We start from the raw sequence: 288358 nt of genomic DNA on the forward strand, positions 1-288358 counted from the left end.
GCAGTGCCAGCTCAGTGAGTTACAGCTGCAAGCCCTGAGCGGGCCATTTGTGTCTAACACTGTTTTGGGGGGTTTAATCTTGTCATCTGCATCTACCTAAGGCCTGGAAAATTCCTCTTTTCACCAGATGCATGTTTTGTCCAGCTGTCCAGTCTCCCATCACTGGATTTTGGAACCGTTTTCCTTACGGACTGTTATTGTTTGAAAAATTTTGCAGTATATTTGAGTATCACTGTTTTAGTATGTTTTCACACTTTGTTCGATTGATTGGTCTGAACCAATTGCTGAGCCCGTCTTGTAAGTTAAGTCATTTTTTTTAAGTAATCTGGTGCACTTTGCAAAAAAGTCTTTGCATTGACTTCTACCTGGACTTGAAAGTGGACTCAAACCTCTTTTTAGTTGTGATGGTGTCTGTCCACATTACATTCACACTAGTGATTTTGAATGATAAAAGTAGTAGTAATAATAATACCACAAAAAGGTTCATAGTAGTACCTTAAGGTACGTATTTGTACACTAAGGTACTAATATGCAGCTTTTGGGAGTAAAAAGGTACAAAGATGTCCTTTAAAGGATACTGCCCCAGTGACAAGCTGTTGTACCCATAAAGGTACAATTTTGACACTCTTTTTCTGTGCAAGTGTATTATTTTGCTTTTACAGTAGTAAAATGTAAATATTTTTGTCTTAATTTCTTGCCTTGCGAGCATTAAACTCAAACTGCAGTTTTCCGCCAAAATAAAAGCTTATGTAAAAACAGGTTTACAAACGTTACAAAACTAGTGAAATGCTGTAATCATCTGGCCACAAAAGTGTTGAAAATTTAACTCTGAAACATGCTATTCAACGGTCTATGGACTCATTTAGTTAAATCGCTTTTGCAATTTGGTAAGGGCACTAAGCCATATTGTGATTTTGATTTATACTTCGACTGACAGATATGCAAAACACAGCGTTGGAGATATTGTTTATTATGTGTATAACTATTTTCAGTTCATTATGAAACTGGCAAAATAGATTAGACTGCGAATAAAATGAAATGGTGCGTTTTTTAATTTCTTTACAGTTCTAGCCTATGTTTTATGTAACCTTTATTATATTTTGCTTTTAGCCAATTTTATTTGCACACATTATGCACATTATTGTTATTGCTCATAATAGTGGATGGGGATTTGGACCGTTAATTGTGACGGTTTTTGAAAATCTAATCCTAAATAACATGTTTTACAGCCTTTGTGCTACAAATATGAGCGGTACCTAAATCGCCATATCTTGAAGTGTGCTATTGCTTTTCTAATAAACTAAACTTAAAGGAACTGTATGTAAGAAATGTATTTCAATTAATCATAAAATCGCCCTGATATGTCACTAGACATTAAGAAATCATGTTAATTTCAAATATTTATATCACTGACAACAGTTGTCCGGTCAGGATATTGTCATTTTAAAAGTGAAGTTGCAGCCCTCAACTGATGTTGATGTTGACATGTTGTGTTTTGGCTGAAGCGCCACCCTCCACCTATCTACTAATCACGAAGTCTACTAATCACGAAGTCAGTAGTGTTTCGGCATCCGGGTTGCCAGCTCTGCTCTAGTTACCACAGCTGCAGCTACAAACTTTTTGGATAAAAAATAACTTTACGAAACCTAAAAGACCTCGTTATGAATCAGAAAAACGTTGTGACAATGAAAAAACAAATACTGCTGTGTAGGACTCGTCACTTGCCATTGGAAGCTCCTTGTAGCAGCCTACTTTCCTGCTGGATCCTGCAGCCTATCTGGCAACCTCGAGTCAGGGGGAGGGGGAGAGGGGATACACCGCTCTACAGTCATTTGAAAGTGATTGCAGTACCAGTTTTGGCCACAATCTTGCATACATTTCCTTTAAAATTGTCTCTTGGCAGATGTCGAAATGGGGAGAAAAAACACTTCAATTTGAGCCAAATTTGGGCATCAGAAAAGCATAGGAACAGACTAAAAACCTCCTACAGCTTGACTACCGCATAGCAACACCCTGGCAACCATTCTAGCATGACGGTGCCATGTTTTGCACATGAATCTGAGCATCACCACTTTCATTTCCTCCAACTCTATTCTGTTGCATTGTTTCTCCATTACTTCATGGCAACCCTGCCTCAACACTCTGGGCTGGTTTACTCCCGGTATGTGCCGGTGTGTGATTGAGAAGCCCTTGGCACTGTTTATTTCCAGAGATTTGTGCCTGGGTGTGTATGAGGGGAAACTTGCTTTCTGCCAATCTTGTCAGCTTGTGTTAAGAAATGGCAACTGATCAATTGATCTACTTGGTTTCATTTAGGTTGACTTGTTTGTTTTATGGTAGAACTGCTGGTCAGTTAACAATGGTTAAACCTAATTGCTAACCGATGACAGGTGACATCTTTATATTCCATAATAGGGAAGAATCAAAGGGATGGGGTTAATGGACAAAAACATTGAAGAAAAAAAAAAAAAAAAGACTGGTGCTTGCACAATTATGTTAGCATATTCAGAGTATTTTTAGCATGTTGCTGTGATTTGGTGGTTGCACTAAATTAGAAAAGTGCTTTGTGTGATTCACATTGACTATTTAAGACCTATGAACATTCACTGAAATGAATAGTCACTTACTGTGAGTGTAATAGTCACACAATGTGAGTGATTTTACAAAACGAGTGATGGAGAGAAAGTAGAGTAGAAAGCAACACAGTGTGAAAGCATTTCCCAAACAATAGACATACGAATGCAAATACTTGTAAACTTTTCCATGAAGTTTGTTTGAATGCCTGGATGCCATTGCTGCCATCCAGAAGAAGTTTAGACTACAAGAAACTCTTTGTTTGGATCAAGGGAAAATGGGCACTTTCCTTCTCACAACTTATCCAAATAAACAAATCCATCTTTTGACTCAGAGAAACGTCGTGAGCAAAGAGTTACTCAGAAAAGCCATAACAATGCTTAAGAAAAGATTATAGGAGGTTGGCATTGTTTCCTCCTTCATAAGACCGATATTTAACTTGTATATGTCTTCCCCTAGTGGTCGGATTCTTAAAATACACCTCTCTGCCTCTCCTCCTGCCTATTTTTTTCCCCCCTCCTCTTTGTCAAACCAAGGGATGGTGGCAGTTGCAGCGGTGGTTTTTGCATAGACCCCCAGAGCTTTTGCATAACACCGGCGCAGCCCCCCAAGGATTTCCTAATGATTTTTTTACTCTGTGTCACTTTCATTAAAAATAAAAGGTCATTAAAAAAACATATATAAAAACATATACACAAAAACCTATGTGTATAGACAATGGTCTTGATGGGGGGGGGGGGGGGGGGGGGTTACATGCTCATGTACTGCTCACATTAGCGAATAGCGATCCTCATCAAGAGCGATCATAATGGAGCTCTTTTAAGTATGAAGCAAAAGACTGCAGACTTCGTAGACATATCAATAGCTAGGTTTCCATCCACTTATTTTTATGCGCATGTTGGGATATCGCATCAAAAAATGCTGAATGGAAACGCCAAGATGCGCATAAATTCTAAAAATGCGCATAAACTTACAATTATTTTGGATATATATCAGGTACAATACATGGCAAATTTTCTCAAGGAAAATCAATCTCTGAACTAATGCTGTTGTAGCCTACTATAATATTGAAGCTGAAAATGAACTGATTTGTATACAAACACTTAAATTACACTCAATGATGCTTTTTTATAATAATAAAGTTATAATATTAACTTTACAATTACATACATACATTTTTGTAGTTTTGTTGTTAGTTTTTGGAGTTTATGGACACTGGATATGTTTTTTCTGAGGTAAATGTGACATTGCATGACATTGTTTACAAACTGTTTTACTGATGTCTTTCCGTGGTTGAAACACTGATTGAGCAATTCCATGTGACATGATACTGATTTCGGTAAGTTGTACTCTGTCTTTTAACACTTTCAGATGCTCTTTCATGTTTATTTGCGCTGTAACCGGTATTAAAGCAGAGGAGAAGATCAGTTCATGTGAGCCCCATGCTGCCGCTTCTCTTGAGCTGAGCTGAACCAGAGCGATCTCACACCACAGAGCATTTCGTTGAAATGCGAATTTCGTTATCAAATGGACGTAATTTGAAATCTGAGACTTTCATATCAATAGTAACAAAGCACAATGATTATTGTGATTTATTGGATGTGAGGTGCGCTACAATGTTTCTTTCATTCATCAACTGAAAACAGGATGACTAATCGATTCTTGGGATTTAAGAATCGATATTGTTTCGTAAAAATGAGAATCGATTAAAATCGAGAAATCAATATATATATATTTTTTTTTACCCAGCCGTAATAAAGACATCATAAAATTAATGGTGAACCACTGGAGTCACATGGCAATTTTAACAAAGCGACAAGAATACTTCTTGTGCGCAAAAAAAAACTAACATAATGACCCTATATTCAACAATTTCTTCTAGGCTTTGTCAGACTCTTACGCTGATGACGCAGCGCTTCCTAATTCTATGGCAGAACGACTCGTGCGCATGCATCATGGTGCTCACGTGAACAGCGTCAGCCAATGGTATTTACTATTACACTGCGTCAACAGCGTAAGAGTCAACATTCTCGGTCTTGAAAGTGCTAATGAAATAGCTGTCTATGGAGGGGTCAGAGAGCTCTCGGATTTCATCAAAAATATCTTAATTTGTGTTCCAAAGTTTGGAACAACATGAGGGTGAGTGATTTAAAGGGTTAGTTCACCCAAAAATGAAATTCTGTCATTAAATGCAGGATATTGAAGTTATTGATGCACTTAAAATAAATCTGATCTGTTAAGCACCCCCAAGAAAAAAAATCCTGGAGCCGCCGCTGGATAGTGGGGACAGATGTGTAAGTAGGTTTACCCCCAAAAGCTGCCTCCCAATTAATTTATCGACAATCTTTTGAATAAAACTATAAAAGAATCTAAAGTATCAAACCTATATAGAAATAATTTTCCGCCAATAAGTCTTTGGACCAGGGTTGTGCATTAGTATATTGTATTTCCTCCTGTATTTGTTCAGTTTTATTTGAAATGTAACTTCCACACTTCTCTCTATTCTTACTTGCTAAATGCTTTTAAAGAATTTTTGAATTCAAACTTGTTGAGTTTGCTTTAGTGTTTGCCGCCAAAGCTTTCCAACAGTGAAACTGACCATCACAGCAGCTGATAATTGCTTCAAGTGGGCGGAAATGCTCTTGGCTGCACTTTTGTGAAACTTGATGGATGGAGCCAAAAAGCCCCAGGTGGAAGTTGTCATTTTGGAACTGGCCTGGGAACAGACTCCTCTATTTAGTACAGCTGGTGTCAAAAGAGCTGCCCAGGACAACATCCATCAGCATTAGTGCCAAACATCTGTTAGCATGCCTTCTCCATCACTCTCATCTCTTTCCCAACAGTTCCAGTAGATATGCTCGGCCATCAGGAACTCACAGGATCGGCACGAAAGACTCTCCGCACAGCTGCACCTCATGGAAATGTAGTGTGAATGTGAAATCGATTGCACTCAGTCTCTGTGGCCAAGAATCTTGCTAAGATCACAGTCAAAGATAATCTGGACACTAAGACCAGCTGAGATGTTGACAGATCTGCATACTTTCAGCTTTAGTCAGAATTAGGAATCAGTTTTTCATCTTGTTTTGTTCTTATGTGTGAGGAAAGCCATGAGAGGTTGGAAGCGTGTCTCGTGGTCTAAGGGGATGTTTACACGACACCATTTTCGACTAAAAACTGAAAACTTTTGTAGCGTTTTGCCGTTCATTTACACGTCAACAGTGTTTTAGGGGCCTGAAAACGCATTCTTTTGAAAATGATACCGTTATCGTCTCTGTGTAAACTACAAAAACATTAATTTGTGGAAACGGTGACTTCATGCGCATGCATGTTCAATCTATAGGTGTAGTGTTTCTTCACAATATCACCAACAACTGCCCTGACATGAATAATACAGCGTTTTTAAACGTTTTCGCGGATCGGTGTGAACGGGAATCACTTTGACAATGTTGTCATCTGTATGTGAAAAAACGCAACGGAAAAGCTATTCCGTTTTTAGTACATCGTTGTTGTGTAAACAACCCTAAGTCAGGGGTGCAAGACTCAGTTCCTGGAGGGCCAGATTCTGCATTCACGCCATGTCGTAATTACCTCAAATAATGCTTTGTATGCTTTAGAACCACTCTTGTGGTACTTTGATGTCATGCACCGATCGGTCTGCACAGATCTGCTTCAAGTTGAACACACCTTAAAGCTGCAGTGGTCTGGTGGCACAGCGGTCACACAGTACAAGTCGTCAATGTCTCAATATGCCACTGACATCTTGTGCTGATTCGGGATCCGAATCTGCAGTAGTGAGCGTGAAGTGGACTTATCAAGCTTATCATGATTATCAAGCCCCGCCCACACTCCCGCAGAATCGTTTGTACAGTTTACTGGAGAATAACTTTAATTTCTACATTGTCATAACTGTTTATTTCACACTGACATAACGAGTTGAAGCTCCAATCTCCTCCTGAAAATCCCCAAAAAGTATCTTGGTGCCTCCGTGTAGAGCCTTGCATTTCTACCCGAGCCCGACAGGCCCCGACTTTTTTACGCCCTAGGGCTTCGCGCCAATTTTCACGTCATACCTCAAACGCGGCTGGGCTTCGGGCCTTTTTTTAGTCTTCTCCTTCATTTTATATATTAGATATTAATTACTGGTGGAAACAACATGAGACCATGATACCGCGACTGTCAAGACTGGCTCGAACAGTGTTTAGACTGTGTGGGCAGTGTAGGCTACGGCGCTATGCAGCACGCATCGCCGCAAATGAGTAAAGCAAGCTTGCGCGCAAACTGCCGCAAGTGAAACTGAAAATAGGCTAAGTCTTAGATGCTCAAAAACACAATCATCCTCATTAAAACTAATGCGACTAAATGCTCTTTCCAATGCTTAGGTCGCTCGTTCTCATATCGCGGTCTTTGTGTTGAAATGAGCTGATGAATCAAATGCAGCTCATATCTGTTGCTTTCGTTGATGTGAACTCTGTTAAATGTGCATATAGCGCGGTAATTGAAGATCGGATTTATATTTATTTTGCGGAGAGGTGTAAGGTAAGACAAACAGTATGTTTTTTTTGTTTGTTTGTTTGTTTTTTTTAGATTGTGTAGCCTGTTTTGTTTGCGAGCAGCATCAGTCTGCCTCAGCTTGTCAAAAATGCCTTTTTTACTGTGGTGGTGACTAGTAGGCTAAACGTTTAAACTAACATTGTGATGTTTTAAGTGTTTTATATCTGTAGATTGTATTATAAGCAAGACAAGTCAAGTGTTGATTTGAAAGGCTTAATTGATCAAACATGTGGTTAAGCCACTGTGCTGGCCACTTGGTCGTCACTTTAAAAAACAAAAACTTTAATTTAACAAACAAAAAAATGCTTCAAACTTTTTTCTAAATTAACTTAATAAAGAAACTAAACGAAATATAACTACTTTGACATTAAAAACAAAACCGAACAATTTTAATGGCTGCAACAATGTGTAATACACATACATTAGAGATACATTTTTATTTATTTATTAAAAAACACGGGCTCCAGTCGGACCGGGCCGAGAATTTTGATAAGCTCTCGGACACGGGCCTCAGCGTCTCCGGCCAGGGCCGGGCTAGGGCCTAGATTTGAGGCCTGTGCAGGGCTCAACCTCAGTGATTACTTTGCTCAGTGAAGCTGTCAATCATAATGTCACACCCCTGTTTTTATAGAATCAAATAACTAAAACCAAAATAACGAACACTTGAACTTACATCAGCTTGATTTTAAATACTACCTAAAATGATACCTAAAAAAACCTGTATTTGTACGTTTAATTTGATAGTTTAGTTTCTCACGTCCCATTACATTACAGGAGAGGGCGGGGTTTATGCCCTATACTGGGTCCAGTCTCCTCAGGGCGATCAATGTTTTGGCTTCGCTTTTCAGGACTTGTGTGGCACACTTGGTCGTAGCTCATTGTTTACGCATTGTAGTTACAAATTCTACAAGCACGTGAAGGCTTTTTACAGTTCAGATTCGTTATGGTGATTGACATGGCTTGAATGCACCTACAGTTCTGCAGGGTTTAACTTCAACCCTAATTAAAATATCCAGTTAATCAAGTCCTTCAGGCTTATTTGAAAACTGTATGTTGAAGCAGGGTTGGAACTAAACTCTGCGGGGCTGTGGCCCTCCAGGAACTGAGTTTTGTACCCCTTGTGTAGGTATCGGTTTCTCCCACCTGCTCTGTTTTGTTATCTTCCACCTGTTTGTGTTCGCTCTCCATATTTATCATTCTTTTAAAAGTTCTCCAGAGTTTATCAAATCATGTTCCATAAGGAATCTCTGAGGAAGTCTCTCTCAGATCTGAATACATTTCTGTCCTTTTTTTGTCCTTTTTGTATTTTTTTTCTTATCCGCTAATGCAGCATTTTTCTTTTTTTTTTCTGAACTTTCTAGAAAAATTAAAACATTCTTCATTTTCACATTGTGGGATCCACTTATTTTCCAATCTGGAGCACTTTTTTGTTCTGGAATAGGGATCTCATCATCTTGATCATGTGGATTTTGGTATAGTGTGATTCATGGTGTGGAATTTCTGTATTGTTTGTGAGCGTAAGATGAAGGTCATTTCATAACTCAACCTTCCTTTGAAACCACAGACTTCTCTCTGGTGACGTATGCCAGACTTCTCCAATCATTTTGTCAGTTTAATCCCGTCCCTTTTTTTATACAGTCACTGCAAGGTCACATTCAGATCTGCTTCCATCTCAGATGTACCTTTATAATATGTAAGAAAATATGTCACTACTTTGGTTTCATCATGATTTGGAAGTACATTTCTGATGTTCAAACTGTGTGATACATTTTTTTAATAATGGAATATAAATCTGGATTGATTTGCTGGCCACTTGAAGGAAGAGCAGTATTTCACATTCATGTGTATTTTATTTTTATTTTTATTGTTTTTTAATCATTTTGAAAACTGCTTTCTGATAGTGGTTACATTGCACTTAATTATCTTGGTAATGTCTGGACCTTATCAGTATTTATATATTTAAAAAAAACAAGGGTGGCAATATTTCTGGCCTTTGGACTGAGCTTACACGCATACACAAGGTTGCTCAACCTTAGACATCTCTAAGCAACTGCAGGCGCCTCAGCATGGGGTATGAGACAGTGGGAAGATCCTGGGATTTTTTTGACATCTGCTGAGCATACACACACAATCGTAGGTATGTACAGCTAACACTGCAATGTGCGTTATTCTGACATGTCCTATGCTCTGTGTATTCTGTAGGAGATCTCCTCCATGGATTTCCGCAGTAACTCCGTGTCAAGTCGGACTCCAACTCCCCCTGGACGATACTCCCCACTCAGCCCCATTGAACGAGAGCCTTCCGTTTCCCCTCGACGCAGGTACATACGCTTCTCCTCTCAGGTCACTCAGAAGAACATTTTTAATCTAACTTGATACATTTATAATAAAATGTATCAAGTTTTATATCAGAACAGATTTATTTTGGCTCCTTCTGTCAGACAGCTAAAGGACACTACATGGCTGATGTCCCAAAAATGTCCTTTCCTTTCCTACTGTGTCTTTCTTTATAGAAAAAGATTATATAATTTCTACCCCTAATTGCCCCCCCCCATCTTTCTCCCTCTTCTACATACCAATAACCACACCCCCTTTTTGATCAACCTATAAGACTGTTGAAAACTAGTAACTACACCCCTTTTCTGCTGTAAACCAATACGAGGCAGCCCAAAGTCACACCTTTCATACAAAAAACTATCAACTTTCTTAGCTCTCGTTGAGACTCGACAGAGAGGTGTGTGTGTGTTTGCTGGAGTTTTAGATGTGTGTGCAGTTGTCACCATAGGCTCTGTTGTTGTTCCAACAAGAGTTGAACTAGTTGGATAGGAATTTGTCTGTGTTTGCTGTTGAGGTAAGTCTAAACTTTAGACATCATCTTCGAACTTACATGGCAAATGACAGGCTAGTCTGCAGAGGAAGATGAAATATCGTAACGTGAGACTAGAACTCTGCTCTGTTCTCTGCACTGTAATGTAATGATGCTGTGTCGACTGTTTTCACTTTTAAATCTGAAGCCTGTTTAGCAAGATTGTAATCATAACTCAGCTGTGGGGGGTTGCAAATCGATGGAATGTTCTTTCTAGGCATGTTTCACTACTTCTCATTGTAACGTCAATAAATGGCGCCGTTTAAATATTCAGAACAAGAAACGTGCATCCCCACTGCAGGACTCATTTATGTCAGGGGATTGTGCAGCCAACAGGAGGGGGACAACCGGTTCCTTTGACCCACCATGATCCCCTATGCTATAACCCACTCTTTGGTCCCAGTTGAGGTGGCGCACCCGTAAAGATCTTGTCCCGTGCCCCGTGAATTTAGGAGTCGACCCTGTGGGGAACTGAGAGGTGCTGGAGAGTTCTGAGAGGAAACTCAAGCTCACTGTCTGGTTTCAATTTGAAGCATGTCTCATTGAACAGCCTGCATGCAGATAGTGAACATGTCATTTATTTGGAGATTTATAGCATCTTCAAATGCTTGTTCCCCCAGTAACGACTATTCCAAATGCTTCTTTCTTTTCATTTTCGGTCATATCTTGGACATGCTACAGAAATGCAATTTTTGTCAAGTACCGAATGGTAGCGCACATTCCAACACGCAGATGTCAGTCATGAGATGCTTGCTGTCATGCAGGTTTCTTGTGACAACCACACCCAGAAACTCAATAAAATCCTCACGACAGATACTTTTAATCTCATTTGACTCTGATTGTGTAGTTTTCCAGCTCTGTTTGATGTTACAATAATAAGCAATCACTTTTTCTCAGGTCAAGAGTCCTGGTGGATTGTTTTGGCTATTGGTTAATCATTTTTCACCCCATGTCATGGCCTTTGTACAAAACAGAAATCCTGATAACATTTGTTTTTACAGCAAACACACTAGCAAACTATCACAAGGCCACTGTGGTAAGAGAGTCTGTTACCGGTTTGTTTGTCTCTCACTCTGCAGCCCAGTCTTTATTCAATACATAATTCAGTGCAACCAAATGCACCCCATTTCTGTCATGCGTCCACTGATATGCATTAACAGTCTTCCCTTGGTTTATTAAAAGTTGCAAGAGCAGGTTTTGAATGTGGGACCACTCGTATAAACTTTTGAACAGTATGTACAGTATGTGTGTAAAGTGTTAATTATTCTCATACGTGTATATTTTTTCCTCTAGGCTGTATAGTTTGCCTGTATGGCAGTGGTCCCATATGTGTCAAGCATTTATAGGATGCCCATGTGTGTGAGAAAGCTCTGCGTTTATGACTGTGCATAAAAATGCAACCATAAACCTCCCGCTGGACAGCTACTGTAACTGCACTCTAATCAGCCCATTAAACCTGCCATTAGAAAACATACACAATTTCTCAAAACCCCAGTCATATTGTACCCCAATCTTTTTACTCCCCATACAAGTACAGTCTGCTAATTGTTGCATTCAGAGAGAGTAGTGTCGAGCACAGGAGCGAGGGAAGAACAATGGAGAGAGAAAAACTGAAAACTGACAACTTTTTATGCGTTTTGGCCATTCATTTACACAACAACAGTCTTTTGGGGGCCTGAAAGCGCAAGCTTTTGCAAACTGGTTTTAAAAACTATTCCTTAACCATCTCCATGCATGTAAACAACAAAAAAATAAATTTGTGAAAACTGTGACGTCATGCACATGCGTATTACATGTTCACGTTCTTGACAGTGACATCGTCATTTACTGGCCTGGTATGCATATTACAGCCGTTTTAGTCATTTTTGTAGATTTGTGTGAACAGGGATCATTTTGACAACGTTGTCGTCTGTTTTCAGTACATCGCTGTCGTGTAAACAAACCCTTGGTCTACATCTAATTTATATCTGATTTTCCATAATGTTAAAATTACCTAATACACAGTGGATTTTTTTATATGAAGTCTGTCATAAAGTTTATTGATGTTGTAGTTTCTTGTCAGGAGTAAAGACTATGTTACAGTATGCTCAAAATAGCAGAACAGACATACAAATATCCATAGACTCAGAATGGCTTATGAAGTTGCCATGACAGCATAAGGCTATTCAAACGTCTTGCTTTTGCCTCTAAGGCATCTGTAATGATATCTCTACTGTTGTAGTACAAAACCAGGACTGATCCCTCCATAATTATTCCATAATATTAAATGTTACACTAGCGTGGGTATATTTTCTACATTATCCAGAGATAGAGATGGAAGAAATTTACTGAGGCCCTTCATTCTTTCTACAGATACTACACATCACTGTTGGATTGTGTCTTGCTCCATGAGTGTTGTGTTTTTAGGGTGGTGTCAAGTTTAACTTGTAGATGAATGAACTCTCTTTGTGTCTTTCAGCTCAGACTTTGCCATGCAGAGGTTTGACAGAGACTCAGAGGTGTACAAGATGATTCAGGAGAACAAAGAATCGCGTGCGGCTCCTCGCCAATCCAACACCTTCAAGATGCTTCAGGAGGTGCTGGAGGCTGACGAGAAAGGTGAGACACGCACTCTTTGTCTAAAAAGTGCTTTGGGAAATGAATGTCATTCTTTGAGCATTTAAATCTGCAAGTCTAGCTCACATTTTTCACAATTGCTAATTTAAAATATTGAATATTATCAGAAATTGATACAATAATAATATACCAACTTAGGTGTTGATTATAAAAAAAACGAATGAACTAGAAAAATATAAGAGTGTGATGCTTGATTTTGATTGTCCGAAGACACCATGGTGTTAAAGTTTTAAAGGACACTAAGCATAAATTGAAAACTGCTACAAGTGAAGGTGACCTATGGAAAAAGTCAGTCAGAGTGAGGGTAAAAGGAAAATGATGTTCTTCCAGGCGCTGAATGTTTTATCTTTTGTATTCACAGATGCCACCGTACTTTATCCAAGCAAGTTGTCGCCAAGCCCTGCCAAAACCACGTCCTCTGTTGCTGGAGGGCCGAAATACCACACCTGTGAAAAATGTGGCACCAATATTGTGTAAGAGAAAACACACAAACGCCTGAATCCCTCCGTTTCTGTGCACACTCCACTATATCTCCTCTGCACAGGCATGCTTAGATTGCATAAGAGGTTAATGAGCCGGTAACTTGATGAAAGTCTTATGTTTAGCCTTTAGGGTAGAATCATTCTCATCATCTTTTCAGTTGATGATTGAGTATGACTGAGACTGTGGTTATTCATTCGTATATTAGCATGTGAGAATTACCAACATCTTCTTGAAGTGAGACGAAACACTTGACCTAGACAGCATTTTAAGGCACCTTAGGTGCCTCCCCAACAAGAATATTGTTCCAAAAGGTACAGACTTTTGACAACAATCTAATTTTCTTCAGTGCTGTTTAAAAAAAAAGCTGTATTTTTTTGTTATTTAAAGGGCGCATTAGTAATATGTGCCTATAAGTGGGTGTACAGCGCACGTACACTCTTCTTATTACACACACAGGGACATGCAGCAGCACACAAACATTTTTAAATATATATAAAAAAAAAGAACTCTTCACTGGAGAAGCGTTCAGTCTTTCCGCTAGCAAATTCCGCCATGTAAATATAAAATCCACCATAGTGCAAGCGAAACGGTCTTTTAAAGGGAATGGGAGATGAGACCTTTTTGGACTGTTTTTTTTCTGTTGTTAAACTAACAAAAGTGGATTTGGACACGCCCTAAGTGCCCCTGCACTTCAGACCATGCGCTCAGATCACTCAAATAGGGCCCTAAATCTGTCAAATCTGACTGCTCAAAATCTGCAGACTGGCTCTGATTTTAGGCGACTAGCATCGAAAAAATCTAGGCAAAAGTCGTGTAGTGTATTCCAGCCTTACTTAGTATTTAGCAAAGAGCTCACTAAGTAATAGAACAGACCTACAATTGTGTTCAGTGACTTTAAAAGTTATATTTCTCCTTCCCCCCCTTTTCAGCACTCAGGCTGTGAGGATCACAGACGATTGCTTCCGTCATCCAGAGTGCTACACCTGTACAGAATGTGGGCTCAACCTAAAGATGCGCGGTCACTTTTGGGTGGAGGACAAAATGTTCTGTGAGAAACACGCCAAGGAAAGATACCTGGCTCCCGGCGGTAGCCCTCGCTCTGTTGTGTCCCCACACCACTGAGACGCCCAATCAGCCGCCCTCCTGACACCGCCTCCAAATCCTCTAGTTGGCTAGGAGCATAGGGAGGAGATGATGTCATTGTTACGTTGTCCAATGGGAGCCAAATGGAGTGTTTGGCATAATGTCACTTGAAGCTTTGGGACCTGACACAGTTGAGTCCTCTCCTCCAGTTATTGTAACACCCCACAACTAGAGACTATTGGATTTGGAAGGGGGCATCTGCATTAAAGCGTGTGCTATTTCTATAACAATCAGCATATTACAGTTGAATTTCTACATTGCCTGCCACTTCCACATGTTGTATTATGCTTTGAAAACGGCTTGTGTTTCAATAGACATTTAACTTGGGTTTATCTTAAATAGTTTGTATTTTTGGCTGCAATTTGTAGAGCTTTTCCATATACCGCGACTCAAATGGTTAGAAACAAGTGAGCATCAGCAGCGTTAATGCACACAGGACTGGTTTCCTTAGTGTGTTTGTGTGTGTGAATATTTGCAAACGGTTAGATTTATTCCAGTTTGAAGGGTTTGATGATTACTTGGAAGTGATTCTTAGTTTGATGTAAATTTCTCCCTTCATAAAAAGAAACCACCATCCACAAAAAATCCTCCATCCACACGCATTCAGAACGCTGCATAATCTATTTGCCATTCGCTTTTGTATTAAATAAGGGAAATCTAAGAAATGATGATATTTGTGTGTAAATATGTTTATTTTTCACTTTAAACTGTATGTGGTCTAAGCGGAGGGTTTTGCATGCACTTGTTTGTTCAGGGTTGCATGTTTCATTTTGACTGTATTGTGTATTTTTGGGTGAGAGGTTTGATCCTGCTCAGATACACAGCTGTGTCTTTTGAATGCAGGAGAGAAGAGTATCAGAGTGAAAACTTGAAGCCAAGGTTTAGAGAAACATTTGTGGATCAAATACATCATGAATCATGAATCCTCACATTGTGTTATTGTAGGGTTCCCCCTCTTTACCTTTTCCGTTTCAAATAAAAACTTTGAAAATCAGCGGATGAATTGTTTTGTCTATTTTGCTGTATTAGGGTATTTTGGTTAGAATTCCATATTATTTTGCCCATTTTGTCCGATTCTTACTTGAAGATTCTTATAGTTAAATTGCTAAAATAATGTTTTGAACAAGTTAATACTTGTTCAAAACAATCACTTTTATCAAAGTTTGTACTATTTTCTGTTTATTTTCATAAATAAAATTCATTTTTATTCAATAAATAAACTGTCAATAAAATGTTAATATTAAAACCTATTTTAAAGTTACAGAAATAATTATTTTAAAAAGAAGATTCTGAAAGCATTGCATCAGATCCCATAATAATTTAATATAGATTTACAGTAATAACGATACATTTTTTTATTTTTTGATATGATTATCTCTAAGGTGGACACCCAATTTGATATATTTACCATCTGAATCTATATGTCAGCAAATAAAAAAAGTCAGCCAGCTCTTTATCATGTTTATTATTGTGCCTTTTACCCCAACAGCAAGGGGCACTACTTACCCCAAATACCATACTTTAACATATTATTCCGTTATTGAAAAACTGTTGCTTTAATTACTTTGAACAAAAATCATTAAGAACTTTGTCTCAAAATACAGACATTCATTTTACAGATTCTCATTTGCTACATGTATCTGCATTTTGGAAAACATTAAACCGATCAAATTAGCACAGAATCGCTGCTGGATCGGCCAAATTTCCACGTGCATCTTGCAAAGCAGATGTTGTGGAAAGTGCTGTGGCAAGTTTTTGTGCCATCTAGAGGAAAATAAAACCAAAGGTGCATTTTACCCCAGTGCTCCTTTTGCCCCGTTGTATTCTACACTCATATGATAAGAAAATTCTAGTCATGGTCAGATTCTTTGTTCACTTCAGAATCTCGCCGGAAGTAGTAGGTCATCGGGGTACTTTTCGCCTACTGTTTTTCGAATACTATGAATTTGGAGAGGGAACTTGCATTTTTATTCAGCCCGTCTGCTGCTTATGCAGATGATTAAGGTGAAAACCAGATCGAATTTACATGCAGCAAACACGCAGTATTCACTGGTAGATGGAAAAGCTAATATGCATTCTAAAAATCTAAACAATTTGGATATTAAGGTAGGCTATCTAGAATTAACGTATTTTGAAGTGCCCACGATAACAATGCCATGCTCAACACTGATACCGTGGTACATCGTCTTCAAAGTGCTCGTGAATGCCGAACTAAAACAATAAGACATGATGCAGCAACCATTTTAACAATCTTTTTTTAAATGTAACACTCTTATCTTGTTCACTTTTTCTCCTATTTTCCTCTTCTCTGATTGACAGATTGATAGTCGCCTAACTCAAACATTAACTGACTGACACAAGCATAAACTTTATCAAACTTATTAGCCTACCACGCATTACTGTCTTAACGCCTTGCCCCATGCAACCGCTTATATCGCTTATTAGGTAGGGTCGGAACTGTCTCCAATCTACAGTAGATCATTTCTAATCCATTTATGTTGTAACATCTGCTCTAACATCGGCCATTTAGCTGGATCCTGGGTTAGGCACTGGCTAATCGGATCATTGCATTCTGTGCAAATTTAATTTAAGGAGCGAGCTGGTTAGTCATGACCATGTGACTTGGCATCTAAGAAAAGAGGTGAAGTTTAAAGGTGAAGTATTTTGTTTCTGCGATACTAGTGGCACCTAGCAGATTTACAAAAAGAAACAATCAAGCTCAATTAAGAGAATGCATTTTAACACTTACTTTACCTTTCACTGCTTCTGTACAGAGCCTTTGCTTTGTGTGCGTTTATCAAAGTTATCAATATTATTCACTCACATTTGGATATGTTGGATTTCTGAAATGTAACTTTATCTTGTGTGATTTCCGTTCTACTGTGAAAAGGAGGACATGCCTTCACCATCTCATACATCAATACTCCTAGAGCCCAGACATTGGCTGGGATGGCGTGGAATCTAGGTTCTGTGAAGACTTCAGGTGGGCAGTACACCTTTAACCCTGTAAGCAAGACGTTTGCACATTTAAAACATCAAATAATCAGTAAGTCCCAATATTCAGGTTTCCACACTCCCAAAATGCACTGCTCATCAATAATTTGCTCTCATATCCATCACTACTAAGTAGCTGACCACAGCCAAAGTCTATCAGCTTGGGCTCTAATGTGTTTTTCTTCAACAGGAAGTTGTGTGCATGAACGTCATTTTGAAAAATGCCATGCTCGATGCAGAGTTGTACTGCCACCACAGCCTGTCGAATGATGACCTGTGCTTGTTTCATCCAGTTTAGAGTTACGAATGATGAAGTCCAGCAAGCTCTCACAAGGTTAAGGATACTCAATGATGATAGTGAATTTTCAAGTGTGTTCAAACCACTCGTATAGCTGTATGACGTAGGGGTTTATGTTCTCTTGCCTCATCATTAGCAGCAGCGCCACTTCTGTAACGAGAGGTTCGGGATGCCCAGGCTAGAGAAAAGTGGCAGACAGAAGGTTAGCTGGGTAAAAAAAGAGGAAATCATCATATTTAAATGAACTTCTCTTTTTTGATCTTTTGTAGATACGTTTAACAGAGCCTTTTCAGCTTTTGGTGCTTCTAGGCTCATTTGTCTATTAGATTTACAGCTAATGCTTCCTACAGGTGTATTAACTAACTACAGCATTAAATACACATTCAGTTTCTGACCAACTTACAATATCAAGGTAAAGATAGTTGCTAATCTTGTGCATCCGTTTGATGGCAACCTGCAAAAAAAAAAAACCCTTTCAGCAGCCGCGGCTCGTCTGTATGGGCAGGTGGGGCAGAGCTCCACCAAAATATTCATCCAAACATAGACCTCTATATACACTGAATTATTAATAAATTGTAAATATGTTCAGAATTCTGCAACAAATATTTTTCAGATTTTCTAGACACTTTAAGTTGTGAAGTGTGCAGTATATTAAAATGAAGCACATGGATTCGACAGGTATGTATTATGATGCTAGGTGGGGCAGCCAATCTCTGCCCCCTCCCTAGCTTTACAGCGTCCCACAAATTTCCAATGTTAATCAAGTGACAACCTCCCCCAGTTTCTCTTGAAGCCTATATGGAAGTGCCTTAAACTACAACTCATCGACTGGCTGCTAGGGACAGGGTCCAAAAGGGAGCAGAATCTCATTGAGCTCCATGTTAAAATGCCCAACTTTACAGCAGGAAAAAACATGTACAAATGCCTGGTACAAATTGTGGTTTTGGTCTATATGGCTAACTGTGAGGGGGTGACAACAATACTATTTGTTAGTACACTACTGTGGCAACAGCAGAGGAGAGGATGTGTCATAGCCTTCCACACATTCTCGAAGAAAGAACGAATTCCCTTCCTCTTCCTACATTCTCTAGGTGTTTCTGAAATGATGAAAAATAATTGAAAAGACAACTATTAGAAACATCTCTGACCTCAAATAATTTAGCAAACATTATGGGAATCTTACTTTTGAATTTTCTGAAACATAAAACTGTTAGACGAACGTCCAACTAAAATATTTTGGGTAAAAAAAATCTGAAAGAAAATGTCTTACAGACATGCCTGAGGCAGTCTTACACACAAAATAACAATCTCTATCAGTACACTTTACACCGCCCAGCCTTATTTCAATCTAACCTGTTGAGCTCTTGTTCACAGGAGAAGCCTCCATGGCAATTGATGTCTCTGTTGGCTCATCAGGATCTTGACCTGGCAGCGGAGGACACATCATCTCTTGGAGGCTTTTGGACCTGGACAAACTCCATTTGCCACAACTGTCCTGTTCATTTCGGCTATCTGATCTATCACCACTCCACCTCCACTGAGCTGGTGACTGTGACAGAACTTCCCCCTCTGGGTGGACAGAGTTCTCTCTGGACTCTGGATGGGAGAAGAGGTCTTCTCTGGTCCTCTTTGCTTTTGAATCTCCATTTGAGATCTCATTCATTCCTTGTTTATACTGCTAAATATAACGTAATTATATCATATATTGTCTAATATTGCTTACCACCATTAATCTGACATCGCTAGCTTTGAATCTAAATCACTATCAGAACGCTTTAGCATTTCGCTAGCCTGTTAGCCTGCCATCCGTGCATCCGGGTCTCCTGTTTTTCTCTCTCGTGCCTTTTACGCGTCCATCAAACAACTGGTGAGTTGGATTAGTCAACAAACACAGTAAGCCATGTCATCTTCCCCTGTTGTTGCTACTTGCACGGCCTGTCACATGCTCAGTATAGCATTCTCTGCCAGGGAGATAGTCAGGCTGAAGGAGAAGATTTCAGAATTAGAGACACACGCATCCAAACTTTAATTGAGGATAGTGAGAATGTAGGAGCTTTAGATAATACTTTAGATGCGACTAGCTTCCAATGTAACTCTGTACATTGTTTGGTTCCAGCAGCAGAGCTCAAGCAGCCAGGCAACTGGGTGACGGTGAGATGGCATAGTTGTGGATCAAAACACTGCTTCTCCGTTCTGATTAGAACATCAAACAGGTTCTCCCCACTCAGTGACCCACTGAGAATCCTGTTGAAAATGCCCTAGTTATTGGTGATTCTATTACACGGAATGTGAAAATAGAGACACCAGCCACCATAGTCAAGTGTTCACCGGAGTGATGAGATACTTAGCAGACTATCATCACTCACTGGCTGGTTGTCTAAGTGGTGTCCACAGAATAACATAGGGTTCATAGACAATTGGAAAAGCTTTTGGGGCAGACCTGACCTGTTAAAAAGAGATGGTATTCATCCCTCCTGGGATGGTGCCGCTCTTCTCTCTAATATGGCACATAGTCTAAGAGCTGAACCTTGACTAACTGGGGCCCAGGTCAGGAAGCAGACGGACTGGCTTAACCGACCGCCTGCTAGCTGTGTCACGTCACAGAAGTCCGATAAATCCCAACACATAGAGACTGTTTCACCTAGATATTATCGCATAGAGTGTCTGTTCCCCGAATTAGTAAATACAAAAAACTCTCAAACCCAAGGGTAAAAATTGTATTGATGTTCAACAAATAAAAAACAGATATAATACAGATGAACATAAAGCTTGAGTTGCTGAATATTCGATCCCTTCCCTCAAAAGTGCTTATTGTTAAACATTGTTACATTACTTTAAATTAGATTATTCCCCCAATAATATTGTTATAAACGTCTGAAAGAAAAAGGGGAAGGCGTTGCTGTAATTTATAGTAATATCTTCAGTATTACTCAGAAGTCTAGATTCAAATATAATTCTTTTGAAGTTTTGGTGCTTTACATAACATAATGTAGTGTTAATGATGAATCCCATTTGACATTTGGGCTGGCTACTGAATACAGGCCACCAGGGCACCATACTGACTTTATCAAAGAATTTTCAGATTTTCTATCAGAGTTAGTAATGGCTGCAGATAAAGCCTTAATTGTTGATGATTTTAATATCCATGTAGATAATGAAAAAGACGCATTGGTATTGGCTTTAAGAGACATTCTAAACTCTATTGGAGTTAGGAAACACGTGTCAGGACCCACTCATTGTCGTAATCATACTTTAGACTTAATATTGTCACATGGAATAAATGTTGATGCCGTTGAAATTCTACAGCAGAGCGATGACATCTCAGATCATTATCTAGTATCGTGTAAACTTAATTTAACCAAGGCTTCAAATCCGTCCTCCCCTCATTACAAATATGGTAGGACTATCACCACTACCACTAAAGATTGCTTTGTAAATAATCTTCCTCATCAGTTCCATCTCCTCAGCATCCCAGATAGCCTTGAGGAACTCGATGTTGCAACAGAAACAATTGGCTCTCTCTTTTCCAGCACTTTAGATACAGTTGCTCCTCTGCGCTTAAAAAAGATTAAAGAAAATAGTACAACGAGCACACTCAGGCCCTTAAAACAGCAGCCAGAAAAGGGTTTTTCGCATTTCGTGGAAAGGGAACATGATTGCATGCAGAAGGGCTGTTAAAAACTTCTAGATCTGCTTATTTCTCAACTCTCTTAGAAGAAAACAAACACAACCCTCTGTATTTATTTGATACAGTGGCTAAATTAACAAGAAATAAAGCTTCAACTTCTGACGTTTGCAAAAAGCACAGTAGTAATGACTTTATGAACTTCATGTGCAAGATTGATAATATTAGGGAGAAGATTATAACTATGCAACTATCTACTACAGTATTGCATGTATTGTAGTGTCACTGAGAAAAAAATCCATTAATTCGCTGCTAAAGGAGAGGAAGAATTGGCTAAACTCGTTAAATCATCTAAATCAACAATATGTATGCTCAACCCTATACCGTTTCAGTAGCTAAGCTACTGAAAGAGATGTTTCCAGAGGTCATAGATCCTCTTCTTAATTTCGTTAATTCATCCTTGTCATTAGGATATGGACCAAAAACTTTTAAGCTGGCTATTATTAACCCTCTTATTAAAAACGATCCTACAGAATTAGTCAATTACAGGCCAATCTCAAATCTACCCTTTCTGTCAAAAATACTATAAAAAAGCAGTATCCTTTTTTTTTTTTTAAAGAAATTATATCTGTGAGGAGTTCCAGTCAGGATTTAGACTATATCATGGTACTGAGACTGCTCTCATTAGAGTTACAAATTATTTGCTCTTATCATCCGATCGTGGTTGTATCTCGCTATTAGTGTTATTAGTGTATCGACCACAACATTCTTTTGAATAGACTCTCAAATTATGTTGGCATTAGTGGAATTGCATTGGCATGGTTTAAATCATACTTATCTGACCGCTATCAGTTTGTAGCAGTAAATTAAGAGATGTCATATCGATCACAAGTTCAGTATGGAGTACCGCAAGGCTCAGTGCTAGGACCGTTGCTTTTCACCCTGTATATGCTACCCTTTGGGAGATATCATTAGGATGCCGTTAGTTTTCGTTATGCTGACGACTCTCAGCTCTATATTTCTTCACGCCCTGACGAAACTTACCAATTCACAAGATTAACGGAAAGCAAAGCTGATATAAAAAATTGGATTACTATAATTTCCTACAACTTAATTCTGAAAAAATTTTAAAAAAAATTATTATTGGACATAAAACCTCTGCACGTAGCAACCTAGAGTAATGTCTAACACTTAATGGCTGCTCTCTCAAGTCCTCGTCGTCAGTTAGGAACCTGGGTGTGCTCTTTGATACCAATCTTTCAATTGAAAGCCATGTTTGTAGCATCTGTAAAACTGCGTTCTTCCATCTTAAAAATATATCTGAATTATGGCACATGCTTTCAATACAAAATACTGAACAGTTAGTTCACGCATTCATGACCTCAAGGCATATTATTGTAATGCTCTACTGGGTGGTTGCCCTGCTCGCTTAATAAATAAACTGCAGCTGGTCCAAAATGCAGAAGCTGGAGTTCTTACTAGAACCAGGAGGTATGACCATATTAGCCCGGTTCTGTCAACACTGCGCTGGCTCCCTATTAAACTTTTATATACATTTTAAAATCTTGCTTATTACTTACAAAGCACTAAATGGCTTAGCTCCCCAGTACTTGAGCGAGCTCTTAACGCATTATACTCCATCACGTCTATTGCAGTCTCAAAATTCTGGCCAGTTGATAATACCTAGAATATCAAAATCAACTGCTGGCGGTCGATCCTTTTCCTATTTAGCACCTAAACTTTGGAACAGTCTTCCTAGTATTGTTCGGGAAGCAGACACACTGTGTCAGTTTAAATCTAGACTAAAAACACATTTCTTTATTACGGCATACAAGAACATTATAAATTTCTATTATTTAAATCAGCTAAATGATTGTTAGGCTGCATTAACTAGGTCAGCCGGAACCAGGAACACTTCCCATAACACCTGATGTACTCATTACATCATAAAAAGAATGGCATCTAAGCTAATGTTAGTCTCTGTTTATCCTAAGGTTTACTGTAGTCTGCCAGAACCAGATCAGATGGTGGACCTGCGCCTAGACATGATCACAACGCAGCCCTGAAGTGTCGGCAGAGACCATGTCTACTAGACTCTCCCCTGTGAAGGCCTTCGTCCCTTCCCCTCTGTACAGATAAAAACACATATGCACACATACATATTCAAATGCGCTTGCTATAGGCTAAACATGTAATGCTTGCATACATGCCGTCGCCGATTTCGCAGATTCGCCTTTTTTGTGGTTTGCGCATGCTTGGTGGTGGTATAGTTTCAAAACTATTTCAAAACCTATTTCATGGTTTGCGCTCTCCGGCCACTAGATGCTGTTCCCGTGCTGATGGGCATCCGGAACACATTGGGGGTTTTTGTTTTAGCTGAGGATGGTGTTGTTTAAGTGGTGCCAAATTAAATAACTAATCAGTTTTTACAACAGAAATTAATCAATCAAAAACATACTTTAGCTTTTTTTTTCTAAAGCAAAATGTATTTCCTATTATCACTGTAAATCTGCTTTGAAGCAATCTGTGTTGTAGAAAGGCTAACTATATAGACTCTGGATGGGAGACGAGGTCCTCTCGGGACTCTGGACGGAAGACAGAGTCCTATCTGGACTCTGGACGGGAGACACGGTCCTCTCTCGATTCTGGATGGGAGACTAGGTCCTTTACATTTACAAGGTGGCAATGGGGGCCTTTTACCCCACTTTGGGGCTTTCATTATTGATACGAATACTTTAGCTAAAGTAATAAGCACAAGTTTTTTTTTCTCTTTATTTTAATAAATAAAGGAAATATATTTTTGTTTAATATTAAAATAAATATTTTAACTTCAGAATCTGAAAGTTTGGAAGGAGATCCCATAAAAAAAAATTATGATATTTTGTGCCATCTAGTAGTTTAGAGGGGAATAAAATTGTCTTATTATACAGCGGCGCACCTCTGGCCCCGTTGTACCCCTTTTATAATTAACCTATATTGAGAAGCGATCAAAATCGAATCAGAAGCTTATGAATCAAATCCTGAAACAATTTAAGATAAACATTTATCTCACAATTCTGCCTTCTCAGAATTTATTCTCTTTATAACTCACAATTGCAAGTTTATATCGCAAAGGGAAAAATCTGAATTGTGAGATAAAAAGTTGCAATTACTTTTTTTTTTACTCTATGGCGGAAACAAGCTTCCATATTTTAGATATTCATCAGAAAAAAACTGTTGAAAAATATTATATAATTTAGAAAAGACAGGGCACATACATTTGTGTAAGTTCAAAAGGGGGTAGGATCACAAATATTTCTTTTTTTTTAGCAGCAACCTAACAGCAACTAAAGCCATCTCACACAAAGGCATTGTGAAGAAAATGATTTTTGTTTTTTGTTAATTTTCTGTTTGACCACTAGGGGACAGCAGTGATGTTTTCTTTTCATCACAGTGGTTGGCTGGTTCCCTGTCAATCAGTACCAGCTATCTCCAAACAATGAACTAAGTCATTAGGCGCTCATTATCAAAGAAATCTAAATCGGTCCTGTGATGACAGGTTTATTAATTTAAAGTGTTGATGCCAGTTTAGTCTGTTATTCTGACACTGGTAAAGAAATGTGTGTGCAGTGCAAGTCAAACATCTATTGAGGGCAATGTCTCTTAACCCAGCCTTATGAATCATTTGAGTTACAGTAATGGGGATTTTCAGTTCATTTAAGACTTACTCTCTCATAAAACTACCCAGTGAAAATAATCTGAGTGCCGGAGCAATTTACATTGTTTGTCGGAGATGAATGACCTGCCTGCGCTGTTTGATATTTTTGGGCATCGGTTTCTCCCAGCAATCAGTTAAGGTCATGGGTTGTTATCTCTGGTGTTTTGTTCACGTGTGTGAGGTCATGCTTGTTTCCAGACATCGCTGTAATCAATCTTTCCCCGAAAACCCATTAAACAGAATCAGCGGTTAACACTAAAGACAGGAACTGTGCCCTGGTGAACAGGGAAATGGGAGCAATCAGACATTTGTTAGACTGATTTCCTAATGGGACACGCTGACGGAATGGCTGATGTACATTCAAGTGGTCCGCACTTAACTCCTGCTCTCTAACCTCATTGTCGAGGCCCAACTTTTTATGGGGTGTGTCAAATATTGGCTCACTTGCACATATTTGGTCTTCACACTGGCTTTGTAGAAATATTTCCTTTATCCGAACACAGTCATTTATAATTCAAGTTTAGATTGAAATCATTCTATTATCTATAGGTGTTTCTGCGACTTTTTTAACTTATGACCAAGGGGTTTGTTTTTATTAAAACGAAAAGATTTTAGCCTTTTTTTATATACATTTCACAAAAAGGTTCTTGCATCCATCCATCCCTTAGAGCAGGGGTGGGGAACGTTGATCCTGGAGGGCCACTCTCTTGCAGAGTTTAGCTCCAACCCTGAAAAAAACACTCACACTGTAAAAATATTTAAGGTTGTACAACAACAAAAATCTTAGTACCAATTTCCCCTAGCTTTTTTTTGTTGACTCAACTTTTGTAAATAACAGTTATACGAACTGAAAATAAGTTATTTGTTTTCTGGAGATATGCAACTATTCTGTAACATATCTTTTGTAGTTGAGCCAATTCAAGAAATGTTTTCCATTGGAAACATAAGTTCTTAAGAATTAACAGGTTTAGATGTTGATTTGTTTTAATTGAAAATCATTTGGTTATCACCATTTTGGTGATGAGTGTTTCCTTTGGTTGGGCAAGTTTTCAGCCTCATAAACTCTAATAAATTAATCAATCTTGTTTCTGACCAATATTTTACAATATTTCATATTTTACTAGCAAAACTTTGTTGTAGCAGATCAGAAATTCTGAATTTAAAATACATTTAAATCAAGAATCAGCATATGGATCTCAACAATGGAGACATGCTTCATGCCGCAATACATGCTGGGAGCCAACAAAGTATTAAAATGATGGCTCCCAGCATGCATTGTGGCATGAAACATGTCACCATTGTTAAGATTCATATGCTGATTCTTGATGTCTGTGTGTGTGTGTGTCTAAAAAAGTTCCCGCAATGTATTTAAAAATCAAAATTCGGAATGACTGATCTGCTGCATAAAACTTTTGTTGGTAAATATAATATATTATTCACAAATAATCACTTTCGATCAAGAATAAAGTAGTAAACTACTCCACTTTATAATGCTGTTATTTGGATCACCTGATAATTGGTTACGGCTCTCTTTGCAACAAATTAAGTGTTTTGTTAAACACTGTGTTTTATGTGAGTTTGTGGTTTTTGTAACAGAGTCAAACTGCCCAACTAAAGGAAACACTCATCACCAAAATGGTGATCAAACATTTTCAATAAATTTTTTTACATCTGAACCTGTTAATTCTTAATAAGAACTTCTGTTTCCAATAGACACAAATTGTTGAATTGGCTCAAAAACAAAAGATTGTTGCAGAATAGTTGCATCTCTCCAGAAAACAAATAATGTCAAGTTGAGTCAACTAAAAAAATATTTTGTGTCACAGACAGCTTATTTTCAGTTCGTATAACTGGTATTTACAAAAGTTGAGTCAACAAGAAAAAGCTAGAGGAAATAAGTACTAAGATTTTTTTTTGCTGTACGAGATTTTTACCCTGTGGATTTTTGCTGAACCAGCAAAACAAAATCAGTCTTTTCAACTTTTTTCAATTAGTGTTTTTTACAGTGTGAATTTTTGCTGAACCAACACAACAAAAGCAGTCATTTCAACTTTTTTCAAGTTGTGTTTTGTACAGTGCACCTGCCTGTAAATTTTGTAAACCTTGATTAGCTTCAGGTGTGTTTGATTAGGGTTGGAGCTAAATTCTGCAAGAGAGTGGCCCTCCAGGATCAACGTTCCCTACTTTTCAAATCCATCATAACAATATGAAATAATACATGTTTATAAATTGTAATAATAGTAATCTTAAGTAAACATGAACCATTCCAGTATGTATTATTATGTGAAAATGATTTATACCAAAAAGTAATGACTGTTTCTTAATTATGACATGATTTCCACCACACTGAACAAATTTGCGACTAAAAACGTAAAAAATTGCTTTGCACGATTGATTGAATAATCTTGGTAAAAATCACTTGAACAGAACAGAGCATTTTTGTGTCATCTTCAACTAAGCTACAATTTTCTCAAATTAATCTGTTAAAAAAAAAATATATATATATTTTAGGATACATACAATTATGTATTTGTCGCTGCCAGACAAAGAAGTATGTTATTTTATTAAATCATGTTTGAAATGTAATTTCCACCACAGGATGCTGTTAAACACAATACATCATATTTGGTGGAAATAATAGAAGAACAAAAAAAATATTTTCCTGTGTTGGATCTATATACACCATTGAATATTAATAGTGCCTGTAGTTGAAGAAAAGTGATAAGAGATGCTCGCCCCTGACACAGGTATACAAGATTGTCAGACACAGGCAGACACCACAAGGTGGCACTATACATAAACAATGGCCTGCTGAAAACTTTCATATCTGAGTCACTTGACTTCAGATCAAGTAGATATCCTTTTATCATAGGCCAACACTGCTTTGAAATGAACTCACAAAGTGTTCTTTATATATTTTTTGGCTGCCTTTATGTTTTTGTGCCTTTCATACATTTGGTTGTGTTTTTCAACTAGTATTAAATCTCCCTGTGGATTGGAGGCAGATAGTGACCTCATCAGAGCGATAGAGCAACGGGAAATAACATCACTCACCAGGGGTCATTACCTTCATCCATGGGAGGAACTGTCCAATATACATAGTGTTTAAAAGTAAAGTCAGTAGTATTGCAGTAGCTGTCTTTGATCTGAAAGCTTTGAAAACCAAAAACACTGAACATGTATATATATATATATATATATATATATATATATATATATATATATATATATATATATATATATATATATATATATATATATATATATATATATATATATATATATATATATATATATATATATATATATATATATATATATATATATATTATATATATGTAATGTATTCAGACTATTTTTGATTACTTTTAGATTACTTTTGACCTAACTCATTGTGGGGTTCCTAGTTGATGAAAAACTAATAATGAATTAAATCATAAAAATGAATAGGAAAATTTAGGAAAGGAAAAGAGTATAGAAGAATCAATAAATTATGAATAATTTACCACCATTGTGTGAATAATATGTAATCCATAAAAAGTCACTGTAATGTGATTATGAGCATTTTTAAAACATAATATAATATAATATTAAAGAATTACAAGTACTGAATATATTATTGGAATCTGATTAGGTAATCCCTATTACCTCATATATATCCCCACACTGTAAAAAATTATAGGATCAATAAGTTATGACAACATATGTTTAACATATTATGACAACATAATATTAATTTAACTCAAAATCAAAATAAGTTAAGCAATTTCAACTTTTTTATTTAAGTTATACAAGATTCAACTCAAAATTGTAAGTCAGTTGAATGTAAATTGTAATATAGAGAGTTGAAATGAATTTGTACACTGTAAAAAAATATTGTTGGTTTAACTTAAAAAAAATATGTAACCTGGGGCCTGTACCATGAGGGTAGTTTAACAAACTCAGGGTTACAGGATTAGTTTCGAGTTGACAAAACCAAACCAATCTATTCAGGCTTTGTTGGTCCCATGATGCTGATCATCAGCTTTCTCTGTCAACTCAGGCTTTGATCCTGAGTTTAGGAGTTTGGCTGTGACATCAGTAGTCAACAGCCAATCACATGCTGTGGATCAGTGATACTGAGATTTACTTCTCACGAGAGAAGCAGTGAGATTGATTTCTCTCTTCTGCAGAATATTACATGATTGAAAAATATTAAGAATTTAAATAAATTTACACAGGAAGAAGAAAAGAGCTGTCTATGAAAGAGGACAACTTTAAGAAAAATCTTAATACGTCAATGCAAGTAAAAGTTATGAAGTTGTTTAGTTGATATATAGAGAGAATTGAACATTTAAGCTCACGTGTAGTAATATTTATAGCTTTATTTATTGATTTTAAAGCTTATTTGTATGACCTTTTAAATAGGCTATTTATATTCATTTTAACTAAGTGCCTATTAATGATTGTTTAGCTAAAATGATATATGTGTAATCGATTAAGGGTATTATAATTACATAAATGATATCTATACCATTCAAAATTATTATTATTATAAATAAGCATTGTTAAAAGCCAGACGCTTTATTCTTTAAAAAAACATTTGCAATGCAGTGACCTTTAATTTGGAGTAGAAAAAGTGGGAGTGACTTTATTGCATCAGAGCTGTGTCGATTTGCTCAGTATAGCTGATTGGTCTAATTTCAGTTTGAGATCTCTTATCCAGAACATAAACTTCCCTGAGCAGGTTAGCCTTGGAGCGTAAGTTACTATGGAGATAAATACTGCAAAAAGCCAAACCACTTTAATGGTATCTAAAACCCAGGATTGTCACAAACTGCTTAAACATATCTGACTAGCCAGCTAAACCGGCTTCATGGTATAGGCCCCTGGTTGCCTTAAAATGTTTAGTTCATTTCAATTAAAAATTTGAGTTAAAACAATGAAAGAAATTAGTTTAATAAATAGAAACTCAAAATATTATTGTATCTGAACCACATAAATAAATAAAAAATGTTGTGATAAATCATGAAAATAGCACAATTTGGCATGTTTCACTGCATAATTACAAATAAAATACACAATTACGCAATATACTTACACAATATTTTAATAATATTTGAATAAAGGGTGATGTCGATTCTCAGATGTTCATTGTATTAACTCAAATTTTTTATTTCAATTAACTCAAAATGTTAAGGCAACCAGCTTAGTTACTTTTTAAATATTTTTTTTTTACAGTGCAGCGCTATGTATATATAACAAACGTTTTCCATTATTCTATTAATATAGAACATATTAACAAGCGCAACTGTTTTCATTGTTGCTAATAATAAGAAATGTTACTTATGCACCAAATCATATTAGACTGATTTCAAGTGTGACTTCATTGTCTTTTGGGGACTGCAAATAAATCCTGCATAAAAATGATATAGTGTCTGTCTCTTTCTAAAGCCTAATAACTATCTGTATCATTTCCTCCTCGTATTTGTCCATTGTATGACTTTCACTCTCGCTGCAGACTGAGGCCCACTTCTCCATTTATATTCCCTCTTCTTTATTCCACCTGGAATGGACTCCAGATGTTGTTGAGGGAGAGGGAGATACTGCTTGCTCGGCGATATGAGCTAGAAAAGAAAAGCAATGGGGGAATAGGAGGGAGTAAGCGAAAGTGAGCATGAGAATGTTGGAAGGACATAAAAGTTTGTCTGGATGCCATTAAGTACAATTTGATGTAATGTGCAGTTTGGGACGTGACATTTTAAATGGAAACTGCGTACCAGATGAGGAGGACTCGGGGGTCTTGAAGGTGGGGAGAGAACGTGTTCGAAAAGTTATTTAAAGTGCAGGATAAACAGACCTCGGTTGGAGGTGCCGTGGTGCACGTTTGCACGTTTCCGGAAGCAATCGGAATCGTCTTTCCCGCAGGCCCTCATTCCGCAGTGCGGTATCGGGTACAGGAATAACAAGCGCGGGTTTGCACGGTTTTAGCAAGAGCACAGTGTCCCTTTGTGCGAGTGGGCAGCACACACACGTCTGAACCTGTGGCACCGAGACACGAACGTCAACCTCAATTGAAAACCTCTATCAGTTTTCTCCACAGTATTTTCAAAACGTGGCCTCTGTCTGTTTTTGAAGCCCAAGCTACGGTTTCCTATTTCCCCGCTGCTTGTATATCAAAAGGGGTCGGTTTTAAAATTAAAAGTTGCCGTTTTAAAATAAAAAAACTGTGGATTTCAGCTCAGCTGGAAACAAAAGTTGACTTACAGTAGAGTATCAAAGACCTGAGGAAATTAAGTCTCGTGTGTTGGGAATTTTACAGCATGGCTCATAAACATCTCAGCGGTCCATATCTGGTTCCCCTTTCCTCTTTTCCCTAGTTACAACAGCCCTTTTTGAAACATCTGAAAATTTATGCTGATGGGAGCATTTTTCCCTCCATAGCAAATGCCCGATAAGAGGATTTTAGTAGCAGCAGAACAGACACACACTGTTTTTATAATGATGACAAACAGAAATTGGAAGAACTTTATACCCTTCAAAATAATCCTTCTGATTCTGTCTCTGTGGTTTTCTTTGGTTCGTCTGAAGGTTAACCTCAACCAGCCTGTGTATACTGCATGACACATGGCGATCATCCACACATTTTGTCTAAGTGGTATCCGAGCGTTGAAATATAATTGCCTGGCGCTCACTTTTTTGGCTCGGTTTTGGAGTCCACAGTTTGTTAAACAACACTTCATTGGAGCGGTTTAAAGCTATTTTTATCAATTCATAGTCCAGCATTAGTGTAAACAGTATTTAGTCAGTAAGGGAGATTTTAGTTCTTGAACTTTGACAACAATGAATCCAAAAGGGCAACATTAGTTTGTGCATGTGTGTGGTTCATTGTTATTACATGTTTACAATACTGTAATAACACAGTAATAGGTTACGTGTAATGTTCTGCTATAGTGTGGTTTTCATTTCCTCAGCTGTGCATTTATGAAGTGTTGACACAGCTGTAAGGATAAGTCAAATACTGGTTTCATTGTAGAAATGCTTATGTGTACATTGTGAAACCATCCTCAACTGCTTACTTAAATCAACAAGTTCTGTTGTATGTGTTCTGTCAGAACCATGAGAAACAAACTAAGAGGCAACTGTATATCTATCATTCTTGATGATCTGTTTCCTGGATGTATTAAATTTCTCCTCTTTGGTTCTCAGACCCCATGTGCTCTGTACACATCGCAGCCAAAGCTTCATTCGGGCTCCTATGGTCCAGTCGCACGCAAAGATCCAAGGAGGCACCAACAGCCGCAAGGACTGACCAACTGGGTCATAGTGCCTGATATGTACTGTAGTCAGCATTAATTACAAGTCAGAGGCCAAGCCCAAACATACATCTATTAGTAATGTTAAGAAAGCTAGAGAGACAGAAGGAAATGGTTTTTGTGGTAGAAGAATACTAAATGCTGCCGTTCCCGAGGGTTTCTATTATTTATTCCTCATATATTGGTCATATAATTAAAACCTTTTCAAATATTTTTTCGTTTTATATGTTCACAACCGTGGCTGTTTTCATCTGTCAATAACACTATTGCGAGATTGGCATTAAAAGTAGACACAAATGCACATTTAAAACTGAATGACCTCTTTCACGATAACTCAGGCCTTGTCCACACTAATACGTTTTCGTTTGAAAATGCATCTTTTTCCTCTACATTTTGGCCTTCCATCCACATCGTCCTGCGAAAACGGAGCTTTTTGAAAACGCTTTCCCAAGTGGATACATTTGAAAACCGTGTTTCGCATTGTAGTGTGGACTGTGTAAACTGAGGTATCTGAAAACGATGATACGTTTATTCACGTGACACATGTTGAACCGATAGATATGCACGTTTATACTGCTATTATGTGCTATCCACTTTCACACTGTTGCTAAAGGTGTCACTTTGTACACTTCATATCACAGTCCTGCAAAGATGACAGACAATTTCACCCTTTGCCTGGAGTTTGATTGACAGGCGATCTGACCAATCATAATGCTGAATCCGCCATTTTGTCTGACAAGTCGAGTCAGCTTTATTTATATAGCGCTTTTTTACAATGCAGATTGTTTCAAAGCAGCTTCACAGTGTTAAACAGGAAAATAATGCAACAGAATTTGATTCGGCAGTACAGCTGCTCTCGACAAAACAGTGATTTCATCAGCTCGTTTCAATTATCATATAGTGACAATGAGGGCAGATCAGTAATTTAGTTGAAAATGTAGTTGGATATTTTAGTTGAAAACTCCATAAGGTAGCATAATGGAGAAAAATAAACCTTGGGAGAAACCAGGCTCAGTCGGGGTGCCAGTTCTCCTCTGGCCAATGAACAAACAGTGTATGATTATTATTCTGGCAACTTTACAGGTCAGAGGTCATATTAGATAGAAATATTCGAAAGATCTGCGTCATCACGCAGGAGACCGGTTTATTGAGGATGACGTGTCATCATTAGGCAATTTCAGGGGGAGTCTAATGACAAAGCAATCAGGAGAGTTCGTAGATTAATGTTGTTGGACTTGAACTTGAAAATTATTCGTATTCGCTCAGTTGAAACAACATTCCTTCTAATGTTCATTCATGTTTATTTGGTGCTATAAATGAACTAGAGATGATCGGTTCACAAGCCGCTTGATCTGAGGCACCACAAGCGATCTTTCGCCACACAATGAAGTCACAAAACGGTATTTATTGTTTAAATAAATACTTGAAAGCTGAGACTGTTTATATTAAAAGTAACTTGCTCTGTCCTTTCTGTCGGTTCATTTCAGTGTCCTCTTTGCTCCACGATGCATTTTCCACAGTTGAGAACATGATGCTTGGCGTGAGAGCTCCATGGCTTGTTGGACGTAGCAACAGTAACTAAGGGGGGTGGAAGGGTCTATTGTGAAGGGTCCCACGGCAAAACATGAGAGCAGTTGCGTTTTAGACCAAATATAGTAGAATGGTTATTGAGTGCGACCTGGGTGCATCAGTGAATGGTGAGACATTTTGCTAAATAAAATGCTGCCAGAAGAATAGCATGAGAACTTTATGATGTCTGTTCTGTCTGTATCATCCTAGTGAGCTTTTATGAGGTTTTACGCATGTGCAGAAAGGTGAATTAAGCATTTTCCGATGTTTCAGTGTGGATGAGAAACTTTTGGAAAACGCTAGTATAGACAGAGAGAGCTTTGAAACGAAAACACAGTTTTCAAATATTTGGATTAATGTAGACCTAGCATATATAAGAAAAGATTGGATCCACTTTATATTAGGTGGCCTTAACTACTATGTACTAACATTTCAATTAATAATTTGATACAATGCACTTTTTGTGTACATTCACATTTTTACATTGTACTTACATTTAAAAAAATACCTGCATGTAATTACATCTGTTATTAATTTCTGTAGTTACATGTATAATTACACAGTTGACACTTCCCTTACACCTAACCCTACCCTTAAACTTACCCATACCACCACACCTGTCCCTAACTTTACCCGTATCCCACCTCAGTATCAGCATATGTGTTTTGCATATTACATATTTTTTTGATGTAAGTGCATAGTAGTTAAGGCCACCTAATATAAATTGGGACCGTACATTTTATTACCATAATAATGAATTAGAGTAGCACAATCTGGCTAGGCTACTGTAATAACTAGATTGATATGGGCGACATTAAATTAGCCGCGCTAGGACCGCGCGGCCCAAGGAGAGGAATGTGCGCGCTGAGGCTGGAGCTGAATGTGAGTGTGACAGGATGGCAGAGGAAAAGCGCCAGAGTCCTGGAATTAGGATCTGCACCGTTATTCAAAGTCAGATTGCGACTTACACCACACGGACCCCGGAGCGCACCGGAACCGCAGTCCGTCATGCCTGCTGATACGCGCTCGGAACTTTATGACAAATCAAATTGCATTTTTTCTGTGAAATACTCCGGGGAAAACTATGGACAACAGCTGCTTTGAGGACTCGTAATTGCGCTGCGCTCAAAAGCACAAGAGTAACAACTTCACTTTCCTTCAGAAAGGCGACATAGTGACATTTCTGCGCGCCGCTCGTTTGCGCTTGTCACATTCGTAAAGTGCTACAAAATTCTTCAGTTTCATTTATGGCATGGAGGAAAGAAAGTGCATGATAGAATTATGACATGATGGATATAATTTATTGCATCAGTGACAGGAGTGTCATTTTTTAAAAGAAGTGAGCGTTGCAGTCTACCGTGGCGATCTATCCATTTATACTTGGAAAGGAGTAACTTGTCTTTATTACTGTCTGTCTAAGTTATCACTTAGAAAAGATTGTGCCCTGATGTCATGGGCTGACCTGGGACCGCACAGTTGATAGTGTGGGGGACAATGTCGGGACCCTGCGTCCGCATCTCGTTTTGGGTTCGTGTGTTTCTATTGCTGTTGCTTCACAGAGCCTCTGCGGGCTGTCCGGAGCTCCTCTCCAGCGGCTGCAGCTGCGCGGAGGACCGCGGTAAAGCTCACCCAGCGCCCGGAGCGCGGAGGAAAGTGAGCTGCGGTGGGAAGGAGCTGACTGAAACGCCCGAAGTCAGTCTGCTCCCCAACAGGACCGTCTCTTTGTGAGTATTTTGTTAATTTTCACTCTTTAGCAACACTTTATCAATGTTATAGTCTACATATTTCATGAAAACACAATGTATTGCATTGAGTACATTAACAAAGTGTACTCAAAATCAGCTTCTCAATATAATTATATATTAAGCTCGTGGCTTGTGCTGTAAATTATACCTGAGTTTGTAGGAGGATGTGGGATTGTTTGAGAATACCATTAAGCTTAACCGAAATTCTCTGAAGCACAAGTTTCAAACAAACATTTGAAGATGCAGAACTTTAGCAAATGAGACTGCATGAATGTTTGATGGCACAGTAATGTTGTCTTGAAGATACAGAAACAGGTATCATTGAACATGGCTTTGGTTAGACAATGTATGTCATAAAATCAGTAATTGTGACAGCAACAGTGGTCAGGAAGATGTAAACTGGAATTTCATGAGTGCTGAAGACAAAGGTTGGATACTTTTTGGTGACTACTGTACAAGATCTTAATAGACAGCAGCTTTGAGCAGCTGTCAAAATGTAACTATAGGGAGTCCAGGGGAAAATGTATCAATTTTTACATTTTTCTCCACAACTCACTTATTTTTACAAATATATGGTATAAGGAAAATTTACAGTAATATTAATAGATGTACAATGAGATAGTACAATCAGATTTTATTCTGGCATTTAGGTTATGGTATTCATTCATTGGAGAAATGTGTAGCCCTTGTTAAAATAAATATAATAACTGTATCTCAAATAAGAGCACATCTCAAAATAATACAATAACTGGTATAATGCTTTGATTATTATAAATGTCAATAATAATAGTTGTTTGAAGAGCAATTGATTATTTGATGAAATCATTGTGCATATTTTAAAGGTTTAATGGCACATTTTTCAATTCATTCATACCGCATGTATTTCATAACTAGTTTTTTAAACAGTTGTCCAACCTCACAGCCGTAATGAATTATTATATTGTAAATACTGTACCAAGTACAGAGATTCTGTCATATGCGGTGCTACAATATTTGACCAACATTCAAGAGAGATTTTAGTTTAATTCAAAGGCTTTAAAACTTCAGACATAAGGAAAATATTGGACATTTAATTTGTCAAAATATTTATTTTTGGCTTGAGTGTTTTACAAAGTGAAACAATCAAACTCTACTGAGTGTGACACTACCAGCTCATTGCTTCACAACATATTTGCATTTTAAATGAGAGATGAGAATTATGAGCAGAGAGAAGCATTGAACTCAAAACAGCTGATGTCAGAGCCCTGTCATTTTACACATGCCTTCCATCTGAAAGTAAAGGAAATGTGCTTCATGTATGCATCCCTCCCCTCCCCAAAGACCTGTCCTCTGTCCCAACACACACAGGCCCTTTTCAGCTGACTTAGCCATGCTAAAGGAGAATAAAAAGACCAACCACACCCCCCACCCCGCCCCACCCATATCTGTGCACTTTAATGGCTTTCCGTCTCCTTCCTTTCTGTAATATCCCAGTCTGTTCGTAATGGACCATATTCATGTTGTCTTTGCAGGAAGGAAGTTAAACCCACTCCAAAGTGTGGCTGTAGCTAGTTATGACCTATTGTGATATTACCTGTTAGTCTGGATGGCTATTCTAGGTACTTTAGAGTAGATCTGTGGGTGTTTGGGCGCCTGTATGAAATACTTGTCGGACAAAGTATGCACTTAATCCCAGTGTGAGACAAGGGAGATCATTTTAAAGCTATGTGTATTTGTTTTGGTGAGGAGAGTGCTATTTTTCGTCTGTTTCTTGACATGGACACCCGTGCAGCTGTCCAACGTCTTTGGGAGTATCCGCCCTTAAAATTGGTGCGGAAAAGCAGGAATTAAACACTGGCCGTTTCAGAACTCTGCCTTCCCATGTTGCCCCTCTGCTCCCCTTCCCAGCAGGAGCAGAATTCGCCTGCACATGGCTGTCGTAAAAACATAAACATTAAAAGCACTCGAAACGCTGCGAACAAGCCCAGGAGAGGAGTATGCAGCCAGAGGATTGGTCCCCTCGGAGGAGGAGGCCCAGGGTAGCAGGACTCCATTTAAAGAGGCTAGTGGTTCTGCTTAATAACTGCTCACATCTGCTCAACACATTGCCTCTGCGAAACTGGAGGAAATGGACTGAGAAAAAAAAGAGATATAGGAAGGGGGCAAAAGTAGGCTGGGTGGCAGACGACGGAGGCGGTTGGAGACAAGCTCTCGTGAGCCTTTGCACCTCTTAACATCGTTTATTTGTTTTCCGAACATATGGAAAGCGCACCGTGTGGCACTTTTATGAGGCTTTGTGTGTTAGAAGTAAAGTATTCATAGTCTCCTGCCCCCTGAAGGGAAAATGAGCAACGGTTAATGAAAATGCTGCACTCAGCATTAGTTTAGTTGGGTGTTTTTCAAGGTAGTTGATCCAACTGTTTCTCAAGGTTGTCTTTTGTCTTTTTAGATGCAGAATGTTTGAAATTGTGTCGATACTGTTGTTGTCGCAGACATGCGATTGATGCAGTCTGAGATACATCGTCTCTTTCAGCTGCTCTCTAATTCACCAGTAGAAAATGTGTAATGTCTGTATAAAAATTATATTTCTCGTAGAGGTGAATGATACCAAAACCCCAGTGGCCATCTTGGCTCACACCTGCTTGAATTGGACCAAAATCTTCAAAACTGCTTGTTAACATTTGCCAATCACCAAATTTTTTTTGATTGGCTCCTTTATTTGAAAGGTGGGTGGGACATCTATTCAGTGTGCTTTTTTATGTCCTTCTCTCGCTAACTTCCCTTCAGTGTATTGACTCGATTGTACCTCATTGTTTATACAGTAGTGGCAGGAGTTCTACCACTGGTAGAACCCAAGCAATGGGTTAAATTGCAATGTCCTAAGCCATTAATCTATATAGCTGATTTATTATTATTTTTCCCTTTGTTGAATTAGTTTGATGCACCAAATTCCTATAGGTATGCTTGGAATTTTGGAGAAAATATGAAAAATTACACAAACAAGTAAAATATCCCCCAACACTGCACATTTGGGATCTCTTAAAGAGATCGTTCACCCAAAAATTAAAATTCTGTTATTAATTGCTCACTCTCATGTCGTTCCAAACCTGTAAAATGTTCATTCATCTTCTGAACACAAATGAAGATCTTTTTGATGGAATCTGAGAGCTTACTGTCCCTCCGTTGACACCTACGCAAATACCGTAAAACTAATCCATATGAATTGAGTCCAAATTTTCTGAAGAGACACAATCACTTTATATGATGAAAATATTTAAATTATGCTTTTATTTACATTCAATGCTTGAGAACAAACCTAATTGGTTCAGGGGTGCTGCGTAACACGAGAATGAACCTCATTGGTTCTCACACGTCAAGTGAACATGCTTGAGCTTCCATTTACCATAAGGGATCTGTGAGTTGATAAATGTTTATGTTTGAATAAAAGCCTAAATTCAATCTGTTCATCATATAAAGTGATCAAGTCTCTTCATAAAATTTGGACTAAACCGCTCAATTCATTTGGATTAGTTTTACGATCTCTTTATTAACTTTTTGAAGCATCAAAGTTGTATTTGTGTACCTGTCAACAGAGAGTACAGAGAGCTCTCAGATTTCATCAAAAATATCTTCATTTGTGTTCCAAAGATGAACGAAAGTCTTATGGGTTTGGAGCAACATGAAGGTGAGTAATTAAGGACGGAATTTTCATTTTTGGGTGAACTATCCCAAGGCACCCACACACTACAGGATAATCTGGCCGATTTTGGGGCCTTCCAACAATCCTTGGTAAAGTCCCGATTATTTTCATGGTGCTACAGATTATCTTATCAGATTGTCCTGTGGTGTGAGGTGTGTTAAGAGTGATTAAATCTGCTTAGAAGAATGTCGGGGCTAGCCTGACAAGCCAGACCCACATCAAGATGTTGGGTCAGGGCTCAATCTGAGGGGTGGGGTAAACGGTTGTCTTTCAAATTCCCTCTGCACGCAATAGGATAGCGCTACAACCAACCAGAGCAACGAAGAAGGTGAAGCGGTGCTAGGTGATAGATTAAACTTTTGCTGTATCTGGTCAGCAAACCTTTTTAAGAATGACTTCAGTGCCGTCTTTGTACTTTTCTCAAAGAAAAGCTTAACTCCAAGTCTTCCAGAGTCGCGGCCAAAGCCGATGCGAAAGACCGCTGTTCGCCAGCATCTTTGTTTTCAAGTAGCACGTGGAACCGCCACAACTCTGCCATCATTATGTTAAGCCCGCCCACCGACTCTATCCACGATGTGATTGGCCTGACTAGAGTTTGGTTTTTCGAGCTCGCAAGCCAACAGAGAGTTACTAGACGCCCTGGCTGCAAATTATATTTGCTGCCGCTAGGGTGCGTCTAGATTTCTAGGCTATGTCGGGGCCGCAACGATCTCAAATTGTAAATATCCAACATGTTGAATATTTACGATCAAAAATCCTGTTGTGTGGGGAGAACCCAGAGGACAAAGTTGCACGCACTCTGTAGATTGTCACGTGGAACGAAACAAAACCAAATCAGAAAGCGAGATGACGGATGAATAATTTTTCTTTTATTTCCGTGATGTTTGTGTAAAAAGCAGTCCAAACTCTATTATCGCCATTTCTTCTCCCGCTGTCCACCCTGTTTGTCTACTCTAAAGTCATGTTTGAGAGATTTTGCCAGTATTGCTGTGTTCACAGTTGAGAATCTGGTTGTTTGTGAATGGAATCTGTTAGTGTGTGGTGTGCTGTCTTAGGGGAACAAAATAGGAACAAAACTGAATTTTGAAAATCTGATAAGATTTAAAATAGGCTATGTTCAAGGCAAATCAGATTTTTTCTCAAATCAGATCTTTTCAGGCAGACTGTCCGCACTATTAATTGCAAATGATCAAATAAGATTTGCGTGTCCAGACATAACCATCTATCTGCAGTGGTTACTTTGTTAATGTAGGCGAAAATGGATACTTCAGGCATTCAAAGATACAAAGTCACCAGTTTTGGTGTTATTGTTGTGTCCTGCGTTAGTGACGCAAAAGACAGTTAAGAAATTTGATTTGACCAGCCAGAGCGTCCAGACGAATCTGATTGGAATTGCATTTAAAACCCCCTCATGTGTGGTTTGAAAAAAATCCAATTTCATGTCCAGACAAAGATCCATCTAGATAAAATTTGGATGCAAAAAATCAGATTTTTGCTGTCAGTCTGAACATGGCCTCAGTCTGGGCCAGCCTTTATCTGACACACCCATTTCAGGTCTTGGAAACCATTAGATAGGTTTCCATCCACCTATTTTATGCACATTTTGGGATATTACATAAACTATGCTGAATGGAAACACCAAGATGCACATATTCTAAAAAATGTGCATTAAAAAAACGTTTGCGCTCAGTCAATACATTTTTATCCGATAAAAAACATGCACATAAACTACGATGAGAACCCATTTACCAACTAAATTCCTTGATGTGCATCAAAAAGACCAACCAATGGACTGATCTTGTTGCACAGCATCAAGTCATTCTGAAAAATCTGTCATCAAAATGGTTCGATGTAATTGCCTACCAAAACCAGAACACCAGGCACCCTTGAAAGCAATACAACATGACCGTGCTTATTGCATTTCGCCTGTGTGCTATGAGGAGTAATATTTTTATTTGAAAATTATTATATACAGTGGCTTCTCCGATTGCATCAATTTCCATTTTTCTTAGTGATATTTAATCGCCAGTCAGTGACGATTTTGTTTTCTTCGACTCAGTGGGTGAAAACGGTTCTTTATTCGCAAACGTTTTATGCAATATTCCAATTTTGTGCATAAGTTTTATTTGCAACAATTAATGCCTTTTGAATTAAATATGTTACAATAGATTGTGTAATTAAACATTTCTTGGGTTGTTCTTCAGTAATTTTTCTGCTTTAAAATGCCACATGCATTGCATACTAGCTTAGTCTGTAACCTACACAAGTCCCTTAATCTTGTAATCACATCAGTCCTTTCACTGTTTCATCAGGCATTACAAACGCCACCTCCTTTAGTCCAAAACTTTTTCAAATAAAGCTTTCAAAAGGGGTTTTGATGCCATATAAAAGAACAGTTTCAGTGAACAATTCTTAAAAGAAAAATTTTCTGAAGAACCTTTTTCCACTATAAAGTACCTTTTGTGCAGTGGAAAATTTCCATGGATGTTAAAGGTTTTTCAGGAAACCAACAATGCGAAAGAACCTTTATATTTAAGAGTGAACAGGCTTGATCGCGTGGACCGAATTGTTCATGACAGTGCCAAATTAATCATTACGATTTATCTCATTAATTTTCCTATGAGTAGTCATTATCTTCCCACTTTTACAGTCTCTGTCGGTGTGTCAGGCAGAGAAGGGGAATTATGGGTAGTGCGGTACATTTTTGGGGGATTTTAGAAGTCTCGCAGGAGAATATTCACTGATATCTGAGCACCGTATGTAACAGTTCACATGCATTTCAGTGTTGCAATCGTCTTAGCTCTAACCGTAAATAAGCGATCGTGTGAGTTGTATCTGACCAACTTTAAACAGACAGGCCTCAAGAGGTCAGAATGTGATTTCTGGGGTCAGTCATTTTGGTAAAGGTTATCTGTTGGACCAGCTGCTGGCCTGCAACACAACATCTGGCATTCCTCAGCTGATTAGGTTAGATAAGCAGATGGCATCCCTTAATCTGATTGGTGGAGAGGGAAAATGTGGGGGAGTGACCTCAGTAATTACCCAAAATCGTATTCTCTTTCCTTATTGTTCATCCGTAGACCATAACCTGAATTAATTAGTGAATAGTGGCAGTAGAGAAGTCCAAATCATGTTTTTTTCCCCAATATATTCTTTTTTCTTTGTTTCTGCTCAACTTCTGATGTTACTTTTGGCGCAATTTTATTGTTTTTTGCCTAATATGGCTGCCCATATTGGATAGAGCATAGCAAATGTTGTCGATTAGGGGTTGCGAGCAGTATCGAGACTGGATTTAAACTTGCGCCGCCCACCCAAGCCCCACATCTCAATGCGTCGGAGCACGTGGAGCCATGGCTCAGGCTGCTTCTTCTGTTTCCTTACTCCCCACAATTCGCCTTTGCCCCTCTTTCAAATATATTCAAATCTGTAAATCACCCAAAGCACTCTGTTTGGAGCAGGAGAGATGCGGTTTGTTCAGCGAGAGCCTTTCATTGGCTGCTGCTTGTTGTTTGTCAAGCAGCTCGGCAGAGGATTTGTGGCTACACCTCCATATTAGAGTTTAACTGCTTTGACCTCTGTGGGTAACTGATCGCTTTTTGTGCGTGCGGGTGTGCGTGCGCGTGTGCGTGCTGTTTGATGCTGTTCCACACGTCAGCCTTCTCCAGGTTTCCATTACATCCCAAATTACTCATAAATCCTCTCCGCATTAGAATATACCGTTGGCATATACAAGTCATTTGGTGCTACTTTGTGGTATAAAGCCCAATATATTTACCATAAACGGCCATTTTTCCACTTTCTCCCCCTCTCCGCGCAAACGCGCCCTCTCTTTCCTCTTGCTCCACCCCTCTATCATGAGTTCATCCATACACAGTGAGTCTGAACCTAAATATTTAGCTGTCCTGGTAGGAAACTGCCATGCCTAAACTCTTTCCAGATGTGGGGGAGAGCAGTGCGCTGTTTAGAGCTAATTATGTGCGGCTGCACAGTGACTGAGTTGATAGAGGGGGAGGGAGACCAAGAGAGAGAAAGAAGGGAGAGAGAGGAGGTAAAGAAGTGGAAAGTGTGAAATAGAGGTAGAGATCAAGGAAAGGACAGAAGATGAGAGAAGGAGATGATGTGGAGGGGGTGAAGGAGAGTCATTTTAGTTGAATGTTTGTTTATCTGTTGAGTGAAAATGAGATGGGAAAGAGTGAGAGAGTGTAATGAGAGTCGAGTCTGGGTTTTGCTTCATGAGAGTGTTTATGAGTGTATGTATATACAGTGTGTATATATATATATATATATATATATATATATATATATATATATATATATATATATATATATATATATACATATATATATATGTGTATGTGTATGTGTGTGTGTGTGTGTGTGTGTGTGTGTGAGCGTGTTCTTAACATAACGTCCTCAGACATTATGACCACAGGTTCCCTTTGTAAAGGGTTTATAAAGGTGTTTGTTAATGACTAATAACTCATTTACAAATGCATTGTAAATCGTTGATAAGCAGTTATAAATGCTGAATAAAAAGAGTTACTTTAACGCAATGCCTGCCAAATAGTGAGCCATTTTTAACTTGCATGTTATAAATGCTTAATGAATCTATTTATTTACACTTATTTAACTCAATACCAGATTCCTGATTTATTTTATGATGCAGCAAAAATAGACTATCATTGTGAGGCTGAAGGGTGCTGTATTTGTGGTTTTCTCATTAATATCTCATGACTGCCGCTTTTCTTAAAATATTCCTTACCAGAGGTTACTGTCTTACCCATGATATTCCACAAAAAGCTCATGATGCCTATCCACAGCAGTGTATACAAACTGATTTCTTATTTATCAAGATGAAATGATCAAACTTTATTATGGAAAAAAAAAACACAAGAGCACAACGATAACTTGATGAGATATGAATAATTAATATTTTAATTCCAATATTAGTTCATTGTGAACCTTAATGTAGGGTGGACACTTGCGAACCATTTATTAATGAGTTACAAATATGTATAACCTGTGAAAGTGAACCTTAATGTAAAGTGGAAACCTGTGAACCTGTTCACTTCAGGAATCAGGAATCTGGTATTGAGTTAAATAAGTGTGAATAGATACATTTATTAAGTATTTATAACATGTGAGTTAAAAATGGCTCACTATTTGGCATGCAGTTATAACTGGTTATCAAAAAATATAATTTTCCAAGCTTGGCACACCCTTTCCAACATATGAAAGGATTTCAGAGTGGTCTATTAAGTCCTCATCTATAATGTCACATCACGTTATAGATCAGGTGATTTTTCAGTACATTGCTGAAAAAGTAATACATGCATGGAAATACAGATGGTGACATCGCAGCCATTCAGTATAGAATTTGAATTGGACCAGAATTACTTGTGGGTGCTAAAATATGGAGAGACATGCTCCAAACAGACATGATTGTTGATGAAGTGCACACCAGTGAAATAGTCAGTGCTTAGTCTTGAATTAATGACATATAGTGTCATGTAAATGCGTTAAAATGACTTCAATTGATCAAATTAAAAACTACAGCCTTATAAAACCACAATAGACTTTGCTATTGCTAATCGTAGTAGGGTAGGGCATCCACAGAAAATCCACTAGAGCACATTTAATTGGAGTACATGCCCCTGTGAGCAAGAGGAGTCATGGATATTTTTGGACTGTAAATTTTAAATGTTTATCTACTTAAAGATACAAGATGTAAGATTTTTGTATTAAAGGATTAGTTCACTTTAAAGTGAAAATTACTCCATGATTTACTCACCCTCAAGCCATCCTAGGTGTATACGACTTTCTTCTTTCTGATGAACACAATCTGAGTTATATTACGATTCCCGTACAGTTATATACATTTATGATTGATGGATGCACTTTTTTGAGCTTTAAACTCCTGAGCCCCGTTCACTGACATTATAAATCTTGGAAACATCAGGATATTTATTAGTATAACTCTGATTGTAGAAAGAAGAAAGTCATATACACCTAGGATGTCTTGAGGGTGAGTAAACCATAGGGTCATTTTCATTTTAAAATGAATTAATCCTTTAAAATATCCAAAAACCACTAGCACATTTTATTGACTTGTGTACTTACATTATCCCAAATGTTTCCAACAATGTTTAAATCCAGATAAATTTGCAATTAGTGGAACGTCCCTCCTCATTGTGACCTGTCAATGGCGTCATATCTACTTTTCCCCTTAATTTCGGTTTTACTTCCTTAGAAACCATGCAAACACCAAAGACGCTTTGCACTTTAATATATTATGCATTTTATTAGACGGGTGAGTAACTGTTTGGATACATTCATCGACAGAAAACGAATTATGTAGCTCTACACGTTTAGTCTTATTGTTTGAATCTCTTGTTTTCTGGATTTACTGCGAGTAACATGTCTGTACCATGCCTCAGAGACAATTCTATTTTGACAAGTGGCTAACATTGCATAATCAGAAAGAGCTTTATCTGTAACAGTAATACTGCATTTTCTCCACCTTACAATATATATTTTTATTATTTGCACGCCATTTAGCCACTCAAGTCATCCAGCTTTTAGTATTATATTCTAATATTGATCTAGCTTACTGTAGTGTGTTATAGTTGTCTTATACCAGCCACTGAGCGAACGCACCGAGTAAGGTTATAACAACTTTCAGCACACTCAAACATATTTTAATATGATTGTTTTGATCAAGTAAGACAGCTCTGCGTTACCCCACAATTTTAATGAATCAAATAAAGTGACCTGTATTCAGCAATTGTGGCTACTTCATTAGAATGAAATAATTCGAATTTATGTGATCAAACGCAACTGATACCAAGTTCAGGGAAAAAGGAGGCGGGAACCAGCAAACGTTGAATGTAACTTTAACCGTAAAATAAACAAACAACAAAGCGAAAGTAGCGACTGCGGCATATACGCATAATAAAACAGCAACATAAAATGTCTCATGATGACCTGGTCCTCTCTCGTCCTTCACTTGCGTCATTCCCTTATATCTTTCTGGAGGTCTTCCATGGGACTCCAGACAGGTGCAACGCACAGGTGTCTCTCATTAGCAATCGCTCCACTGGCCTCATTCCGCTCCTACAGCTCTCGGCCCCGCCCTGCTTCATATCATAGTAACGTTAAAGGTGAACTATGTAAGATTTTTGCAGTAAAATATCCAAAAACCACTAGGCCAGTGTTATATATTTTGTTCAGTTGAGTACTTAGAATATCCTAAATGTTTCCAACTATTTGTAAATCGTGAGAATTTGCTATTTTAACCAAGGAACCGGGACTTGTGAGCTATGCGTTTGAGGAAGTCACCTGTCGATTGCGTCATATCTGCGTTACCCTCGGTTTCCGGTTTTATTTAGCAGAAACGCTGTACTCTCACTGCAGTGTGAACAAGTGTCATAGCAGCCGCCGAGCGAACGTCATAACTTCCTTTTCAACTCATTCAGATGTATCTAATATGATAAACAGAGTTGCGTTACCTCATACTCATGACTGGAAAAGAGGAAGTGGCGCCGGCGACCGTTTCATAATAAAAGTCCCGCCGGCGACTATGCCATAATAACAGTCCCGCTCTTCAATCGCTCCTGCGGCCTTGCTCAGCTCCACAACACTCGGTCCTGCTCTGCTTCAGACTACAGTAATGTTAATAATCGCATCCATGAACATGATTTCTGCCCGAGTCCTATCCGGACTCTTTTCCACCGGCTGTGAGGTGAAGACCACATGTCCCAAGATTATCAACGTCATCAAACTACGGCTTTTTTTTGAACAGGCGATCTCTAGTGGATGGAAAAGTTACATAGTGTAGCTTTAATAAAACTTTAATAAATTAGCTCACCCATGAACATGATTTCTGAGTTCCGTTGGATCGCTTTCAATCGGCTGTGGAGGTGAAGACAACAACTCAGATGATTCCGCACTCATTCATGGTGTCATCAAGCTATGCCTTTACTATTGTTTTAAATAAGCGACTGTAATGGATGTAGGTCTGTAAAAGCTGTGTTCTCTAGTGCTCTAGCGCCTGCCTCCCATGCCGGAGACCCCGGTTCGAATCCTGCTCGGAATTGTTTGAGTAGGACTGGTTACATTTGGTGCCGTGACCCATATGGGAGTGAGGTTTAGGGGGGTGAGTGTAACAGATGTAGGCCAGTAAGAGCTGTGCATGTAAACCTCACTCTCCTGACCTCAAGACTGATGCTAGCGGCAGTGGTCTTTAGTGTCCTTGTTAGCGAATGCCGGGTAGAGTAGGTCGGGTTACACGATCTCTAGCAGCAAAATTGACATACTGTGCCTAAGGATCCTTTTGTCTTTTTCTAGTAGTACACTAGCATATAGAAGACCTTAATGCCAATGCTTTTGATTGCTTTTAAAATGTTCAGTCTTTATAAAAAAATAATGTAATAAATGTTTATTCCACAGACCAGTGTTGGTTCAACGATAAAGGACATCTTTTTTCAGTAACAATGGGCGTAAGTTTTATTGACACAGTGGTATTTTGCTGGCGGTTCGGTCTGCTCATTTCTTTAAATTTAGCTGACGCTAATCTCCCTCACACGGCCAAAGAGCACACACTGTGTTGATCTCCATCTTTAACCGTAAAACTGTGATAATGTTTTGACAGTTACGCACCATATAGAGATTTCTTGAATCAGTGTTGATCCACTGACTCAACAGTCGTAAAATCAATGTTTGTTCAACGTTGTATCAGCATTATCTTGCTCCAGATTTGAGCACTAGCATACTTGCGTGTTTTCAATGGCTGTAAGAATGTGGGTGTGAGCTGAACTGGCTGTTGTATATGCGTGTGTGAGTGTTTATAAAGCTGTTTTGAGATACCAGCGATTCCAACTTCATTGGTGACCTTGATCCGAAGCCCCCCTCAGACAGCTGCAGCGAGTTTGTGTGCATCTGTCCGTCTGTGTCCGACTATGCCTATTTTTCCAGAACTGACATGATGAACTTTGGAAAACTGGAACTTTATTGTGTTGGGCAATCATAACTCAGCATCTGTATAGATATATGTGCGCGGTTCTCCTTGAGGTCAGAGTGTGACGAGAGGGGAGTGTGTTTTGAGAAACCTTCCTGACAGACATCCGGGGAATTGTGTGGAGGGGCGTCCTCTGAACGCCGGCATTCCAGGAGGGTTTATTTTTGTGGGAAAAGGCGACAAGAGTAGAGGAGGGGAAGGGAGGGGAAAACTGCACGTGTTTCTGAGAAGGGGCGGTGATCCGCAATAAATCAAAAAAGCAAACAAAGACTGAGACACTGGATACCGTGAGCCTAACCCATCACACCTGCCCCTGCCACACACGCTTTGACCTCTGACCTCCATCCCGAACGTCTATGTGACAGTCAGTGCTCTTTCTGTGGAAAAACTTTCTCTGTGGAATCATTAAGCAGTTATGTGTGCTGTGTTTATTTGTGTGACCGCTTCGGATGGGAATTTGCGGACGAAAAAATCCCCCAGCAGTGTCTTGTTCGGCTGAGAAGGGGAGAGAGAGAGATGCTCCTCCTGGCGCACAGCGGGAATCTCTGTTTGGATAGTTTTTCCTTTCACTCTACTTGTCTTAACTGACTCCAAGAATTGTTGAAGGAACTCTCTTTCTGTATCTCCCTCTTCCTCCTTCCCTGTCCACAGACTCTCATTCTGATCTCATGTCTTTCTTTAGTCCTCTGAGTACAGTATATCTCAGTCTTCAGCTGTCCCCCTCTCCTTCACCATAGGTGGCTTGTATCTCACAGATGTGTCTTATTGTCCTGGTCATCTCAGTGACTCTAATCTTTTGAGTCCATTCATCAATTTATCAATTTTACTGGTAGTCCACTGTATGAAGAATTATTTGGGTATAATATGTCACAGTTTACTTTTTTTCTATCCTCACTTACATAAAATGAACTATAGTGTCCTGCACCCACTATAGTAAAAAAGCATATCTGGTGTCTGAATAATTTGTGGTTTGACTCTATATATATACACACACATACAGTGATGGCCAAAATTATTAGAACACCTGACAGATCTGAAAATATTGACCTTTTTTGCCTCCACAAGCCAAAAATGTTTTTTTTTTTTTCATAATTCTACATTTCATGAAACATGCAGATGGTTGCTCTGGCCATTAAATGTCGAATAACAGTCTTACTGTTTTTATCCACCTTTAACTTTAATATTTGGGATGTCCACCTTTTGCAGCACATCTCTCTGGCATAGTGTCGATATGTTTCCTCTGAGAACTTCAACACTAATGTCATCCCATGCCTTCTGCAACTGAAGTCAAAGGCTTTCCTTTGAATGTACAATAGACTGTCCAGTTTATTTTCCAACTCGTCCCAAATGTGCTCGATGGGGTTGAGGTCCGGACTTTGAGGGGGCCAGTCCATCATTTTCAATGTTCCAACAGTTTCCTTCTGTCGCAGGTAGTTCCGACAATAGTTAGAAGAATGTTTCTGGTCATTGTCCTCTTGGAAAATAAATTCAAGTGTTCTAATCATTTTGGCCACCACTGTATACTTTACTTATATATATTTACTATTTACTACATGGCTCTGTGGAATACTTGATTCTGATTGGTCAATCGCAACATCTATCGCTTTGTTATCCCCCGTAACAACCGATAAACACTGTTTCATCCGGATAACTGTCACTGAAGTCGGCGAGTTACGCTTGGTGAACAGTTTTTCCTCATGTAAGTTTTGCATTTGGTGAGCTAATAAAATATTAAACTTACTGTAATGGATAAGATAACAAACATGTTTGAGCTTAAAACAGTTTCATCTCAAATCAATATCTCTTACCCCCAATATCTCTTATCTCTTACCATGAAATAAGTGGTATGACTGTACCATATCTCTTAAATGTCCATCTAGTTTGAATTTGCTGTTTGCTAGCAAATGCTCTCTCCATGGGAGCTTTGCATTTAAAGAGCTAATAAAATATTTAGATTAAGATCAATATTGCATGTCTAATTATTTATTTATGTGGCAAGTAATAAGCGGGATAATGTATTTCCGAATGTACTGACCAGCATTTATGGAAAACTAAAATATGCTTTAATGTCATTTCTATTGAAACTTGCATGGCATATATTTAAAAGTGCTATTTTATGCTATCCTAATTCTGTATCATTTTCTCATATTATACATTGCACATTTTTCAATGATTCTCAAACTTTCTAAATCCCTCCTATCCACAAGCTTGCTCTGCTCTGATTGGTCAGATGGCCCAATCTGTTGTGATTTACTCACCCGAAAAAAAATAATAGGGGCACTTTAAGTAGATTTGGGCAACACTTTAGAATACCGTTCCAAATCCTTACAAAAACCTCAAAAGCTTACAATGACTTCAAGCATTACTAGGGAGTTATCATGCTTTTCACTTTAAAATGCTGATCCAAGTAATTAGTAGGTATTTCTGAAGGATTTGGTAATACTTGAGTCATTACTAGTGGGTTACCATTACCTTAACACTAGAATGAATTATTCATTATGCATTTCTAGCATAAATTATGAACCTGTATAGTAGTTCTTAATAGTCCTCTCTACCCATTCAACTGAGCGCTGTTACTTACTAATTCATTAGTAAGAGTTTAATAATTTGTTCCTGTGTAGTTATTCATGACAGCACAGTATTCTAAAGTGTTACCTAGATTTGTAATTACAGATTTGTTATGAAGTTGCAGTTTAGTACATTTAAAATATGTTAATAATTCAAATGTAATACTGAATAACGCACTGCAGTTAATCTTATAAGTACTTAAATGTGCTTTAAAGTTGGTCAACATATCAAAATAAGTGTACTTTACATCATGACCAAAGATTATTAAAACATAATAACTTAAAATTGTATTATTTTAATTGGTCGTGATTACAAAATGCACTTTATAAAAGTATTAAGAAACATAATATAAATGCACTCTCTTTAAGTACAATTAAGTTTCTGTTTATTTAATTAATATTATATTATAAAAGTTGGCATGAAACGGAAGTTGTGATGGTCTTTTCTTCCCTATTGTGATGTGTATCGGAGTAAAAAAGATTATCGAACATGAAAAAATGTAGGGTGGGACTAGGGTGACCACCTGTCCCGCTTTGCTTTGTACCGCACAGCATTTTCACCCCTTGTCCCGCATATTGAGAAAATGTCCCACATTTTCATCAGTCTGTTGGTTTTTAATGATCATATTAAGAAAACATGCATGCTTTCTTTTGCCTTTTTAAGAAGGCATTTTATTTATTATTTTTGCGGCATCGTTTTTCACCTATACTTAACAGTGCTTCGTCAGAAGTAACATCCCGCCTTACACAAATACAACAGCCGTTTTTTAAATCCTATCCAATGATATTCTTTTTTTTTTTTTTCCTAAATGACCGATCGTTTTGCTAGATAAGACCCTATTCCTCATCTGGGATCACGCAGAGCCTCTGAAGCCCATCGAAGCGCTTTGAAACTGCATTGATTTGGACCTTCAGCATTTTGGTTGCAATTGAAAAGCTTTATATGATGAAAAATTTGGGAATGTTTTCTTCAAAAAAACTTAATTTCTTTTTGACTGAAGAAGGAAAGACACATACATCTTGGATGGTTGAGTAAATTATCAGGAAATTTTCAATTTGGGGTGAACTAATCCTTTAAATGACATGCAAAATAAAGATTATACAACAGTTTAAGGTTATGTTTGGTAGTTGGTAACATTTGTTCGACACAAACTTAGTAATCGTTCCACATTTGGTTTGTTTGATGGTGGTCACCCTAGGTGAGACTTGATTGTATCGTTGTTTGCTACTGCTCATGATCTCATGTGAGTGACAGGTTGCTGAATTTAAAAAAATTATGTGCACAGATAAATCATATAATAAATACTGCAATATTCCATTTTCAGTCAATTTTGATTGAATGGGGACTTAAATCCTTTGTACTCGTTGTTATTAAAGGAATATTCTGGATTATTAACACAATGTCCTATCTAGGCAATCCATTTGTCTGTGCACGCTGAATGTGAAAGTACTGTGTGATGTCACAATTAGGAGATATTTAATTTTTGATGAACAGCTTAACTTTGGACTAATGAGACTTTGGGCCCTATTCTAACGATCTGAAACGCAAGTGTCAAAGCGCGAAGCGCAAGTAACTTTGTGGGCGGGTCTCGGCGCTGTTGCTATTTTCCCGGCGGGATAAATGGCTCTTGCGCCCGGCGCAAATCTAAAATGGGTTGGTCTGAAGTAGCTTCATTATTCATAGGTGTGGTTTGGGCGTAACGTGAATAAACCAATCAGAGCGTCATCCAACATTCCCTTTAAAAGCAGGTGCGCAAGTTCCATTATGGATTGCTATTATTATGGCGTATTTACCAGGCGCGCGCCAGGAGCGGTTCACAGCCGAGGAGACTGATGTTCTTGTAAGAGCAGTGAAAGACAGAGAAGTGAAGTTGTAATGTTGTACATTATGGTAAAAGTGATTTCACAGTCTTTTTTTTTCAGTCTTTCAGTTTTTTCAGTTTTTCAGTCGATTTTTTTTCCTGGTTCTTGACGGACAAACCAATTTGTCAGATGTCCTTATATACATATATGTCTTGCCACTATATCGGGCAAACAGGTCTTATCCTTAATTATTACAATTAGCCTGAATCATTTGTAAGCTAGATTTATGCCTATTTTTTCACATCTTCGTGGCACACCACAATGATTTCCGTCATCTCGTGTTAATATTTTTTTAGTGTAACAATTTATGATTTGCAAAAATAACTGTTGCATCTGTGTAGATTACATGAGCAAAGTGTATGCGCGTTGTGCACGCTATACATTATGGTCAAGCATGCGCCCTTAAAATAGCATAATGAACAACGCGGAACGCGCCACTGACTTTAGACTAGGTTTTTTCTGGTCAGTGGCGCAATTGTTTAATGGAACAGCAAAATAGCACCAGGTATTGTTTGCGCCGGAACACGCCTCCTTTTTTGAGTTTTTAAGTTCATTCACTAGTTTAGCGACGTGCTTCTGTGGAGGGAAAAGCGCGCTTTGCGCGGGTGCAAAATAGGAATGACACATGCGTCGGTGTACAAAGTCAATTGCGCTGGGTGCAAGATAGGGCCCTTAATTGTGATCGAGGCAGAAACAGAAAACAAGTGTCATCAAAATGTCTTGACGCTCTTTTGGCTGTCGGTAGGTGCCGTTGCTAAAGTTTATGTTGTATTTAACCTAAAATATTTCTTCAGTACACACTTTTTTTCTCTTACATTGCTTGTTCGCTCTAAATAAACAAAACAAAACAAAACAAAACAAAAAACAACGCACAACAGAGCAACAATTGTTTGTTGTCCTCCACTTGACCAGTGGCCTGTACATAATCACAAGCAAAAGTCCAGGTCCTCCATGTTTACAATGAGCTCGTCCAGCATCCAAACCAACCTCGTCTTGTTATCTGGGTCAAACCATGAACACACACTAACACACAAACTCCACACAGACCAGTTCCCAAGAGAACAGCGCTTTTTCGTCTGCAGTGTGACTGTGATGGTGGCCTTGCATGGTTAACATTGTTTAGAAATGATTGTGCATTCCAAGGACAGCAATTAACGTTCACTATACTACTGCAGTAGTATTTCAGAAAGTGTGTTGTTCAGCAGATCCATGCACGTTGCTCTGTTTACAAAAGCACGCTGTCTTTTTATGGTTACTTGTTGTGATATTTTCTATTCTGCTGTGGCTTGTATAGACTGTATTTATGCACATATGTATTTTTTGTTATAGTGAGTGTGTCTGTGTGTACGAGAAGGGCGTTCATGGCCACAGTTCCCAAAAATAGTGCATCATCTTCTTCTCCATAATTAGAGAGCGTTTATAAAACCCAGATTTTAATTTTAGGCTATGGAAAAGCCCAACATATGCACACAAACAGACACACACATACATGCACCCACTTGCGCTCTCTCTCTCTCTCTCTCTCTCTCTCTCTCTCTCTCTCTCTCTCTCTAACACACACACACACACACACACACACACACACACACACACACACACACACACACACACACACACACACACACACACACACACACACACACACACACACACACACACACACACACACACACACACACACACACACACACGTGTCCCAAACACAGTCTGTAATTTTGAAGTAAGCTGCAGCTTGTGGACTGCTGGGTTTTCTGGCCTTCAAGGTCACTTTTTATCACACACTCACTCACACACACAAACAGATATTTAATGTCTTAGTTCTGTCTGCGATTCCCAGCAGCATTGAAAGTAAAGATAGTTCTCTTTGTTTTACAGTATGCTTATTATTCATTTAACAATATATTTTATGGATATTCCTTTAAAAATGGTTTATTATGCTAAATACAGTAAAATTGAGGCTATTTTGACATTTTTGTCTGTGGGGAACCACGAAAAAAACACATATATACAGTTATGATCAAAAGTTTACACACACCTTGCAGAATCTGCAAAATGTTAATTATTTTATATTAACAAAATAAGAGGGATTATACAAAATGCATGTTATTAAATGACCCCATTCAAAAGTTTATGAACCCTTGATTCTTTTTGACACTCAAAAATGAAAATTAGCCCATGATTTACTCACCCTCAAGTCATCCTAGGTATATATGACATTCTTCTTTCAGACGAATACAGAGTTAAATGAAAAAATGTCATTGCTCTTTCAAGCTTTCTAAAGGCAGTGAATGGCTATTTCTGTTTTGAAGTCCATAAAAGTGCATGTATCCATCTTAAAAATTCTCCACGCAGCTCCCGGGGGTTAATAAAGGCCTTCTGAAGCAAAGAGATGCGTTTGTGTAAGAACAATATCCATATTTTAAACTTTACAAACTGTAAACTCTAACTTCCACTAACTGTCGTATGCACTGGCGTTCCAGCCTATGACATAGGACACTCCTGTGAGAATATGCTAGCTCTCTTTTTTTTCTATCCTCTGCGCTTCCACGTTCGTCACCGGAAGTTACGCTACGCTTGCGTCCTACGTCATACGCTGGGACGCCAATCTCTTGTGAACACGCGTACGTCTAAGAACAGACTCTATGCTTTTAAACAAACAAACAAAAAAGTTTCATTTTTATCAACACGTGGGTAAACATTTTTGAAAATTCCGTTTTTGTCAAAGACAAAATTCAGAAGGATGATCAAAACATATTTGGAGTAGATTGGGTCCATCAACACCCCTAATGCTTGCACAGACCTAGGGTCAACATTTCATTCAGTTACATTAGGATTTATATGATTTATGTGCTGTTTATTGTTGATGATCGCATTATTTCACATATGCAAATTATATGAGATCGCTTGTTTCTGCATCTTCTTTCCATGTGTTTTGATCAGGAGATTCAGTACTTATTCAGAAGATGTGTCATAGCAGCCCCCTACCTTATAACAGTGAAAACACGGAAAGCCAGAAAATTACATCAATGGCGGGGAAAGAGTTGAATGTTTATATAAAAACGAATTAGTAGAAACATAATTAAGTCATTAAAAATGTATTATAATAACGTTAGTTATGTAAGCAGCCAACAAATCAGTTAATTTTAACCTTTAATATTACAGTAATATACAGTACTAACTGGGGTTCCCTGTATAGTTTACAGCATTAGTTGAGAGATATTTTTTCCTTTGGGAAATTTGCCATGTTTTGTACCTGATTGCATTGCAACAGGTCCCTGGTTCGAGTTCCAGCTGAGCCAGGAAGCCTTTCTGTGTGGATTTAGCTTGTTGTTATCCCTATGTCTTTGTGGGTGCTCCTCCTCAATCCCTAAAACATGCAGTACATGTAGTGAACTGGAGATGCTAAATTGTCTGTGTGAATGCATGTGTGTGAGTCCCAAGCCATGTAATGGGGAGGGTTAGGAAAAGACCTTGTGAAAAACCATCGTCAAATTCATGGACAGTGTCTTGCATATGGCAAGAGACGGCCCATAGAATCACCAATCGTCAGATACGACTGAAATGGTTAATGAATGTACCTGATAAGCCCCAATTAATTTATACCGAATCTAATCGCAAGCTTGTGAATAGAAATCGAACCGAATCATGAAATGTGTCAATAGCCACCCATCCCTAATGCATGTACAATAAATATATAACCACATAACTTGTAACAAAGCACAAATCGCTTTCACACTACAGAATACAAATGTACATGATTAATTGGTATTTAGAGTTAATTTCTACTGTTGTAAAGTTGTGGGACACTCTCCATCACTGCAAATAAGAATGACCCAACCAATATATCCGTCCCTCCAATCTGAGGGAAAGCTTTTATATTTAAGATATTTTTATTTATTTATATTCTACAGCATCTGATGTGATGTCTGCATAGAGATCAGGACAGTAACATGCTTTCTGTGTCCATATCTGAGAAGAACTTCTAATCGTCTTATGATTCTGGATAACTCAATCAGCAAACAGTTGCTGTACAATTACATGCATCCACTTAACTGCTGACAGACTTCGAGATGGATGGGGTGGACTTGGCAAAATCTGTGTCTTTCTCTCTCTTTGTCTATTTCTCTCTCTCTTCCTGCAGGCAGGCGGCACAAAGACATGCATTCACATCTCAAGATGCATTTAAGCACTAAGTGCTCATTGTGCTCAAGGCTTTCGGACAAACCGTGTGTGTGTGTGTGTGTGTGTGTGACAGGGTTATTATCATACTAAAACTAAGATGAAAACCTTTTTATTTGTGTGTAATTACTGAGTTCAGCAATTTGTGTGGATGATACTCATAGCGAGAATACATTTGTAAAAGATTTGTAATCCTTACTCACCTCGCTCACTCTAAAACACAGATTTTATTGTCGAAGTTGCAGATTCTGATATAATGTTCATATAGTACATTTTTCTGCTTAACAACCTTCCTGAACCTTCTTGGTTAGACCTGCGAATTATCAAGTAGCTGATGAGATTATAAGTGGTTTCAATTGTCTCTATTGAAGCCTGAAGCTTAAAAAAACACACAAAAACAACTAATTTTAAATATTTATAACTCTGACAATGTTATGTTGATTCCTCAGTCGATTGTAATGATGTTTTCTCCCACTTTGATCTTGGTGGTTTGTTGTGAATTGCTGACACAAATTTAGATGATTACCATGATACATATGTAATTAATGTATGTGTATAGTTTCTTAATATTACATTTAAATTACAATGGTAATAGCTCATAATGAATGTCAACAACAAACATCACAGGGTCAGCTTTACTGCGTTAACTGTACTAAAAGTACAACTGAAACTAAACTGCAATTAAAAGTACACTAAAATGGTATTAAAATACTGTAAAAAAGCTACAGTAAAAATTGGTTAACTCAATTGGTCAATTTTTACCTCACGATATACAGTATAAAACTGTAAATGGTTTAACAGCACATCTGTTTCTTATTGTTGTTGTCAGTAATGTACAATATTAGTGTTTTGTGCTACATTTTATGTTATTTAATTAATGTTTATTGCATTGTTTTAGTGCCATGTGTGCTATTGTGGTTGTTGTCAGTACATTTTAAGGTAAAAATGCAGATTTTGGTAGTTAAAGTAGTTATATACACTATAGCCTTTACATGGACATTAACTTTAATGACACCCCATTCTTAATCTGTAGGGTTTTTAAATGGAGTTAGCCCACCCTTTGCAGCTATAACAGCTTCAACTCTTCTGGGAAAGCTTTCCACAAGGTGTAGGAGTGTGTTTATGGGAATTTTTTTGCATTCTTTTAGAAGCACATTTGTGAGGTCAGGCACTGATGTTAGACGAGAAGGCCTGGCTCACAGTCTCCACTCTATTTCATCCCAAAGGTGTTCTATCGGGTTGAGGTCAGGAGAGGTAGACCAATCAAGTTCCTCAACACCAAACTCGCTCATCCATGTCTTTATGGACCTTGCTTTGTGCACTGGTGCACAGTCATGTTGGAACAGGAAGGGGCCATCTCCAAACTGTTCCATCAAAATTGGCAGCATGAAATTTTCCAAAATGTCTTGGTATGCCGAAGCATTAAGAGTTTCTTTCACTGGAACTAAGGGGCGAAAACCAACCCCTGAAAAACAACCCCACACCATAAACCCCCCTTCCATCAAACTTTACACTTGCACAATGCAGTCAGGCAAGTACCGTTCTCCTGGCAACCGTCAAACCCAGACTCGTCCGTCGGATTGCCAGACAGAGAAGCGTGATTGGTCACTCCAGAGAACACATCTCTACTGCTCTAGAGTCCAGTGGCGGCGTGCTTTACATCACTGCATCTAACACTTTGCATTACACTTGATGATGTAAGGCTTGGATGCAGCTGCTCAGCCATGAATAACCCATTCCATGAAGCTCTCTACTCACTGTTCTTGAACTAATCTGAAGGCCACATGAAGTTTGGAGGTCTGTGGCTATTGACTCTGTGCAGAAATTTGGTGATTTCTGCGCGCTGTGCACCTCTGCACGCGCTGACCCCCTTCTGTGATTTTACATGGCCTACCACTTCGTGGCTGAGTTGCTGTTGTTCCCAATTGCTTCCACTTTGTTATAATACCACTAACAGTTGACTGTAGAATATTTAGTGAGTGAGGAAATGTCACAAATTGACTTATTGCACAGGTGGCAATCTATCACGGTACCATGCTTGAATTGGGAAAACTGGAAACATTGTCACAGTATTTTTTATGGCAAATTTCTGGCAACCACAGCTGCCTTTTTTATTTTACTGTAAATTTAACAGGATATTTTTTTTGGACAGTGAGGGATTTACATTGAAACCATTTTGACTCAGAAACTCCTAGTAAATTTCACAAATAATTATGAAGAAATGATAAGTAACACTGAATTAAATATGACATTAAAACCTAAAAAAACTGAAAATGTAGCATATTTTCTTGTTAAACACTCCAATAATCTTTGTTTCATTTACAACTTACAATTGTCTATACAGTAACTTTGGTGTGTGAGTATAAAAGTGCAGCTTTGTTGTGTATCAGAGATATGCTTTTATTGGATGTTGTTGGATACTTTATTTCCCAATGCCATTATTATCATAAATTGTACACTGACTTGAGCAGTTACACACTTTTTTTACTTACACATAGACATACATTTGACCTTGCTTGTTAAGGACAGATACAGAGCTCTCAGACACGCATCGCTACTTTTCTTGAGTGGCTTCTTGCTGCAAAGTGCTTCTTCAGACAGCCACCCTCCAGCAGCACTCAAGCACCCAACACGGGTGAGGGGATCCTGGCTGGACGCTGGAGCGAGATGGGGGTAGGCTGGAGCTTCGGAGGCAGTGAACTGTCAGGCAGCAGTACTTGAAGAACTCTAGACAGAATAGTTGCCCTTTTACAAAGAGCAGAGCGGCCCAGCTTCTGTTCACACACACACAGAGACTCATGCTGACATACACACTGGACTTCAGAATCAAGCAAGAACGAGGCGAGTAAAAGACATGTGCGTGAATAAGCAGACACAAACACACTGAAAACACATTCATCTAAACAAATTTATACACACAAAAAGGCATGTATGCCGACACACTGACAAAAGCGAACACACACACACATGCACGCACACACTCCCTCTCTTGGCTGCTCCTGCTGTTAAGGCTGTGTAATTGGGCTCTTAGGCTTCATTAGTGGCAAAGCTGAAGGGACCTCTCTCTCTCTCTCTCATATATGGATTTTTCCTGTCCTGGCTGGTATCCCTGCCTTCTCTTTTCTTAATTCATGTTTTAGGAAGCTGTCTGAATTATCCAACAAAACATATGAATAATTTTGATTCAGAGTATTTTGTATTACTCTTTTATACCTTAGGATACTTAATGAAGTTATCGATTATGTTTTATTTCAGTATCCACACTCGTGAATTACTTTAATGTGAAGTGTGTCATTTTTGCTCCACTAGTGTGACTAAGTGGATTTTCTAAAATATTTGGTAACACTTTGGGGTATAGGGTCCAATACTCACTATTAACTAGTTGCATATTACTAGGATATTGGCTCTTTATAAGTACTTATAAAGCACATATTAATGCCTTAATTTGCATGACCATATTCTACATACCCGAACAACTACCTTAAAGGATTAGTTCACCCAAAAATGAAAATTAGCCCATGATTTACTCACCCTCAAGTCATCCAAGGTGTATATGACATTCTTCTTTCAGACGAATAAAATAGTTTACATCAAAAAAGTCCTGGCTCTTCCAAACTTTGTAAAGGCAGTGAATTGTTGTCTTGTTTTTGAAATCCATAAAAGTGCATCTATCCATCGTATAACTGCTCCACACGGCTCCGGGGCGTTAATAAAGGCCTTCTGAAGCGAAGCGATGCATTTGTGTAAGAAAAATCCATATTTAAAACTTTATTAAGTAAAATATCTAGCTTCCACCAGATCGTCTGCCATATTCAACTTACGGACAACTCTCGCAGTTCAAAATGCTTACGCTACGTCTGACAACATTGCAAACAGTTACGCTTTTTTCAAATCTGACGGAAGCTATATATTTTACTTTATAAAGTTTTAAATATGGATATTTTTCCTACACAAACGCATCGCTTCACTTCAGAAGGCCTTTATTAACCCCCTAAAGTGTTACCAAATATTTTTCTAGCAGTATTTATCAACTGTGGAAGCTTGTTTCCGCCACAGAATAAAAAAGGTAATTGCAACTTTTTATCTCACAATTACATTTTTTTTTCCAGAATTGCATGATATAAAGTTGCAATCGTGAGTTTAAATCTCACAATTCAGAATTTTTTTCTCACAATTGCAACTTTATAACACGCAATTGCTAGATATAAATTCAGAATTGTGAGATATAAACTCTGAGAAGCAATTCTGAGAAAAAGTCAGTCTTTTTTACCCTCAGAATTGGACTTTATAACTCACAATTCTGACTTTATAACTCGCAATTGCAAGTTTGTATCTCACAATTCTGTGAAAATAAGTCAGAATTGTGAGTTATAAAGTCGAATTGCATGATATAAAGAATTGCGAGATGTAAACTCACAACTATGAGATAAAAAGTCAATTATCTTTTAAAATGTTTTATTCTGTGGCGGAAACAGGCTTCCATAGTGAGTAGATCATTCTTTTGAGTTTGGGTATTTTCAGAAAATCGGTTAAACCAGGTTTACAAATACGGTCTGAATGATTTGTTCACGAATCTATCATTGTTATTATTGTTAACTAAACCTATAACCTTTTTGTTAATTTAAAAAAAGTCAAAATAAATAAAATTATAAATATTAGATGAAAATTTTAAATAAGAAATTACAAATGTTGCCTTGGGAATTAACTGAAATCAGTTTAGTTTAAATAATTTTACTATTAAAAATAAATACAAACAGCACATAGCTAATTACTAAAATTAAAATAAAAGCTGAAAATATTAAAATAATAATTATATTATAAATATAAATAAAATTCTATAATGTATAAGTGACATGAATTGAGCATTTCTTGAGTCAACAACTCACTGAGTCATCAAACAGAGAACAGTCTCTTTCAGGCATGCTTTGTTTGTAATAAACTTGGTTAACAACTTCCAAGAACCATCACTATTAGATATATTAGATTCATCATGAACTTAAAACCAGTTCAATGAATGGATCGATTGTTTTGTCTTGTTTTGTCTGACAAATTCTTGCTGGTTTTAAAGGGGCCGCATTCTTATATGTTTTGTAACCTTTTGTAACAAAGTCTGTCATGATATATCACTGTTTTCCATTCTTTCACTGCCTTTTAGAATTAAATAGCCTGTTCTTTGTACTGTATACCTTTTCCTCATGAGGAGGCTGCAAAGATTATAAAAATAGTTCTGACGCTAAAAGGGGATATGATGAGCCACATTTGAAGTCATTATAAAAGAGCCTATATACACAAACCTGTGACAACACATCAGAATAGTTTACTGTGGTTATTAACAGTAAATATAGCTATTTATTGATCATTGGTCTGATTTGCTGTTAATGCTGTTTATGACCACAGTTACACTCTTTTGACACTCCTATCGATTAAATAATTAATGACATACAAAGATTCTGATGCTTTTAATAGTTCTGAGTTCTAACAGTAACATTTAGCTGTTGATGACAAGGTTCATATATGATGTCCACAATCCCTGACAGTTTCTAAATAAGCCGGTTGTGATCTAAGAGCATTACAGCAGGAGGACGTGGGGGAGACAGAAGGTCCTTTGAGGTTAAGGGTATTTCAACATGCCACATTTGCTAGACAGAGTACTTTCTTTTTCTGATAACCTCCACTTCAGTGTGAGTCCTGTGATAGGACACACACACACACACACACACACACACACACACACACACACACACACACACACACACACACACACACACACACACACACACACACACACACACACACACACACACACACACACACACACACACACACACACACACACACACACACACACACACACACACACACACACACACACACACACACACACACACACACACACACACACACACACACACACATTGTGTTGTGCAGAGACTAGTGGCTCCACTTGAGCTTAGAAACCCACAGTCAGACAACAGAGACACGGGTTCCCTATCATCCCCCTCAACTCTCTCTATATGCATTCATCATGCACCTTTTCATCGCTCCTCAACTCCTCATCCCTCCTCTTCCATTCCTTCTGATATGGCATAATGTCTTACAGTGTTCGAACTATACCGTGGCCTTTGGGGGAGTTTTTTTTTAGGTGGTTGGGGTTTCGTGCCATTGCTCGTGCCTCAAAAGAGGACTTACAAAGATACACAACAGCTACAAGTGTATGCACTACTTGCTTTATGCAAGCACTATATAGGATAAATCACAATACAGGATTATTAGCCTGATGTTGTCATACTCAATTCTAGTCAGAACTCAACTGCACTGACAGTGTTGCCAAGTCCGCGGTTTTTCCATGTCCGCGGGTTGAAGCGTCCACGATTATGTGATATTTAGACCCAGGAACCCAGAAAAACCCCCCACATATTTTACCCCCCAAACGCCTTTTTTCTGAGAACCCCCCCGGAAAGCTATGGGGCTTGTTTTGGGCTAGTTTTGAGTAGCAAATGGGTGTGTTTTGTTGTGAAAACTTGGCAACCCTGTGCACGCGCGCTGGAAGAAGTAAGTGTAAACGATGTTTGCCAGTGTTGTAAAAAATAATTTAAGGATACACAGAATACTTACTTACCAACACGATCATCATTTCTGAGAGAAATAGTAAAGGTGAATGCATATACGAACAAGTTCTCCGTTTAGGACTAGAACAAATTCAACCCAAGCACTCTTTGGTGACGTGGATGCTTACGTTACTGTTTATCATCTGTCCATCATCGTCTAAAGCCCGCCCTGACAATTTGATTGGTCCGAACAACTTCTGTTCGGGCATAGTTGCTCCCCAACGGATCGAGTCCAGACCGAACTGCCGACGACAAATGTTGTGGGCGGAGCTAAGTTCGGCTGGCATCCAGGCTACAGGATTATACTTTATCGACACAAATTGATAGTTCAAACAGCCACCCACAAATATAGTCTATAAACAAAGCATCCGGCTTGAGTTCACATGAACAACAGTTAAAGTTACTCGTCGGGCTACAGAAGAATACCCTAATTCCTCCGTTCAAAGGTCTGGTATTTTGAAATGCGACTTAAGTCTGAACAGTCATATCCGAATTCATGCAACTTTTACGTCATTCCAGAATGACATTCGTCACAATTCTGTGCTGACGGGAGTCTCTCCAAAGATTTTACATGCTGGTTAGTTCTTTGGTCACTCAGTGAATGTGGAAGACAGATGGGAAGGTAGTCAGTAGAGGGACAGTGAGGTGAAAGTATTCAAGTATAAAGGGGACACAGCTCTATACAAAGAAAACTTTAGGGGTCGTATCGTAAATATATAAAAAAAAAGCTCTCTTTTTCTTATCCTCATCTGCGTTCTCCTTATTGCCTACACACAAATTCGCTGGCTTCCACTACACATCATCTTATAAATGAAAATTAAATTGTTTACTTGTTCTTTTGCGCACACGTTCACATTAATCACACTAAACAGGTAATGTGAACAGTCGAACAAAAACCATTAAGGCCTTAAACGTATAGCCTTTAAGACCATCTCCTATCTACATTTAAATATTATATTTCAAGTCAGCAATAAAATCTGACATAAATGGTCCCATAAATGTTGTTTCTTATGCTTAAATAGCATTAAAAAGCTTATCATGTTGGTAAAGCCATTGTGCATGTGCAGTCAGTGTGAATAGTCTGACTGTTTCTAGCTGTAGTGATGCGATGACTTTACCAATTGGTGATTGGCTGTTTTATTTATGATTGAGTGCGGGACTTATTCTGCCCTATTGCATGTTGCACTTTCTCCCATTCATAGTAATGTGAGTGAACCCTCTTGGTATATACTATCTTTGGTTACACACTTCACCTTTAAGTACATAGTTAGCACAATCATTTATGTATTAGTGATTTATGCTGAAATACAGTATGTAAATGTCTTTTCACAAGTATGGACCAAAAGTAACACTTGGTAACACTTTATTTTACAGTGCTTGTTACAAATGTTACATAGTTACTATAGTAATAACTATAAATGATGCATAACTATATGCAACTAACAATAAACCAAACTTAATCCAAACCCTAGCCCTATAGTAAGTACTTGATGTTAATTAATATTATACTCAGTACTTAAATGTATAATTACACTGTAACAAGGACAACTCAAAATAAAGTGTAACCAAAAAATCCAACATTTGTGTCAAATTAAACATGGCGTCTCCTCTAAGGTCAATAGGCAGCAGTTAGAAATGTGCTGTAGGCGTCTTGGGCAAAGTGGAGGTCTTTAATGGGAGCTTGTTGGCTAAACTCTGCGCAGTATTATGAAATTTAAATCCCACTGTGTGACTCCCATCCAGTCTGCGGTTCTTCTGTTTGGCTCCAGAAGGAGAGAAAATGAAGTCATATTATGAGATGGTCTCTGAATGACGCTGAAGTACCGTCAGACAACTCCTGTACTGAGAATCACAAAGACCTCAGTTGAATGCACGCGTAAACTAATAAAGGCATGACGAATGTTGGGTTTGCTGCTAATGTCCTTAATGGTTGTATGTTGGGAAAAAATCTTGATGAATTATGTTGTATCTTTTCATAAGGACGAAAGAGAGAAGATTCTGGGTCCCTTGTAAAAAATAAAAGGTGCTGAAATGTTTTTAATGTGCCATTGTAGTGTATTTCAAATATTTAAAAGTATATATTTTTCTTTTTATAAAACTATACTTTCAGATAATATAATATTAGGCCACTCAAGTGTACTTGTTTCTGAATACACTTAAGTGCACTTTGTAATAATGTCAAAAATAAAAAGGTGTTTATCATCACACATTTTCTTTATTTCTTGTTTTTAAAGTTTTTTACAAATTATGTTTTAATAATCTTTTGTCGTGCATTAAAGAAATACACATTTTGATGTTTTATCTAACATACTAATGCACGTGAAATGATTATAATTTGAACTGTAATGTGTTATTTAAAATACATTTAAAGTTAATATATTTTAAAAGTACTAAATGACAAATTCATCATAACAAATGTGTAATTACAAATATATATATAAGAATAATGAAATGGCATTAAAGTATACCTAGTTTATACTTAATTTATAAACTATAAACTAGTTTACCATAAATGCTTGCCAGTACATTCAGCAGTACACTTTAACCATATTTTAAAGACAATAGAAATAATTATGAAATTACATATAAAGATGTAATTAAGTCACACCTTGAGTCAACATATAAAGATTACACTTAAATCCAACTTACATGGGTCAAAAAATCACTCAGAATTTCAACTAATTGCATTTAATATTAATTATTACATTAACATTACAATTGCAAAAAACATGCAATGAAGTGTCCGAAACATGACAGCACTTAAAGGCACAATATGTAAGATTTTTGGATTAAAATATTTCTTATATAATTTGTTGACTTGTGTGCTTACATTATCTCAAATGTTTCCTAAAATGTTTAAATCTAGAGAAATAAGCAATTTTAACCAGGACACGGACTGCGTCCATGCGTCACCTATCAATAACATCATACCCACGTTACCCTCGATTTTTTATTTTGTAGAAACCATGGAAACACCAAGATGCTTTAATATATAGTTTTCTTGATTTAGTGCATGTTTCACCATGCCTAATATTGATCTAGCTTACTGCAGTGTGCAACAAGTGTCTCATAGTAGCCGCAGAGCGAACGCACAGAGTAGCATTATAACATAATTTTCAACACACTCAAATGTATCTAATATGATAAAACTGCGCTGCGTTACCCCACATATGCATGACCAGGAGAAGCAGAAGCGGTCGTCTGTGGCATAATAAAAGCTCCGCAAAATCAAGCTACACCTTTGTTTTGAATTAGAGACCTCTAGCGGCGAAACATTACATATTGTGGCTTAAAGTATATTCTTTTTAAAACAAATTATTTCCGTAATAATACTCTTTTTAAAAGTATGTTAAAGTGTACTTCTTTTTCTCAAGAGGTTATATTGCGGCAATTGACCTGTGTGTTTCTCTTTTAGGACGAAATTGAGTTATAGGACGTCTGATATTTTTCAGGATGTCCTAGAATAAGTTGTTCTAAAGTTTCAAGGTCTCCTAAGCACAAGTGGCAGAACTTTAGGCCATTTAGCTATCCGAGGGACAAACAGACATGGACTGTTGTTTCGTCTCAGAGGCCTTGCGGTTTGAGGAGACAAATTGAGCCAAACCACTCCAGCAAGTGGCAAAGAACGCGGAGGAACTAAGAACCGCTGGTGTCACAGAGGAAACACTCGCCCTTGCCAGAGTCCAACACATTGTGCTGCCACACCTCAGCAGGACGGTGTAATCTTGAGTTATTGATATATTTCAGCCGTTTTGGGATACGATGTATTTGAGCATGTCTTTCAAATCCCATGGTTTTGACATGGCTCACATGGCCTCTACTAATGTATGAAGGGACGCATGAAGACGCTTTTGTCCCTGATGTAATTACTATAATAATTAAAGCACTGTGAATGGTATCAGAGCTCAGATGACTGATGGTGTATGTCTTATATGTCACTGCTGATTTAGTTTTTAAGCTTGACGATTCAATTTAGAAGCTTTAGACTTTAGGTCTGGTTTATGTAGCTTAGCTGTTTTACTGAGGTCTGCTGTTCGAAGGACAGAGCCGCTACTGGTAAGGACCAATTAATGTTTGTCTGTTTTTTGTCACATTTCTTTCCCCCTGTTCACTTACTTTAATGATTCCTTTCTTTGTTTATGCTTTCATTTATACGTTTATTTTTATTTTCAAAAGGAACAACATAGTCAACTTACTCTTTTTACTGGCTCCTACTTAACACATTGCTCTTCAATCACAACAATTTTTGATGCAGTTCTACACAAAAATTATAATTCTGTCATAATTTACTCACCTTCATGTTGAACTAAACCTGGATGGCTTTTTTTTCTTTCTTCCAATGACCACACAATTGTTTGTTATTTGGTTATTTTCCCATAAGGGAGTGAGATCTGTGGCCACCGAGATCCAATAAAAATAATACAAATATTTAAAAACATTTTTGGATGTGTGTGTGTGGAGGAAATGGTACAGTCATCCAAAAGTTATATGAAAACTGAAAAATCGCACAAAACAATTGGACATTTATGCTGCTTTGTGTCCTCAGATTCAGAAATTATTTATTTGTATTTTAAAAATCTTGATGCCAATAATGGAATCAATTGAATCACTTGTTACTGGTGACATTCAAATACTTAAATTAGACATTAAACATATCAATTATTTTTGTAAAATGTTAAAGGAAAGAAAGAACGTGCACTAGGTAACAATAACAAAAGAATAAAATGAGGATAATATGAAATAGGTGTACTGTATATAAGTACTATTCTTGCTGTTTTACATGGTCACAACATTGAAGTGGGAAAAAATCTGAGCATTGTAATTACGTTATTTCAACATGACATGAATGCAGCATTAAACTAAATCATATGTCCATTTTTATTTCAAGTAGCAAGACAAATGTCCCACCTTCATTTCTCTCTTTGTATTGCTCGCTTAATATATAATTCTCATCCTCTAACTGGATTCCTGTTCCATTTCCCTCTTTTCCTTGCTTTTATCTTATTCTTGTCATATCATTCTTATCTCTTCCTCTCATTCTGTTGTCCACCTGCTCTTGCTCTCTGCCCTGTCCATCACGCAGCAGAGCAGGAAGCGCTCTGGGGTTGACCTCTGACCTCAGTCAGCCAAGCTCTGTATAAACAGCTCATTTTCTCCACTTCCTGTTTAGCTGAACGGGAGCACCGCCTGTTTTAGTTTGTTTACAGAGCGGACCTCTTCAAGTTCTTGTGTGCGTGTGTGTACGCAGCATGTTTTTCGGTGTGTGTATTTTCGTATGTGGGTGTCAGTGTGTGCTGATCCCTGCTTGCTGTTCTATTGAGAACAATGCGGTTTGTTTCCTTATATTAGATTTCCGCCTCAAAGTAAAAAAAAACATTTCCACATTTCTAATTATTTCTCACAATTACAGCTTTTTTCCCTCATGACATTATATCTCTCAATTGCAACATTATTGCTTACAATATGTATGAAATATGTAGTAATTGCATTTTGTCTTTGCACAGTATAGTGAATTTATACATTACTCACCTGGCAGATGTTTTTTTTTCTAAAATGGCTTATTTGCATTCAAGGTAGGCTTACACTTTTTTCTATGTTCATGCATTCATTCCCTGCTTTATCGTGACTTTATATCTTACAATTGTGACATTATAACTCACAGTATGACTTCATATTTTTATAATTACAAATGTATAGCTCAAAATTGCGGATTTATAACTCACAATATCGCCAAATTTCCACGGCAAAGGTGGCACAGAAGCATTTCTGAAGTGGCATTTAAGTGTCTTAGACTGTTTAATGCTGCTTAGAGGGCTGAAACAACTAATCGATAAAATCGATTATTGTCAATAATAAAATAATTAGTCGCGATTAGTCGCGTCTACACACTGTGCCCGGGAAACCACCAACCAGTCACGTCGCTTATAACGAATAACCCATTTCTAAGGATAAAACGCATATGGAAAATAGTGGAGGACAGAGAGTGAGCTGCTGGGGGAAAGGTACATGATTCACGGTGTCCGAAACATGAGAATGCTTTATATTTATAAGCTTTTCAAACAAAAGCATAAGCGTTTACCTCATCTTGCCCTCTCGTGGTTTGACAGATGCGTGTGGTGTTTAATGCATCTCGTGTTTTCCTCAATGCATAACTTACATTTTAAGGGTATATCCTTATCTGTAAATGTTAGAAAGTCCTGCGAGTATTTCCATTTAACATATTCTGACAATAAGCGTCTTGTTACTTACGTACTGTACTTCAGTGAATGAGCGTCGGTGGGTGATGTTGCCCTTCAAAACAGACGGAGCGCAGTAGAACAAAAATTCTGACTAAAATACACATTTTGTTAAATTTTGCTGTAGGTTTAAAAATATACATTTAACACAAGTTATTATATTTATGAGAGCAGTAACAGTAAAGGCACAGTTGGTATATTGCGTTTTGTCTTTGCACAGTATAGTGAATTTAATTTCTATTAATAACATCATACCCACGTTACCCTTGATTTTTTATTTTGTAGAAACCATGGAAACACCAAGACGCTTTAATATATAGTTTTCTTGATTTAGTGCATGTTTCACCATGCCTAATATTGATCTAGCTTAGGCTACTGCAGTGTGCAACAAGTGTCTCATAGTAGCCGCAGAGCGAACGCACAGAGTAGCATTATAACATAACTTTCAACACACTCAAATGTATCTAATATGATAAAACTGCGCTGCGTTACCCCACATATGCATGACCAGGAGAAGCAGAAGCGGTCGTCTGTGGCATAATAAAAGCTCCGCAAAATCAAGCTACACCTTTGTTTTGAATAAGAGACCTCTAGCGGCGAAACATTACATATTGTGGCTTAAAGTATATTCTTTTTAAAACAAATTATTTCTGTAATAATACTCTTTTTAAAAGTATGTTAAAGTGTACTTCTTTTTCTCAAGAGGTTATATTGTGGCAATTGACCTGTGTGTGTTTCTCTTTTAGGACAAAATTGAGTTATAGGACGTCTGATATTTTTCAGGATGTCCTAGAATAAGTTGTTCTAAAGTTTCAAGGTCTCCTAAGCACGAGTGGCAGAACTTTAGGCCATTTAGCTATCCGAGGGACAAACTGACATGTTTGTTTCGGACTGTTGACTGTGGGTATATCCTTATCTGTAAATGTTAGAAAGTCCTGCGAGTATTTCCATTTAACATATTCTGACAATAAGCGTCTTGTTACTTGTTACTTACTTGTAACGTCACGTACTGTACTTCAGTGAATGAGCGTCGGTGGGTGATGTTGCCCTTCAAAACAGACGTAGCGCAGTAGAACAAAAATTCTGACTAAAGTACACATTTTGTAAAATTTTGCTGTAGGTTTAAAAATATACATTTAACAGAAGTTATTATATTTATGAGAGCAGTAACAGTAAAGGCACAGTTGGTATATTGCGTTTTGTCTTTGCACAGTATAGTGAATTTATACATTACTCACCTGGCAGATGTTTTTTTTTCTAAAATGGCTTATTTGCATTCAAGGTAGGCTTATACTTTTTTCTATGTTCATGCATTCATTCCCTGCTTTATCGTGACTTTATATCTTACAATTGTGACATTATAACTCACAGTATGACTTCATATTTTACTGTTTTTTACTTCATTTACCTTTACTGTTACTGCTCTCATAAATATCCATTAATATAATATAATTACTATGCTCAGACAAGTGAATGTTGTGATCTTCATACCTTGTAGAAATTAACATTTTGTGCTTTTGTTGTTGTTTATTACCATTTTTTATTTAGTCGTTTTAATTTCTTCTTTAAAACAGTAAGCAATCAGTTGTTTTTAAGATTTAGAATGTAATATTTCAATCCTCTTTTTGCTTGTACAGCATAGCCTATCCTACATAGATACATTCACTATATTTGTTTGCATATGCTTAATATTACACATTGTTTGGAGGACAGCATTGGGCAGGATGTGGAATAAAATAGTTTAAAATAATGGATTAAAATGAATTTTTTTTTTTTTAAATGTATTATCATCGATTTTTCATTCGATTAATCAATCAATCGAAAAACAATCGACATATTAACTACCAAAATAATTGTTTGTTTCAGCCCTATATGCTTTGATTCTACAGTAGGGCCTGAGGTAGGTCAGAGCAGGCATAATTAAGTCTGGCTTTTATGCGGCATTGCATCTTTACACTGAATTTGAGCAGTCACAGAGCAGCCTTAACTAAAGATGCCTTATGACTTCCTATTTTACTATTGCGAATTTATAGCTCAAGGTTGTGACTATGTTGTGTTGGATTTTCTCTTTAGCGTAACGGTTGAGAGGTCCATCTATCACTGTTTTCCATGTTCGTGGAGTTAGTTTCTGGAGTAAATATATAGGGTATAATCTGTGTGTGTAGACAGCTTCTTTTTTTTTTTTTAAATGGTGGGTACTTGTGTTTTGCATGCGTTCAGCAAATTAACGTACACTTGCGTCACTGGTAGTTCCTGTTGTGCTGGGTTAGACCCTACTTTGAAGTAGGAGGCAAATTAGTTCCCCGAAAAGTAGTTCCTAGAACTAAAATCGTTCCTAGTTCCTGCGGTTCCAATAGTTCTTGGAACTATGGTAAGGTTCCTCCGGTGCGAAAGCCCCTAATGTGTTTCACAATTAGGACTTTATATCGCACTATATTTTGCATTTTGACTTTTTTTTTGTAATCTTGTTTTAAACTTTACCTCACTATTACATTTGTATTACTTTGAGACAGAAACAGCTTCTATAAATTCCAGATTTTGGAACATGGCTTCATATGATGAAAGTTTTGTATGACTACATGTAGAAAGTAGTCATGTACTGTACTGTATGTATCGTATAATGATACTCCAACATATACAGACACACTCACGCAAGCCACTTATAGCAACCCAAGACCTTACGTGACACATAACCTCCACACGCTCACTTTCTAAACGGTTTCTGACTGAAGAAATACTCATTACTATCTATAGCTCTATAGTCTCTGGGTCCAATTAACCGTTTGTGTTTTTGCCAGTGATATCTCTCAGTCTCTCTGTATTAAATTATGCAGTAGATCTGTCTGGTTTTCAGCTTTTATCTTGTGTCTGGCTTGAGTTAGCTGACGGTTCGTGTGCCCGACCAGAGCATCAGGCGGGGTAGATCAGGGTCAAAGAGCTATTTGAAGATCTGTTGGGCTGGCCTTGTCCCAGTACTAAGTGTCCTGATCCTCCCTACATCCTGCAACAGTAGGATGACTGCAGTCGGTTAGCGGTTTGGAGTAGTCACCCTTAGTAATGACCTGACAAAGGCAAGATGTCATTTTCATTCATTTTGAGCCAAAACACAGAGACTCACTTTTAGGGCACTTGTGTTGGTTCTGAAATGTCCTCTTTAATTTTCTTTAATTAGATGGCAGGATGTAGTTTAGCTGTGTGTTTGTCCACACATGTGCGCCTATGCGGGAAGTCATTAGCGTGGTTGCTAGCGTTAGCATGAGTCTTATAAAAAACAGCTGTCAAAATCTGTTGATAGGTTTTGGATAATAGCGCAATGCTACGTAGTAAATAGTGCTTTTTGTGAACAAAGCACAATCTGGACTGCTCTACAAAAGGGACAAATGTAATAACTACTCCAACACTGAGAGAAATGGCAAGTATTTTGATTGAATTGAGATCAGTTTTATCTGGGCATAGTTGAGACAAATTGTATGTCACAGAAGTGCTGATTTTACACTTAAAGGATTAGTTAACTTTAAAATAAAAATGTAATGCCTCTCGCAGTTACATCCGACGCCAGTTAAGCTTTTATCATAAGTTAAATACAGAAGGCAGTCTGGCGGATGCTACATATTTTACTTATAAAGTTTTAAGTATGGATATTTTTCTTACAAAGACCCACACCTGGCAGATGCTTTTATCTTAACTGACTTATTTGTATTCAAGGTATACATATTTACATATTCCCTTACAATCAAACCCATGACTAGCGACTGATGTTTTAGCGTACCTGTTAGCGTGCCCGCCTCCCATTCCAGAAAAGCCAATCCCGCTCGGAGCGGTGCAAATAGAACCGGAGGGGTTACATTGGTGCTGTGACCCGGATGGGAGTGAGGTTTAGAGGGGTGAGTGTAACGGAGGACAGCTAGTAAGGGCTGTGCAAGTAAACCTCACTTTCCTGCCCTCAAGAGGCGCACTAGCGACTGATGCTAGATTATGCAGTCTTTAGCGTCTTTCTTAGAGTGCCCGCCTCCTATGCCGGAAACATCAGTTCGAATCCCGCTCGGAGCAAATAGAAACTGAGGGGTTACACTAATGCCATTCTATACTAGATTTTACATAAAAGGTGTGTTTGCACAAAATAAGTGGCTGCCTCAAATGCTGTTTTAACTAAATCTGCTCATTAACGTTTGTGACAAGGCAGGAAATAAGATGAACCAGCTGCTGGTTTGCAAATGGAAGCAGACACACACTCACATACTGCAAACACATTCTTAAGTCCTGATTGGTAACACACTTCCTGACGATAAGAGAATATAGAGCCAATTACGCTCTATTAGGCTGTGACACATTGAGGACAGACGGAAGAGGAACATGAGTCACAAATGCACACTTTAGAAAGTTTCAGTAATGATATGCAGTTATACAATGGATAATTACAACTTTAAAATCTGATTGGATAAAGCCAGGTGTACACTATGCACGTTTAAAAGTCCTTTTGTTGCATTTCAGATTATATGATATGACCCCATGACATCTTGGGTAAAAGTAGACTGTACAACATGAACTCTCTTTTAGACTGTTAGATAGGCCCTGCATCTGTTATGGTCATGATGTTGAAAGTGAGTGTGATTCATATCACAAAGGGAATAATATTTAATTATCTTTAATTATCATATAGACAGATATACAAGTGTGTATGTTGCAACCCAGGCTCATTGGAAAAAGGTGCATGTGGCGACATTTCTGCAAAATGATATTACATTGCTTCTTGCTAATTTCCGCACTTTATAACCTTTCACAAAGGCGATTTGTATACATTCACAAAATATAATGTGCAGTACTTACATGTTCTGAATATGAAGTTGGACAAAAAGTTGATGTTGTTGCTGTAGTAAGCATAAGCTGGCAAGGCTCTGCCCACTTCTGAAAAGGGGGCAGGGAGCAGCAGTTCATTTGCATTTAAAGAGACATACACAAAAATAGCGTGTTTTTTGCTCACACTCAAATAGGGACTTTTAAAACATCCTACAATAAATAATTTGTGGGGTATTTTGAGCTGATACTTCACAGACACCCTCTGGGGACACCCGAGACTTATATTACATCTTGTAAAAAAAAAAACCTTTAAAGAAATGCAAATCACGGCAGGTATCCAATGGTCCATAAATATAAGGAAATGACAGATAGTAAGGATTTACTATTTGAGTATAACAATTTTTTAAAATTATTATTAAATTTATTTTCTGAACATGTGACCAACACTTTCTTGAGGTGACAACAAAGGAATTAGTTCAAAAATTATTCTGGTTGTAATTCTTTCCATTTTTCTTTCCTCAGAATAGCAGTCCTGAAGTATGGGTCACTGTAACGTTGTTTTTATTATTATTAATTATTATAAACTATTACTGATTACATTACACTTTCAAAGTGAAATGTCCAATAAGTGACACTAAAAGCGTGTTCAGTTTTGTCGAGTAGTTTGTATCTCGCAACTCTGACTTTAGCTCGCAATTGCATGTGTTGGTATGTTGTCTATTTTAAAATGGCTTAGAACAAGTTGCTGTATTATTTTGCAACAATAAACAGTATGAACTAATGAACTATGGGCTAATGAACACTGCAAGGACAACAAAATGGACAGGTAAGTTGATCTACATTGATGTAACATGAAATAAAAATGATTCACACCATCTATTTTTGTTATAGATCTTATTGTGAACAAGTCATCCGTTCATATGTTTTCAAGATATTTTGACCTTGTAATGTTTAATCAAAAATTCATAACTGGACCTTCCTCACTTTTCCTCCTGCTGATCTGTCAAGTCAGCGCAACTTTAATGCGCATTCCTTGTCCATCAGTCTATGCTGCTCCAAAGAAAATAAATGTTAGTCTTCACAATCTTTGATCAAAACATAAAAGCCTGCTTTCCTGTGAAATTATTTTCCTTTTCCGCTGACGTCTCTTTGTCCTTTTTTTTCACATGGGCTCGAAAAGAAATTATGGCCCATGTTATTAGGCCTTAGTTCAATTAGGACATTTAAGTAGCTTTGATAAACATGCCTTAGAAAAAATAACTGGTGTGTATCTTGAAACAAAACAGTAGCACTGACATATTTTAAGACATATCAGTGCAAGTTGCTTTCAGTTAAAACAGCTCAAACATGCATTTTAGTCTGGGACTAGGCTTAAGCTTTGTCTGTGAAACCGGGGGTATATTTATTATTTATATTGCTGTTTGTTGAATCCCAGTTTTGTCTTCTTTGACTTTTGGACCCAACTTGATGTCTAAATTTTAACCTAAAATCTTTGATGTTGAAAAAGTGAATTTGCATGTTATTTGTCAACTGAACATTTATTGAACATGTTTTTATCATGTTGCAGTGGCTGCTATTTTATAAAAACTTGATGTAATGCCTAAAAAGTGGGAACCCTAAACCCCTAAACTGTGGGAAAATGACTGTAATATATGGCCTGTTTGATGTATTGCTTCCGTATATGATTTAAGGACAGACAGAAATAGATCTGACATATACCACAACGGGGGGATCAGTTTACTTGCATTTGTGTGTTTTTGTTTGTTCATATCAGCCACAAACCTAATCTAAACCTGTTTTACTCTTGAGCGTTACCCATACCAGCATCCAAACGTCTCTCTCTCCTCCTCTTCTCTTTCCTCTCTTCCTTCTGATAAGACTCTCTCTGGTCTCAGGCCCATTAGCCAATGGCGAAAGGGATAATTGTCATGGAAAAGAGCCGGGCATGCGTTTGATGTGGACCTCGACTTCCTTTTGATGTAAAAATGTATCCACTGTGATTATCAAGATTATGGCTTCCTCCCCCTCCTCTTCCTCATTCCCTCGCCCTTTCCATCCCTCCATTAAGCTGTGAAGATTAATTGGAAACAGCCTGGTCTGATGGCTGAAGTTGATGCCGTTGTCTTCATTGCTGTTGGGTCGCATAACTTGTGTTTGGGCAGCATATTAATTATTATAATATTAGGGTTTTTTTCAACTATGGGCACATTTTTCTCTGTGCACCTGTGACATAAACTCTCTTAACTCATTCGCCGCCATTGACGTAAATTTCTATAATTTATGAGCCAGCCATTGACAAAAATTTCCTCTGTTTCCTCTGTTACTTGGTAGGGGGCGCTATGACACATTTTCTTTTTGACTAGCTTTTTGACTAAACTGGCGGGGAAAGAGTTAAAACAATGTGACTAGATACAGTTCTCTACCATTTAAAGGTTTGGGGTCCTTATGATTTTTTGTTAAACAACACTTTTATTTAGCAAGGACGGATTGATTAAAAGTGACAGTAAAGACATTTATAATGTTACAAAATATATTTATTTCAAATAAATGCTGTTCTTTTGAACTTTCTATTTATTCAATTGGTTATGATTGGGAAAATGTATGTATCTACACAACTACTGTAGTCTGGGTTGTATTTTCTTTTTCCTTGTTCATGGTTTTCGAGGATGAGGGGATTAGCAATGATTCGATCCATCGACCTCGCTTGCAAAACATGCAAAAGTATCAACAAATGTAATAACAATTAATTAAGAGCATTTACAGCTGAGAATAACGGCAAAGACCACAATTCCAAGTACGCAGACAATATTATGGAAGTTTTTTTCCGCCACAGAATAAAACATTTTAAAATATAATTTTAGATAAGAATTTAAAAATTCTCAGAATTGCGAGATATAAAGTCAGAATTGCGTGATATAAAGTCAGAATTGCGTGATATAAAGTCAGAATTGTAAGATATAAAGTCAGAATTGCGAGTTATAAGGTCAGAATTGCGAGTTATAAAGTCAGAATTGCGTGATATAAAGTCAGAATTGCGTGATATAAAGTCAGAATTGCGTGATATAAAAACAGAATTGCGAGATATAAAGTCAGAATTGTGTTCGCAATTCTGACTTTATAACTCACAATTGCCACTTTATATCACGCAATTCTGAAAAAAGTCGCAATTACCTTCTTTTTTTTTTACAAGTAAAAAACATAAACGTAATTCTACACCCAACATTAATACTAATTCAAATATTAGGTATCAACAAATTATAAATAGATCTACATTACAAAAATATATGCCATAACATCTAAGCATTAAAACATGGGTCATGGGGTCATGATCTGGATTTTTTTTGTAATTTTATAATGTTCTCTGTGGTCCACTAATATTATCAAGATTTTTACATCCTAATTTAGAAGTAATAGGTCATTTTCTATCCTGTTTTTAACTCTCTCTTTCAAACACTTAGCTTTGATAGACGTGACACATTCAAGACTTGGAAGTAAACACTCACTGCTATGACTGGGTAACAGTTTCGCGTATTAAAATCATTTTCAACATCCCCGCCATTACACGTGTAGAATTTTGAAAACTTCCGAAGTTGAAAAAAATCTTGTTACATAGTTGAACATCACAAAACATTGATGCGTATTACATGTGCTTTATTAGTCTTGGTTGTGGCAAACAAACTTAGAGTTACCACAGTTATAATTGACAAAGGATGACTTTGTTCATGTAAATGGAATTTGACCCCTTCCCCAGCTTCACCTGTATAGATCTGCTATGGTAAATTTCATACAGTATATGCTATTTGTGCAGCAGCAGTAGGTCTTACATGCTCACAGCTGCGTGTCTGTGTATGTATTGGCAGTAGCAAGTCTCTTTACTTCTACAATCTTTCTTTGGTGTATATACCAGAATCTAAAGCTGCAGTCATGGGCTTTGAAGGCAGCAAATTAAGAATATGTGTGAGAGTTGGCGAGTGTATTTATCTGAGGTGCCTAGCCATATAAGCACGTTTGTGTCAGGGTGTTTACTGTTATATGCGTGTTTGTGTTGGACATGCGCTTGTGTGTTTTGGTTCAGCGTGCGTGTTGGCAAGTGTGTGTATGACATTGTGTGAGTGAGGCCTGTTTTCATTGGATGCATGGATGGATTTTATTTTACATCTCTGTCTGTGAATGTGTGATTAGTGACTGTCATCACAATGACTCATTTCATCTCTGCTTTTGCATTTCTTCACAGAAATCTGAGCAACAATCGTATCCGTGTCCTGAAAAATGGCTCCTTCACTGGCTTGTACTCCCTCGAGAAGCTGTAAGTAAATCTCTTTCTCGCCATCATCTTCATCACTCCATCGTCTTTCATGTGTGCTGTCTAGGGATGGGCATTTTGAGTCATTTTAGAGTACTAAAACATTCAAATGAGTAACCAATTACTCAACAAATAATATGTAACATCACCAATAACATTCAAAATAAGGTAACAACATAGAAAAACACATAGAAGTTTGGATTTGGTCATTTTTTTATTTTATTATTAAATATTTTTTTTAAATGCAGTGGAATGCAAAAACATACATTCTGTGTGAACAGAATTCCAGAAGCAGAAGTGCCTGGGTTTGTTTCCTCTTTGCTTAAAGGGATAGTTCACCCAAAAATGAAAATTACCCCATGATTCACTCACCCTCAAGCCATCCTAGGTGTGTATGACATTTTTCTTTCAGACGAATACAATCGGAGTCATATTAAAAAAATGTCCTGGCTCTTCCAAGCATTATAATGGCAGTGAATGGCAGCCCAAAATTTGAAGCACAAAAAACTGCATCCATCCACTATAAAAGTAATCCACACGGCTCCGGGGGGTTAATAAAGGTCTTTTGAAACGAATCGATGGGTTTTTGTAAGAAAAATATCCATATACAAAAATATTAGTTTTAAAGTAAAATATCTAGCTTCCGGCTGACTGCCTTCCGTATTCCTTATTCGGAAAAAGCGACGCGACGATGACGTTGGACGTAGCATAAAAGTTTGAACTGCGAGAGGCGTTACACTTTCTGCAGAAGTTGAATACAGAACGTGGTCAGCCGGAAGCTAGATATTTTACTTTATAAAGTTTGAAATATGGATATTTTTCTTACACAAACCCATCGATTCGCTTCAGAAGGCCTTTATTAACCCCCCGGAGCCATATGGATTTCTTTTTTAATGCATGGATGCACTTTTTTGGGCTTCACATTTTGGGGATATAAAGGGATTGTTCACCCAGAAATGAAAATGTTGTCATTACTTACCCTCAAGTTGTTCCAAACCTGTATTAGTTTCGCTATTCTGTTGAACACAAAAGAAGATATTTTAAAGAATGTTGGTAACCAGACAGTTGATGGCACCCCAAAAAATACTACGGAAGTCAATGGCTACCGTCAACTGTCTGGTTACCAACATTCTTTCATGTTCAACATAAGAAAGAAACTCATACAGGTTTGGAACAACATGAAGGTAAGTACAAGATGACAACATTTTCATTTTTGGGTGAACATTCCCTCATACATATAAAGAACAAGAACATTTTTACTTTGATTTGAACCAGAATGTTCCTTTAATTTTCGTACTGAATATTGAAGTTAACGCTGCCAGAGAGCTGTTTGCTGCTATCGGTGAGTGTGATGCTACAGTAGGGAGGATGAGCCGGTATGTGTGATTATCACAGAAGTCTAGAGGAAAGAGTCTCATTACACCTCCATATATCACTCTGTGAAAAACTGCTCAGTCTGGAGAGATAATAGAGGAGGAGGAGAGGAGGCTGCCAGGGATTGAAGGAGGAAGAAATATGTTCTGTTGCTGACTGACCTGCAGTATTGGTGTATGATACTGACAGCTAGGCTATATTATTTTCTAATAAAGTGTTTTTTAGCCCTTAATGGGCCGCTTCACACAGAATGCGTTTTTACTGTTTAAAACATGAGGTCTGTGGAATGATAAAAAATCTCAAGGGCTAGAGACCCCGTTTTCAGAATGCCGTGTCAAGCGCGAGACTCTGCAAAAGACGTGAGTTGTGAGTGCAACAATATCCGTGTAGCGCATGTTGACATTGAAAAACAAATGAAACGGCACAGTGGAATGAAAAAATGCATGTGTAGCCTGCCTATATAAAAATGGTCACAAGGCTAAATGGCTAAAAAACATAATACTGTATTATTATTTTTAGTAGACTAAAACATGTTTTATAATTCTAAATGTTGTGTTTTTTATTATAAGAGTGTGTGTGTATGAGGTCATTAGTGTGTGCACGTGCGTGTGCTCGTGTTCATTTGTGCACGTGTGCAGTGATTAGCCATGTGTGTGTAAGACAGGGCTGCTCTCTGTATGTAGGTGTTTTGTTTGGGGTAAAAGGATCTGATTTGCTTGTTTTTGCAAGTGCAGACAAGACCCCCGGGGAGCTGTGGGGGGGCAAAGGTCAGAGAAACTGGAGCCGTGCCCGCAAACAGGCACTCGTACCTGGGATTGTAGTTAAACTGGGTTAGGATGGGGGTAGGGGTGTTTTAACTACAGATGTTAACCCTCTATAACACATCATTTCCTTTCACTTTATAGGAAATCTTCAACGAAACCAATTGTATTTTGCTTTTTTTGAGCCACATTTTTCACAATTTTCTCCCACTGTCTTTCCTTGTTTCCCCTGCTGATGTGCTTTATATAATTCAGTTTAATTATAGTTCTAATACATCAGGATTTTTGCTGCATCATTGGTTAGTCATTTGATGTTGATTTTTGACTATACAATATTTTTGTCTGTTATGATAGTCACTGTGCGATTTTGACTCCTAAATTCTTGTCATGTCGTGGACATGAAACATGTTAAACTACATGTTGCTTCCTGACCAATCATCGTTTGGTGTCTTTAACGACATGATGTCATCGAGAAGGCGGAACTAGCGACTGACTTCCGGAAACAAGGGCGTATACAAACATTGTCTACTAAGGCGGCTTGTTTTGTACTGGCTTGTCGTCAGAAAACCCCCAAAAATAAAGAATTCCAATTAGTAGCACCAATACCATTGTCTCAATGCCATGTTTGAAAGCTGTGTATGGAAGAGCTTCTGCTTCTATTGGTCAACGTCACAGACGTGACAGAGCCCGTAGCGGAGGACTAGTCTTTCTGTCAGAACTTTGTGAAGTGCCCAGACATGGCATCGATTCCATCCACTATACGAGATAAAACTGTTGATTCTTCCGTCCCGATGCCCGTTGTCTTTTATGAATAACCGGGACATCCTAATTCAGAGTTCACACGATTTTCACTCGCAGACAGGTTTTGTGAAATCACAGACAAATGACGAAATCATAGTCAAATCGGTGCTTGTGCTCGTGAGTGACAATCACACAGTGTGAATGATCAAAGACGCAGTCTGAGAGAATCGCAGATGAATCGCAGACGGCCGTGAGATATTTGGCATGCTAAATATCTGGACCTGTCAATGATTCAAAATCCTGCCGTGTGAAATGTGTTCTGACAGAAAATTACATCGGCGATGACCTACAGCCAATAAGAGAGCAAGATACAGGGCAGTGGGAAGTTTGGGGAGGATTTATAGACAACAATATCTGTATTTTAATAGATGTATTTAGTCAGTAAGCCCCTCCCCTCGAACGTAGATGAGCCAATGGCAGTTGAGTATCAGTTGCACGGGGACCGGAACTCGGACATCTTTAGGTTTCCGCGCCATAGAGAAACATTGGAAAATCCAAAGCTCTCATCGGTTTGATGGTGTTTATGCTACAAAAATGGTAAAACGATGTGCCTGGGGCACTGTAACACTGATTCCAGGTATCCTGAGAGGATTTTCTGGGTGTCATACTCTCATTAAGTTACGATTAAAGTTAGTGAGAAATCACTAACTGTTCTCACGTCATGTAACGTTAACAGTGTAGGTCAAAAACTACATTTCAGTGCCTCTCCATATTAAACTGGTGAAATGTAAATTAATTTAATCTTACCCTGTGGTACATGAACAGTGTTGATTCTGGATGTTGCCATCTGCGTTCGTGACGAACATAACATGAGGCTTCTCCCGTTTGCATTGTGATCTGTAAACCCTTGCTTCCAAATTAATCTCCCACCATATTTATTTTAAAATCTTTTATATATTATCCCTCCATGGCATATTTAAGTCCCACCTGAATGCTCCTCGACGAGAGGTGGTCCTTCTGTGTCACCGACTTGATTGTGATTTATCTTCTAATTTGTTTTTGTTTACATTTTTTAAATTTCTGTGAGTTTAGATATATTATCTATATTGTCTTACTAAGGAGGGACTCCTATTTTGACTCCTATTATAGTCTACCGAGCAATACGGGTTGTGAAAGGGAGAGATCGCACTCGCAGTTCATCAGAGTTGTTTTCATATACAAAGTTTACAGTTTATTAGCAGCCCCGAAAAGGCATAAGTAACTGTACATATTTGTTTACTGTTAGTTGTATGAGAGTTTTTGTATCATTTGCTTTGTATGCTAATGACAATTCAACTGAGAAAGAGTTTGTTAATGAGACGTTAATGCGCACTTCTTATGCTTTGTTTGTTCAGCTCTTAAGGTGATCTTTTTTAGAGTGAAAAAGGACGTAATAAACTTCATAAACCATCAGTTAAGTTTGGCCATCAATCTGAGGGGGTCCGATTCTGTGTCCAAATACAACGTGGGATAAGGCTTTCACACTGACAGCTGTCATTGTAAGATAATAAGCAACTCTGTTTGTTTGTCTGAGTTAGCAATAGTAACTAAGGGGTGCGGAGCTTACCGATAGGTCAATTATATTAAACAGAAACAAAGCACAAACATTTTCTTGACCAGTCGCTACAGCAGCACATTTCAAAATGATTTATTTACCTCTAACTCTCTTTGCAGAACACACAATTCTTGCTCCTCGCGTCTCCCCATTTCCTTCTCCATAATCTTTTTTTTTTCATTTTCTCCTTTTTGCTGCAAATCAGCGCACAGACGCAAGCTTCTTGCGGGCTATCGTTTTAATAACAATTCCATTCTTACGCGAGAACTCTGGTCTCAAGCAATCTTGCGTTATTTCCCTATCACTTCTCGCATGCTTTTGGTTGTGAAAAGAACAGTGCTCCAACGACTTTGAAAATCGTGCAGTTTGAACTCGGCATAAGTCGAACGGACATAAGTCAAACGGCATAAGTCAAACGGACTATGCCAAAATTGGGCTGATATTGTGTAGTCCAAACCGGGCATAACAGTTTTTTTTTTGAGGATTACGATTAGGAAAATCAATAACCATATAGCATTTCTGTACCATGACAGTAATGCAATTTCCTAATTTGCAATTTTTACATGTAACATATGTTACAAGGACACTGTAAAATAAAGTGTTACCCAAACTAGCATACTCTAGAGAGTTAAAAGTGAGCAAGGAACTGGCATACACATACCATGTACTTATAATATTTGTACCCGCAAAACTGGAAACACATTCCTTATGCAGTTGGTCTGTAATAAAAACGACACAAAAATGGTATGGCATGGTACGTTAAGAAAACCATGTAGCCTTATAGCTCTTTGGGGCTCCTTTTTAGGAAGCCCAATATATCCTTGGCTACTACAATTCTAATGCTGCATTCCATTCAAAGTCTGATGTGGGATATATTTCCCTAGTAAGTATCACCGTCTTCCCTTTGTGAAGACATTCCCTTGCCAGACATTCTTAGGATGTTGTATAAAGAAACAAATTGCAATGCGAGCATTTGCTTTGCAGGTGCTTGATCGTCAACAAAGATCCCCTAGCAACCAAATTGCAGAGTATAAATGATGGTATGCAGTACTCGCATTTGTTTTGCAGATGTATGATTATGGACAGAATAGTTTGTTTACTGGGTTTTACACACCTGTCTCATCAAACGGGTATTATCATCATGTAGGCTAACGCAAGAGCTTTGACTGGTCTATACGTCATCCTATGTTTGTGTGACATTATACATCCACATTTCTGAACGAGAAAACTGAACTGGTTTCAAATATGATTTAAATTTTCCAGGTAGGAGATTCTGAATTTTAGAGCTAATTGGAACATTAGCCTGGATGCCAGCCGAACTTAGCCCCGCCCACAAAATTTGAGGTCGGCAAGTTCGGTCTGGACTTGATCCATTGTGGAGCAACTATGCTCGAACCAGAGCTGTTCGGATCAATCAAATTGTCAGGGCAGGCTTTATACGATGATGGACAGATGATCAACAGTAACGTAATCATGCACGTCACCAAAGAGAGCTTGGGTTGAATTTGTTCTAATCCTAAATGGAGAACTTGTTCGTATATGCATTCACCTTTACTATTTCTCATGCAAATGATCATGTTGGTAAGTACTCCGTGTATCCTTAAATTATTTTTTACAACACCGGCTAAGATCGTTTACACTCAATGGAGCAGTATCAGACTCATATTCTGATGGAATCTGAGTATGACGACGTCAGGCTAAACCAACAGCAATAGATAAATAAAGTAAATATATCATGTCATACAATCCCTTGTGAAAAACAAGGGTGTTTAATATAATTTAATAGTGTTCTTAAAATCTTAAAAGTATATTTTTAAGAATGTGCTGATAATATCAATGAAATAAAAGACCACTTAAGTATACTTAAAGAGAGTACAGTTTCATGACTGTTTCTTAACTCCTTTAAGTACACTTTCTAAAAATGTCAAATTAAAACTTTTACTTTAAAGTACATTATTTTACAAAGAAGTACGCTTATTTTGATGTGTTGACTAACTAATACTGTTCATACACGTGTAAAATGCTCAATTGCAAAAGTGTGTTATTCAATATTACATGTAATATATTTTAAATGTACTAAATTATATCTTTATCATTAAATATTGTGTAATTACAAATACATGACAAGTTTCAAAATAAATTTTATTAAAATATATTTTAGTTTACTATACATGCTTATCAGTACATTCGACAGTTTAACCATATTTGAAAGACAATATACGTAATTTTGAAAATACATTTAAAGATGTACTTAAATGTGCAGTGTGTAATATTTATGAGGATCTATTGACAGACATGCAATATAATATACATAACTATGTTTTCAGAGGTGTATAAAGGCATAAAGGCAAAGACATAATGAACCCTTATGTTTTCAGTACCTTAGAGTGAGCCATTTCTATCTACATACACCGTGGGTCACATCACCATTTTTGCATGGTTTCTACAGTAGCCCTAAACGGACAAACTGCTATAGAGCGCTAGCCACTCTGCTGTCTTAGACGACAACATCTTTGTCCTGTGTCGGCCACCGTAGCTTCTCTATGTGCTTCGAAAGGGAGGGGTGGGCGGTGGGCGGTTGCAATTCTCAACCTCATCATTAGATGTCACTGAAATTTACACAGTGCACCTTTAAGTTGTACTTCCGTGGGTCAAAAAAGCACTCTAAAAATTAGCCGATTGCATTTAATATAAATGTAATCAAATTATTTTTGTATTTAATTGCAATTAACTGGCAATTAAGTGACTAAAAAACATATATTGAGTCCTGCACATATATTTTCCTAATAGTAAACTATTTTTGTAATAATTTTTTTAAAAACGAGGCTAAAGTGTACTTTCACAAATTAAAGTTTAAAACACTGATAAATCAGTTTAGTTTTTTCATGAAAACATGATTACAGTTGGTTGTATACTTTGTAACTTTTTCCAGCCTGCCCTCGGCCTCAACCCTTTTGTGCAGTGAGTACTCATCCCATTGTTACACAGTTTATTCTTGTTTTAATACAACGGCTTGGTGTGTGTGTGTGTGCGCGCACATATCTCTGTTCATTGTTTCCAGCTTGTATGAGTGTAGCGTAACATGCTGCCGGGAGCTGCTCTTATCTGTGGAGCAGTCATCCTAGGACAGGATGATCTTACTGCTCTCTCTACTACCCCAAAACTGCTGCCTACATCATATTCATGTTTAGGAGTATTATTATATTAATATCAATAACAGATCTGACTACTGACACATTCACAGGTATTTTCCGCTTTTTCCTTGCTTTCTCAATTCAAAGGGTGTGTTTATCAGCAAAGCTGTATTTCACTGAAGTGATGTCAAAGCATTCTTTATCATGACACATATGTTATCAATATGACACGGAAAAACTGCAGCACTTTGTCTTTTTGTCTGGCTGTGTTTTCCTCATCCCATGTGTTGTGTGCTGTGCATCCTATTATGGAAGTTTCTCTAAAACTCTTCTGGCATCGCTTCAAGGCTCTCAATATTCTCTAAACAGCCATCTCTACCTCTCTGTCTTTTTCTTTCTCTCTGTATATTCTCTGTCTCTCTCTGTCTCTCTCTGTCTCTCTCTGTCTCTCTCTCTCTCTCTCTCTCTCTCTCTCTCTCTCTCTCTCTCTCTCTCTCTCTCTCTCTCTCTCTCTCTCTCTCTCTCTCTCTCTCTCTCTCTCTCTCTCTCTCTCTCTCTCTCCTCTGGAGCTTTTAAAGTCCCGAATCAGCTGTTTTAATAACTTGCATATAGGGGGGTAAAACAACATGCAATCTGCAAGCAATCACATAATTACCGCATAGCACAAGCTCATTGGCTTCTGCTGATCCTGCAGCCAATGAGATTGCTTGCTCAATATTTAAATAGTCTGGTTCAGTGTTCACTGTGAGCTAGTCCTGCAGCACGCAATCAGAGTTCCTCTAAAACCCTCCACCTCCCCCCGCTCCACCTGTTTAAATCTGCTACAGGATTTATGTATGTATATTAATGCCGCAGCAACATATCTTATATGCTCAGAGAAGTGTGTCTGTGTATCTATTAGCAGTAGCAAGTCATACTTGCAGTAGCAGATCTAGCAGATAAGATATATGAAATTTCTAATTATCAGAAGGATTTCCACTCAATTATGTACATTATATTTTTTTTACCCAATTGGATTTTGAAGGCAACTTCCAATTTTCCAAATAATGAAAGTGTTTATATCTTTAATAATTAAGTTGCACATTTGTTGTTAGTAAAATATGTGCAACGCAAACATTAATACAATTTTCTATAGAGTGAAACTGCATAGTTCTAACTACTTAAGTTTATTTTACTTTTGTTACCGTTCAAAAGTTTGTGGTTCCATAAGATTCATGAAATGTCTCTTATGCTTACCAAGGCTGCGTTTATTTGTTTAAAAAAAAGAAGGTAATATTGTGAAATATTACAATTTAAAATAACTGTTATATTTTTAAATATTTTTAAATGTAATTTATTACTGTGATGACCATGCTGAATTTTCAGCATCGTTCGAATATGTGGATTTGGTGATCAGGAAAACACTTCTTATTATTAGCAGTTGTGCTGCTAAATATTTTGGGGGAAACTGTGATTTTTTTCAGGATTGTTTAAATAGAAAGTTTAAAAGAACAGCATTTATATGAAATAGAAAGCTTTTGTAGCCTTATGTTTTTGATCCATTGAATGCATTCTTGCTGATTTTTTATTTGTATTTGTATGTTGTTGTCACTGTGCCATGAGTGAATTATTTATTACATTACGTCTGTCACTTAAACTTATCTAAGAGAATATACGTATATCAGCTCTTTTGAAATGCAGAAATTTGATACATGCATTTAAAACGTAGATTACATAGAGTACATAGATTGTTATATAAACTAACAATCACAACGCAAAGCTCCTCCCCAGTCTAACCATGACCATTACATAAACTGCAAAAACAGGTCATGCAGAACATGTCACATTTATGACATGCACAAGACCAACCATGTTGATACATCAGTGCCGCACCTTATATGTGGACTTGAGGGGAAATGATAAATATAATGACAGATTTATTGCTGTTAAATCTCCTTTAACATAATGTGCCTACTTGACCTTCAATCACACGTTTCTCAGGTGAGATAGGATAAGCATGTTCTCTTTGAAGTGATCACATTCTTAGATATTATGAAATGAATTTTCTTCAGTATATGCCTCAATAAGGACCACAGTGTGGTAGTATTACAGTAGTGCCAGAGGGCAGAAGGAGAGGCCGGTGTTGGTTCTCTGGTAGCTCCTCACACAGTCCTCCCTTTCATTAAAGCAGACCTCCTCAAAGAAAAGAAGTCCTTCATAGCTCGCCAAACCACCCAATGAGAGCGATGTTTAGCCATGTTTGTTTTATACCCTTATAGAACACAGCGGGCTGCTGTAGGATGTCGTGAAGGCCACATGTTAGCGTGCGTGTGTGTGTGTGTGTGTGTGTTGTGTGTGTGTGTGTCTTTGTGTTGCCTTGGCTTTCATTCACATACTCATAAGCACGTTATATGAAAAGAGCAATTTTCACCTGAGCCCAGCCAAACCCACGTTTTTTCCCTTGATCTACTAAATTTAATTTTCCACCCAGCGCCGTCCCTTAAAACGGCACACAGCCACATATACACATACACACACACATCCTGTAATGAGGCTGGCCCCTGCTAACGAGCGGCGACTCTAACGAGTGTGTGAAAAGATCACAGCGGCCTGTCCAGCACTGATTTGAGCAGAGCTAATGAGAATAATGAGAGCGAGAGAATGAAGATTTACAGGCTGATAGAGTGAACAGGATGGCAAAAAGTGGAAGCAAAATGTGGTTTCATATAGAGAATGGGAGAAAGACAGAGAGATAGACTTTGACCCTGTCACAACATGAAAGGCTAGATGGATGGATATGTATATGATAAATGGATGGAAGGATGGATGGATATAATAAATGGATGGAAGATGGCATATGAATAGAATATGGAAATATATAGGAGCAAGATGTTCATGTGCACCATCGCAACACGCTACTAAACTATAGAAATCACCTGAAAATCAACATACAGAATGATTTGCGGGAGAAGCTATGCAGTCTTGACTTGCTACGGGGACCAGGCCTTGAGTCCTCGGAGGAAGGAGACATCGAAAGCGGTGCTCAAGAAGGCGGAATCGTGGCAAGCGGGCAGGAGCCTGAGCAAGGCTAAAAACAAACCCTAGCTGGTTGGCTCTCCCGCCCATCCAGCCGGCAGATGTTCTTACTGACATCTTCAACATCTCTCTGAGTAGCGGCATTGTTCCAACGTGCTTCAAGTCCACCACTTTTATCCCTGTGCCAAAGAAGTCTTCCGTGTCCTGCCTCAATGACTACCGTCCCGTGGCACTCACACCCATCGTCAAGAAGTGCTTAGAGTGGCTCATCATGAGGCATTTCAAGACCCTGCTGCCCCCCTCACTGGACCCTCTGTGGTTTGCATATCATCCAAACTGCTCCACACTCCCTCACCCACCTGGACGATAAGGACACCTACGTTCGAATGGCGTTCATAAGCTTCAACTCAGCATTCAACACCGTCATCAGCACCTGAACGGGAAGCTGAAACTGCTGGGCCTGAACACCTCCCTCTGCAATTGGATCTTGGACTTTTTTAATTGGGAGACCTCAGTCAGTCCGGATCGGGAACAGCACCGCCGCACTGAGCACTGGGACCCCCCAGGACAATGTGCTCAGTCCCCTCCTGTTCACCCTGCTGACTCACAACTGTGCAGCACTGCACAGCATCAACCACATCATTAAGTTCGTCAGTGACAAGACCGTGGTGGTTACCAAGAACGATGAGTCAGCATAGGAAGTGCAGATGCTAAACAAAGCACAAAGCAAAAGAGATGGTTGTTGACCACTCTCCACTGTACATCAACTCCCCCATTAGAGATCATCAATAACACAAAAGTCCACCTGGCGGAGAACTTCACATGGTCCATCAACACCAGCTCCTTAACAAAGAAAGCCCAGCAGCATATCTACTTTCTGAGAAAGATGAGGAAGGCCCAGCCCTATCTAGAGCATCCTGAGCAGCTGCATCGCTATCTGGTTTAGAAATTGATTGGATCGCAAGACCCTACAACGGATAGTGAAGACAGCGAGAAGATCATCGGGGTCACCCTTCCTCATTAAACATTTAGACCACACGCTGCATCCGAAAAGCCACCAGCATCATGGCTGACCAAATCCACTCTTCACCCTCCTACCATCTGGAAAAAGGTACCAAAGCATTCGGGCCCTTACATCCAGACTGTGTAACGATTTCTTCCCACAAGCCATTTGACTCCTCAATACAAAAGGTTTTGACTGACACACACACGCACACCTATATTTGTGGGGACTCTCAATAGACGGTAATGTAATAGTTTTTATACTGTACAAACTGTATATCCATCACAGAATTTTTTTTTTTTAAAAGCTTGTTTCCTCATGGGGACCTTAATGTAGGTCCCCACAGTGACATGAGTCCCCATGAGTCTGTGTGCATTTAGGTTGCAGAAAAACATGTACACACACTCAATGACCACCCACAGTGAAACTTTTGCACGAACAACTTTGCTGAAAAACAACAATGTTTACGTGTAGTGTATTTATTATTATATGGACAATTTATTTTCACAAAAATACTTTTCTGTACTTGTCGGCGCTGCACTGACACTGTGTGCTTAATATCTTGTGTTGTTTGCACTAAATGTTGTTTGGACATGTTTGCACACACACTTTTTGCTATGTAGTATCCGTAATGAGTTTTGTATCTTGCATCATTTCATGTTTATTTATGTAATTTCATGTAGCACCTTGGTCCCGGAGGAACATGTTTCATTTCACCGTGTACTGCACTACAGATTACTGAAATGACAATTAAAAAGCCTCTTGACTTGATATGAAGGATAGATAGATATACAGACAGATAACCTTAATAGATGTAACCTTAATGAGAATAGATTTCTTTCAAACAGTACTTGCCATCCGAAGTTAAGAAAACATACTCGTTTATTGAGAGTGTCTGAACAGGATCAAAATGAAAATAGTGTCCCAACTCCCAACCCTCTCCTAATTTAACGTGGGTTCATTATGCTGTGTTTGGAATTAAGACTAACATTGTTTCCAATGTAGGTAAGGATATGACATTATCCAGAGTGCAGTGTGTGTGTGTGTGTGTGTGTGTGTGTGTGTGTGTGTGTGTGTGTGTGTGTGTGTGCGTGCGTGCACGCTGCTGGTCACTGCTAAACTCACGGCCCTCTCATAAAATCTGAAGGGTAATGGCAGTGAATTTAACCAACTTTTTCCCTAATAAACAAAGCTAGAGAAAGACAGATGTGGATTCAATCAGCTTCTTATGTGATTAACAATCCTGCATTGATTGACTAGAGTATAATACTTACAAAATTTTTTAAATAAAACAGACCTCAGTGAGACGAAAATAAATCTAAGGCCAAAAAATATGTTGCTGATGTACTTTAAAGTCAAACACTGTTCACAGTTTTACTCCTATCTGACATACCCTTGTGAAAAAGAAGTGTGCTTAATTGTACTGAATGTGCATTTGTAGTGTACTTCAAATCTTAAAAGTATATAAAAATTTACTTGCAAATAATATAATATTAATGAAATAAATGACCACTTAAGTGTACTGTTATGACTGTTTCTAAACACACTTAAGTACACTTTTATGACTGTGTCTTAACTTTTAGAAGTGCACTTTGTAATATTGTTAAATTAACAGTTTTTCATTAGTAATATATTTTATATAATTGTTTTTATAATCTTTTATCACTCTTTAAATAAGTACACATTTTAATCTGTCAACTAACCTTTTAAAGCACATGTAAAGTACTTGTTATGATTTTACCTGTAGTGTTTTATTTGATATTACATTTGATATTGCAAATTTACTAAATTGCAACGTCATTATTACAAATGTCCAATTACAAATATATTAATTAAATGACAATCAAATTACATACATTTTTATTTTAGTTTACCATAAATGTTTGCCAGTACATTCAGCAGTACACTTTAACCATTATTTTAAAGACAATAACATTTTATATAAAAAATGTATATAATCTTAACTTCTTAACTGCATTTAATATAAATATAAACCATAATACATTTTAATTCAATATGCAATTAACATGCAATTAAGTGTCTCAAAACTTTACATTCAGTTCACACTTAAGTATATTAATTAAAGTATATCATATTTGTTTTAAGTAATCTATAAAAAAGTATGCTAAAGTGTACTTCTTTTTACATTCAGTTCACACTTAAGTATATTAAAGTATATTTTAAGCATTAAGTATACACTTAAGTATATTTTACATTGTTCACACTTAAGTATATTATTTAAAGTATATCATATTTGTTTTAAGTACTCTATTTGTAAAAAAGTATGCTTAAGTGTACTTCTTTTTCACAAGGGTATTTTTGAGTTAAAAAGGTACTTAAAAACGTTAAAAAAGAAGCTGTAAAAAAGAAGCTGTAGGGCAGACTTGATTTTATCTATAAGGAATCGACTACATTATAAAAAGAAGAATGTTTCTTAAAGCTGAAAAAATAATAATACACATTTTAGTTGTAATATCATATTTGAAATTTCACAAGTTTCACTAGACTTGATTTGACTGGACTACATTAACTAGGCCTCAGTGTTTACTCAAAACTCCTCCACAGCACAACAACAGTCCAAGTTCATTTCAAGTTCTTGTTGAGATGTTGAGCCAATGAACACGTCTAACAGCAGGGACTGAGTAGTCAGTTGCTGGAGTTATCTCAGGCTTCATACCCAGTAGCGACATGGTGAAGAAAGTGTTAAAAGTGCGGGACAGAGCAGGAACAGAGGAGTGTGTGAGGAAGAAGTAGGGGGGGCGGGGGCAGACCGCTGGGGTTGATAGACTCCAGATGTGACTATTAGATAAACTCAAGGCAAGGGGTGTGTTTGTGAGTGTGTATATGTGTGCTAGTGTGGGTGTGTTTATGTTGCTAGCGGGACCCGATAGCGTCTGGGCTTTTCGCGAAAAGGAAAAGCAGGATGGAGTGAGAAATCGGTGAAAGAGCAGACGAGAATCGTTTTGGGAGTTTGGGGCATTTTCACCATGTCTGAGAAATGCACAGCTGAGCTGAATTAACAACTCAAGTTTTTTTGTATTTGCTCTCAGTTGCCTTCTTTCACGTCTACAAGAAATCCTTTTCATTTTGCCCTCCTAAAACCCAGACTGACTTGATCTCAAAGTCCACCCACATGCAGCAGTGTTCACACATAGCCGTTCATTGTCCGGCATCCATTCACTCATATTGTGCTCTGTGCTGTCAGACAGCTGTTTCTTTGTACTCTCACTGGCCTAGTGACAGCGCTTCAGTGGTTGTGAGAGTATTGTGTACCGGCCCAACATGCAGAACTTTCGATTGATAATTGTATCTTTTCCAACATATTAATGGTTGGACTTATGGAAATTGCAGCAAAATTTCTATAATAGAGTTCTGCAGTCATCCAGTCAGGTTCCGAAAAGTCTTCCAGTCAGGTTCTCCATAGGTGATTTTAAATTATAAACCTTCAAAGATAGACCTACTGTGATCTATGTGATTGTTAATTAATGGTATATTCTTATTCAATAGTTGTGCTTAACAGCAAAATTCCAGGTAAAAAAATCTGAATTACCAATGATTTTGCAAAGAAATCTCCACCAATTAGAGGTGAGCAAATTATGCCGAAATAGAACTCATTCAATGCTCGCTTACTCCCATGAAGCACTGCAAATTATGTAATATAGTCAGTCTCCCCACTCTCTTAAAGGTGTCATGAACTGGCTTTTTAAATTTTTGTATACTGTTGTCTGAGGTCAACTTATGATGTTCGCGTGGTTTTTACATTCAAAAACATCGTAATGAATAAGTAATAGGCTATTTTCTGCCATGGTTTTGAGGCTCTCTGAAAAGCGCTCGGTTTTGATGGGCGTGCCGCACTGAAGACTTGTAAGTAAACGCCCACAGCTAGGATTGGATAAGATTTGCATATTTAATGAGCTTCAGCTTCCTCAGTACATGTGGGGATTGTTTTGAAAGCGTATGGGGAAACGCTCACAGGGATCAAACAAACACAATGATTCATCTCTTTTATCCACCCGCGATTTATTGGAATGTTATTTTCGTATTACTTGGCCCGCACGATCGGTGAATAACCGCAACCCGTACACACACACGTGCACGCGCAAGAAAGGAATGTTATTTCACTATTTAAGATAGCCCGTCGGATACCCCTTTAAAATACTTATGTTTTAAGCATGTTTTTAAATTATCTTAAAATATGTTGTTTCAATGGAAACCCTTGTGGAAAAAGTTGCGTAATTGTATTGAATGTGTACTTGTAGTAGGCATATACTTCAAATATTAGTTTCAAGGTGCAGTAAGCGATTTCTGAGAAACGCTGTTGAAAGTGGATCGGACCGAGCGCCACAACATGTTTAGCCAATCAGCAGTAGGGGGGCGTGTCAACTCATGAAGGGGGAGGAGAGAGAGCGAGCAAGAGGGAGATTTGAAAACGACTGTAGAAAGAGAGATGGCTGAGTGACACTACAAAAAAGGAAAAGGTCAGAGGAATATCACTGGAAAATGATCGGGCAAAAGCTTTAGGACCCATGTTAAAATTAGAAAATCTTCCAGCGCTGGAGACACCTAAAAGGGAAAGGTCTGAAAACGTATGCTGAGGTTGCGCTGTTTCTGTCCCATACGTGAGTAACATTGGTTTTGCTATGTTTCACAGAACCAAGATATGTTGTTGTAATGTTAGCTATAGTAAGAGGACAGTTTTGAGTGTCATTGTTAACAACAAACTATTGCGCAAACTCTTGTGTTCTGTATGTTAATTTTTTATTCTTCCTTGTTGTTTGTTTAATATTTTGCTTCGCTACAGCTATAACATCCACTCTTGCTTTGCGTGTTTGTGCATTTTGGGGGCGGAGCAATGAAGGGAGGGGTGTGTTTGTTTGGGTTGATTTCAAATATCAACAGTGTTTCTCAGAAATTGCTTACTGCACCTTTAAATCAACTACCTGCAGATATAATATCACTGAAATAAAAGTGTAGAGAGTACAATTACACACATTTCTTAACACACTGAAGTACACTACTTTTTATTTAAAGGAACTCACATTAAAGTATCATCGCGTTTATATGTTTTAAACATTTTTAATTGCTTTAAAAAGTTTATTTAATACGTTTTCTGACATGACTGGAAGTGATAAATTCTGAGTGGGTGAGTTGTTTATTTTGTAGTTAGTTTACCAGTTTGTGGCCATTCATAGGCAACCATTGACTGGCCCCAAAAATTAAGACTTTGACATTTCATGTTTCATATTTCAACTGTATCTGGCCATTCTTTGACTTTTGTAAGGATTATTTTGTTTGTTTTATCTTTTTACTATCACTTATTTTCTCTTATTTTTATTTAGCTTGTTGTATTCCTCATTTATAAGATGCTTTGGATAAAAGCATCTGCTAAATGAGTACATGTAAATACATTATGCTGTGCTGGTCAGTCTTTGCCTAATAAAGGAAACACACATGCTCAGATTGTTTGATAATGATATGAAGTAAAACTGGGTTTTGGCATTAGTTCTCTTCTACATTTGATTCTCTTCAAATGATTTGACAGCAAACCTTCCTCCAGATGATGCAGAGTCCAACTGAAGCAATATTCTAAAAGCATAAATGGTCATTTTTTTAATACATGTTCCTAATTTATTTCTGGTAGTGTACGTGCTCCAAGCACAGGGCTGAGCAATTTTCCACAATTCCGGTCCCAACGTTTATCTTGGCATAGTACCTTCCTTCTGCCATTGAACAAATATATAATCAACATTTAACCACAGAAATGCAACTCTTCAAAAGTGCACTTTTCTTTATAAGTTTAGTGAAAATCCTGGTCAGGAAACGGTCTGGACTTCACATTACTTACATAGTGTATTTAATTCAAGCTCTTAAAATATGCTAGATATTTCAGTCTAAAGGACCAGTCCTGAACTATGGTAAATGGTAAATGGATATACTGTATATAGTATATTGGTTCATTTATCTGGTTATTAAAATGATGACAGACATTTCACACATTCTCAGATTACAATGATAGATGCTTTTGTGTGGGTTTGGGTGATAATTTGCAATAATTTCAACACAAACACAACAGAAGTGAAAAACTGTTGCCTTAGACTCAGGATGGACTGGATAGAGGAAAACTATTCCAATAATCTGAGGAAGGAGAGGAAAAGCAGGAAATGAGTTGGAAAAATAAGAAGCAGGCAGATCCAGATTTCCTGTTTGGGTAGGAGTGGGTCGATGTAAATTTCAAGGCAGCGTTATAAGGACCCCATTGTGTGGCCCATTACACGGGGTCAGTTCTGTTCCCCCCCACTCAGGACTCCGGCGATACGGGAAAAAACTGTGTTTAAAAAAATATAGAGAGAAAGGAAACCGTAAAAATAAACGAGAAACAACCTCTGTGCAGGGACAGGAAAAGATATGCAGCACCAAAATGGCTTCCGCTATTTGCACCTACATCTACAAAGCAACGCACCTCACCATATTCCTTACTATATTAATGTGCCAAATGTGGTTGTGAAAAATGGCATAACAGTCATTGTGTCACTTACAATGTCATATTCAAACTAGTCTCTGCATACTCTCAACTTGTACCTGTCCCAAAAAAAAAAAAATTATTATATAATTCTTTTGTTTTCAAAATTATTCATTTGGTGGCTTAATATGAGGTAATATTTGACAAATATTTTTAATGTATACATTTATTTTGCAATTTGACAACCATGTTGCAGTTTCTTTTTAAATTGATGGTTTTACTTTTACTCCCAATGACATTACATTTAATTTGTTCAAAAATCTTGAGCAAATAGAGCAAAACCATTTTTTTCCATTTTTCCTTAAAGGAAGAGTTCAGCCAAAAATGAAATGCTGTCATCATTACTCAAGTTGTTCCAAACCTGTATGTACCTTGATGGTCCCCATTGACTTCCATATATGGGGAAAAAAATACTATGTAAGTCAATGGGGCCAATCAACTCTTTGGTTACAGACATTCTTTAAAATATCTTCTTTTGTGTTCAGCAAAAGAAAGACATTCATACAGGTTTGGAACAACTTAAGGCTGAGTAAATGATGACAGAATTTTCATTTTTGGGTGAACTATCCCTTTAAGGGAAATTTTTAACAACAATTTATAAACAGAACTTGAGCTCTGGGGTTGTTGAGGGATATTCTTCTGGAGAAGCCACAACTTATTTGTGTGAGTAATTTTATCTTTAAATAAATCATTAAATAATAATCATTAAATAAATCAACTTCCAGTAATCAGGCAATTTGTCCAATCTCTATTTTATGAGCTGATGATTTCGTATGAATTTTCACACTGTGATTTGTATGGAAATGTATGATTTTTAGAAAAATTTAAGAATAAAGGCCCACCCCTATCCCTGACCATCAGTGGGGCGTAAGCAGATTGTTTGAAAGTTAGATCATGCGAATTCATATTAATTCTCCAATCCATGAATGGATTTGGTACGAATTTATATGAAGCCTCCAATTCACCAAAATGTTAAATAGTTATGAACTGCCATGAATGTGTGTTGGCATGTCACTCTACAGCTGCATACTCAACATCAAATATCTTCTGATGGGCTGTGATTTCGGTGCTATGTTCAGAATTTAACTTTCAGTGAGGGCAGAACAATAAATGACAGGAGACTTGATACAGCTGATAGTGTCCCATATTAACCCTGGCCTAGATTTATCTAAATCTCCTTGATGAGTTCAATGCTGTTTTAGGTCAATCATTGCAATGTGTCATAGCTTTCTCGTCTAAACATCTGCATGTTTGAATACCTATCGTCATGTTCTTACATAAACCATGCGCTAGAGGAAATTATTCATCAGACTTTGGCTCGGATTGAAAGTGAGTTAAAGACACGGATCAAAATTTTTCTTTATAAATCCTTTGTGAAGTTCAAGAAGGTTCATGGATCCCAATTGTGTGTGATTCCTCAAGAGTTTTAAAGACTATGAAATCACTTGATGAGTGCTGTTTTCTATCTTGTGTTGACACATTTCCTATTAAAGGGGTGGTTGAATGCGATTTCACTTTTTAAACTTTAGTTAGTGTGTAATGTTGCTGCTTGAGCATAAACAGTATCTGCAAAGTTACAGCGCTGAAAGTTCAATGCAAACTGAGATATTGTCTTTTAAAGTTATGGCAGTTTATTGCCTACAAAAACGGCCGGTTTGGACTACAACAAGCTTCTTCCCGGGTTGGTGACATCATAAACCCTTGCTATTAACATAAACGCTGCCCCCATGCACACGCAACAAAGTGGGCGAGGCCACGTCGCAGTCATTACGAAAGAGAGAGAGCTGTTGCAGAACTACAAACTACATTTGGCCATCTAACCAATCTAAGACCATTGCGTTTTTCGGAGGGATGGGCTTCATAGAAGCAGGAAGCAAACAAGCCGTTCAAAGGACAGTGGAGACAGCGGTGTGGAATAAAGGTAAAATATAAGAAAAATACAGCGTTTAAAAAAAAAAGAAGTATTAAGACACGTTATACTGCGCCCCATAAACACAACCAAGCCTAGAAAAAAAAAAACGCGGAACCACCCCTTTAAAACAGGAAGCTGGGCTGGGGCGCATCAATTGAAATGTGCCTTTATTTGTACTAAGCCAATAACCTTTAGTTTACATCAAAGCTATCAACATGTTTTGCCATTTGCTGTCAAAAAGTAGACTTTAGCATACTTTTAAAAAGAGTACTTATTATGGAAATAATATGCTTTAAAATAATGTACTTATGAATTTAATGTAATGTTTTCAGACTTGAAATTAAATGAAAATTCAAATACCGTTTAATATTAAATGCAGAATACAGCATAACAGTGCTTGCCCACTTTTTTTTAGCGGTGCTGGTTTTTAATTTTTCCATTCATTTGTCTGGTGGGGATTTGTTATAAGTAGGGGTGTAACGATACCCTCATGTCACAATTTGGTACATATCACAATACTGAACTCACGATACCATATTATTGCGAGACCAAGACATATGGTAAAAAGTTAACAAAAAATGTTGATTAAAATGCAAAATGTAGTATTACATTGGGGGTGGAAATGAATTGGGTTGGACTGACTTGCTGCTGGTAACCCAAAGCACAGGACAATGGTGACACCAGAATAAAAATATTCATGATTCTGAAGCTGAAAGTACAGAATTATTTTAGACGAATATGCTTGCACTCGATATATTTATATTGACTAGATATATTTAAAATAATGTAGGCCAATTTTTACTGGCATAAGACATTTGGCATTATCAGGACCCACAAATATTCTCCCATTGCAATATTATACATTACAAGTCAATATTATATATAGTAGTTTAATGTTGTACTGACACTAAATCTTTGTAAATTAGAATTTTTTCTCACAGTCATTTTTATTTTGGGTGAACTATATCACTATCCATGACATATTGTTCCATTTTTGCATTGCTCATATATATGATATATTGTTACACCCCAAGTTATAAGCCATGAATCAAGCCAACCAGCTACGAGGTGAATCATAACACACAAACATTGATTTGAAGCAAAAAAAATACAAAGGTAACGGCTTTAGTGGTGGAAAAAAAACAGCAATCCCATCAAACATTGCAAACTATATAATTGAACCAAAAACAATGGAGAAATATAAAACTACACATTTAAAAATGTTGATTTATATTTAAACAATATTTTAAAAGTTGTACTGTATATTAAAATATTTAATTTTGAGAGTGTAGAGGGACTGACTCTGTTGCGTCATTTGCTGTGTTTCATGGGAGTGGTTGGAGTCAAAGAGATCTTTTAGTACTCTCTGATTGGTGGAATTTTCTGTACAGCATCCTGGGTAATGTAGTTTTTTCACCAGGAATTCTGCTGTTGAACACGATTATTTTAAAACTAAGTTGAAATAATGCAGGCTAATGGCTGCAATAGAAGCAAATATCAAGGATTAACTACCATGTAGCTCATAGTGCTGTCTATAAAGGTTGATAAGTAAACATTAAAAATCAATTTCCCTATGGAGAAAATGAATGGAGTTTTTACTTCCCAACTGTTGCACTCTTGACCTTGAAAATAAAATGTAATTTCAAAATGGCACCCGTTGTCTTTGAAATAAAGTGTACTGCCAAATGTACTGATAGTTTAAGCTTTTATGGTAAATATTGTAATGTCTCTTCTATTGAAACTTGTATGGCATGCCTTTAAATATGTTTGTAAATTTGTATTTACACGTGTACAATGCTGGAGTTATACAATTTAGAAAATTTCAAATATATTCACTTTAAATGTAACATCGAATAACACACTATAATCAAGCTCTTTGCTTGTACATTTGTATGTTAGTCAACATATCAAAATAAATGTACTTCTGAGTCATCAATATTCGTGCTATAAAAGATTATTTTGTCAATGCACATGGATTAAAAGCCACAGAACTCATGATTTCACAAGGCTTTTAATCACACCGGCCGTGCTGACATTGTGGTTTTGCAGTGTATGTGTGTGTGTGTGTGTGTGTGTGTGTGTGCTCCAGACTTTAGGAAGAGAACTCTCCCTGTTCCACATTCCCCATCTTAGCGATAAGAGAGTGTCTGTGAGCCGTTGTGTTGATCTTCACACACAGAGAGCACACTTTGCACTGACCTTTACTCTAGCGGTGTGTGTGTGAGGAAACAGTGGGTAGAGTCTTTCTTTTCATCACAGTGCTAATGAGGGTTAGAACACGCTAGCCAGGAAACTGCTATTGTTCCCTGTCCAAGAGCACTGCTACTGGCACACACACACACACACACACGCATTTGTGAGCAGGTTCATTCAGCAATTCACATTCATAGACTGAAATACACTACAATATATCCAATTTACCCTGGCATCGCACTCTCCGTAGTCATAGGAATTCAAACACGTGTACCTAATAGTGCATAACGTTCTCCTGTGGTCACTTTCTCACCTTCTACCCCTCCGCTTCTCTCTGCATATTAACTCTGATAACTATTAATGTGTCAATCATGCAGCACTGACTGCATACAGATGTGACAGACTAGCACTTTACTGCATTCTGTCATGCCGGTGTAAATGTCTTGGTTCCCTGCAATAATATACAGCATATCTGTTATCAAGCTGTGTAATGTTCATGTTTATATTCAGCACATGATATCATGCTGCAGCATTGTTTGCTAAAGAAGGGCACGATACTGGAAATAAACTGACATTGTGATATGTTGTTTTTCTGCGATATATATTGCGATGTGAAAACTATTTCACCAGATGATTTGAATAGCTCTATTGGGAAATTATTAATGATTGGGGTGATTGTGTAGGGGAGTGAATGTGCATATAAAACGACAAACAAATTATAAGCATAGATAAATTCAATAGAACAAAGATACAAATAAAAATTCAGTAAAGTCTTACAGTATTCAGGTGGGCTATAGCAGTGTAATAAAATTTGATTATTCAATTTCTGTATACAGAAATTCAGACTGCATACTCCATAGCAGCTTTCACTGGCCAAGGACTGCCCAGAGGCCATCTGACTGACATGTAAAGTAACCAATCACAGTTCATTTTGTTACACGTAATGTTTAGGGGTGTGAAAATGTAACATCGATGTCCCTACAATAACAGACTGGTGTGTAAAACTCTTGGACGTATTTTAAAGAGTGTATACCACAAACTTTACATACTTCACATACTTTTGAAAATCTAGCGTTTAGTTGATCCTTATAAGCGTTCATTGTCATAGTTGTAAACACGATAGCATTCTTCTTCCATGAGGGGGTTTGGCGTCACAACATTTGTTTCCAGACGGACCGTTAAAGAACATGACACACATGTCTCCCGGACATCCTGTAGACATTTTTTTTCTTTAATTGCTAATGCGACCTTTTACACCACAGACTGAACAAAATGAAGCATTGCTTGGTGATTGGTTGACCTAAATTGGTATTATCTAATTGTGTACTTAAATTTAACAGCTGACAGCTGATTGGTTGATTGTAATCCATTACATATCTCTCTATCTAAGTTATCTGCCATTATCAAGATGAATTTGTTCGGATATATATATACCCTTGACCCTTGTGGTCCGATCAAACAGACGAGCTACTGTAGCTCAAATTGCTTAAGAAGTTAATGCTGGTTCTGATAGAAAGGGGTCAGAATACACAGTGCATCACTGTTTGTTGCGTATGGGGCTGCATACAGACCAGTCAGGGTGCCCATGCTGACCCCTGTCCACCGCCGAAAGTGCCAACAGTGGGCACATGAGCATCAGAACTGGACCACGGAGCAATGGAAGAAGGTGGCCTGGTCTGATGAATCACGTTTTCTTTTACATCACGTGGATGGTCGGGTGCGTGTGCATTGCTTACCTGGTGAACACATGGCACCAGGATGCACTATGAGAAGATGGGAAGAAGGCAAGCCGGTGGAGGCAGGTTGGCCTCCAAATTCCCCAGATCTCAATCCAATCGAGCATCTGTGGGATGTGCTGAACAAAGTGTAGTCCATGCCTCGACGGGTAAGGGCTGTTTTGGCACCGAAAGGGGATCAACACAATATGTATATATAAATGGTCTTATTTTATGTCAAATTTAATTTATATATATCACTGAAGCCAATCAGAGTTTTCAAAGTAAATGAATCCAAAAATGCTTGGAACTGTGATGGGGAACTGCAGAGTACAAATTAAATTGTATATGTTTCGATTTAAAGTTAGCATGAAATCCTATTTGCTTTCTTAATGCAATATGCTTAATGTAACCTTTAAAGATTCTGTGCACTTCTATTGAGCTTGCTGACCTTTATCATCCCCATAATTCCCCGCTGGCCAGTAAATAAAAATGAATAAAAACATGCAAGAGTTAATTTGTACATTATTAAGCGTGTGAATCCAAATTTTGATGGGCGAATATGCTGAGAAGTGGTTTAACACATGGATATAAGCAGAGGCAGCCTGAAACACAACCTTCAAAGCTTGTACTGGAAATGAATTTGTTATGAAGGTGTATCTTCACTGTGGGAAGATTCACTTGGTGTCCATTAAATAGGGCATCTCCAATTTCTGCTGCTCCTAAATTCCTCTGAAGTTTGTCTGTTTTCTCTGCTTGGGGATCTGCCTTGATTTTGAGCCCCAGGACCAGGTTTGGTTTGAGGTATGGTTTAAAAAATGCAGGAATTTTCTTTCTATCTCAAACAGAGGCAGGACAAAGAAAATGTTAAAGGTATGACAAGGGTCGTGTGGTCAATGGCATATTAAAAGTGTTTGATATTTTATTTCATGTTATTTTATGCTGATATGACCAGGTTGTTTTTTGTACTTCAGTGATGGTCGGCATATACAAACATGTAACTTCCTTTTCTTTCAAAGCACATGTATATACGATGGATTCTGATTGACTGTCAATGTTTTAATCGTTCACCATCTGGAAAAAATCTTTCTGAAAGTGATTCCAATTATATATTTTCTGCCATTGTATCTATCTTTTTGCAGCATATTAAGTAGAAGAATTAAAGGCAAAATAGCATTTATTTCTTAATAAGGGGTTGCTAACACTGACACTAACACTGGAGAGTATAATCCATGGGAAATCTATTCAAATACAACATGTAAGTGGATCTGCTCAGAAGTCTCTGTGTTTGTCTCTTCCTCAGGGATCTCAGGAATAACTTAATCAGCACAATCATGCCTGGAGCCTTTCTGGGTCTCACAGCTCTTCGAAAACTGTAAGTGCATCTTAAAGTCACGTATAACAAGATCAGTGACACAGTTTTTCCAATAATTATTGCAATAACTTTCGCAAACACAACTGCTTAAGCTCCCCCCACCCCCCAAACTGGAAAAATGAAACTAAATCCGCCAGTAGGTGGCGGCAAATCACTTAATGACTGAGTCGCTGAATCATTTATGTAACCAATTCATTTGAAGCAGCTGATTCATTCAGTAAAGAAACACGGCTGTGTGTTGCTAGGAAATGCACAGCAGTTCTGCTATGGGTTTTTCTGGAACTATTTTTGCTGCTGAAATAGAGCACAAACTTGTGTCTAAAATGTAAGTCACAAGTTCTTGTTAATGTAACGTTTGTATTATATCAATAATGCTCATATTTGTATATAACAGCTCTCTTGCTCTTGTGATACTGCTTAATTATATCATATGTTATAATATAAAAAACAAGATCTCATAAAAGTACTCTTTCATTTTTTGGGCATTTCTATTAATTTTGGTGACATTTTTGACACAATCCCTCGTTTTTTGATAACAAAAGAAATAAAATTCGAAGTTATTGATTGCATTTGAAGTAGGAAGTTTTACATCCAATCACATTAATAATGTTAGCAAATAAATCAAAATCCAATTTAGTGATATATAGTTGTGGTCTTGACCGGTCTTGAGATAAAATAGGTAGTCTGAGACCGAGACAAGCTTTCAAAGCTGCATCATTGCTCAATGTATAATGATCGCTGGATAATGAAGTGCTTTTAGTTTTCTGAAGCACAGATCTGTGCCTGCTAGAATTGGAACATAAAATAACAATGCATCTCATTTTCTGTAATCTGTACAGTGACCTATCCAGTAACCGAATTGGCTGCCTGACTTCAGAAATGTTCCAGGGACTTACCAACCTCACTAAATTGTAAGTCATTATTTCTGAAACAAATATTTATTGGAAGACTAGAAGAAACACAAAACGCTCTTTATAAATATGGATAAATATGCTTCACAGTTTTAGTTTTTAAGGTGATATTATGCACAACGTCTACTGCAAATAATACATTTTATAATGTTATAATGCCATATTTAGAAATGTGCCATAATGAAATGTTTAATTTGTTTCCTATATTATAGAAACATCTCGGGAAACATCTTTTCCTCTCTGGAGCCAAATGTGTTTATGGAGTTACATTCTCTAAAGCTGGTGTGAGTTCAAGTGAATACTTCTGTGGTGCATATGCTCATGTTATTAAGTGTATGATTAGTGTATGAGTCATTCCTGAGATATCATGCATATCCACTGTCAGTGTGGTCAGTGATGTTGATCTGTTTTAAAGTTCCCCTATTATGCTTTTTAGAACATTACCTTTCCTAGAGAGTGCAATATAGCTGTTTGTGAATGTAAAAGGTCTGCCACATACACACTGCAGTTAAATTCAGTTGTCAGTTCACCTTTTAGAGCTTAATCCAGTTCTGCACACACACAGTTCAGTAAAGGAGTGACAACCGAATTAACAGGTAGTGACTGCATTTACAAAAATTATATGCAGTGTGTATGGAAGTGAACTTAACAACTAGTTGTTAATGATGTATTTAAATATGTATCAGAGATTTGTCTTTCTTCTGTGTGTGTGCGGTGCAAGAAAACCTCATGGAAAGTGGTACAAGCTTTGACTCATTTGTGTTGCCAGATCTTGCTAGAAATAACAGCGAACAAGAACAAGCCAAACCGATATAAATCCAAATGCTTATATTGAAAACAAAAACAAAATATTGCGACCAGCACCTGCCCCCTTTAATTGCCCTACAGACTTCATTCCTTTATGAACCAAACGAAAACAACAAGCCCAAAAACGCCTATAATAGGTGGACATGGCAACACTTAAAAAGCGTGCTCTGCGAAGCAGCCTTACAAAACAAAACTTTTTAAACGGGGGTTTGGTTAAAATTGCAGAACATAAATCCATGGTCACTGTAATATAACTTATTTCAAAAATAGTAGATACCAAACACGCGAGATGATAAAACTTTGCTATATATGGTTACCACTGTGTCAATCATTGCAGTTTCAGGAGTCGTTCTGTTAACACACACAATGACAATTTAGGGGATTCACTCCCATGTTTAAGTGGTTGTCACTCCTGAAACTTTACAGTGTGTACGTGGCTAATTAAAGTGCACAAGAATTAAAGATATTTTCTCCTAAAAGAAAGAATCAATTCTGAACTTCCTCAACTTCCAAAACTTCTCACTTCTTGTCACATACCAATGTAATGTAACACATTTGCATAATACCAGCCTATGCTATTGGTTGCCCACAAACAATGTCTATTTTGACCTGCCCTCAAACACTGTAGTTGGAGCTGAGGCCTGGAAGAGTTTGTTTCGTGTTGTTGACATGTCGAGAAGACGCTGTTTTCTTTGCTGTGAATCCACTTTGCATGCATTTCAAAACGACAACCTCACACTGGAATTCAAATGGAAAAAAAAAAGGCCATTGTTACTGTTCGTATCACTGCGTGAACAAGAGCTGAGGAAGCCTCCGGAGCTGAAATTCAGATGTGGTAATGGCCGTTTAATTTCTGACATGTGCTGTAAGCGTTAGACCAATCATAACAGACTGGGTCATCTGACCAATCAGAGCAGGCTCAAGAAAAGGAGGGGGTTAGAGAGACTGAAGGTGTTTCTCAATGTCAAGGATCCTTCCTCTGTAGGACTAGTCCTTCCAAGTCACTTCCTTCAGAGGCTAGGCGAGGCTCCTCTTTAGCATTCGGAGAACAAGTAAATGGAACAGGCTTTCAAGTGCGCGTCAGCCTCATTACGTCAGTGAAAAGGTCCGTTAGTCATCAATAACGTCATTTGTATAATATCAATACGGTTGTAATTTGTACTGGCATTTAAAAGTTAAACTTTACTTATATTTACTACGGTTATAACAAATGTTTGGTAACGTAAATACTTACACTTGAAAGCATATTGCCCCGCCAACGTCCGATATTTTGTATTTTTTGAACAAGATTGCAAAGCTGCGCGCATAGGATTGTGGGTGATTTGAGAACGCTAAGTGCGCGAAGTCTACTCGTATGCATCCTTTCCTGTATATGGCATATTTTTCAAACGAAGGACTCAGACCTTGGTTGAAATTCCGAGGATCCTTGACATTGGAACAGTCCTTCGACGGATGTCGATGACGTAGCATCCTCGGAATTCTGGCTTCCGAGGATCCTTCCTTGACATTGAGAAACGCCTTGAATCTTCTTGCCCACTGTTTTCAGACTTGGTGATGTGCAATGTATACTGTGAGAACATTTTAGTTTTTTGACCATGGATCCATGTAAACCTGCTGTAGGAACCTCCTAAACAACATTAGGAACCTTTAAATTGGGGTACTTTAATAATTTTATATTACAAGCTAAGAGCATGCATATCTGTCTATAATCTACAACTAGATATCTGGAGTACCCCCAACAGTGAACATTTTTGATGTCTCTCTAATCTGTCTTGAAGTCCTTATGGGATGATGAGTTGAATCAGGTGTGCTTGATTAGGAAAACTAATGCAAAATGTGCAGAGTTGGGGGTATTTCAGGACCAAGGTTGGGAACTTCTGCTCTAGGGAACCACAGCAGTCTAATTAACAGTTTATGTTGAACTTTGGCTTGATAGTTGGGGACACTCAATATTCAGGAATATTATTGATTTGACTGCACTGACACTGTGTGATGAGAACACAACTTGAACTGAATTGAGCTGGATGATGACACCACTGTTTTCTGCAGAGCTGCTTTACAGCTTATTCAAGTTTTTTTTTTCATAATTGATGAATTTAATTGAACTGAATTGAAGTCAATAACTAGTGCCTTCTGTGGAGCTTCTGTATAGCTGAATTGAATTAATTTCATATTTGATGAACTTAACAGTTATTAAACTGAACTGACTTCCGCTGAATAATGAATAACACTATTATTAAAAATTTTTTAGAGCTGAAAGAGCAGAATTTAAATTTTCTTGCGTCCTTGATAATTAATTTCCTGTCTATCTCTGCAAAGCTGCTTTGAAACAATCTGTTTCACAGAAGTGCTATATAAATAACGGTGACTTTACTGGGCTATTAACAGTGGTGTTATCATACAACCGAAACTCTCCTTCATAAAATTCCTGTTAAGATTTAGGTGATGCTAAATGTCTTTCATTACACAAATAAATGAATAATCTTCCAGAAAGGTGGCTAAGACTAAACAACAAGCTTTATCTAATTGTTTCCTCCAATTTTGTGCTCATTAGAAACTTCCATTCTGAGTTCCTGTCATGTGACTGCGGCCTGCACTGGGTCCCAGGCTTTCTCCGCATCAGTTCCGCTCGGCTTGGGGATGAAACACTCTGTGCGTATCCCAGAAGGCTTCAGAACAAACCCTTACGTCTCCTTAGAGAGAGTGACCTCAGCTGTGGTGAGCAAAATTAATATCCAACTTATACAGCATAGACATGTGCCGGTAAACGGTAATACGATATACCGCAATAATGAACATGCACAATATTGTTATCGTGGGCACTTCAAAATACCGTGAATAATTATTTATTACGAATTATTCAGATTTTTTGAATGTATTTTAAGAATACTTTACCCATCAACCGTTTAAAATGAACAACGCGTCAAAGAGGAACGCACACTGATGTAAACAGACCGTTCATGAGCCGAGCACATGGCGGAAGGCGTGAAGAGTGCACATTCACTTTCAGACAGCAGAGGGCGCTGATGGAACAGCAGAAATACAGCCGTTTCCCCAGTAACCACAATCCGGTGCTCGTCATCACATAACCTAATACTTAAAGACTTAAAGTCATTTTCAAACTTAATTTTTTTTTTTAAGTTTTAAATTACATGCCCTAGATATTGTTTGAATATGTTCTGACTGTTGTTCAATCACACACTTTACAATATGGCTCCATTATTTAACATTAGTTCATTCATTAACAAACTGACAATGAAAAATACTTCTAAAGCATGTATTAATCTTAGTTAAATGTACATTTCAGCATTTAATAACACATTATTAAAATCAAAAGTTGTAACTGTATTATTTAATGGACCTGAGCTTACACTAACAGTTGCTTTTTTAAACTAACATTATCAAAGAAGAATAACTTCTGTAAAAATGTAGCTATTCGCTCTTTGTTAATGTTAATGCATTAACTGGCGAGACATTATTGTAAAGTGTTACCTATTGTTCTTTATAATTCTTTAGCACTTTAATCTGTTTCAAATATTTGTTTACTTTATAAATTTTTGTGTATTGCTTTATTGTATTTAAATGTTTGGTTCTTTTGTTATAAGAAAGTTTTTAAACCTGTTATAGTATGACAACACTTTTTTTGCAACTTTTTTTTAAATATCGTGATAATACCGTATACCGTGATAAAAGCTTCAGCAATTAATCGCAACATGAAAATGTGATACCGGCACATGCCTAATACAGAAATATCATATTCAATTATCTCAATACAGTATGCACGTCTGCATGGAATTTACAAATATATTTACTTTATAAATAATAAAATGTATACATATGCTCCATATATGTTTTAGTGTAAATGCAGGTGACTGGGGCTAGTTGTCACAAATTTTACTTTCTTCTTAACTATTGCAAAATTATTACATTATTATTATTATTATTATTATTATTATTATTATTATTATTATTATTATTATTATTATTATTATTATTATTATATTTACATAATTTAAGTAATTTTGTATTATTTTTGTTTATTATTTTGTATTTAGAATATTATGAAAAAAATATAACAATTATTATTATTATTATTATTATTATTATTATTATTATTATTATTATTATTAATGGGTTTTAATTGGATTTTTGACACAAAACTTATAATATTTATAAAAATATAATTGTATTTTCAAGTTATTATTATTAATTACATTATTTATTTTACTATGATCTATTATGTATTTATTGTTCATTATTTTATTTTTAACAATAATAATAATAATAATAATTATTATTATTATTAAAGAGTTTTTTGTTTTGTTTTGAATGAAACTCTTTTATATTTGATATAGCACTTGTGACAACTTCCCGAAAGAAAGAATTTGTTCTCCTCAGTCTTTGATCAGCATTGGTATTTCATCTGAATTGCAATGTTGCTCAATCCATGTGTCTTAGCCAGCTAAGATCAAGAATATTTTTGCAACTGGGGTCTTATTATATTTCTCTGTGACTTTCTGTTAAACCTCATCTGATCTTTCTGTTTGACATGCGCAGCATTTTTTCGAGTCGTGGGCCTCAAAACGGGGCTCCTGTTACTGTTTTAATATCAGCTCATTTCGCCATCTCTTCCTCCGCTGCCCTTAAACATATTTATGTTGGCCAGAAGCACATAGCTGTGACCGACTAGGAAAGATCCCTCTGTGGGTTTGCTGTTGTGAATACATATCCTCGGCCCTCGTCAAGAGACTGATTCACCCAGGCTGTTTCACAAGCAAAGCTGATTTTAAATGATTACATGGTAACAAAACACACAAAGAACTTTCTTACACCTCCTGCTATTTGAGTATGAGAAAGAATATGTTTGAACTTGCTTCTGGTATTAACGGAAGAGATGTCCAGCAGTGCAGTCTATTAGGATTAAAGATGAAAACACAGAAATAATTTCTGATCCATAGAGAACTGAAAGCCTAATCTCCCTACACATAATGTCCACTACAAAAAGGGGTAGAACCAGAATAGCAGGAGGCAATATAAGAATGGCCACTTTACAGATTATTACCAAGCCTGTAGCACTCCTCTCAGAAACTGAAGCCTCCACGCCTCGATCGCCCCCAGCCAGGTGGTTGGTCCCAGTATAGGTCATAACCCCCACTCCTCCGTGTTTTCTAATGGATGCGAGACAAACTAAACAATCAAATTACACTTAATTTTTTTTTTTTTTTTTTACAAAAGTTGGTTTCTGTTAGCCTGACAAGCCAGACCCACATCAAGATGTTGGGTCTGGAAACTCACCCTTGACAGGGCTCAATCCGAGGGGCGGGATAAACGGTTGTCTTTCAAATTCCCTCTGCAGGCAATTGGATAGCACCATGAGCGCCACAACCAACCAGAGCAAAGAAGGTGAAGCCGAGCTAACGTTAGTTGTTAGACTTTCGGCGTATCCGGTCGGCAAAACTTTGAGCACATCTTCTTTTCTTAAGAACGACGATCAGTGCCGTTCTTTGCTCTTTTCTCAAAGAAAAGCTTAACTCCAAGTCTTCCAGAGTCGCGGCCAAAGCCGATTCAAAAGACTGCTGTTCATCAGCTTCTTTGTTTACGAGAAGCACGCAGAACCTCCGCAACTCTGCCGTGACGTGCCGTCATTAAGCCTGCCCACCGACTCTACACACGCTGTGATTGGTCTGACCAGAGTTTGGTTTTTCCAGCTCTCAGGTCTACCGAGAGTTGCTATACTACACTCGCGGCAAAATAAATTTTCTGCCACTAGGGTGCGTCTAGATTTCTAGGCTAGGTTTCTGTCATTGTAGGGAGTGAAATCACAATGATTTCATTTTCAAGTTTAGTTTTAGTTAGTTATTTGATGCTATAAAAATATATGGTGGGGGGCATCATGATTGACAGCTGAGATTGACAGCTTCTCTGAGTGAAGTTGTCACTGAGGCACTAACAGACTTTTTTCGGGATTTTTGGGAGGAGATTGGAGCTTTCGCTTTAATTTCTTCATTTCCATAACTGTTTATTTTCCACCAACATAATGAATTGTTCTGCATCTGTAAGAGTGTGGGCGGGCTTTTGATATCGAGCCTCTACTTCCTGCTCTCTACCGTGCAGACTCCGGTCCCGAGATCACTACTGCGCAGATTTGGAACCGAGTCTGCGCAGTAGTGATCTTGGGACCGGAGTCTGCACGGTATCAAGATATCAGCGCCATATTCGGACCTCGGGAGGCTTCAGTTACTTTAGCGGAAGCAAATGAAGTCGCGTTGTCCATATTTTTTACGGTCTATGATTATTACATGGACATATATTGTCAGATTTTAACACAAATATTTGAAATATTGCATACTGACGTACACAGTGTCGTTCAAAAGTTTGGGGGTTTAAAAAGAATTCTCTAATTCTCACCAAGGCTTTCTTTATTTGATCAAAAAACAATAATATTGTGAAATATTATTATAATTTAAAATAACTGTTTTCTATTTGAATACATAGTTCTGTCATGAAACTCTAGATGGCGCAGGCTGAGAGGTTCTTAACTCAATCTGCTTGCAATCCACATTGTTCTCTATAGGGTTCAGCTGCTCAACTTTCAAATACTTGGTCAGCGTTTGCTGTAGCAGATTGCAGTGTGCTTTCAGGAACCCTTCACCTTCCCTAGCTCCACCTGTATAGATCTGCTTTGGGTAATTTATGTATGCTTTGTACAGCAGTAGTACTTGTGCCGTCAAACTGTTGTATAAACTGCTATATACACCGCCCCCTATAGTTAGGGTGCTTTGTACAGCAACATGACTTACTTGCTCACAGAAGCGTTTTGTGTATGTATTGGCAGTAGCAAGTCCCGTACTTCCTCTGCAGCAGCAGCAATAGCAGATCTATTCCGCCAAGACCAAACATATTAACACTGTCATATCCATTATCATGCCAAACATTTAGAGTTTTCATGACAGAAATATGTTTTTAAATGTATCTTATTCCTGTGATGGCAAAGCTGAATTTTCAGCAGCCCTTCCATTCACATTATCCTTCAGAAATCATTCTAACATGCTGATTTGATGCTTCAGTGTTCTTTGATCAATTTGAAAGTTTAGAAGAACTGCATTTCTTTGAAATAGAAATCCATCTAACATTATGTCACTTTTGATCATTTTAATGCATCCTTGTTGAATAAAAGTACTGATTTTATATAATAAACCTTTGAAAGGCAGTGTATTAAAGGACTAAGATTGATCGGTTTAAGGACAGAAATTCCTCTATGAATCTTAATGTTTATCTTTTAATTATTTCGGCTCTTCAGAGGGTCCGTTGGAGCTGCACACGCTGTCTCTGTTACCCTCGCTGCGGCAGGTCGTGTTTAAGGGGGACAGGCTGCCTTTCCATTGCACTGCTTCCCTGGTTGACAAAATCACTACCCTTCACTGGCAACACAACGGTCAGCCTGTCACCAGTGACCCTACGAATGGAGTTAATTTAGAAGAGAGTGTACAACATGACTGCACCTTCATCACCAGGTAAAACACACATTAACCGGTTTTGTAATGTAGGGTGTGTTCACACTTGGCATGTTGGTTCGATTAAAACAAACTCTAATGCGAATGCTATGTTAGTGCGGTTCATTTGAATAAGTGTGAACACTTTCATCGGAACCAAACAAGGTCTCTGTCCGCTTCCAAACTAACTCTGGTGCGGTTCGAATGAAATATGATACAAGCCAAAAATGGGACATGATGTCACAAGATGCTACCCTAAAAAGCACACATTGCTCACGCGCTCATCACAGTTCAGTACAGGCATCAGAACCACTTTGGTGTTTTTGTGTTGTTGTGATTCTTGTCGCTGTTTTGAGTCATTTACACATTTTATAGGCTCTTCACAAGTTCTCACCTGGTTAAAATACCATCATATGTAGGCTATGCACATACAACAAGCGTATTAAGCACAGCACTCAGCATTTTTTTGGATGTTCCATCACAAAATATATGTAATAAAAGCCGACCAATCAGTTTGTGAAGATATATCTATGCCTTTAGGTTCGGTATCTTTAGGTTCAGTGTTAAAATGGCCATGTGAACGCTAAGTGGACAATGATTTCTGATTTGTCCCAAACAAACCAAGAGAACCGAACTACAAGTGTGAACCCACCCATATACTACCGGTCAAAAGTTTGAAATAATTCGATTTTTTTTTTTAAGTCTCTAATGCTCACCAAGGCTACATTTATGTGATCAAAATACAGTAAACATTTTAATATTGTAAAATATGATTTAATATTATATAATATAACAAATGTCTACATATTTCAAAATATGATTTATTCCTGTGATGGCAAAGCTGAATTTGCAGCATCATTACTTCAGTGTCACATGGTCCTTCAGAAATCATTTGAATATGGTGATTTGATGATTAAGAAACATTTATTGTTATATTATCAATGTTGAAAACATTGTTGTGCTGCCTAATATTTTTGTGCGAAATTTAGAAAATATGCTGGAATGTGAAGGGAATGAGCAAAAATACGGTAATGGTGAATGTGCAGGTGAAAAGACAAGACATGAAGAGAAGAGACGACTAAATGAAGTGGGATGGACTAAGAGATTTAAAAAGGAGTATAAAGTGAACAGAATATGTTAACAAATAAAAAAATTGGACAATAAAACTGAATGAACTAAAAAGGATAGAGGACTACATTACAGTTCATGAGTCTAAAAACTTGCTCATTACACAGTACACTTTAGTAACAGCATATCATTATGTTGATTTTTTTTTTAGTGAGCTGATCCTGTCAAATGTCCATGTTGAGGCGAGTGGTGAGTGGGAGTGTGTGGTGTCCACGGGCCGTGGGAACACCTCGCGCAGTGTGGAGATAGTGGTGCTGGAGAACAGTGCCTCCTTCTGTCCGGAGCAGAGAGTGACCAACAACCGAGGAGAGTTCAGGTAAGGGAGGTGTCCTACTGCTTTACCTGTGGCTAAATAACACTTATCTTATGACAAAATGTCAACTGTCCCCTTCAGGTGGCCTAGAACTCTAGCTGGCATCACCTCCTATCAGTACTGTCTGCAACTGCGCTACCCCTCCTTAACTACAGGGGGCGGTGTGGAGCAGAAGAAGGCTTCACGTAGCTGTGACCGTTCTGGACGCTGGGAGGAGGGAGACTACTCTCAGTGCCTCTACACTAATGACATCACACGAGTCCTACATACGTTCATACTGGTTGGTGCAGAGTCTTGTTTTTTTTTTTTTTGTCGTTTTTTCAAATATGGTAAAAATTTCAAATATGTAAAGTAAAGCCATTAAAACTTTCCTTTGTGAAAAGAGTATACTTTAGCATACTTTTAAAACGAGTATTCATTATAGAAATAATATACTTTTACAGGAATGTAAACTAAATTATTAGCAAACTGAATGTAACGTTTAAAAAAAAATTTAAAAATGCATTATAGTTTAAATTGATATTAAATGCATACAATTATATTTTTGACCACTTAAGTAGGACGTAAGTGCATATTTATAATTAATTTCATAATTATTTCGGTTGTTTTTTAAATATGGTTACTATGCACTGCCAAATGTACTGACAAACATTTTAGGTAAACTGAAATATACTTTAATGTCATTCCTATTGAAACTTGTATGTAATGGATACAAATTTATTTGTAATTACTAGTGCTGTCAAATCAACCATTGTGATTAATCACATCCAAAATAAAAGTTTGTGTTTACGTAATATATGTGTGTGTACTGTGTATAATATTACAATATTATTATTATATTATTTATATGCTGTATAAATACACACTCCTTCATGTATATATTTAAGAATGTATATACTGTATATATATATTTATATAATTTATATAAATATAAATATTTTTACCATATTTTTCTTAAATATATACATGCATGTGTGTGTATTTATATATACATAATAATTATACACAGTACACACATATATTATGCAAACATAAACTTTTATTTTGAATGCAATTAATCACGATTAATCGATTTGACAGCACTAGTAATTACACATTTGTAACGATGAAATTGCAATTTATTACAATTATACTATATTAGTTTTAAATGTAATATTGAATAACACATTACAGTTACAATTATAATCAAGTACTTTATATGTGCTTTAGTATGTTAGTCAGCACTTAAGTGTATATTTATAAGTATAAGTGAAGAATAAGGTAAGAATAAGTGTACTTCTTTAAAGCAGGACAAAAGATTATTAAAACATGATGGACTTTTATGTACAAATTTTAATTTGGCACAAAATGTGCTTTTTTGAAAGTGTACTTAAGTGTGCTTAGAAATGTACTCTTGAACACTTGTATTTAATTAATATTATCTATCTGCAAGTAGTGTTTTAAAGAATATACTTATAGGATTTGAAGTACACTTACAAGTGCACATTAAATACAATTAAGCATACTTCCCAGTCGTGCTGTGAAACAAGAAAAGGAATAAAAGCATTTATTTTCAGTTTAGCTATTCTACATTCATTAGCACAAACTCCATGAGTTTGTGTAAAACCTAATGAACATGAGCATGATTTAAAGGGATAGCTCACCCCAAAATGGAAATTCTCCTGGCTAATCAAAGCTTTATAATGGCACTGAATGGCAGCCCAAAATTGGAAGCCCACAAAAGAAATTAGGGGGTTTTGTAAGACAAATATCCATATTTAACACATTATAAAGTAAAATATCTAGCTTCCTGCAGACTACCTTCCATTTTCAACTTACAGAAAAAAACATAACTGCCGCGACGATGACGTCCGATGTAGTGTAAGGGTTTTGAACTGCGCAAGGCATTACACTTTCTTCGTAAGTTGAATACGGAAAGTGGTCTGCTGGAAGCAGTTTTAAATATGGATATTTTTCTTCCACAAACCCATCTATTCACTTCAGGAGGCCTTTATTAACACCCTGGAGCCGTGTGGATTACTTTTATAATGGATGGATGCACTTTTTTCGGCTTCAAATTTTGGGCTGCCATTCACTGCCATTATAATGGTTGGATTAGCCAGGAGATTTTTTAATATAACTCTGATTGTATTTGTCTGAAAGAAGAACGTCATATACACCAAAGATGGCTTGAGGGTGAGGAAATTATGGGATAATTTTCATTTTTGGGTGAACTATCCCTTTAAGAACAAATTTGCCCCCTGTAATATAAATAACCATTCAATGATTATATGCTGTCAAACAATGCAATAACTTTTTTGTTAATTCTGTCCTTCTCACTCAGATGCCCATCAACGTCTCCAATGCTGTGACTCTGGCACACCAGGTGCGATCATACACTCTGGAGGCTGCCGGTTTCACTGACACGGTGGATGTTCTTTATGTGGCTCAGATGATGCACAAATTCATGGACTATGTAACAGAACTGCGTGAGGTTAGTAGAAGATGGTATTCAGCAGTGTATATATTGCACCGTGTGTTTGTGTCCTTACATGTACTCCTTCGTCCCAGCTTTCTGAGGTGTTGGTTGAAATGGGCAGTAACCTGATGCAGGTAGATGATCAGATCCTGGCTCGGGCCCAGAGAGAGGAAAGAGCCTGCAGTTCAATCGTCCACACTCTGGAGACTCTCGCCTGGCCTCAGCTGCACTCTCACGCACAGGACCTTTCCAAAGTACGTTTTTAATCATGTCAGCTTCATATTATTACTTATTAAATAAGGTGGTTCTTTTGAACTTTCTTTTCATCAAATAATTCAAAAAAAAAGTGCATCATGGATTCCACAAAAATATATTAAGCAATATAACTATTTTAAACATTGATGATATTATCGATTGAGCACCAAAACATATTTTTACTTTCTTAGAATTCTCGTAACATTGTGATGGAGGCTCACATGATTCGCCCTGCTCATTTTACTGGCATGAGCTGCACAGTCTATCAGAGACGAGAGGGGGCAGGAGGGAGCCAGGTGCATGATGGGATTGAATTTTCCCTTGAGCAACAACTGCGATTTCGCTGCACCACAGGAACACATAACACCTCGCTGAACGCTTTCCATCTCAAGGTTTGTCACGTTTTGAGTGCAAGTATGCACACACAACAGCTACCTAGTATACTATACATACTGTATGCACAGTTGTGCTGACAGACTTATTATATATACCCTTGTGAAAAAGAAGTCTGCTTAATTGTATTGTAGCCTTCAAATCTTATAAGTATATTATAAAAAACTATTCTTGCAGATATAATATAATTGAAATAAAAAGCCACTTAATTGCACTTAAAGTGAGTACACTTTCATGACATTTATTATTATTACATTTAAATTAATATTTTGAATGTACTAAATTGCAACTTCGCCATTACAAATGTGCAATAACAAAGATTTAGGAGTAATTATGAAATTACACATAAACCTTCTTAAGTGGTTAAAAAATGCCCTTTTAAGTTCAATTGCATATATAAATGCAATTTAGCTTCCGAAAGAGAGTTTCTTTCGGAAGCTAAATTTGATTAAAAAAAATCTAATATATATATTATATATTTATAATAATAATTATATTATTATTATAAATTGGGCTTTCAAGCGATTACATTTTTTTATCAAATGAATTACACAATGTGGCAATCAATTAATTGCACATCAAATTTGGCTGAGAAATTACTCCCAAATGATCATTTAAAGTTGTCAAATATACATTACAAAAAGTAGCTTCAGAAAGAAATATTTTGGGTGAACTGTACCTTTAATGTTTATTCTTATTAATATGGAAATATGAAATTATTTTTAATGAAATTATACTCTAAATAAAAAAGTAAAACTGCCAGTAGTCGGTAGTAAATGTCTAATAAATGTCTAATTGAGTTAGTAATTGAGTCATTTATTCATTCGATTCGTTCAAACAGCTGTTCTCTTTATGGTCCATTGAATCATTGGTTCACCCGATCGTTCAAAACAGTTCTGCTTTGTCTTTATATTTCCATTGGCAAAACTGAGCAAAACAGACAATAGTGTGTCTAAAACAACACAATATTAACTTATTTATTTTATTAAACTAAGATCAGTATCGCATTTGCATTCGTCTTGTGCTTGACAAGAAAAGTAACTTGCGCATGCATTTTATCAGATGACGATGCATTTAGTTCAATAAAACACATGTAACGGATGATAGTGTTGATGATTTACCTTGGATACGAGCGAGAGTGAGCCTACAGTGTATTCGCGCAGAGCACCGGCGGGAACAATCGCGCTCTGACGCAGACCACAACAAACGTGCCCAGTGTAAAAACGCCCTGAGACTAAAACAGGCTTTTTTTGCCCCATATCTTGAATTTTAGGGACATTCTAACTGCATTTTTATAGGCTTCATCATCACACAGTGAGTTGTTGAATTAATGCGTTAATATACACACTCTTTTTGCTTTTTTTCACAAGGGGAAGCTAGTTAACGTAAGACTGTTTAAGTGCAATAATCAGCGGAATAGAACTCAATTTAGTGTGTGTGAGCACAAAATCTGTGGCAATAAGTTAAATTATCTGCAGAAATTCAAGCCCTGTAAGACCAACAATATTCATCCGGAGCAAATAAAACAAACAAGCGAGTGAGGGGAGGCGGGTTTGTATGTCAAAGAGATGAGAGATGTCGTAGAGATGAGAAAGCAAGAAAGCGCAGTCTATTCTATCTATTCTGCGGAAAATGAGTATTGGAAGCATTTTAGATATTCCAGTATCGATATGTCGAGAAATCAATATTTTTGACAACACTACATTGCACATAGTTTATTATTGCAGATGCATTTTTAAAAGATTACAAGTAAAAAAAAACAACATAAAATTTAACACACCAAAGTGGCTAGTAGGAGTGACTGCATTACATGCCACTAGCCATAATCGTTATAATCATTGTCTATCATATTGTTACTGCTACTGTTTTATACACTTAAAAACAAGTAATTTAACCATGGTAAAATGATTGAAACGCGTTGCCTCAAGTGGCTTTTTGCTTTATTAAACACCTCTGCCTTGCCCTCACTTTCTATTTTTGTGTTTTTCTCTATCTAGAATGCAGTGGCTCTTGCTTCAGTGTCTCTTCCTGCGTCTCTTTTTCCGCCGAATGCTCCTCCTGACTGCAAGCTGCAGTTTGTGGCATTCCGCAATGGAAGATTCTTCCCATATACCAGCAATTTTACCGGACCTTTGGACCTTGCCCGCAGACGTGGCGTCAACACTCCAGTTATCTATGTTGGCCTTGGTGGGTTGCCTTCACCTCAACATTCAAGGGATTTGAAACATTCATAAAATTTTAACAATGTTCTGAGTAGTTGATTCTATACTGTATAATGTAGTACATGTTAAAAGACTAACATAATTCATCCTTGAACTTAAAAATATACAATTCCGTTTAGTAAATCCATGCATCTCATTTTCAGAAACAACTTTCCCTTCCTTTCAGATGGATGCAGCATGTGGAATCAGTCCGATCCCATTATTGTGTCACTACGACACACGTCACCTGGTAATAACCCTGTTGCTGCCCATTGGAGAGTGCAGGCACTGGAGCATCATGGGAGTTGGAGTCTAAATGGCTGTCAGCTGGCCCATAGCGATGCGTCCATCTCTACACTTCGCTGCTCTGTGCTGAGCAATTACGCTGTACTACAGGTAACATTGTGACACCTTTATAAAATACTGATTTTCCTAGCTGTATTTATTTACTATACTGTAAATTACAAAAAAAAGTCCTCAAGGGTGTTTCTAATACAACAGCTGAGGCCGGGAGCGATGACAAATTTCACATTCTTTTCTTCCGGCTGTTATTAATCTCTACATCTTCCCCCTTTTGGAAAGTTTTCCTTTTGCTATTGCAGCAAATGGGAATACAAAAATATATTTACTGTTTTCTCCCATTCATTCCCCATCAACTATGAAGACTTCTGTTTCTGAGAACCCTGGAAATGCGAAAAGGGCTATTTTATACTTCATATTTTTAATAATTAATTCAGTAGGCTACTAAAGACTGTACTGTTGGAAAAAAAGTTGCTGCTTAAGTACAATCAACTTGGATGTTGGAGTCATTTCAACTTAAATTACATTGAACATTACATCAAAAAATTAGTTGAATCTTGTATTACTTATAAAAATTGTTGAAAAATCTCTGAAAAAAAAGAAGAGAAAAAATGGTTACATTTTATTTAAAGATGGATAGATGGATGGATGTTCCATTCTATTTATTGCTATTAGTATCAGCAGTATTGGCCTACAAGATGGTATCAGACTGAAAAGATCAAATGGAATTTCCCTTTTTTGAGAGTATTTGAGTTGTAGATTGTAATTGTAGGTTGAATGTTTCAAAATATTCTCACCATTTCCTCCATAATTTAGGAGATGCCAGATTTCCCAGGTTCACCTTCAGTTCCAGTGGAAGTGCTCCATCCAGTGATTTACACCTGCACTGCAGTGCTGCTCCTCTGTCTCTTCACCATAATCATCACCTATATACTGCATCACAGGTATTTGCTGCACATATATGTGCTAATACTGAAACATATTAGCAAAGGTATGTTGACACACCCAAAAAAATAAAAAAAAATAAAAAACATCTTGTAACTGTTGCCACAAGGTAGCAAGCACACAATTCTCTATAATGTTAATAAAAAATGTGTTATTACTGCAATAGCCAAACCTGTTAATTAAAAGTGGATGTTCACATACTTTCAGCCAAATAGTGACTTTTCTTAACAGATGCTTTCTTTGTCATTAGCTCTATCAGAATCACGAGGAAGAGTTGGCACACCCTCCTGAACACTAGTTTCCACATCGCAATGACGTCCGCAGTATTTGCTGGAGGCATCACTCTGACCGGCTACCCAATTGTATGCCAGGCAGTAAGTTTCCATTTCTCTTACATAATAATGTTTTATTTTATTAGGTGACTTTCCCACAGCTTTTTCAAGGTGACTTCACAAACACATGAACAAGTGAACAAGTTTGTCATTTGCATTTGTGACTTAAAAGCAAGAGATGGAGGAGATATAGTGGAGATTCAGTGCGAGTGATTTCCAGAGTTTTGCATTGCAAAAATTTACAAAACAGTAAAGAACAAGTAAAGTAAAGCATTATATACAGTAATAAAGAACATAAACATTCAAAAACAACATTATTAGCTTTTATTTGGCATTGTACACTCTTAGAAAAAAAAGTTCAGTTGGGGTTCCATAGAACTCTAGGGTTCTTGACCCTATATGTCAAAAAAATGTCTTAAAAGATTGCATAATACTTTCATATTTAACATGTTATTTACATTGTTTTGGTGATAAAGTAAGTTTACAAGCTTAAAGTTAAAAATTAATTAAACCAGAATTAATTCATTAAAGGGTTAGTTCACCCAAAAATGAAAATTCTGTCAATAATTACTCACCCTCATGTCCTTCCAAACCCATAAGACCTTTGTTCATCTTCGGAACACAAATTAAGATATTTTTTATGAAATCCGAGAGCTCTCTGACCCCTCCAATTAACACTTTCAAGGTAGTAAAAACATTGTTAAAATCGTCCATGTGACTACAGTAGTTCAACCTTAATTTTATGAAGCGACAAGAATACTTTTTTTGCCCAAAAAACAAACAAAATAACGACTTTATTCAACAATTTCTTCTAGCCTGTGTCAGACTATTACGCTGTTGACGTAACGTAAACAATGCAGCGCTTCCAGAATGCCGGCTTATCATTGGCCGACGCTGTTCACGTGAGCACCACGACGCATGCGCACGAGACGTTCTGCCGTAGAACTAGGAAACACTGCACTGTTTACACTGCGTCAACGGCATAAGAGTTTAACAATGTTTTTCCTGCCTTTCTGGACCTTGAAAGTGTTAATTAAATAGCCCTATATGGAGGGGTCAGAGAGCTCTCGGATTTCATCAAAAATATCTTAATATGTCTTCCGAAGATGAACAAAGGTCTTACGGGTTTGGAACGACTGGAGGGTGAGTAATTAATGAAAGTATTTTCATTCTTGGGTCAACTAACCCTTTAAAACTAAATCCATAAAAAGATTTCATGATGGGAACCCCTAAAATGTTCCATATATGAAACGCCTGACAGAACCCTTTGAGGTTCTATATAGAACCTTTTCTTCTGAAGGCCCTTACACAACAAGACGACAGTCTTGGCCACCACAGGGCCGTCATTGAACGTCGGTCGGCCCAGATTTTGTGGTGTGTTCCACACCGTCTGCCCTATTTTTGCTGATTGAGCACATTGAATCGATGTCCGCCAGCGTTGGCGTTGAGAGAGAGAAATCTGATTGGCTGTTCAGCTTAGTGAACGTATCAGTGCACGGGAATAAAGCGAAAGTGATGAAAACGATCAAAGAAGCCCCCACCATTCCTACTAGTGATGCACCGAACATGATTTTACATGGCCGATTCCGATTTTTTTCAAGAAAACTGGCAGATTCCGATACCGATTTACGTTTTTTTTTTTTTACCACAATTAAAGAATGAAAGTATACATGAACAAGATGTTTATTTGGTATTTTACAGGCTAAATTGGCTTTTGGCTAACAAAAACAAGTTCGCAATCTGAAATTAATGGGAAATTGAATTGGAAATTAAAAGGCTGAAAGGTGAAATTAAAGGCAACAACTGCATATTCTGCAATCCAAACAAAGATGTTACTTAAATCAGCATTTGTTTTTAGATTCAGTGTAAAGAACAAAAGTATTTACCAGTGAAATTAGATAAAACCAAAGTATATAATTGTTCCAAAATGTTAAATCAAATAATGTTTAGTGCAACGAGAAAAACTAAGATGCTACAGCAGGTGCTTTTTAAATCAAATTAAGTCCATGTAATTTTAAGGTAAAATAAAAATGATCATCCTATAGGCTACAGAACTGATAGTATTTCATTTCAAAAGTGCATGCATGTTCTTCTTTAGGCTACAAAAAGAAGTATTTCGGCTTTGTCTCAAGTTAGTTTCGTTCTCATCCGATGCAACACGTGAGAAGCTGAGCTGAACAAACGCTCACTATCTACGCTTGTGCAGGGCGCGGAGCGGTAAGCTCGCGCAGGAAAGCGGCTCTTCATTCCCTTCAGCGTATCTCGTCTCTTCCCCCAGTTCTCCAGTTTCCGTTTGTAACACACAAGTGACATGTTCGCGAATGATTGCAATATAGGCGTACGGGCGCACTTCCGGAAAAATCGGCAGAAAAATACAAAGAAAACCGTATTCCGATTTTTGGCCGGTCAACCGGTGCATCCCTAATTCCTACCATTCCAATGCGCAAATATTTTCATAACAACATGAGCCTCCTAAAATTGAGAAAGTGATCAGCATGATTGATATTCAAAATGGAAAGCAAGCGCTGCTCTGTTTTCGGTTTCTATCTCTGCGGCCCTAGTTTCAGTTTCCCTTTTTGAATGACAAATATATACTATTGGTACCTGCTGATATAGACAGTCAATTCCTTACATGCAGGCGCAGAATGCACATGCTCTAGTTCAGTGTTTCCCAACCACGATCCTGGAGGCACACCAACACTGCACATTTTGTCCCTAATCAAACACACCTGATTCAAATGATCATCTTATTAGTGGAGACTCAAAGACCTGAAATGTGCGTGGCAGATAAAAGAAGACATGCAACATGTGCAGTGTTGGTGTGCCTCCAGGATCGTGGTTGGGAAACACTGCTCTAGTTGACAGTCACCTTTAGTCCTTTTGGTGTGTCACTGCCTTATTAAAGTATTATCTCAAAAATGTATGTTTTTTTCTATGCGTTAACATATTGTTACTTTACCTATGTTACTTGTGTTACTCATGTATCTGTATGTTTGTGTCAGGTGGGGATTGTTCTTCACTACTCTTCTCTGTCCACTTTGTTATGGATCGGTGTTAGCGCCAGGGTAATATATAAAGAAGCTTTATTGAGGACTCCACAACAACAAGAAGGCGAGACTGCGGTACAACCAACCCAGCGGCCCATGCTCAGGTCAGTGAAGTCATCATGGAGTGTTGGGAGCATTAGATGGTTAATAACGGCTTGTTTTCCATAAGTTATCATTTACAAGCACACTCAAACTCACAGATATCTGTTTGTTTTTCTCTATAATCTGACCTCAGTACCCATAAAACCCACGTAGAACAAGAAATCTTTGTAAACAATCAATGGGCCCACATGAACTGTAATTGTTTTACGTGAGGACATGAGGTAATTTCAGCATTTAAAGGTGCAAATTGGACTTTTTATTGCTGTTCAAATAGGAAATGTCAGTGTGTTTGTCCAACCACCCATGAGATCATTCTAGGCTGAATTAGCTACTTTTAACTGGTGTCAGAATCAACATTTTTAATCATGAAAACATTACTGTTCTTGAGAGCTTCTCTCTAGGCTGCATTTATTTGATCAAAAACACAGTAATATTGTGAAATTAACAATTAAAAATTGCAATTAAATACATTTTTAAAGTTTAATTTATAACTGTGATGCCACAGCTGAATTTTCAGCTTGTGACATGATCTTAATTGTCACATGATCATTCAGTGTTCAAGAAACATTTTTTATTATCAATGTGAAAAACTATCTATTTACTACTGTTTTTCTAGAAACCATGATACATTTTGATTTTAAGGATTTTTTTGATAGAACGCTCAAAAGAAAAGCATTAAATTGAAATATTAATCTTTTAACGTTACACATTTAACATTAGAAATGCCATTACTGTCATGGTAGTGTATGTTCTGCTGCTGTCAAATAGATTAATTTCAATTAATTGCATCCAAAATAAAAGTTTGTGCTTACATAATATATGTACTGTGTATAATTATTATGTATATATAAACACACACTCCTTCATGTATATATTTAAGAAATATTTGCATGTATATATATATATATATATATATATATATATCATTTATCTTAAATGCAAATATAAATATTTTATATATAAATATAACATATTTTTCTTAAATATATACATGCATGTGTATATTTATATATACATAATAACTATACAGAGTACACATACATATATTATCTAAACGCAAACTTTTATTTTGGATGCGATTAATCGCCCAGCACTAGTATGTTCATTAATGTTTTTTTTTTCATTACATATCCCATTATATTGCTAATGCTAAAAAATGGTAAAAATAAACAAAATAATCTTTGTGTTTATCATTTAACCTTTGATTAGCAAGGTAACAGCTTAAAATATATATTAGCTTAGCGCTAAGTGGTTAAAAAGGCTCTTTTGTGCCAGATTTACTAAACAGGGCAAATTAGCATGAGAGCACAATCCCATAAAAGCGCCAATGTGACTGGAAAGTTCTGCGCCTGATCTACTGACAACGTGCAAATTAAAGAACACAGACACAGCCGGATCATTTCCATAATGACCAACGCAATCTACCAAGAGCAGCACAAATTAGCATCTGGTTTAAGACATGCTTTTTTCGGGCTGGAAATAATGGTGCAAACACCAGTCAAATTGACGAGTGAAAACCTTAGTAAATCACCTTGAATGATTAATTTAAATTCTCTCCTCCCATAAATATTGCGTCTGAAAGGGGAACTCCTACAAATTCATATGCAATAAGGTCAACCGCATAAATAACCCTGTTCATGCTTTTTCAGCGCTAATTTTTCACTGCGTGTCTTCAGTAAATCCTGACAGTAGTGTTTAAATGGCAAAAGAGTGTTTGCGCTGGCACAAGCTGTTAGTAAATCTGGCCCTACGTTTTGATTAGGTATTAAGGAAAGTGGATATAGGATTTTGCGGAGGACTGGGATCTTGACACAACAGAATCCCTGCTGTCTGAATACATACGTTTTATAACGGAAAACTCATGCATATATCTCTTTTAAATTCAACGTTCATCCTAAGAAACAATTACTGTTTGAAAACCTCTTGAATAACTGCTGTTGTACCGGTATGAACATAACATTAGATGTTAATATTAAATATTCCTTGCTGTCAGCATGATGAAAGGGTTCGACCAGAGCTCTTGCAGTATTGAGAGTAATTGTCATTTCTCAAATTGGTCATAAAACATTGAATGGACCACCATGATGTTTTTTTTTTTTTTGACTAATCAAAGACCACCATTGTCCAGATAAAAGCTGATTCCCATCTGCTGTAATGGAGAGTAGGACAGAGGAAAGAGAGCACAAATGGGGGGAATAGGAAAAGATAAAAGTAGACAGAGAAGTTGTAAATCAAATGAGTGAGAGGACTAGTTAAGGCTAACTTTCACATGTCCTCAAAGACATGCAGGCAAACATATTCATTCTCTCTAGTCTGTGTTCTCTGTTTTTACCCCAGACCTCCATGCTCTCCACATCCCCTGGGGAGGTCTGGCCAGATCCCACGCCTGCCTCCTGGGACAAATCTTGTTATTTTTCCTCTCTCTCCCGCACTGTCTGGAGCCCAGACACGGCTCTTCATTGACAAACAGTGTCACAGAACTAGTCTAATTATAGACCACACAAATTTATTTTATGGCAAGCAAAGGGAACATCTGTAGCAAATATAACAGGCAGCAGCGTTGTGTCCTTTTAGATTTGAGCAACTTTTTGTATCTGATTATAAAGGGATAGTTCACCCAAAAAATTATTCTGTCATCATTTACTCACCTTCAAGTTGTTCCAAACCTGTATGAATTTCTTTCTTCTACTGAACACAAAAGACGATATTCTGAAGAATATGCCCAAACAGTTAATGGGCCATACTGACTTCCATATTATGGGGTAAAAATACTCATGTCAAGTCATTGGGGAACTATTCAACCGAAGAAAGACATTAAGACAGGTTTAGAACAACTTGAGGGTGAGTAAATGATGACAGAATTTTCATTTTTGGGTGAAAATTTTTTCCCCTTAAGTTGCATCATTGCAAGTGTATGCCTGAAACACAGTGGAAGAAATCACCTAATAGGTTGGGATTTGAACCCAGGTCTTTGTGCTCTTAAACTAAAGAAAATATGTTTGATGCTTGAAAAACAGAAAAGTAAACAAAGCATAAACTGTCCTTTATTTCTAGAATCAAATTTAAATTGGAATTAAAATTCAATTATGTAAATATTTTTTTTTATCATTATTTATGTTACCATGGTTAAGATTTGCAAAATGACCCCTAACAGTCTTTTTTTTCCTTATCTATTTCTCTTGGCAGGTTTTATTTGATAGCCGGCGGTGTCCCACTCATCATATGTGGTATCACTGCAGCTGTAAACATCAATAACTATGGAGACAACATTCCTTAGTGAGTACTGTGTTTATAAATATTAGGAAACCTTGTTTGCTCACTTCTAGCTTTAGATGTTTATATCATCAACTACCTTGTGCTAACATTAAAACACTGACTCTTGAGATACAGGACAAAACACATTACACAACTTTACCTGTCAATAGTATGTAAATGTATACATAAAGAAGGAGTCCGGCTAGTAGGATATATCGCATGTGAGGATGCTGCAGGTGGCGGATCACTTATAGCCTTTTCTCACAGCAGCTGGAATAATTAAACATATTATTTTGATGGTGGATTGTAATCCAGAAAGGTCCAAATGACAATCATCAGTGACAACTGGAGATTCACCCGTAGTCAAAAGCAAAAGATTAGACTGTACAAAAATTGAAATCTACAGGTAATGCTAATACACACTAAATACACATAGTCACGCTATGCGGATGTCGTTAACATTAACAATTTGAGAACAAAGTATAACAATAATAATAATTTGCACAGATTGATGTGATTTGATCAGATTGATTCAATCACCGTTGGTAGAGTCGTGGCAGACGTGTTACTTGCCTGTTCAGATGACATTTTCTGGTTAAACGTATTATTTTGGTCGTACTTCCAAGATGTAGTATCTGTAATTCCAAAGTACAGTATCCACACCAGTGCAGTGACAGCGTACACATATACTCCTAAAACATTAGATTCATCCGCTCTGGGGAGCCGTGCCGATGCACAACCCACGTAAAGATGATAATTCCGCAACTGACTGCAATTAATTTACATATTTAATTTATATATAGTTTAAATATAATAGAATAAAAGTGGAATGTTGGATCTAGCTGCACTGAAATTATTTATTTGAGAATTTTTCTTTTCATATTCATCATGTGCTATTTTTATGAAGTTTTTGTCACACTACAGTCTTATAGATAGACTGGTGACACTTAATATAATAAAATGAAATTGACTGAGGTCATACTCTTAGCTTTTTATTAGCTTCTGTTCTTTCTCTGTCTGATACTTGTTGCAGATTTATTACTCATGCTGGGCCACTTTTTACAGGCTCTTTAAAAAGTGTCTGTTTTTGTACAGAGCTTGCTTTGTGTTTCTGTTATTTGACTAATTACCGCCTTTGCCCTCTCTGACCTTTTTCACTGCTCTTGACCTTTCGGCAGCTGCTGGTTGGTATGGCAACCCAGTTTCGGAGCTTTCTACATTCCAGCTGGATTGATCATTCTGGTGACCTGGATCTACTTCCTGTGCACTGTTTTCTGCCTGAGGCACCGAAGCTTCCAGGAGTCCAAAGATCCTCCTTGTTCCGCCTCCGACCCCTCAACCTTACCAGAGAGTCAACCAGCACTCAATGGCAGCACCAGTCTTCTCTCAACAGACTCTGTGGTGGGCCCAGTGCATGCTGGGACAACAGTGGAGGACCAGTACTCATTGAAGGTCCAGTGTTTGGCGCTGGTGGCGACACAGTTTGTGTTTGTAGGGCTGTGGTGCTGCGGCGCTATGGCCGTTTGGCACGTGGATAGAGAGCGGAAACTCTTCAGCTGCCTTTATGGAGGAACAGCTACGGGATTAGGGATCTTCTTGGTGCTCCATCACTGTTTCAAGCGTTTGGATGTCCAGGCAGCGTGGCTAGGGTGTTGCCCCGGGTACCGTCGCTCCCAACCCATGCAGGCCTATTCCCATCCCTGCACTGCCACTGTAGGTGTCCAGAGTGCCTCAGAAAGGGGCTCCCAAATTTTTGTAGGATGCCACCCACCGACAGACCCCAACAATTACACTTCTTCTGCCAGGTCGTCATCTACTCAAAGTGGAACAACGAGCATTGCCGTTGGGCCTTGCAAACTCACCAACCTCCTCCAAGTGACGCAAGAAAATGTGAACAACGCCGCCCGGGCACCGACGGGAACTAATACCAACACAAGCACAAGCACGGAGAACAACAAGCCGGCCAACAACCTTCTGCCCAGTCTACTGCCTGTCCAGCAGCCTCAAAGGAGGAAGGCTTGTAGTAGAACCAAGGGTGGCAATACCCAGTACCATCACAGAGGGGACGCTAGAGGGCACTACCGCCTCAAAGCTCTCAGAGCGGGTGGAGGAGGTAGCATGGGTGCTTTGGGACCCTCTGGGACAGAACAATCAAACATCCACCTGCTACACAAACATGCTTCCAGCGAGAATGGAAGTCTACGGAATAGCCATTCAGAGAGCCAGAACGGCCTTCTGACCAATGGACGGCACAGAGGGGAGGGACTAATGACAAGCCCTTCGGAAGGTAGCGATGGAGGTAGTAGTGGAAGTAGAAAACCTTTTCCACTGTTGCCTTCTGTGGCAAGTAGGGCCACCGTGCAGCAGAATGCTCAACGCCGTAGCGCTAGCAAAGACAATCTTAAACTGGCTGCCGCAGCTGAGAGAGATTCGAAGCGGAGCTCGTTCCCGCTAAACGTGACATCAAATGTCAATGCGACGGCCTCATTGTCGACAGTTTCAGCACCAAATGGAACACTAAAGGGATCCGTGGTGGAACTGGACACTAGCGGAACTGACCAATCACAGGGTTCGGTTGGTATGAAGAGCAGAGTATGGAAGAGCGAGACAACTGTATAATAATGAACTGCGGTTAGTGTTGAAAGACTTTTGAAGGTTTCTTGAAGGTGTGACCTGTATGCTAAGAGCCAAAGCATGGATTTCTTTCTCCACAACCCTGCTGAATCAACTAGCTTAAACCAGTCCAGGTCTTAGTTGGTCTGTTGGCTGTTTTAACATAATTTTGGACACCTTTTCTCCCAATTAAACACTGGTTTAACCAGGCTGGGAGACCAGCTAAACCAACTAAGACCAGTAAACCAGCTTAGCAGTGTTGTAGCAGTGTATCAATCTGCCTCCATATTTTCATATGGTCTTGACTTAGACCTCAAAGCTGGTCTTGAGTACTACATCACTTCGACAAATCTGACACATCTGCTGTACAAGTGCAAGGTCCGTGTGACACTAATGCAAATCCAGGCTTTATTCACCCCAAAAGAAAGCATAAAGTGTTAATTTTTTGAATTGTTCAGACCCTTTTCAGGTCTCTATCTCGACTTGGTCTTGACTGAGTCGGGTCTTGTCCAGTCACGAGCACTACAACGCTGCAGCTTAAGCTGGTTCAAATGAGTTTTTTCAGCAGGGTAGAGAACCTTTTGGCTTCTTTAATGATAAATCACCCACATTTGTAAGTTTCAAAAGCTCTGTGGTCTTGGAACCGTCCAACATGCAAAAAGCTAATGCTAAGCATGCTAATAAGGAGAGGTTATATGAAGAGTTATATATGAAGAAAGAGAAGGGGTGTGTATGCAAAACCTGACTCCTGAGATTGGTGGAGGAGTTGGTGTGACAAGATATGCAAAATCATTTGGTGTGCTTTTGTTTGCTTGTAAAACCACTTAATCTTGACACAATGAATATTTTAATATTGAATATGCCAAGGGATATGAACCTAAAGTTCAGCTGTTTTGATCTTTATGTTTCTGACTATGCATATCGATCAGGATGGAGGACAGTGTGCTTGTTCCCTAAATTCTTCTTGTTCAGTCCCTTTGTGTCTTTGTCTGTTGTTTTTATATACATTTTTCTCTGTGCTATTTCATTTACATGTCTGTAAGAATGTACATTAAGTGTTATGTATGTATTGTTTGACCATCACAGTGTTAATTCAACTCTCTGGCACTAATAAGCAGCTCTTGGCATCAGTCCGACACATATATAGAAAACAAACACTTGCCACAGATAAGCATCCATCCCTAACAATTCCACCCAATTTTAATTGGAGCTGGGAATGTCGTTCTTGCTCTCTGATGTTGTTCAGCAGAAAGTGAGCTATTGTATTTTAGTGAATAGGAACCATTTGGAAAACTTTACTTCCTAGCGCCCTCTATTGGGTCATTCCTGCCATTGATCAAATGCACTGATAATGAATGCTGTTGATGGACAAATTATATAAAGTGACAGCTTCTTTAGATGCCACTCCAGAGTTACTAAGGAATTTGATAAGCAGGGCAAGTGTTTGTTCAAGGGATAGTTCACCCAAAAATGAAAATCTGTCATCATGTACATCAAGCTGTTCCAAACCTGCATTTCTTTCTTCTGCTGAACACAAAGGAAGATATTTGGAAGAATGTTTGTAACAAGCAGATCTCGGTAGCCATTGACTACCATTAGTTTTTTTTTTCACACTATGAAAGTCAATAGCTGCTGAGATCTGCTTGGTTACAAACATTCTTCCAAATATCTTCTTTTGTGTTCAGCAGAAGAAAGAAATGCATACAGGTTTGGAACAGCTTGAGGGTGAGTAAATGATGACAGATTTTCATTTTTGGGTGAACTATCCCTTTCACACATGTTCTGTTGTAGTGCCATGTGTAACATGGGCTTTTTAGCACTTGGTTCAGGTTATGGAGAGAGCGTTTGACATATTCTTATGAGTAATAACGTATTTATATTATACATATCAGTATTAATTTTCTGATGTTATTGTTATTATGCAGTTTTGCGATATTGGTATTTTACAGAGGATTGGTGGCCTAATTGGTTTTATAAACTTTTTTGGTTTTTAGTCTAAAAGCACACAATCACATCATGTCCAACATATTTTTAAAAAAATAACCCTTTTGTTCATTTCCAAGCATTGTTCATCCCACAAATGTTTAGCAATAAGAATTACTAATCTACCAGGAATTGTTAGTACTCATTCTAAAACGTCTGTTGTCGGATAACAAGGAGTTTAAATAAGTGTTTTGTTTTTCAACAGTGTTCAAATGTCTTTTTCTCATGAAAGCAAAGAATGGACAATCTCAACCAAAAGCCAAAGGCAAATTCACATCTTCGCAGTGACTTTTTTTTTTTTTTTTTTTTACATGGCCCAGAAGCTCCCAGAAACTGACTGTAGTGCCACTATTTTTAGATTTCTGTCACATGATGACAAAGTCACAAGCAAAACACATTACCTGTCTTTAGCTTACATTTTGATTAAAGTAAAATGGATAACTTTAAAGTGTATTCAGGGATGTTTGTATGCCAAAGAAGCTCACAGTTTAACCTTTAAAGATGATCTTATTTGGGACCATGGGCCAAAAAACCTGTCATAAGTCGCACAGGTATATTTGTGGCAATAGCCAACAATACACTGTATGGGTAAAAATTATCGATTTTTCTTTTATGCCAAAAATCATTAGGATATTAAGTAAAGATCATGTTCCATGAATATATTTTGTAAATTTCCTACCGTAAATATCAAAAACGTATTATTAGTAGTAATATGCATTGCTAAGAACTTTAAAGGCGATTTTATCAATATTTTGATTTTTTTCCACCCTCAGATTCCAGATTTTCAAATATTGTCCTATCCTAACAAACCATACATTAATGGAAAGCTTATTTATTCAGCTTTCAGATGATGTATAAATCTCAGTTTCAAAAAATTGACCCTTATGACTGGTTTTGTGGTCCACAGCCTCCCATTCTTTAAGCCAGAAATCTCCCTTAAAACTGATAAATATTCAAAGACCACATATTGCTAAAGAACAAGCCCTCCCTTTTCCCTAAATCACAAAGCATTTAACGTCATGATGACCATGTTGTGATTAATGTAGATTAAATGTTGATTATGAAGACTGATATATAGTGATCACCATCATGTCATAATTACAGATTTTATGTGATATGATTTCACATAAAATTGGTTTTGGGTGCAAAGTGTCAAAACAACAGCAAAAAGTCTAGTCAAATAATACATGAAATTTGTGGCCTGCTCAAAGTTTGCCATGTGTATGTAATACATTTTTTCTCGTAAAAACAATGGAATTTTACATTTTGAATGGCTTGTTTGTGCATAATGGTTTCATGTGACACTGTGATATTTGCATGAACAATTTTCTTTGCCTCTGGGTAGGCCTAGCTTCTGAGGGTCAGTATAAATCAGTGTTATCCTAATTAATATTGAAATTATTATTGTTATTATTTAAATCCCCCTTTTAAACTTCGAGATGACAATCACAATATTATTGTTTTGACTATCATCTCGCAGTTTTAAAGGGAGATTTCAAAAATAACATGAGTATTTATATTTTTGTCACTCACTTCAATATGAAAATGATAACATTTTTGTATCGATTTCAGTAATATATTTCCTATAGATGTTAAGATTGTGCCTTATCAATGACCTGATGCAAAATAAAGGTTTGGGAAAAATGCCATAAAATCAAAATAATTTTACTTGTTTTTGTTATGTTTCTGTATCATATGTGATCTAAATAAGAAAAATCCCAATCCATCGTTTTTATATGTCAATTACGTAACTTCTGTTTCTATGTAGGTAATATGTAAATCGACATCCTCCACAAGAAATAAAGCCAATCAAAAGTGAGCCTTTTTTATTGACACAAGTATTATCCTATCAGAGTGCGGTACTTTAAAGATTGGGCGGGACAAACACTGACAGGCTCACTGAGAACAAAGGAAAGAACACCATGTGCTAATAAACGAATACAGTGATTTACAGATAGCAGGAGACTTAAGTAAATCTGAAATATGACTAATTGGCTTCAAAATTATTACTCACTGCCGTTTTCTATTTTTGTCCTGCTGAGCTTTACAGCGATTCAAGATAAATCAGGAAGTATGTTGAGGAAACGCTTATAAGGAAATTCTTAGATGAGAACAGTTTTTTTTAAAATCTTGATTAAAGGGATAAGTTAGTTCACCACAAAAATGAAAATTAGCCCTGAAACTCACCCTCAAGCTATGCTAGGTGTATATGACATTGTCCTCTCAGACAATCAGAGTTATATTAAAAAAATATCCTGGCTCTTGCCAGCTTCAATCCAGTTTATGACGCATATATATTAATAAACTGGAACGCCAGTCTCTAGTGAACGAGGGTACGACAGTTATCAGAAGTTGGAGATTACAGTCTGTAAAATTTTAAATATGGATTTTCTTACACAAACACATCGCTTCGCTTCAGAAGGCCTTTAACCCCCAAGAGCTGTGTGGAGCACTTTTATGGACTTCAAAACAGAAATAGCATAAGCTTGGTTGAGCCAGGATTTTTAAAATAACTTTTATAAAAAAAACTGATTGTATTCGATGTTACACACCTACTATCCCTTTAAGGTAAACTGATTTGTGACTAAACAAAGTCCAAGAATATTTAATGAGGTAATCGGTGAGGGCGTTTCTGATTGGTTGTCTGTTGCTAAACAACTTGCTGATATATTGTAGCAACCGCATTGTTTACTGTAGGCTACACCTTTGGCATCGGATTTCGATTTTAAAATTGTTGTTAAATCATGACTAAATGTTAAAACCGGTGCAAGACGTTGTTAAAAAGTGTCCTTAACCCTGAGTTTAAAAAAAATGTTATCACACCTGGGTTTAGTGTTCAATCAAAAGCTCTTCATTAATAGTTTATTGTGAAGAATAATCTGATACCTGCATCACCTGAACGCTGAGTACACAGTGTACGTAATGCGTGAGGGGCGGGACTTATAAAATCTCCCAAACAGTTACACACAGGAGCCAGAGCGACACCAGATACAAGGCAAAGAACATCAAGCGGCTGGATAGAACGAACAAAGCGCAACTTTTCGTCCCGATTGAACCTGGACTTTAACTGAGAATGTCTTTGGGTGACCAGCAGTGGTATCCCACCAGCGTTCAGGTAACAGTGCTCAAAGCGCGAAACCTGCGGATCAAGGGCAAAAATGGAACGAACGACGCATATGCCATCATGCAGGTGGGCAAGGACAAGTTTTCCACCTCCGTAGCGGAGAAATGTGTCTCTCCCGAATGGAAGGAGGAAGCGACGTTCGAACTGCCGCTGGTCCATCAGGGGAACGCGGAGCGATGCACGCTTTACATCATCGCGATGCACCGAGCCCTGGTGGGGCTGGACAAGTTTTTGGGGCAGGCTGTCATCAACTTAGTGGACCTCCACGCCAACAGAGCACGCAAAAAGACCGAGTGAGTGTAATTCTGTCCTAGGGGGAATACAATTATTTGCGTTATAAAGATATCCCATTATGACTCAAAGATTTTAAAAGTTGAAAGCGTTAAACTACCAAATAAAGTATGTTTTGATCTCCTCTTTTGCATGGGCAGGATTCAGTACCCCACCCTTTTAAAACAATGTTAGTCAAGTAAAAGTACACTTTTTTTGTGTTTTCATGAACATTATACAGTAGGTAATATTTAATCTCTTACTGTATAAACATGATCACAGATGGGATGCATCAAAATGTTGTGATCAGACAGATGACTCAGCTACGTCACACATCACTGATTTTTGAGTATTTAGTCAAAACTGTAGAAAAAACCCAGATGCTAACTCCAGAAATTATTTTTAATCAATCTGTTCCACATATTCGGAGTGATGTGTGGGTAGAGTTTCCTCTTATTTATTTATTTTTTCACAAAATGTTTTCCCCCTTGACTCTGTATGAGTCAACGTAATAGTATTTACAAAAATAATTTTTGTCAAATAGGCTGTGGGTTGTAAATACTGACTAATCTACCATTTACTTCAAGGAATGAATGAATTAATGCTACAAGATTGTTCCAAAAATAGTTTTATTGAATTGTTAAAGGGTAAGTTCACCCAAAAATGAAAATGCTGTCATTAATTCCTCAACCTCATGTCGTTCCCAAGCCTTAAGACCATTGTTTATCTTCAGAACACAAATCTCCTACGCAGTTTACCTTGGCCATCATCACATGCATGCATGCATGGTGGTGCTCATGTGAACAGCATCGGCCAATGGTAAGCCGGTGTTCTGGCGTAGCTCTGATGTAACTCCGAAGCGCTGCACTGTATTTACTAAGTCAACAGCGTAACAGTCTGACACAGACGTGAAGAGATTGTTGAATAAAGTTATTTTTGTTTGTTTTTTGCGCACAAAAACTATTCTCGTCGCTTCATAAAATTAAGGTTGAACCACTGGAGTCACATGGACAATTTTAACAATGTTTTACTACCTTTCTGGGCCTTGAAATTTTTTATTAAATAGCTGTCTATTTCATCAAAAATATCTTAATTTGTGTTCTGAAGATGAACAAAGTTCTTACGGGTTGGGAACGACATGAGGGTGCGGAATAAATGACAGAATTACAATTTTTGGGTGAACTGACCTTAACTCTGCAGCATAGGCCTGTAACCACAATAGACATCGAGGGGGACAGGAAAGGTCCCCCCTAAATAATTAGAAATGGCCAAATTGTCCCCCCAGTATTTGATATTCTGGATGCTGGACCCCATTAAACATCTGCTCTGTTTGTTTATAGGATGACAAAATGTTTGTAACATTTTTAGGCTGCTTTGCCTTAGCAGTATAATGGCACTCATCAGTGTCGAAATGTTTCAAATGTTTTCAGATAGCCACCAACATAGGTTTTTAGTTTTTAAACATTTTAGGTATTGACCAGCTACCAGGATGTTTTTAAAAGTTTGCTAAGTTGTTGTAAGTGATTTTGATTGTTGCTGTGTGGTTGCTAGGGTGTTGCTTGTTTAAAAAGAGCTCAGCCCCAAGTTCTGTTCTGTTCTGATCTCAAGATATTACCCAGTTGTCTTTTTCATTTGTTTTGCTGGATTTTGTCCATTTATGTGAAAAATTGTAGCTACATATATATATCAGAAAATCTTATTAGGTATATTTAAAACCAGAACATATTAAAAACAACATATTAAGGGACTCCATTTAGAGATTTCAGTGCAGACTTCAAATACTAATTAACTTTAATAATACAAAAAAACTTTACACTTTGCTAATGTCCTTCAAACCACTTATAAAATATATAAATCCTTACAAAATAAATACAAATATTATAATATTTAGTATGATCACATTATTCATTTATATATTTTAATAAGTACAGGTCAGAATAAGTATATTATATATCCGTTACGCTGAATGACCATGGTTTATTACTCTGAATTACATTTTTATAATATTAATTATTGTAATATTGATAATATTGCCATTGTTCCCATAATTCCAATGGCAATAACAACACTTATTTGAAAATGCCAAGAAAATAAATATATTTTTTAACTTGGTATATCATGTAATGGCAAAGTCAAAGTCCAGACCATTTTTAATATATATATATATATATATATATATATATATATATATATATATATATATATATATATATATATATATATATATATATATATATATATATATATATATATATATATATATATATATATATATATATATATATAGCCAGGCACCTGTGTGTGTCATTACTATGTTTTTGTTATTATTTTTATTTGCCTCAATGCTGAATATGAGTAATATAGTCATGCTTGCCTTAACTATAGAATAGTTTCAAAGTAGTCGTTGCTTGAGCTTAATTTTTGTCCAGATTTTCATGTTCACCTTTGGAAATGAGGGCTGCTCTTATTCAAAAACAGAAGCCATGCGAGTTTCCCTTTATTTGCATATTAGGTTGGCTTGCTTATTTGTCCAGTCGACTTCCTATTCTGGCCTTTGAGAGAGAGAACAGGAAGTTTAAGACCTGTTTTCTTGCTCTGTGGCCTTCGCCGTTTGCGGTCCTTTGCCGTCTGTCCTTGTTGTGTGCCATTGACGCTGCTGATTGTCGGACCTGTTTGATTCATGGCTCCATCAGGGTCTGCTTGTTTGGACGCTCGTACTCATTCTGTTTGAACCAGTGGATCACACACATGGAGATCTGTTCCATTACTTGTTTGGTTTGCTTGTTTATTATTTGTATGCTTTTTAAAGCCCCTTATGAGCACAGAAAAAGTGCAATTTAAAATAAACGTTATTATTATCATCATTGTTTTGCTACTACTAGTAACTTAACCCGTTGAATCCATCATTGTCATGTGATCTCAAATTGGCAGCAATCATGAGGGTGAGCTCAGCTCCATGTAGAATTACTAAGTTCGCCTTTAACAGAAAAGCTTTTTTTTTTCAGATTCCTACTAATTAGGCTGAGATAAAAATATGTGTGCCATAAGCCTATTTTAAGTCTTTGTAATGTTACTTATAACAGCTGTAGATCAATTATTAAGAACAGGAGTAACTGGTTGCAACTTCATCAGCTGATCTGCTCATTTTCTTGAGTCGTTTTGTTTTCCCCCCTCAGATTGAAAATATATAAACATAATTTATCATTCCAAGCAAGCAAGTAAATGTGACTGATAGAGTAAAACGGTCCAGCACAATCTTACACAACCAGTCTAACTGTATTACAAATAATGACATTTTTACATTCCTCTCCACCCATCCCAACCCAGTACAACAAAACTTTACTAGTCATTAACTGACACAGGCATGAGTTACACCCTAGGTTTGGCTAATGGTGTGTAACATTACATTAATGTTTACTTTCCACAACCTGTAAGAATAGAGTGTGTGTTCGCATGTTCGTGTGTGTGTGTGGTGCAGGTAAACCCTATGTTATGAGGACAAAATGTCCCCACGAGGCTCATGGTTTTTGAAAATGTAGAAATGCATAGTTTTCTTTGATGATTAGGGTTAGTGGATAGAACATACCGTATACAAATCATAATGTCTATGGAAAGTCCCCATAAAACATGAAAACACAACATGAGTGTGTTTGTGTGTGCATGTTTGTGTGTGTGTGTGTGTGCGTGCATGCATGTTTGTTTTGTTTGTTTGTTTGTGTGTTCGTGTTTGCGTTTGTTCATGTTTGCGTGTGTTCGTGTTTGTGTGTCTTTGTGTTTTTTTGTGTGTGCATATTTGCGTGTGTTTGTGTGTTGTTTGTGTGTTCATGTTTGTGTGTCTGTGCATATTTGCGTGTGTTCATGTTTGCGTGTGTCTGTGTTGTTTGTGTGTGTGTGTGCGCGTGTGTGTGTGTGTGTGTGTGTGTGTGTGCGTGCATGTTTGTGCATGTGAACGCTGTTCTTTTTCTTTGGTAGATCTGGTTCATGCAGTTTAGTAATTTAAATACTAATCCACAAGAAACTAGAGCTTCTGTTAAGAAAATTAGGTTTAAAAAGGTCTGCTTGAAGTCCGTAAGAGTTAATAAAATAAGGTCAAAATGATGCTAAAATATGTTATGATTGTATGAAAAATCCAATGTTCAATAGAAGAAAAATGTGTACCTTATGTTAATTTTTATTTTAATCATAATTATTATAGTTGTTGTTACTGTTAATAATAGTGACGATGACAATAACAGCAGTAGTAGTATGTTTTTAATATTAATACATATTTTTGTATTTTATTATTGTTACTGTTAATAATAGTGACGATGACAATAACAGCAGTAGTAGTATGTTTTTAATATTAATACATATTTTTGTATTTTATTATAGTTAACTATCTCAGAACAATTGAAAGAATTGAAAAGAAAAAAAAAAACTTACCAAATATGCATTACTGCTTTATTATGCCAGTATATGGAAACATATATATATATATATATATTATATTATTATGGGTGTAACGGTACATGTATTCATACCGAACGGTTTCCGAATGCAATCTTTATCTGTTAACAGAAGGCTTGTTTTAAAGGGGTGGTAAAACACATTGTTTTGAAGGCTTGATTGTGTTTGTGGGGTGCACTCTAACATGTGTTAATGCTTCGTTTTAAAAAAAATCATTATTTTTCATATATTTGACATTTATTCTACACTGCTCTGTCCCTCCTTGTAAAACGGTCTGATGCTTTCCGGGTTGTATGAAGCCAGTCCCTCAAAAATACGCAATGAGCTGAGATTGGTTAGCTGGCCCAGTGTGTTGTGATTCGCTAACCGGAGTGTATGTTTGTCGGAAACGTCACGCCCCTTACCTTACCGGTAGACTGTGGTCAGTATTAGAAACGATGGCGTCAATAAAACCACACCAATCTGAGCCCGAATCAGACCCAGAACATTTTAGTGAAGATGATCGAGCAGAACCTGTTCAGTCCTAATGAGTAAAGACTGCGGCTCTATAGTGATCGCTACTGAATGGCACTGTTACTTTTGTATTTTTAGAACGATTATAGCCAAATATCTGTCGCAAGAACTATTAACCCAAAACACTAAACACTGGCTTTACTATAGTAGCCAAATCACACAAAGAACCATGTTTAGCATGCCTGTAGATAAATAATACATAAAAGCTCTAATCAAAGAATAATTTACACTAATGCCAGGTTCGCTGTTGAGATTTTAACGTTAGTGTTTGTAACGATAGGTGTTCGTCGGATAACGTTAAGTATGAATAAGCATTTAACAGACTGGTTTGCAGAACAGCGTTGTCATCTGTTTACTTCCTTGCTACAACCTATTACAGGAAAACACATCGATGAAAAATAAATCAGACTTACAGGTTGCGGCCCGTAAACAGCTTCTGTTTGTAAATCCAGCTTTCAGGTCAAGCCGTTGTGCATATCCTGCATTGAACTCGCGAACATTGTGAAAGTTTTCCTCCGTGAAATGTGCTGCGGGAGGGAGCCCCGCGCGCGTCGTGCATTCCCATTCACACACTGGCAGTGTTTGTCTTATGCAGCTGACGTTGTGCAAATCCGGTGTTGAACTCGCGAACATTGTGAAAGTTTCCCTCCGTGAGATGTGCTGCGGGAGCCCCGCAAGTGCCTGTTCCCTTCTGTCTCAAACACACGTGCATATAACATGCTGTATGTTAAACGCTCTGCAACGCACCCCTGTCCCTATGAAGGCTGAACAAAGCAAGTACCCCAGACCTGCAATCCGGATGAAAATAACAGCGTTTCCTCGGCATCGCGGCAACAACACTCCAGCCTAACTATACCTCAACAGCGCCGCGATACAAAATGGCCTCACCCCCCCTTATTTAATATTCTCGGAGGAGGGGTTTATGTAAATATTGAGCCTGGTGATGTCACCAACCCTGGAGGAATGCGTGTAGTCGCCTACTGGCCGTTTGCTGTAGTTCTTAGAAACTGATTTCTTTAAAAGCAAATATCTCCCTTTGCTTTAAACTTTGAACGTTGTAACTTTGCAGATGTTGTTTATGCTAAAGCAGCAACACGCTAGCTTAAGTTAGAATAGTGAAATCGTGGTTTACCACCCCTTTAAGAATTTAAATCTCTTCCTAAAGAATAAACATGAATGAACATCTGAAGGTATGTTGAGGATACATTACAACTTACTGTCACGTATCATATGGTGTAATCGCTCAATCAGTGTTTCAACGACGGAAAGACCTCAATTTATAACTGCTTGTAAACTAAACAATGTCATGTAGCATCACATTTACCTCAGGCAGTCATTCAGTGTCCACAGAATTTTATTCACTAGACTAGAGAAATCAACTCTTTTACTAAATATATGCACTATATATATATATATATATATATATATATATATATATATATATATTAATTATATTCTACTTAACCTTTTAGTGATGTCTTGATTATTTCATGTATGTTTAAATAAACCTATCATGAAAATGACAGACACTGTATATAAATGATTATATTTCAACAATGAATTGGAGAAACTATTTTATAATTTGATTTAGAAGTTATTGCAAAAACTACCTTATGTGAAGTTCACATGTTTGCGTACTGTGTTATTTGAGTATTGATATACCTAAAAATAAATTGCAACTGAATTTGGGCACTGTTGTTAACCTTTGATATTAATGTGCAATCTTCAATAAACTTTTAGTTATAATTGAATTCATTTAAGGACAGACACATTTTTTTTTCAGAAAAAACACTGTTTAATAAAAATTTTAAAAAGCATTTTGTAGAACTGTTGTACCGAACCCTTACCAAACCGTGACTTCAAAACCGAGGTACGTACCGAACCATCAGTTTTGTGCACCGTTACACCCCTAATAAATATAAATGAATAAAGAGCAGCCCTCATCACCAGTAAAAAAAGAACAAACTCTGAGAATTATTTATATATATATATATATATATATATATATATATATATATATATATATATATATATATATATATATATATATATATATATATATATATATATATATATATATATATATATATATATATATATATATATATATATATATATATATATATATATATATATATATATATATATATATAAATAATTCTCAGAGTTTGTTCTTTTTTTACTGGTGATGAGGGCTGCTCTTTATTCAAATGCAAAGGACCTTTTATTTGACTATTAGTTTGACTTCCTCTGTTCTTTTCTAGTTCTGAACAGAGAGTGAAAGGGATGTGTAAGACCTGTCTATTTGCCTTGGGTTTGCCCCAGTTCACATGGTTGTCATTTAAAGCAGGTGTGTACTGTACCTGAGACTATATAATGGTGAAGTATGTTAATAGCTGTGACGTGAATGTTTGGGTGTATCCATGTAGGCTTACAATGTAAAATAGGAATGCAAAGCTCTTTATGATGTAATGGGATATTCAGAATTATTCAGACGTAAAACACTTAAAATGTGATTATTTCAAGCAGGTGTGTTTTGATTAAGGTATTGGCCTAAGTATCACTGAATGACTTCATTTATTGAGTCTCCCATATAATAATCTCACATTTGATGTTTTTTTTTTTTTTTGTGTGTGTGTGATCCAAAATGAATTAAAATTAGTTGAATATGAGTGTTCATTAAAGCTGCAGTCCGTAACTTATTTAAAATTGATCCAAAATATAAATTAAAACTCAATTAAAAAAAGTATACAATACTTTTACAGCATTTATTAACCTTAGTTAAAGGTCCCATGGCATGAAATTTTCATTTTATGAGGTTTTTTAACATTGAATATGAGTTCCCCTAGCCTGTATGGTCCCCAAGTGGCTAGATTCAATAGATTACACCAATTTCAATAGGTGTAAACCGAGTTCTGGGTATCCTGCTCTGCCTTTGAGAAAATGAAAGCTCAGACGAGCCAATCTGGAATCTTCCCTGTATGTCGTCATACGGGGAACGGTTACCTCCCCTTCCTCTGCTTTGCCCACCCCGATAATTAGGAGAAAATGGATTCCGTTTATCAGTCGCGATGTCAGCACAGGCTTTACAAACAGACTTTTACCATATGAATTTGACAGCACCGCCACAAACAGTGAGTAACAGTGTTCATTAATGCCTGATCTGTGATCAGTGATTTCTGATGTGTAGCTAATTATTCAAGTTCACACAGACTTTCTTTCTAAATCATTTAATACTGTCAGTCTCGCCGCTGGCCGTCTTGATGCCCTAAGCGTAATGCATCAGTGAATCAAGCCAGTGACTAAAACAATCAACTTCACATCGTTTTTGTTAGTAGCATGAAACAAATCTGTTATTTCAATTTTGATTAGAGAACGCTCTCTTTATAATGTTCGGATCTGTCAATCACATGTCGCGAGTGTATCTGCACACTTGCCCAAACTGCCGTTATAATGAATGACTCTGTTATGCTGCACAATTCCTGTCGATGTCGTGTTTGCTGTTAGTTGTGGTGAAAACGTGCTGCAATGACGATATCACTGCATTCACGCGATCAACAGACTGCATGTGTACTCAATGCTCATCACTGCAGCCTTTCATGTGATGGGAAAATATCTAAAAATAACGCTATAATCAACACTTTGACGATTCGTTCATCTTGACAGCTGTAATGGTTAAAAAACGTAGTAAAAGTATTCGAGAGGGTTCCACATGTTACAAAGTTCGTAGAATAAGGAGGATGACGACAGGGTCTGCGTGACTCCGACTCGTGTTTATTCAGAACTCTCAGATACAAACAAAATAAACTTGCGCTCACAGCGGTCTCAACAACTCGGTACAATAAAACTTTCTCAGAAATCTTTATCCAGCTCTCCGTCTCTCTCTGGTCCACATGCAGTCCGTCTCTCTCTCTCTGGCAGTGCTTGCAGACCTCGCTAAACCACGCCCCCTCCGCCACATAATCTAATACTCATTTCAAATGCAAAGATGTCAGCCAATCACAACAGTGGGCGTTTTCACTGAAGTCTCACAGCAGACACGCCCCTTCAAACAGAGCATTCAAGCCAGAGGGCTAATATCAGTATAGAAAAAATGCTTTTAATTTCTAAATTGACATTTTTTTTAATGTCAATACCATACTAACAATATAAGTACACCTCAGGAAATTATAAAATAATAAAAACATCCATGCCATGGGACCTTTAACCTATTTGTGCCCACATTTTTCTGAATGGTTTCATGCATATAGTCATGTTAATAGTGTCCTATGTGAACATGTTCTGCATTTATTTTTCCCAGGTTTTAGTTTTTTTTTCTTGAAAATCGTATTTGAATGTGCGGCAACTATAGTTGCCGGTGGGTAAATATGTTGTATGCACCCCTTCAATGTCAAATTTGACTAGGAGGAGAACATTTGGCATCTAACTCAAATTAACTGTTTTCAACAGATCAATCTTTATTCATAAACACATTTATTGTGTATAAAAGTCGAAGAACATTCGATGCAAACTCAAAAAAGCTGCATCTATCTTAAAATCTGTTGAATATGAAAATACAACAAACAAATACATTTGTCTTAAAGTGGTGGAACATAGTGCAGAACAAAGTGCAACCATTAAGTTGCCCTAACAGGGCATTGTGTATCAAGAAGTTAAATGAAAATAAATGAATATAATGACGAAAAAATTACATCTATATAACAAAATAAATAAATAAACAAATAGACCCATAGTATTCAATGGCTGACTGTAGTAGGTGATTTCATATAATAATTTAAATGTAAACTCATTACTTGTCTGAATTTCCACATTATAATGGAATCATAAGCTACTAGTCATAAAAAGAATGAGGGTCCTTGACCGATTAGAATGAAACGCATCCATTCCAAACTGGATGAAGGGTCCTCAATATTTTGGCCCTTACAAGACATATCATAAAATATTATATTTTTCCCTATCGAATTAAGGTCTACTGTACAGTAGAGATGTCAGTTAAAGGGTTAAGTTATGTTTTAGGTGGGATATTATGAAAGCAAAAAGTACTAAAGACCAAAAATCTTGATTTATTAACCTGTTAACACAGTATACCCCATGTCCCCATTATATTTACTTACAAGGCATTTGCCCACCGACAACTATATTGGACTTTTGACTAAGTGTACAAAAAACTATAGATCTGTTTGTTTGGATGATTCTAGAGACCTTCACAATTATGTAGATGTATATATGTCAGCAAAAAATACTTATTAGTAACATGAAAATACCCTTTGTTTGGGAGGGTTTGCCTTCATTATGGTTCCTGGAAGTATGGGTAGGAAGTTGGCAGTCTCATGTGACAGGAAGGAAGTTAATACCTTTTTTTTTTCTCTTGAAATCCTTTATTTGGTTGTTATCTTGCATGTCATTGAGATTAAAAACATTGATACTATCTAGAAAAATACTTACAAAAGGAAAATGACAACTATACACTGCTGCAACTGCCGGTGGGCTTAAATGGGTTATTAATGTTACAAATGGAATCTTATTGTAAAGTGTTACCATTTCATCTAAATCCAAACAGTCTGCTTTTTTAGAACACTCTGCGCTTATCTAATCAAAATAACAAAATATGTATTGAAATCGAATGAGTTTCTGATATTTCTGAGTTTTCTATATTTCTGTCGGCTGCATGACGAAACAGTTTGTTTTCTCGAGTTGTTACATTGTTTTAACAGCTTGAGGTAGCCTACTGCTAATATTAACATCCTCTCAGGCTCTACGACAAAGTACATGCATACTTCTGTTTGTTATCTGCTAATGCAGCTTCTAGTCAACAAATTAATTACTTATGATTTGGCAACATGTACTGTAGTGTGCTTATCGTGCAGTGCGCAGCCTCACGTGTCAATGTAAACAACGTCAGTGAAGTTAATTTGGCCCCTAGAGGCCGCTCTCATGCTATATAATGCCAGCAGACCCTTTTCAACGTTCTCGTAATGACAGCGCACCCTTCTCAGCTGCTCCAGCAACGGACGCAACACGGAAAAAAACAATCCATCGGTATGGATTTTTACCGATAACCAATTGTTCCACCAATCAGCTATCGGTGCCAATTAATCGGCAAAACCGATGAATCGGTCGACCTCTAGATGTAATAACAGGAAAATAAATAAAGGAAGAAATTACTTGATAAAACAACTTGATAAAACAAATATAATTTAAATTTTTAACTTTAATCCTGAATTTATTTTTGTATTTGTTTTTCCTTTTTACTATTCTTCTATTTATTTTTCATAATTTCTTTCAAGTATTTTTATATTTATTTATGTTAATTTCTTTTATTTATTTATGTATTTATTTACATATTTATTTATTTATTTATTTGTACTTTTCAGTGTGCAACATGAAAATTAAGGAGACGTATCAAAAAGAAATGGAAACAAAGCTGGATCTAGCTACTTATGTGAGCCTTCCTCACAGCATCATCATGAAGTCCGGAACCAGCGAGGCTTCTAGTCTAATCCCTGTGTTTATTTTGTAATCAAAGAGTCCTCCATATTAATGTCAGATAATATTGACAGTCTGAGAAAGCTGTAAATGTTGGCACTGGCACTTCATTATAGTATTGTGCACTTTAAGCACCTCATGTTTTTGCTCCTAAAACACAAGCCATCTCTCTGTCTTTCTCGTTCTTTCTCCCTCTCATTACATGGACACACAAGGGATTGAATTTTGCCTCCTCTTTTTTTTAGAGCTTGCTGGTGTCGTATTACTGTCCTACTTCAGGATAATGTTGATATGGCAGCTTTGGCATTGAGGTGCGGGTCAGCTGATCGTTGTCTCTTTTACAAAAATAACCTAGTTTAATATAAGACAAAAAGGCTATACTATTGCAGTTTTAATGATATATTAATAATAATATTAATATTTAGAAGGTCAATATCTAAATTAAATAAGGCAGTTTAAAGTCCCAGCCCGTCACGTTTTAGCACCTCTCCATCGTTTGACTCTCCAGTATCAGTTATCCGTAATCTTTGTGTTACCAATCCAGGTGTGGTTAATTCTTAACCTCAGTGGATCATTTTTCTAATTCTAAATATTTTGCTATGCCTTTATCTAGGCCAGCTATTCCCATGTCATATGACCTCTCAAACTCTTTATGAAATAATTTGTTATCCCATAAATAAAAGAGCAGATGAAACTTGCTGCGCCAGTTTGTTTCGCAGTGGCTGGGCCTTTGGTTTAAAGTTTCTCTGTAAACATGGTTTTGTGTACCTGAAACAAATAAAAGAACTCATGGTTCCTGTTAACCCTTATGTGCCCCATTCACAGCAAGGTTAGGCTATATAGGTTAGGTAATAAGGTTTAATTCAAATTAAATTAAAAATTACTTTAAATTGGTATTATGTAAGCCACCAATGCTTTTTTTAATTATTTTTTTTTTTAACAGGAATATTTTATTTTTATTTCAGTGAGGATTAAAGGGATAGTTCACCCAAAAATTTTAATTACCCCATGATTTCCTCAAATTCCTCAAGCCGTCCTAGGTGTATATGACATTCTTCTTTCATTTTTTTCGGAGTTATATTAAAAAATATCCTGGCTAATATAAGCTTTGTAATGGCAGTGAATGGCAGCCCAAAATTTGATGCCCAAAAAAGTGTATTATAAACACTTGTACTTCAAACAGCTCCGGAGGGTTAATAAAGGCCTTCTGAAGTGAATCGATGGGGTTTTGTAAGAAAAATATCCATATTTAACACATTATAAAGTAAAATATCTAGCTTCCGCCAGACCGCATTCCGTATTCAACTTGCGAATACTTATGGATATTTTTCTTTCACAAACACATCGCTTCACTTCAGAAGGCCTTTATTAACCCCCCGGAGCCGTGTGGATTACTTTTATAATAGATGGATGCACTTTTTTGGGCTGCCATTTATTGCCATTATAATGCTAGCCAAGACATTTTTTTGTATAATTCTGACTGTATTCGTCTGAAAGAAGAATGTCATATAAACCGAGGATGGCTTGAGGGTGAGTAAATTATTGGATCATTTTCAGGCTGAACTATCCCTTTAATTTATATTTGAGTAAATCTTTAATGAAAAAAAGTTATTTTTGACAGCTACCATTTAAATGTTTATATTTCAATAACGAATTGGAGTAGAAACTATTTTATGATTAAATATATCAACTGCCTTATGGACAATTTAAATGTTTGTATAAAACTCAGATAAAAGATAAAAGTCCGATTTATTATAGTTAAAAATAGATTGCAATTTGGCCTTGGCTGTTCATTTTTACCCTTAAGTCATTCTTAGGTAAGGGGAAATCGCCCCTTAAGTATCATACTTGAGGGAAAAACTTAAGGTGCTTTATGCAACCGGGCCCTGAACCCTAATAACCTTGCTGATAGCCGTCCTTCAACAACAACAACAAAAAAAGAGTATAACTAATAGATGAAGGCTCGTCCTTTACACGCATGAACTGATCACTTAAACCAGACTTTTTGTATAAATGTGACATGTTTATCTCTGAAAATTATAGAAGGCTGTTCCAGGTAAGTTAATGATTGCAGCTGAAGTTAGATTAGGAGCCGCACTTGTTTGCTTGAGTTAGTTTTTCCCTGTATAAAGAGATAAACCAGTGAGGGGGGGTGTTAGATTAGCTGCGAGTAATGTGTTGGATATTGTGTGGAAGTTTTTTTAATGTTGTCTCAGATAAAAAAAGAGAATTTCAGGCATGAGCATTTGGATCGATTCCTGAGAGTTGTGAGAGAATGATGTATTGAAGATTAATGCATGTGAAAGCGACTATAAAAATCGGTTTTACTGCAAGGTGATCTTTTAAAAGAAAAGGTCAAATGACAATTCCTGTATCCGTATTAGATGTTCTGTACAGCGTTTGTCAAGCGTCTGTTGTTCATGTCTCCTTTGGTCCAAACAAACTTTAGAGCAGAAGATAAGTAAGAAACCCTGGGTTATCTTGAAAAGACTTTCCTTATCAAATTCCAAACAGTGACATCATGAAGAACATTCCTTGAGCTTCAATTGCTGATAGGCATGATTTCCCGTTAGTCTTTCCCCACCCCGAAACTCCAGATTTGAGTTTCCTGCTGTGGTCTGAGTGTAAACGGTCCACTAACGGACTTGATAGTCTGTGTTTCCTGATCTTGGGCTTCTCTAGTCTTTCTCATTTATGCCTGGAATCCCATCCAAATGGAGTGTTTTAAAAAGAAAAGAAAAAAAACATAAAGGTGAAATGTTTATGCACAGCAAAACACTGGAAAATGTACACTCATTGAGAGCTTAACGAAAAGGAAATATATTATTATAAATATATATATGTTATATAGAGGGTTTGAAGTTATGATAAATCGGGGCATGATATTTTATTATCATTATCGGGCACCTTTGAAGTGAGAACGGTTTGGCCTTTTTAATAGATGTCAATAGAGAAGTTCATGGGCCGGTTGCATACACTGATAAGACTACTTTTACAAGTTAGTCATCACATTGTTTTTTTTCTTCAAGACCGTTCATAGTTATGAAAAAAATGTGGTCTAAATTTGATACCAAAACATAAGGCTGATTAGCCTTTGACTAACTGCTAGTTGGTCATACATAGTTGGTACTAAAACAGACAGTCTAAATATAATAGCTGGCCATAGTACATTTTGTGAGGGAAAAACAGTCGATCACTTTATGATTTGACAGCCTGTCCGCTAATCTTCAATGTGTTTACCATTTAAACATACATTTTGGAGTGGGTATATTTGGAAATGACAACAAAATCAATGCTGTTTAATAAGAAAAATCATAGAGAATTGTGTTCTCCCTTGGAACAGTAAAGTAAGGTACTAGTCGTAAAGGTTCAGTGTGTAATATTTATGAGGATCTATTGACAGAAATGCAATATAATATACATAATGTTTTCAGTGGTGTATAAAGACCTTTTTATTACCTTAGAATGAGCCATTTCTGTCTACATACATCACGGGTCCCCTTAAGCTTGGTTTATACTCGCTGCGTCCGTACAAGCGCGAAGGTGCGCACGGCAAAAATGATGTCATCGCGGAGTGGGCGGTAGTGTACGTTGAGTGTGCGAGGCCACATTTTGTGTTGTGGTGTGCAGCACATTTTTTGTTACTTTCCGGACGGCTCCGCATCTGAAGATGCACAAGTTCAAGGCGAATCTAGCCAAGCATGACATCTCATCGCACTGGCACCCAGTTTACACGAACAAATGAGCTGCTTATATTTACAAAATGAGCCTACAAAAGCAGAAATAAGCACTTTTATTGAAAATAAAGATCCATGAAAATGTTAAGTGAGGAAATATTTAAGAGATTGTTAATTTAGTTGTATACATGTGTACATACATTTTGTTCTAATGTCATACATAATATTAAGGTTTACTTAGTTTTAAACGATTCTTTTGTTGTGTGGTTTTTGGTGAAGTGTACTAAAATATCGTCACCTGTGTACATTTACTTCTTCTTACTGCTGTTTCATGATGATTTATAGAACAATTACTCCGAGTCGCCCTCTGTCGTTTCAAAGAATTGTACAACATGAGCACGTCAAGTATAAACGCCTCGTCCGTTTGGGGAGGAGCGCGCACAGTCGGCGGAGACTCGCGTTGCGGAGACAGCCGAAAGTATAAACAAGGCTTTACAGTGAAGTCTCCATTTTGTGCCGCCATGTTTCTACAGTAGTCCTAAATGGACAAACTGCTCTATAGAGCGCTAGCTACTCTCTGCTGTCTCAGACGGCGACATCTTTGTCCTGTGTCGGCCACCGGAGCTTCTCTATGGGCTTCGAAAGGGAGGGGTGAGCGGTGGCCAGTGAACGGTTGCAATTTGCAACCTCACCGCTAGATGCCGCACCTTTAATTTTTCCTATAATTTTATTAGTTTCTACTGATGTAATTGCATGAATTACTGTATAGACTATTGAACAATTCTATATAAAACAACAGTGGATTTAACATCAAAATTTAACATCTAATGTTAAAATGTATGTTTTTAATGTAACCTTCTCCCTTTAGTCAGTTCAAGAATAATTTATGCAATTTTATATTGTTTATTTGAAGGAATTAAAAGTGCAGTTTCATGTCTTGTATTGTTCATCTGGTTGAGGTTGATATGGGATTTAGAAAGTAATTAGTAATAATAATGCAAACTTTTTGGAGAGAGTAATTAGTACAGTAATCTAATTACACTGTTGAAAATGTCATTAGTAGCTAGTCATTAACTAGCTCCAGTAATCCAATAATCCACTGTTCCGTGTGTGTGTGTGTGTGTGTGTGTGTGTGTGTGTGTGTATTCAATACTCACTGCTGTGTGTGTGCACTTGGATGCAGAGAACAAATTCCAAATATGGGACACCATACTTGGCTACACGTCATGTCACTTCACTTCACTTTTCACTTTAGTAGCTAGTAATTAATAACTTTTTTAAATAATAATTATTAATAGAATAATAATAAACTACATGTACTTACTATAGGGTTAGGATTAGAAAAAGTTTTCAAACCCAGGTTATATAAATATATATTCATTTTTTTTTTTTTTTTTTTTTTGTTAAAATATCTACAAAAAATAAATCTTTACAAAAAGAAAGAAATTGCAATAAACTGGAAATCCTACAGCTATAATGTAACTCCATAATTTCATAAACATACTTTTGCTGGAAAATGATTGCGTGATGCACAACATAACTGATTACTTGCTGAATTTCTCTCACAGTGGGTCATTCTTATTGTTGAGCCTTGAAATCACTTTTACATGTGATTCTAAAAGGGAAAAATGTGTTCATGATTTTCTCAAAAAATTGTAGTAGCAGTCTGTCCAAACTCTTGTCCTGTGGGGGTCCAAATCTAAATGCTTGGAATTCTGCTGCAGCTGCTTCCTCTGAGCACATGCCATGTTTAATCAGATTTGTCTGTGGGAGCCGCTGTTTGGTGTCTCTGTGACTGTAGACTACCCATGATCCCTGTGTTCAGGAGTCTATTATGACAACAGCGCATGGGCGGATAATGGCTTGTTCATGATTACAGATACTGAATGCCAGAACTCTCCTACCTGCTGGCTGCTGCTCTGCTGGAAAAATTGCCGAGCAGAAATGAGGGGACCAGTGGGATAAACAAAGACATTTTCCATTTATTTCATCAGTAGACGGGCTTCTGTGACCTGGATCATTTACTGGCACAGGGTTCAACTTCTGTGTGAAATTCTGGCCTCTCTTTTTGTATACGGTAATTTAGCTTTGACCCCACCACCATTTGAATCAATGAATTTAGCTTATATAAGTAGAAAACCATTGTAAAATGGTTTGTATAATGAATGCTAATGTAGTGATCACTCTGTGGCCTTGTTATTCTCACACTACTACTACTACTACTACTACTACTAATAATAATAATGTACAACCAGCTGGCGATTACAGGTTTCTGGACTTCTACAGTTTTATTTACACAAAAAAATTTGTCTTTTTAAAAATATATGCAACATTTTCTTTACAAAACGCAAAAGAGCATTTTCAACAGGGCATATGTGAAATGTTCCCAAAACGACATTAAAATCACAAATTAAATTGCACGTGATTTGTGACACATGCAGTTATTTTCATATTACTTAGTGTTTGGATTATTTTTATTTTGGATTAGCTATCAATATTATTTTGTTTTAGTAATTTAATGTGCTTTTGTCTTGTAACTTTTTTTTTTGTCATTTTAGCACTTCAATATAAACTCTTATTTCAGTTCAAACATTTTTTTTTATTTCATGTAATATTTATATTTTTATTTTAATTAATCTTTATTTCAATTAGAACTTTTTAAAATGTTTTAGATAACAAGAACTATACTTAAATTTGATTTAATAATAAGACTGAAATAGCTGAAATAATTCAAATAAATGATAATCCTTAAAAGGGACTAATATGCCTATATTTTTCAAAGTCTTGATGTTGTTTTTGGTGTCTACTAAAATAGGGTTTAATGTTTGAATGTTCAAAAACACATTCCTTTTCACATATTTTACATTATTGCAGCACCTCTGTCTGTCAGTAACGCTCTGTTTAGTTCCGGTCTCTATAAAGCCCATAATTCTGGAAAAACTGAAAAATTGAGCATGGCCTATAACAGGAAACTTAAATATAGTTGGGAAAAAAACATCTTGCAGCACAATCTTGGTTAAAACAACCAGATTTAATGCAAATTCAGTTGAATTTCTATCCTGCACACTACTTACTGCAGGGCTTTTGAGGCCACACCCCCTGCATGCGCTGGGCATTCCTTTATCACATGCACAAATCATTTCTCGAATCATGGGCCCTCATTTGCAAAACATGTACAAAATCCACGCCAACGTTCATATTTATAAAAAGGGTCTTTGATATGGAAAAGTGCTTAGCGCCACCGCATGTCAAGGTCTAAGCAGACATACTCTCTTTTCCTAATGGAAGAGTCGGAGTACTGCAAGTATTAAGCAATTCTTGCTGCTTTCCATTCTCAAGTAAAGTATTTGGATGTTGACTTGTGTTCTTTTATATTAGGGGCGTTTACAAGGTGGATATTTATTTTATATTTTTGGGCATAAATTTGTTCTCTGAATCCTGGTAAGCACTTTGGAGAAATGATCAGAATATCAAATGTAGCGCAGTTTCTATGCAACGTTTTATAAATGTCACTCTGGAATGAGATTAATATATATATATATATATATATATATATATATATATATATATATTTTTAGGAGAATATTTCCCAAATTCCCCACCTTAAAGGAGTAATTCACTTCAGAATTAAAATTTCCTGATAATTTACTCACCCCCATGTCATCCAAGATGTTCATGTCTTTCTTCAGTCGAAAGGAAATTAAGGTTTTTGAGGAAAACATTTCAGGATTTTTCTCCATATAGTGGACTTTACTGGGGTACAACGGGTTGAAGGTCCAAATAGCAGTTTCAACGCAGCTTCAAAGGGCTCTACATGATCCAAGACGAGGAATAAGGGTCTTATCTAGCTAAACGATTGGTCATTTTCTAAAAAAAACATAATAAATGATATATTTGTATATAACCACAAATGCTTGACTAGCACTATCTCTAAGGCGCGTTACGCAGTCATGTTGGAAAGGTCATGCGTGACGTAGTTCAAAAACTCATCTCATTTTCTCCTCCAACTTTAAAATCGTCTGACATCGTTTTTTTACCTTTTAATTATTTATTTATTTATGTATTTATTTTTTGATTTGTAAAGGGTGCTTGACTTCGTCTTTGCACTTTCACTTTGTAAGCTAGGTCGGTACTTCTCCGACTACGTCACATGTGACCTTTCTAAACGTGACTACGTAATGCATGGTGCATGGTTAAAAAGTATAAATTAATATTTGTTTTTTTAGAAAATGGCCGATTGATTCACTAGATAAGACCCTTATTCCTCGGGTGTGATCGTGTAGAGCTCTTTGAAGCTGCATTGAAACTGCAATTTGGACCTTCAACCCATTGTACCACATTGAAGTCCACTATATGGAGAAAAATCCTGTAATGTGTTCCTCAAAATCCTTCAACTGAAGAAAGAAGGACATGAACATCTTGAATGACGTGGGGGTGAGTAAATTATCAGGACATTTTAATTCTGAATTGAACTACTCCTTTAACTTCCTATGGAATGTTTCTGTAAAGTTTCCAGAATTTTACCAGGAAAAGGGAGTTCAGAAACGGTGCTGACTGACAGAATAACTCCTTTTGGAGTGACTTTCTGCTTTGTAACTTTGGAGACCTTTTTCATGCTCAAACAGCAGCATTACACACTAAAGAAAGTTGTAAATGTAAAAAAGCATATGATCCCTTTAACAAAAAAAAAACAAAAAAAACACACAACTGTCATGCAATCTAATAAAGACTTTGTTTGATTTTCTTTGCAGTTGGTACAAGCTGGTGGATAAGAATGGGAAACAAGAGAAGGACCGAGGGGAAGTTTTTTTGGACATTCAGTTCATGAGGAATAACCTGACAGCTAGCATGTTTGACCTCTCCATGACAGACAAGCCTCGCTCTGGCATTGGCAAGCTGAAGGATAAAATTCGTGGGAAGAAAAAAGACGGCATGTCGGATTCTGCCTCTGCGATCGTGCCTTCCTCAGTGGGAACAGACAGTGAAGGGGAAGGAGAGGGTGGTGCAGACACTCCCAAGAAGAAATCAAAACTGAAATCATTTTTTGGACCAAAGACAAACCTCCAAAGGAATGTGTCCCAGTCCATGTCAACCCTGGGCACCCTGCCTGAGAAGAACAGTTCACTCAGCAGCAGCAGATCATCCGGCCTTAATGTGGACTCTCCTGATGGTAAGGTCAAAGGTTATGCATCTTGTCCAATATTTGTCTTTTTTCTTTGTGTTCCCTTTTTTCTTTGGATTAAGCTTTTTAATGTCAGCTTTGAGTGTAAATGTTTTTGAAAGAAGTCTATTATGCTCAACAAGCCTGCATTTATTTGATAAAAATACAGTTATAAATATTATCACTGAAAAAAAAAAGTGTGTTTGGATTTACATGATTTAATTTTTTTACATCGGTCCCACATGAATCAATTAAAGGGGCTATATGTGTGTTTCTGAAATTTAAACTCGCGACTGACACCTGTGGCCAAAAAACAGAACTGCTCTTATTTTCTGCTCGCTCTCGCAGCGGTGGTGACGTCACATCCGCAGACAGCGCGGGAAAAAAACGACCCGACAGAAAATAGGAAAAATAGGATACAGGCTTATAGGTGCACCCACTGTGAGCGGACAAGGTGTCAGTATGCTCATCAGGAGATGTTTTAAGTCATAAATGGTAAAATAAAAAGGCTATCGTTATGTTTATTTTGGGGAAAAAGTTGCATATAGCCCCTTTCGGTTAAACAAACATAATTTGTTTATGTAACTTCAACATCATAGAATGAATACATTTTATGTGACCCAATTAAGTAGTCTCAAAGTGAATTTTATATTGCTCCCTGACATGATTCAGGAATTCAATTTCATATATTCATTCATCCACTTCAACTTCATATATTTATATGTTACACAACTGAATTATAATACTGCACTAGCTAGTTGACGAACTTTTAGCTATCAATAGCACACATTAGCATCTTAAATGCTAAGCTTTAAAAAATTCTTCAGCAAAGCTGTTATGACATTAGTTGTATTAGTCCACAGCCTAAGCAAATGCTCCACTATTCTCCACAATGGTAACCTACGGTAATTTAAATCATTCTAATAATTCCAACATAATTGAATATTAAACACAATCAAGTCTCCCCCTTTCTCATCTTGCTCAAAAATACATAAAATAACACTTTTACATATAAAATAACATTTACTCTCTCTTGATTTAGCCATATGCAAAGCATGCTGGGAACTAACAAGCCCTGCCCAGTTTCAGTTAATGCAACACAAATCATTTATGTAATCTCAACACAAGCGGATTAAGTAAACTTCAATTTGACTTATATTTAAGTGGATTGAACACAATCGAATGCTTTAGCTCATTTTAATTAAGCAATTTGAACAAGCAGTAAAATATTTTTTTCAGTCGGAAGTACTAATATACAGAAAGATTTACCTACTTACACTAAGAATAAATTAAATAAAAAAATAAAAAAAATTTAATAAAAAAAATATATATATATATCCACACATATAAATGTAATTTATTCCTAGTGTAAGTTGGTAAATATTTCTGTTTATTAGTCTTTATTGTTACAAAATGAAAATGATTGATTAAATATATTTTCCTTGTATTCATTTTGAAAAGCAGTGAGATAAAACACCTTAATTAATTTTAAGTGCATTAAAATTACTGTTTGTACTGTTTTTTTTAATATAATAATGTGATATGTAGCTCATACATCTACTACAATTCACCTTGATACCAGTTACAAATCAAAAAGTTAGAAATTTTAATATTTAATAACATATTGTGCTCTATTTTCTCTTGCAGTGAAAAAGAGGTTTAAAATTCTGGGACACAAACGCACTGACAGTTCAGATAGCAAAGGGTCTCTTGCCCCCTTTTCTCTTCTGAGCCGCTCCAAACAGAACATACCGGAGCAGAATAACCTTTGCATCAACGGCAGCCATGTTTATGCAGAGGAAAATGAACCTAAAGCTACTTTTGGCTCCACACTCAGTCTGAACAGCTCAGGAAAGGGTTCAGTAGAGGATGTTCGCAAATACCATCAAAGAAATACTTCCGACGTCTCCATCGACTCATTTAAAGGCCTAAGCATCCCCTCATACAAACCTGAAGCACAAGACAAAACTTCTCTTGCCTCACAGGGCCCTCTAGAGGACAGGAGCTCGCTGGAGCGTCGTGTAGAGGTAGTGGAGGAGGAGAAGGGTAAGAAACCCGGAGGAAGAAGCCTTCAAGAGATGCTGGACCGACAGGAAGAACAAGAGTTGAGGAAACGGCAAGAACAAGAGAGAAAACTGGAGGAAGAGAGGAAAAGCAGACTTGAAGAGCAAGAGAAGAAGCGCAAGGAAGCAGCTGCAGATGAAGAGCTGCAGAAGAAGGGCCGCGAGGAGGAGACGAAGCGAGCCGAGGAGCAGCGGCAGCAGGAGGAGACCAGAGTAGCCGACCGCCTTTCCTCTCTCTTTGGCATTGGAAGGAAGAAGGAGGAGAAGAGGGAGGAAGCAATAAATGAACCCAAACGTCTGAATGTGCCTTCCTCCAAAAACCCATTTGAAGACATTCCTCTCACCCCGGATACTCCAGCCTCTTTCCCAGAGGAGAGATCCATGGACCCACGGAGGGGCGATAAGACAACCCTCACCCCAACGCCACCCGCTGCTGTTTTCCCCAGCCGCACAGCAAAAGTGTCTGCCGTCAAGCCAAGGTGAGTGCACATATTGGATAGCCTCCTCTTGATTTATGTCTGGGTGAATATTTACTTATTAGCAATGCATTTGCTAGTGATATAATATCAAGCAATATTGTGATTTTAAGTTTCCTGTAGTGCTTGTTAGACTAGTCTTGCACGGGTCTTGTTTGGTGACCCCTGCACCTGCATTACCTACCAGAACACCCGACATTTTAATCAACAACAGCAACACTAATTTAATTGTATAATACTACAAAAGATTTGTATTTTAAATCAATGAAATAAGCTTTCTGTTCCTTCAATCCTCAACAAATTATATATATATATAGTTTCCACAAAAAATATAGGTCATCTGTTTTCAACATTGATAATAATAAGAAATATTTCTTGTAAAGCAAATCAGCATACTAGAATGATTTCTTAAGAGTCATGTGACTGAAGACTGGTATAATGATGCTGAAAATGCAGCTTTACCATCAAAAAATGCATTACATTTTAAGATTGATTTATTTATTTTAAGATATATTAAAATGGGAAAGAGTTGTACTTTTAAATAGTATTTATTTCACAATATTACTGTTTTACTGTATTTTGATGTCTTTCAAAAACATTAAATATATAAATCTGGAATCTGAGGGTGCAAAAAAATCTAAATATTGAGAAAATCGCCTTTAAAGTTGTCCAAATGAAGTCCTTAGCAATGCATATTACTAATAATAATACATTTTTATTATTTATGGTAGGACATATATATATATATATATATATGCAACAAGTCATAAACCGCATGGGTATATCTGTGGCAATAGCCAACAATCCATTGTATGGGTCAAAATCATACATTTTTCTTTTGCGCCAAAAATAATTAGAATATTAAGTAAAGATCATGGTCCATGAAGATATATATATATATATATATATATATATATATATATATATATATATATATATATATATATATATATATAAATATATAAATAAATATTTTATATATATATATATATTTATATTTATTAGATGCTGAAGTACTAAAGATTTAGAGCTTTGTTAGCCTTATTATTTTCAGCCTAACTCATGCTGCCTGCATGATTCGTCAGGCTGCCCTGTAATGAATGTAGTGTCTTGACACCTGAGAGCTGAGGAAAACCCAGGCTGAAACTTGACTCCTCTCACCTCTGTCTACTCTACTGCTCTCAAAGAGGAAGTCCTTCATTTAGACACATCCCCCTTGTGAAAATTGCTTTAACAGATGGTTAATAACAGAAGATCTGAAATTGCACACACTAAAAGGTCAAGAGAGTAAGTGCACAAGTAGTTTTAAGTGAAACAGCTAAAATTGCTACACCACTGAGGTTGTTACTGAAAGAGTGTCTCTTGTTCAAAGATTTCCATTAGCTTTTAGCACTTTTATTTTTGTTTCTCAGCACAGCTGTATCATATTGTGAAAGTGTGTGTTTATGGGGGTGGGTTGTCTGTAAGGATGGGATGAGATCATTGTTTCTCAACTAGATGTGGGGGTTGAGGTATCACTGAGTTTCGTACCCTTGGGTGAAAGTGGAACGTGTTGTATCACAGTGATTTTAGTCAAATAAACGGCTCTTCTTTCAATCTTCTGTTGAGAGTACCTGCAATACTTTATTTATGGCATTCAGTGTTTTGTTATTTTTTTTATGACCATAAAGTGTATTCAGAATAGTTTTATTGTGTTAAAAGATTTTTGACCCTATGTAACTTACTTAACCTGTTTGGCCGAAGGCATATGATTGGTTAGTGTGGGAAGGAATGTGGACTGGATTGTCAGGTGATAATCTTCTGGTATGGAGTGAAACAAGTTGTGAAAGATGATGATCTTGGTCTCTACAGACAGTGACTAAGAGACACTGTCTTAGGGAAAAAGTCTCTAAGATTACTTCTTTTTTTGTGTACTGGGAGTTCTAAGGATTTAGGAACTTCTGTTTTGTGGTGATTAACTATTATGGTGAGTAACTAATTTTCCAAAAGCTGAGAATAGAAAGAGACAGGAATATGTTGTGTTGTCTTTGTTTGTGTGGACCTTTTTAGATTTAAAAGTCAGGGTACATTTACTATCTATCTGGGGTTTATGTTTAAAGACTAGAATATAAATAAAATATTAATATTTGCATTAATAGTAGTAAATGTATTTGTATATAGTAAAATCAGTTTTTAATGAAGTCATTGGACTGTAAGAAAAACATTTTGTTTCTATTGTTTTGAATGTTCAGTTGTTCATGTAAGGTGTAGGCGTCAGTTATTATTGAGTTATGATAATAGATTTTAGGCAGGAGGGTCCTGTGCCCTACACATTAAATAGATTGAACTTAGTGTTTTCAGTTGCGGTAGTAATGCCCAGCAGCAACATATTGGATTGTAAGCACTGGTATAGCTGTACGTTGACCATTTTATGTTTTTACTCTTTGGCAGATTGGGTCTGAGTGTACTGCCTGAAACAGATAATAGCCATTCCCAATCCCCTTCAGACTCTGTAGACACCCAGAGCACTATCCACGCTTCTCCACATTCCCCATCCCTCTCTACTGATTCGCTTGAGTCTTTTGGTATGTTTTCCGATCTTCATTCTTCTTTGGCACCTCCTAAACCTCAGAGAAGTTTCATTGAGTCAAGTGAGTCCAGCATGGAAAACCTCTCAGCTTCCACATCTGACAAGAAGCGAAAGGCTCCTCTACCCCCTGGTTATCATGGAGGCTCATCCAAGACTGAAAGCCATCCTGATAATGCGGGACAAGTGCATACCCAGAACACCAAAGAGAGTCAAAGGCCTGCTATTCCTCTCCCAGACTATGAAACCCTCTTTCCCAAGAAGAGGCATGGGGTGATGAGTCAGACACGTTGGGACCATATTATTGCGGAGGTAAACCAAAGGAACTGGGATTTCTCTGAAGAGATGAATGTAGATGCACCGGAGAAGCAGATGACAACTAAATTTGGGGTCTTAAAGGACAGAACTTCAGCAAACCTTAACCAGAACCAAAGTAATAATTATGTACCTCCAACTGCCCCTGTTAGGCACAAAGAAGCACTCGTGCCACCCAAAGCTCCTGCAACATCAGAACCATCAGTCGAGCCTAATGTCCAACATGGTCATATCAGAGAGCCTTTATATGCTATGGTCAATAAGCCTAAAAACTCCAAGTACATGGAAAATAAGCCACCTCCCGCTGTCCATAGTCGACATATACCTCAAGAGTTGGAAAGGAAGAGTCCGAGTCCTGATGGCATTAATCATCAACTCTCCCAATCAAAAGAGAAGCCTACACCAGCTGCCAGAGCCATACAAAATGTTAATTCAAAGACTAATGATGTGGTTAAAGAGATGCCTTCAGTCAAACCCAGACAACAATCATTAGTTAAAGACCCAGTCAGACAAGTCCAACCAGACAAGCAGGTAACAGCTCAACCCATGACATCAGAAAACAACAAACTTGAGAAACCACACAAGGGCCAGAAGGAAAACATCTCTACAGATGTGTTTGTTGAAGCAGACCACTTTAAAACTGCTGAAATTCCAGAAGAACTGCATTTAGGAAAACGGACTAATGATCTTGAGGGGAAGGGAATGATTGGTTTTGATCCATTCCCAAGTGATAACTTAATATCCAAGGATCCCTGGGCTTTACCACAGAAGACCACAAGTGAAAATGTGTTGTTCACAAGGAGCACAAAGAAAATGGGAAATCCTGAAGATCAGGTGTCAACCGTTGATATAAAAGATAACAAATCTGCAAACAAAACAAGAAGTGATCCATTCACAGATCTTTCTAAAAATGCCACATCTCCGAAATTAGAGCGCGGAAAACAATCACCCAGCTTTACTGAACAAGCCCGAGCCTCATTTCAAAGAAATTTTTCGCTTAGAAAGAAACATTCATCTCGCCAGTACGCAATTACTGGGAAAGATGGGAAAGCTGATACAGAGAATAGTAGTCTGAATAGATCCGTTTCTCAGTCGTCACAAGATGCTGAAGATGTTGAGCTGACTGTAACTAGTGTTGCTTCAGCAAGCAGAACTGAACCCACCCAAGTAACATCTGAATCCCCTATTGGGGGCAAAACTACACTTCGTGCTTGGGTCTCACCATCAGAGGCTCAGCCAGTTGGTAGTGGAAGTGCTGTTTCTAATTCAAGAAGGTGAGAAAAGTTCTCCCAACCCCTACTAACAACTCCTTGAGCTCCTCTAACAGTCTGTCTCCCTTGTTGTGCTAAACCCATCGGCTTTCAAATCCGCAGCTTCTATTTACCCTGAAACTACCTCAATCAATCTCTGGCCTTCGGCATTTGTTCAATTGGTTGCTTAGTGGTTGGTTACTGCTTCCTGGGATCTTGAGGGTTGGTATTGTGGGCTTTGGGTTTGGATATTGATTGTTTCTATTTGTGGTTCAAAATGTCATGGTCTTTTAGGACTTTTGTAAATAGAACAGAGGCATTGTCACAAATAATACAGGGGTTTCTCCATTATATGTTATGTTTTGTTATTGTAGGCCACGTTAGATTGATTATCTTGACAATGTGTACATTTTATGAAACTGGATCCATATAAGGCTGTAGATGTGAGATTACATAACATACACATTGAAGTTTACATTAAACTGATGCATAGGCTACAAGACTATGAGGTCACATGTTCTTATACTGACATTAACTGGTGAGCATGAGTGTTGGGGCTGTTGTGTTGGAGTGTTTGTGTTTGTTCTGAAGATCGTGTTGTTTTGCTGGATATTTACATTATGCATGATTGTTCTAATTGAATTGCCCTACCCCAAAGGTGCTTACACTTGAGTCTTGCTTTTCTCTGCTGTACTTTTATTGATCTTTTGATTTAGTTGGGAATTACACATTGGGTGAGTTTGGAATGGTTAACTAACACATGGCAAGAACTGCTTTCTGCATATGAGACAGTATGCACTTTATGCTGCATACATTTTTTGTAAAGTTAGTGTGTGAATGCAGTATGCCACAAACATTTAAAAATTAAATTTTCTACATTGTCACATGACGCATGACGTCAGCAAGAGGTGTCTTGTTATCATCTGAGTAAAATACAGTTATTTGACATTTTTATCTTTAACTTTTTGCCAGTCATTCATCTCTCCTTAAATGGTCAAACATGTATTGTTGTATGCAGTGTCCTATGTAGTGTGCTTTGGTTGTATACTGCACATTTTCGCGAATGTACAGGTATCTTGGCATACAGAAAATGTGCAGGCATAGTACTAAATTCTTAGCATGAGATGAGCAATAAGGTACACCTTTCCAAACATATCCATGTCTATTTAATCAAATACTAAAATGAAGTGGGTACATCTTCAAGGGCCATTGTTTACTTTTGTTTACGTTTCGCTTCAGTTTGTTTTATCCTTAAAAGTGTACATCCTCCTGTTGGATGAATGAAAAGTCTGTAGTTATCTTCTGTTTTTTTGCAGTAAACTTTTAATGTTCATTGTAACTCTGCTTTCTTAGGCCTCACCCAGTGAAACCCATGAACACCACAGAGAGCCAGTCTTCCAATGTTCTCACTGTGGGGAAAGACCTAAAGACTATCACTATCAAGGATATGGCTGAGAAGTCAAAGGTACAGTAATTTACCTATTTATTGCCTCCTTGCTATTTTGCAGAGGGGTCGGCAACCTTTTGTCATGAAGTGCCATTTTTAAGTTTTTAAGTAAGTTTAAATTAAACTTTGAATAACTGATTTCCAATGTGATCCTACTGAACCCCACCATGTATACACAAAATGTTTAATAGTACTCTAGGGCTTTTCACACTGCGCTTAACCCCAGGTTATCATCCCGCTTAGCACCGCTTTTTACCCGTGGTTATGAAACCCTTTTGCGGTTTTGCTCTGTGCCAAACTTGTACAGTGTGAAACGATGCGGTGTTAGAAAGCTACAGCTAGACGCTTAGCAACAGACAACCCATCGCATACTCACATTTGCGTGCTTTGGAAATATGAGTCAAGGAAACACTTCGCATTGTATATAAACAGTAAATGCAGTGTTTGAGAGGAACAATGTCAAATGCTGACAGAAAACACGTCAATTTGAGTGAAGAAGAGACCTTTTAATTCTTACCTTTTATAGTCTGAAATGTCCATTCAATATAAACTCAATAGTACAGTCGGCAATACGAAGATGCGCAATGCTAGAGTTTTTATGTAAACTGGTTGTGTTCTGAGTTCAACCAATCAATGACACTGACACAGCAAATATGCAAATAAGAACATTAATCCAGGGTTTAGGAATGTACAATGTGAAACATCAGCTTATGAAAACCCATATTTTAACCCCAGGAAAATTATGACCAGTGTGTAATGTGAAGCAAGATTACACAGGATTCCATTTTCTCTGGGTTTAGAATGACCCAGGGATACATCTGCTGTTTTGAAATGTGTTGTGCTTTCAGCGGATCGTTTAATAGTATTTATAGCTCCTAACTTAATAAAACAAGCTGTTACTATGAGGAATGATTTCCTCAAAGTAGATCTGTATGCAGGTGTGAGTTACTTGATATGAATTATATACACCGGTCACCATGATTTTGCCAAGACATGTTCCTGGATCAACATATTTTGTTGATCGTGGAAATACATTCCTGTCCAAAGATTTAGTCCTAACCCTATCCTACCCCAAAATGAATAACACTGCTGTAGAAACCCCTGATCCTGGTTGTAAACTTGCCTAAACTTGACATAAACTGTAAACTTGTCCCTCAATCTGATTAGTTGATTGGAATGCTGTTCCAGGATCAACAAAGACGTTGATCCTGGAACATGTTGTACTTGGTGTACTTAGTTGTGCTTGGTGAAATCACATTCACCTACATACGGTGCAGCTCTCTCGCTTTTGCTCATTGGCACGTATGCCATATGTTGCCGACCTCTGATTTAGCACATTGAAGAATAACATTTGTTAAATATCACAAATGAACATATGGGAATAAAACATTTTGTAAAGGAAAAACATATGTAGGCACAATTTGTTTGTGTCTGCTGACTCATTTTGATTTTGATTCTAGTTTATAAACATAAGCATTGGCTGATTTGGGGTATTTAATTGTGCATGCTCATTTCTCATATTTTTTATGTTTAGATTACATTTGCCATCATCTTACACTCCAAAATTGTAATAATCTATTAACACTATAAAATGGAAATTAATTTACAGTCAAACCAAAATGTATTTAGACACCTTCAACATTTTCTCACATTATCACAGTTTATTCGCTATAGTTTAGAAAATAAAATAAAATAAAATTTGACAATAACTCAAACTGTCTCAGAGCAAATTCATCTTGATAATGTCAGATAACTGGATTACAATCAACCTTTCAGCTGTTAAATTTAAGTACACAATTAGATAATACCAATTCAGATGAACCAATTACCAAGCAATGCTTAATTTCTGTGGTGTAAAAGGTTGCATTAAAGAAAAAAACACTTAGGCCGTGTGTCCACCAAAGCATTTTTTCCACGCGGCTGGCTGGCGTATTCAATTGTTTTCAATGGGAGCGCCGCATTTTTAGAACGCCATGAGCGTAACGTGGCGCTGAGCGAGTATTTCACGCTCAAGCGCTGAGTGCTCAGCATTTTTTACTGTTTTTTTTTTTACTGGAGAGTTGAAGAATGTTCAACTTTGAGCAAAACACAGTGCTCATCACTGTCATACTTCACCCAGCTGTCCAATCAGAGTGGAGGAGGGGCGGAACAAATACAACACCAATCAACGACCACATTCTGCGTGTACAACATCAACAGATGAAAACAAGCAGTATAATAACGGAACAAAATGATTTAAAACAAGAGCCAGAGCAAATACTTTACATTTGTATCAGCATTCTTATAAAGAATCAATACATAAACAAACTATATGTACTATGCTAGTAAAACTTCCGTGGATATTCCGTATCATAACAAGCAAAGAGTCTCAACTGAAAAAAAACCCAGCTGCGCTGTCAAAACGCTCTCAAGCGCCAACAGCGAGGCGTTTTCAGCAGAGCGCCTAGCGTTTTCAGCTGGCGAACAACGCTTTGATGGACACATGGCCTTAAGCAAAACTGTCAGGTCAGGTCAAAGTGTCTGAATAATTGTAGTCCCACATTTGTATCAGTTTTACTGGTTCTTCACTGTATGAAGAATTGTTGTGTATACTATTTCTCAGTTTAATTTTATTTTGCTAACCTCACTTACATAAATGAACTATAGTATCCTGCACCCACTTGTAAAAAATTATATCTGGTGCCTGTTGTGATGCCTACTTTTACTTGTAGCATTTAAAACAATTTTTCTTTTAATTTATTTAGACAAAATTGTACAGAATTTTTTATATCAGCCAATAACGTAAATCATTATCAGGATCAGCCAAAAAAAGTCCTGTGTATCCAAACGTTTGTTTGGTACTGTATATCAGTTGACCAACTGTCTTTCTTTTTTCCTCTGTCCCCTGCATATCCAGACTGGACAGAGCGGTCCGTTCACCCAGCTCACACAGGAGGAACTGATCACGCTGGTGGTAAAGCAACAGGCTGAACTATCCAAAAAAGATGGCAAGATCCAAGAGTTAGAGGACTACATTGATAACCTGCTAGTTCGCGTCATGGAGGAAAAACCGGCCATCCTGCTTTCACTTAATTCCAAGTGTTAGGGTTTGATCAGAACATTTAATTTGGCCATGCCCAGATCATAACACCCAGACACTTTAATATTGTGGAATTTGGCTGATATGCACAGAAGGATTTCAGGCAGAATGTAAAATCACATCTCCTTATCCGTTTATTTGCTTTAATATTTAATGCATGACTTCACATTATGATTTCACCACCAATATCTTACAAATAACTTCTCTTTTGCTGTTTGGATGTGTGATGGTATATCAGGTCCATCTATAAAATGGCAGAATTTTTCAGGTTGGATGCTGGGGTATTGATATTGTTTGATTGTTTTTAGTTTTTTTCCTGAATCATGGCACGAACTCCCTCCAAAAAGCTACCCAACAACAAACACATCCTATATATTGATCATCTCATTGTCTTTCTGCACACCTTTCCATTTAGGCAAAGAGAGGGCTTTTTAATGCATTATTTATTCCAGTCTTAAGTTTGTATTTGAGGATTTCCCTTCTCCCTGAAGTGCTTTGTGTTTCGATCTTGACTGCGTTCATAACTTCAAGGCTTCATTACTGTTGATGCTACAAATCAAGGGCAGACATTTACACTATAAGCACTTTTAACCTGAACAGGATGTTTTATTTATGAAGGATAGTGTTTTTATATGAAGTAATTATCTGAAATACTCTATAGAATTACCTTTGTAATGAAGACATATTTTTCTTGGCTGTATGTATACTTCTTCTTATGAAAGGTCTTTGTTCTAACACTGGATATATAGTTCATTTTCAGTGCCCTGGTCAATATTGACTACATATTCACTCTTTTTGTTAAACTTCATAAACTAAAGGTTTTTCAGCTTACTTGCCAGTCAGCTGTTAAATTTAATCAAAATCTGAGTGTTTATCCTACATGTTTCTGATGTTGACCAGGGATTAATAAGCATTCTTTACAAAAAGCACATGTACATACTGTGATATACTGCGATGGATAATAATGAACAAGCAATAACTTTGCAGAATTTAGTTTTTCCTGAATTTCAGGTAATGCGGTACTTTCCTCGAACTGGGACATTTTGCGCTGTCATGTAGTCTGTTGGCATCACAAAGGTGTTGAGAGATTGTCTGTTGTGAAACCAAAGATCTGTGATTTAAAAACTGAAGTCTTACAGAACTAGTCACCAATCTGCTCGCCACTACATGTTCTATTCTTATTAATTAATATTCATGTTTTAATCTGTGAATAAAAATATACTTGTTTTTAACCTACCACTATCAGAAGATAATTATCCCTCAAGGATAATTGGATGGAGGAAATAACCACGTCTTTTATTTATTTGTTTGTCACCGAGACAGAATTAGACTGTTTTCTGTGTTTCAGTCATGAGAACATTCATAATCAAGAGCTTCTGCTGTGCTCATTCAAGTGTTGTCAATCACTTTGAGTGCGTTCACTAAACTATTCACAGCATTTTCACTGTTACCAGGTTCTCAAAAAACTCCTTTATGTCTGAATTTAAATGAGAAGCCTTATTAATTATTGCAGATGCTATGCGTATATGCACAAGATATATTTTGTAGACCTGTGCCTTCTCTTTTTATTCAAGGTTCCATGTCATTAAGACATGAATATATTGGTTTGTTCCTTAACTTCAATAACTGCTGCAATGTAATTTTGATTATGCCTCAATTCATTGAATAAAACTCAGCGGAACGCTCATAGCCAGTGTTTTTTATATATATTTTATTGATATTTTTATTAAGATTATGATAACACATTAACACATGTTTAATGTGCATTAATGAACTGTTAAAGTGAGGGTTAGCCCAAAAATTAAAATTCTGTCATTTACTCACCCTCGTGTTGTTCCAAACATGTATGACTTTCATCTGTGGGACATGAAAATATATATATTTTAAAGGTTTTGACAGTCTTTGTCCATTTAATAAAAGTCAAAACAACATTGGACCATACTTTTTTGGACAAAGAAAATATTTTATCTTTATCCTTTTTAAAAACCTTCATCAAAATACTTTATTTTGTGTTCTGTGGAAGAAAAATTCTAAATTCAGGTTAGGAATAACTTGAGGGTGAGTAAATAATGACTTTTATTTCTGGCAAGCCATTCCTGCAATGTGTAATGAATGTGTTTGTTAATGTTGTTAACGAAAGTTTAGCCTGCCATATGATGTTTAGGAACAGTTTAGTTGAACCTTTTTTGTCAAATCACAAAAAAAAAAAAAAAAAAAGAAAGATGCTATTCTGATAGCATGTAATGTAAATCAATGAAATGAAATAAATTTAACAGACTTACATAAAGTGCATATAAATATCAGATGTCACTCTACTATTTCTCCCAATGTCTTAGTAAGACAAAATTTTAATTAGTTTTAAGAGGTTTTATTGTATAATGCAATGTAATATAATCATGAAAAACCTGATGTATCTCAATGATGTACATAGTAATGTATTGATTATCAAGTAAACATAAGTTGCTTTAGTGTTCATCTTGAAATATTGCTAGCAATATAAAAGTTATTCTTGTTTACTTTATAAAAAAAGAGTAGAGATTCACTGCAAAAAAAACAAAAAAACATGTTCCATGACTTGAAGGGGGATGTTCATACTAAAAGTATAAACTACTAATCATGACAGAAGTTTTATGGGGTTAATAGCTATATGAATGAATACCCATAAATAACAAATCAGCAGCAGGCTGTTGAGGACAGTTTTGTTCACCAGATGGCAGTATAATGCAGCACACTGTATTCTCTACTTGTCAGGCAGCTCAAGAGGATGGCATGGCCTTCATCATTTATACGTGCAGTGTGTAAAATTGTTCTAGGCTGTTATTATAATTGACTTTTACATGCAAAGAGTGTGAGTCTGAATAACCACTCGCCGCGCAACTATCAAAATATCTGAAGCTAATTGCGTTGCCTGTCTCAATGCTTAAAGGTTATGCAGTTGACAGTATCTACACGTGGCTAATTAGAATCTTGAAACAAGTGATAATTAGCAGAAAGACTGATATTGACTGATTTGTATCGTCCGTAGATCCAAATTCAGTCAAAGTGGAGTTTAAAATAAATACTGCATATTTAATTAATGAGCATAATGTCAGAAAATATGGATTTAGTGATCTTCCCAGTTCCATGCAGACAAATTTGTCATTATGTGCAGATATATTGAGTGTGTAATATCAAGGGCTAAAAAATACAAAAAACACCTGGACCTTTAGGCTGAAATATAGTTCTTTTTACACAAAATATGTCCTTTTTGATCTGACTTTAGAAAATGTTGATTGTAAGCATCAATAAGATAAAAATACCTATGAAGAGGATTTCTAGAAGGTTTTTAAGATCGGCTACAAAAGAAATCTAGGTACAAAAAAAGTGGATAAAAAAAATCTCTCAGGAACAGGTTTGCAGATTTTCTTTCTTTGTACACTCGTTAAAGGCACAGTATGTACGATTTTTTAATTAACATATCCAAAAACCACTAGAACAATGTAATATATTTTATTGACTTGTGTACTTACATTATCCTAAATGTTTCAAAGGTTTAAATTCAGAGAAATAAGCAATTTTAACCAGGACACGGACCATGTCTGTGCATCGCCTATCAATGACGTCATAGCCACGTTACCCTTGATTTTATTGTGTAGAAACCATGGAAACACCAAAGACATTTTTAGACAGGTGAAAAACTGTTTGGAGACATTCATCGACAGAAAACGAATCATTGTTATATAGCTCAACACATTGTGTTATTGTTTAAATCTCGTTTTCTTGATTTACTACCATGTTTCACCATGCCTAATATTGATCTAGCTTATTGCAGTGTGCAACAAGTGTCAGTAGCCGCCGAGTGAATGCACAGAGTAACATTATAACAACTTTTTACACACTCAAATGTATATCTAATATGATAAACAGTGCTGCATTACCCCATCGGAAGAACCAGAAGTGCTCGTCTGGCATAAGTCAAGCACTTGTCTGGTTCTTGTCTCTAGCAAACGCTCCAGCACCCTCGTTCAGCTCCAACGGCTTTCAGCCCCACCCTGCTTCATACTACAGTAATGTTAATACATATTTAATACATTAGCTCATCCATGAAAATAATTTTTGCCTGAGTCCTGTCGGATTCTTTTCCACCTCCTGTATAGTGAAGACAACTCCCATGATTCCGTGAAATCATGGCGTCATCAAACTACACCATTGTTTTGTATAAGTGACCTCTAGTGGTGAAAATTACATATTGTGCCTTTAAATAAAAATAATTTGCATTACATTTTTTTGTTTAATTTTAAGTGTTTTAATTATTTTAATTTTAAGGAATGTTATTTTTTTATTATTATTTTGTAACAGGGCTTCATTCAAAATAATCCATTGCTGTGATTTGGCTCTAATATGCAATACAGTAATTTCCTCCTGAAACAACTTCCTGTTCTGTATCTTTCAGTTTTCAAGCACATTAGAAAAGAGCTCTGAGGGTTACACATGAGGACGAATATGAGAGCGGCAAACATAAAGCACTGCTGCTGGCTGCCTGTCTGCAACAAAGAAAAGGGAGAAAAAAAAACATTACACAAACAAAAGAGTTGCTTTCTGCTCGAATGCTGTTATTTCAAAAATCAGGAATATTCTCTATCCTGAGTTGTCTACTGTCATGGATGTTTTCAGTCAATGATTGCTGAAAAATATCTTTTCATTTGAATGCATTCAGATCTATTGATGTTTTTTGTATCTTTATTTTGCATAATATAAAAAAGTCTTCAACAGGGGGTCCACAGTGGAACTGCAGGGAGTCCACTAATTATTGTTTCTCAAATGCAGATTAAAAAAAATTTAAAAATAAAAAAAGACAGCTCAAGTTAAAAGAAGTGAAACGTAAGTTACGTTTCTAGTCCCTCACATTAAAAGTGAATGTGAAATTATTCTAGACATTGATAGTTCAGCAAAATCATACAAGCAAGTGTTGCGACTCGGCATCATATGTTAATACATTAGCTATAGGGAATTATGGGTGTTTATATTTATTGATTTATTTATAATTAATCATAACGTGTTATGATCAAATTATAAATCTCTAAATTACCCAAAAGGGAAATACCTAGCCTAAGTACTTGTACAATATATATATATATATATATATATATATATATATATATATATATATATATATATATATATATATATATATATATATATATATATATATATATATATATATATATATATATATATATATATATATATATATATAATTAACAACAATGGATTGCGATTAACTACGAATATATATGCCAAATCAGTAAGCTACAGAATAACTTTTAAATAATTAATTCAAATTCAACTGAACCGTTCATCTAACGAACCAACTGTACAATCTTTTATCAACTCTCACAAAGTTTTATTCTTTCTTATCAAATCTTCAGGAAGATTATCCTTCTGCCGCAAAGAATAACTTTCTGAACTAGATATTCATTTAAGTATTCAACGATACTATATGCAGGCTTGTAGCATGATCTAAACAATAAAGTGACTATGTTTTGTGAGCAGCAACAATGACAATCAAACGTGGATACAATGGTTTTAATTATTGATACTGCAAATACATACAACTAAATAAAAGGATACATACAGTGAGGAAAATAAGTATTTTAACACCCTGCTATTTTGCAAGTTCTCCCACTTAGAAATCATGGAGGGGTCTGAAATTGTTATTGTAGGTGCATGTCCACTGTGAGGGACATAATCTAAAAAAAAATATCCAGAATTCACAATGTTTGATTTTTTAAACTATTTATCTGTATGATACAGCTGCAAATAAGTATTTGAACACCTGTCTATCAGCTAGAATTCTGACCCTCAAAGACCTGTTAGCCTTTAAAATGTCCACCTCCACTCCATTTACTATCCTAAATTAGATGCACCTGTTTGAGGTTGTTAGCTGCATAAAGACACCTGTCCACCCCATACAATCAGTAAGAATCCAACTACTAACATGGCCAAGACGAAAGAGCTGTCCAAAGACACTAGAGACAAAATTGTACACCTCCACAAGGCTGGAAAGGGCTACGGGGAAATTGCCAAGCAGCTTGGTGAAAAAAGGTCCACTGTTGGAGCAATCATTAGAAAATAGAAGAAGCTAAACATGACTGTCAATCTCCCTCGGACTGGGGCTCCATGCAAGATCTTACCTCGTGGGGTCTCAATGATCCTGAGAAAGGTGAAAAATCAGCCCAGAACTACACGGGAGGAGCTGGTCAATGACCTGAAAAGAGCTGGGACCACCGTTTCCAAGGTTACTGTTGGTAATACACTAAGACGTCATGGTTTGAAATCATGCATGGCACGGAAGGTTCCCCTGCTTAAACCAACACATGTCCAGGCCCGTCTTAAGTTTGCCAATGACCATTTGGATGATCCAGAGGAGTCATGGGAGAAAGTCATGTGGTCAGATGAGACCAAAATAGAACCTTTTGGTCATAATTCCACTAAACGTGTTTGGAGGAAGAAGAATGATGAGTGGTGGTGGTTGAGGAGATTCCCCCTTATATGTAAAGCGCTTTGAGTGCCTAGAAAAGCGCTATATAAATGTAACAAATTATTATTATTATTATTATTACCATCCCAAGAACACCATCCCTACTGTGAAGCATGTGGTAGCATCATGCTTTGGGGGTGTTTTTCTGCACATGGGACAGGGTGACTGCGCTGTATTAAAGGTCCCGTTTTTCCTGTTTTTTTTAAGCTTTGATTGTGTTTACAGTGTGCAATATATCTGTGATTTTGTCAAGCACGTAAATACTGTCTCTCCTTTTCTTCTGTGTGACAAGCGAGTGTCAGAAGCGTAAAGTGCCGCAGCACCACCTTGTGTACCGGGAGCACATCTACTGAATGTGCACGTTCACTCGCCGCATCGCCAGTGGAAATCGCTTGGGTGTGAACACTCAAGACGCGCCGAAAAACGTCACGAAAAACGAAAGAAAGAAAGAAAGAAAGAAAGAAAGAAAGAAAGAAAGAAAGAAAGAAAGAAAGATCAAGAATTGCAATTTCACAAACAAGTAACCCGAGAGAGTTAGCAAAGAATAATATTACCTTAACCTCTTAAGCTCTGGGACCATTTTTGGGATTTCCGCCTGGATTTGGACAACCCAAATTGAAAAGCTTCCCATACCATACAGTGGTCTAAATACACAATTGTTGTGTCATTTTAAAGGAAACCCTTTGAAGTTTCATAAACCACTGTGATAAAAGTGATAAACATGTAAGTATATGTTGTCTGAGCTGTATTAACAACCATCACACACACACACACACACACACACACACACACACACACACACACACACAAAAGAGGCACTTTTAGTTTTTTTGGTTATAAATTCAGTTTTGAAAGTGTGTAACTTAAGGCCCTGTGTGCTCTGGCGCGCGGGAATGGCACAAAAAAGGTCATACCTCCATTCAGATTAATTTGAATAAATCTTGCACACATGATCCAGACAAAAAAATCTTTTTTACAGTATTTTCTGGAATATAGTGGAAACAGCCAAAACTGTCTGCAGGGTGCTAGAGCACACAGCACTTTCAAAAATGAAAAAAAGCGTCTCTTTTTTGGGGGTTATTACAGCTCAGACAACATATACTTAACTGTTTATCGCATTTAGCAGCCTTCAAAGGGTTTCCTGTAAAATGACTCCAACATTTTGTATTTAGACCACTGTATGTGGGTATGGGAAGCTTTTCAATTTGGCTAGGCCAAATCCAGGCGGAAATGGTCCCAGAGTAATTTAGTGTAAATAAGTTACTTTTTGTAAAACAAATGCCAAAGTGATGCATGTCTCCAGAAAGTAGAGACTCTAAGCTTTCAAATGGTACTGCATATGAGGTCAGAGCTCCTCCACAGACATTTAAAATTTTAAGTATATACTTGATGATGTCATCCCGGACCCTGTACAGGGTCCGCAGAGGGGCACCAATCTTAAACGCATCTAAAGCTCGATAGAATTTATACTTGCATGGATTTCTTTGTGCTGAGTAGATAAGAGGATGTGTGCGAAGCTTCTTAGAGCGTTCTTTGAGCTGGAGCTTCTCCCAATTCCGGAAAGCATGTCTCCGATCCGCAGGAAGTTTGAAGGTAGCTTGAGAGCGAGTGTTGCTCTATGGTGATTTCAGAATTAGTACAGTTTTACTCCCAAGTAAACATACTAATGATGCATCTCATAATCACATACTGTACACCGTTGACCAAGAAAAAGAGCGTGTAACATTTAGATACCAAACAAGCTTTGGCTTGAAGGTATAAAAGCAGAAACACATCCTTTTCCCATTAATACAAGCATTTAAGACGACCTTAACATTACACACATAATGACTTCATAGAGTATAACATAGGGAACATGCGTACACAGGAATATTTCATATACATTTTGTTTAATAGTTTAATTATGGGCTACATAAAGAAAATGTTTGTGTCTGTATTGGAGTCTCTCAGTATCCTTCGTGTAGAGGGGGAGGAAGATAGTTAGAGACATGGGATGAGATAGCGATCACTTTGAAGTAGGGCTGGGCGATATGGCCCAAAAAAATTATCCCAATATAATTTTCCATATCAGTCGATATCAATAATTAGCACGATACATGTCAAATCTTTATTTCTTTAAAGTTTAAAGGCATATTTTTGCTCCTGAGTGAAAGATGTAGAAAACAGACAGTCAATTGTGGTTTTAAACTATCCTTTTTGATAAAACATGACAAACACTTCCCAAACAGGTGAGGTAGATGTATTTATTAATAATAAAATCAATGTTAATAGAGTATAATATTATTAATATAAATAGAATATATAAAATAAATATCTATAGTAAAATCTAGAACTGCAATGATATAACATTTGGCTCTGCTGACGGCAAATGCAAAGTAGTTAAAGTTAAACAAAAAAATCTTTCTGGTCAGCATGTCAAACCTTTAAATAAATGACATTGACAATATAAATAAAATAAATAAATAAATAGCTTGCAAACGGGCAAAAAATGTGTTTTAAGTTTAGAAACATTTTGATTCCCCCCTCTCTTGCCTTACAGTGGATTGGTCCACCGTGCACCTCACCAACACACAACTGCGGTGGGCTGGGAGAGAGTACAAAGTTCATTAGTTGTGGAACTCCAGTAAGGGCATAGCCTGGTGTTACCAGACTCTCGTACATTTCATTTGTACATAGAAAATGAGTACTTTAGTACTGAAGGAAAATTTAAATTGAGCGGAAGTACGTAGTAGGGCGGAGCCAGCTAGTAAGGGCAGTCTATTTTATTCACTTTAAACATTGGATGAAATTATTTTATTTCTCTTTTAATACAGGCGATGCTGATAAAGACAAAAAATGATGATACCGATGTATTTTTCAATAAGTCCGATGTTTTAGTGATTATAGTTTGGTAACGTTAGCTTGTTGTAAGTCACCCACTACAACTATCAAGGCGATAAGCCTATACGTGAACTGATATTAGGCTAATGTAGATTTACCGCTGTGTTGGGCTCAATGCTATATGGATGAACTTCGAAGAAGCAAGATAATTGAATAATTATATTACCGTGTGGTGAACCTATAAGCAGTGCACGTCGCTCTGTTTTATGTTGGATTGCAAATAGCCAAAATATCTTCAAACCACTGAAGTTGAGTGACGATACAACATCTGTGTCCTCCGAGCTGGCCGTGAGCGCTGAATTTTCTTCACTATCACTCATTTTTCTTGCTTCACTCCACTCCACTCCACTCCACTCCACTCCACTCCACTCCAATCCTCCAAGCCTGTCAGCCACTGTGACTGTCAACAACAACAACACCGCGTGCGGCACCCAGAAGCCCGGTCTGCAAAACGCATGCGCAGCATTACGCATAGTGAGTAAGGATTATATCGAGTATTTATCGAACTGTTGTTATTGTTTTATCGAGGAAAATTATTTTGCAATAGTTATCGATATTGTTTTTTCGCCCAGCCCAACTTTGAAGTGCTCACAGGATTCTAACGCCGTTATCTGCTCTGCATCGGCCAAACCACAATTGTGACAAAGGCGCAATACCTCAGACTCATTGGCACTAGGACATTAATTTATATGCGACTAAAAGCTTTCTGACGCTTAGAATTAGTCCAGAGAGACTCCAGATGCTACACAAGAGTGCTGTTACGATTATCATCACGGTGCTGTTTTTGTTTAATAGTTCAATAAAAAAATAAGTTAATGTTAACTTATTTTGTACACAATATTACCTCAAAGAAAAAAATGTTTTTCCAAAAGAAGCAGAACCAGGCTTTGTGTATGTATGAATAACACATAATTTAATTCCCGAATAAAGCGGTTCATGATTCAATGAATGACTCATAAATACAGTCTTAGGGCTGCCGCTAACGACTATTTTTATATCGATTAATCTATCGAATAATTTATCGATTAATCAATTAATCTATCGACTAATTTATAGCAATCATTTTCAACAATTTTACTTAAAAAACATTTTATTTAACTTGCAACGTTGGCATTCAGTAGTGTACAATAAAAAAGTATAAATGTAGACAAGCCTTTGACAAAATGTAAAACTAAAAGAGTAAAAATGTAAAAAGGTTTTGTAAACCAATTTGTAAACCAACATAACAAAAAAAGAGAATATCAGCAAATACTTTTTATATAGAATAGTGTTGTCACGACACCAAAATAATGACTTCGGTACGATACCAGACTAAAATATCTCAATACCGATACTGAATCGATACCATGGCAAAAAACTGTAAAAGTAATTGAATAATACGACAGAACTTACTATTCATTGTTTTATCATTGTTTTAGGGTTATAAAACCCCAAAAACGAAATTGGCCGGCATGTTCCTGCCCTGCCCTGCCCTGCTTCACACAGAATTAGGTCCGGCCCTTTAAGAGCTGCACAGACCACAAACTCTGTATACGTTCACTAAAGACATATCTGACTGCGTTTACCCAACCACCGCCAGGATGGGCATTTTTACATATTTTTTTTCCATTCAAACCCAATAATCTGCAAAACTGGATTGAAAGGAGCCTGCGTGCGCTTCAGGTCAGAGTCCGGCCGCACTTTTCTGTTGTTCTTTTTCCTGAGCTGCGCGTATTTGACTGTTCTGCTTCCATTGTTTAGTGAACGGTGGAAGCAGAGCTCACACACACATCCTCTCTCCTGCTGTCACACATCGACGCAAATTAAGAAATAGGCTACTGCTCTTATTAGAGTGCTGTCATTTTTAAAGTACCGGTACTAATACAATTTCAAATCGTACCCAACTTACCCACCCAGTCGACTAAAAATATTGACGTCGACTAATTAACAGCGTCGGCGCAGTCGATTGTATCGACCAATTGCGACAGGCCTAAGTCTCTTGTTTCATTCTCATGAAAATTCGTAACTATTTTACATTTTGGAGAATTGGTGGCTAATGCACCGCATTCATTCGTTTTACATTTTGTTGCAAAGTGCCAGTCAAGCAGAAAATGACAGAGACACATAACAGAGGCATGTTTTGAAACTGGGGGAAACAACAGCACGGAATAAAAACACATATACCAGCCTCCTATGGTTCTGCCGCTGCCTAAGAAGACGCAGTAGTCCAGCGTGCGGCGGCTACACAATGTCATGTTGTAAATAAGATAACCTCTAAATGCTGCGGTTGTTGTTGCTGTTTATGTCTTATGCCTACCAACGCAACATCATTGCCATAGAAACCAATGCAGATATCCCGGAAAACAAAAGAGAGGCATGGACACACAAATCGGCTCTGAACAGTTGCGATACACAGTGTGGACGTCCATCATTTTAGATCCGATTCCAATCAGATACACAAATATTTCGATTTGGACTGACAGTGTGAATTGGGTTGAATGAAACAGTGTGTTTGAACGAATCAGTTGAATGAATAATTCAGTGACTCACTTTTCGCCACCTACTGACATAATGATATGACCTGTAGAAAGAGTTACTGAAAAATCCCCAGCACTACAAAGACAAGTAGAATTATGCAAATAATTAAATTACCCAGTGCTGTTTCTCCATTTTCTAAACCTTGTTGGGAGGTAGCCTGGGGGACCTTAGCATTAGAAACAAAAAATCCGTTTGAGTCTTTTCCAGGGCTAGATGTAATGCCACCACTGTAGTGTGTGTCTGGGCACTGAGCAGCATATTCTTTTGTGTTAGTACAATAGATCTGAGATCCAGGAGCTTAACTTGGTCTGCAGCCAGAGAGATGAAGAGCTGAAAGTGTCTTGGGTACTCATTTGCAGGGTGCAGCTTGTTTTTCTTTCACATTTTCTGTCATCCTCCTTGTGAATCACTGGGCTTATTATCGAAGCCTTGCTTGTGTAATCTTTGATGTACTGGGACGGCAGACCATTGAAAACGAGGGAAACAGAGAAAAACTCAAATACTGAATTCTTTCTCTTTTTTTATTGTTTTTTTTTTCCTAGACCTAATTTAAATTTTCGGCTGTGGTGGTGGGGATATTATCATTATCATGCCCAGAGCGTTTCAAATGTTACTGGCTGCAGTCTCTTTGTCTTTTCATCAGTTTATCTTCCTACTGTTCACACACAACAGTGTCTAGCATTTGAATTAGCGTTTGTACTGATGGAACCTTTAGCTCTTTGATTTAAAGTTAGAGCTAACGTTGATAATGCTTTCTAGATATTCATTTTTATTGACTGTGCAAAATTCACTGCTAATGTGTTTGCTAGGGGTACTAAGGTCTCTTGAGTGATCTTAGGACAATGTTAAACAGTTGCTAGGGTGCCCTTGTGAAAAAAGAGCACTTAATTGTATTGAATGTACATTTTAAATCTTTAAAGTATTTACTTTTGCAGATAATATATTACTGAAAAAAGACACTTAAAGGTGCACTGTGTAATATTTAGGAGGATCTATTGACAGAAATGCAATATAATATACATAATTATGTTTTCAGTGGTGTATAAAGACCTTACATAATGAACCGTTATGTTTTTACCTTAGAATGAGCCATTTCTATCCACATACACAGCAGATCCACTCATAGTGAAGTCACCATTTTGCGCCGTCATGTTTCTACAGTAGCCCTAAATGGATAAACTGCTCTGCAGAGCACTAGCCACTCTCTGCTGTCTCAGACGACGACATCTTTGTCCTGTGTCGGCCACCGTAGCTCTCTGTGCTTGAAAAGGGAGGGGTGAGCAGTGGGCTGTTGCAATTCGCAACCTCACCACTAGATGCCGCTAAAATTAACACAGAGCACCTTTAAGTATAGTTAAAGGGAGTCAAAGTCTCTGGGATTTTTTCATGTTTATCATTTACCATGTGAAAACCTCTCCTCGACCGACTGCATGATTTGAGGAATCATTCATGTCTTTAGCACAAACTGTAATATTTGGAGGGTTGTTCAAATCATTAAACCAAAGTGTGAGCTATAGTAATGCTTGGTAATGATTTGTTTTCTCTTGAAAATATACATTTCCTATCTCCGTCGATATGATGATGATAGTGATCATGCTGAGAAGTCTCAGTATAAAACAAACCTTTAGTCCAGACATTGTTTATTGATGCAACATTGCACATTACATATATTAATACAAAATTGTACGGTTAAAATCACAAGAGAGACTGCCTAAAACTTTTCCGCACCTACATATTGGCACATTCCTTTTAGTTTTGGCATTTTGGCACAACAACTTTTAGTTTTGTTCCTCGTTTGCTTCTGGACAATGAAGATACTAGATTCTTTGTTCAATAATGAACAATTTCACTTACATTACAACATCAATAGAGTCATATTATTTCCTGTGAAATTTAAAATAACTTTTTATTTGCCCAGACCAAGTTTGCTTTGTACATAAAGACAAGTATGCGTATGTTTGCATACTTTATTATAAGCACAAAAAAACATAAAAGGCTTAAAAATTACAAAAACAAATTAGTAAAGAGTTTGGTCCCACTTTATATTAGGTGGCCTTAACTACTTACATCAAAAAATAAGTACAGTGTACTTATTGCGTTCATATTGTATTGCAAAACACATGATATTGAGGTGGGATACGGATAAAGTTAGGGACAGGTGTGGTGGTATGGGTAAGTTTAAGGGTAGGGTTAGGTGTAAGGGAATTGTCAACAGTGTAAGTATAAATGTAACTACAGAAATTAATTACAGATGTAATTACATGCAGGTCATTTTTAAAATGTAAGTACAATGTACACAATAAGTACATTGTATCAATTTAAATGTTAGTACATAGTAGTTAAGGCCACCTAATATAAAGTGGGTCCAAGGGCTTTAATATTTGATACCTTTCTAGTCCATGTGTCCTTTTTAAATATTTTCTCTGTGACTGAAAAAATACAGGCCTACTTTCAATAAAATTTCTATAAACATAAAGTATCCTGTAATTATTCCAACCATCTGAAAGGCATTTATATAAGCTGTACTTCACTTTTAAAGCTGAATCATTCACAATTTTTTTTTAAGTTGGGTGTCAGAAGTTCAATGTTTCTGTTGCAGTTTTCAGGGACCATTCTCTGTGATGAGACCAACATCCAAAGACTGTTTTCTTTTAAGTAATTCATATCCATATCATATCCAAATCACAGACAGCATGGTGAAATCTTGTGGCTTTCTCCTCAGCACACATGGCTTGTGCTTCCAAAAAGGACCATCTGTGTCCATCTAGAACAAGATGCACATGGAGGAACTTGGCAGATGGCAGAGGACCGATGTGAACACTTTCTCCATTCCATAAGTTTGCAAACCAAGTGTTCTGCTAGCCTTGGTGGTCTTTGAACTAACTCAACCTGCTCTGTCAGAGAACCACGCTAGCAGTGGCACAGTTGTTAGCAGGAATCCCAATGCCAATCCGTCGATGGCAGGTAAACATCTTCCGCAGTTCCGCCCTGAAACGGTCATGCAGCCATGCATATAAAAATGGGTTACAACAAGATGAACTCATTGCACACAAGTGACACAACAGCTGGATCAACAGGAAGTAGCGCTTGTCGATCAGGTCTATATCAATATCCCGAAGAACATTGAAGACGCTAAGTGGCAGCCAACAGATCCCAAAAGCAGCGACGACCAAGGACACCAGGCGAAACGTCTTGCGTTTCCGAGCCCGCTGGGCTTCCGCTTGGCTCTGGGTACGATGACCCGGCACCACGCAATTGCGAAGCTTCACCGAAATGCACAAGTAGGAGATGCAAAGAGCGGACAGTGGAAGAACATAGGTGATGAAGAGCATGCTGTAACCATAGGCTAGTCGCTCTCTCTCCTGACCCATCCAGAACTCCTCGCAGATGGTGAAACCTTCGTCCTTGAACTCCACATGGTATGTGTGGGCCACAGCAGGAGCTACCAGACCACATGACAGAATCCAGATCCCAGAGAGAAGGTACGTGCAGGCCAGAACTGATATGCGCTTCTTCAGTGGATGAACTGTAGCATAGTATCTGGAAGTTAAAATGACAGATTAAGGCAACAAGTTATGGCAGTGATCTCACATCTGTATCTTATGCAACAGTTAAACACCTCTTCAATCATGAGCACATTTTTTTATTTCAGATTCAGTGGGATACTCCACCCCAAAATGTAAATTCTCTCATCATTTACTCACCCTCAAGCCAAGATATGTTACTATAAACCAGAGACATGCGCAAGACTGATTTTTCAGTTAGGCCTACGTGTCACCTAGCATAATGTAATCCCAGCATAAACGGTTCAGATAAATGATTTGTTATTAAAGGGGTCATATGATGGAATTTCTTGTTTTCCTTTTTCTTTAGTGTGTTATGTAGCTGTTTGTGCATGTATAAGATCTGCAGAGTAACAAATCTGGAAGTCTCAAACCCAAAGAGATATTCCTTGTAAAAGTTAAGGCTCAGCCATGCCTTCCTAAAACACGTCCCCACAAATCTACGTCAGTCTGTGGGGGCAGAGTTTCATAACACCGCCCAAATGTATACACAAAGAAAGAAGGCGTAACTTTTATTCTTGCTGTAGTATTGTTGCTACTGATTCAAATGCATGTTTTGAGCAGTATAGAGTAGCGCTTGTTTGTTGTTTCTACGATCACAAATGTAAACTGGCAATGTCGCAACGTTGGCAACGTTGATCGATCAGCTTGGTCATCTACATTTTCCAGATCAGATTCAGGCTCGAATTGATAAAGTAGGACCGACATTATCACCTGTCAATATTGCTTCAGTAGTTGATGTTCCAAATATGGTAAGGAGAGTGACATTTCTGTCAGACGCTTTTCAAAAAAGTAACGCAAGTTACTTTTTCACATTTATTTGACTGACAGCTCTCCTGTCCCCATGTTGAGAAAATTTGAGAGTAAGTGCAGAGGCGTTGTGTGTAAACATGATGGTTATTGTAGTTCTATACTAAATGTGAGCATTTATTCATCTCACTTGCACAATACAGATTTAGTACTACTTAAAATCAATAAAATCAGTCAAATGCAAAATCAGAGTACTATGCAAACCTCCAATAATTAAATGTTAAATAAAAAATATATATTTGTATGCATTTAATCTACCTTTATTGACCAATGCATTACTTTTCTTAAAAAATAACTAAGTAACTCAATTAGTTACTTTTTAAGGGAGTAACGCAATATTGTAATGCATTACTTTTCAAAGTAACTTTCCCCAACACTGATTACTATTATTTTACTGCTCCCGGTTGCGTCGGAACAAACATGTTTGATAATTATGACTCTTGATTGGGCTGCCTCTGACGTGATACCCACGATAAGCCAATGAGAGTGGCTTCACCAAGCAAGCTTCACCAACCGGATGTTGTGTGCTTCTATAGCTGAAACTTGGCAGCCACAAACATGCCACGAAGTAGAGTATTGAGAAAGAAGATCACACATATTCTTTTGTTCTCCTTTGTTTCTCTTTCCATAAAACAAAACTCACGCCAGGAAAACCAGCTGACGATGTTGATCGTTCTCCATCTGTTTTTCTTCTCAAGTCACATTTGACCTCGCGAGTCTCCGTGAGATCCCGTCTCACTGTGGAAATGTTACTACAATCGACATGTGTGTGGTCTCGCGATTAAGATTTGAAAATCGTCTAGTGTGTCCCAGGCCTTAAACACCTCTGTTTGCACACTGTGTTCAAGAAATCAATGGGGATTGGCTACATTGCTCATCACTGCAAAAACATGTTGTAAATAGAAACCTTTGATGCTCTCCAGAGCGCAAACACAGATTGACAAATTTGTTTCGCCAATAGCAGGAAGCAGCAGTAGGCAGATGAAGGACGGTGTGTGTGTCCACTGGCACTAAGCAGAGTGAGCACTTTCAATTCATTTCTATGGTACGTAAGGAAGGAGACAAGATGTCAATGGAGGAGAGGTTTCACTACGCTGAATAAACCGTTTTTTTGTGAGGAAATAGCTTATAATTTAATGAATTGACAGCCCATCAGCTAATCCTTAAAATGTTTGCTCTTAAACATTTGTTTTGGTTTTATCTATTTTCAGAGTTTACACTGAAAAAATGCTGTTTTACAAGAGAAGTCATGGACAATTGCAGACAGTTTCACTGAACTTCTCATTCATTTCTATGGGATCCGCTAACAGTGATGGACTGTCAAGGCTGTAATGTGATTGGTTATCAAGGCACATATGATCTAAGTTAGTCTTAACGCTTTTTCCAATGGTAGAGCCACGGACCCTTGTATATCTTAATAATAAGACCATCTCTGTTTGAGCTTCACGCTCGTGCTGAGAATTGTGGGATTGAAAGCGGACCGGAGAAAGTGGTGAAAGTGGTATATATATCCCACCCACTAACAGGTGCCGTGTTGAAGAGATAATCAGTGTTATTCATTTCACATGTCATCATGATCGGTGTATATATATATTTAAGCAAATAAATGCAGCCTTATTTAACATAAAAATAAAGAAAATTTCAAAGTTTTGAATGAGCCTTTTCATTAAGGCTGCATTTATTTGATAAATAATTTATTCCTGGTGTTATTATTGGTAATTTATTCCTGTGATGGTAAAGCTAAATTTTCAGCATCATTACTCCAGTCTTCAGTGTCACTTGATCCTTCAGAGATCATTCTAATATGATGATTATGCTCTTCAAGAAACATTTCTTATTATTATCAATGTTGAAAACAGTTGTGCTGCTGACAGTAGAAACCGTGATCAATGTGTCTATTATCAGGATTCACAGATGAACAGAAAGTATGAAGAACAGCATTTATTTGAAATAGAGATCTATTGTTACATTATTAGGTCTATAAATGTCTTTTTGATCAATTTAATCAATCAAATTTATTATTTAAAAAAAATATTATTCATTTATTTAAAAAGCTCATGTATTTCCTGACTTATGAATGATATTTAATGCAAATGCGTTTATGCATTTTCAATTGTGGTCAAGCGAGCAATATTCATGTAGGCTATGCTCCACCTTCGGAGACAGAAATTCTCAGAAACCAAAAATCTCGTAACATCAGAGATTATGCTGTTTATGCATTGGATGCTTTGCAGTTGTTATATATTTGCTAAATATTGCAGTTTGGATGCGATTATAGCTGAATGGGTTTACAAATGTTTATAAAATTGGCAGCATCTTACTGATGGCATTCGGAAACAAAGCCTCTTTCCAACTGTAATCACTTGTATATGTGAGGATTATATTGAAAAACGCATTAAACACACGCTAGGGCTCTGGCTACACTCATCTACGTTCAGAGACACTTTAACACTTTAACACTTTAACGTTGTCAGCGGCACTGCTGTGTTTTGCCACTGTAGTGGACATTCAAAGCCTAGAAATCTAGACGCACCCTGGCGGCAGCAAATTTAATTTGCAGCCAGGTCGTCTTGCAACTCTCTGTTGGTTTGCAAGCTGGAAAACCAAACTCTGGTCAAGCCAATCACATCGTGTATAGAGTCAGTGGGCGGGCATAACATAATGACGGCAGAGTTGCGGCAGTTCTGCGTGCTACTTGTTAAACAAAGAAGCTAGCGAACAGCAGCCTTTCGAAAAGGCTTTGGCCGCAACTCTGGAAGACTTGGAGTTTTGCCGACCAGATACGGCAAAAGTTTAATCTATCAACTAGCTCTGCTTCACCTTCTTCATTGCTCTGGTTGGTTGTAGCGCTATCTTATTGTATGCAGAGGGAATTTGAAAGACAACCGTTTATCCTGCCCCTCGGATTGAGCCCTGCCAATGGTGCGTTCCCAGACCCAACATCCTGATGTGGGTCTGGCTTGTCAGGTTGGACGTTCACCCTGATTGAATAAATAATTATTTCTTATATATCTGCTATAACAGAACTGATTCACTGTGACCTTCATGACTGTGTGTCAAGGTCTGATTTTGTAATAGGCATGCCTTTAACTTACAATTTTATGAAAAGGCATGTTTATTTCAGGCAATGTGGTGCGAGTCGACTTAAGTGCTGAGACTCGATTCCAAAAAGAATTGATTCCTCAAATCGGGCGCGTTGGGAATCGAGTCCTAAAAAGAAACGTAGGCTATTCAATTCAATCAAGTCGATCTCCAAAAAAAATGCCAATGAAGACATCAATCACGCAGTGCAGCGGAATGGCTAAAAACGCAGTATTATAAGGGTCTTTTAAAAGTTTAAATTTTTTAACTTGACATGACATTTAAAAAATGTGCAAGACACTAAAAAAGACCTTCAAACAGACGTATGTCTAAAGCATGTTTACATAGATGAAAACAAGCGCCATAAAATGCAAAAACGCTACTGTAAGTAACGTGGTAAGTCCGTTTAGTATTGAGTATTTGATAGGGTTGTATTGATATGCAGAAAAAAGGAAACATATCACAACTCAACTTTTCATTGTCAGTTCAAGCTTTAGTAGCCTATTTGTAGTGACACTACTCTGAAAACACAGTTTTTGCAATAAGAATCAGATATATTAATTATTAGAATTATTAATTCTCAATGATATTTCAGTTTTAGAGGTTTGTATAAAAAATAAGCCCTCTAAATTAACTCTTTATTTCCTTCAAGGTGAGCAGGACCCGTTTCATATCTTGCTTAAGAAGACATAATAGACAATGTGTTTGCTCTTCAATGGACAGACATTTCCTCGCCTCCATATCCAGCCTGGTTGAATGGGTCTGCTTCTTAAACCTGACGATTATATCAAAGGCTTTCAAAGACAGTATTCACGTGGGTTTCACTACATGTAAAAGCACAGAAGATAAACCACCAGATCACGTACAGGAGGTGACAGCTTTGTTTGCACAAAAAACTGTAAGGTAAATGGATTCTTAATGCACTTATCATACAAAAAAAACCACCAATATTTCATGTTCTTTGGCTAACGTGCAGTTTGTATCTTTATCCATCACTGTCTCGAGCGCCTACGCTGGGACGAGTGTGAAGGTTAAAGGCTTTACAAAGTCACAATGTAAAAAAGAGAAAATCCTCTTTAAATATGTTTTCAGCAATGGGGACAAGTCCTGGTGTATCTTAGGTATACTTAGTTTTTCACATTTGGCAACACGTTGACATTACTTTAGCCTTCTAGCTTTATATGCAGAATATGTCACTATACAACTATTTGTCACATGTAAGATGGATGTACACAATATTCTCATGGCCTTTTTTGCATAGGCCTATCTATCCACCTTATTCCTGACAAGCCTACTGCGTTTTGAATTATGGGCGGCACTTCCGGTTTGGGGAACTTCTATTCAAAAAAGACTGAAACGAGTCATTTCAAATCATAAGATTGCACAACAAATAAAGCTTTTCCGTCAATTTTCCTTCATGTTTTATTTTCAGACATTATGAGAATAACGTAACGCTTGGTATTTTAGTATATTTGGTATATGACGTTATAACTATGGCAATAGCTCTATTCAGTCGCTGCATTATTTTCCTCATGATTATTTTATTTTCCCCTTTTGTATTCCACTGTAACAAGATAGGCAAAGGACATTTGTGGTCTGTTCTCCCGATTTAATTTACGATATATCCAATTAATAATTAACTGGAATGCACAAAGAATATCTTGTTTTTCTCCTCAAATCCTCATGTATCTTTCCCGGGGTTTTTTTTACAGGTAAATTCAATGTATTATCTGTCAAAATGATGGAAATCACTTATAGTATGAAATAGTATCACTCAATGATGAAGTTAATGAAACATTTTCATTAATTTCATTAATTTCATTAATTTCATTAATTTCATTAATTTCATTAATTTCATTTTATGAGTTTTTTTAACATTAATATGAGTTTCCCTAGCCTGTATATGGTCCCTAAGTGTTTAGAAATTTTGATAGGTGTAAACGGAGTTCTAGGTGTTCTGCTCTGCCTTTGAGAAAGTGAAAGATCAGAAGAGCCGATCTGGAATCTTCCCTGTATGGGGAAAGGTTACCTCCCCGTCCTCTGCTTTGCCCACCCAGAGAATTTGGAGAAAATGGATTCTGTTTATTTTACTCGCACTGTCAGCACAGGCTTTTACCATATGGATTTGACAGCACCGCCACAAACAGTGAGTAACAGTGTTCATTAATGCCTTATCTGTGATCAGTGATTTCTGATGTGTAGCTAAATATTCAAGTTCACACAGACTTTCTTTCTAAATTGTTTATGCATCCGTGAATCAAGCCAGTGACTAAACGATCAACTTCACATCGTTTCTCTTAGTAGCATGAAACAAATCTGTTATTTAAATTGTGATTAGATGCTAGGTTAGCCATCAAAGAACACTCTCTTTATAATGCTCGGAGCTGTGAATCACACGTCGCGAGTGTATCTGCACACTTGCCCAAACTGCCGTTATAACGAATGACGTTGTTATGCTGAACAACGAAGCTCTTATTGTATTCATATCGATGTCGTGTTTGCTGTTAGTTGTGGTTAAAGCATTTCGTGAGAGAAAACACGTTGCAATGACGAGATCACTGCATTCACGCGATCAACAGACTGCATGTGTACTCAATGATCGTCTCTGCAGCCTTTCATGTGATAGGAAAACCACGCCCCCTCTGCCACATAATCTAATACTCATTTCAAATGCAAAGATGTCAGCCAATCACAACAGTGGCCGTTTTCCCTAAAGTCTCACAGCAGACACGCCCCTTCAAACAGAGCATTCAAGCCAGAGGACTAATTTCAGAATAGAAAAATGTTTTTTATTTCTAAATTATGACATTTTATGATGTAAAAATCATACTAACAATATAAGTACACCTCAGGAAACATTATAAAATAATAAAAAAAACACGCCATGGGACCTTTAAGGCATTGTATGCTACATAATACAGACATATGTTGTGTTATACTTAACCCGTCTGTTATTGCTGTGGAAAGAATCATGCTTTTGGGGTTATTCACAGTCTGTTGGAAGTACCTTGTTGATGCTTTTACACTTTTAGTTCATACTAGAACCAGGAAGTATGACCATATTAGCCCAGTTCTGTCAACACTGCACTGGCTCCATATTAAATCTTGATTATTACTTACAAAGCTCTAAATGGCTTAGCTCCCCAGTACTTGAACGAGCTCTTAACGCATTATACTCCATCACGTCTATTATAGTCGCAAAACGGCCAGTTGATAATAACTAGAAAATCAAAATAAGCTGCAGGCGGTCGATCCTTTTCCTATTTAGCCCCTTATCTCTTGAACAGTCTTCCTAGCATTGTTTGGGAAGCAGACACACTCTGTCAGTTTAAATCTAGACTAAAAACACATCTCTTTACTATGACATACACATAGAACATAATCAATTTCTATTATTCAAATCAGCTAAATCATTGTTTAGGCTGCATTAAGTCAGCCGGAACTGGGAACACTTCCCATAACAACTGATGTACTCGTTACATAATAAAAAGAATGGCATCCACACTAATGTTAGTCTCTGTTTATCCCAAGGTTTACTGTAGTCAGCCGGAACCAGATCAGATGGTGGACCTGCGCCTAGACACAACCTCAACGCATCCCTGTAGTGTCAGCAGAGACTGTGTCAACTAAACTCTCCCCTGTGAGGGCCTCCTTCCCTTCCCTTCCCTTCCCTTCCCTTCCCTTCCCTCTATACAAATAAAACACATATGCACACATACGTATCCAAGCGCGCTTGCCTATAGGCTGAACACGTAATGCTGTCGCTATTTTCACGGATTCGCCTTTTTTGGGGTTGTGCGGGGATGATGATGGTATAGTTTCAAAACTATTTCAAACCTATTTCATGATTTGCGTTCTCCGGCCACCAAATGCTGTTGCCGTGCGGATGGGGTCTGGAACACATTGGGGGTTTTCTGTTTTAATTGAAGATGGTGTTATTTAAATGGCACCAAATTAAATAACTAATCAGCTTTTCCAACAGAAATTAGTAAAAAACTTTTCTTCAAAAACAAAATTAATTTCCTATCATCACTGTAAAGCTGCTTTCAAGCAATCTGTTTTGAAAAAAAGCGCCATATAAATGAAGGTGACTTGACTTTAAATGTCCTTTTAATGGTTGAAGGGTTAGGTATTATTGCATTCACAGAGCGAGCCTTTCACTGATTGTTTACAGCTTAACGGAAGTTACACCCATTATTTGCGCAATGCGTCATGGGGCGTAGGGATAAGGTGGATAGATAAAATTACTATTTACCAATGAAAGCTCAATAACTTACAGGCTGTTCTGGTAGGCCTACCCTGAAAAAGAGCTGTTTAGATTACTGCTTTATTCAAATTGAGCTAAAAATGACAAAAATGGTTGCTCGGGGGTTGAAACAATGTGGACTTTTAGAAATAAACTCTCTGAAAACTTAACACATTTCACATTCTCATTTTTTTTTTTTGTCTAACAAGGTTCCACTGTGTATATTCATCACAGGGCAATTATGTCTTTTGTCTGAATGTCATTAAAATTCCAGTGTCACTTCCAGCACATCTCAAGTAATGTATTGTGCTTAAAATGCATGATTATTTCTCTATTATTTCACGCTATCTTATTATCATACTTTTAAATATTTAAATATTAATTTTATTTGTATGATGGATTGTCATAAAAAATGTAATAAAATAATAAGGCATGGTAAAAAGTTTTCCAAGACATTTTTTTGTTGTGACCTTCATACAACAAGAATAAAAAGTTAGATAATTTTTTTATCTGTAAAAAAAACAAAACAAAAAAAACAAGCTAAAATAAACACCTGAGATGTAAGAAAAACACCTACAGTAATGGTGCATAAGAAACAAATGTTCAATTTTAAACCAATCGTGATAATTTACAGATTCCAGACATCATCTGCTCTATTCAAACTGATCGACATGTAGATTTACATTTCTCTGAGGCATCACGAACCCTGGAGTTTCAATTGATTGATTCTATTTGCATAGTGGTGCAACACACTCTTGCCAACACCATGATGCATACTTTGTCTTTGTGAAAGGATATGCAAATAAAAAGCATACAATGGTAAAATGTGCCTTTGCATTATTGAATGTACCTCCAGATCTCAATACAATGAAAATCTCCTGTTGTTATGCCATTTTTAGACACTCTGCGAAAACAGTATGTGACAAAATTATGTCTGAATTCACAGTACTCATTAAAAAGAAGACAAAAAGTACCTGGATGACCTATTATTTCCCTGTGTGATTCTTAAGTGTGCATACAATGGACACTACTATCCCATAAGGCCACAGGAGAGGATTTGTGAACGCCATTGAAGCAAAGCAACTGACTGTTGATTGGTCACATGATAATGACAACATGGCATATCATGATAATGATAACAGGGGCTTAGCCATCATTACAGAAGTGAGTGTAATATTTTTTTTTCTGACTTTTGATTCATTGACAGTTTTTTTTTTCCGTATCTCTTGCTTTTAACTGACTTAGAAATCAAATACACTGCTGAACAATAACCAATAATTAGTGTTCTATAATTATAATAATATTTCTTATATTCTTATATCCTATGTTTATGTACTGTATTAGTTGGTGTACTACGAACACTTGTGCATTGTCATCATGGATTTTATACAATGTAGAAAAAAAGAGGCTTTTAATCGCATAATAAAGACTGGAGTAATGGCTGCTGGAAATTCTGCTTCGCCACCACAGGAATAAATTACATTTTAAAGTGTAATAAAATAAAAAAAGTATTTTTTTAAATTTCACAATATTACTGTACTGTATTTTGATTAAGGCCTAGTACACATGTATACGTGTCTAGCTGTATATGGAAAAATGTTGTATCGCATTGGCATTTCGTCCAGACGTATCCGGCGTTTTGGGTGCATGAAACAGCAACCCATTCTCACTCCCAAGGCGTCAAAATCTGAAGCATGGTCAAGTGCCTTCCGTGTCAAAATGAAGACGCTAAAGGCGTCAATATGTCGACTATTTTTTGGAACCCACTCCCAGAGTGGATAAATCTGAAAACGACACCCTTGCGTTTTCGTGTGTACAGTCAATTCTAATATTTTGTGAAACGATGATGTCATCACCCCACGTCTCGCGCATGCTCCAAGTCTTCTTCTCCATTTTTAGTGTGTATCTGTGGCAGAATTACAGCGCCACATTGAGTCGGTTTCAGTGGTTTCGTGTGTACGCAGGTATTTCTTGAGATGAGTAATTTTCTTGTGGCTTGCAATATTATGAGACGTTTTTAACAAAAAAGTTTTGAGCTTTGAACAGAAGTTTACACAATGAATCAACCAAATCCGTCTGTTAAATATGCACTACAAAAGCCACTGATGCAATGAATTAGTCACACTGTCAAGAGACACAACACTCAGATGCATCGCTCACCTGTCCACTCCAATGGCTGTCAGTGTGAATACTGACACATACACGGTCACAGGCTGAATGAGGAACACCAGGTAGCACATGAATCTTCCAAAAACCCACCCGCGAGGATTAAAAGCATATGCCAAGGTAAAGGGCACACATGTGGCACACATCAGCATGTCGGAAAATGCCAGGTTACCGATGAAGAAGTTGGTCACGTTGTGCATTTTTTTGGTGTGACAGATGACGTAAAGCAGCAGATAGTTCCCAAAAACTCCCACCAGGACCACAAGAGCATAGCACGGGATGATGAGAGGTTTAAAAGACTGAAGGAGCTCCACATCAACAAACTGCGGATTCCGCCTAGTCGTGTTCGTTGACTGCAGCACGACTTCGTAGATTTGACCCACGCTGGAATTTTCCATGGTAATGTTTTCCAAGCAAGATGAGGGCACAGGAGTGCTGAGCCATTCACCACCACTGCCATCCATCCTGGAATACTGCTTCAGAGACCTGAAGAGTGGAGGTTTTGGCATATTAATAAGGAAAGAGATACATGTTGGTTAGCTTTCTTTATAAATCAACTCTTTAGCTCAATTTTTAACCAGTAACAGATGGGCTGAAATGGCCATGAAGCGTCCTGTGGGGGCGTGTGGTGCCAAACATGCAGTTCACACCATATAGGTGCTAGTTTGGTTGGCTCATATAACAAAGTGTTACGAAGTTATTCAAACTTTAATGAGCACCGCCACAAATTTCCCTGAAAGTTCCTGTTCCCTATACTGAACCACTTTCCGCATAGATACAGAAGTCACTCCTAAAAGCCCTTCAATACAGCCTTGACTTTCTTCGGAAATCCAGTTACTTGTACAAATGAATCAGCGGGACTCAGATTCCTCTCAATATACAGTACGCTCTGTCAGTCCAAACAGCAGTAAAAAGAAACTTCTAAAGACACTAATGAAAGCCAGCATGATTTGAGTCAAAGATGTTTCTCGGTTGCCATCACATGTGGGCCTTGACGTTTCAAAAGGTGATTTCCATTGAAATTCAGATAAGCCTCATTCACAGCACCCTTTAATTAAGTGCGTAAATGGTTCATAGATTAAGCATAAATGCTCTTTGGTATTTTCTGTAACAAGCTACTGCAAAGCAGTAATTGTGCTTTCTGTTTTTTTTTTTTCTCTCTCTCTCTCTCTCTCTCTCTCTCTCTCTCTCTCTTCCTCTTCTCTTCTCTGTCTTCTACTGGTTTTATCAACCAGTCAGCTGCCTAATTAATTTTTTGCTTAAATGCGCATCTTGTCATTGTCGTCTTCTATCAGGGATTTTTGCAGAAGGAATTTTCGCATTTGACACACATTCAGAAATACCCATTTGACAAGTGATCAATTTCTGCAAGTAATTTTAAACAGAATGAGCTAAATGTCAAAGACAACTTATTTAATTAGCTTAAACCTTCATTTGAGGATAAGATGGGATAAATAAGTGAAGGGTGTCGACTGGTCGAGTTAGATGAACAATAAATTAACTAACCCTCACTGGATTATATATTTGCAGTGATTTGAAATTGTGACGTTAATTTCATATCTCAGTAATTTCATCAGGCCCGGTTTCACAGACAGGGCTTCAATTAATGCTGGTATGCATCTCGAGACAAAACAATGGCACTGACATATTTTAAGATATATCCATGAAATGTTCAGAAATGTTACATAATTTCCAGTAAGGGATTATAGTGAGCATCGATGTTCCCTGTTTCTGTGTGGTGCATTATAACTATTGTTATTTTGCTCGTCTGGCACTTTGCAACAACATAACCTTGTTTCTGCAGTGACTTTTTTCATTAGGTTTTCAAACCACATACGAATGTAGCTCGAAATGTGTTTGTAAAAATCACATTTCATGTGATTTTTGGCTGTTCAGACTTGTTCTGATCGGATATGCACAAAAATCGGATTGGGAATGACAGTCTGAAAGCCTTAAGGTGCAGTGTGTAGTATTTATGAGGATCTATTAACAGAAATGCAATATAATATACATAACTATGTTTTCAGTGGTGTATAAAGACCTTACATAATGACCTGTTATGTTTGTATTACCTTAGAATGAGTAATTTCTATCTACGTACACCGCGGATCCCCTTATAGTAAAAATAGCATTTTGTGCCATCATGTTTCTACAGTTTTTGCAGTTTTGCCCTAAACGAACAAACTGCTCTACAGAGCGCTAGCTACTCTCTATTGTCTCCGACGACAAATTTTTTTGTCCTGTGTCGGCTACCATAGCTTCTCTATGTGTTTCGAAAGGGAGGGGTGAGCGGTGACAGGTTGCAATTCGCAACCTCACCACTAGATGCCGCTAAAATTGACACAGTGCACCTTTAATGATCTTACCAGTGCTGATGCAACTCTCTCTCCTGCTCTCCTACTACTCTCTCTCTTAACTCGCTCTCCTTTTGTCTTTGATCCTGAAATTAGCTGCTGATAAATAAAATGCAGCTCATATCAGCAGCTTTCATTGACGTTAAATTTGCATATAGTGCAGAAATATATTAATTTGGGAAGACACAATTTTGCGTAAGTGTAAATGGAACCATTTTAACAAATCGGATAGCTATCCGATCAGTAAAAACACATGAAGTGATTAATTGTAAAAAGGCCCTTAGATCTTTCTAATCCTGAAGACCTTGATTAGCTTGCCTTGTTCAGGTGTGTTTTGTTGGAGCTAAACTCTGCAGGAAAGTGGAGCTCAAGTTGAGAACCCCTAGCCTAGAAATCTAGACGTACCCTAGCGGCAGCAAATATAATTTGCAGCCAGGGCGCTCTAGCAACTCTCCATTGGCTTGCGAGCCGGAAAACCAAACTCAAGTCAGGCCAATCACATTGTATATAGAGTCAGTGGGCGGGCTTAACATAATGACGGCAGAGTTACAGCGGTTCCGCGTGCTACTTGAAAACAAAGAAGTTGGCGAACAGTGGTCTTTCGAATCGGCTTTGGCCACAACTCTGGAAGACTTGGAGTTAAGCTTTTCTTTGAGAAAAGAACAAAGAACGGCACTGAAGTAATTCTTAAGAAAATAAGATGTGTTCTGAGTTTTGCTGACCGGATACGGCAAAAGTTTGATCTATCAACTAGCTCCGCTTCACCTTCTTCGTTGCTCTGGTTGGTTGTAGCGCTATCCTATTGCTATCCTAAAGACAACCGTTTATCCCGCCCCCGGATTGAGCCCTGCCAATGGTGTGTTCCCAGACCCAACATCTTGATCATATTTATTGCCCAGCTCTAATCTACTAAATGTGACTATATTAAGATTATAAACAATAACATCATGATTTCCTGTAAAGCTGCTTTGAACATGTATTGTGAAAAGCGCCAAATAAATTTGACATTTTTGCGAGATATAAATCACAATTACTTTTTCTATTTTCTTAAAATAGGCTTCCATATACTATTTTGTCCAAATGATTGTTTCTCTGAATGAAAAAACGTCTCAGGTTACTTGCGTAACCTATGTCTCTGAGTAGGGAACGAGACGCTGCGTCACTTTATGACGTAATGGGACGCCGTCTGGGTGTGCCGATTGTCTGAAGCCCTTATAGAATCATGCCAATTGATTGGCTGATGGCGCGCGTGCCGCACCCTTTGACGTTGTCACTCTTATACTGCGCGCGCAGGCCATCTGCTCCTCAGATTTCTCTGCCGAAAAGGAAGGCCTGTCGGCAGCATGAGGAGCTTGGCAGCGTACGCAGCGTCTCGTTCCCTACTCAGAGAACATAAGTTACGCAAGTAACCTGAGACGTTCTCTTTCATAGGTTCACTCGACGCTGCGTCACTTTATGACGTAATGGGAACGATATACCAAACACGCCAAGCTAAAGCGCTGCCGTATCTGGCTCAAAGAACACCAGATAACCTGCATGACTAGGTTAAGCAGACAGGACATGCGAACCCAGAGCCATGTCGAGATCCAAACTATAGAATCTCACAAAATTGTGCGGAGAGGACCAACCTGCCGCCACACAAATATCTTCCAAAAGAGCCCATCTAAAAAGTGCTTGAGAGGAACACCTCTGGTAGAATGCGCTCTAATATCAAGAGGTGAAGGTAAACCACGCACCTCATAAGCCAGGGAAATAGCCTCTGTCACCCAATGGGAAAACCTTTGCTTCGATGCGGCGGCCAGTACCGAAGCACACCAAGAGCTGGTAGATTTCCTCCAACCGTCAGAACGGTCCACATAACACTTCAACGCTCGAACTGGGCAGAGCAAATGAAGTTTCTCGTCTTCCTCCGAGTCAAAAGGAGGGGGGGGGGTGAAAGGAGTGAAGAATGATAACCTGAGAGCGAAACGATTTTTCGTGAACAAAACTTTGGGCACATAAACCAGGTCCCAAGAGAAAATACATGGGGAGCGTGCTGGTCTCAGGCGCCTAACCCCTCGCATGAAAGATAAAACCAGTCTATGTTTGCCTAGAGGGACTTCGTCCGACTCCCTACAGGCAGCGATAGCTGCGACATAGACCCGAAGGGTGGTAGCCGCTGCTCCAGCGGCAAACTTTTCTTGCAGGAACTCCATGACTTAAAAGACCCTCCACTTGGAGGAATAGAGCCTCCTAATGGAGGGAGCTCTAGCACTCACAATGGTCTCCTGAACATCGGCAGGAAGACCAGTATCCAGCGCTACTGGCCCTTGATGGGCCATACCCACAACTTCCAAATTTCCGGGTGAGGATGCCAAATCCTGCCCTGAAGCTGGGACAATAGGTCCTCTCTGATCGGGATCTCCCAGGGGGGAGAATCCAGGAGGAGAACCATCTCCGAGAACCAAGTCTGGGACGGCCAGCGTGGTGCCACCAGCAGGAGGCTGACTCCACTCTCTCTCACCCTGCAAAGAACCGCCGGAATCAGATGATGGGTGGGAACGCATAGAGTTTCAGATTGGGCCGTGGATGTGCGAACGCATCTATCCCCAATGAGGTTGGGGAACTCCGAGAGAACCAGAGTAGGCACTGGGACGACTCCTTCGAGGCAAAAAGGTCCACCTCCGCTTTTCCGAACACCTCCCAAATCTGAGATACAGTTTGAGGGTTCAGCATCCATTCTCCCGACCTGAGCTTCTGCCTCGACAGGTAAACCGCTGCGAGGTTCAAGACTCCGGGTACATGGACTCCTCTCAGGGACAGAAGTTTGTCCTGAGACCACAGGAGGAGACGGCGCGCATGCCTGTCCAGGGTGCGTGACCGTGATCCCCCTTGGCGATTCACATGAGACACCACCGCCATGTTGTCCGTCCTGACAATGACATGATGTCCCATGAGGGAGGGGAGAAAGAAGGGCCAGGGACACAACTCTCATCTCTAGGCAGTTTATGTGCCAAGAGAGAGCTTCCCCTTTCCAGACCCCGCATGCCGGTCTGCCCTTGAATACCGCACCCCAGCCGGTTAGAGAGGTCTCCGACGTGACCATTTGGCGACGGAAAACAGCCCCCATACTGACCATCTTCCGAAGAAAGATAGGGTCCCTCCATACTGATAGGGCACGGAAGCAGCCGCGTGACACCTTCAATAGCCGAAGGGCCGTTCCTGTTGACCAAGCCCTTGAGCGTTTCATCCACCAAAAGAAGGGTCTCATGTGGAGCAGTCCCAGGGGAGCACCGGGGAACCTGCGGCCATGAGATTCAGGAGCCTGCGACATGTACTCACAGAAAACATGATGGCCGAGCCTGAAGGGGGCCAAACATGTTACAATACTGGAAAACCGAGCAGGGGCCAAGCGGGCCTTCATCGGAACGGAATCCAGATGAACTTCTAAGAAGGTGGTCTGCTGAGTTGGGGTGAGAACACTCCTGTCGGTGTTCACTCTCAAACCAAGAGACTGAACGTGCTGAAGAACGACATCTCTGTAGTGAGTCACCAACTTCCTGGAGTGGGCCAGAATGAGCCAATCATCCAGGTAATTGAGAATACGGATGCCCTGGAGCCTCAGCGGGGCCAGAGCAGCTTCCATACACTTCGTGAATATCCTCGGTGCCAGGGCGAGGCCGAAGGGAAGGACTTTGTATTGCTAAGCCCTCCCCTCGAAGGCAAATCTGAGAAACTTCCTGTGTCGTCTGACGACCTGAAGTATGCATCTTTCAGGTCTATCGTAACGAACCAGTCCTCCGCATGTATCTGTGACAAAATAGCCTTGAGTGTTAGTATCTTGAAGTTCCCTCTGTAGAGGGCGAAGTTCAGACGACGAAGGTCCAAAGTGGGACGCAATCTGCCGTACTTCTTTGGAACCAGGAAATAGCGGCTGAAGAAGCCACATTCTTCTACAGTAACCTCCTCTATCGCCCCCTTGAGGAGAAATAAGTTCTTGTTGTAGCACAGAAGCCTCTGAGGCGCTGTTTACTACAGTTTGAATGACCCCGTCGAAGCGAGGGGGGTTGCGACAAAACTGGGGTGTGTAATCGTACTGAATTGTGCGGAGGAACCAGGATGATATCCCTGGCAGAAGCTTCCACTCATGGGAGAAATGTGACACAGGGAGTGGGGTGTTGAGGTGCGGTGGACATACCTGAGATAGGGTGTCGAGCTAAACCTCTAAGGAAGGCATGGCCATTCGCGAAGGGGAGCACGTGGCGTCCTGGCGCGGAGTGGGAGATGTCACAGCCAGAGTGGGAAGACTGGGTCGCTCTGTTTCCCAGAGAAGACCGAATGTGTCTCCGTCTGAACGAGCGGCGGATGGTGAGCCAATCAAACGTGGAGAAAGCAAAAGGCGTCTCCTTCCTTCAGCGCCGGAAGGCGAGGGTCGGGCCAGTTCTGTACATCGAAGTGCGCTGGTGGCGAAAGTAACAGAGCCGGATAAGGAGAGCTGGTGAGAGGCGGGCAGAGACGCTTGCGTGGTCTTACCCAGCTTCGGACATGTGCTGAAGCTCTCCTTTTTCTGGAGCGACTCTTCCGGAGCAGAACGTTTGCTGGGCTGCTTTGGGTCGATGCGTCTGTGAGGACGTTGGCGGGGAAACGGGCGACCACAAGCTCCCCAGACCGTGGTGGGTGGGGGATGGCTTTGGTCATTCCTCCTACTGGTAAACTCCCTTCTATAAGAAGGGCGTTCTCTGAGAGGGGGAGGGGCTAGGAGAATCCTTCGCTCTCCTAGGCATTGCTTAAAAAGCAGCAGATTGAGATTTAGTTTTTTTTTTTTTTTTTTTACTTCTCAACCACCGTGTTGACCGCAACCCAGACTGCGAAATCGGCGCGTCCAGTAGGAAAACCTTTTCCTATCACAGATTTCCGTGAGGTTGAGACACAGGTGGCGCTCTGCCGCCACCATGCCCGCCATTGAACGTCCTATGGTGCGAGCTGTGCTTCGTGGCTCATAAAGCCAAATCCGCGGCTTAGCGCAGCTCCTTAACTGCTTCCGGTGTCAAACCGTAGCGCGCGAAAGTACGTCGACGAGCTCTGCGCATGTCGCTGAACGCCGCACTTCCTGGCCGCTAGGCGGGAGAGCGTCGTCATTACAGGAAGGCCCGAAATCTTCAGAGTCGGACGCTGCGGTAAACACGACATCATCATCCAGTCCGAAGGAAACCGCGTCGCATGCCTCCGGGTTGGCACACAAATAGTCGTGTGAAAAACTCGACGGGCGGAGTCCCGCGCACATGCTCGGGGGAGAGAGGGAGAGAAAGGGTGAGGCCCGTCTGCTGGCACTCCACTCCTCGAGCTCTATATCCGAACCCCAGGTCGCGGATCCAAGAGAGGCCTGCGCGGCCTCGGGAGCGCGATGGGGAAAAAAGGATGACTCCTTCACAAAAACCGCGAGCCTCGAGCGGAGGGTTTTGAGAAGGAGATTAACACGAAATTTGCATCTTGAAAACTCCTCAGCCGCCTCGCGCTTGTGAAAACCCCAAATGTTTAACACACTTGCTGTGGGGGTCGTCGTTCACGTGAAGCGAGTGCACGGCGGCGGGCAAAGACGAAAATCCAGGTCGCGGATCCAAGAGAGGCCTGCGCGGCCTAGGGAGCGCGACGGGGGAAAAAGGATGACTCCTTCTCAAAAACCGCGAGCCTCGAGCGGAGGGTTTTGAAAAGGAGATTATCGCTAAATTTGCATTTTGAAAACCCCTGAGCCGCCTCACGCTTGTGTGAAAACCCCAAACGTTTAACACACTTACTGTGGGGGTCGTCGTTCGCGATGAAGCGAGTGCATGGCGGCGGGCAAAGACGAAAATCCAGGTCGCGGATCCAAGAGAGGCCTGCGCGGCCTCGGGAGCGTGACAGGGGAAAAAGGATGACTCCTTCTCAAAAGCCGCGAGCCTCGAGCGGAGGGTTTTGAGAAGGAGATTATAGCAAAATTTGCATTTTGAAAACCCCTGAAACGCCTCGCGTGCGTGTGAAAACCCCAAACGCTTAACACACTTGCTGTGGGGGTCGTCGTTCGCGTGAAGCGAGTGCACGGCGGTGGGCAAAGACGAAAATCCAGGTCACGGATCCAAGAGAGGCCTGCGCGGCCTAGGGAGCGCGACGGGGGAAGAAGGATGACTCCTTCTCAAAAACCGCGAGCCTCGAGCGGCGGGTTTTGAAAAGGAGATTATCGCAAAATTTGCATTTTGAAAACCCCTGAGCCGCCTCACGCGTGTGTGAAAACCCCAAACGTTTAACACACTTACTGTGGGGGTCGTCGTTCGCGATGAAGCGAGTGCATGGCGGCGGGCAAAGACGAAAATCCAGGTCGCGGATCCAAGAGAGGCCTGCGCGGCCTCGGGAGCGTGACAGGGGAAAAAGGATGACTCCTTCTCAAAAGCCGCGAGCCTCGAGCGGAGGGTTTTGAGAAGGAGATTATAGCAAAATTAGCATTTTGAAAACCCCTGAAACGCCTCACGCGCGTGTGAAAACCCGAAACATTTAACACTTACTGTGGGGGGTCGTCGTTCGCGATGAAGCGAGTGCACGGCAGCGGGCAACGACGAAAATCCATGATACTTCACCGCAAGGAGAACAATGTTCCACTATCCGCAGTCGCTGAAGTGCTGGTGATAAAGTCGAATGAAATCCAAGATATTTGGGCCAGAAAAAACGAAACCGAAGGGCATGAAATGGCCGCTTCGTGAAGGCAGAGAAATCTGAGGAGCAGATGGCGCGCGCGCGCGCAGTATAAGAGTGACAACGTCAAAGGGGGCGGCACGCGCGCCATCAGCCAATCAATTGGCGTGATTCTATAAGGGCTTCAGACAATCGGCACACCCAGAGGGCGTCTCATTACGTCATAAAGTGACGCAGCGTCGAGTGAACTTATGAAAGAGAACTTAAGCTTAGACCTATTAAGATATGTACTGATTCTTGTCAAATTATTTGTGGACTCTTTTTTTAAAGCTATAGCCAGGTCTAATTATAACACATTGAGCAGAAACTTGCATTAATGTTTGCTTGAATTGCCCCCTGATTAAAACAGCTCATGATATCTATTATGATTAAATAGGCAGACATGCGAGGTGTGTGTTATTCTCAGCCTCCAGCATACTGTGAGTTGAATTCTTTAAACCGCTCTGGGTGGTTGCATCCCCTCCCTGTGGGTGCTTCAATTATGCTCAGCCGATAAAAAAAACAGAGACTGGAACTATTGAGGTTCTCTTTGCACGTTACGCAAGAGCCCAGGTGAACAAACAGAATAAGTGTTCCTGCTGTTTACCATACAGTGCTGTCAACAGATTTTGAACATTTGCAGAGCAAAGCAGCACAAAACATTAAATGGACAAAAAATAGCAAAACTTTTGCTAACATTTCTTCTAAAACATTACGATCATCATGTTCCTAATTATGCAGACAGAAAATGTCGAAATCACAATAAACTCTGTCAGTAAGAAGCTGTTCACTTCAAGGCTCTTTTGAGGGCTATGAAACAAGAAATCCAAGGTCCTATTAAAATCTTTATTAAAATAGGGCTATAACATTAAAAATCACAACTGAGAGCTTCCCATCAGGGTGTGATGCCTTCATTTTCTAGCGGCAGTGGGTCATTGTGACTTTTATTGTTATAGGCCTCATGTGAAATCCTTTTTCAGTTCAATGATGCATCAGATGCTCATCATAACCAAAGAGGGCAGCTGACTGCAAGAAAAAGAAATGGAAAGAATAATGACTTTAAAGCACCTGGAAATCTCATAAAGGCTGGAATACTCTACAAGACTTTTAAAATCGATACATATTTAAAAACAGTGGGCATCATATACTTTCTGACTTTATAAATACTGTAGTTAAAGAGAAAAACTGGGCATCATACATTAAACAACTGAGGATCACATACTAGCCTATCAGATTTTCAAGTCATTCCGAACACAAACTCTAGCAGAAATATGTGCCTCGTTGCTAGGAGATGCACAACAAATTAAATATATTTAATGCATAGTAGCCTATTTGAAAAACAGTTTGTGAAAAGCACCCGGATACGAAATAATTTGATAGTGACACAACTGACGCCATAAGTCACATGACAGACGGCGGATGTAGTATGTCCGAAATTCATTCACACTACACATATACATGCTACATAGAACATACTTTTGGCTGTTTCACGTCACAGGCGTCAGCGGAAAACGAGCAGCATGTATTTTTCCACTGAACACAATTCCGATGTGAATGCTCTCATTCATTGATATAGGCACGGAAAACATGTGCTGCTCACACTCCGCTGACGTGAAACAGGTTTTAAAACAAAGACTTAGGGACTTGGTTACCCTTTTAAAGTTCCGAAGAGAGCAGCTGCCATGTAAATGTACAGATAAGCAGCTTCACATTTTTTTTAACCACACATTTTGTTATTTATGTGTTACAAACATTTAAATAGCAGGGGAAAAGTTTATAATTTGGGTATGAACATTGATATCTAGCGATCAAAATAGAGCAAATCACCTTTTTGAAAGGGTTTTATACAAGTCATCGATGCTTATTACGCCAGGAGGTGGCGACAAGAGACTTGTAGTGTGAAGTGTTTGTCATTGAATCATTCATTCAAGAGACTGATTCACAAACGCTGATTCATTCAATACTGAAGTCTTTATGAATGAGACATGGTTCATTCAGTTTTTTGTATTATTATTTCGTTTAAATTAATGATTTTTGTTAAATAGACTGAACCAATTAACATTTGGTCAGAACCTCTAGTAAATTATGTTTAGTTGTCTAATATTTTTTCTTCATAATCATGTTAGAATTGCAATCTCAATAAAACATTTTTTTTTTATCTCTATTTATCTCATGAAGCTCTAATCTATAGTATACAATTTCGGACGCAGCTCAAAATATCAAACATTATCCTCCAAAAAATCTGAGTCTGTGCCCATCATACACTACATGATTTCTACATAAAGTCTATCATCTCTGACTGCCCAAAATCTGCAGACTGCAACTGTAGCTTTTCGGTGACTGTAAATCAGGGCAAAAATCTATGGCAAGAAACTTCCTATCTTAAAGGAGCTATAGGCTATGTAGAATTCAGAAACCCTTGTTATTAATGACACTGGCTATTAAGTGAACTGCAGCCAGCAACTTGATGCTTGTGCTCGCACTGGTGCACACAAGAGACTGACTGTCAAACACACACACACACACACACACACACACACACACACACACACACACACACACACACACACACACACACACACACACACACACACACACACACACACAGGAGGACAGTGCCGTGGATATTGTTGGCATCCATTCCTACACATCAGGACATCAGCTGAATTTTCCAGGGAATTTATATGACTTGTATCTCATATCAAGCACTGTGATTCTGCTGTACACTGAAATGTACAGAAGAGATGTAAAAAATAAGTTATATTAAAAAACTGCAGTGGTGATGTGGTTTGAAATTATATGAGAGTAAATTATTTTGAGAGATTTTCCATTTTTGTGCGAACCATCCCTAAGCTCTATAGCTGTGTCTCATTTCATTTAATTTCGAAGGCTGCTTTCTCCGGAGGACACATCCTGTGATGGATGCAGTATACGGAGTATCCTTAATCAGAAATAAACGAGACATCCTTCGTAGGACACACAGGCAGGAAGTACCACGTTGCTACACCAACACGTTCACCGTGCCATTGTGCTCTCGCAACAGTTATATGAATGAAAATTATTTTAACTTGAAAATGACTATGAAATGCTTCTTGCCTTGACAGCAAAGTACAAAGTACCTATTTGAGGTAATACAGCTTAAAAACAAAAACAAACTTGAAACTACTTCAATTTAAACACCACATCTTCGCTTGCATGTATATCTGCCGGCGTCTGCATTTTTTCAAATAATATTTAAAGGAACTGTATGTAAGAAATGTATTTTAATTAATCATAAAATGGCCCTGATATGTCACTAGACATTAAGAAATCATGTTAATTTCAAATACTTATATCACTGACAACGGTTGTCCGGCCAAGATATTGTCATTTTAAAAGTGAAGTTGCAGCCCTCAACTGATGTTGATGTTGACATGTAGTGTTTTGGACTGAAGCGCCACCCTCCACCTGTCTACCAATCACGAAGTCAGTAGTGTTTCTGCATTCGGGTTGCCAGCTCTGCTCTAGTTACCACAGCTGCAGCTACAAACTTTTTGGATAAACAATGTCTAACTTTACGAAACCTAAACAACCTCGTTATGAATCAGAAAAACGTTGTGACAGTGTCCGAAATAAAACAAGGATTTGTATAAGAGATGCCTTTGAAAGATGGAGACGGCTGAAAACGGAGAATAATTTGAAGACTGATGCCAACGTTGCTAATTTTCTCCTGGACAGGTAAGGTTCATCTATGTTTGGCTAATTTGTACTTAATGTAAATGGACATTTTCAAATATTCATGACAGTCGAACAAAGTTATGCATGTTCGTGCAAAGTAACGTTAGGTTAGCGCAGGTGGAGGAGGTGGGTAATTGAATTGAAAAGGTATAAAGGAATTGTTAGGTAAATAAAAACGGCGAGTCGTCATTGCTAACATTAGTAATGCATTATCAGAGCCCGTTTCTCTGTCATTATGCTGGGACGCTGAGGAAAACAACATTAGCACGCTTATTATTGCAATGTGAAAACGTATTTGAGACAGTAGCCTAACGTTACCTCAGTAAAAATTATTCCTCATTCGTTCTTCGCATATATAGTGTACAAAACATGCTGCAAGTTGACCTGTATGACCCTTGCTAATGTTATTTAGCTTTGCTGTAATTTTACTATAGTATTTTTTCATGTGGGAATGTACTGTCACATACGAGCGTTCATATTTACGATTAGTTTTGGCTAATCGCCATTAGTAAATTTTTGCGATTCATAATTACTTCACAAAACATCGCTCTTGAAGCATAAACATAATTAACAGAAAGAAAAAAAACCTTGTCACTTGCCATTGAAAGCTCCTAGCAGCCTACGTTCCTGCTGGATCCTGCAGCCTAGCTGGCAACCTCGAGTCAGGGGAGGGGGAGAGGGGAGACCCGCTCAACAGTAATTTGAAAGTGATTGCAGTACCAGTTTTGGCCACAGTCCTACATACAGCTCCTTTAAAAAACATGACGGATGTTAATGGCGACACAAATAATTGTGGGTTATCTGCAGCAGCGAAGGATACACCTTATGCACACTCCGAATTCATGTGAAAGAAGAGCACATTTGAAGGTCGCATTTGGAGTGTCCTACTTACTTTTCTGAAATGAGACAGCCTTGATGACGCATGCAGCCTTCAAATGCGACCTCTGGAGGATGCAGCCTTTCGAAATGAGACAGCTTATAACAGTCCTGTTGAAGCATTTTTTTTAACACTTTCTGTTAAATCTTTCCCATTATAGTGACACCTTTTCCTACCCTGACAGCAAATGAAACACATGAGTGGGCAATGATCAAATATATGACAGCATGCATTGTTCAAGCAACAATTCCCCTCCTCGAAAACAACTTTTGTTTTCGTTTTAAATGCAAATTAAATTGATCAATTGATCTAGTGTCAGAAAAGGCCTTCTCAAAGCCTTTGATATCTTTTGTCTAGCTTAACACATTTCAACAGTATTTGTTGTGAATCAGTCTCACAGGCTTGCCTCAGAAGGAGGAAGATCAGTTATTTTGTTAACCAGAGCAGTGAAGTAAATTGTAGATTTGACTATAAGTTTCACTTTTTCTAATCTAAAAGGTATGTTTGGTACACAGATATTTATCCGATGAACAAAAACAAAATATAATTGAATGCCATTTACTGTCAAAACACAATAAACCATGTTCTTCAGATTATGATTATGCAGCCTGTGATGTCCAGTTTTGGGCAATAATGCATTACTAGTAATGTTACGGTAATAATATTGCTTTCCCCAGTAATGAGTAGTATAACAAATCAACAGTTGCTATCAATTAAATGGCTCATTGCAACCTTTTTTTGTTGTCCCAACCCCTACTGTTTTGAAGACCACCAATCAAATCATCCCTGGATGAATTTTTGTAATCTTTACAACTTGTGTGTGCATGTGATGTCACAATTGCCAAGCTAGCTTGGAAAATGGTTTACATTAAGTGGCTGGAAGTATTGCTTTTACTTTGATTTTGTAGAGACTTGGGAGAAAATATGACAAGAACATTGTTTTCAAATGTAAATTGTGGCATAATCTTTATTCTGGCATTACATGGTGTCACGGTTCACCGGAGAGAGTGCCCGTGATTACCACCAAAGGGCACTTCACCCCGGACTGTCACTCCATCAAGGACTACATTTCCCATAACTCACTGCCCGGACTCATAATCTCTGATCACATCCACCTGTGTCTTATTTACCTCATTACCTCTGCCTATAGCTGGCCCATTCAAAAAAAATAAAAATAAATAGCTGGCCCATTCACTCTGTCATTCAGTGCAAAGTCTTGTTGGTTGTAATACTGCATTTCTCCTGGTTTTCTTGTTCCTGTTTCACCCTCTGGATTTGTTTGTTTGATTGGACTGATTTACTGTGCTCTGACCTTTTGCCTGTTTTATAGACTGCGACTTTGGATTGTGCTATCAATAAAGCTGCATTTGGATCCTCAACCTTTTGTCTCAGAGCAGTTCTGTTACACATGGCAGCTACATCCCTTTTATCCCGATATAGAGTCTTGATCAAAAGTTTACACACCCCTTTCAGAATCTGTGAAAATGTGAATATTTTTAACTAAATAAGAAGGATCATACAAAATGCATGTTGTTTTTATTTAGTACTGTCCTGAATAAGATATTTTACACAAAATATGTTCATCGTCCAAAAGATAAAACAATAAGTTGAATTAATGAAAATGTAAAAAAAAAAGTTTGTATACCCTTGTTTCATTTAACGTCCTTCAAACGCAACAGAAGATACTTACATGGTTCCCAGAAGACAAATTAAGTACAATTTACCTTGATCTCCTACTTCAAAGAGCACCATCAAGTGTTTGTAATAACTTCCCATGGCGATCTAATCTTTTTTTTTTTTTTTTCATAGAATATGGTATATACACCAATCAGGCATAACATAATGAACCTAATATTGTGTTGGTCCCCATTTTGTGTTGTGGTATCTGGCACCAGTTAGCTGCAGATCATTTAAGTCCTGTAAGTTGCAAGGTGGGGCCTCCATGGATCGGACTTGTTTGTTCAGGGAATTTAGAGGCCAAGTCAACACCTCAAACTCGTTGTTGTGCTCCTCAAACCATTCCTGAAGTATTTTTGCTTTGTGGCAGGGCACATTATCCTGCTGAAAGAGGCCACAGCCACCAGGGAATACCGTTTCCATGAAAAGGTGTACATGGTCTGCCACAGTGCTTAGATTTGTGGTACATGTCAAAGTAACATCCACATGGATGGCAGGACCCAAGGTTTCCAAGCAGAACATTGCCCAAAGCATCACGCTGCCTCCACCGGCTTGCCTTCTTCCCATAGTGCAACCGGCCATCCACATGATTTAAAAGAAAACGTGATTCATCAGACCAGGCCACCTTCTTCCATTGCTCTGTGGTCCAGTTCTGATGCTCACGTGCCCACTGTTGGGGCTTTCGGCTTGGACAGGGGTCAGCATGGGCACCCTGACTGGTCTGCGGTTATGCAGCCCCATACACAACTGTGATACACTGTTCTGACACCTTTCTATCAGAACCAGCATTAACTTCTTGAGCAATTTGAGCTACAGTAGCTCGTCTGTTTGATCGGACCACACGGGCCAGCCTTCGCTCCCCATGTACATCAATGAGTGGTCATAATGTTATGCCTGATTGGTGTATAACATGTACCAGTCATATAATATTGCAGCAGAAATACATGCGTTCTTTTTTTAGCTAATCACAACACCTGCTTAGCATTTCTCATAGAAACATAATTTATTCTAAAAATAAAATTTGCATGAAAATCACAAACAAACCATATTTTGTTATAATCACATTTATTAGCTCCATGTTAGTTGTGTATGTGATGTTTTGTCATCCATACAGGGAAGGAATAATGTCAATTATTGAGTGTATCTGAGTAATGTATCTGCAGCAAATCATCGTTCACTGAGTCATAACAGCGATTGCAGAACAGAAAACACAGTGAGACATTGAGGAGCCAGTAATGCTCATTAGATCACATAATTTAGTGGAAAAAAATAGAAATGATGATTACAGTCTAAAGAAATATATGAAGCGAACGTGTAATTATAGAAAGAGGTGCACATGCGAAGTTAGAGTTTTAAGCAGAAAGGACACGATTACTAATTTTGTGGGGTGTAACAAAAGTAATATAAAACGGGTACTGATGTAACAAATTACCGTTGGCAGGGAGTAACAAGTAAAGTAATAATATTACTTTTTAAAAGAGTAACGAGTAATGATTTTGACTAATGAGCCCAACACTGGTGATGTCTACATGTAGGCGTGCCTTAAAATAGACTGCTTTTATCTAAGAAGGAATAGAAACATAAAAGATGAATCTCTCTACAAGTCCCTTAATTCAGCTGTCCACTTTCTGGCATTGTGTTTAATCACTTTGACTTCCCTTTGAGCCAGAAAGCTTCAAAGGCTTCTGTCCAGGTCATAAATCCGCAATCCATGCCTCGCCAGAAGTGAAGCTGCCAAAACTTTTCTTGTGAAGGAATTTCACTGAGCAGTTTATTCAGATCTCACTCAAGCATACCTGCCCTCTCTCCCACACACTCACACACCCGAGTTACAGTATACTGAATTAATTGTTCTTTTGAATTGAATCTGTTTAACCACTTCACAAATACAGTCTAAACTAAATGTATTATGCAGACTGAATCTGTCCACTGGATTGAACCAAGAACCATCTTTCTCATATTTGTGTCAGCACTTTTTCCCCCCTCTTTTGTAGCTACTAAAAATACATCCCAAAACGTAAAAGTACTGGTAATATGTTAAAAGTAATAAACAGTACTATGTTCTACAAATTGCTTTATTGGAACATTTAGGATGCTTAATAATAATTTAAAAAAGAACCACTTTATCGAGTTTTGAACCGGTTCTTTGAAATTAGCTGTTCAAAAGAAATGAGTCGTAGGCTACTTCCCCCTCATCTTGCTGGTTCACAAAGGGTTAATCAAAGCGCAACGAGGAGAGAGGAGTTAACAGAACAACAATAAATGTATCTTCTGTTCTATTAAACTGAATAATAGTAGGCTATGTTGCAGTATAATGACTAAAGTATGAACTAAAATGTGCGTGAGCACTTACCATTCGAAAGAAAAAGCACTGAATCAAATTAATTGCTAACTTGAACTGTCCGTTAATCCATTCTATTAAAATTGTGTCATTACTTATATGTGATGAGATTGCTGTAGGCCTACTCCACTTCTGAAATACGACAAATGCTAATTATTATTAATAGGTTAACCTATTAATAATAATTAGCATTTGTCCTATTTCAGAAGTGGAGTAGCCTATACCCCAGCGGGCAATTGATGTCAAAACGACGTCAAATTGACATCAAACATTGACGTCAAAAAACAGGTCAAAAATGCAAATCAAATTGATGTCAAAAACTTGATGTCAATTTGACATCCACACATTGATGTCTTCTCGACCACCAAAATAATGACACAAAAGTAATAATGTAAGAACAATTTATTCATCAGGCTTATATGTAAAAAATACTATTGCATTTTGGTACATACAATACAGGATTTTGTATCTAGAAACAATATAAAGCAAATTAAAATAGCATGGAAAAAGATGATTGATGTAGATAAATGTACACCTAATCTGAATCTGAACACAGATCAATCGCTGCCCATTCCCCCATATCTGTCGGGAGCAGATATAGTTCTTCATATGATTTGTTTATATCAGCCTCTGAAGATGCTGGGCTTGACTGCTGTACAGCACCTGAATGAAGATGGAGCAAATATTGTATTACTCGTTTCACAGCATTTAAAGCATTAATACGATTTTCAGCAACCATCACTTGTTTATCATTTATTCACAAAGTAATTTAAACTCTCTAAAGCTAGTGTTATACTTTCTGTGTTGTGCTGCCATTCTAATAATAAAAGACTTTAACTACAGTAGGCTACTGACAGAACTGATCTTTAGCAAACTGTGTGCCGGTTTGTTTTAGCCTATTTATTATTTATTCCACGGTAAGAATACCATAGTCTTGTGATCTGTGGATGAAGAATTTCTAAAAAAGGAAATGATGATGACAAGGATATTAAACCGAGCTGAAAGGTACGGTGTGTCTTTAGCGCCCCAAATACTGTGGTGCGTGTCCACTGGTGTGGAGCAGAGCGAGTGTTTTCATTTAATTCCTATAGAAGCTGAGCTTCACGCTCGCACGTGAGGGAGAAGCTCAGCTTCCAAATGAACATGAAAATGAAAACGCTCACTCTGCTCCACACCAGTGGACACACATGCCTAGTCATAGTTTTCAGTCACATGACTGTTGCGAGCCTTGGAGGGCAGCTCCTGCTGCACTATTTCAGTCACTAAAAGCAGCAGGACGTTTTTAAAACGCTTAAAGGGTTAGTTCACCCAAAAATGAAAATTCTGTCATTAATTACTCACCCTCATGTCGTTCGAGACCCGTAAGACCTCCGTTCATATTCGGAACACAAATGAAGATATTTTAGTGTAAAGCTGATGCTGAGAAAGGCTTCAGATAGGCCTCCATTGGCATTCAGTACATTTCCTCTCCCAGGACGCATAAAAGGCACTTAAAACGTCGTTACAAAGTCCATCTCACCACAGTGACGACAATAGTTTTTGTGCGCAAAAAAAAATCAAAATAACACCTTTATCCAAATTGTTCTTTCCTTCCGTTTGTGCCTCCACGACGCATGCGCAAGAATATGACGCAGATCCGGCGTTCGGACACATGACCCAGAAGCGATTTGTTTACAATCAGAGGAAGACGCGCGTATCTCAGCTGTTGAATTCTACATTGATCGTGCTTTAGGTCTCTGCGTAGTGCTCAAAATTGGACAAAAGTGTGCATTTCATGGATTCCTGAACGCTGGCGCCACGTCATATTCTCGCGCATGCGTCGTGGAGGCACACGCGGAAGGGAAGAACAATTTGGATAAAGGTGTTATTTTGATTTTTTTTTGCGCACAAAAACTATTGTCGTCACTGTGGTGAGATGGACTTTGTAACGACGTTTTAAGTGCCTTTTATGCGTCCTGGGAGAGGAAATGTACTGAATGCCAATGGAGGCCTATCTGAAGCCTTTCTCAGCATCAGCTTTACACTAAAATATCTTCATTTGTGTTCCGAATATGAACGGAGGTCTGACGGGTGTCGAACAACATGAGGGTAAGTAATTAATGACAGAATTTTCATTTTTGGGTGAACTAACCCTTTAACATGAAACACACTATAGGGTGAGTTGCACCAACATTCAATTAAATGGTTAGTTCACCCAAAAATGTAAATTCTGTCATTAATTACTTACCCTTATGTTGTTCGACACCCGTTAGACCTTGGTTCATCTTCAGACACATTAAAATATTTTAGTTGAAATCCGATGGCTGAGAAAGGCCTCCATTGGCAGCAATGACATTTCCTCTCTCAAGACCCATAAAAGGTACTTAAGACGTTGTTAAAAAGTCCTCTCACTGCAGTGGTTCTACAATAATTTAATGAAGCGTTCTTGTGTCCCGTCTGGGCCTCTGACGTGAACGCGAGAATATGACGTAGAGCCGAAAGCGAGGAGCTTTGTTTACAAGCAGAGGAAGACTCGCCGTATCTAAGCTGCTGACTTCTACATTGATTGTGCTTTAGGTCTTGGCTTAGTGCTCAAATGGTGCTAAAGTGTGCATTTCCTGGATGCCCGAACGCCGGCTCTACGTCATATTCTCGTCCATGCGTCATGGTGCTTAGTGTATGGAGGCCTTTCTGAGCCATCGGATTTCAACAAAAAATCCGTTGTTCATCTTAATTCATGTTCCGAAGATGAACAAAGGTCTTAGTGGACTAATGTAGCATTAGATTTCTATTTTGAATAAATGTTGTTGAATAAAAAAAATCTATATTAAGCAGAACAACTGTTTCCATTATTAATAATAACTGAGCAGCAAATCATTCGAATGATTTCTGAAGGATCATGTGACACTGACAACTGGAGTAATGATGCTGAAAATACAGCTTTGATCACAGGAATACATTACGCTTAAAAATATATTCAAATAGAAAACAGCTGTTTTAATACTCTTTCACAATGTTATTGTCTTTACTGTACTTTTAATCAAATACATGCAGTCTTGGTGGGCATTAGATACTTTTTTAAAAGATATACAACACCAACACCAAACTTTTGAACGTGTATGTTTGAGGTTTCACTTACTAGTCACATGGTTCATAGCACCTTAAGAGATGTCCAATAGGAGATCCACTCCAACGGTGCAGGGCTTCAACCTGGAAAGCATCAACATAAACAATTTATCACAGAGCAAACAATATTTAGTATACAATGCCAGGTGTATTAAAAGGAAAGAAGCTACAGCAGAGGTGAAATGTGAGAAAGAAAGGTAAAAAAAAAAGATCTTTCTCAGAAAAGAGAAAGATTAATACAGAACCACGGGCGTCGGAACCATTGTATATGGGTGGGACAAGACCCACCCACTTTTTACGATCAATGATATTGGACCCACTCACTTTTATCGTCTCTAACATTCAGCAAATGTCTGTTTACCTAACCCTAATCGATAAACACTTATTATTAAACACATATTAGACGCTTTATTTCCACTTTTCTAATATTTTCTTAATTTGTATTGGAAATAAATGCCTTTCCGATTTGATATGTGATGGGAAAACGGAGAAGATTGATTTCGGCGAAAGCCGGACTCGAACCGCGGGTCGATTTGTGTCAAAACTAGATGCCGTGCGTCTTACCCCTACACTACTGTCGCTCTCAATGAAATAGCGATTAATTTACCTATAGGTTTACCAAGTAAAGCGGTATATTTGTACTTAATGTAATTGGCATCTACTCCAGTAAAAAAATTCTGAGGACCCACCCACATTTTTTTTGCTTCCGACGCCCATGTACAGAACATATTTCTGTTATTCTTAGGGTATCAGAATTTATGTTTTTAGTTACTTATTCATTTAATATTGTTCATACAGCGTCACTTATATTTGGATGTCAAAGCCTTCTAAAATGAATTAAATAAATAAAACATTTAATATGAGAAAATAAAGAGAAGATAGATGTATGTGATAGGTTAAACATATTGTTCAAATGGATATGAGATTAATTAACTTCTTCAGTTCACCTGTGTTTCCTACTTCTCTGTCAGCAGCTTCCTTCAGACATGTTGGGATCTTGAGAGCTTCCCCTCTGTTGTAGAGGGGTTATTTTGTCCTTCCTGAAATCATAGAACATTTTTTTTCAATATTTTAACCAGTTTCAGCCAATTTTCGCGATCGCATTTTTTTCTGTGTAAGTGATGTCATAGATTAACATTTAACGTTACTGTAAATGAATTAGCCAACTTCTAATGACCCATTCAATTGGCAGCAAAACCTTTACAAATACTATCAGAACCTGTCATCTACCATAAATATTTGATTAAAAGTCAAAACTTTTATAAACAAGAGCTTACGTTAACGTTAACTTAAGTTACCTGTTCTGAGACGGTTGAGATGCTAATGAACTTCGAAGACACTAAAGTTACATTTCTATAAAGTAAATATTCAACAGAAGCATCAATTACACGTAAGAAAAGGGTCAGGAACAGTTGTGTGTATTATTTGTGTAACTTTACAGACTAAACTCACCTGAAAGCAGTGAAAACAAAAGCGACAGAGGGAGCTTTGCAGCTTGTCGGTTGGTTGTCAGCTGTTGCTTGCTGCGCCGTTTCCATGGCAACTCTGCGCGCTCCAGTGTTTGAAATCGAGTTGAATGTTCAACGCGCAGGCCCATTAAAACACGTCAAAGTCACGCAGCATTTACAAACATAAGCATTTATAATTAACGCATTACATTTTACTGCAAAATGCCACTCCTCCACATGAAAGTGGGACAATTGTGGCACTTTTATCATTTAAGATTTTTTTTATTGTTGTTTTTGCAAACACGATTTTAAAACATTGATTCATGTAAAATATGTTACAAATCCAACACAGTTCGAAAGGAAATGCCAAATGGATGCGTTTCGAGGCCTCAGTTAAGAAAAAATACTTAAACTTAAAGAAAAATAATTACTAAATATTGATGTCAATGTGATGTCAATATGACATCAATTTGATGTCTAAAACATGACATTGATTTGATGTAAATTGAACGTCAAAAATTTTGGCCAACATGTCCATAAAATTAATTTTAGTGCGGGATTAACTTCCGATTTTCACCCAATTAACACTGGAAGAAATTGCTGTCCAAACTGAATTTAAAATGGTGTGTACAGTATATTGGTCAAGTCTTGACTCATATTTGACGTCAAATTGACATCAAGGTGCCCGCTGGGACTAGCCTATATATACTATAGGCTAGTGGAGTAGACTATTAATATTATATTCATAAATTAATGTTTTGTAGCTTATTTTAAACTGTAGGCTATACTACATAGTTAAACTATTCGGCTACTCATTTATGTTTTGGTTTTGTGCGTCCGAAATGTTGACTATTTTAACCTTTTTACCACAGCCTAAATTAAACTCTATATCCAGTATACAGGCTCTTGACAAACGCATGGAAAAACTGAAAGGCAATAAAAAAAGACTTCTCACCTTTTGCAACAGGGATGCGGTTAAGTTGTTTCCCTCGCGGATGCACAGATTCCAAACAGCGGACTCGCGTGCGTTCGTTTATCATCAGATGTGCTACCGGACCCGAGTGAGAGCGTGAGAGTTGTGTTTCCAGCTGGAGAGGTGCTGCCGTGTGTGTGTGTGTGTGTGTGTGTGTGTGTGTGTGTGTGTGTGTGTGTGTGTGTTATCCAATCGCCTTTTGAGTCCAATTTTATTATGGTTGAATCTAGAGAGCTTTTTATTCCTCGACTTTTCAAATCTGCACATCTCACTTCTCATTTATATCACAGTCAGCTACGGACTGGTTAACATTTAATTCTCCAGCTTTAACTCGCTCTGGCCAGTCAGATTTACACTTTCTAAATGACAGAAACCTAGATGAACAGTTTTTCAACACAGAAAAGAATAACTGAAGAGACAATTATTTAAAAGTATGCATGGTTTGCAGCACTCATCCATTATGATCTGTCATTAGATGGGTAAAAATATGCATGACTATTGTTATTATTTTTTGTGTGTGTATGTTAAAGGGGACATATTATGCAAAATTCACGTTTATAAGGCATTTGAACACAGATGCATGTACCACCAAAATAGTAAAAAATCCACCCAATACTTTTTTATAATCCATATCAATCATAATCAATCTCTCATAACCAGAGGTGTAGTGGTAAAAAAAGAGGTGGGTAAACTATAAATTCTGGGTGACCGCATCGTGGTCACGGTAAGGTGGGCCACTGCCTACCGGTGTATAGCGTATCCTGATGATAGCTATTGTTCTCAGAGAGAACAAAAATATTTAAGAGAGATAGAGGGGAGGCTTATATCCAGGGGTTCCAATGCAATGCACTTGTACATAATGTTTAGATTTGGGATTATTTTCATAGTCGATTAATCTGTTGAATATTTTCTCAAGTAATCGATTAGTTGTTTGATCTATAATATGTCCGGAAAATGTGGATCAGTGTTTCCCAGAAGCCCAGGATGACGTCCTCAAATGTCTCATTTTGTCCACAACTCAGTTTACTGTCACATATGAGAGAACACACTAGAATATATTCACATTAAACAAGCTGGAATCAAATAATTTTACTTTTGTCTTAAAAAATTACTCAAGCCGACTAATCGATTATCAAAATAGTTGTCGATTACAGTTTTCGCCAATTGCTAATGAGGCAGGTGCAGATTAACAACAGAAGGATGAATTTGGTAGATTTAAGAAGAGCGAGAGCTTTGTGTTGATGATGACAGGGTGCAGACAGCGATCGCTTGCGATTGCATTTAGAATGTAAACTTTTGATGAATTTATGAGAAATCTACAGACGCAAACAGGAAGTAAAACTCCCATTGATTTTTCTCCATAAGGATCAGCCATAATGTCTAAAACATCTGAGGTAGACTGACCACGAGTTGTGAAACGAAAGTTTCTGCTTCTGTAGCTAGAGGTCTGTAAGAAAAACTACACTACCCACAGTCCTAAACTTAACAGCGACGCCTCTGATTGGTCTAACTCGCTGTTATTACCATAGAAACGTTTACCGTACCCGCGAACGGCTGTAGCGATAACAATAACTAGCTAGCTGACTAGCAAAGGGAGCTTGTTGTCACAAACTTTCAGTGGTTTTAATATACCAGAGAATGCATATAATTACATCCAGTTATTTATCTGATAATAATGTATCCTGAATTTTACTTGTAGGCCTAACGTTACATTGGCTAATGGGAAAAGGAAGAGGTGACTTGTTGAGTCAGTGGCATGAATCTAACCGTGAACCAAATTAACCCCAAAAACATAAAGTTTAGTACTGTTTTCCGAGCTCACTCACTTTGGGCTTATAGCCGAGCCCGTTTGCTGGCATTAGGAGGAGGGCTGCTGTCTTGACGGCGCTTAAAAAATTGCCGGATATCCATGTTTGAATCTTGGTTGCGTGTCGTTCATGAATGATTCATTCATTTTGAATGAATCTTTAATATGACTCGGGACTACCGAGTTGTCTCAGAGAGTGAATCGTTCATTTTGTGTTGACCGCGCATGCGCATTACGCAACATATGGGTTCTGATTCTGAATCGACAGGTGAGATCCGAGTCTTTTGTTCTTCCTGTCAGTCCCATAGAGACGGAAAGAGAAAAGATTAGTTCATTTTGCTGAACGAGACTCAAAGATCCGAGTCAGTAAAATGATCTGAACTTCCCACTACTCACACTGACAGTTGCAGCGCAATATGAAAGACTTCGTCTAACTGTACAACAAACAACCAATGAAAATGAACAATATGAAACTAAAACGACATAAGCTTAATTTAAAATGGCTTAGGAACTGTAGGCTATTTAGAGGTGGATAAATTCAATTTAGAGGTGGATAAACGCACTTTGGAGGTGGGTAAACGCTATTTCCGAATTTTGGGAGGTGCGTAAATGGCGTTTACGTGCGTTTAGCCTCCACTACATCCCTGCTCATTACACCCTGTTCCAGATTTCCCCCTCCTCCTATATGTAAGAGGAGGGAAACCCCCGCCCACTTGTTGATAATCTGCCCTTTTAGCATATAGACACACTTCGCCTTTTCTGTTTACTTGCTGTCTTTATTTGCTAGCTAGAGAATTACAATGTCTGCGCCAAAAACATTACAAATGTTATCCATAGACTCCCGGCATCCGAGCCACTGAAGACACGGTGGATTAATTACATTTTTGAAGGAAATGTGCCGAAGAACGTCTGTAAAATGTTATATATTTGTGCAAATCATTTTACGCATAACTGCTCCACCAACAAGGGTCAATATAATGCTAGATTTGCGAAAAAGTTGTTTCTGAAGGATGGGTTAATACTAGGGCTGTCGATTTAACGTGTTTATTAGATTCATTAGTTATGGTAAAAAATAACACGTTAAAATTATTAACGCATTTAACGCTCTTGCCCCGCCCCGACCTACAGTTGATTGATGAAGAATATGATGCAGGGCAACAACTGACTGATGAAGCCTTATAGAATGCAGTTAGAATGTCCCTAAAATTCAAGATATGAGGCAAAAATGCCCATGTTTGTCTCAGGGTGTTTTGACACTGGGCACGTTTGTTGTGGTCCGCGTCAGAGCGTGATTGTTCCCGATGGTGCTATGCGCGGATACTTGCAGGCTCACTCTCGCTCATAGGCCTATCCAAGGTAAATCATCAACACTATCATCCCTTACATGTGTCTTATTGAACTAAATACCTCGTCATCTGATAACGCATGCGTGGGTTACTGTTCTTGCGCACGAGTCTGCGTTGCTTTCACATTCACGTGAATCGCTGCACAGTTCAAGTGCAAGTTGCAACCGAACTCAGATCACCTCCTTCAGACAGTCTTGAATTCGGTTCCCTTGAGCTCAGCTCGTCCAGATCCGCATGACATGACATCACATTACCAATTTTTCATGTGAACCGTGCACCGTTTTCTAACTAAACTGCCTGTGTGAAAGCATCCTCACATTTACATCATGATATACAGTAGGGTATCATATACAGCATGATACGGTTTTATATGTGCATGATAAAAGCAAAAAGCAAGCTGTAGAACAATTATCAGCTGCAATGGTCAATGTTTATTATTGGTTATTAAATTAATGTTTACATCTTAATGTTAGTAAAACGGTAGGCTATGTATGTTTTTATCAAAGTCTGCAAATAGAGATCCAGATCCAGGCTTCATTGTAGCAGGAAGAAAATTATCAATTGTCCATGAGTATAAATATTTAGGCATAGTAATAGATTCACAACTTACATTTACTTTTACCACTGAGGCCTCAAAGTTATATATTAATGGCATGATCTTTTCACATATGAATTACTGTATTCTGGAAGGAGACTGGGGGGAACTACATTACAATCAATAGAAAGACTCTATAAGCAGGCTTTGAAAATACTGTACAAAAAGTCTAATTTATATCATCATTGTAAAATTTAAACTAAATATGATTTTTTTTTAAACTGGGAAAATATGATTAAATTATTTTACTTGTGTATAAAATTTTGCATGGTATGGCCCCACCTCCACTTAATGAGTTTATTAGACAAAATCAGAGGCCCAACTCATTTACTAGAGCCTCTATAGGTGTAATACCACACAAAAGTAGTTATTTTGGCCAGTCAGCCTTTTCTTATAGAGCCACTCATACTTGGAATACCATACCTGCAAAATTAAGAAAGATTTCATCTTTTACATCCTTTTCTGCTTCGATAAACCAGTGGTTATTGGATAATCAATCATGTCTTCATAATGTAGAGTAGTTGTTTGTTTCTGCCAGTTAATATGCTTAATTAGGGCGATGTTTGCTTGAATGTGATTTTTTTTTCTCGTGGACTTTACCATTAACCTGCCAGGGACTACAGATAAAAAATAGCCTATATGGCTAAATCTGGCACATTTACATGATGGACTTGAATACTCATGTTAATTAATGTGCATTGTCCCCTTTTAAAAATAAAAATACAAAATACAAAAATAAGCAATATCACAAGTTTTGTTTTTCTGTCCAGAATAGCACATGATGAGTGCAAATGTGATACTGATCATATACAACAGTTAAAATACACAAGTCAAAAATAATGTAATATAAATAAGTTAACATTGTGTTGTTTTAGACAACGTGTTATTTTTAGTCTGTTTTGCTCAGTTTTGCCAAAGAAAATATAAAGACAAAGCAGAACTGTTCGTCTCCGACTCCGAGCAATACACAGTGGCGTTTCATTTCTGAATCTGCGTTTTAAACCAATGAGTTAATGGACCATAAAAATAACCATTTACTTCACTCCTGAATGAACGAATCAAATTAATCAATGACTTAATTAGACTTTTACCGCTACTGGTAGTTAGTATAATTTCATATTTCCATATTAATAAAAACAAACATTAAAGGTATAGTTCACCCAAAAATATTTCTATATTTATACAAATATCTTTTGGGAGTAATTTCTCTGCCAAATTTTATGTGGAATTAATTTGCCATTAATTACATTAATTAATCGCGACATTGTGTAATTAATTAGATACAAATTTTTAATAGCTTGACAGCCCTAGTTAATACCAACGCATCGTGCTCTAACTTCATATCCAGAACAAGTTAGGATGGCACTTCATATTTTTTTTTATGTTTGCAAATTGCCTTTCTGAATGGGCTGCTCATTTGCATTTAAAGGGACACACACAAAATGGCGCGTTTTTGCTCACACCCAAATAGGGGCAAATTTGACAAGCTATAATAAATGATCTGGGAGGTATTTTGAGCTGAAACTTCACAGACAGTGAACCCTAACCCTAATCCTAACCCTACCCTGTCTGGGGACACCAGAGATTTATATTACATCTTTAAATGGCTTACAGCACCATGAGGGTGAGTGAATAATTAAAGGTCCCGTTTTTCGTGTTTTTTTGAAGCTTTGATTGTGTTTACAGTGTGCAATATAACATGTGTTCATGTTTCGCGTGTAAAAAAACACAGTATTTTTCACACAATTTACTTATCTGTATACTGCTGTTTTCACTGTCCTCAAAACGGCTTGAAAGATTTCCCTGTTCTATGAAGTCCCTCCTTCAGAAACACGTAACGAGTTCTGATTGTGCCAGCGGTTCCCGTGTTGTGATTCGACAGCAGCTTAGGGCACGCAGAGCGCACGTTCCCGGAAAGGTCACGCCTCTCACCATAACGGGGATGCATGTGCTCAATGATCTCTAAGTACAGCGTCCCTGGGAAAGCCAAACAAAGGTGACTTGACTCCGGGATGAAAATAACAGCGTCTCGACGACATGGCGACAAACAAACTATACAAACGCAACCGAACGCAACACTTCCTCTTATCCACGCGGGAGCAACAAGACCACGCCCCCTTTTTCGCGTACTCTTGTGGGCGGAGGTTAGTCGACAAACTGCTCTACTGACGTAATTAAAGCAGGAAATACCAGGATGTAGTCCCAACCGGCCGTTCGCTGTAGGCTTTGAAAGGGAACTTCTGTTAAATAAAATATCTCGCTTGGCATTGAACTTTGAGCTTTATAATTTTACAGGTATTATATATGCTCTAACAGCAACATTACAAACTAACTAAAGTTTGAAAAATGGGATCACGAAGAACAGGACCTTTAATTTACTTTAATTATGTTATGATAATATTTATTCACTGTCAAATTTTATGGAGCATATATTTAATCATAATGAATCATAGTATGTTATAAAAAATACAGTAATTTTTAAAAAATACAGTATTTTTGTGTCATGTATGCTCTGTTTTGTTGAGTTTCTGTGTTCCGTCTTGAATGCTTTAGTTAACACATTCCTGTTAATTATATAGCCTGTTTACCCTGTTTGTGTATTTAATACTGCCTTCATATGCTATCGGAAATTTCCTACTTCCCACTTCTGAAGTCACTTCCACTTTGAAGTTACTTGCAAAATATGCTACGCGGTATTAAAATACAGCAGTAGTACAAGCTCCTGACTGGTGGAAAGCAAATGAAAGGCGCTTCCCAAGGCTGGCCACTCTAGCGAGGTGCCATCTGAAGCCTTGTTTAAGGCTTTTCATAGTGTGGTTTTGGTAACGTTTACTAAAGTAAACATTGTCACGTTCTCGCCAATGTTTCCTGATGGTTTATAGAACAATTACTCAGAGTCGCCCTCTGTCGTTTCAAAGAATAGCACAACGCCGAGCGCGGCGAGGATGAACACCTCCCCAAATGGACAAGGCGCGCATGCAGTTCATGGAGGCTCGCGCAGCGGAGCCAGACTAAAGTATAAACAAGGCTTGAGAGGGTGTATTCTGCCCCAGGTCTAACTGTCAACAGACTAACCCACATCACTTTGACATGTTACTTTTTAAAAAATAAAAACCATACAAGTTGTGGATTGAGGTAGGCCCGCTATTTTTATTTGACGAAAAAAACTTCAAAGCTTCAAACGGATTCAGTATATTTTCTTAATTTGGTAATTATTTAGTCTAAGTGAAAAATATTTAGTGTAGGCCTATTTATTTTGTGTTTTTCTCTGTTTTCTCTGTTTCACGCTGCAGGTGCGTGAAAATTTCATAATGTGTGAATCCAGGTTCTGTTGTTGATCTGTTCTGTATGCTGCTGTTTGCACGGTAAAATAAACCTGTGAAAAAAAGTATTTTCAATGGGTCCCAGACACTCATCAATTGTATTTTCATGTAATGCCAATTCAATATTATAATCTTATCAGTTAACGGTTAATATTCGGATAATGAGCGGTGGGCCATTGTCGGTCGGAAAAATTAACCGAAATGAGCATCCCTAATGTAAAGGCAGCATTAGCTCTCAGTTTTCCTTGTGTCTTTGTCCGGTATTGTTTGTGTTTATGTTGGAAATGGCTGTTTGATTTCTCCTGCGATCTCCTGAGTGTTCAATTTGGATTTATTAAAGACTGTGTTTTGCTACTCCTTCATCATGCGTCCCAGTACAGCCACAATGTTACAGTTATGTAAATAGTATAAAATCACTTATTTTATGTATACATGCAGCAATGGTCAAACAAATATTATTGTGAACAGTTACTAGTCTATCTAAAGATTTGATGTTCTGTGCTACTGGTCCCATGTAGTCAGGCTTAAGTATGTTTATCTGATAGTTTATTGGTTGCGAACCCACGCAGTGCTCTATCCTTTGACCAAATCTCTTCCAAGCTGAGCAGCAGTTTGAAGAAAGACTAAGAGGGTTGCTAAACTCAGTGGCTAAAAGAGCAATTTAGATTAAAACAGTGTTTTCTGTGATCTTCTCACTTGATCTCTTGTATGGTTAGTTTACTGCTATATTCGATTCTGACAGTTCCACTGTAATCGTTGTGTTTACAAGTTACAACTCACAAGGTCAAAGCATAATCACTGAGACTATGAAAGAATGGGGGGAAATGTTCTTTATTTAGATGCTCTACTAGTGCTGGCCGGTATGACCAAAAATGTATGTCAGGTATTTTTCTAAATTATATCAGTTTCGCGTTATATGATGGTATTTTTTTTTTCTCTATGCATGACCAGGTGTTAACCACATTTTCTACTAATTGAGAGAGGAAATACTACAGTAGATTGACAATTAATACAGGTTTGCGAAGCCCCACAAAATGATGCTGTGGGGAGACAACAACCAATAAAACACAGACCTGCAACACACTCATTACAGACACATGAATATTAAAATATGACCATGGAGAGAAGAAAACAGAGTTGGGGGCACCTTAAGCATTTAAAAAATCTAACCCTATATAACAACAAACTGCCAAAACGAGGGAGAAACGCGGAAGAACATTTAAAAGGTCTAAGGATTTTTCAATACATTTAAGAGCACTACCGTAACTTTTTTTGCCCATTCTTCTTTGAAATGTCATTTTATTTATTAACTTACATTATTGTCTTCCGTGTAGCAGAATAATCTATCGTGTCATCGCGGTCGTGATAAGACGTATGGTTGTATCAGTGTCTTTTGCATACATTTCATTTGAAGAACACGTGATGAAATATGTGCGCTGGTTCATGTTTACAGCACTAGAGTATATGATATAGGTCTAAAACTAAAACGCGCACACTCCGGCCTATATGTGCTATATGATCCATGTGGAGAACGTTGTTAAACTCATTACTCGCTCCGCGCAATTTCGGATTCGGCCATAGGCTGTAATGCGAACTTAGATGTGCAACAGTGAAACGTGACCCCTCTCAAACAGTGACGTGTTGCGCCGAAGGTTGTTTAAGCGACATATACCGGTATTGCGGTATAATCAAAATTCATAACAAAAATAAATACCGGGATTCGGTATGAACTGGTATACCGCCCAGCACTATGCTCTACCTAATTTTCTCTGCTGATTAATGTGTTGAATTAGTTGTCCTATAGAGTTACCAGACCAATATTTTATTGTAGTGAAAGGCCTATATGTTAAGGGGTTTGAGTTTTGGCTTAAGTATGCTAAAGCATAGCTTTCTATTACTGACCTTCCAGACCTTCACCTTCCATTAAATAGATGTGCTCCAGACCCTCACTCTGATAAATGTGGGAGTAAAGCAATCAATCACATCATACACACAAGCTCCATTTTTAAGGATGGCTGCTGACATCTTTCACTAAAACTCACTGCCTGCAAACCATTTGGGAGGAATCGGTTGCTTGACATGCAAGGTGAAAATAGCTATTGATTTGAGATCACGACTTTTGTGATTTACACAAAAGATGGATGGACACAGACCTTGAGATGAGAATGGTAACCGTGGTGACAAGCATATTCTGGTTTGCATGAAAGATTGTGTTAATTAAACTGTGTTCAGTTGCATATAAGCAGAACAAGGGATGTTTTTTGCTGTTAAATAGACGTGCTACACAAAGGCGTATATCAATACACTATCATGGCAGTTTGTAACCATTTAACGTATTGGCAAATTCATACAATTTTGTTATTAAATTTTGGTATGATCTGCTTATGTCCCACTGATGCTTAGGTTTAGGGGTGGACCTTGATGGGTTTTTTTAATCGTATATGTTTTTGCATAACTGAAATCAGAAGAGTTTGTCACCAAATCACCAAAATGAAAAATCATTTTCTCATTAGAGCGGGTTATTCCACATACAGCTTGGTTATAATTGTTAACCGAATCAAAAAAGGCCTTCCACAGTACAAGATTGATTTTAATTTACTTTCACTAGTATATAAATCTTTGCATGACCTTGCTGTCTTATTTATCAGATTTGTTAATTGAACATCAAACGGGAAGAACAACAACTAAATATTTTCTTAAAATTCCAAGGACCAAGTTAAGCCGGAAAGGGGAGGGTGCATTTGCGGCAGTAGCGCCTAGACTTTGGAATAGTTTACCCATGTATGTCAGGGATGCTGATTCCATACACTTTTTTAAAATACAACTTAAGTCACACTTGTTTGCATGGCGTATCCCTCTTGTTAAAATATTTTTTATTATTATTGGTAATGTGTTTATTGTTGTTATTAATATTGTATGTATTTCTTTTTATACCTTGATGTTGTAAAGCACATTGGTCAACATGTGTTGTTTGAATGGTGCTATACAAATAAAGCTGACATTGACATTGACATTGACATAAAAAAACTTTTTCATCACATGAAAGGAAACATTAACTGAAAAAATACATAAACCAATTTTATTTCAGCAACATTTCTAATTTTTGTATAAGTAACACCAAAACTTAAATAAAAAATGATTAGAAAAAATTATAGACGTATTTACAAAAATAAAATTAAAATGACAAAAACTCAACAAAATGACGGAAACTTTAAATTACTAAATTAAAACGAATTAAAATGAAAACATAAATTATAAAATAAACTAATCAAAGCATTGATGAGAACTATATAAGTGTATTATGCTAAATAATCCTAAAATAACACTGACATGCTATACAGTGTCAGATAGTCCAAAAATACTTGCATTTAGGCTTTAAATGGGTGTGCAAACACCCAGAACACAAACACATGCACATAAAAACACCACACATTCAAAGGCAATACAGTCTCTTGAGCAACATTCTGTGTGAGGACAAATAACATTTTAATTGTGATTGTATCGCTATTAATTACAACCCAGGGAAATAATACACAGCCCATAAAGAAATTAATTATTCTGCACAGTGGGGTTAATTATTTCACAAAAATACATACAGATGCATGTGTCAGTGCATAGACAGCTGTGAATAAATATTTATGCCCCATCCACTAAATCATGACTCAACAAAGAGTCAGAGCTCACAGTTTTATGCCCTCTCTTTATATTCATGGACGTCTACAGTAGGAGTTCGTAGATTTTCTCACTGTAAGCCGAGCTGCTGAATCAACCTTACACTGAGTCGAACAATGTCAGACTCTTACAAACTGAATGAATGGATTGATATGCTGGGTGCATCTCAAACAGCTCTCAAGTTCAGTAGTCAGGGCCATTTCAGGGAGTCGGCCATTTTATGGGCTGTCTCAATAGCAAAATCCTTCCAGTGCACTGAAACGTTTGCTCCCTAAAAAGTCCCACTTTGCACCGTGAAAAGCAGGGAGCATCGATACTCACTATGTTCTCTTAAAGGATTAGTTCACCTCAAAATGAAAATTTCCTGATAATTTACTCACCCCAATGCCATCCAGGATGTCCATGTCTTTCTAAATTAAGTTTTTTGAGGAAAACATTTCAGTATTTTTCTCCACACAATCGACTTCAATTGCAACCAATATGTTGAACGTCCACATCAATGCAGTTTTTAGAACATCCCATAAGAGCTCTCTCTGCACAGTGTCGAACACTTTCGAGAGATCAACAAAGGCCATAAACATGTCCTGATGTTGCTCCCGGCCTTTTTCCTGAAGTTGCAGGGCTGTGAAGATCATGTAGATCGTGCTCCTGTTCTTCCTAAATCCACACTGTGATTCAAGCAGCATTGACTCTGTGATGTTGTTGATCAGTCTTTGAAGCAGCACCTTGGCCAGGACCTTACCACCAACAGAAAGGAGTGCTATGCCCCTAATATTTCCGCAGATGGATCTCTCCTGGCCACCATTTTCTAGAGCTGCAACCTACCTGGAGTCTCCAGAAGTGCAAGGTGTCAGGATCTCAGAGACTTCAGTTGGGTAAAGAATCCTAAAAAATGACCCCCACTAAATAAGAATCATAAGCTGAAGTGTTGTAAAATACATGAAGCCTGCTTTTTTATAGGCTTTATAGGTTTTATAGGTTGAGAATGACTCTTGAAGGACCAGCACCACATCCTCTAGTACCACTGTTTGAAGAATTCATCTTCCAGAATCTGGCAGTACGTTTTGGGAGTTCATTTTAGTCCATCCTGAAGTCCGTTTTGCAGAGATGGACTAAAAATGAACTCCCAAAACGTACTGCCAGATTCTGGAAGATGAATTCTTCAAACAGAGGTACTAGAGGATGTGGTGCTGGTCCTTCAAGAGTCACTCTCAACCTATCTGTCCATAAAGCCTATAAAAAAACCTTCTTCATGTATTTTACAACACTTCAGCTTGTGATTCTTATCTAGTGGGGGTCATTTTTTAGGATTCTTTACCAAACTGAAGTCTCTGAGATCCTGACACCTTGCACTTCTGGAGACTCCAGGTAGGTTGCAGCTTTGGAAAATGGTGGCGCTGGAGACTAAAGGGTTCCTGATGGTTTCACCCTTAATTCTTCACCTTAATTCTTAATTCTTTTGCAGTTAACAGGTGTCTTTTCTTCACCACCTGTTTTTGTCAGATCCTGCTGACCCAACGAGCATTTCACTGTCCAATGGTCATGCCTTAACTGCAATGTCTATTGCATTAGTATTGCATCCTTCTCATGGGCATTTAATACTTTTTGACTTTTCAGTCTGAGTTAAATCTCTTTTTTGGCTCAATTTATCTGTAAAAGAAAACATGCCTAATAATTCTGCACACCTGAATATAAGGTGATTTTCATTTCCAGCCTTCATGAACAATTATATATCACTTATACATTATTAAATACTAAATCAATAGTAGTTATTAGGATTACTGTGGTTTGGAATTGGTTAAATGTGCCTGGAAAAAAAAATATGATCAGAAAATCAACGTGCCTAATAATTCTGCACTCCCTGTAGTTAATAGCGCAATTTGGACCCTAAAATACCCTCACTGATAAGCCCCCCTAAAAATGAAAATCCTAGAACCGCCCCTGCTGGGGTCTGCATGATTAAGCAGGGTGTCAAAATGGTCAGCCCACCTCAACAGGATAATATTCTGATCCTTCAGAAGTGTTAGACCATCTGCTGTTTTCAGGGAAGTGACGCAGCGATTTGATGGACTGTAGATGGTTTTGACAGCATTATAAAAACTATGCATGTCATTTTTATCGTCAAAGGACTGGATTTCATATGCCTTTTCAGTCCACCACTCGTATTTCCTTTTGCACTTTCCTCCAAGTTGCCTGCCAATGCTGTCTTGGTGGATGAAGGGTTGTCTAAAGTTGCCACGCGTGCTTTGTGCATATCCTTAAGCAAGTTGTGGATGGTCTCTGATTTAATGTCAAACCAGTCTTGGTGCTTCCTGCTCTTATAGCCGATGCATTGGGCTGCTGCATCGTAGAGCACAGAGCTAATATAGGTCCACTGTTGTTCTATGGTGTTTTCTGAGCTCAGAAAAGGAGGTTCCGACTCCCCTAGTTTCTCAGCTAGGAGGCATCAGAACTCACTTCTTGCTTCTATGTCTCCCAAACGGTTACAATTAAGCCTCCTTTTGTTGGGCTTTTGCAGCCGCAAGGGGGAACGCACTTTCATATGGAGCTTGGCCACAATCATACGATGGTCGATCCAGCACTCTGCACCTCTCATGATGCCAGAAGGAAGCATTTTAAACTCATGGAACAGTAGATGAGTACAATCTGCAAGAATAGTAGTAGCTATCTGTAAGACAAACCGATCAAAACTATTTGATAACCCAGTCTGCTTAATGCCAATAATCTTACTACCTTGGATGACAATGCCATTCAATAAGTTTTGAAATCTGATTACGTAACTCGTGTTACTTGTAATGCGTTACCCTCAACACTGTTGATAAAGACCAGTGACATTGTACAGGGAGGACGTTGCCATGTCACCATCAGTGTCTCAATGTGTAGTGAGTCAGGGTTCTTACACCCTTTCCAGTGCCCAAATGTGTGTACACAATATACTGATTCAAGATGTTGAGAGCTAGAGACCTGATTGAGACGCACACACTGTTAACAAGGCTTTTCACACTTAGCTGTTATATCACTTGTTGCATTGGCTTTGGCTGTACAAGTTCGAAGTTAAGAGATCTCACAGATACAGAGGGAATAAATCTGTCATTAGTCTGGTAGGTAATAAGCATCTTTGCAAGACCAATATATTAACACTTATCAGAGAGGAGGACAAGGCATCTATTAAATTTGTTCATGTTAATCTCTGGAAAGTTATAGTGCAATTTTGTATTGTTATCACTAGTAAATTACTAGTTTCACAAGTGTGCTAATTGTGTTCAGCTTAATATTGTATGGTGCATTTATTTGATCAAAAATACAAAAAAAAAACTATTACTATTTAGGGATGTGCACGAGTACTAATACTCGGAAATGACAGCGACGATCGATCATGTCGGCATGATCCCCGTGACTTAATTTTTTTTCCTGATTGGTTATTGCGGCATTTGTAGGGATTGCTGATATCTGATTGGTTAGGGCAGCATACAGTCCAGAAATAAAATCAAAATAGCGCAGTGATGCCTGGAATCACTTTGATCATGAAAATACAGTTAAGTGCAAGATGCAGCGCCAATCTGCCATATACATTACATTAGAATGAGAACACTATTGTAATAGAATGTTGTAAATGATTTGTGCTTTAGTTGCCCATTGTTTCAGCATTGCTGTTACAGGAAGAGCACATCTACAGTGAGAGTTACACATTCAGACAAGCACGGTCAAGTTGATGTGCGCATTTGCGTCCTTTTGTGCAGAAGTTGTAATATTACTTTTATGTTGAATCAGATTATTCTCATATAAGGGATACGTTTGGTTGAGTTTATTAACCTGCTCAAATGGAAATGCACAGAATTATTGATTACGCCTGGGCTATTTGAGACAGTCATATTCTTTTTTGATGTTTCTTGATGATATTATTAATTATAGCAATGTTATTCTTTTCTCATCATACAGTATTTGTTTTATATAGTAGGCCTATGTTTGAATTAAAATTGTTTCTCGTCATATCTTTGAAAACGTGGAAGTTGTGCAAGTGGCCATAGCATTGTGTTTCAGCATGTTGTTACTAGAAATCACACTTCAGTTTTTTACCTCAGTTTTACTATAATATCTTTAATATAAAATATGAGCCTACATTCATTGAGATAAAAACTCCTGTACAGTTGTCATGGAAACGCTTGACTAAACAACATCCCTCAGGGCTTTTACTTCAAAAAAATGAGGAGGGGGTAGAGAGGGGAAGAGAGGAAGAGAGGGGAAGGGGGGTAGGAAGAGGTAGACCTGGAGTAGGACGTGGACAAAGAAGACGGGAACCAAATTTATCAGATGTGATTTGCGCAACCTTGGTTGACCATGAGTACTGAGTACCCATGGGTCGACATTGAGAGAGGCTGGGCAGAGAGTTCAGCCCAAACTCAGCAGATATAAAAAACAAACCTTTGAAAATGAATGAATGAATCAAATGATTTTACAATGTGGAGAGAAATTAATATTTTCATCAATATGCAGTACTGTTCTTGTGTGTACTGTTTGGTCAATATATTCATATACTTTACTCTAACAATATCTCAGAAAAAATCAAACCCATACTATATAATTAGAAAAGTAGAAATTTTACAAGTGTTTACGATTCAGAACAGCAGTAAATGAATCAAACAGAATCAGATTGTATGAACCTTGTGTGTTCCATATGGTGTCAAAATTGGGTTTTGTTAAATTATTGTAAAATTTGAAAGAAGTGTTTCCTTTTGCAAAATAACTGAGGTGTTCTGCTACTTGTGTGTGTGGATGTGTGAATTGTGTTTAGTGTTTTGACAAAATGAGCATTGTTTTTAAAGGATTAGTTCACCTAAAAATGAAAATGTCCTGATTATTGACTCACCCCAATGCCATCCAAGATGTCCATGTCTTTCTTTCTCCAGTGGAAAAGAAATTACCAGTAGCGTAAATAACAGCGCTTAATATGTGGGGGCGTGGTGGTGTTTGGCGAACGGCCCACCAGGAAAAGTTTAGGTGTTCCCGATCTACTGTCAATCATTTCCTCTGCCAATCACGGGCCCCCTCCGTGCTCGGGCCCTGGGGCTTCAGCCCCACCTAGCCCTTATGTTAATCCGGCCCTGCTGGTCTGCAACGAGCCAGGCATTACGTAACGTACGTTGAAAAAGTCACGCCGAACGTGGGCGAAAGTACCGCCCCAACAGTTAATGGTAGCTTATACCATTAACTGTTTTCATTGGGTTTTTTTTTTTTCATTGTATTAAATCCAGACCAAAAATCCTAATAATCAAAATAAATCATAATAATTATTAATGTTAATAATAATATAGGGACTCCACAACAACAACAAAAACATTCAAAAATGTATTGTCCCTGTTTTTTAATTAAAATATAATGACAAATGAGATTTTAGTGATATTTTGACCACTCAAATAGGAAATGTCCCCGGTTTCAAATTTCAGAAATATGGTCACTGTTTTCATTACATTAGTTTGAATCACTACATTTTAGTGATGATACATTTTTGCAATAATTTAGTCATGGATTATTATCATTTAAAAAAAAAATTTTCCAACCAAAAATGTTTGCGCTGGTTAGGGGGTACTTGGCTGAAAAAAATGTCTACTTATTGCCTAACAGGTACGGTGCATAAGGATGCATTGAAAGCCTACTTGCTTCTAACATAGTAGCTGAACGCCAAACCTTCCGTAAATGCTGTCAGGCTCCTCACGAGACAGTTATACAGTGTGTTGTTGCTTTGCGAGAGCTTGTTGTTTCATGTGAGCTCGGTTAAAGTACTGACGAAACTTCGCAATCAGTTAGTAGAGAATGTGCTTACTTCAATAAGACGTGAGAGACGTGAGAATCCATTAGGTCCCGTACAAGCGGTGCAGAACAATGGGGAAATCGTCTCATGTGCCTCTTAATTCTGCTCAGGCTATGTTCAAAAGGACACCACTCATGGGGAGGGACCTAATGTCTGCACTGCATACGAGTATTGAAAACCATCAAGTCCTGCCTCCTAATGCCCTTCCTGTGCCTGCTTCTCCTGTGCAAATCTTTCAATTTTAATGATCCCAGTTCCGATTCTGCTTATCTAATCCGATTCTTATCGATTCCTAATTTCGATTCCAATTAGGTAAAAAAACAACATTCAGACATCATTCACATTTATTTGTATTTCAAAACATTTAATTGAAGCTGAATACCATGAACAAAAATCCACAGGCTAAAGAACAGTTTTACCTATGGTTTAAATATACCATAGCAAAAACAACTACTAATATAAATTTCAAGCATTATTAAAGACAAGTAAACACTCAGTGATTAAAAAAGAACAAATATACAAATTAGCAATTGCACAAATAAATTCAATGATACAATTGAAATGCATGAACATTTTCAATTATTCGGGTACAGAAACTTTAATCAAATGTAAAATAGCTCTGCACTTTATTAATAAAATATAGGCTATACATTACAAATATAGTCACGAAAGTTATTCTGTCTAGAACAGCAAGTGAATTTTCTCGTAGTCTTTTGTTGTTTAATTAATGTTATCATAGAGACAGCATCAGGAAAATCTGCCGTCACTTTAAGAGCTGCACAGCTCCAAGGTTACCGTTACACATGCATTTTCATATTTTCTTTTCAACTGTCCTAAGACATAACCGACTGTATTTACGAGAATATTTTGACATATTTTTATGTTTATTTGTCCTTTCATGTGCTGTGCAAAAAGACGAGGAAGAGAACTCTAACTCTAGAACTCTAACTCACGCACTATTCACCATGAGAAGCCGCTGCAGCATGTGTGTGTGTCTGCAGCACTGAAAACAGCCTGCGAGTCTTCTTTGGGTAACACTTTAGAATAATGGTCCATCATTAATAGGTAACTATGCAGAGAGTAATGCAGGACTAATGAGCATCACTACATTAATACTTCAGCTACTACTATTAACTAATATAGAAACAAGCTTAACTAATCAGTAAGTAATATCAAATTTAGGACTAAGATAGTTCCTTATTAGGTAATCAATAATTACTGAATGGGATTGGCATCACTAAGAACTAATAGGTAACTATGACAAATTATAATGAATTACTAATTAATTACTAATCACAACATTAACGTGTCTGAGATGTGAGAAATTGTCTTTTTTTACTCTCAATGTGATCAAAAAATGCATCACTAGTTACTCAAGTGTTACCTAGTCACTATGCAGGAACTACTAGTGATCTGGACCATTATTTTAAAGTGAAAAACCATCTTTCTCACTTTAAAATAATGGTCAAGATCACTAGTAGTTCCTGCATAGTGACTAGGTAACCCTTGAGTAACTAGTGATGCATTTTATGAATTTATTCAGAGTAAAAAAAGATGATTGATAACTTCTCAGACACACAATAATGTTCTTTATAATTTGTCAAATCACCTTTTCTGTGCACACGTTTTGGATGTGTGCAGAGCACAGAAAACAGCTCGCGAGTCATCTTTGCACTCGAATGGTTTAAAATCACATTAAAATGTGCACACAGGAACCGTTAAGCAGAACCGAAATGCGCGTTTCTTATCGAATCATCGGTTCTGGGGAATTTGGAACTGGTTATCAATACCCATCCCTAGCAACTGGGTACACTTAAATTGGTCACACATAAAAGTGTTTCACTAATAAAAGAGTGTGTTTTCCAACCCTGTTCCTGGAAACACATGAAAGAGTGCTCGCTCAAGCTGTCAAGTAAAATTTTCTAATCAAGATGAATAATCAGTGAATAATGAAATTTCAGTCTGTTCCTTGGACTGCTTGATGCAGCGTAGACATTCATCAAAACTTCACTGTTTGTCTTTCGGGGCAGTAAGAAATATCATGTGAAATGATGAAATACCACCTAAGTAGAACAAGAAGACAGAAAAGACACAAACCCATTATCAAAGCCCATTATCATATGTTTTCAAAGGCCATCAGTCTGACCTTCTTATCACAACTGAGTATGATAAACCATCTAACCTTTGTGTTATCCAATCCTCTCCACTGTGAAATACAGATGACATTAATAATTACTCCAGACAAAAGAGATATAAGTAGACCTACTGAAATGTCTCCTTCAGCGCATCCTTTAGGCAATGCCTGGAGCGAACTTTCTCGAAACTCTTTTTGTGAACTCTCTGCTACAGCTTGTTTTCCCTCAGGTCTGTCTCTCATGCAGAAAAAGCTATCCTGTCATTGTTGAAGCCTACCTGTTGTTCTCGCTAGACAAAGCAGGCAACCACTGTGCTTCTTCCATCTAGACTCCCGTAACCTATGCCTCCATCTCAGCATTCACTCTCCAGATAGAAGGCTTCTGAGAATTCTGGTATAATGCTTCTGGTACTGAGAGGTCAGGGATGAATGTAATATGTATGCCATACACAGCCTAAAATGCTTTGAGAGGAACAGTGTGACGCAAATGAATTTCACAATGACATGAGCCAGGTGAAGGTCAGAAAGTTGTGATATTTTCAATTAATTTCTTGAATGAGAATGTTTGTATAGTTTACAGATGAATGGAGCAAACAAGTGTGTCCTTTTCACCTCTGCTAATCTTGAAGATGTCCTGAAAGACATTCAACTGGGTTGCACTTCATAACTGAATTCATAACCATAAATAAGACTATCTATTCATATATACTGCATATAAAGAGAGAGACAATTTTTCCTCAGTCTTGGCTTCAAAAATAATATTTCCACACGTCTACCAATACTGACCAGAATACAGAATATGAAATGCAGTTCCGTCACATGATAGTGAGAGGCAGTGTTGATGGGCATTTAATTTAAACAAACAAAAAAAGGAAATGCAACAAACACAAACTAGCCAAAAAAGCAGCAACAGGACAGGTTCATTGCAGGCATGGAAGTCAGTCATTACAGGTAATTGGTATTGTCAACCCAGGCTCATTGAAAAACTTTTCTGCTAAGATGTTACATTGATTCTTGCCCGTTTCGCAATGATCCAAAACATGAACAGAAAACTTAAAAGCAAATCTTGGAATATTTATTTCAATGGCATTAGTTGTTGTACATATCATGACAGATCAGAAATGAAATCCCCTGTGAATGGCACTAAACGGTTAATGCTCTGTCGTGTTTGAAAATAACACCTAATCTAAACCCCTAAACCTAACCAATAGTTCCCTATCTGTCAGTCACTTCAAAGTTGTGTTGATGCACTGACACAAGGGTCGCACTTGGGAGCCCCAAACACCTCTGATACTGAGAAAAGGCCAATGAGAATTAACAAGTTGAATATGCATATGCCACTCCCCTGGACATAAAAGGAGATGGCATGCATCCACTCATTCAGATTTGTTCTCCAGCGCTGAGAAGATGCATCTGTGATTCTCTCTCTGTTCACCTCCGCATATAAGCTTTGTTGGATTCCTTCATGTATTTCAGCGGTTTTCTCCCCTAAATGCACAGATAAGTGCAATAGAGTTCCCCTGGACGCTTCAATGAGCAAAAAAATCCAAAAGAGAATATTTTAACAAGAGAGTTTCTCTATAACAGAGAAATTTCCTCTAAAACAGCAAACACGGATGAAGAATAGATTTTTAAAGATGCTTTTTCGGCCATGTATTTCTGGATTTGTCGACACCTATCTCCGTCAGATGGTAACGATCGCTGCTGCGGTTTGGGCCATGCCAATACTTTGTCCACTTTGGTGGTCCAGGAGCACTACCTATAGCTCAACCTTGCGGGTATAAAGGATGCTTTCTCAACGCCCCATCTTCCAAGGGGGCCTATGCAGCGACACCATGAAGGGCTTTTGCCCAGTAGCACCAGTAAAAAACAACAAAAAACACTGTTGCTCCTTGGCAGAGGTGTCAAAAGTATTCACATTCATTACTCAAGTAGAAGTATAGATACTAGGGTTTAAAAAGACTTCTGTAGAAGTTGAAGTATCAACTCAAGCTTTTTACTCAAGTAAAAGTGTAAAAGTACTGGTTTCAAAACTACTTAAAGTATAAAAGTAAAAGTAATGTAAGGGGAAACAATGCCATTGGGTAGTTCACCCAAAAATGAAAATTCTGTCATCATTTACTCACCCTCAAGTTGTTCCAAACCTGTATGAGTTTCTTTGTTCTGAAGATATTTTGAAGAATGTTTGTAACCAAGCAGATTATATGCAACCATTGACTGCCATAGTAGGGGCAAAATGCTATGGCAGTCAATGGTTGCATATAATCTGCTTGGTTACAAACATTCTTCAAAATATCTTCAGAACAAAGAAACTCATACAGGTTTGGAACAACTTGAGGGTGAGTAAATGATGACAGAATTTTCATTTTGGGTGAAGTATCCCTTTAAGGACAAAAGATTAGGCCGCGCCACAGTGCATACCCCACCTCCTCAAAAAAAAAAAAATTCTAAATGCCATAATGACTATAATGTTATATTAAAAAGTTAATGTTTAAATGTTTTAGATGCATAGGCTACCCGTTTCAGCTGCATATATTCCCATTGAAAATCAACGCACTTTAGGACAATGCAAATACATTAAAGAACCATATGTGTACTGAGCAAACAGTCAAAATTCAGAGGCATGTTATCAATAACCATTATTTGAATGTGTGATCAGTGTGGCCAGATTGGGTTGACGATTTCCAGCCCAAAAACTCACCAAATGTACATTTATATTCAAAAAATGGTTATTGATAACATGCCACTGAATTTTGACTTTTTGCATCTTTACAATACTTATAGGCAACTAGTCACTCCAAGAAAAATCCCAAAACTTTAACTGCCAAAATAATGTGATATTATTTTATTGCCATACCAATCAATGTTGATAAGTAAGTTATCATTTTATCTCCTTAAAACATAACATTGATGATTAAAAAAAAAAATCTATTTCCCAGTAAAACGGATCAAATATGACTATATTATGTCCAGGTAGAAACTGTCTAAACGGCAATCCCTCAGAAAAACACAATGTCAACAATAAGCCAGAAGAAGAAGCCAATTTACGTGCAAAAAGTGCCCAATATAGAGATTGGAAAAAGCAATGTAATTAACAGGCATTTCACACGTTAATGCACACACCACTGTCAAAATGCGTAATTCATTGAACATAAATCCGCCAACAAAAAATAACAACAATGCGTTTACCATTGTGTTGCACTTTGCTTTGACAAAACTACAGTACGTCTTTCGTGAAGTACATGGCACATGCACTTAGCACAGTCCAAACGGATTAATTGTTGATTTAAACCTTTCAGCAGCTGTCAGGGTTGCAAGTTGCAGATGTCCTGAGTGTGTTTATGACGATGGACAGGAGTCATGGTTATATTTATAAAGAGTCTTCGAGTCACAGGTGTAGTTCACGTTTGAGAGTTGAGTCACTTTCCCACTCTTTACTGTAGATACAACTTACTGTATATTTATGCCCCTGTCATAGCGATCACTGGAATATACAGCTTCGAGTTATTGCGCTAAAAACCCGGCTAAAGTCATAAATGAGCTTGTCTGCCTGCTGATCGCTGATTGGCTGAAAGTGCGTGCTCCTCGGCGAGAACCCGCCCTATCTGGCAACATGGTGTGTGATTTGTGCAGGTGCAGGCGTGATTGATCGCCTACAACCCAATAGGGTGTCGGAATGGTTTGTGTTTATCCTTCTCATCCAACCACAATCAAATTCACTCTATCCGGATGGCACGATTTATCTGGATAGGTTTTTTTTTTTTTTGACGACGAGCCGGAATGAAAACATGCCGAAATAACGAGGCTATTATTAAAATGTAAGGAGTAGAAAGTACAGATAATTGCTTGAAAATGTAAGGAGTAGAAGTAAAAAGTAGGCTGAAAAATAATTACTCCAGTAAAGTATAGATACCCAAAATTTCTACTTAAGTAAGGTAACAAAGTATTTGTACTTCGTTACTTGACACCTCTGCTCCTTGGTGCTGTCACAGTGTGTTTTGGTGTTGTTTCATGTTCTTAGTTTGTCATGTTCACTGTCATGTTTCTTAGTTTGCCATGTTCACTGTCATGTTTCTTAGTTTGCCATGTTAACTGTCTCGTTTCCTGATTTGTCATGTGATTCCCATGTTACAGGTGCCTCTCGGGCAGAGTTTGGATGCTGGGCTAACAATTCCAACCCTGTTGTGCTGACACATTAGAACAAACTGACTCGACTGCAGTGTAAAAAAAAAAAAAAAAAAGTAACGTTCAAGGTGGAAACTGCAGTGATTTGTATGTAGGTGTTTTTAGAGTTTTGCAAAAATGTAGGGAGAGGATCTCCCATGAGCCTATGTTGGGTGTTGTGGCACCTGCTAATATCATTGGGCGCTTTATAATAAATTGCTTGTTTTTCTACATTTTCGCATGTTGCCTTGGAATAATGGGAATGTGTTCTGATAAGTTTACAAACATGTATAAATAATTCTTTTTTGCAGGAAATTATGCATTTAAAGAAGGGATGCATTCCTAAAAGTGGTGTTTTAGTGGAATAAACTTTAAAATTATATTTATTGAAAAGTCCTTCCAATAGCACAGCACATTCCTTTTTTTATCGAAATACTTTATATGGGGTTCATTGAAAATATTTCTGGCAAGTCAATAGTTAGCAAATATCTGTCTATGAGATTTTTAAGGTTCTTAAGGTTCAAGGTTCATTCTTATTTTGCCATAACTGTTTGCCCACTTGTTTCACTATTGCTCACCATCTGAAAATGTTCTGTGCTTGTCTGAAAGCCATTGGCTCAGAGCTGTTCAAGTAAATTCAAAACCTTATTCAGCACATTGGATGAATGCGCAATATTAATTTCAGTCTACTGGCATGCTCGGCTCTTATGCAATCATCTGGAGCTGATGATTGCAGTCATATCAAAGTATTGTCTCCTTTTTTTAATGTGTTGTTGCTATGTTGTACAATATGGTCACATCAGGCTAAGCAGACAGAGAGGAATTAATAATAATGTATAAGTGGAGTGTATTACAGAGAAAGGCTTTTTAAAAGTATGTGATAATTGTGGGTATACAATTCATTGACACAAGGTTACTAATTTTAAGTAGCCCATGGCACTTTCTTTTTAGCTAATTTAACATCACTGATATGGGTTCACATGTACTAGCCTGCTGTGGATGATGAAGCTTTGTTTAAAGGGCACCTATTATGCCTAGCAGATCATTTAATATGCCATTTTTAAAATGCCAATGTTTGGGTTTGAGAAAAAGGAGCTGTGTTGTCTTCTTTAAATGCAAATGAGCTGCTGCTCCCCACCCCAGAGGGCGGAGCCTTCACAGCTTGTGAACACCTGTTTGGCTTTGATTATCGTCTCTATCGCAGGCACGCTCACGTGACATTGCAGTTCTTCATCATCATGAAATAATTTAATCTGCATGTGTTTTAAAACCATATCACTCTCAACCTTACAGTCTATGCCCTCAACTTGAGCACACACACCCGACGCATGCGCATGTGAGTAGGCTATTTAAACCAGTGTTCTCTTTCATGTGTTATTGCAAATAAACTGTCAAATGCACACAAGGTTATGTCACACAAAGTTCACATGAAAACAGTTGCTTATGTCTGTGCACGTATGCAGCAAGTACAGAAATCACATGTGTATATTAGATCTGTGTACTAAAGTGAAAGCCATGTAATATACAGTACCTACTGCTATATCTGCTGTTAATATGAATCATCATGTAATACTAGGTAAAAGTTAATTTTGCATAATAGGTGCCCCTTAAACATTTGTATCCAAGGAAACATTTAACTGGAAGTTGCACAAATGTAGCAGAACCTTAATTTCCATCAGGAAGACTGGGATATTAAGAATTCACCCAAGGAACTAGAACTTGGGAAGGGAAAAGCAATAATTTGTTCTAACTGTGTGAATCTTATGCAGCTAGTTATCTTTCTGTCTTGGAATTATCCTTTTGAATGAATTTCAAATACTTCATGTGCTGCATTAGTTATCAGTCGACCTTTGTTTCTCTGACAAAATCGTATATAGATTTTGGCTAATAATGTTACATTCAAATTCATGGGCACAGCTTGAGAAAAAAGCTCAAATGAGGTGAAGACTAATCCATCTCTGACATCCTCTCTGAAGTAAATCTCACTAGTGCTGTTGCCTCAGGTTGTCACACATGAAACCTTTTACGAAATGATTCATTAGCTCTCACAGAGTGGATGGTGAGTATGAATGGTCCCTTATTGCAAGTGCATCGTTTAGATACCACTAGAATAGCTACCACTAGAATAGCATGACCATTTGTAACCTTCTTTACGTTGCGGTACTAGGGGTGTAACAGTACACAAAACTGACGGTTCGGTACGTACCTCGGTTTTGAAGTCACGATTCGGTACTGGTTCGGTACAGCAGTTTTACAAAATTGCTTTTTATCTATTTTTATTAAACAGTGGTTTACTCAAAAAAAGTGTCTGACCTTAAATTATTTAAATTATAACTAAAAGTTTATTGAAGATATTGCTGTAAACTATATAGGGAGCCCTTACTTGCACATTAATATTAAAGGTCCCATGGCATGAAATTTTCATTTTATGAGGTTTTTCAACATTAATATGAGTTCCCCTAGCCTGAATATTGTCCCCAAGTGGATAAAAATGTTGATCGGTGTAAACCCGAGTTCTGGCTGTCTTTCTCTGCCTTTGAGAAAATGACAGGCCAGACTAGCCAATCCTGAAGTCTCCTGGTTTGACGTCCAAGCAGGAACGGTTACCTCCCTTTCCTCCGCCCAGAGAATCTGGCACGCCCATGCAAGCGCTCGAGAGATCATTGCTTGTGAACGAGTGAACGCTGGCAGTTTCTCAGTGTTTGGATGTACAAATGAAAACAGAAGTCTTTTTTCAGTTCCTTCTAATCTGTGATCAGTGATTTCTGATGTGTAGCTAATTATTTATTATTCGTGCACACGCAGCGGCTTCTCTCTCTCCCGACAGAACGGTGTTTTCGTGTTTTCTATCTTGTGAGTCAGTGTTTTTGTACGTCCTCGTCGCGTCTATCTGTTCTAAAATGTGCATATAGTCGTTTCTGCTCAACATCAACAGAGTAACATCTTTAGAGATAAACCTCACACACGCCGAAGCTCGGGCTGCACTGGCCGGTCGGCCTTCAACATCACCGACCCCCAGTACTGCATCTGGCCCACAGTGGAGGCACCAAACGCGGCGCGAGATTAAGCAGAAGGGGGGTAAGCGTGAGCATATCCAGGCTAGGCTAGCCAGCTATCCCCACAACAAACTGGATTACATTCGATTAATGCTGTTGTGTCTTTGTTTGCGCTGTGTACTCAATGCGCGTCACTGACGCTTTTCATATGATAGGAACATATCTAAAAAATAATGCTATTATCAACACTTACTCGTAACTCGTTCATCTCGACAGCTGTAATGGTACTTTGCATGTGTTACAAAGTTGGTAATAATGATGAAGACGGACTCGGTGTGACTGGGACTCGTGTTTATTCAGAACTCTCAGATACAAACACAATAAACTCGCGCTGACTGACAGCACTCTCATAACTCAGTAGTTACTATAAATAACTTTGTTAGCAATCACTCCGTCTCTGGTACATTAGTGATGTCCAGTTCGCGAACGAATCATTTTTTTGAACCGGTTCTTTTTAGTGAACCGAATCAGTTCACCAAATCGGACTGAATCGTTCTAAACGGTTCGCGTCTCCAGTCAGCGCTGATCCATAATTTACTAAAGTTACTAACTTTCTGACATGAGTGACAGTCCCTCCAACTAGAAATAGACTAATAACCTGAAGTATATGCTGTAACTACAACAGTTCACTGAACTGAGACTGACAGAACTGATGTGAAGTGAACTCCGGTCCATCCGTCTCTCTGGCAGCAGCTTGTGCGTCGTAGACCTCGTTAAACCACGCCCCCTCCGCTCATTTCAAATGCAAAGATGTCAGCCAATCACAACAGTGGGCGTTTTTACTGAAGTCTCACAGCAGACACACCTCTTGAAACAGGGCATTCAGCCACAGGGCAAACATCAGTATTGAAAAAATACCTTTTATTTCTAAATTATGACATTTTACGATGTAAAAATCAGACTAACAATATAAGTACACCTCAGGAAACATTATAAAATAATAGAAAAATGCCATGCCATGGGACCTTTAAAGGTTAACAACAGAGCCCAAACTATTAGCCTAAATTCAGTTGTTATTTATTTTTAGGTATAATAATCAACACTCAAATAAAATAGTACGCAAAAATGGAAACTTCACATAAGACAACTTTTGCAATAAGTTCTAAATCTAATTATAAAATAGTTGTTTTTTTTCTCCAATTCGTTGTTGAAATATAATCATTTATACACAGTATCTGTCATTTTCATGATAGGCTTATTTAACATACATGAAATACGCTAATCAAGACATCACTAATGGTTAAGTAGAATATAATGAATATATAGGCTAATATAGTGCATATATTTAGTGAAAGAGTGGTTCCCATTCAGTCGGTCACTCTCGACACCACGTCGGAGTACCGACGAATAGGAATCTCGCTCGCGAGAGCCAATCTACTTCGAGTGTAACTAAACGAGCCAATGCACATTGGCATGCAATGATTGCACCAGGTGCTCATGCCACGCCGTGCGGGTATAAATGAGACACAGGTGATTGCATCAAATCAACCTTTTGCTTCGGAGCCGAGAGTGGTGAATGGTTTGTCCTAAAATCACTCTCTACAAAGCGTGTGTTAACATTATAACGAGTCAAGCTCTTCGGTGGACCTCTCCTCGTTTGGTGTTGGAGTGACGGCACTGCAGCGGGGTTGATTTCTTCTTTTTCTATTTTGAGCAAAAACAAAAGGCTGTTCTCACAGCTGGTTCGGTGCGCTATTAAGAGCGCTGAAAAGCCGTTTTCACGGCTGGTAAGAGATCGCCTTCTATGAGAGAGAGAGCGCGCACGTCAGGCTGCACTTTTTCCCTGTCTGTGTCCCCGCGACTATTCCCCTGTGTGCTTCAGCACCGCGGAGAGCAGTTTCCCTAAAAGAGCTACACAGATAGAGCTTGCGTCTTTTTAAAGATGACATTCTATCTGTGTGTTTCTGGATGCGGTTGTTTCCTGTCCTCACTGACGGCCACGAACACTGTTTCACATGTCTGGGCGCATGCTGAGACTGTGTTCGTGGGTGGTCATGTTTTCTAATGAGAACATGACCACGTCGGCACGCCGGTCGCGACTCATCTTTCTCCGGGAAGCTTGAGTCCCCTTTGTTGTTGGCCAGCCGCCGCTCGTGTGTAAAAGCACAGCCGCGGGTCTGCTCGACACTCTGGGAGACCGCGGAGATCAGCGAGAGTTGCCGTCGGGGAAACCCGAACGGACCTCTCGTTTCTCTGCGTGCCGTGTGCCGTTGAGTGCTAGGCTGTAGCGCGGGTTGTCACGGCAACCCAGCGCTCGCTCTGCGCTCTAGGTGCGCTGTCCCCTTGCCTATTTCTCATTGTAGCGCCCTCCCTGGCAACAGGAGAGGTCTATTTCAGTGAAATGGCTGGGGTGACCTGAGGAGAGGAGGGCTTCTCCTTCGGGGAACCAACCCCCTAGGGCCCCTCCCCCTCTAGCGCACTGCAAGCTGTGCAGCTCTGGGTGGAATTGCTGGTCCTTCTTATGGGGGAGCCTAGCATTTCATTCAGTGCTCCAGCTGAGGATCAGATGTCAATCGCTGCATCGGAGAGAGGGCTGTTGTGCTCTGGGAATGAGGATGATGCTGAGCCCACTGTAATGGTGTGTGCTTCGCTGAATCGGATTCAGAGTTAACAGCCATGCTTCCCGGGATCACTCCTGGATGTGCATGGAAAACTTGGCAGTGTGGCACTTCTTTGGATATGGAAAGCCAAAAGGGCCAAAACTGCATAAGTTTTTCCTCTCTCACTACCCTCAACGGTGGGGTGGCTGTGCGCAGACCACCCCTGCCTGCACAGGGTAGTTCTGAGTTGAGGTTGAGCTGTGCATGTTGACTAACCGTGATCAAAGTCATGGTGCAGGCCCTCGGCCAGACGATGTCCACCTCAGTGGTCCAGAAAAACCTCCTGGCTTGCCTTGCTGAGATGTGATCCATCTGATCCAAGATGGCGGCGCGAGTAGTTCGCGAGGCTCTGGGTCTCTCCAGATTCTGCAATTTTGCGGTATTTTTCCTGCTCATCTCGGGTCTGTTCGTTCAGAATAGTTGTGCCTTAACATCATACACCCGTGGTGAGATTTTGGATATTGGTTTGCGAATTTCCGACAGTTTTATGGACAATCTTCGACTCCTTCCTGAGATCGCTAGGACACCCGAGGCTATGCACTCTACCCGGCCGGGCGGAAGTGCTCGCAGACGGCGCCGAGATCGTAAACAAAGGCGGGGAATACGCGGTGGTCTGAGAGCTAAGCTAAGGCTAAAGCTAAGGCTAACCCCACATCGGCTCTCTTTACCCAGTATTTTCCTTGCCAATGTACGGTCGCTAGTGAACAAAATGGAGGAGATTCGACTCAGCATCACACACATCAAGAAACTTTTGAACTGTAACGTCCTAATCTTCACGGAAACCTGGCTAAACGGCGGAATACCGGACACCGCTATTGAGCTAGCGGGATGCCACACGCTCCGGGCGGATAGAACATTAGATGGCTCCGGTAAGACCAGAGGTGGTGGATTGTGCATTTACATTAACAAAGCCTGGTGCACAAACTCTGCTATTGTTGGGAGTCATTGTTCAGCTAACCTCGAGTTTCTCATGGTTAAATGTAGACCGTTTTATCTGCCGCGGGAGTTCACTTCCACCATTATAACTGCAGCCTATATTCCCCCGGATGCTGATGCCAAGCTTGCTATGAAAGAACTTCATGCAGCCATCAGTAAACAACAGACTGATCACCCGGAAGCTGCTTTTATTGTTGCAGGTGACTTTAATCATTCAAACTTAAAGTCAGTGCTACCCAAGTTTCACCAGCATGTTTCCTGCCACACCAGAGGAAACAAAACCTTAGACCATGTGTACACAAACATGGCTGGCGCTTACGTTGCGACACCCCTCCCCCACCCGGGACAGTCAGATCACCTGTCTTTGTTCCTCATCCCCAAATATGCACCCCTCATCAACCGTGTGAAGCCATCAGTGAAGACCATCAAGGTGTGGCCTGCGGGGGTTGATTCCACACTCCAGGAAAGGTTTCTACACACAGACTGGAGTGTGTTTGCTTCTCAAGCCACCAGTGGCGCTCACACGGACATTGACTCCTACACCTCCTCTGTATTGGATCATATCAATACCACCATTGACAGTGTTACAACCCAGAAACAGATCACCACATACCCAAATCAGAAGCCATGGATGAACAGGGATGTGCGACTCCTTCTGAAGTCACGCAATACTGCCTTCAGATCAGGAGATGCACAAGCCTACAGCACATCCAGAGCAAACCTGAAGAGGGGCATCAAAAAGGCCAAGCACTGCTACAAGCTGAAGATAGAGGGTCACTTTTCCAACTCTGACCCTCGACGCATGTGGCAGGGCATTCAGGCCATCAGTAACTACAAACCCCCCCACTCCACCCCCGCAGCCACTGATGTCAACTTCCTGAACGAGCTAAATCACTTTTATGCTCGCTTTGAAAGAGACAACAGAGAAACTGCCACCAAGCTCAAACCCTCAGCTGACCCACCAATCACACTCTCCACCACAGATGTCTGCAAGTCACTGAGCCGGATCAGCGCGCACAAGGCTGCTGGACCAGACAACATCCCTGGTCGTGTTCTCAGGGCATGTGCGGAGCAGCTCGCTGAGGTTTTTACAGACATTTTCAACCTGTCTCTTGCCCAAGCAGCTGTACCTTCATGCTTTAAACGCACGTCCATTGTGCCAGTGCCAAAACACTCTAACCCGAGGTGCCCCAATGACTACCGCCCTGTAGCACTCACACCCATCGTCATGAAGTGCTTTGAGCGGCTGGTCCTGGAACACCTAAAAGACACTCTACCATCCACATTGGACTCAAACCAGTTTGCCTACCGCAGCAATAGGAGCACAGAGGATGCCGTTTCCATGGCACTGCACTCTGTGCTCACCCATCTGGACCAAAAGAACACTTATGCACGCATGCTGTTTGTTGACTTCAGCTCAGCATTCAACACTGTCATCCCAACCAAAATTAATAGCCAAACTTGGAGACCTGGGCATCAATACCTCAATGTGCAACTGGATTTTGGGCTTCCTAACTGACAGACCCCAGAATGTTCGTTCAGGATTCACCTGCTCCACATCCATCACTCTTAACACTGGTGTACCACAGGGCTGTGTGCTAAGCCCGTTTCTCTACTCCCTCTTCACCGCCGACTGCAAGCCTGTGTATGGATCTAATTCTATCGTCAAGTTTGCGGACGACACTACGGTGATTGGTCTCATCAGCAACAACGATGAGACTGCCTATAGGGAGGAGATCCAGCACCTGGCCACATGGTGCACCGAAAATAACCTGCTCCTCAACACCACCAAAACGAAGGAGCTCATCGTGGACTTCAGGAAGGAGTCAAGAGGCACACACGACACCATCCACATCAATGGAATGGCTGTTGAACGTGTCTCCAGTTTCAAGTTCCTGGGGATCCACATCTCGGCGGACATGTTGTGGACGACCAACACCTCCAGCCTGGTCAAGAAGGCTCACCAGCGCCTCTTCTTCCTGAGGACACTGAGGAAGAATCAGCTCTCCTCGGCTATCCTGGTGAACTTCTATCGCTGCGCAATAGAAAGCATCCTGACCAACTGTGTGGCAGTGTGGTATGGGAGCTGCTCTGTTGCGTAGCGCAAGGCACTGCAGCGGGTGGTGAAAACTGCCCAGCGCATCACAGGGACTCCACTACCTGCCATCGAGCACATCCAGAGGAAACGCTGTCTGCATCGAGCTCGCAGCATCCTCAAGGACTCCTCTCACCCAGCCCACAGACTGTTTTCTCTCCTGCCCTCCGGCAGGCGTTTCAGGATCCATCGGACCAGGACCAGCAGACTTAAGAACAGTTTTTTCCCCAGAGCTGTCTCCTTACTGAACTCAAACCCCCGTTGATCCACTCCCCTCATTTACTGATAACTCTCCTACCTCACATCCACCTTCACTTTGTTATTTGCACTACCGACTGTTTATTACAGTAACAACTGTTTACTTATTCATTTTGCACTACCACACCGTAACTGGATTATGCTCATTTGCACTGCCGACTGTTTTTACAGTACCTACTGTTTACATTTGTATTTTGCACCGTACTTCTAACTGTAATATGCAACCACTTTCCACTGCACTTTTACACTTTTTTCGGATAGCTTCTGTCCATAATTTATTGCACTACCTTAATCCACTGCCATATTCCTCATTTTAGCCTAACATATCATTGTATACCTCTATCTGTAAAATTCTGTTTATAGTAATAGCCATCTGTATATTATATTATATTCATAGTACATATCCACCTGTAAATTCTGTTTATAGTATTAACCATCTGTATATTATTCACTGTACATATTCAACTGTAAATTCTGTTTATAGTAATAACCATCTCTCTATTTATAGATATATTTATATATACTCAGTACATATCCATGTCCTGCACTTATGCAAACGTTGTATATCCTGCACTTGCTGCTATTGCACTTCTGGTTAGACCTAAACTGCATTTCGTTGCCTTGTACTTGTACTTGTGTAATGACAATAAAGTTGAATCTAATCTAATCTAATCTAATCTAATGTGAGTGGTCGTCAAAGTACGCTTTCTCGATGCTCCCATCTCACAAGGTGGCCTTGGGCGACACTGTTGAGAACTGGGCCCAGCAGTTCTTCGCAGTCGGTAGCAGGCTGAGGCAATCAAGAGCCTCCCCCGACGTACCATCAGAGTGCCTCGTGGGCCGCCCCTCAGTCTGCTCGTCGCCAAAGGCGTCGTCCCCTGCAAAAAAAAACAAAAACAAAAAAACACACTTGGCACAGCCTGCTCTACTGTGTCCTGCAGGGGATGACGCTACCTGTCTCTGCTGCTGTTTAAGCGGTCGGTGAAACATCACCTGAGACGGGTGACCGGGAGATGGGCGGGGCTGCTCTTCCCCGGAGGAGGGCCGGGTAGAAAATCTTGAGTCAAAATCCGTTCTGCCGCTGGTGTCACAACCAGTGGTACCCAAATTCTCAAAAAAAAAAAAAAAAAAGAGCAGTTCCTCCCATCTCTGGGTCCCAAGGGGGTTCGGAGAGCTGTGGACGGTCAAACGCCGGACCACACTCATCCTCCTCCTTCGCCAGTGGACAGTAGTGGACGGTTCGAGGACGCAACCTAGCCTTCTCACGTACCCTCTGCCCTCTCGTGGAATCAGGTAAGTGTGCACACTCACAACCGCGCTGCGGGCCGCCTCCACGAGACAGCCGCCCCAGCCTGGTACCTGCATTCCACCTCGCTGCCCCACGGTGGGTACACCGGTGGTCCCTATTGTCCCGCTTGCACAGACTCTGCGAGCCTGGCTAGAGCTCCCCAGTCCGTCTCGCTGGCTCATTCGGACCATCAGGCTCGGCTATGCGATTCAGTTCGCCCGGCGCCCCCCCCCCCCCAGGTTCAAGGGCGTCCGCTTCACCTCGGTGAATGCCGCAGATGCCCATGCCCTGCGTGCGGAGATCGCTGTCCTACTGGCAAAGGACGCGATAGAGCCGGTCCCTCCAGCCGATATGAAGACCGGCTTCTACAGCCCGTACTTCATTGTACCCAAGAAAACCGGTGGGTTACGACCAATCTTGGACCTGCGAGTCCTGAATCGGAGCCTCCACAAGCTACCGTTCAAGATGCTCACGCAGAAATGCATTTTCGAATGCATCCGTCCCCAAGATTGGGTTGCAGCGATCGACCTGAAGGACGCGTACTTTCATGTCTCGATTCTTTCTCGACACAGGCCGTTTCTGCGCTTTGCGTTCGAGGGTCGAGCATATCAGTACAGAGTCCTGCCCTTCGGGCTGTCCCTGTCCCCCCGTGTCTTCACGAAAGTCACGGAGGGGGCTCTTGTGCCCATGAGAGAACAGGGCGTTCGCATCCTCAACTATCTCGACGACTAGCTCATTCTAGCACAGTCAAGCCAGGGATCAGTTGTGCGAACACAGGGACCTGGGGCTCAGACACCTCAGCCAGTTGGGTCTTCGGGTCAACTGGGAAAAGAGCAAACTCGCCCCCGTGCAGAGGATCTCTTTTCTCGGTGTGGATTCGGTCGAACGGACAGCGTGCCTCCCAGAGGAGCGTGTCCAGTCGATGCTGAACTGCCTGAACACGTTTCAAGGCAGGATGGTGGTTCCACTGAAACAATTTCAGAGGCTCCTGGAGCATATGGCAGCCGCTGCGGCAGTAACACCGCTCGGCCTGCTTCATATGAGACCGCTTCAGCATTGGCTACTCGGCCGAGTCCCGAGATGGGCGTGGCAACGCGGCACTCTCCGGGTGAGCATCACACCGGCCTGCCGCCAGTCTTTCAGTCCATGGTCAGACCCCTCGTTCCTTCGGGCCGGAGTGCCCCCGGAACAGGTGTCCAGGCACGCTGTGGTTTTCACGGATGCCTCTGCCATGGGCTGGGGAGCCAAGTACAACGGGCATGCAGTGTCAGGGGTTTGGACGGGCCCGCACCTGCATTGGCATATCAATTGCCTCGAGTTGCTAGCGGTGCATCTTGCTCAAAGCGCGGTTACGGGGCAAAGATGTACTGGTCCGCACGGACAACACTGCGTTCGTTGCGTATATCAACCGACAAGGTGGTCTGTGCTCCCGTCGCATGTCGCAACTCGCCCGCCAACTCCTCTGGAGTCAGAAGTGTCTGAGGTCGCTTCGGGCCATTCATGTCCCTGGTGTGCACAACCGTGTGGCCGACGAGCTTTCACGAGCTGCGCTCCTAGGCGAGTGGCGACTCCACCCCCCAGGTGGTTCAGCTGATTTGGAGACTGTTCGGGGTGGCACAGGTCGACCTATTTGCCTCCCCAGAAACGTTCCACTGCCAGTGGTTCTATTCGCTGACCGAGGATACACTCGGCACGGATGGCCTTGCGCACAGCTGGCCCCAGGGGCTGCGCAAATGCGTTTTCCCCAGTGAGCCTACTTGCACAGACACTGTGCAAGGTCAGGGAGGACGAGGAGCAGGTCCTGCTGGTGGCGCTGTACTGGCCCAACCGGACCTGGTTCCCAGAACTTATGCTCCTCGCGACAGCCCCTCCTTGGCCGATTCCTCTGAAGAAGGACCTTCTGACTCAGAGACGGGGCACCCTTTGGCACCCGCGTTCAGACCTGTGGAAGCTTCATGTCTGGCCCCTGGACGGGACGCGGAGGTTCTAGGTGACTTACCCCAAGAGGTAGTTAACACCATCACTTCGGCACGAGCACCGTCTACAAGACAGGCTTACGCCTTGAAGTGGGACCTGTTTGTCGAGTGGTGTTCTTCTCGCCGAGAAGACCCCTGAAGATGTTCGATCGCGTCTGTGCTTTCCTTCCTGCAACAGGGGTTGGAGCGTAGGCTGTCGCCCTCCACGCTCAAGGTTTATGTTGCTGCAATATCTGCCTATCACGACCATGTAGAAGGTAAGACGGTTGGGAAGCACGACCCGGTCGTCAGGTTCCTTAGGGGGGCGAGACGGTAAAATCCTCCTCGCCCTCCCTCCATACCCTCTTGGGATCTTGCTCTGGTGCTCAGAGCACTTCAAGAATGCTCCATTTGAGCCTTTGCAGTCAGCAGAGCTAAAGATTCTGTCTATGAAAACTTTGCTGTTGGCTGCATTGGCCTCCATCAAGAGGGTAGGGGACCTGCAGGCATTTTCGGTCGACGAATCGTGCCTAGAGTTCGGGCCGGGTGATACCCACGTGGTGTTGAGACCCCGGCCTGGCTATGTGCCCAAGGTTCCTACCACTCCCTTCAGGGACCAGGTGGTGAACCTGCAAGTGCTGCCCCCGGAGGAGGCAGACCCAGCCCTAGCTTTGCTCTGTCCCGTCCGCGCTCTGCGGGTTTACGTGGATAGAACTCAAAGCTTCAGAACCTCAGATCAGCTCTTTGTCTGTCACGGAGGCCAGCAGAAGGGAAAGGCTGTCTCCAAGCAGAGGGTGGCCCACTGGATAGTGGATGCCATCACCTTGGCTTACCAAGCACAAGGTGTGCCCTGTCCGCTCAGGGTGCGAGCACACTCTACTAGAAGTGTTGCATCCTCCTGGGCGCTGGCATGTGGCGCCTCGCTGTCAGACATCTGTAGAGCTGCGGGCTGGGCGACACCCAACACGTTCGCTAGATTCTATAGCCTACGTGTAGAGCCGGTCTCCTCCTGTGTTCTCACCTCAAACGGGTAGAAGCACTGAGAGGCCCCGTCTCTTGTCGGCTTGCTGCGCTACGGCGCTTATATTCTCCAGAAGCAAACTCTGTGAGTCCTCCACCGCCCTCGGTGCCGGACGTGGCGGAACGTCTGGCATCAGGCCCTTTGCCGCTGAATCCTTGAGAACCGGTATTTGGCTCGGGTTATGAGTGACCCTACGGGGATCCCATATATCTTTCCACGGTCGCTCCTACGGGAAGCCCGTGTCTTTCCCTTGGGAGAGCCTTCCCATCAATGGGACTGAGCCCCCTCTCTCCGTTGCGGGCTACGGCTCAGCATTGTACTCCACATAACTCCTTCGGGGTACGATGTGGGCTCCGCAGCGTCCCCTTCACTAGGGCACGCTTCCCAGTGTTATCCAATAAATCACTGAGCGGGTCTTGCGGAACGGCAGTGATGGACTTCCCGGTGTGAGCCCCGTCTCATCAGGTAAGAGAGCTCAGGTGGCTCACACAGGGCACTGGAAGGGGGCAGAGGCCATGGCGCTTTGGTAGGGATTCCTATTCGCTGGTACTCCGACGTGGCGTCGAGAGTGACCGACTGAATGGGAACGTCTCGGTTACGTATGTAACCCTCGTTCCCTGAAGGAGGGAACGGAGACGCCACGTCCCGTCGCCATGTCCTCTGTACCCTGCTGGGGTGCCTGTCTACCTACTCGGCTCCTCAGCAAAAGGCTGATTTGATGCAATCACCTGTGTCTAATGTATACCCGCACGGCGTGGCATGAGCACCTGGTGCAATCATTGCATGCCAATGTGCATTGGCTCGTTTAGTTACACTCGAAGTAGATTGGCTCTCGCGAGCGAGATTCCTATTCGTCGGTACTCCGACGTGGCGTCTCCGTTCCCTCCTTCAGGGAACGAGGGTTACATACGTAACCGAGACGATTTCTCTAGTGAATAAAATTCTGTGGACACTGAATGAATGTCTGAGGTAAATGTGATGCTACATTGTTTAGTTTACAAGCAATATATTGATGTCTTTCCGCTGTTGAAACACTGATTGAGCGATTACACCATATAAGATACGTGACAGTAAGTTGTAATGTATCCTCAACATACCTTCAGATGTTCATTCATGTTTATTCTTTATGATCGATTACGTTCACAGATGATCGCGTTCACGTCCCGCGACCGCTTGAACTGTGATCAGTGAACAGTCACGCCACATTAAAAAGCGTCAAAACGGCATTTATTATTGCTATTATGCTATTATGTTCGTGTGGGAACTCGGATTGAAGTGTGTTCCGCACTTAAAACAAGCCTACTGTTGACTGTTAAAGATTGCAATCGGAAACTGTTCTGTACACGCGTACACTGAACCAAAAGCCCTGTACCGAAACGGTTCGGTACGAATACGTATACCATTACACCCCTATGTGGTACGATATATTACGATGCAAAAATGTTACATGTAACGTAGAGTTATGACGCTTTTTATTTAATTTTATTTTTTTTAAGATATGATATCCCTTTTATTGGTTGAGCTACTAACACGTACGTGGCCTACTCTGCAACTGCGTCATGCGTGCATTCACAGAAATCACTGAGCAGTAGCAGGGCAAAATGACAAAATATAGGCGTTTTCACACTTATAGATTGTTTGTTTTGTTCCGAAACAAGGACTTAATTTGTTACAAAGTTGCATTTTCTTCTTGGTTCGGTACCAAAATGTGTTTATGTTAGTCACATGTGAGAACAACTATCTTCTTAATGGTCAGAGTTTCCTCTGCGTCATTCATCAAGATGATTGACAATTTCTCTCCATGAGCTTATTGTGACTTTATTTGTAACTGTCGAGACACACACAAGCATTATATAGGGGTAGCTGTCAATAACGCTGTTAAATTATATACTTCATTCATATTAAAGCGGTCATGAATTGAGAAATAAACTTTCCCTTGAGCTTTTGATATATAAAGATCATCTTAATATAAGAATATCCTGTAAGTTATCCTGTAAGCCAAAAACGTCCTTGTTAGTCAAAGAAAAGCTTTTATTGACAGCTGGCTCAGCAAACGATCGATCTGCGAATCAACCGAAGAAGACCAATGTCTAATTCTGTAGCCCCGGCCATTCATGCATGACATTTAACATAAATAACATAGGCCTACGTGGAGCTAAACCGGATCGAACTTCCAAGCAATAAACATGCCGCCTTCAGACTCCAATATTAGCAATGCAATGTTGAACTTTATTTTTTAATGAAGTTCCATCTCACGTGGGTAAGACGTTTGTTTGCCTCATTTCACTGCGGATTCGTTTGTAAACAAGTGGCTAGATTTGCAGACAGATTGAGATAAAAAAAACTTTTTTATTTGATCCGACAGGAATGGTGCAACACACTTATGTGAGTAAAAATGTTTTTTAAATGTGATCGTATTGCAGTGTTACAGATTGTTTGATATTTACTGATTATGTGTTGTCTTTTCCACACGTTTTCAAAACAACTCCCCACGTGTACTGACCAGGGAGCCGAAGCTCATTATAATGCAAAACTGTTATCCAATCAGTGGGCGTCTACTTCCAGATAAATAATCAGGTGCATCAGATTTTAATCGCAAAAGACACAAGACACATTTTCTGTTATCGACAATGTTGGATTTGGAAATTGGTTATTGTACTGAAGGCCATATTCTGTCACACCCGCACTACAGTCAGGAGGTAATTCCAGTCATGCATAACGAAGCTAAAGCAAATGTGACAGATGGTCTGAAGAAGGCAGAGAGTGTGGCGATAACAGCTTATGGGTGGACTTCAAGGGCTGTTCAGAGCTACATTACAGTCACAGCACGTTACCACCACAGAGTGGGAAATGAAAAGTTTTGTGCTTCAGACTCACCCGTTTTTTGAGTCACACACTGGTACAAACATAGCCAAAGTTTTAAAAAGCGGCTTTACAAGAGTGAAAGCTTAAAAAGGGCTGCTCATAGCATTGTTGTCACCTCATATTAATTGTTTTGCGCACACATTGAATCTTGCTTCACCAGCAGGATTGCATTTTCCCTTATGCAGTCACTTGCTTGGTCACGTGAGAAAAGTTGTGGCTTTCTTTCACCGCAGTGCCACAGCAACAGCTGTGCTCGCGGCAAAGCAAAAGATGCTAGATCGCATTACATAAGCTTATCATGGATGTTGTTACACAATGGAACAGCTCAATGAAAATGTTGGAACGCTGTCTCGAGCAATAAGCGGCTATAATGGCAACCATCTTGAGCTCAGAGGTGGGCAAAAATGCCTGTCAACTCGATCCTCTGGATAGCGCCAACATCAGTGATGCCGAAGAAATTGTAAACCTTAAACTGCTAAAAAGCCACCACTGTCCTGTCTGATGAAAAGAGCGCCACCACATTGTGCCCTTGAAATCTATGATCGAACAGAGCATGACACTGGACAAGAAAGACTCTACAACTATAGCTAACATGAAGGCAGCCATCCTGCAAAACCTCTTAAGCAGATACACAGAGGGACAGGATTATCTGCTAGAGGGTACTGCCTCACAGAGATAAAGCACACAAAGTTGAGCAAGAACAGCCACCTAGCAAAAAGACTGCACTGGAAGATCTCCTTGGTGCAACTTTTGCTGAACCAGCAGTCACCCAGTCTAAAAGTAGGATAGAATTAGAGATTGACATGTAAAAAAGGACTCTTCAATTCCCCTCACTAGCTGTCCACTGAAATGGTGAAAAGAAAATGCTCAAATGGTACTCACTTCTTTTCCCTTTTGCCAAGACTTACCTCACATTTCCAACAACTTCTGTTCCCAGTGAACTTGTTTTTTCTACAGCAGGGGATATTGTAAATGCACAGAGATCACAGCTTCTGACTGAAAATGTAGACATGCTGTTTTGTTTGTTTTATGTTTTTTGCAAGGGATGAGGTTCTTCTCTACATGGCTTTGTTTCTGTCTATGCCAAACCTGCCTCTGGGGTCCGTTCTTCATACATCGCTAACTCAGTTAGCTGGATTTTATTTTTGACTATTTGGCATGATCTTGGATTGTTTGGTTCTTCGACGCTCATCCTGGACTTGCTGTCATAGCAACAGGTCTGTAAGGTCAAACCTGCTCGGGAGCAGGCTTATTTCATGTAAATAGGATTAGATTGCATCTTGAGGTGATACTTAAAATCTGTCCCAGCCAGTGCTACTTTATTACAAGAGTTCATTACTGAACCAGGGGCAATAATAATTTTAAATAATAATAATAAAACACGTTGTACAGTTATTCTGAGCCCTGCATTGATTTAAGTGATGGCGGATATTATGGGAGTGGCTTGAAGCAGCGCAGAGATGCAGATAACTTTATCTTGGCCCTTAAAGGGTAACTTCAGTGATTTAGCATTAAGCTTTGTATCAGTAGAAACCAGGTAGTATATTCGAATTATGGTACTTTTCCCCCTCATATCCCCAAGAGACGAGGACTCAACTACCATCTCCAGTTCTCCATCTTTGATCCTTACAGTTTGTTTGGCATCTCAAACCATCCTCCTCAGTGCATGTGGGGGCAATAGACACACGTCCTCTTCCAGGTAGTTTGTTACTACTTCTTAAGTATTGCCCTGATAGTGAAAATGAGTATTCCAACAATTATCTTATAGCCATTTCATTATATGTGCAGCTCAACAAAATTTTGTCACTCCCATAGTTATGGATGAAATTGGCTTTTGTGTCACTTCATATTTAGAGTACTTAATACTTAAGTCATTTGCTGTGTTCAAAATTGGGATTTCATTCGATGCGCCACTCTCACAGTGCATTATAGGTATTCTCTAGCCATTTAGTGTACATCAGCTCTACACTCGTTATTGTGGTGCAGTGTGGGATTGAGTGAGTGGACTCGATAACGTTCACTTTGAGGGGACAAATATTTGTAATGGTGTCCGAAACCATAGTGTCCTATTTAAGGGTATTTAGGGGCAATTTCGTACACAGCCCTTGAATCCTAACCTTTTTTAAGTAAAAAAGTCCCAGAGAACATCATCAAGCACTAAAATATAACATATAATTGCGCAATATATGTGCAATACCTCAAGACTGTGGGATAATATCAATGCACTACATGCCATATATTTTACATTTATGATAAAAGGCACAAAGTAAAAATTGCATCACAGAAATGTCCTGTCCACATTGAAAATGCATATGATGATATGCCATGCTCTCTCCTCTTCTCCAAGCAGGTGTAATTTGAAATAAAAGGGAAAAAAAATGAAGACAAGATGAGCAGAGATATCGTCACAGTTTGAGCTGGGAGAAGCTTCGGGATTTGGAAAGCATGAGAAACAATGTTGTGTTAGGGCTACACAGGAGTGTTATGTTTTGTTTTTTTACACACAGATGGAGAGATTTGAAAGAGAAGACTGATAAAATATTCCTATTGTTGTTTCATGTCTTTTCAAACTTGATACTTAGAAGAAGAAGAAAAGCTAATTATTTAACTGAAGCTTTCTCAGATCCCAGCTTGACAGGATAGTACCCTATCTGTTTATGTCAAATCTGAGTTTTTCAAAAACATCCAATTGAATTGATGATTGCTCATGAAACTGCTTGTGATGATCGCTCTTCCTGCCACCTCTACTGCAAGGAAGCCCTCTTGTTGGTGGTTATGGGTAATGGAATTTCGCCAGCAGTTTGCATGGATCTTTTTAAAGATTCCATTCCATCCATGCGTTTCTGGATGCAGTTGATGCGTTTCCTGTCTTCATCTGACAGCGAAGATCGCTGTCTCACATTTTTGTGCCAAGAGCATGCTGAGACAGCATTCGTGGATGGTTCCCCAGATAGCATGGTGACTGATACAATGTTGAGTTTTGATCCAAATCATCATTTTGGTTGAGATTGAAATTTCAATGTTTAAAGTATGTTGGATCAGCATTGAAAATTGTGATGAAAGTCAACAGCACACATGGGTGGAGACAGTGACAATGAACTAACAGTGATTTATAGTTGATGAGCACAAGATCATGTAGGTGTGCATCTCTGCAGAACACTAGTGGGTGTTTCCCAATCAGTGGGGTGTTTTCAAACCACAAAGGGCATTTTCAACCGTGAAGTCAGACACTTTCTGCTTCCCGTAGTGATGCTCGCGATGTGTTTTCATACTTTATCACAGCTGAAGTGAAATAAATGCAATATAATGCACATATGTTTCAGAGACATGGGAAGGCATCTGCTCGATGATTAGTATACCACATAAGAGTAAAGGAAATCATAACACAAAAAGGACAGCCGTAGAGGGAATTAACTGAGACTTTGAATTAGCAAATAGGTTAAACCAGTTCTTTTCACGTTTTGAGGGTACTAGTGAGGATGATGATAGTAATAATAATAATGAGAGAACTTTCTTGACACAAACACAGTTTCAAACAAACACAGCAGAGCCACAGCGCATCTGATATGACTGGCATAAAGTTGGCTTTATATTCGATTTTCGCAAATTTAGGGACCGTCTCTAAAGTTGCAGACAACATTGATATACACGTTTCTAAATTCAAGAGCATTTGAAGAGAATGACTTACAGTCATAAAACTGACTGTTAAGTGTTCATCTAGGTGTCAGGTATGATGCACACCTTTTGGATTTTTGATATTAAAAAAAATAAACTGTCAAATCATATGAAAATAAGAATTTTCATTGTTTCACTAGGATACTGTTTGGGCTCATACACAAAATGTTTATAGATTTACATGCGTCATAGCTGATAGGACACTGATTAGAATATTGCTCGAGAATATATTTACAGAGATAATATTTGAGATTATATTTACACCAAATTTTCTTTTCAGGCAAGCACCTGTTAGTGTTTCTCTGTTTAGATTAAGGAGCTTTACACACGTTATCAGAGCTAAATAGGCCCATTTGTTGACTTGTCATGGTATACATTTCATGTAGACTTGATTTGGGTGTGTACAATGCTCATTTACATACCAACAACAAATTTCCCAACAACAAACATTTTTTTCAGTGTGTGCATCTGTTCTTTTTGAACACTTTCATCTCATTTGAACAAGACCGTGATAATTTGGGTCACTTTAATTGTAATATCCATACTGTTTCATCCCTTGTTGCACATTGTTTACTCAAATTTTGAAGGTCCCAAAAATCATGTGAACATCCTATTTGCTGACTTTTCTTCAGCTTTTAATTATATTCTGCCATCTGTTCTGGTTGAAAGACTAGCCACAGAGTTTTCCTTAGATGGGGGACTTATTCTGTGGCTGCAGGACTTTTTAAGAAACAGAGTTCAACGGGTGTGTGTAGGGGTGTGAGGATCTCATAAGTAACCCCTAATTCTTGTATAGGCCCCATGTTTGTTTGGTTTATATTACTTGTATGTTTATGTTTCTTATTGTTTGTACTAATATGATTTGTGGTTACCTTTTTCTGGTGTAAAAGTGCACATTAGATTAGAGATAAGACACCAAGGGCCCTATTTTAACGATCTGAAACGCAAGTGTCAAAGCGCGTAGCGCAAGTAAGTTTGTGGGCGGGTCTCGGCGCTGTTGCTATTTTCCCGGCGGGATAAATGGCTCTTGCGCCCGGCGCAAATCTAAAATGGGTTGGTCTGAAGTAGCTTCATTATTCATGGGTGTGGTTTGGGCGTAACGTGAATAAACCAATCAGAGCGTCATCCAACATTCCCTGTAAAAGCAGGTGCGCAAGTTCCATTATGGATTGCTATTATTATGGCGTATTTACCAGGCGCACGCCAGGAGCGGTTCACAGCCAAGGAGACTGATGTGCTTGTAAGAGCAGTGAAAGACAGAGAAGTTGTGTTGTATGGGGATGGGAGAAACCCACCCAAAATAGCGTCGGTTAAACAGGCGTGGGAGGAAATAGCCACAATTGTTTCATCAGCTGTAACGGGAGGTGGATCTGCCTCTACTCAGGACCTGACGCCAGCAGAGGACATCGCTGCGTCCACCCTCACCGATTTTTTTTCCTGGTTCTTGACGGACAAACCAATTTGTTAGATGTCCTTATATACATATATGTCTTGCCAGAAGTTGCCACTATTGGGCAAACAGGTCTCCTTAATTATTAGACTACAATTAGCCTGAATAATTTGTAAGCTAGATTTATGCCTATTTTTTCACATCTTCGTGGCACACCACAATGATTTCCGTCATCTCATGTGTTAATATTTTTTAGTGTAACAATTTATGATTTGCAAAAATAACTGTTGCATCTGTGTAGATTACATGAGCAAAGTGTATGCGCATTGTGCACGCTATACATTATGTTCAAGCATGCGCCCTTAAAATAGCATAATGAACAACGCGCAACGCGCCACTGACTTTAGACTAGGTTTTTTCTGGTCAGTGGCGCAATTGTTTAATGGAACAGCAAAATAGCACCAGGGATTGTTTGCGCCGGAACACGCCTCCTTTTTTGCGCTGAACCGCCCAGGTAGCGCAAGTTCATTCACTAGTTTAGCGACGTGCTTCTGTGGAGGGAAAAGCGCGCTTTGCGCGGGTGCAAAATAGGAATGACACATGCGTCGATGTACAAAGTCAATTGCGCTGGGTGCAAGATAGGGCCCCAAGAGTTTTTGTTTTATTTCTTTATTTAGAACTTATACATTAGCATTATGGTGACATTTTCAGAGTTTACCTTTTGTCTCCTGGTTCATGGCTGTAGCATGGTTCTGGGTAGTGATGTTACGTCTGACACCGACGCTCCGAAGCTTGCTTCAAACTCGAACGGTCCTTGCAATGAACCACTGCTTCGGAGCTTGTATCATTACGTCACTAGTCACGTGAAAATGACGTCTGAAGCAAACACACTGGTTCACTCCTGTAGTGAACCACCTGACTGCTTTGACAGCCCGATCCAGTGTTGACAGGTTTGAAACCTGGCGGCTGAATTTCTTATAAAAGTGAAGCCAAACCATGGCAACACCGTTGGTTGTAGTAGTCGGCGTTATTGTTGAGGAGAGTGGATTGAGTTTATTTCAGTGTCACCCTCTGCCACATTTTTTATTTTATTATTATTAATTAGAGAACATATGAACATTGTTACATAAAAACATGCATCAAATACACTAACTTCAAAAACCCTCTGCTACATTATACAAGTACAAAGCTAAACAAGATAAAGCTTTCACACATGCTACTGCCCTGCTAAAAAAAACTATAGCAACCATTACAGGAATTCTATTGGATTTAATGGTTTTCATGGGAATTTTATTGGTTGTAATGGTAATTATAGTGGTCTCTGTGGGTCTCTACTGATATGTGTTGGGTTCTGGTGGGGGCATTAAATCCTAATGGAATATGTCCCAAACACACTACAAAAAATAATTCTGTAGAGGTTTAAATAATAAAAGCCAATGTTTCCTATTGGTATTTTAATAGAAACCATTAGAATTTCTGTGATGGTTTCCAACTTTTTTTAAGCTGGTCTGATCTTCTGTCCTTGTCTAAAGAAATAATTACACACACACACACACACACATCATGCTTAATGTTTTATTATCAAGGTGAACACATGAAATTCATCAGTATCTGTAAAATGCACCTACATAAATGAGTTTCACAGCACTAACACTGCTTCAGCTTTGATCGCCTCGGCAAACACGTAATAAACGGGGCGTTAACATATAACTTGCATTTTATGGTTGTCAGCGTTGTTGCATTACATTTACTTCACCAGGAGATGGTGCTACAATTTCTATCTGAATGAAGCTTCGAGTAATGAACCATTTTCGCCACAATTGTACCAGAAAGCAATAATGCTTCGAAACGCTTCATTTGGCCATCACTAGTTCTGGGGGGTGGGGTTTAAGAGGAAGTGCGGCCTTCCTGTTCCTCATTTTATGCCATTCTGAGGGATTCTGGGTAATGTAGGCATAGCCTATTGTCCAGTGGGAGAAGGTCATTGTTTCATTTGTTCATGTTGTTAAATGTATTGTATTGTTTATTAATTGTATTCTGGTTCTTGTAATATTTATGTTATTGTATTTTGATGTTTTATTTCCAAATGTTAAGGTTTATTTATGTATTTATGTGTGTATGTATATACCCTGTCTATTCCCCTATTGCGAAATAGTTGAACCCTTCAGCATAATAGGATTCAGTTTGTCTGTTCTGTCAGTTCTGGTGAGGGACTTCCGTGAGGAAGGTCACCTGTAAGGTTTCTGCATCATGATAAGGTGATGGCAAGTCTGACAATAAAGCTTTAAACTGACGACAAGCAGTGTCTCCTGCCTTTTCTCTGGTCATGTCCTCACAGGGGGGCTCACTGTCTGAGAAACAGATTAACAGATTACTAATGTTGTATCCCCTCAAGGCTGTGTCCTCTCACCCTTACTGTTTATTTTGTATACAAACAACTGTACAAGTACACATCCAGGGAGATACCGAATTAAATTTGCTGATGATACAGCATTAGTTAGTCTCCTTCAGGGGGATGAGGACAGAATTAAAACCTAATTAAACACAAGTGGAGCACGTTCAGATAATGAAACCTAATTAAACACGAGTGGAGCATATTAAGCTAATCAATATATTCAGCGATAGGTGTGTATATATACAGCTGACTTACCTTCCTTTTGTTGACAGTTTCTTAGCATCCCTCCACCACCCCATCTCCTCACTTTGATTTAATAAACATTAAATTAGACGTCTCATTAGACGTCAACACAATCCATAATACAAATGCAGTCTAGTTCTAGACTATCTCTACCGGGGGGGTGGTACTCTGGGTTTGGGCCAAAATTCAGAGCCCAGAGCCCTACCCCGGACAGCATGCCAAATATTTACTCTATTTAATTTGATATAAGTGTGAACACGTGAAATTCTTAAATGGAAGATAGTGTTGTTGTAGTGTCTACCGAGCGGGTTTCAGTGGTGATGAAGTGTGTTTTTGGGTGTGTGTGGAGGGATGGGGGGTGCAACAAAATTTCCCCAAGGGAATAATAAAGTCAACAACAACAACATTGCCATGTAATACTTTATGTACTGCTTAATACAGCGTGGGTTTGTTTTAAGAATAAACTTCAACATAAGTGAACTATCAATGAAGTGCATGGGGTCTACGTTTTGTGGAGGGCACTTTGAGGCCATTTGTCACAGTCACGTGGCGTCAGCGCTCTCTCAAATCGGACAAAATTTCTAACTGGAATGCACTGCTTCAAGTCAGCCGTCGATCGGTCTGTGCAGCGCTGTATGATGTCGAACAAGTCTGGTGTGTTGAACCACCTGACATACTTACATGACTTCTCTTGTACAATTGCATGCAATGCTGCAGCTACCTTATTATTTATCTGTTCCTTTGTTTTGCGTGCTTGTTATTTCGTTTGATCTGTATTGTTACTGACTGTAATTAAAAAGTTGTTAAAGCAACATTTTTTCTACATTCTTAACTGCATCTTGCTTTATTAATGTTTATTGGGAAATTCCTGAATAAAGTTCTAACATCATTTAACAGATTTCTTGACGGGCAAGAGACATGAACATGAGCAAGAATGTCACACTGCACACAGAACCCATGTCTTCATCCATCAGTGCTTGCAGAGCACATTACTCATTTAGTAGGAGTGAAGGCAGATGAAGATGGACAATTAAAAAAGAAAAGAGAAACATCCTCCTGATAATGCAGACATTGATTATACATTGAGTTGTTGTTGACAGCACAATCACCTGACCTGGGACTTGGTGCTATCCTGTGCCTTAACTCCTGCTCCCTGACTACTGCTTAATCAGGTAATCATTCATATCCCTAAATCTGTATATTTGAGGAATGTAACTGATCTCCATTCAGTTTAGCCTGTTTCCACTTAAATATAATCACAAAAAACATCTTACATAAGGTGAATCTGCAGCTCTTAAGGGATAGTTCACCCCAAAATGAAAATTCTGTCATAATTTATTCAAGTTTTTCAAGTTGCTCAAGTTGTTCCAAACCTGTATGAGTGTCTTTCTTTTGAAGAACACAAAAGATTATATTTTAAAGGATGTTGGTAACCAGAATGTTGACAGTAGCCATTAACTTCTATAATATATATTTTTTCATACTATGGAAGTCAATGGCTACTGTCAACTTTCTGGTTACCAACATCCTTTAAAATATCTTCTTTTGTGTTCATCAGAAGAAAGACACTCATACAGGTTTGGAACAACTTGAGAGCGAATAAATTATGACAGAATTTTTATTTCAGGGTGAACTTCAATGAAGTGTTCATTGATCTTCCAGGATTAGTTCATTTTAAAATGAAAATTTGATAATTTACTTACGCCCTTCAGTCGAAAAGTTTTTGAGGAAAATATTCCAGGATTTTTGTTCACATAATGGACTTCAATGGCAACGAACATGTTGAAAGTCCAAATCAATGCAGTTTCAAAGTGCTTCAGAGGCTCTGCATGATCCCAGCTGAGGAATAGGGTCTTAGCTCTTGAAACCATGAGTCATTTTCAAGAAAAAAAATAAACGTATAAACTAATATACTTTTTAAACTACTTCTGCCTACGTCTATAGTGACCTGTCCGATGTGATTGCGCAATCCGTGGTGTGTCGCAGAGCAGCGCAAGATGAGTAATTTAGGTTAAGAAGTATATATCATTTATTTTATTTTTTTTAGAAAATGACCAATGGTTTCGCTAGATAATTCCTCAGCTAAAGCCCTTTGAAACTGCATTGATTTGGACCTTCAACATTTTGAAGTCCATTGAGTGGAGAAAAATCCTGAAAGTTTTCCTCAAAAAAACGTAATTTCTTGTCCACTGAAAAAAGATAGACATGAACATCTTGGCTGGCATGGGGGTGAGTAAATTATCAGGAAATTTTCATTGTATCCACCTGTTTCCGGGGGGCGCTACTGTAAAAAAGAAAGTGGGTAAAACTTCCGGTGAGGCTGCGGAAACACCATTTACAGTGGCACTCCTTACTTAAAGCGCAAACATCATTTAAACCAGATCACATTTAGTTTTACTAGCATGATTATTCAAAGCATTTTAGATGGTTTATTCTATATGTATAGTGCATTAATAGCGAGGACATAGCGAGCATGGGGAGAGAATGCTGCCTGCATTAAAAGCGCGAGTAATGCGTGAGGAAAAACATTTAAGTTTACGGAGTTTCAGTGACATTATTACATTAAACAACTATATATAATGTTGAATATAATGTATAATAATGCAATGGGGAAATATTTGTTGGGTCCTGATAATAATAGGCCACACTAATAATAATATTATTATTTTAATTTTGATTTTGATTTTGGCTACATATCGGGATACATATCGTATCATGAGTTCAGTATCGAGATACATATCGAATCGTGACACGAGTGTATCGTTACACCCATAGTGCAAATATCTCTGATGTTCTGCATGTCTTGGAGTAGGCTACTGCATAGCTTCCAGTTTCTCAGTAGATGTTTTTCTGCAAGTGCTATATCGTCCCCTTGGAATTATAAGTTGTGTAGCCTACATTTTGGAAGTTTTTATTTAGAAAATAAAAAGGTTCTTTCTACACAGTAAAATGGAATGCAAAAAATAAATTTAGATTTCCGCCAAAATAAAAGCTCTATTTAATGTTTGAAAGAAATCAACATTCTTGTTTTTAAAAGAAGTCTCTTCTGCTCATCAAGGCTGCATTTATTTGATCAAAAAACTGTAATATTGCGAAATATTATTATAATGTAAAACAGCTGTTTTCTATGTGAATATTATAGTAAAGTGTAATGTATTCCTGTGATCAAAGCTGAATTTATCATCATTACTCCAGTCTTCAGTGTCACATGATCCTTCACAAATCATTCTCATATGAGGATTTTATGCTCAAAACACATTTATGATTATCAGTTTTTATATTACAATATTTTTAGGAGTCTTTGAAAGCTTTCTATTTAAGAGAAATGCGGTCCTTTTGAACCTTCTTCAAATAATCCTGGGGAAAAGTGAGCATATTCAGCATAAGAGACTAGGCTACTTAAAAAAAAAAAAAGTATATATTCCAGTCTGACTTGTAGTACTGTAAGGCTTTGACTATTAACATCTAACCACTCTTGTGGGTTTGCTACTGTCACAATTAAAAACTGTGTAAGGGTAAAAACATGACAGGCAGACATGATGTAAACAACACAGCTACAGCTACTAACATTAATATACTGGGTGTGCGAAAGATCAAGAATTGACAATAGTCAATCGTATTGGTGGCACCGAGGGGCCCCCACAAAAAAATTATACTTAGGGCACAATCAGGGCTTGGGCCGGCTCTGACTCCTATAGTGTATGATACACAGAAAAATATATGTGTTTGTATTGAACATTTATGGAGCAACAGATGTGTGAAAATAAATCATAAAAGTGGTTATTTTATTTAAAAAATCTTAAAAATGTGTGGGGTGTCGAGGAGGGCCTTTTACCCCACACATGGGGTAAAAGGCTCACCAGGATGGGGCAAAAGGCACACAGTATTGATACAAATAATTTAGCAAAAATAATAATATTTATATAATAATAGTTAATACAAGTATTAACTTAGATATTATTAAAAACATATTATGTTTTTAATAATGTCTAAGTTAATACTTGTTCAAAACAATACCATCCTTTTACATATTCTTCTGTTATTGAAAAACTGTTGCTTTAATTACATTGAACAAAACTGACAAACATTAACAAGACCTTTGTTTAAAAATATATTCAATAATGTTAGCGAATCTTTTTTTTCTACTTAAATCTACAACATTTTTAAAAACATCAAATATTAGATCGCTGCTGCCCGTGATCGCGTCAAAGATCAGACAAATTTCCACGTGCATCTTGAAAAGCGGATGTTTTAGAAAATCTTGATGTCTTAACCAATTGATGTGTTTGTTAATATATACCTCATGTAATTTCAAGCTAATCAGACCCTTGCACACTGAGATTCATGTGTTCACATGTCTGGCGGCCATTTTGAAAGCTGTCTGAAAACTTTCACCAAAAGAGTAGCCCCTTAAATGTGCATTTTTTAGATGTTTAAGCCTTTATTTTCGATAAGTATTCTTACTGCAAAATTAAGAGATTAATATTTAGACTTTTGCATATTATAACCTGGAACCTAGATGTGGGAAATAATTACAGTCGATCCAAAAGATAGTTTTAGCAACATAGTGCAGGTGCTGCAGAACACTGTTAGCTTACTACACTCTAAAAAAAAAGGCTCGTAATCATAGGGGAACCTTTTTTAGTGCTATATAGCACCAATTTTGGTGCTTCAGTGGTTCTTCAGTGGTTCTTCAGAGGTGCTATATAGCACCTTAGTCAAAGAACCGGTGAAGAACCTCTGAAGAACCGCTGAAGAACCTCTGAAGAACCGCTGCAGAACCACTGAAGCACCAAAATTGGTGCTATATAGCACTAAAAAAGGTTCCCCTATGATTACGAGCCAAGAACCATTTTTGGTGCAATATAGAACCTTTTTTTTTTTAGAGTGTATCTGTATAAGATTGTGTGCTACACTAATATTTTACTTCACAGGCATTACTGGCTTGTACTTTTAAATCCATTATATTATAAATGTACAGTTTATTGATGTTCTGTGATTTTACACTGCTGTATTTTTTAAAGAAATCATATTATTGTAAGGTGAGCTTAAAGGGAGCACAACTATGAAAATCACACAGCTTCAGTGTGACAAAAGTAAATAATTTAATCGATATTTTCAATAATAGCTGTTCATATTAAAATATGTATGAACTTAATACATTACCTAGATTATTCATTTAGCTAAATTAAATTGTTAAAATAAACAATTGTTAAAATAAACAAGAATTAAAATACAAACATGTACCCATTAAGCACAGCCAGACTTTTTGCATTTAATGAGGTATATCTTAATTTAAATAATATAAAAAAATAATAAAAAATATATATATATTATTGAGTGAGAGATTAATATTTTATTTTAACATAACTTCTTGTACTCAAACCAATACCCTATGCACTAAAATGTCTCAATGTAGATTTTGATGAGCTTAATAGGAACATTTACCAGGAAACCATAGTGTGGCATATGGAGGATGCGAAGTAATGAAAAGGCAGGTTGAAATTCAGCAGATAAGAGTGCAAAATAAGATCTCATATGCAGCTGCTATCAAGATGGTGAACATCAGGGGAGAGAGAGATGAAGAAAATGTAAATGAAACACTGTGTGACAAAGAACAAGATCAGTCAAAGGAAGGAAAAGTGATTTAAAGAAATCATTAATTCAAAAAAAGGAGTCATTAATGCTACTACAGAGTCAAAATCAAAAACAGAAAGGATCCATATAATAGTAAAGGCATCAGTAAACCATTTGAAATGTACTGAATTATCATGGGAAGAAGTGAGAAGTGAATTATGTGCGCAAGCAAGTCAAGAAGCCTCATTTGTTGGCTAATAACATGGTTCTAATATTACAATGGAATGCAAGAAGTTTAGTGGGAAATGGGCAGTGCTTAAGAATTTTATTGAAATGTTACCGGTAGCACCTGGTGTAGTTTGTATACAAGAATCTTGCTTAACACCTAAATTAGATTTTAGAATTTTAAATTATAATGGTGTAAGAAGTGATGGGGGAAAAGTTGTAGGTGGTGGATGTGTTACCTTTATTAATAGAAGTATACCATTTCAAGTTATTGAAAAAGGAAAGGAAGAAGAATATATTGTAATCGAAATATGGATTAAGCAAGATCAGTTTGTCATTATAAACTTTAATAACCCTTGAAAAACATTAGATGTTAATGTATTAAGTCGGATTCAAGGAAAGGCGAGAAATCACATGTTTTGGTGTGGAGATTTTAATAGTTCATTATGGGGAGGGGAGAAAACTGATATAAATGGGCAAATAATAGAACAGTTATTGGAGGATAAGAATCTGGTCTGTCTAAATGATGGAAGAGGAACAAGAATAGATTTACACAAGGGTAAAAGTTCTGCACTTGATTGAAAGCAATAGTTCATATTAATATAATGAGTACATGGCAAAAACAATGGGATGAGGAAAGTAAAGGACATCATTTATACAAGATAAAAACAAGTAGTAGGTAAAATGAAATAATCAGGAAGAACTTATAGAGAGCAAATCATAATATCAAGGATGAGGTTAGGACATACTGGTTTAAATAAAACAATGTATTTATTGAGAAAACATCCTTCAGGTATGTGTGACTGTGGAATGGAGGAAGAGTCAGTGGAGCATGTCTTATGTCACTGCATTAAGTATGAGACACAGAGAATAAGATTAAAAGATGAGTTAAAGAAACATGGGGTGAGTGTGTTAAATCTTAAGAATATATTAAATGAAGAACAGATAAATTAAGCAGTATTTACTTTTCTGAAAGAAACTGGATTAATGAAAAGAATTTAATTTATTTTTATTTGATTTTTCCCCCCACTCTGGCCCACACTCCAGTACAGCAGGTGGCGGATATGCACCTAAATTGTTAGTTGCCTCTCGCCACTAGAAAAAAATAGAAGAAGTCCTGTGCTGGTGGTAGGGCTTTGGATGTTATTTATGGATGAGGTGGGTGTTCAGTTTGTGTTCTGTGCTGGAAAAGTAGTTTTTTTGTCTTTTCCCCGTTTCTTTCATCAGTAGTAGCGGGATTAGTATTACTAGAATTAGATTAGTGTTGGAAAAGGAGGGGGAATTTGAGGCCCATGGCTTCAGGGAGTGATGGGGCTGAGGGTGGTGGGTGGAAAAAGGTGGTTAGGGAAAAGGGGGGCTCAAAGAGGGAGACATCAAATGAAAGACCTACAATTTCTGGAGATGAAGGAAATAAAGGTAGGAGAATTGGAAGTACTGAAGAGTTTGTTCTGCTGTTTAAAGTTAAGGGAACTAATCATGGAGATGCAGGATTTAGAGCAGTGAACCCTTAAAGGTGACCAATGCTTTGGTCTACAGCTTTATAGAGTGTTTGCAGGCTTGTCTGAGAAGGAAATCTTAGATAACGTTAAGGGGGACCAAGGAACTGATGTGGTGAGATTTAATCGTAAGGAGGGAGGTGGGGATCCGCCGATCCTGTTAACTTTTAAAGATGGTGTTCTGCAACAGAAAGTTTTTCTTGGGAGTATGTCATATCATGTGAGGGAGTACATTATACCACTGTTGCGATGCTATAATTGTCAGAGGTTTGGACATATCGCTGGGTCTTGTCAGGGTAAAAGAAAGTGTGCAAAGTGTGGTGGAGATCATGTAATACAAAATTGCAAGGCAGAGGCTCCCTTAACTGTAATGGGGACTGTGCAGCAGGGTTTCACGGTTGTGAACGATTTATTCAGGCTAAGAGGTTGCAGGATGTGAAGGATCAGAACAAGGTGTGGTATGCAGAGGCAGTTCAAAGAGTGGCTAGAGAATGTTGAAATGGAAGTTCTGGGGAAAGAGCGGTGATTGGACGCCAATTCACTGAGCCAAATTTACCATCTGCATCTCAATCTGATATGTTGATTTTTAATAAGGAGTCTTTTTTTTTCTGATGTGTTGGTGGGAGCTAAGAAAGCAACTAACCGTTCAGATATCTTCAGATTAGTGGTGGAGGCATCTGAAAGGTACCTCAGTATAAAGCAGTTCCCAGAAAAGTTACATCAATACATGACGGAGAGTCAGTGTATGGAAAGGTCACAGTTGTCAAGGGCTAATAGTATGGAGGATGTTAGTGGGGTGGATGATGTGGGTCCTTATTAAAGAGCACCTATCATGGAATTTTGAAATTTACCTTTCATGTAGTGTGTAACATAGATCTAAGTGAACAAAAACATCCTGTGATAGCTTGAAATATGACAGTGCACCGTATATATAGTTATTTTCTTTCAAAAGTAAGAGTCGACTCGGAGTCATTTTTAAGAATCGTTAGAAGACCGAAGCTTTTTCTCTGACTAGATGACGTCATCTTGTCAAGTTATTTGAATACGATACGCCCACTTATTGCGCTCCAAGACGCCAGTGAAAACTAGAAAACATCATGGCGACGAGACGCTGTGTTCTGAAGTGCCACTCAAAAGCAAACTTCTTTCATCTGCCCAAGGATGAGCATTTGAAGACTAAGTGGCTTGAAGACAAACCATACATCGTCGCGATTGTGTGTTTATTAGTCGTCAAATGTATGTTTCGCGATCTCAGGAAGCTTTTATTATGGACTTCTATTATGGCACATGGTTCTTCTTCGTCTGTCTGTACCATACATGGACTACATGTGCACAGAGCGCCCTCCGGCTGCCAGTATGAATTGAAAACAACATATAAGAGACTCAATCGCTCATGATTAGGCTATAACTGCCCATTTTGAGGAAGTATTGAATAAAAAATACTCCTCTGTTTAGAAATTTGACACAGACATATGAGAATCTATCAATATGTCTCCTCATCTGCACACTTTTGAACTAAAAGCCCTGAGGGATGTTGATTTGTCGCGAGTCTTCGTGAGGAGAATAGAGGAGTTTTTTTATGAATGAGATCAGCTGAGGCTCATATTACAATCAAACAGTACCGACGCGGTTTTCATATTCATAACTCCTGACACATATTAACAAATTACTGTCACTATAAGACTTTGATGGGCGTTCCGTTTCCGAAAATATCTGCACAGACTAAACCAATCACAACTGACTGGGTCATCGGACCAATCACCGCAGATTAGCGTCACGTAAAGGCGGGGTTTTGAAAAGTGAATCACTAAAGGAATCATTTGAGAATCGCTGTCAAAACAGGTAAAAATAAATGCATATTATAAGAAAACTAAAGTCTTTTTTGTCATTGCATGCATGCAAAACTGTTGTTGGGGACTTCTAAAACAATATTTGGAACATTTTAAATGCCATGATAGGTGCTCTTTAATATTTTAATGTGGTATATTCTACAATGGAATGCCCGGAGTCTGAATGGTAATGGTCAGGAGTGAAAAAGATTTGTTGATGAATTTAAAGAAGCACCGGAGTTTATATGTATTCAAGAGACGTGGTTAAAGCCCTGTCTAGATTTTGTAATTTCAGGTTATGAATGTTTGAGATTAGACCGGTCAGATAGATCAGTTGGGGGTTGTGCAACTTTTATTAAGATTGGGTTGCAGTATAGGAAAATTGACGTTAATTGTAATCTTGAGTGTTTGGCTGTGGTGGTTTGGAGCAGTCACAGTTCTATTACTGTTAAATTATTATAACCCCTGTCAATCTTTGGTATTGTCAGATTTTGAGAGATCTTTCCAGCTGCAGGCCCGCAGCACCGCAGTTTCAGAACAGCAGTTTCAGAACCACAGCCACAGAACCGGAACTTAGGGGCGGGGCTTAAACAGTCAGTTGCGCTACCCATACATGTGATTTTCTTTTGTTAAATATAAGCTGTTTTCACATAGCCTGAAAAGCCAGACCCACATTAAGATGTTGTGGTAACACACCATTGGCAGGGCTCAATCCGAAAATAAACGGTTGTCTTTCAAATTCCCTCTGTACGCAATAGGATAACGCTACAACCAACCAGAGCAACGAAGAAGATGAAGCCGAGCTAGATTAAACTTTCGCCGTATCCGTTTGGCAAAACTCAGAACACATCTTCCTTTCTTAAGAATGACTTCAGTGCCGTTCTTTGTTTTAATTCTCAAAGAAAAGCTTAACTCCAAGTCTTCCAGAGTCGCGGCCAAACGCGGTTCGAAAGACCGTTTTTCGCCACCTTCTTTGTTTACAAGTAGCATGCGGAACTGCAACTCTGCCGTCATTATGTTAAGCCCGCCCACTGACTCTATACACAATGTGATTGGCCTGACCAGAGTTTGGTTTTTCCAGCTCGCAAGCCAACGGAGAGTTGCTAGATGACCGTGGCTGCAAATTACAATTGCTGACGCTAAGGTGCGTCTAGATTTCTAGCCTAGTTTTCATCGGTTCGATGTCTACAATATACAACAATACATTTAAATAAAGTCAGTTTTCTGTTCATATAGTATATCATGATGTACAAAGATCAACATTTAAAAAAATAGCCTATTGATCATGCTTAATGTCAATGAATGGATACAAACACAGTAGTTTATATTTTATGGATACAGGCTACAACTATACACCGTTTTCATGTATAAAAAAATTATAAATGTGTAACATGATGTAAAGTGACTGTTTAGAGATATACCATTTGACTTTATATACCATTTGACTGTATAGAGATATACACTGTCTACCGGTCAAACGTTTTAGAATGGTAAGATTTTTTAAATGTTTTTAAAGAAGTCTCTTCTCCTCACCAAGGCTACATTTACGTTACAAAACACCAAAAAAATATTAAAATGTAAAATAACTGTTTTCTATTTGAATATATTTTGATGTCTTCAATGTCACATGATCCTTCAGAAATCATTCTAATATGATGATTTAATGCTCAAGAAACATTTATGATTATTATCAATGTTGAAAACAGTTGCCTAAAACCACCGTTCAAAACGTTTGGGTCGGTAAGAATTATTATATTTATTTTATTTTTTTGGGAAAGAACTTAATAGAACAAATGTGTACATTTATTCAGCATTACATTGATCAAGTGACAGTACAGACATTTATAATGGTGCAAAAGCGTCTCGGTTACGTATGGTAACCCTCGTTCCCTGAAGGAGGGAACGGAGACGTACGTCGGACGTACCGACGAATTGGGATCACTTCTGGGAGCCCCTATCAGCTTCGAGCTATCTAGAACCGGCCAATGAACAATTGGCGTGCGAGATTTGCATCTCGCGCTCCGCCCCGCGCCGCGGGTATAAACAGGAAGCGAGAGCGAATGCACGCTGTTTTTCACTGAGGAGCCACACGTAGTGGCTCGACCTGCAGTGATGGTACAGCAACTGTGGCGACGGGACGTACGTCTCCGTTCCCTCCTTCAGGGAACGAGGGTTACCATACGTAACCGAGACGTTCCCATTCAGTCGGTCACGTTCGACGTACGTCGGACGTACCGACGAATTGGGATCCCCTATGGAAAACGCCATAGTTACTACCACTTCCAGCGCCCAGCGATGAGCCCCACAGATCCCGATCTGATGCGGGCGGGTAGGTTCACGCAGGGAGAGTCAAAGCTGCTGTTCCGCAAGACCCACTCAGCTGACTGTATTGGATAACGCTGGGAAAGCGTGCCTGTGAAGGCAGCTGCGGAAGCCACATCATGCCCAGAGGGAGTTAACATGTGGAGAATACACGTATGGGCTGGCCGTGGGCAGCACAACATACGGAAGTCCCAGGGGTGGCCCCGGCCAATTCGTGGAGGGGGAACAACACGTACCTGGGACGGCAGAGGAACTCTGCCGAGGGAAAGACACGGGCTCGCCGTAGGGAGCCGTACCGTGGAAGAATACACATATGGGACCGCCGTGGGGGTCACTACATACGGAACCCAGCCTAACACAAGTTCCACCAATGCATACGAGTGTTAGACCTGGCGTCGAACGCTCCGCCACGTCCGACTGCCGCGGGTTGCGGAGGACTCAACAGGGTTCGCCGTTCCGGGGAACTCGACTGGAGCAGAATAAGCGCACGCATCCGTCTACCATAGGGGAGGGAATGGCGCAGCAAGCCGACACTGGAACGGGTACTTCGGTGTTACTGACTATGGGAAGTGAGCACACAGGAAGAGACCGGCTCTACACGGAGGCTATAGAATCTAGCGAACGTGTTAGGTGTCGCCCAGCCCGCAGCTCTACAAATATCTGTCAGCGAGGCGCCACGAGCCAGCGCCCAGGAAGAGGCAACACCCCTAGTGGAGTGGGCTCTTAACCCGAGCGGGCAGGGCACGTCTTGGGACTGATAAGCCAAGACGATGGCGTCCACTATCCAGTGGGCCATCCTCTGCTTGGAGACAGCCTTTCCCTTCTGCTGTCCTCCGTAACAGACGAAGAGCTGCTCTGAGGTCCTGAAGCTTTGCGTTCTGTCCACGTAAGTCCGGAGAGCACGGACGGGACAGAGAAAAGCTAGGGCTGGGTCTGCCTCCTCCGAAGGCAGCGCTTGCAGGCTCACCACTTGGTCCCGGAAGGGAGTAGTGGGAACCTTGGGCACGTATCCAGGCCGGGGTCTCATGATCACATGAGAGTTACCGGGCCCGAACACCAGGCACGATTCGTCGACCGAAAATGCCTGCAGGTCCCCTACCCTCTTGATGGAGGCCAACGCAATCAGGAGTATAGTCTTTAACGACAGGATTTTCAACTCGGCTGACTGCAGAGGCTCAAAGGGTTCTCTCTGTAGTGCAGTAAGCACCAGAGCTAAGTCCCAAGAGGGTATAGAGGGAGGACGAGGAGGATTTAATCTCCTCGCTCCCCTAAGGAACCTGACGATCAGATCGTGCTTACCTAGAGATTTTCCATCTACGAACTCATGATTAGCGGCGATAGCGGCGACATAGACCTTGAGGGTGGAGGGAGACAGCCTTCGCTCCAACCCATCTTGTAGAAAGGTAAGCACAGAAGCGATCGAACATCTTCGGGGGTCTTCTTGGCGGGAAGAGCACCAATCGACGAACAGGTTCCACTTCAACGCATAGAGGCGCCTCGTAGAGGGGGCTCTAGCGGAAGTGATGGTGTCAACTACCGCTTGTGGTAGGTCACCTAGAACCTCCGCGTCCCGTCCAGGGACCAGACATGGAGTTTCCAGAGGTCTGGACGCGGGTGCCATAGGGTGCCCCGTCTCTGAGTCAGGAGGTCCTGCCTCAGAGGAATGGGCCAGGGAGGTGCTGTCGCAAGGAGCACTAGTTCCGGGAACCAAGTCCGGTTGGGCCAATACGGAGCGACCAACAGGACCTGCTCCTCGTCCTCCCTGACTTTGCACAGAGTCTGCGCAAGAAGGCTCACTGGGGGAAACGCATACTTGCGTTCTTCCCGGGGCCAGCTGTGGGCCAGGGCATCCGACCCGAGGGTTCCCTCGGTCAAGGAATAAAACCACTGACAGTGGGTCGTCTCTGGGGAGGCAAACAGGTCTACCTGTGCGGCCCCGAAACGACTCCAGATTAGCTGGACCGCCTGGGGATGGAGTCGCCATTCTCCCGGAAGTTCCTGCTGACGTGACAGCTCGTCGGCCGCACAATTGAGCAGGCCCGGAATGTGAACAGCACGAAGCGACCTCAGATGCTTCTGACTCCATAAGAGGAGATGGCGGGCGAGTTGCGACATGCGACGGGAGCGTAGACCACCTTGTTTGTTGATGTACGCTACGGCCGCAGTGTTGTCCGTCCGGACCAGAACGTGCTTGCCTCTGAGCGGCACTTTGAAGCGGCTGAGTGCAAGACGAACTGCTAACAACTCGAGGCAATTGATATGCCATTGCAGCTGAGGCCCCGTCCACAGGCCCGAAGCTGCAAGCCCGTTGTACGTGGCACCCCAACCCGTGGATGAGGCATCCGTGGAGACAACGGAGTGCCTGGACACTTGTTCTAGGGGGACTCCCGCCCGGAGAAACAAAGGGTCCGACCACGGGCCGAAGGTTTGGCGGCACCTCGGAGTCACTTGGACGCGGAGGGAACCGCTGTGCCACGCCCATCTCGGGACTCGATCGTGTAGCCAGCGTTGAAGCGGTCTCATATGAAGCAATCCGAGCGGCGTTACTGCGGCTGCGGATGCCATATGCCCCAGGAGCCTCTGAAAATGTTTCAGTGGAACCGCTGTCCTGCCTTTGAATGAATTCAGGCAGTTCAACACCGACTGGACGCGCTCCTCGGTGAGGCGCGCAGTCATGGCGACCGAGTCCATCTCCATACCGAGAAAAGAGATCCTCTGCGTGGGGCAGAGTTTGCTCTTCTCCCAGTTGACCCGAAGTCCCAACTGGCTGAGGTGACTGAGCACCTTGTCCCTGTGTTCGCACAACTGCTCTCGTGACTGGGCAAGAATCAGCCAGTCGTCGAGGTAGTTGAGGATGCGAACACCATGCTCTCTCATGGGAGCAATGGCCGCCTCCGCAACCTTCGTAAAGACGCGGGGCGACAGGGACAGGCCGAAGGGTAAGACGCGGTACTGATATGCCCGTCCCTCGAACGCGAAGCGCAGAAAGGGCCGGTGTCGAGGGAGAATCGAGACATGAAAGTACGCGTCCTTCAGGTCGATCGCTGCAAACCAATCTTGGGGACGGATGCACCTGAAGATGCGCTTCTGCGTTAACATCGTGAACGGCAGCCTGTGAAGGGACCGGTTCAGGAATCGCAGGTCCAAGATCGGTCGTAACCCGCCGCCTTTCTTGGGTACAATGAAGTACGGGCTGTAGAACCCGGACCTCATATCGGCTTGAGGGACCGGCTCTATCGCGTCCTTCGCCAGTAGGACATCGATCTCCGCCCTGAGCACGGGGGCGTTCGCCTCCACTACAGTCGTGAAGTGAACGCCCCTGAACTTGGGGGGACGCCGGGCGAACTGAATCGCATAGCCGAGTCTGATGGTACGGATGAGCCACCGAGACGGGCTGGGAAGCGCTAGCCAGGCTCCCAGACTCCGAGCAAGGGGGACCATCGGCACCACAGACGTACCCGCAGCGGGGCAGCGAGGCGGAACGCAGGGATCCGGCTCGGACGGCATGGGAGCGGCCCGTAGCGGGATCTGAGTGTGCTGTGCAACACTTACCTGCATCCGCGGAGGGGACGTGCGAGTGTGGGGAGGCCGCTTGTGTGCGTCCCGACAGCCGGCGTCCCCTGCTGGCGAAGGGAGAGGTACTTGAGGGTGGCGAGGCATGGGAGCGTCGACCACCGCCAAGCGCGCTCTCTTGGCACCCAGAGATATTGGAAACTGCTCTTTTATTGATGTTTTGGGTGCCGCTGGCACTGGGGCCAGCGGCGGAACAGACAAACAAAAGATTCTCCCCCGGCCCTCCTCCGGGGGAAGGAGTGGTGCTGCAGCCATCTCCCTCCGAGCAGTTTCCTCCATCTCTGGGTGGCCCGTCTCAGGGTCGCTTGCGACGACGCTTGCCACCTGGCTTGGCAGCGGCCTGAGCGGGCTGGACATCCTTCCCACGGCCGGCCCCACGCCGTCGGCTGGTGGAAGGCTGCTGCGGTGCCTTGGCGGGGGCGGAGGCGGCGGCGGGTGGACGTCCTCGGCGACGAGTAGTCGGAGGCGCTGCCGCCGGCGGCGGGGTGGAGGCAGCAGCGGGCCGCCGGGGCAGGATGTGCTTGATCGCCTCCGTCTGCTTCTGGGCGGCCGAGAACTGCTGGGCGAAGCTCTCGACCGCGTCGCCGAACAACCCAGCTGACGAGATGGGGGAGTCCAGGAACCGATGTTTATCGGTCTCCCTCATATCAGCCAGGTTGAGCCAGAGATGACGCTCCTGGACCACAAGCGTGGACATCGCCTGACCGATGGAACGGGCGGTGACTTTCGTCGCCCGGAGGGCGAGGTCCGTCGCCGTCCGGAGCTCCCGGAGGAGCTCTGGGTCAGGCCTACCCTCGTGCATGTCAAGGAGCGCCTGGGCCTGGTGGACCTGAAGCAGCGCCATGCCATGCAAGGCGGACGCAGCCTGCCCGCAGGCCTTGTAAGCCTTCCCAGTCAGACTGGAAGAGAACTTACAGGCCCGGGACGGGAGACGCGGGTCACCGCGCCAGTTAGAGGCGGTCGCCGGACACAGTTGCATCGCGACGGCGCGCTCCACTGGCGGGATCCCCACGTAACCCTTGGCCGGTCCGCCGTCGAGAGTAGTGAGGGGGGAGGAGTCACTCGGCCGGTTTCTGGCAGAAAAAGGTGCCTTCGACGACCTCGTGAGCTCCTCATGCACCTCCGGGAAGAAAGGTGTCGGGGCGGGACGCTGAGAACCAGCGCGACCCACCCCGAGGAACCAATCGTCCAACCTAGAGGGTTCGGGACACGGTGGAGGGTTCCACTCGAGCCCAACCCTTTCGGCGGCCCGGGAAAGCATAGCAGCCATCTCAGGGTCCGGTGCAGCCGTTGCCACTCTCCCAGAGGGAGGCAGTACAACTGAACCTTCATCCCCCGAGGACTGAAACTCCCCCTCCGATGCAGCGATTGACATCTGTTCATCTGCTGGAGCTCCAAAAGTCACCACTGGTCTCCCGTGGGAGGGTCCAGCGGGTTCTCCTGGAGGCTCTACCGGCTGCGGAGCAGAGGGAATAGGGGCCTGCGGAGATTGACTCGGCGGGTTTGCCCTAAACGTGATCCTCAGATCACCCTGGCCATCCAAAGAAGCAGGTCCACCCGGGTTAGGGGCAGCCCTGGTTCGTGGGATGGGTAAGGGGACTCCCCCAGCCCGGAGGTAGGAGAGTCTCGATCTAAGCTCCGCGATAGTCATGTTCCCGCAGTGGGAACATGAACTATCCACAAACGCCGCCTCAACGTGCTGTATGCCCAAACACGTGAGACAGCGATTGTGACCGTCAGCAGGGGACAGGGAACGACCGCATCCAGAAACGCACGGGTGGTAAGACATCCTGAAAAGGACGGCACGTCACCCGTGAACTCTTTTTGTGAGGAAACGCTCTTGTGCTGAAGCACTCAGGGGGAAACGCGACAGCGCACGGGATTGTTGTGCAGCCCGTGCCTGTACTCAGCAGGAAAAACGCCCAACCAGACCAACAGGATTTGCTGTTGCTGTTAAAACAGCAGTTTTTCTCTGCTTGCAGAGGCAGCCGATGAGTCAGCGCGGATCCCGCTGGAATGTGCCGTCTCTCCAACACGCGTTTCCTGGATTCTCCGGTCTTCTAAATAACTTGCTGATAGCAGCGATAAACTCAAGCAGTGTAGCGTTGAGAGTCCTCTTCATCTGCCGTGTGGCTCCGAAGTGAATGACAGCGTGCATTCGCTCTCGCTTCCTGTTTATACCCGCGGCGCGGGGCGGAGCGCGAGATGCAAATCTCGCACGCCGATTGTTCATTGGCCGGTTCTAGATAGCTCGAAGCTGATAGGGGCTCCCAGAAGTGATCCCAATTCGTCGGTACGTCCGACGTACGTCGAACGTGACCGACTGAATGGGAACTACATATTTCAGATAAATGCTGTTCTTTTGAACTTTCAATTCATTAAATAATCCGAAAAAAAAATTTGTACACAAATGTTTTCAACATTGCTAATAAGAAGAAATGTTTCTTGAGCAGCAAATCAAATCAGAATGATTTCTGAAGGATCATGTGACACTGAAGACTGGAGTAATGATGCTGAAAATTCAGCTTTGATCACAGGAATAAATTGCATGTATTCAAATAGAAAATTATTTAAAATTGTAAAAATATTTCACAATAATACTGTTTTTGCTGTATTATCAAATAAATACAGTATTGGTGAGCAGAAGAGACTTCTTTAAAAACATAAAAAAAAAGTACCATTCTAAAACTTTTGACCGGTAGTGTAGCCTATGTTAGTATTGCTTCCATCACATTCATGTTACAAATAATACTGACACAATGTATGAGGAGATTTAATGTTAATGGACACAAACACTGTAGTTTATTCTTACTTTATACAACTTTATGATTTAAAAAAATATATGAATAAATGTGTAACGTTGTAAAGTGTTTCCCATTGTACACTCAATTTTATTCTTTACTTCATGTTCATGTTGTTACAAATAAAATAATACTTTCAAATTTTCAAATGTCATATAAAAATAACCATTTAATACAAGGCCTTGAACAAGTGAAACATGTTTCTTTGAATGAAAACAAATAGGACATTTATAAAATATTTCTCAAATATTTGGTTTAAAATGTATTTAAACGGCTCATAATAAATAAATAAAAATCATGCAAACAACAAATAATCATCTTAGAACACCAAAACTTGTAACTCTTTATTTCTGCAGAATGACTTGGAAAAGATGAAAGTCTTTTCATCCCTGAAAACCAAATTAATATATTTAATTAATTAATAACTATTTAATATTAAATGATTTGATACCAGTATTACAGAAGGGTGAGGTGGTAGCAGTTTCCAATAAGGAAAAAGCAGACGTGTGTAGATAGTTTTCAAGCAGTGCATAGATCAGAGAGAATAGGGGTTGAAATGTGTAGGAAAAGGGAGTTGATGGCAATTAATCATTGGGAGCTGGAGAGGAGTTTAGAAAATAATAATCCCATTAATCTCTTTTTTACTATGAAAGAGTTGAAGGATGCCATTATGTCTGGGTCTAATACTACTCCAGGGAGAGATGTTGTTGTATGAGTTATTTAAATATCTGGATGATACTGTACTTGAAGAAATCTTAGCTTTGTTTAATACTGTGTGGGAAGAAGTTTATTTGCCCAAGGAGTGGAAACATGCAGTTGTGGTTTCTATCTTGAAGCCAGGCAAAGAGGCATCAGACCCTAGCTCATACCGTCCTATAGCACTCACGGCAGAGCTCTGTAAGGTTATGGAAAGGATGGTAACCAACAGACTGATATAGTTTTTAAAACCAGAGGACTCTTTGTTGATGTCCAGGATGGTTTTATGAATGGATGATCAACAATATTAAAAGGGCATTTAGTAATAAGGAAATGGTAGAGTGTATTTCTGGACATAGAGAAGGCATACGATTCTAGTTGGAAGAATAGATTAATGATTACAATTTTTGACTTCTGAGTTAGGGGACGAATATTTAATCAGATTAAATATTTTTTAAATGAAAAGAACAAAGTAAAGGTTGGTAATGTCAGTTCAAAGACTGTGGAAATAGGGAATGGAACCCCACAGGGAAGCGTTATCAGTCCAGTTTTATTTAATATAATGATTAACGATATCTTTGGTAAAATAGAGAGAGGATTTGGGCTTTCTTTATTTGCAGATGACGAGGCCATTTGGAAAAGAGGGCTTAACGCAGAGTTTGTTTTAAAACAGATTCAAAGAGCGTTAGTGTCTGTAGAGGAATGGCGAAATAGTACATGGGGCTTTAAAATTTAAAATCTGCTTCAAAGACTAAATATGGTATTTGGTTGTAAAAGAAAGTTACTCAATCAGGGGCTATATATGTATGGGTCTCCACTGAAGAAGGTAAAGGTTTTTAAAATTTGTAGGTGTTTGGTTTGAGCGTATGATTTGGGCTGTGCAGGTAAACTTGTGTTGAAGTGTGAAAAAGTGTTATGAGAAGTCTGGCTGGATGCTAATGGGGAGATAATGCTACTAATTTTTCAGGCCATGATCTGGGGCCTCATTTATAAAACTTTGCGTAGGATTTGCGTCAGAAGTGGCGTACGGATGAAACATAGGACGTGCGTACGCACAGAAATATTCAGATTTATAGAACAGTGCGCATGCACATCCTACGCAGTTTTCCCTTAATAAATCACAATCAATTCTAAATGTAGCGCAGCTTTTGCGGCTTCATGTCATGCCCATAGTTGCCCATAAATAGTCTGTGAAACGCCCACAAGTTAATATTCATCGATTACGAAATCATGGCAAATACTGAGAGGAAATAAAAAAAAACGTAACTTCACTCAATGTGAAGTAGAAGTTATCGTTGGCGAGGTGGAAAAGAGGAGAAAAATGTTTTTTGGAGGGCACAGTGTGGGCATTATACTAATGCCAAAAAGGCACTTGAGTGGCAAAAGGTTGCAGACGCCTAAATGCTGTAGCCTCACAACCTCGGACCGTGGCCGAAATAAAAAAGAAATGGTCGGACATCAAAGTCGAGGCAAAAAAGCGCCTAGCACTCCATCGCCAGAGTGCCACGGGTGGGGGAAAGGGGACACCGGAGCTGACCCCTCTTGATGAGAGACTGGCGGCAATTATTGGGGAATCCCTATTAATCCCTATCCCTATTAACTACGTGGAAATGAGAAATAGTTCAGTGCAAATGTAATTTCTTGCAGCTTTCTGAATGGTTGAGACATACTTCATATGTTATTTTATCGAAAATAAAACAAACTAAAGGCATTTGCATGAATGCCATGATTCTGTAGCTGATGAAGAAATTTTTACTATGAAAACAACTTTCCCCAGTGGACAATTAATCTATCTATCTATCTATCTATCTATCTATCTATCTATCTATCTATCTATCTATCTATCTATCTATCTATCTATCTATCTATCTATCTATCTATCTATCTATCTATCTATCTATCTATCTATCTATCTATCTATCTATCTATCTATCTATCTATCTATCTATCTATCTATCTATCTCGGACACATTGACGAGAATATCAGTTTTGTACATTATTTCGTTCTGTTTACCATATTATTTATGAGGATGAATTGCATAACATGCCAATATTATTGCAGAAAATATTTCATTTTTTGTGCATTTCTTTGCATTTCATTTTGTTTACACTGCAGATCGATCAAACGGGTGTTCGTGTAGGCTGTTAATTGTAAGACTTGCTTTCTGAAGTCTTCATGTTATTTATGAGAGCCTTGAGAGGCAGTATTGCCATTTATTTTACACAACGGTCTACAGTTTCACACACTTTCACGTGTTTCTTCCATCTGCCGACGTTGTGTCGCCATTTCTCATTTCACCCGTTTTTGAGCGTACGCCTGGGTGAGAGCTTGTGTGAAGGACCGCACATTTTCTCGTCAAGTTTGCTTTTTATAAATACCAATTATTGCGTAGAGAGCGGCGTACGCCTTCTTTTGTGCGTACGCAACGTTTATAAATGAGGCACCAGATCTGTTATTGATTATGGATGCTTTGTGTATGGGTCTGCCTCTAAAACTGTTCTGGCTAGGTTAGATGTTCTGCAGGCAAGGGCTTTGAGGCTTTGCTGTGGGGCCTTCAGAACCTTCCCAGTCCCTGCTCAGCTCATTGAAATGGGAGAAATGCCCTTATGGTTAAGGCGCATTAAGTTAGGGTTACAGTACTGGGTAAAACTTAGTGGGTGTTATTATACCTTTCCAGCAAGGTCTCTGTTACAAGAGTCTGATGAGGTAATAAATATAAAACATTTTTTGCTGAAGTAAATCAGTGAGCTAGGAAGATGATCATGGAACAGGGAGGTATTGTAGAGCACACTAGATGGTTACCTATGCCCTATTGGGTGCTGCCTGAACTAAACATTAAGCTTGGTTTTCTTCAAGGAAAAGATAAGTGGGAGGTGACACCAAGAATAGTTTAATATCTTAATTTAATCAGTGAGAGTACTATGATCGTTTTTACAGATGGATCTAGAGATCCAGTTAAAGGTGTCATGAGCTGGCTTTTTTAATTTTTTTATACTGTTGTCTGAGGTCAACTTATGACGTTGGTGTGGTTTTTACATTCAGAAACATCCTAATGAATAAGTAATAGGCTATTTTCTGCCCTGGTTTTGAGGCTCTCTGAAAAATGGTCGGTTTTGATGGGCGTGCATATTTAATGAGCTTCTGCTCCCCTGTCAGTGACAGCGTGTGGCAAACGGCAACCAGAATGAATCGCCCAGCCCACAGCCGGGGCTTGCAAAATGTCTTTATCAAACAAACACAATGATTCATCTCTCATCCACCCGCGATTGATTGGAATGTTATTTCTGTATCATTTCGCCCGATCATCAGTGAATATAACCACGAACTGTACACACACACACACGCGCGCGCGCGCACAAGAAAGGAATGTTATTTCACTATAGTCCGTCGGCACTCGGCAGGCCGGTGATAGCCTGTCTGAAAAATACATAGCCCCAGGACTTTGGGCTTTGAAAGTTGGCGTTACAAGTCCGAGTCTGATCACGAATTAACCAATAACACATTCTCCAGACTGTGACAGCGTGCTAAGGTATCTAATCAATAGATATCAAACGATCTGTAACAATGCAATACTAACACATATAAAAAAAACATGTTTTACTCACATAAGTGTGTTGCACCGTTCCTGTCAGATCCAATATAGAAGGCACAGCATTGTTTTAATCTCAATTTGTCTGCAAATCCAGTCTCAACCTCTATCTTGTTTACAATCGATTCTGTGGTGAAATGAAGCGAACAAACAAGCAATGTCATACGCACGTGAGCTGGAACCTTCATGTTTATTGCTCGGTAGCGTGACCGGTTTAGCTCCACGAGTCGGTGGGCGGGCTTGAGGCGGTGCTTCTGCGTCCTATTACGCCAATGGTCGACATATTGTGAGAGCTCTCGTTTTCTGGGCCTGGTGTCAATAAAAGCTTTTCTTTGACTAACAAGGAAGTTTTCAGCTCTGAAACTTACAGGATATTCTTATATCACAATGAACTTTTATATACCAAAGGCTCAAAGGAAAGTTGATTTCTCAACTCATCACCCCTTTAATGGACGAGCTGGATTTAGGGTGTATGTAGAGCAGCTAGGGCTGAAGATTGGCCGACACATTTCTAAAGGAAGCTCTGTTCTTACGACTGAGTTAATGGCAATTGTATGGTGGATTGAAGAAGTCAGACCTAGATAAGTCATTATCTGTTCTGATTCTGCAGCTGCTTTAGAAACCTTAAGAGTAGGACAATCTAAAGCTTACCCTGACATTGTAAATTACATCTCTAGTGTTATTTTTAGAATTAGGTAAACTTTGCAACATACATTTTTGCTGGGTTCCTGGTCACACTGGGGTTAGGGGGAATGATCAGGCGGACCACATGCAAAGGAGAGCTTGGGAAGAGAAGTAGATGGCCATGTATCAATGGGGAGAGTGGAACTGAGAGAAAGAATTAAAGAGGGCTTAAAGGTCCCATGACATGAAAATTTCACTTTATGAGGTTTTTTAACATTAATATGATTTCCACTAGCCTGTTTATGGTCCCCCAGCGGCTAGAAATTGCGATAGTTGTAAACCAAGCCCTGGGTATCCCGCTCTGCCTTTGAGAAAATGAAAGCTCAGATGGGCCAATCTGGAATCTTCCCTATATGTTGCATATGGGGAAAGGTTACCTCCCCTTCCTCTGCTTTGCCCACCCAGAGAATTTGGAGAAAATGGATTCAGTTTATTTTTTACATTTAATTCAGTCCCAATGTCAGCTTTACAAACAGACTTCTACGATATGGATTCGACAGCACCGCCACAAACAGTGAGTAACAGTGTTCATTAAGGCCTGATCTGTGACCAGTGATTTCTGATGTGTAGCTAATTATTCAAGTTCACACAGACTTTCTTTCTAAATCGTTTAATACTGTTTATGCATTAGTGAATCAAGCCAGTGACTAAATGATGATTCACATAATAAATTGTAATTTCTATATATTGTACTTTAACCAACTCAGCCTAGAGATTTAATCAGATCAACGTCATTTGGGGCACATCGAAATGACTTTGCTATTTTTCTCCTATATTTAGGGACATTCCCCTACCAATATCCAGTGACTACTGAATTGTCCCTATCAATAATTTTTATCAAACAATTAAAATATAGTTATGTGTAACCACTGTTGTTGTAATTTTGACTGCTTCTGTTGCCATTATCTAAGTTAAAGTGAATACCCTAGAAAACTATGCTGTTTTAATGTAAGTTCTCTCCATATTTGATCATATATTTGGTACTCCGATCCTGATGTATGATAGATGTTGACAATTGCACTATATACACTATAAAATAAATCAATATATCAATCCCAGAATAATATTTTATTATATATTCTTTATATATATATTCAATAATAAAAGTATGCATCTTAGTTATTGCACTACTATTTATTGTATACATCATGCCACTTGGACATATTATTTGTCGACATGGTTTCCTCTATCACTGTTATGCTGATGATATTCAAATACTGCTTGTCGACCAGACTCTATTCACCGGACCACATTGCTTTCAACCTGTGTTAATGAGCTTAGGGCCTGGCTGAATTATGTCTCTCCTAAAGATGCTGAAACATTAGTGCATCTTCCAAATCCAAATTGTAATTTTGGTTTACATAATCAAAATTGTGTAATTAGTGTCTATTGAACATGCATACTGACATAAAAACACTCTTATGTGCTATCAGTGTGAGTTATGAGTGTGTTTGCTACTATATCTATAAATAAAGGCCTGACATGAAATTGCAGTCAAAAGTCATAAATGGAAAAAATGGTCCCCACCAATGTTAAAATCAAACCTACACCTTAGTTTCCATTTTTATCTTCATAACAGCAATAGCATTAACAACATTGGTAAATTAGAATGGGTTTGTGTATATTTTATTCTTATACATACACAGTCATTTATCCAGAGTTCACTATTTCAGTCTCGTCTAAAGTCAAAAGGGCTAATTAATTCATCCAGCCATTGCCAGGAACATTCGGACGGCTTGCCTCGCAGTTTAATCAATGCAGCAATCCCACAGTGAAAGAATCAGCTTCCCTGTCGTATTCTGTTAACTAATGTCCCATTGCGGTCAATTATGCAAGAGTTCGAAAAGGAGTGAATGCATCTTGAATAGGGCAATGTTTTGAAAAAAGCATTAGTTATGAAAACCCATTCTTGAATATCAGATCCGTAAGAACATAACTGTAATGCATTATTTTATTAGGCTACTTGAATATGTTAGCTTAGCTTCAGTCCTAATGGCTTTTTGAGGATTAAGTACGTAAAACCCATTAATCCTCCCTGTTAACAAAATGTGCAAATGTTTTCCATGACAGAAGTAGATAGGGATGAAGGATGGTTTCATTTGGCAAAATTACTTTATTCAGGCTTATGGTGGAATGCTAAATGTAGATGACTGTTTTGAGCTCATTTTAATTCATGCTGTAAACAGCTTTTGTCTGACATCAAGCCACAATATAATCCAGCTGGCTAGTTTTTAGCACATACATGCTATAAAAATTCTACATTTACCCTCAGAAAGGAAATACATTTCCAAAGTGCATTGGTAGATGAGTGTTTTTCTGAGTATTATGTTTTCCCAATTTTTCTGTTTGACTCTTTGAAGTATGTGCTCAATAATACCAGCTTCATCTGTTTGATATGCTTCGCACTTACACAGGAAACTCTTGTGTAAAGATCATTGTGTTCAAACTGAAGTTATACAGCAGCACACTTGTCACAGTGTCTCACGGTTTGTTTCATGTTCTTATTTTGTAATGTTTCTTGGTTGTCATGTG

General features: G+C 38.7%; 4 protein-coding genes across 5 annotated transcripts in view; 3 read left to right on the plus strand and 1 right to left on the minus strand.

Moving 5' to 3' along the window:
* Positions 1-15443, plus strand: part of pdlim2 (PDZ and LIM domain 2 (mystique)) — an 86421-nt gene extending 70978 nt beyond the window's left edge. Inside the window, exons 7-10 of one of the 2 annotated variants that reach the window (XM_079827939.1) lie at positions 9328-9446; positions 12450-12589; positions 12969-13080; positions 14020-15231. In XM_079827939.1, the coding sequence (XP_079684065.1) occupies positions 9328-9446; positions 12450-12589; positions 12969-13080; positions 14020-14212 (564 nt within the window). In that variant the 3' untranslated portion in view covers positions 14213-15231. Of the gene's footprint in view, positions 1-9327; positions 9447-12449; positions 12590-12968; positions 13081-14019 lie in introns of both variants that reach the window. The other variant, XM_079827940.1, reaches the window with a different exon arrangement.
* Positions 15444-34579: 19136 nt separating this feature from the next.
* On the plus strand, positions 34580-134221 carry adgra2 (adhesion G protein-coupled receptor A2). The gene is made up of 19 exons (XM_079827490.1): positions 34580-35435; positions 78636-78707; positions 103970-104041; positions 104881-104952; positions 105165-105236; positions 108314-108477; positions 113060-113273; positions 114532-114696; positions 114775-114973; positions 117017-117166; positions 117244-117405; positions 117598-117798; positions 119797-119986; positions 120188-120396; positions 121117-121244; positions 121496-121619; positions 124580-124728; positions 127913-128002; positions 129160-134221. Exons 1-19 carry the CDS (start codon positions 35206-35208, stop codon positions 130598-130600), a joined length of 4104 nt encoding a protein of 1367 aa, XP_079683616.1. The 5' UTR covers positions 34580-35205; the 3' UTR covers positions 130601-134221.
* Positions 134222-135543: 1322 nt separating this feature from the next.
* On the plus strand, positions 135544-169726 carry rab11fip1a (RAB11 family interacting protein 1 (class I) a). The gene is made up of 6 exons (XM_079827500.1): positions 135544-135994; positions 155845-156263; positions 157902-158796; positions 161224-162948; positions 164278-164389; positions 167268-169726. The coding sequence occupies exons 1-6, from the start codon at positions 135651-135653 to the stop codon at positions 167454-167456; spliced, it is 3684 nt and encodes a 1227-aa protein (XP_079683626.1). The 5' UTR covers positions 135544-135650; the 3' UTR covers positions 167457-169726.
* Positions 169727-180993: 11267 nt separating this feature from the next.
* Positions 180994-216571, minus strand: prlhr2a (prolactin releasing hormone receptor 2a). Its single transcript, XM_079826387.1, has 3 exons — positions 216389-216571; positions 193228-193719; positions 180994-182907 (listed from the first exon to the last, which is right to left on the minus strand). Exons 2-3 carry the CDS (start codon positions 193695-193697, stop codon positions 182265-182267), a joined length of 1113 nt encoding a protein of 370 aa, XP_079682513.1. The 5' UTR covers positions 193698-193719; positions 216389-216571; the 3' UTR covers positions 180994-182264.
* Positions 216572-288358: the final 71787 nt, after the last annotated feature.

This window comes from Gobio gobio, assembly GCF_949357685.1.
Source record: "Gobio gobio genome assembly, chromosome: 10".
NCBI classification, from domain to species: Eukaryota; Metazoa; Chordata; class Actinopteri; order Cypriniformes; family Gobionidae; genus Gobio; species Gobio gobio.

Coding starts and splice junctions, on each gene's coding strand:
- rab11fip1a (XM_079827500.1), top strand. CDS start 135,651: ATGTCTTTGGGTGACCAGCAGTGGTATCCCACCAGCGTTCAGGTAACA. Junction 158,797..161,223: donor GTGTCTGCCGTCAAGCCAAG/GTGAGTGCACAT, acceptor ACTCTTTGGCAG/ATTGGGTCTGAGTGTACTGC. Junction 164,390..167,267: donor ATATGGCTGAGAAGTCAAAG/GTACAGTAATTT, acceptor CTGCATATCCAG/ACTGGACAGAGCGGTCCGTT.
- adgra2 (XM_079827490.1), top strand. CDS start 35,206: ATGTCGGGACCCTGCGTCCGCATCTCGTTTTGGGTTCGTGTGTTTCTA. Junction 117,799..119,796: donor TGAACGCTTTCCATCTCAAG/GTTTGTCACGTT, acceptor TTCTCTATCTAG/AATGCAGTGGCTCTTGCTTC. Junction 121,620..124,579: donor ACCCAATTGTATGCCAGGCA/GTAAGTTTCCAT, acceptor TGTTTGTGTCAG/GTGGGGATTGTTCTTCACTA.
- prlhr2a (XM_079826387.1), bottom strand. CDS start 193,697: ATGGATGGCAGTGGTGGTGAATGGCTCAGCACTCCTGTGCCCTCATCT. Junction 182,908..193,227: donor ACAGCCATTGGAGTGGACAG/GTGAGCGATGCA, acceptor TTTAACTTCCAG/ATACTATGCTACAGTTCATC.